Source organism: Schistocerca cancellata, chromosome 6 (genome assembly GCF_023864275.1).
Source record: "Schistocerca cancellata isolate TAMUIC-IGC-003103 chromosome 6, iqSchCanc2.1, whole genome shotgun sequence".
Classification (NCBI taxonomy): domain Eukaryota; kingdom Metazoa; phylum Arthropoda; class Insecta; order Orthoptera; family Acrididae; genus Schistocerca; species Schistocerca cancellata.
The window spans coordinates 106,734,520-107,022,877 of NC_064631.1; the positions used below are offsets into that span (position 1 = coordinate 106,734,520).

Below are 288,358 nucleotides of genomic sequence, written 5' to 3' on the forward strand. Positions count from 1 at the left end.
ACTAGAGTTAACAATGAACGTAAAATAAATGAGTTTCTTGGGGTAACCTGTGGAATAAAAGGTTTAGTTTCACTTGTGCCCTCGTGCAATAGCTCCAATACTAAATGTTCGCTACACATTCACATAAGCACATGGCTGAAATAAACACATGCATTGCACACTCACACACTACACACGTTTACGCAGATTGTAGGTGTGTCTGGAACAGGATCTCTCAGAATGTGACGATGACTCGGCCTCAAAGTCTGGACTGCGACCACACGATTCTCGCTTCTTGGGTTTGAGAACAGCAGGTCTGCCTCTTGGTTGGTCCTCGTCGTCTTGCGATACTACAGGAAATGTATCCTGAAATGGCTTTACACTATTGACATGAATGACAAACGAACGAAAGGGCAGTGGGAGCTTAAGAGTGACTGGCAATAACACCTCCAAATTGGATATGGTCCTTTCCAAAACTTCTTTAACTTTCTGACTTGACTCTTCTTTAACACCCTGTTGCTCAGATACACAAGATCTACAACTCGATACTGTGGCACTACTGCTTGGCGGTCATGTTGTCTTGCTTGCTGAAGAAAGGATTGATGATTCCGCTGTTTCACTCCCCTCCATGCTTCCTTTAGCTTTCGTGCTAGATCCCTTACGTGTTCATTGCTGATTCGGGCAGTCGATCATGCAAAGTCCACGGGTGAATGCGTTCTTCTTCCATAGACGATCTCATATGGACTTTGGCCAGTTGAGCTGTGCATTTTGGCATTGTAACAACTTACCAAGTATGGTGAACAGACATCCCAATTGTCGTGTTTGCTGCTCACATAATCACTAACCATTTTAATAATTGTTCTGTGGACTCTTCCATTTCCTTCAGGGTGTGCTGGTGTAGTCCTTAACTGAGTTATTTGCATGAGCTTACAAGTCTGTTTAAGTAATTCACTCTTAAATTTCGTTCCTTGATCACTAACTATACTTAATGGTGTTCCAAACTTAAGAACCCATTCTCTTACAAAAACTTTAGCTATAGTCTCAGCGCTCTGATCAGGTATTGGTATTATGAGAAGGTATCTAGAGAAATGTATCTTGTCAATATGTATTTGTTTCCATCTTTAGTCTTAGGCAACGGCCCTACGACATCTAGTCCTACTCGTTCAATTGGTTCACTTGTTTCTGGCAGTTCTTGCAATGGCACTCTACTTTTTCCTATATTGTTCTGTCTATTACAGGAATCACATTGTGAAACAAACTCGAAAACGTCAGCTTTGCGACTCAGCCAACAAAACATTTGAGATATTTTAATGTTTGTTGCATTTTTACTGCAATGTCCTGATAATAAAGAATCGTGTTGCTCTCTCATGATTTGCTCTTTCATGCTTTGTGGAATAACTAGGCGGTTTCCTTTACTAGTGATTTTGTACAATAATCCATCTATTTCGACAGAAGGTTGATCATTTTTTCCATAATTTGCATTGTGGATCTTCTTCTTGAGCTGCCTTTAATTCTTCTTCTCGACTTATTGTAACACAAACATTGACTTTCTGACTCATTGCATCAGCATGCACATGTTTACCAGGTCGGTGAATAACCTTAAATTGGTACTCACTCAATCTTAATGTTGTTAATCTGGAACTTGGATCTTTTAAGCTCCTTAACAATTTAAGTGTGGCATGATCTGAAATAGGCTAACTGTAAATTCTCTTCCTGTTAAGAAAAATCTGTTATGTGTTGTACCAAAAACCAAAGCACAAAGCTCCTTCTCAGTAGTAGTATAATTACATTCTGCTTTATTTAATTGTCTGGAAGCAAATGAGATTGGATGTTCATGACCATCAACTTCTTGAGACAAGATTGCACCTATGGCAAAATTGGATGCGTCAGTTGAAAGAATAAAAGGTTTACTGAAATCCGGATAGGCTAACACTGGGGCTGTGGTTCGAGTAGTTTTCTGCTCTTCAATTGCCTTTTTGCATTCTGTTGACCAACTAAATATTGCTCCTTTCTTCAGCAGCTGTGACATTCGATGTGCTATATTTGCATAACTGGCTATGAATCGTCTGTAGAAATTTGACAATCCCAAGAATGATTGTAGTTCTTTCAAATTCTGTGGTTCAGGAAAATTCTTTACATCTTCAGTTAATTTTGCATCAGGTCGAACACCTTCACTGGTTATAACATGGCCAAGGTAGTTAACTTTACTTTGTGCAAAATGACATTTATCTATTGATAAAGACAGGTTTGCACTTCTTATATGCTCAAAAACAGCTGGTAGTCTCTCAGTATGCTGTTTCATGTTTTCACCAAAAATTATTACATCATCAAGGTAAACAAGTGCTTGTGTTGGGGTGAGCCCTCGTAAAACTGAATCCATCAGGCGTTGAAATGTAGCTGGAGCATTACGAAGTCCAAATGGCATACGAAGATACTTGTATACTCCTGCTGCTGTTACAAATGAAGTTTTTGCTTTATCATCTGGATGCACTGTTAATTGGTGATAACCACTTGTTAAATCACATACTGAAAGTATTCGACACCTGCCCAAGTAATCCAAGGTTTCCATTAAATTTGGTAAGGGGTAAATGTCGGGTGTGGTCACAGCATTCAAATATCGGTAATCAATACAAAAATGGAACTGCGGTTCTTCTGAAATTGATTTCTTCTTTACAATTGCAACAGGCGAACCTCATGGTAGGTATGAAGGATCTCTTGATTTTATAATTCCGGCTTCTAATTGTTCTTTAACCATGTGTGTTTTACCAACACTCTTTGACTAAATGGTATTCGGTAAGGTTTCTGTGTGATTGGGACAGCATTCCCTGTATGGATACGATACTGAACTAAATGAGTGACAGGTAAATTTGCACGTTCTCGGAATAAATCTGCATACTCCAGCTAAACAGGCGCTAAAATCTTCTGTTCATCAACTGTCAAATGTTCTATCTTTTCCCAAATATTGTGCTTCAGTTCATTATTAACTTCGTCTCCTCGTTGAAATTTTGACGTACTGTTACAAAAATCTGTGTTTATAACTGCAGAATTTGTTACCTCATCTGGAATCTGTATTACATCATTTTTACTTAAGCTCGACACTCCAGCAACTTTCGTTCCTCATGGCAAAACAACATCCTTATTGCTCATATTCGTTATTGTAACCAGGGCTTTTGCGACATTCTGGCTCACCATTGAAGCGACACTTGCGCTTCTAGCAACATAACAATGCATTGTATCCAATAAGTCACTTTTCTAGGATCGCTCAATTAATAACAAAGTTCCTTCCTTGCATCAGGGTGACTTAACTTCAATGTAGATTGTCTTTCCTGCTCCCTTGGGAATTTGCTGAGGCTGATCAATTTGAACATCGACTCGGACGGTTTGAACTGATGCATTGTTTGGGCAGTCCATTCCCACAACGTCAGTATTGCTGCTCCTTTGAGTACGATCTGAAGAACAATTTCCTAGGTTTAGTTACTACGGCCTGTGACAAATATCTCTGACTTGTTAGCGGAGAAGAAATCAAATGCAAGTACGCCATCATAACACGTTTCATTATTTGAAACTACTTGCACCCTTGCTGTGTATTTATCTTTACTTCTACCTTCATCTTGGCCTTGGCGAAGAATTAATTCTATGTCAACTTCTCCATAGTCACGTAGCTTTCCTCCATTTAGCCCTCGCACTTTTAATAGCGGTGGTTTCAATTTATCCCGTTTATCTATGCAACACCGCATTAATGAGGTCTGTGCTCCTATGTAAATAAGTAGTTTGATGTTTCTCCCACGACATACAGCATCTATCACGAAGTCATTTTCGGTCTGATTTTCGCTGGAACTAACAGGAATCACTGTCTCTGGCAAGGGGCAGACAGAGTGGTGGCCTGTACACTTCTTGTTGCGACAATCTCACGAAACATGACACTGCCTCCCGCCCCCACAGGGGGTCCACAACTCTTTTGTGGATACGTGCGTAGCGAGCACGGGACCTCGAGCTAATGTGGCCCTCCTTCCTTTCCGGGCTGCATACCTTCCTTTTCCACATCCTTCCCTATCACCCATCTTTGCCCCCCCTCCCCTTACCTCTGGCTCTTTCCTTCCCTTTCTCCCCCTCAGGGAGTATGTTTTGTGCCTACGTCCGGAGACGGACACTCGAAAATGTAACACATTCTTCGCTTTCTCTGCTTGCATGTCTTCATCCTTCCTTTGTCCTTCCTTTTTCCTTACCTCTTCTCTTCACCCTTTTCTCCGCTGCAGCGTTTGAGACCTCTCTCCTTTCCTTTCCCTTTCTTTGTTTTTCCCTTTCTCTTTCTTCCTCCCTGTGTTTGTCTGAAGGCCGACCTACGCATTTTCATGCGTAGCCAGTGACAGGGTAACGCGTAATTCCCCGCCCCAGGTAGACAAGTAGGACATGTACGTACCCCCTGGTAACGGCCAGGCCCAGGGAGGGGTGATTACCTGAGCTGATACCTTCCGAAAGTGCCGATTGGTCCCTCCGTCCTTTTCTCGGGAGGTGTGACCTGAGGTGTGAACAATCACCTAAGGTGGGAGTGCCCTCAGAGAGGGCCCCCACAAGGGAGGAGCACGCCATCGGAGACGCTGGTAATCATGGCGGATTCTTCCGCAATGGTTTCCTCATCTTCCACTATGTCTGCTCACAAGCGTAAGTTCACTGTGTCTCAGCCACAGACAGTTCTTCCATCATTGCCACATGACGAAGGTCATGACTTCTCCACAGTCAACCCTTTCATTATTCAGAAAGGTGTAGACGCAATTGCAGGTCCTGTAAAGTCTTGTTCCAGATTACAGAATGGCACCTTGCTGTTAGAAACAGTCAGTGACCTCCAGGCACAAAAATTGCTGTGTACTTCACTGCTCCACACCTTCACTGTCCGGGTGGAAGTGCACAGCACTTTAAATTCCTCACGTGGCGTGGTTTATACACGCTCCCTCGATGGAATGTCTGACGAGGAAATTCAACACTACCTGTCTGACCAGGGCGTAACGGCTGTTCATAGAGTCATGAAAAGGGTTGACACGAACATCGTTCCAACCCGTACTGTCTTCTTGACATTTGACAGAGTTCAACCCCCATCGAAAATAAAAGCGGGCTATGAGATAATTTCCGTTCCCCCCTACGTTCCAAACCCTACGCGTTTCTATCGGTGCCAGCAGTGCAATCATACCAGCCAGTCCTGTTCCAGCCTGGCCAAATGTGTTGCGTGTGGCAAGGATGCCCATGAGGGTGCTTGTCCACCTCCATCCCCTCGTTGCATCAACTGTATGGGTGACCACGCTGCTTCCTCTCGAGATTGCCCCACTTTTAAAGACGAAAAGCTCATTCAGGAAATCAGAGTGAAGGAAAAGGTGTCGACCTTTGCTGCTCGAAAATTATTCGCCAGTCGAAAGCCCACTGTGCCGCAGACAGGAAAATACAGCACTGTCCTTGCCTCTCCTCGGCCAACAAAGGAGGCGGCCACGCAGACTTGCGATCTCACCTTTAGTGACACGGTCGTCAGATCGGCCAGCGCAAAGATCGCCCGTTCAACCTCCCCACTTTCGCCTGCTCACTCTATGGCTCACCCTTCATCGGGTTCTGCTAAATCTCGATCCCAAAAGTCAGACACCCAAACTTACAAAAAAGAACATACTCGTGAAGATTTTTTATGTACCCCAACTTCACAACCATCGGTTCCTCCTTCATCTAAACATCATGTTTCCAAGAAGGCTAATAAGAAACCCAGTTCCTCTCCTTCTCCGCCACGGCGTTTCTCATCTACAGCACCACCTGGCGGTAACCGCCCTCGGCCGTCTTCTGTGTCGCCGAGGCGCACTGCTGGCGGCCGATCAACCGGCCGATCGCTGGTGGCAGGAGCTGCTCCTAAACAACTTATGGATCTTCGGCTCAGTGCCGGTCCACGCTGTCGGTCGCAAACTCTGAGCAGTCGTTGAGTTGACGGCAACCTTGGTCACATTCTTCCATTTTCTGTCCACCCTATGTCCATTATCTATTGGAATATCCGCGGCATTCGAGCCAATCGGATGAATTGACGATCTTCTTACGATGCTACTCGCCGGTCATTTTCTGTCTTCAGGAAACAAAGCTGCGTCCCAATGACTGCTTTGTTTTCCCCCGTTTTCAGTCAGTCCGATTTGATCTCCCCTCTGTTGAAGGCACTCCAGCACATGGAGGACTCATGAATCTTCTCCATAATACTCTCCATTATCACCCAATCCCCTTAAACACTTCCTTCCAAGCAGTCGCTGTTCGTCTTTCCCTTTCTGGTTACACCTTCTCTCTTTGTACTGCATACATTCCATCGTCCACATCAATGGCACGAGCTGATCTCCTTCATCTTCTTGGTCAGCTTCTACCCCCCTATTTGCTGGTTGGGGACTTCAATGCCTACCACCCGCTTTGGGGATCTCCACATCCTTGTCCGCGTGGCTCACTATTGCTAGACGTCTTCCACCAAGCGGATCTTGTTTGCCTCAACACTGGGGACCCTACATTTTTGTCTTCCTCCACGACAAATTTCTCTCATTTGGACCTTTCGGTCGGTACTGTTCTGCTAGCTAGGCGCTTCGAATGGTTCGCCCTTGCTGATACACACTCGAGTGACCACTTTCCATGTGTCCTTCGATTGCAGCCACAACTGTCATATTTGCGCCCGAGACACTGGAAGTTTGCCCAAGCCGATTGGACACTTTTTTCGTCTCTAGCGACATTCGATGACCGTCACTTTCCTAGCGTCGACGATGAGGTCACTCATATTACAGACGTTATTCTTACAGCTGCGGAACGTTCAATACTTCGCACCTCCGAATTGCCCCGACGCCCCCCAGTTCTTTGTTGGAACGAGGTATCACGTGACGCAATACGTGAGCGGCGACGTGCTCTTCCGCTATAAGCAGTTCCGTGCGCGGTGCCGTCGCGTCATCCGCGGTAGCAAGAAGGCAAGCTGGGACTTCTTACTACCTCATTTAACACCTTCACCCCCTCCTCGGAAGTTTGGAGTCGGATTCGACGGTTATCAGGCACGCCTAGTTTCTCCCCGGTCTCTGGGCTCACTGTCGCGCATGATACATTAGTGGACCCTGACGCAATTTCTAACTCATTGGGTCAACACTTTGCTGAGATTTCGAGCTCTTCAAATTACCCGCCAGCGTTTCTCCCGAAGAAACGTGCAGCGGAAGTGCGACCTCTTGCTTTCTCCTCTCAAAATCGCGAAAGCTACAATACTGTTTTCTCCATGCGGGAACTCCAACATGCACTCTCTTCTTCTCGCTCCTCCGCCCCAAGACCGGATGATATCCACATCGAAATGTTGCTGCATTTATCATACCATAGTCTGCATTACCTCCTTCGCCTTTATAATCGAATTTGGACCGACAGTACTTTTCCCAGATGATGGCGGGAAGCTATCGTCGTTCCTGTTCTGAAACCTGGAAAGGACAAACATCTCCCCTTTAGCTATCGGCCCATTTCTCTCCTGAGTAATGTATGTAAGGTTTTGGAGCGTATGGTGAATTGCCGTTTAGCTTGGTGGCTGGAGTCCCGCAGTCTTTTAACACCTGCCCAATGCGGTTTCCGAAAGCATCGTTCTGCAGTTGACCATCTTGTTGCTCTCTCCACTTATATCATGAACAATTTTCTCCGGAAACGCCAAACAGTAGCAATATTTTTTGATCTGGAGAGAGCATACGATACCTGTTGGAGGACAGGCATCCTCCGCACACTGTTCTCTTGGGGTTTTCGCGGTTGGTTGCCCCTTTTTCTTCGCGAATTTATGGCAGAGCGCACATTTAAAGTGCGGGTGAACACTACTCTCTCTCGTACTTTCTCCCAAGAAAACGGGGTACCCCAGGGCTCCGTGCTAAGTGTTGTACTGTTTGCCATTGTCATAAATCCAATTATGGATTCTCTCCTTCCTGATGTTTCGGGCTCCCTCTTTGTGGGCCATTTTTCGATCTACTACTGCGCTCAACGGACCAGTCTTCTTGAACGACGTCTTCAAGGCTGTCTCGATCGCCTCCACTCTTGGAGCATCGAAACAGGCTTCCGCTTTTCTCCCAGTAAGACCGTTTGTGTTAATTTTTGGCGTCGTACGGAGTTTCATCCACCTTCCTTACATCTAGGACCTGTCAACCTTCCGTTTTCGGACGTCGCTAAATTCTTCGGTCTTATGTTTGACAGAAAACTGTGCTGGTCCTCCCATGTTTCCTATCTTTCGGCTCGCTTTCTGCAATCCCTCAACATGGAAGCATAGTTTACTCCTCTGCTCGGCCGTCTATTCTTCGGCGTCTGGACTCTATCCTCCACCGTGGATTACGTTTAGTGTCTGGAGCTTTTTACACCAGCCCTGTGGAAAGCCTTTATGATGAGACTGCTGAACCTCCGCTGTCCAATAGGCGAGCTGTCCTTCTAAGTCGTTATGCTAGCCATTTGTCTTCCATGCCTGCTAATCCGGCCCATGACATTTTTTTCGACGCCTCCTTGGATTTAGGGTATGCAGGCCGCCCTTCCTCCCTACTACCACCGGGAGTCTGCTTCCATCAACTGCTCCATTCTCTTTCCTTCCGCTTTCCTAAAACTTTCTTGACAACTTGGGGTACAGCACCACCTTGGCTCCGTCCCCGGACCTGCCTGATCCGTGATCTTTGTCAGTTTCCCAAGGATTGTACCCCTTCACTTCTTTATCGTCGGGCATTTTCTGCTCTATGCGCACAAATGAAGGATGCCACATTTATTTACACTGATGGCTCAAAAACATTGTTTGGTGTAGGGAGTGCCTATATTGTTGGCGACACCCCAAATCGATTTCGGCTTCCCGACCAGTGTTTGGTTTATACTGCGGAGCTTTACGCTGTTCTCCAGGCTGTCAAAAACATCCGTCGCCATCAGCGGATACAGTATGTTATCTGTTCAGATTCTCTCAGCTCTCTCCTCAGTCTCCAAGCTCTCTACCCTGTCCACCCTCTGGTCCACCGGATTCAGGACTGCCTACGCTTGCTCCACTTGGGGGACGTCTCGGTGGGGTTCCTCTGAATCCCAGGACACGTTGGTATCTGTGGAAATGAGGTGGCCGATATAGAGGCCAAGGCTGCAGTCTCTCTTCTTCGGCCAGCTATTCGCACGATTCCCTTCGCCCATCTACGGAGTGTTTTATGTCGTCATGTTGTTCTTTTATGGCATGCATATTGCTCGACACTTCCCCATAATAAATTGCGGGATGTGAAAGCTTTTCCCTGTGCTTGGACCTCTTCCTCCCGAACGCGTCGTCGGGAGGAGGTAATTTTAACTAGACTCCGGATAGGGCACTGTCTTTTTAGCCATCGACATCTTTTAAGCGGCGATCCTCCCCCACTCTGTCCCCACTGCTCTCAGCTGTGGACGGTAAGACACCTTTTAATTGAGTGCCCCTATTTTAATCCGTTACGCTCCCGTCTACAGCTGTCGCCTGATATATCGTCGATTTTAGCAGATGACCCGCGCTCAGCCGATCGCGTTCTCGAGTTTATATGTGCCAGTGAGATGACGTCAGTCATTTGAAGCTCTTTTTGGGGACAACCAACCCCTTTCTGTAGTGGTTTTTTAAGCCTTCCTTCTGCTTTTAGTTTCTCCAATTTTTTGAGTTTCATTCCCATTGCTGCTGGTTTACATTTTCGTTTTTTACCTTTTCCTAAGTCACAGACCGGGTGCTAATGACCATAGCAGTTTTGCGCCCTAAAACCACAAAAAAAAAACTGCCTCCCGCAATGATAGCAGATTCGATTATCTTTACAATCCTTACACTTGTGACCCAGATTATTGCATCTGTAGCATTGTACTGTTGTGTTGAAAACTCTACGCTTGTTTCTGCATCTCATTCGGTCGTCTTAGTGCTCCAACAAAACCAACAGCTGATTCTACTGCTTCCTGAAACATTTTACGTCGTGCCAATCTAACAGCTTTGCTTACTTCTTCCCCGTGCAACCCATGAATGAATGTCTCCAAAGCTCTCTGGTCGGCTTCGAACAACTGAATGTGATTTTCATTTTCATCTTCTACTAACTCGTACGTTTGAGCGCTGATGTTTCGAATTCTGTCGGCAAACTCCTCGAAAGATTCGTCTCGTCACATTCGCAAACTGTGAAGCTGCTCTCTGTAAAATCTGATCGCATTTTTACGTTTAAATCTCTGAACAACGATCATTCTAAACTCATTGTAATCTTCTGTTTTCACGCAAGTAGGCTCCGCGCTAATGAAATCTTGTGCTGCTCCCTGAATTCTTAATTTGGAAACCACTAACTTATCGGAATCTGTCCATTATCCTAAAAGGGCGGCACCTTCAAGTTTACGAAAAAACTCTAACACATCATCTTCGGGTTTCCCGCTAAACACTGGTACTGATGGCAATAATAAAAAAAATTCTTTATTGTAATTTTACTTGTACTGCATGAACTATCATTTGACAAGTCTCTCGGAATGTTACGCCCACTTGTTTCTGCTTTTAACTGCCGAATCTCTTCTTGCAGTTCATTAATAACAGTTTGTAGATCGACAACGTTACTCTGACCGGATTGCGACATTACGTCTAATTTAACGCCAATGAGTCACTCAAATGTAAAATAAAAACCCATCACTGCCTTTCATATTCTAGGCAAACTGGAGTAGGCCAACCTGAATTCCAGCATTGGATGTCCCCGCATAGTTGGAAGATGTTCATGCTGCTGCTGCTCGAAGTTCACGTTCTACTGCGCTTCTTCAGGACTGTAGATTTTCCGTAATTATCCCCATGCTGACACCACTTCTACAAGGGGGTTAGTCTGTATTGTTGCCCCAGATGATGATTACACGAATATTTTGTCAAGATTTGTAAGCGGTGGGTCCTTGAGATATGCGAACACGGGAAGTAAGTTTAAACAGTTTTATTAACAAAGGCGGATTATAAAACACACACGCCACGCGCACCAGTCATCACTTTGTCTGTAATCCTAACAACGGCTAATTATGGTCATATCGAAAGGCTCCATGGTGAGCTAAGAAAAGAGACATATTCGCACCCGAGGTCGCGCTAGTTAATACTGGCCATTGCGGATGGCAGCCAGTCCCGTACTCCCCGTTTCAGTGTGGCTGGATGTCCATCTGCTGACCAAGCAAATTGTCAGCATGCCAGACATGTCGGCTGGCAAGCGCATGTTAACACACTGTGCGGCTGCGCGCAATCCGTAGGCCCTTACACTTCTAATTCTCAATATTCAAGCCCTCTCTTGGCTGTCATAAAATCGAATGGTGATGTAAGACTAGTTCTTGATGCTAGGTAAATTAATAAAATAATTATTCCAATACAAATGAGACACGAGAATTTTATTCAGAAGTTTGATGGTGCCTATTTTATGGACATCGCTGGATATGAGGAGTTCCTTTTAGCAGATGAGAATATCACCTGAATCACGAAGTACACTGCTTTCATCTTTCTTGGCAGAAGCTATCAATTCATGGTTATGCCATTCAGCGTAAACATCAGGGGATGAGTGTTTATTTCCACATTAGATACCGTACTAGGACGAGATCTCCTTGACAAATTACTTTGTATGTAGACGACCTTTTGATTGCGACTAAGACGTGGGAGGAGCACCTCGTTTTGTTAGAGAAAGCATTAATGAAATTCTCAGAGTACGGAGTGGCAGTGAATCTGATGGTCAATATTCGCCAAGAATGAAATAAAGTTTCTCGAACAGAATTATGCCCTACCCAAAGAAGACGAATGTTATCAAAAAATGCCCGTATCCTCAGAGTAAAAAAGAATTGAAGTCTTTTTTGGGGCTTGCTTCATTCTTCCGTCGATTTCTATGTGACCAAATAATTAGCCAAGACTATTTACTACAACTACTGTGAAAGAACGTTACTTGGGAATGGACCCAGGAATGCAGCCAAGCATTTGATAAAAACCGGCATGCGCTGATTAATGCATAACTTCTGCACCATCAGAATCTTGAACAAGACTTTTGTATTGCAATGGATGGTTCAGAAACAGGTTTAGGTGCCACATTGTTTCAAATAGATGATCCGTGTGACCCAAACACCATCAAATTATAGGGTTTGCTAGCAGAACATTGTCTAAATGTGAGAGAGCATATTGTACCACTGAATTAAATGTTTTAGCTGTGTTTTGGGCAATCAAGAAGTTCAAATATTTTGCTTATGGCAAGAGGGCTATGATATACTGTGATCATAAGGCTTTATCATTTATCTTGACAGGTCAAATGTTTCATTCACGGCTAACCCGATGGGACCTGTTGTTGCAAGAATACAACATTTTGATGCAATACACAAGAGGAAAAGACAATGTAATTTCTGAAGTTTTATCTCGACTACCAAAAGGGAGAACGAATGAAGAGGATGATGAACTATCTTTAAATTTTAAAGTAATTGACATATCAGTAAATTATTATGAAGAAAAAGTTTCAGAGCTGTGTCAAAACTGCCACAGTTGCAAGGAGAAGATCTGCATTGGAAGCCTGTTAGGGACAAGATTAAGCACAAAAATCCTACTAATACTAAATATCAATATACTGGTCAATCTGAGGTATTATTTAGGAAAGACTCTACCAATACCAACAGGAAAGTTTGTGTCCCACAGGGCTGGCCGGAGTGGCCGTGTGGTTCTAGGTGCTACAGTCTGGAGCCAGGTTCGAATCCTGTCTCGGGCTTCGATGTGTGTGATGTCCTTAGGTTAGTTAGGTTTACTTAGTTCTAAGTTCTAGGCGACTGATGACCTCAGAAGTTCAGTCACATAGTGCTCAGAGACATTTGTCCGACAGGGTTATATAGAGCCATTACTTTGGTATATTCATTTGAATTGGGGACATTTTGGGCCTTCTAAATGTAAAGCCAAGTTGGATGAATATTGCTACTATCCGAACCTAGAATGACTAGCGAATAATATTCTGAAGAAATACAAAATATGCCAACAGACCAAACCCATAAATTACTGTCAAAAAATCAAACTACATCTTATAATTACTCATCAACCTTTGACACTAATAGCTTGCGATGTGTGTGGTCCATGTCCGACTGCACGAGGAAGATTTAAGTATATACTGGCTTATTACCACATTTTTTTCTTCAAAATATGTCAAATTATATCCATTACAGAGTGTACATGTTCGACTAATGTAAAGGAGATTTATCATCAGTTACATTACTGATTATGGGAAACTGAAAATGATTCTGACTGACAATGCAACATATTTTACTAGTGGATTGTGGAAAAGGAAGGAACATAACATCAAACATATATACATATTATCCTTGTGGGAATCCGCTAGAGAGACTATTCTGGGAATTAAACTGCTTTCTACAGGCACATACACCACAGCGACAATACCAATAGATTGATTGGTTGCCAGAATTCAAGAGGATCTACAATGACCTACCACATGGTTCTACTGGATATTCACCGAACCAGATAGTGCGTGGAAGAAACTAATTTCAAGATTGTTTAGGGAATTGGCACAGAATTCAAGAAGATGATCATGCACAAGGGGATATTCTACAAAAAGTTTATGAGAACCTACAATATCAGGCTAAACTACGGAAAGCAAAGTTTGACAAAAGTGTAAGGAAATTAATCACATATACAGTTGCTGAGAAAATACTATTAAGAAATCATCCAAAACCATCCAGCAAGAAGAAACTTAACAAAAAGTGGCAGTATTTGTATACCAGGCCTTACAAAATAATTCAAATACCACATGAAGGAAGTTACATATTAGCTGATTATGACTTAGATACCATAAAGGGACTGTTTCACCATATAGAAATTAAGAAATACTTTCAGTAAGAAGTGAAGGACAATAATATGGAAATAAACTGCAAGAAAGATGGAATTTGATACTGAGACACTATTAATGGAATGAAGCCGAATGAATAATACAAAGGCATATCATGAATGTTATTGTGTGTTGGTAATATACAGTTAAGAAGAATATTTTGTTTTTGTTATGAAAATCGTATATGTACACAGTAGAAAGTATATATATATATATATATATATATATATATATATATATATATATTAATATATTAAAAACAAAGATTCCATGACTTACCAAACGGGAAAGCGCTGGTAGACAGACACAATAAAAAACACACAAACACACACACAGAATTTCAAGCTTTCGCAACCAACGGTTGCTTCGTCAGGAAAGAGGGAAGGAGAGGGAAAGATGAAAGGATGTGGGTTTTAAGGGAGAGGGTAAGGAGTCATTCCAATCCCGGGAGCGGAAAGACTTACCTTAGGGGGGAAAAAAGGACAGGTATTCACTCGCACTCACACACATATCCATCCACACATATACAGACACAAGCAGACATATTAAAAGGCAAAGAGTTTGGGCAGAAATGTCAGTTGAGACGGAAGTGCAGAGGCAAAGATGTTGTTGAATGACAGGTGAGGTATGAGTGGCAGCAACTTGAAATTAGTGGAGGTTGAGGCCTGGTTGATAACGGGAAGAGAGGATACACTGAAGGGCAAGTTCCCATCTCCAGAGTTCGGATAGGTTGGTGTTAGTGGGAAGTATCCAGATAACCCGGAGTGTAACACTGTGCCAAGATGTGCTGGCTGTGCGCCAAGGCATGTTTAGCCACAGGGTGATCCTCATTACCAACAAACACTGTCTGCCTGTGTCCATTCATGCGAATGGACAGTTTGTTGCTGGTCATTCCCACATAGAAAGCTTCACACTGTAGGCAGGTCAGTTGGTAAATCACGTGGGTGCTTCCACATGTGGCTCTGCCTTTGATTGTGTACACCTTCCGGGTTACAGGACTGGAGTACCTGTTGGTGGGAGGGTGCATGGGACAGGTTTTACACCGGGGGTGGTTACAAGGGTAGGAGCCAGAGGGTAGGGAAGGTGGTTTGGGGATTTCATAGGGATGAACCAAGAGGTTACGAAGGTTAGGTGGACGGCGGAAAGACACTCTTGGTGGAGTGGGGAGGATTTCATGAAGGATGGATCTCATTTCGGGGCAGGATTTGAGGAAGTCGTATCCCTGCTGGAGAGCCACATTCAGAGTCTGATCCAGTCCCAGGAAGTATCCTGTCACAAGTGGGGCACTTTTGGGGTTCTTCTGTGAGAGCTTCTGGGTTTGAGGGGATGAGGAAGTGGCTCCGGTTATTTGCTTCTGTACCAGGTCGGGAGGGTAGTTGTGGGATGTGAAAGCTGTTTTCAGGTTGTTGGTGTAATGGTTCAGGGATTTCGGACTGGAGTAGATTCGTTTGCCACGAAGGCCTAGGCTGTAGGGAAGGGACCGTTTGATATGGAATGGGTGGCAGCTGTCATAATGGAGGTACTGTTGCTTGTTGGTGGGTTTGATGTGGACGGATGTGTGAAGCTGGCCATTGGACAGATGGAGGTCAACGTCAAGGAAAGTGGCATGGGATTTGGAGTAGGACCAGGTGAATCTGATGGAACCAAAGGAGTTGAGGTTGGAGAGGAAATTCTGGAGTTCTTCTTCACTGTGAGTCCAGATCATGAAGATGTCATCAATAAATCTGTACCAAACTTTGGGTTGGTAGGCCTGGGTAACCAAGAAGGCTTCCTCTAAGTGACCCATAAATAGGTTGGCATACGAGGGGGCCATCCTGGTACCCATGGCTGTTCCCTTTAATTGTTGGTATGTCTGGCCTTCGAAAGTGAAGAAGTTGCGGGTCAGGATGAAGCTGGCTAAGGTAATGAGGACGGAGGTTTTAGGTAGGGTGGCAGGTGATCGGCGTGAAAGGAAGTGCTCCATCGCAGCGAGGCCCTGGACGTGCGGAATATTTGTGTATAAGGAAGTCTATCAACCTGCCAGCGCTTTCGTTTGGTAAGTCACATCTTCTTTGTTTTTAGATATATTTTTCCCACGTGGAATATATATATAATAGAAGGAAACATTCCATGTGGGAAAAATATATCTAAAAACAAAGATGATGAGACTTACCAAACAAAAGCGCTGGCAGGTCGATAGAGACACAAACAAACACAAACATACAATGTGACTTACCAAACGAAAGCGCTGGCACGTCGATAGACACACAAACAAACACATACATACACACAAAATTCTAGCTTTTGCAACCAAGGTTGCTTCGTCAGGAAAGAGGGAAGGAGAGGGAAAGACGAAAGGATTTGGGTTTTAAGGGAGAGGGTAAGGAGTCATTCCAATCCCGGGAGCGGAAAGACTTACCTTAGGGGGAAAAAAGGACGGGTATACACTCGCACACACACACACATATCCATCCACACATATACAGACACAAGCAGACATATCTGACATATGGCGTCGAGCAAAGTTTTGCTACTTTGGAAAATCCAGTAGTAAATTGAAACTCGAATCAGTTCCCGCCACGTGTGTATTCTTCCACGCCGGCTAGTCAACAGGTGCTCAATGCTCACCAAACAGCAAATATCACACCGAGTGTGCATCCTAGTGGACATGTGTGGGATCCTTGTGTTGCTTCTAATCAACAATTCTGTGCTGGACAGTAATTACCCGTACATCTACAACCAGCCCCACCATCCATGGTCGAGTGAATACAGTGTGCATAACGGACATTCACCGGCGTACTTAAGTACTTGTCGCTTCTCTCCAAGCTGCCATGTCAATGAGAATGCACATTTTGACTACAATCCTCACATTGTTCGAGCGTCCGTCGCTTCTCAGCTGCCCCTCCAACGTCAAGTGAATTTCGCGATACCCGCATTACGGGACGCCAATAATTCGGACTCACTATCTTCTGCATGCTCTACTTCCGTCCGAAGAAATAAGTGCACCTCCGCAGTGACTGCAGTGCTGAATCTGCCGAAGTCGAAACTACCAGACTTCAGACCCGCTCACCCAGAGTTCTGGATTAGCCTGGTTGAGCATACGATCAATATCTGTGCTTTGGACGACGATGCACACTTCGACAGCCTCATGAACTATCTTCACAACTGCGTCGATTTAATTTACGATCTGGTCAAAGCATCCCCCCCCCCCCCCTAGCAGGGAAGTATGCTGTGGCAAAACAGACGATACTGGAGCGCGTCTCAAAAACCAGGAGAGAAAATGTGCGACAGCTCATCTAAGAAGAGCGTCTCAGTGACAGGTCTCCATTCCTGCTGTGGCGACGCATCCGTCTTCTCGTCGATGAGCAAGTTATGCCTGATGACACGCTCGCAGAAATCTGGACAGAAAAGCTGCCTTTGCCTGTCCAGACTGCAATCTCTGCGTATGAAGATAGGCCAGTAAAACAACATTTACACGCCACCGACAGAGCATATTCTGCCAGGCAACGTGAGCTCCGTGCACTGCATTCTGGACGTGACCACACTAAGAAGCTTTCTGACACCACGCCCTTGTCTGGCGCTGTTAATAACAAGTTTATTAAACTAGCCGCCCTGCCTGCATCTTCAACTCCCCACAACAACAGTGCATCGGCCTCTGTGGAAGACTCTGGGTCACATACTCCGTCACCTAGCAACTACCCACAGGAGCACAGGCCCGCCCAAACTTACTGTTTCTTCTACACAAGATTCAGGCAGCAAGCTCGCAAATGCCAGTCACCGTGTTCTTACCCAAACTCCAACTGCAAGTAGGCTGCGGTGCCACCTCCTGCGATGTAAACAATGGGCACCATCCAACGTTGCATTCCGTTTCAGACAACAACAGTAATTGTGGTCGAGTCTATGTTCGTGATTTACAATCAGGTGCACGTTTTCTGGTACACACTGGCGCAGACGTCTCTTTGCTGCCAAGCAACCAATAAAGTGCAACCACACAAAACAGTACTTCGTGCAGCAAACTTGTCTACCCTACAGTGTTCGGGTTCTACTCTGTATACAGTGAAACTTTCGCCCGAGTGCAAGCTGGAGTAGACGTTTTTAGTGTCAACAATTGAAGAACCTATTCTCGGAATTGATTTCCTCAAGCACTATCAGTTGTCACTAGAATTTGTGCAAAATACTGTGTTTTACCCCCCACTAAACAAACATATTCCTTTCGCTCCGCCGAGTGACAGTTCGGCTAACACCAAAGATGTGTGCTGTGCTAAGAAGTGTTTAAACCTATCTTTGGAGCTGCAATCTTGGACAAACAATTGGCTAGTGGAGTGCGCCAAGTCTTTGAAGTTGCAGATGGAACGTATGGAAATGCTGCTGCATCTCCACAACATACACCACGAGTTGGACTCCACACAACAGCGCCTCGCGACTCTACAAGCAGACGACTTGTTGGCTACAGACAAGGTCAGTCCATGCCAATCTGGTGTTCCCATGCCTGCGCACGTTAACGACAATGTTGTGAACTCTGTAAACTGTGTCAGCACTCCCTCTTGTAATGACAGTGTATGCCCGAGAGCTCATGTTCCTTGCATTCCGAATGGACAATTAACTTCCCAAGCTCGTGGCAATGAACTACGGCCATCTGCTGTTCGGCCACGCCCACTCATGCCTACAGCACTCGTAGCGGCACGGCCCACTACCAAGAATCAGTGTACCAACCTCGCCCATGTTAACACACGTGCGGCCTTTATGCAGCCTACGAGCGGTTGGCACACCTGTACTTCCGTGCCCTCAGCGCCACAGCTTTGCCCATCCGCCACCGCCTGCTCCGCTTCACGGACATCTGACTGTCGTGCCGCAACGTATTGCAGTAGTCACTAATGGCACAGTTCATCGGTTATGTCTAACCGATGGGCCGCCCATATCGCAACGCCCACATTGCCTCAAGCTGTAATTTATGAAAATTGCCAAAGAACAATTAGATGATCTATTACAAAAGGGAATAATTGAACCTTCTTCCGGTTGCTGGGCTAGTCCTATCCTGTTTGACCAAAAGAAAGACAGTACTTCGCGTATGGTCAGAGACTATAGGCGTTTAAATGCCCACACCATCATTGATAAATACCCGGTCCCACTCATTGCTGACTTCAATCATGCTCTCGCAGGTGCAAATTACTTCTCTGTTTTGGACTGGAAGCATGCATTCCATCAGATTCCTATGGCTCCGGAGGATATTGAAAAGACTGCCATAACCACTCCCTTCAAGCTGTTTCAATACAAATTTATGCTGTTTGGGTTGAAAAACGCCCCCCAAACGTGGCAGCATTTCATCAATCAAACTTTATCCCATCTAGACTTTTGTTTCGTATACATGGACGACATATTGGTTTTTGCTTCTACTTTGGAACAGAGTGAGGAGCGAGTTCAAGTCATGACAGATATTTTAGCAGCCGCTGGTATTGAACTGAACAATAAAAAGACGCAATTGCACCAGTCATCTGTCACATTCCTAAGTTATGTTGTGTCATCGGACGGTCTGACACCACCGCAGGACAAGATCAAGCCTGTTCTCGAGATGCCACACCCCCAGACCTATAGGGAACTACGCAGGTTCATCAGAACAGTTAATTATTACCATAAACATTTGCCAGCTGCTTCTGCGGTGCAGGCTCCTCTCACAGATACTCTCGCTGGCTCACAAACTTCTGGCACCTGCCAGGTCCTATGGACATCAGACGTGGACAAGGCATTTAACGAGCTCAAACAGCTGTTGGCCTCCGATGCCACTATTGCTCACCCACGTGCGAACGCCACAATGTTTATCACTACTGACGCTAGTGACAATGCTGTCGGTGCAGTACTGAATCAGACATACAATGATGTTACAACCCACTGCAGTTTTTCTCAAAAAAGCTAAACAACGCACAGAAGAAATACTCAGCATTCGACAGAGAATTACTTGCAGTTTACGAGGCCATAAGACACTGCAGAACTGATGTTGACGGACGAGATTTCTATGTGCTCACTGATCACAAGGCATTGGTTCCTGCCATAAAAAATCCTGCGGCTGATCCACCCCCATGACACTTTCATCAGATCGATTACATCTTGCAATTTACAAATGACATTTGCTACATCCGAGGAACGGACAATGTGGTTGCTGATTTTCTCTCACGCATTGGTGCTGTCACAACTTTAATTGACTTAACGGACCTACCTTGGTTGCAATCGGCAGACCCCGATACCATGCAGTTAATTTCGGACCACAGCTACTCTCTCCAACCAGTACACTCTACTTTCCCTGGCATATCTGACTTAGTGTGGTGTGATGAATCGACTGGTACATTGCGGCCATTCATTCCTAAGCCCCTTCAACGCCAGGTCTTTGACAAATAACACACATTAGCACACCCCGGTGTCAAAGCCTCCACCTGTCTGGTATCTGAACGGTTTGTCCGGAGAGACATGCGCCGCGACTGTCAGTCTTGGGCCAGGGCAAGCGTGTTGTGTCAACAGAACAGTTTCCAGGCACACTTCCCCACCCCTTGGCTGTTTTGCTCAACCGCCAGGCCGATTTCACCATGTTCATGTGGACCTCGTAAGCCCTTTGCCCCCCCTCCGAGGGTTTCCATTACTTGTTTACAGCTATTGACAGGATGACTTGGTGGGCTGAGGCTGTGTCTATTCCAAACATTACCTCTGAGACAGTAAGTCGAGCATCTTAGATTCTTGGATCTCTAGATTTGGCTCACCGGTTTACCTCACCACTGACCATGGACGACAATTCGAGTCTTCAGTTTTCTCCGACTTATGTAAAATGTGTGGTATTGTCAAAATTCATACTTCCGCATGCCACCCCCAAAGCAATGGGCTTGTTGAGCGATGGGATGGCATCACACCTTAAAGTCTGACTTGCATTGCCATGACTCACTATGGACAGAAGCACTGCCCTTCGTGCTTCTTGGCCTTCGTGCTGTAGTAACCACAACCAACTGCGGGAACGCCTTGGGCTGCGGATCGGAGCCGCCAGGTCGGGAAGCCGCCGGCGGTGGAGCATGCACCACCGGGTAAACACAAGGATGAGTCGGATGACAGACCAACGAAAACCAATGACAACCGACCACGACCAACTATGACCGACACAACAAGGAAGAGATAAACAACAGAGGTTTGTAGAAACCACAACACCAAACACCAACAGTAAATCCACTCAGAACCAGAGGCAGGCAAAAGTCAACAATGAGCAACAACAAGAACGCAGTACCGCCAAGATAGAAACTCAATCCAGAGCGAGTACCAGACTGGCTGGACTAGGGCAGAGCGGGTCCCTATATACGAAACTGGAGGGAGCGGCTATTGGCCGCTGTCTGTACGTGGCGAAGCGGTGTCACCCTCGCTGCGCGGAATAGCCGCCGTGGACGCGGAGCCCTCAATGGGCTGACTACGTCCATTTGTTCTAGCGCGTGTTCGACTTCCGCGGCGTGACGTACTAGAGTGCGACTTTCAAGGAAGACCTCAAGGGTTCCGTAGCAGAGTTTTTGTTTGGTCAACCTCTGGTTTTGCCTGGAGAATTAGTCACCATCCCACTTCTACGGCCCTCTGAACTCCCTTCAGTTCTCGAGCAAGTGCGCTTGCACTGCAGCAAAATTCAGCCGCCACCTCCGGCTACTCATACACCTCTGCACGAGTATGTACCACGCACGCTAGACTCTTGTGAGTACGTGTTTCTCAGAGATGACTCAATCAAAGCCCCGCTTCAGTCACCCTACACAGGTCCTTACAAGGTTGTCAAACGCTCCGAGAATAATATGGATCTCCTCATAAAAGACTCTGTAACCACGGTCTCACTCAACCGAGTGAAACCAGCTTTCATTGAGCCTCAGGTGAACCTCCCTGATTCTGCCCCTATTTCTCCCACTCCTGCTTCGAGCCGCCATCCGTCTTCTCATACCATACATTCGGGTATTGATTCTCCACAGCGTGCTTCTCTGCTGAGCACTGCTTCTTCTCCGCGTTCATTTAATTCGAGTGGCCAATCTTTTCGAGGTTTCACTCCTCACAGCCCTCGCAGTCGAACTGCCAACCACTCAGATTCTACCATTGTGTTACTATCTTTGTGTGACAGCTCTTTCTCACGCCGTTCAATCCACAATGGCTCCTCGTTGCCTTCGGTCATGCTCCCTCGTCTGTCAGCTGATCGCCCGAGGTTGTCGCCTGCGCAGTCCAGTGCACCTGCCATCCCCCTCTTCGCACATGCTTCCCCCTGCCATGGCTTTCCCACACCTCCCTGCCTCCCTACCATTGCTCGCACAGGTGTCACCCAAGAATTCACAACACATGTACACCCTGATGGCATACATAAATGATCTGTTGTCGTAGATGGCGATACGGTGTGTGTGGTACTCACGTGTGACAATGTTGAGAGAGGAAGTGCAGAAACTCGTGTGGTGCGCTGCTTTAAATTGAGCACAAGTGCTGTGTGTGGCAATTTACGTGCCTTTGTTAGGCCTTCTAGCAAGGTGATTCTCCGCCTGCCTGCTGATGAAGTGCTACACCTCCACTCCAGGATGGGACGTCGTCTTCAGCCACCGGCGTCGCTTGCTGACTTCGCCGTTGACGTACCGTGTTTCACCCCCCAATCTCCTACCAGTCGATTGCTTCCACCTGACGCGGAAGAACTGTACGTTACCTTCCTAACTTCTCACGCCCCCCCTCCCCCCCCCCCCCCCCCACTCACAGGGACGTACTCCATTCTGCGTGGAGGGGGGGGGGGGGGCTATGTGGCATAAAACGCCATAAATATCAATATTTGTTCAGTGTATACGTGTGCTACCTTTGAGGAGAGGGCTTTGGGAGGATGTTGGCCGCTAATGGCAGTTAGCCTCCGGACTTGTATCTGTGCAGAAGCGAACTGCTAATAAATCTGTATCTGAGAGAATCCTAGTTGTTTACCTACAACTATATCCTATTCCCTCATATTAAGGCAAAACTGAAAACACTGTCCTTCATCCCCTAAAGTTTCTATTAATTCTGTATATCTAATGGACAGCTGCTGAGTGTGGTAAAATCTTTACTGAATTATTGTAGCGAGTATAAGGGGTTCATTAGGGCAAACAGACTATGCAATTACAATATTGTTAGTATACTTGTATAAAAAGTTGTGTTACTGTATCTTGTATGACAAAGTATTATTCTTTGTACATTTTTGTACAATTTTGTATGTATTATTCTTTGTAATACTTAATGTAAAATTTTGTATGTTCCTTTTGCACAAATTGTTTCCCATAAATTTACATGTACTTTTGGACAACATCCATACAATATTTATTGTCTACAGATGGATAAATAAATAAATAAATATGCTCATGTTAACATAAAGGTATGCCAGAAACTAAAACTGTGTGACAGATGAGGACTTGAACACATGACTTTGCCTTTCACAGAACAATGGTCTTCTAAAACTGTGTGGCAGACGAGGACTTGAACACACGACTTTGCGTTTCACAGAACAATGGTCTTATGGACCTTGCCTTTTATGGACAAGGGTCCTATGGCCTGAGTTTTCCAGACATGACTCACAACATGCCCTCACAGCTTTACTTCTGCACACCTTGCAAGACTAGCACACATGGAGGAAAAGGGCTCCAAGGAGAAATAGCTTAGCCACAGCCTAGGTATGCATAAGACTTGTGTGATGTTTGGAAAGTGAAATAGAATTGCTAGCAGAAGTAGAGCTGTGAGGGAAGGACGGAAGCCATGGCTGGATAGCTCAGTTGACAAGAGCAATGCGTGCAAAAGATATGACTCTGGGTTTGAATCCCAGTCTGGAGCACAGTTTTAATCTACTAGAAAGTTTCAAAACAGCACACACTCCATAGAAAAGTGAAATTTCTATTCTAGGAGGTGTTCTTGTATTTTCCAACCTTGTAAATTAATATCAGTAAAATGCAATGAAAGTGTCATTTTAACACAAAAAGTAATACCAATTTATGCTTCTGTCGACACAACAGTCTGCAATATGATGAAAAAAACATGTGTGGTGCAGCCAAATAAACTTTTATGGCAGCTTTTTAGTGGTACATATAAAAATTTCATCAATTTTGAAATGAAGAGGTGGATGTAAAATATCTGTTGCACTGAACATTATCTAATTCAGCTATTGCTGTTTTACCTGTAGATATAATGGAAAGGCTGTTCCTCTCTTTTATGCTTAACACAATCCAAAAATTGAAGACACAAATGAAGTTGCTGTGAATTTGTAGCATTCATTTAGCTCCTATGTGGCAACAAACGGCCATGGTTTTCAAGTTCACTGAATTTCCTGTTTATCAATTAAGTGCACAATACTGCCCTAGTTAAGGGAGTGTTTCAAATCAAAATTATAAATACACTACATCTTTCAGCACAACTTTGCATACTTTTGTAGATATTGCCAACCCTGTGAGTTTACAAACAATGAATGGTCTATGATCAAACAATGTTTTCACATACTGCCAAGCTAAACAAGAAGCTCAGGGTAAAAACTGACACACTGCTCTGTTAGGGAGAATTATGTTTTTATAAAAGTAAATATATTTATACAAAAACATATGATGTTAGACAAGAAGTTCAGAACATTTATAGGAACAGGCTGTTGCTAAATGAAAAGCATATTTTCATACAAGTAAATACATTTACAGAAATTCATTCAATACACTACACTTCTTTTTTCAGACATCACTTTTCAAATATCACCTTGTTGAAAAGTGTGCCCTGAAGGGCTTGGGTGCTGTAGTAAATCCAGCCAATGCAAGTGTAGATGGCTTAGGTTCATCTGGAGGCAAAGAAATAGTGAAGTCCTGAAGGAGACTTGCCAAGAAAAGGAACAAATTATTCTTGGCAAGTGCCATGCCAAGACAAACTCTTGAACCAGTGCCAAAGTTGATGACGAAAGGGTCTCGTACAAATTTGCCAGTCTCCTTGTCAATGAAACGCTCTGGCCGGAACACATCTGGATCTCCCCAATGTTCCCGGTCATGCATGATGCTCCACAAGCTGATGAAGAGCCATGTTCCCTGAAACAAAGTAAAAAGTTAATCATGAGCCCCTTTTTCTTAAATTTGTGAGGTTTCAAGGTTTCTGCAAAAAAGTTGTAGATAATAAATGCTACCAGCTCTTGGCCATAACCTTAGTGATGGAAGGAAGGAAGATTGGGTTTAATGTCCTGTCGACATCGAAACCTTAGTGATACCTGTGACGGTTGGTGATACACGCTCCAAATAACTGCTCATTGTCTTTTTCGAATTTGACTACTGATTGAAGTTTTGATTTATCTTGCATAATCATATGACGGGACGCATTGTGCTTCATGAGATAGCTTGCTCATAGTAACTAGTTCTGATTCATTCAACACACTCCATTTGCAACAAATGGAACATGTCAACCTATTCAGGAATCTTTCACCTTCTGCAGACATAGAAAGAGGAAGTATTTTTCTACTGGGTGCCGAGCCATTTGCGCATGTGGCAATAAGCTGGTGGACAGCATTGTCTAACTCACTAGTTAGCAGTATACTGTGACCGAACTACCGTTCTACTGAACTCTGTTATGTCACTTCTCAATCATAAGTCAATAGTAGAATAAAGGGGTGGGTATGACCAAATGAAAATAAGAGAATCAGGGTGTCCAAAACACATAGTCCATCAACAGTGCACCTTCTTGCATCGTTATAGATGATAAGTATGTTTTCCATACATATGGCTCTATGGCTTTCTCTATTAACTGAAGGGGTCTGTAGAATAATGATCTAATTCTGAATTTGATAAGATACAACCTGTTCATTTTATCAGAGTGCTTTTCAACGTGCTGCATGATGGTAAGTGGTATATCCCTCTGAATCACTAGAAAGCACTGTGTACCATATACATTCAGGTGACAAGTCATGGGATAGTGATATGCATTTATACAGGTGGTGGTTTTATTGGGTACACAAGGTACAAAAGGGCAGTGCATTTGGGGAACTGTCATTTGACTTACGTGAAAAGGTTTCTGATTAGATTGTGGCTACACAACATTAATTAACAGACTCTGAACATGGATTGGAGCCAGATGCACAGGACATTCCATTTCAGAAATTGTTGGAATTCAGTATTCTCAGATCCACTATGTCAATAGTGTGCTGAGAATACCAGATTTCAGGCACTACCTCTCACCATGAACAACACAGTTGCTGACTGTGTTCACTTAACAATCAAGACCAGTGGCATTATTGTAATGTTGTCAGAGCTAACAGAAAGCAACACTGCATGAAATAGCTGTAGAAATCAATGTGGGATGTTTGACAAACGTATCCATTATGACAGTGTGGCAGAATCTGGCAGCAATGTGCTATGGCAGTAGACAACCGAAGAGAGTGCCTTTGCTAACAGCATGACATCACATGCAGCACCTCTCTTGGGCTCGTGACCATATCAGTTGGATCCTAGAAAACTGGAAAACCATGACGCAATTACATGAGTCCCAATTTCAGTTGGTAAAAGCTGATCATAGTGTTCAAGTGCGGCACAGATCCCATGAATCTTCAACTGAACTGATCACTGATTGGAAATGGTGAATTCCAATTCCAAAGAAAGCAGGCGTTGACAGATGTGAAAATTATCGAACTATCAGTTTAATAAGTCACAGCTGCAAAGTATTAACATGAATTCTTTACAGATGAATGGAAAAACTGGGAGAAGCCGACCTCGGGGAAGGTCAGTTTGGATTCCGTAGAAATATGGGAACACGTGAGGCAATACTTAGCCTACGACTTATCTTAGAAGCTAGATTAAGAAAAGGCAAACCTACGTTTCTAGCATTTGTAGACTTGGAGAAAGCTTTTGACAATGTTGACTGGAATACTCTCTTTCAAATTCTGAAGGTGGCAGGAGTAAAATACAGGGAGCGAAAGGCTATTTACAATTTGTATAGAAACCAGATGGCAGTTATAAGAGTCAAGGGACATGAAAGGGAAGCAGTGGTTGGGAAGGGAGTGAGACAGGGTTGTAGCCTCTCCCCAATGTTATTCAGTCTGTATATTGAGCAACCAGTAAAGGAAACAAAAGAAAAATTTGGAGTAGGTATTAAAATCTATGCAGAAGAAATAAAAACTTTGAGGTTCGCTGATGACATTGTAACTCTATCAGAGACAGCAAAGGACTTGAAGAGCAATTGAACAGAATGGACAGTGTCTTGAAAGGAGGATATAAAATGAACATCAACAAAAGCAAAACGAGGATTATGGAATGTAGTCGAATTAAGTCGGGTGATGCTGAGAGAATTAGATTAGGAAACGAGACACTTAAAGTAGTAAAGGAGTTTTGCTATTTGGGGAGCAAAATAACTGATGATGGTCAAAGTAGAGAGGATATAAAATGTAAACTGGCAATGGCAAGGAAAGCGTTTCTGAAGAAGAGAAATTTGTTAACATCAAGTATAGATCTAAATGTCAGGAAGCAGTTTCTGAAAGTATTTGTATGGAGTGTAGCCATGTATGGAAGTGAAACATGGACGATAAATAGTTTGGACAAGAAGAGAATAGAAGCTTTCGAAATGTGGTGCTACAGAAGAATGCTGAAGATTAGATGGTTGGATCACATAACTAATGAGGAGGTATTGAACAGGATTGGGGAGAAGAGGAGTTTGTGGCACAACTTGAGTAGAAGAAGGGATCAGTTGGTAGGACACGTTCTGAGGCATCAAGGGATCACCAATTTAGTATTGGAGGGCAGCATGGAGCGTAAAAATCATACAGGGAGACCAAGAGATAAATACAGTAAGCAGATTCAGAAGGATGTAGGCTGCAGAAGGTACTGGGAGATGAAGAAGCTTGCACAGGATAGAGTAGCATGGAGAGTTGCATCAAACCAGTCTCAGGACTGAAGACCACAACAACAACAACAACAACAACAACAACAATGTTTGGCTACTTGGAGACCATTTGCAGCGATTCATGTTCGTGTTCCCAAACAAAGATGTCATATCATCAGGCCACAATTGTTCATGTTTGGTTTGAAGAACATTCTGGACAGGTTGTTCAACATGAATCCCATCAAACATAATTGAGAAGTCATTTCATGCACAAAATCCTGTGCCAGTAACACTTTCACAATTATGGATGACTATAAAGGCAGCATGGCTCAAGATTTCTGCAAGGGACTTCTGATGGCTTTTTATTGAGTCACAGCCATTTCAAGTTGCTGCACTACACCAGGTGGTTCAACATGATATTAGGGGTATCCCTTTACTTTTGTCACCTCAGTGTAAATGATTCTGTGTTATTGTATTCATCTTCTTTTCATTGAGTTTAATCTGACTTGTAAAATGCAATACCTCAAAATACGTTCTAGTCATTTAACACTTTCTTTTGCCAACCTCTTTAATTAGAAATTAGAACATGAAGAAACAGGTGCCAATATTGAGAACACATGTAAATAACAAATTCAGTAAATCATAACTGACACTAAATGAGGTGAATGTAAGTTTGCTAGAAATGATACACCAAAGCAGAAATACATATCTGGCATGCAAAAAATAAATAAATAAATAAATAAATTTCACTGCATGTAAAGTATCTTTCCACAATAAGTCAGATCTAGTTTTCATTATCTGTTATCAAAATATCCAGTCAATAAATAATGAAGAGTGTGTTGTTGAAGCATTCTTGTCAGGGTATATTCAGTATTAATGTTATTTATTTCTCTGAGATCTGGCTTAAAAACATAAAGATGCTGTTCTCCAATTTTTCTAATTATATCACCAAGAAGATTTCTGCAGATCTAATGATGCAAAGTGTAGCTGTCTAGCGCTTGTACAGAATTCAGGACCTGCATCAAAACTCACCATTTAAAAAAATAGGAAAAAAATTGATCTTTGTGCAGACAAAATCATATTGCCTTAATGTAATAACAACTTACACTTACTATTAACTTGATATTATAATGTACATCTTGGTCTCTGACCAGACTTCCTAGTGTTACAGTGTGTATTTATATAACAAAGAAAATAAACAATTTTTGACAGTTAATGTAACTGGATAGATAAAAAAAATATTCTCACCAAGTAGCATCAGCAGAACACACATATAAAGAAAGGTTTTATGTATGCAAGCTTTCAGAGCCAGTGGCTCCTTCTTCTAGCAGAAGGGTTGAAGAGGAAGGAAGAGGGGTTTAGGAAAAGGGGTAGAGTTGAGAAGAGTCATCTAGAAGCCCAGATCAGGGGAGACTTACTGGACAGGATGAGAAGGAAAGACTCTTTTGCCTACATTCTAACTCATAAATACTTGACAAACAAATTTGTGGCACAGTCATAGGCACTCTCCTATGCCAACCTCTTCATCAACCACCTAAAGGAAATATTTCTAGCTTCCCAAAACACCAAACCCCTGGTCTAGTTCATGTTTATTGATGATATCTTTATAATCTGGACACAAGGCCAGGACACCTTATCCTCATTCCTCCACAATCTCGACACCTCCTCTCCCATCCATTCCACCTGGTCCTCCCCCACCGACTGTACCACCTTCCAAGATGTTGATTTCCTCATCTAAGAATACTCCATCCCCACCTCAGTCCACATCAAACCCACCAATCACCAACAGTAACTGCACTTTGGCAGCTGTCACCCACTCCATACCAACAAACCCCACCCATACAGCCTGGCCATCCATGGCAGACACATCTGCAACAATGAGAACTCCCTCAAGACCGCCCTGTGGTCCTCACAAAGGCCTTCCCAGACAGGCTATACCACCCAGACCTAATGCACCAACAGATCTCCCATGCCATATTTACACACACACACACATATGATCCTCACATCCATCCCAAGAACCAACCAAAAAGAAGTGCCCCCTTGTCACCCAATACCACTTGGGACTGGAATGACTGAACCATGTCCTCATCAGGACTCTGATTATTTATCATCATGCCCTGAAATGAGGAACATCCTACCCAACATACTTCCATCCCCTCACAAAGTGGTGTTCCACCATCTGCCCAACCTCCCCAATATCTTAGCCCATCCATATGTCATTCCCACCCCCCAATTCCCTGCTACAGAAATCATACCCTTGGGGAAGCTCCAGATGCAAGACCTGCACTATCCACCCACCCAGCATGTCCTACTCCAGTCCCGTCACCGGCTTGTCCTAGCCCATCAGAGGCCAGGCCAACTGTGAAAGCAGCCATGTTATGTACCAGCTCTCCTGCAACCACTGCACAGCATTTTGCATTGGTATGACAACCAACCAGCTGTCAATCAGAATGAATGGCCAATGTCAGGCTGTTGCCAAAAACAAGGTGGTCCGCCCAGTGGCACAACATGCAGCAGAGCACAACATGTGAGATTTCAGTGGCTGCTTCACCTCCTCTGCCATCTGGATCCTCCCCAGCACCACCACCAGCTTTTCTGAGCTATGCAGATGGGCACTTGTTTCTCCTACAGCTTGAAAAGGAATTTCATTCTGAAAGCTAGCAAAGAAAACCTCTGTACCTTTTGTTTGTGTATCTGTTCACAATGCAGCACTTCTGCCTTTCGGTGAGTCATCTCTTTAGTTCTAAATAATTCGTTTTTCTCAACCAGAACTTTGTGTGTGTTATTATATATAGATACAGATATGGAAGTCATATTACGTGTTGCTTTTGACATAAAATTTTCCAAATGTCTCATGCAGAGTGGTCTGTGTTGCACGTATCTTCGACACTTTCAATTTCCAAAATATAATGAAGGTAGGATACTAGATATCAAAGTAAAATAATATGTGATCCAAGTAACTGTACCTGTATTTCTTTTATCTAAGCCCAGGATGATAAATTCTATTGAACCGTCAATAGCTGTTTCTGTTAGTTACCATTTTTGGTACCTACGAGTGTTATTATTCTGTTTTGCTTTTCCAAGAAAGTAATTACTCTACTGAACAAGTGCACTTGTAATATTTTTTTAATAAATATTCTACTAGAGATACTGATAACTAATTATTATGATTAGCACTATTTCTTTTTAGACACATGAATCACCTTGCTTAATTTCAGTTGATGAGAAAATACTGAGAGAAAAAACTCCACTAAACAGGCCTCGGAAGGCCCAAAATTGCCATGTAATTATTTTTGCAGCCTCCTACTCCATTAGACAGCATGACATATGAGCATGATCCACAGACGTCTTTGCGTTTAGCTTTTCACAGCAATTGTCAGATCATTTTCAGTTAACACTTGTATGAGCACTGAATGGTATGGGTTTCCTGATACAAGGGGCTGACAGTTCTTCGAATTCTACTTCTGTGCCTCAGTTTTGTCTTCTGTACTTACGTAGTTATTGCCCAGAATGATGGTGATGCCTGTTTTAATTGTGACTATTTTGTACCTCAACTTATCATTTTTTATTTAATGTATTTCTGCCTCTTTCTTAACACGTGTGGAAAAAAGAAAAACCGATTGAGCATAGAGCGATATGCTCACAAGATGATTCCTTCAAGCTTCTTAAAGGGGTTAACACAAGACTGTAGTTATCTCACTGCATGACACACATAACTGTGTCTAACATTTCTTCTGCCACTTATGGACTGTGAGACCATTGAAAGCATAAGCCACACATCCTCACTTCAGGTGGTGGTAAAATTGGAAGGGCAACGCAGTCATGCCACTTGGCTGCCAGAAAAAATACCATGTCCCTAGTCACTGAAACCACCCAGCCACAGTCCTCACTGCTCTGGCTTTTGGCATCAGGAAACTTCTTATTACCTGAAATAATGTATAAATATCTAATAATTCCTAATAGCCACCAAAGGTGCCATTGATCTTGAAGAACTGGTCAATTATTCTTTGGGGAAGATTTAGCTAAGGGCCTACTATCCATTTTTGTTGTGTTTCAGATCCAAAGAATTCTGTTACCATGAGAATTTGTGTTGAAATTATCTGTTATTATGTGTTAATATTTAGTAGCTAAATTAATTTACTTTAGACTCATGTTTCTTGATTCAGGTGAGGTACATAAACACTGAAAGCTAATGTTCTGTCTAAAGTGCCTGCCTGATATTTTAAAGACACATTGTACTTCAACCCACAGATGGGCAAAAATTTTACCTCATCATATGATATGCCAGTTGAGTGTGTGGATGGACACAGCCCACTTGTTTACCAACAATGGCTTTGAGTTACTGTATAGTGAAATATCCTTGGAGTCTTTTGCAGAGGCACAACTGAATAAAGTCCTTTAAATTTCAAGCCATACCAGCTGAGCTAAAATTCTTGAGCAGCTGTCTCTGTCATCATCTTCAAGAGTCATTAACCCATTTACCATTCTTGGCAGTCAGTAATTTTAGTTACTGAAGATAATGATGGTGACAGCTGCGAAAAGATCGAGAGTTATAAATCAAATAACGCAGCTTGAAAACCAAGAGGATTTTATTGAGTTGGTGAACTACTTGTACAAGTTGTTTAATTCCTTTGTGTGGTAAGTTTCATGAACTTTGAAGTTTATTCTAAAAATGGTTAAGTAACTAAAGGATTTTTCTAAGAATCAGAGAATTAACACTGAAAATCCATCAAGTAAACACAAAATGAATGCAAGAAAAGTGATATCTAAGATCCTCCTAGAACACAAAACAGGCATTCTGGCACTGCAGCAGACTCACACTAGATGTGAGAAGGACATATAGCAATGAGGATAAATCCCAGATACTTCCGTGTAGCCAATACTGATGTCACCGAGTATGTCAGAAACTGCTTGTCGCATTTCTGTGTTCTCCTCAATGTTTTCGTGTGTGATTGTCTATTGATGTTTAATACCTGCTCTATGAATTATTTATTATAATTTTAAACCATGCTGTATCTTTCCAATTTTTTTTTTTTATTATGTGAATATTAAATTACTGCAAATGTTGATTGGGAGAATACATTGCAAATCTATTCTGTTGTCTACTACCAAAGTGAATCATTACTTTGTCATGAAGAGCCAGACACATACTCAGTGCATACTGTATCTTGTGATGGATTACTGCTGTATTCCATGTTTAGCTGACGATATATTCTACAAGATGCTGTATCTACATACAATTCAAACAGTACAAGAAATACGGGGAGCATGGTGCTGTGCTATGAAATATTAATGTAGTCCAGTACCTGTCTGTGGCCTTCATTACTCTATGTGCTGATTTAGAATTTTGTTTTACCTGGGGAATGTTGTATCCACAGAGGGTTGTGTCCTTGAGAGCAGCATGTGGTGGGCACAAGGGTGCAATTGTGTTTATGCGGGAAACCTCAGTTATCACAGCTTCCAGATATGGCAACCTGCAAGAAACATTTGTACTAATAAGCAAAACCTCCTTCTCTACTTTATATAGCACTTCCCTATATCTGTTTAGTGTAAGATTTTGACTAAGTTTCTACCTAAAGTAATTAGATCGAATTTAGAGTAGCGGGATTTACTGTAGTTCATGTGCAACACTAATTAACACTATGTTGTTTGCTACTACCATGCACATCTGTTTTGTTGCTCCATTTCAATATAACTAACAGGATTAAACTAATGTAACACACTCTATGGCACAGTGCCTTGAATAGAGAACTGTGTACTGAGAGAGTGAATCATACTCAGGGGAAATTGTAGAGTGCAACTAGCCAGTTGATGGACTGAGAAAACAAGATACATTTTATGATAATTTTGTTATTTAAAGAGGGAATTATTTTGATATTTGTAGATTTTATAAATTTGTCCCATTGATAAATTGTTCATAAAAGATATTAATTTGCAATTGGTTAAAATTAAAAGACACAGGTTTGTACAGTTTAATACCAATATTAGATTGGTCACGATGTATATCAGTCAATCAGAGGACAGTATGTTCACGTGAATTGTCTTGTGACATGGATATAAAGAGCTTTGAGCAGATGTGAAAATTTTACAGAATAATGGTTAAAATTTGATCACAAAGTGCAGTAAAGTGGTTATCAACGCATGAAAAAGACGAACATGTGATATTCCAATGTTAATACGTAAACAGTGACTTTTGAATAACCAATTTCCTCATGGCATATTATACAAGCTGTGACCGCAAAATGAACATTTGTAGTTGTAAAACTATGCAATATTTGAGCGAACTTTTTGTCACAGATAATTTATTTTGTAATCATTTCCAGTATTAGGTTCAATACCATAAGCTGGCTGTTATGAGTGACTATGTGTGTGTATTGAAACTAGAACTTAAAATCAGCATCGACTTGACAGTGTTTTTATATCAAACAAATGCCAATATATCCAAGTTTTCACTCACAAACTACCTTTAGTTAACATGGTACTGAAAAACATTTACTGCATGCACTGGATTAGTGTAATGCTGTTCCTTTTCCAGTAGAAAAACATCATTTGTTTTTAACAGGGAAGGTGTGTGGACCAGACTGCAAAAGAAGAAATTCACCACAAGGTGAGATGACACTATTTCTGAAGGATGAGCACAAATAACCACGCCACTGAAATTTGAAACTGAAAGTTCCATGGAATATTAGTCCTTTTTAAAATTATTGTTCACAACACAAAGGCAATAATCTACATCTACATCTACATCCATACTCCGCAAGCCACCTGACGGTGTGTGGCGGAGGGTACTCTGAGTACCTCTATCGGTTCTCCCTTCTATTCCAGTCTCGTATTGTTCGTGGAAAGAAGGATTGTTAGTATGCTTCTGTGTGGGCTCTAATCTCTCTGATTTTATCCTCATGGTCTCTTCACGAGATATACGTGGGAGGGAGCAATATACTGCTTGACTCTTCGGTGATGGTATGTTCTTGAAACTTTAACAAAAGCCCATACCGAGCTACTGAGCGTCTCTCCTGCAGAGTCTTCCACTGGAGTTTATCTATCATCTCCGTAATGCTTTTGCGATTACTAAATGATCCTGTAACAAAGCGTGCTGCTCTCCGTTGGATCTTCTCTATCTCTTCTATCAACCCTATCTGGCACGGATCCCACACTGCTGAGCAGTATTCAAGCAGTGGGCAAACAAGCGTACTGTAACCTACTTCCTTTGTTTTGGATTGCATTTCCTTAGGATTCTTCCAATGAATCTCAGTCTGGCATCTGCTTTACCGATGATCAACTTTATATGATCATTCCATTTTAAATCACTCCTAATTCCTACTCCCAGATAATTTATGGAATTAACTGCTTCCAGTTGCTGACCTGCGATACTGTAGCTAAATGATAAAGGATCTTTCTTTCTATGTATTCACAGCACATTACACTTGTCTACATTGAGATTGAATTGCCATTCCCTGCACCATGTGTCAATTCGCTGCAGATCCTCCTGCATTTCAGTACAATTTTCCATTGTTACAACCTCTCGATACACCACAGCATCATCTGCAAACAGCCTCAGTGAACTTCCAATGTCATCCACAAGGTCATTTATGTATATTGTGAATAGCAACGGTCCTATGACACTCCCCTGTGGCACACCTGAAATGACTCTTACTTCAGAAGACTTCTCTCCATTGAGAATGACACGCTGCGTTCTGTTATCTAGGAACTCTTCAATCCAATCACACAATTGGTCTGATAGTCCATATGCTCTTACTTTGTTCATTAAACGACTGTGGGGAACTGTATCGAACACCTTGCGGAAGTCAAGAAACACGGCATCTGCCTGTGAACCCGTGTCTATGGCCCTCTGAGTCTCGTGGACGAATAGCGCGAGCTGGGTTTCACACGATCGTCTTTTTCGAAACCCATGCTGATTGCTACAGAGTAGATTTCTAGTCTCCAGAAAAGTCATTATACTCGAACATAACTCGTGTTCCAAAATTCTACAACCCATCGACGTTAGAGATATAGGTCTATAGTTCTGCACATCTGTTCGACAGCCCTTCTTGAAAACGGGGATGATCTGTGCCCTTTTCCAATCCTTTGGAATGTTACGCTCTTCTAGAGACCTACAGTACACCGCTGCAAGAAGGGGGGCAAGTTACTTCGCGTACTCTGTGTAAAATCGAACTGGTATCCCATCAGGTCCAGTGGCCTTTCCTCTTTTGAGCGATTTTAATTGTTTCTCCATCCCTCTGTCATCGATTTCGATATCTACCATTTTGTCATCTGTGCGACAATCTAGAGAAGGAACTACAGAGCAGTCTTCCTCTGTGAAACAGCTTTGGAAAAAAACATTTAGTATTTCGGCCTTTAGTCTGTCATCCTCCGTTTCAGTACCATTTTGGTCACAGAGTGTCTGGACATTTTGTTTTGAGCCACCTACTGCTTTCACATAAGACCAAAATTTCTTAGGATTTTCTGCCAAGTCAGTACATAGAACTTTACTTTCGAATTCATCGAACGCCTCTCGCATAGCCCTCCTCACACTACATTTTGCTTCGCGTAATTTTTGTTTGTCTGCAAGGCTTTGGCTATGTTTATGTTTGCTGTGAAGTTCCCTTTGCTTCCGCAACAGTTTCCTAACTCGGTTGTTGTACTACGGTGGCTCTTTTCCATCTCTTACGATCTTACTTGGCACATACTCATCTAACGCATATTGTACGATGGTTTTAAACTTTGTCCACTGATCCTCAACACTATCTATACTTGAGACAAAACTTTTGTGTTGAGCCGTCAGGTTCTCTGTAATCTGCTTTTTGTCACTTTTGCTAAACAGAAAAATCTTCCTACCTTTTTTAATATTTCTATTTATGGCTGAAATCATCAATGCAGTAACCGCTTTATGATCGCTGATTCCCTGTTACGCGTTAACTGTTTCAAATAGTTCGGGTCTGTTTGTCACCAGAAGGTCTAATATGTTATCGCCACGAGTCGGTTCTCTGTTTAACTGCTCAAGGTAGTTTTCAGATAAAGCACTTAAAAAAATTTCACTGGATTCTTTGTCCCTGCCACCCGTTACAAACGTTTGAGTCTCCCAATCTATATCTGGCAAGTTAAAATCTCCACCCAGAACTATAACATGGTGGGGAAATCTACTCAAAATATTTTACAAATTATCCTTCAGGTGCTCAGCCACAACAGCTGCTGAGCCAGGGGGCCTATAGAGACATCCAATTACCATGTCTGAGCCTGCTTTAACCGTGACCTTCACCCAAATTATTTCACATTTCAGATCTCCGTCAATTTCCTTCGATACTATTGCACTTCTTATCGCTATAAACACGCCTCCCCCTTCACTGTCCAGCCTGTCTCTGTGGTATACATTCCAATCTGAGTTTAGGATTTCATTACTGTTTACTTCTGGTGTCAGCCAACTTTCTGTTCCTAGTACTACATGGGCGTTGTGACCGTTTATTAATTAGAGCAGTTCTGGGACCTTTCTATAGACGCTCCTGCAGTTTACTATTAGCACATTAATATTGTTATACCCTGTTGCATTTTGCCTACTCCTACCTTGCCGCATCTCAGGAGGCGTCTTGTCGGGCGTAGGGAGGGAATTCTCTAACCTAAAAAACCCCCATGTGCACTCCACACGTACTCTGCTACCCTTGTTGCCGCTTCCGGCGTGTAGTGCACGCCTGACCTATTCAGGGGGACCCTACATTTCTCCACCCGATAGCGGAGGTCGAGAAATTTGCACCCCAGATCTCCGCAGAAGCGTCTGAGCCTCTGGTTTAAGCCTTCCACTCGGCTCCAAACCAGAGGACCGCGATCGGTTCTGGGAACGATACTACAAATAGTTAGCTCTGATTCCACCTCGCGAGCAAGGCTTTCCACCTTCACCAATCCCGCCAACCGCCTGTACGAACTGAGGGTGACCTCTGAACCCAGGTGGCAGGAGTCATTGGTGCCGATGTGAGCAACAATTTGCAGTTGGGTGCACCCAGTGCTCTCTATCGCCACCGGCAGGGCCTCCTCCACATCTCGGATGAGACCCCCCGACAAGCAGACAGAGTGAACACTGGCCTTCTTCCCCGACCTTTCCGCTATTTCCCTAAGGGGCTCCATCACCCGCCTAACGTTGGAGCTCCCAATCACTAACAAACCCCTCCCCCCGTGTGCCTGCTCGGACCTTGCTGAAGGAGCGGCCACATGTCCACTCACAGGCAGAGCGGGCGATGCCATACGGCCAGCCTCCACATTTACCCTCTGCCTCGTGCGCCGCGAATGCCGCTGAACCCGCCACTCTCCTTGGGGAGAGGGTGGCCCAACCGCGCCTGGTACCCGCGAAGATGTCTCGACAGCAGGGACAGTGGGTGAAGCGTGTAACACATGGGGTGTACCATGCGACACACAAGACTCCCCACTGCCGCTACACTCCTAGGCAGCAGCCTGAAGATGGCTGACTGCGGCCATCAACACATTCAGCTGTTCGCGAACAGTGGCCAGCTCCTCCTGCGTCCGTACACAGCAGTCACACATCGTATCCATCCTAAGAAATCAATTTACTGTAGAGAGTTAATCAACTTTTAACTAGACTGCTAATTCACTAAAGGCAGCTGATTGTTGACTAAACTGTGGTTGCTAGCCACTTCTTGTAGAAAACAATGAAAATAGCGCTACCTGTCTCTGGACTGTATTGAAAACGAACAGTAGCACTACTGGCACTATGGTTGACTAAAGGGACTCTCTCTGACTGTATTCAAAACAAACACGAAATCTATGGAACGCTATTACTAGCACTCGACAATTAAAGCTTCCTAAAAGCAAAAACACATGTAAGAAGAAGTGACAAGTAAGGAAAATACAGTTAATACTTAAATTAAGGTATTGAACTGAAACTTATTATATGTGGGCATTAACCTTTGTATGCTTTCACTCACGTTAAGACCATTGTGAAACTATAAATTGTTATGCACAAAATATTAACAATGTCTATATCATCATCTATAGTCCACAAGCCAGCTTATGATGTTTGGCAGCTGACATCACTCTGGACGGTTACTCTTAGGTGATTTGTGCTTGGTACTGTTTCCACTGTCTGCCTCTGTAGCTGAGTAGTCAGTATGGCTGACTACTATGCAGGAGATCTCAATTCGATTCCTGGTAGTGCTAAGGATTTTTCCTTGTTGGAAGAACTGGAATGGGGTGCAGTCAGACTTGTGAGGTCAATTGAGGAGCTACTTAAGAATAATAGCAGTTCCAAAGTCAAGAAACCCCACAATGACCAAAAGAGTCATGTGTTGGCTTCATGTCCCTCCATACTCCATCCAGTGACATCACTGGCAGGGCAAGACATTGCAGTCAGTCACACATGATCCACCCGCCTTATGCCAGGATGAGGAACTTTGTCTTACCTTAACTTACCTTACCTTACTATTTACACCAATTTACTGACAATAGCATAATAAAGAATAATGGAACCCCTCACCTATTTCTCACAATACATTACATAGGTGAATGAAATTTAATGACCACTTTAATTAGATAATTCAACTAAATTATCTACAATAACAATGTTTGTTTAATGAATGTGCCCACAGTTTAATCACTGCAGTGTAAGTAAATTTGCAGTGCATTAATCATCTATTAAATACCTAATATTTTACTGTAAATTTTTAAATCATAGAGTACATTGTCTATTCAAGGAATGGTTTAAAAGTGGAATCCCCAGAAAATGCTACCAAGTCCTTATCGTCTTCTTCTATGTTCTCCAGCTAAGTGGTTCTTCCTGTACACTACCCATGAAATGCATGTGCCTTCGTTGTCATCCAGTACATTGACAATGCTTCTCCTTGTTGTATACTCTTACTTAGAGATAATATTTCCTCAAGGCATAGAAGTTTCACTCAAATATCTTAAAGCAGTTTCACTGTTGGAGATATAGTACACTTACACAATATTTCATGGCTAGTTATGAAGTGGTATCCTTAAGATACCAAACTTTGAATGTTGTGTATATATAGTTACAAGAACACCCAAATACTGCCAGGCATTTTTCTGTACATCCATATTGAATCAGTGTGGCAAGTGGCTCTGAGGTAAGCAATTTGGTTTGTTGTTGTTGATTGTATGTCTCTACTGCTGTATTTCCAACAGTTTATGGTACACAAGATGGCACCAAGGAAACTGTGTAGTGACACAATGCTCATTTCAAAAAGTCAAAAGTTTAACAGTTCATTGTGTAAGAAGTGCAAAATATGTGTTATCAATGGCATCTTGTGTGTGTAAACTGCAATTTCTGGCTACATGAAAAATGTGCGGAAGTGACACTAAAAGTCATAAAGGACGACTGTCCTTGAACATGCCGTGACTGTTTACACAGAGAAACAGCAGAATTATGAAGTGCAGTGAATTCAAAAGATGAAATTATAAAACTACTGCAGAGTGACATAGAAATGCTTAATAAAGAAGTTATTGGCAGGACACTTAGGAAATGTAACAGACCTACTAAGGAGACTTCCTACACTATGCTTGTCCGTCCTCTTTTAGAATACTGCTGTGCGGTGTGGGATCCTTACCAGATAGAACTGATGGAGTACATCAAAAAAGTTCAAAGAAAGGCAGCACGTTTTGTATTATCACAAAATATGGGAAAGAATGTCACAGAAACGATACAGGATTTGTGCTGGAAATCATTAAAAGAAAGGCATTTTTCGTTACGTCAGAATCTTCTCATGAAATTCCAATTACCAACTTTCTCCTCCGAATGCGAAAATATTTTGTTGACACTGACCTACATAGGGAGGAACGATCACCATGATAAAATAAGGGAAATCAAAGCTCATACAGAAAGATATAGGTGTTCATTCTTTCTGTGCACTATACGAGATTGGAATAATACAGAATTGTGAAGGTGGTTCGATGAACCCTCTTCCAGGCACTTGAATGTGATTTGCAGAGTATCCATGTAGATGTAGATGTAGATGAAGTGTCAGCTCTAAAGGAAATGAATACCAATCTAGTAACCGAATCAAAGTCGTGTGTCTGCAAAAAACAAGAACCAAACCCATGTGATTCTGACAATAAACAAATAGTAGGCTGTGTATCTGACGAGAAGATGACAAATGAAACACTAGTCAGGAAATCAGTCTTGAAATACAAATGCAAGACAGTAAACTATAGTAAAAAGAAAAACAAGGTTGATACTGAAGTGGAAAAAACATGTGATGAAAACATACGACCAAAAAAATATCTGATAATAGGCGACTCGCTGTTAAAAAATATAGTAGTACCAGAATGCGAAATTGATGTTCATCCTGGAATTAGAACTTACCAACTTAGTAAACATATGACAAGCATTTCGACAGCAAAACAGGGTGTGGGATCCAATGCAATGGAAGCCAGACAAGTTCACAAAGGCATTTTCATCCATGTTGGGGCAAATTCTGTTTGAAATAGCAGTGAAGAAGAACATACCAACGAAGCCAGAAACCTGATTTGTTCAGCAAAAGTGCTTATCCATCCTCGAAAATAATAATTAGTGGCATTGTAAATAAGAGGTCAGTAAGTGAAAAGTACATTTTCAAAATAAACAGTGGTGTGAGAGAGCAGTGCAACAGATTTGGAGCAATATTCATTGATCCTAATAAATTTTTATATGATAAATGTCTAGGGACGGATGGTTGCCACTTGAACAGACTAGGCTCTGCAGCTTTAAGTAAAATGTATATGGATGTCTGCAAAATCATAAACGAGGGAAACTAATATATCCTGATGGGGTAGTAAACTACACTCCTGGAAATTGAAATAAGAACACCGTGAATTCATTGTCCCAGGAAGGGGAAACTTTATTGACACATTCCTGGGGTCAGATACATCACATGATCACACTGACAGAACCACAGGCACATAGACACAGGCAACAGACCATGTACAATGTCGGCACTAGTACAGTGTATATCCACCTTTCGCAGCAATGCAGGCTGCTATTCTCCCATGGAGACGATCGTAGAGATGCTGGATGTAGTCCTGTGGAATGGCTTGCCATGCCATTTCCACCTGGTGCCTCAGTTGGACCAGCGTTCATACTGGACGTGCAGACCGCGTGAGACGACGCTTCATCCAGTCCCAAACATGCTCAATGGGGGACAGATCCGGAGATCTTGCTGGCCAGGGCAGTTGACTTACACCTTCTAGAGCACGTTGGGTGGCACGGGATACATGCGGACGTGCATTGTCCTGTTGGAACAGCAAGTTCCCTTGCTGGTCTAGGAATGGTAGAACAATGGGTTCGATGACGGTTTGGATGTACCGTGCACTATTCAGTGTCCCCTCGACGATCACCAGTGGTGTACGGCCAGTGTAGGAGATCGCTCCCCACACCATGATGCCGGGTGTTGGCCCTGTGTGCCTCGGTCGTATGCAGTCCTGATTGTGGCGCTCACCTGCACGGCGCCAAACACGCATACGACCATCATTGGCACCAAGGCAGAAGCGACTCTCATCGCTGAAGACGACACGTCTCCATTCGTCCCTCCATTCACGCCTGTCGCGACACCACTGGAGGCGGGCTGCACGATGTTGGGGCGTGAGCGGAAGACGGCCTAACGGTGTGCGTGACCGTAGCCCAGCCTCATGGAGACGGTTGCGAATGGTCCTCCGGACACTGCGAGAGGGCTGTACAAGCAATGATCACACGCACGGCACAGCGGACACACCAGGAGCCGCGGTGTTGGCCATCGAATGGCGCTAGCTGCGCAGCATTTGTGCACCGCCGCCGTCAGTGTCAGCCAGTTTGCCATGGCATACGGAGCTCCATCGCAGTCTTTAACACTGGTAGCATGCCGCGACAGCGTGGACGTGAACCGTATGTGCAGTTGACGGACTTTGAGCGAGGGCGTATAGTGGGCATGCGGGAGGCCGGGTGGACGTACCACCGAATTGCTCAACACGTGGGGCGTGAGGTCTTCACAGTACATCGATGTTGTCGCCAGTGGTCGGCGGAAGGTGCACGTGCCCGTCGACCTGGGACCGGACCGCAGCGACGCACGGATGCACGCAAAGACCGTAGGATCCTACGCAGTGCCGTAGGGGACTGCACCGCCACTTCCCAGCAAATTAGGGACACCGTTGCTCCTGGGGTATCGGCGAGGACCATTCGCAACCGTCTCCATGAAGCTGGGCTACGGTCCCGCACACCGTTAGGCCGTCTTCCGCTCACGCCCCAACATCGTGCAGCCCGCCTCCTGTGGTGTCGCGACAGGCGTGAATGGAGGGACGAATGGAGACGTGTCATCTTCAGCGATGAGAGTCGCTTCTGCCTTGGTGCCAATGATGGTCGTATGCGTGTTTGGCGCCGTGCAGGTGAGCGCCACAATCAGGACTGCATATGACTGAGGCACACAGGGCCAACACCCGGCATCATGGTGTGGGGAGCGATCTCCTACACAGGCCGTACACCACTGGTGATCGTCGAGCGGACACTGAATAGTGCACGGTACATCCAAACCGTCATCGAACCCATTGTTCTACCATTCCTAGACCGACAAGGGAACTTGCTGTTCCAACAGGACAATGCACGTCCGCATGTATCCCGTGCCACCCAACATGCTCTAGAAGATGTAAGTCAACTACCCTGGCCAGCAAGATCTCCGGATCTGTCCCCCATTGAGCATGTTTGGGACTGGATGAAGCGTCGTCTCACGCGGTCTGCACGTCCAGCACGAACGCTGGTCCAACTGAGGCGCCAGGTGGAAATGGCATAGCAAGCCGTTCCACAGGACTACATCCAGCATCTCTACGATCGTCTCCATGGGAGAATAGCAGCCTGCATTGCTGCGAAAGGTGGATATACACTGTACTAGTGCCGACATTGTGAATGCTCTGTTGCCTGTGTCTATGTGCCTGTGGTTCTGTCAGTGTGATCATGTGATGTATCTGACCCCAGGAATGTGTCAATAAAGTTTCCCCTTCCTGGGACAATGAATTCACGGTGTTCTTATTTCAATTTCCAGGAGTGTATATATCAATATGCTGCTCTTATTCAGGTATTTAATGCTCAACGTATGTTATTATAATAGTGTAATCAATCCCTGATTCTGTTGCCAAGTGGCCCACCAAAATATTCACATTTTCGACATAAAAAAAAAGTAACAATTCTTTTTATTTTCGTCCCCCAAGAGCAACGCTACAAACGATTTGGCCTAAAATTGTTATGGTTTCTTATTTGGACTGAAGAATTACTTCAAAAACAATCACTTAAACTTAAACATCAATAAAACAAATCTAATGGAACTTCAAATACACCACAAACAAGATAAAGTGAAATGAAGTGTTGTGTCTTATGATGGTTCAGAGATAAAATTGAAAGATCAGACCGTCTTCCTTGGTGTAATGTTAGACCAGCATCTCTCTTGGGTGCATCATATCGATTTCTTATGCCAAAAACTAAGCAAATAAATTTATGCAATGTGGACAATGTCACAATTTCTTAAATATGAGCAAATGAGTATAATCTACTATGCTTTAGTGTATCCATAACTCACATACTGAATTGAAGTATGGGGATGTGCTGCTGCCTAGCATGTAAACAGGGTATTCATCCTTTAAAAAAAGGCAGTTAGGATCATATGTAAGCTTAGATATAATGAGTCCTGCAAAGCAATTTTCAAAATTAAGAAACTACTAACACTCCCATCACTATATATTTATAGAACTGTTCAGCTGATGTTAAAATACAAGCAGTACAATCATCTAAATAGGGAAGTGCACATGTACAATACTAGGAGGGATGATGATTATCACCTGGAAAGAAATGATACAAAAAGTGCAGACAAGAGCCCCTATTACATGGGGATCAAATTTTATAACAAACTTCCAAAAAGATTAAAAAGCTTAAGTGAAAGCTGCTTTGAAATTGCCTTGAAGGAGTTCCTCAGCAATAAGTGTTTTTATAGTATTAAGGAATTCCTCTCAGAGGAGTAGAACACTTTCATTTGTATAAGTAAGGTTTTGGAGACAATGCTGTAGGTTGGACATAGACCTGCAACTGGTAACAAGCATCTGAGGAATTGGTGAACATCAACTGACAATGATTATTCCATTTGGCATCACACCAGAAGGTGTTCAGAAAGTGATTGATCTGGTTCTGCAAGATCATCCAATATCTCAGCAACACCTTATGAGTAAGTTATGGACTTATAAACATAGTCTGTCAGAAGAACTGTATACAAGAAGTTTATGTCTTGACTGTGTCAAGATAACCAGAAGCACCATCATGTGGAAATCTGTAGGGAACTTAAACAACTGCATCATAATGATCCAAACTTTCTTTTGATGGTTGTCCCTGTAACCCTGAAGCCAAACAACAATTGTTGTAGTTCGAGAATCCTTCTTCACCTAGGTTAAAAAAAGCTTGACAAGTCAAGAGTAATATGAAGTTCTTGTTGATCTGTTTCATTTTATATATATATTTGGATTATTCAGAAAGAGTTCTTTCCTCCTGGTCAGGCAATCAGTTAAGTGTTGTACTGTGATGTTCTAAGATGTTTCAGGAATTAGATAAGGAGAAAATGTCCTGAGAAGTGGTGTATAAATGACTGGGTACTCTACCAGGAAAATGCATGACAACATACAGAAGGAAATTTTGACTAAGAACAAGAAGATAGTTGTTCTGCATCAGCCATGTTCAACAGGTGTAGCTCTGTGTCAGTGGCACAGCTAGGGGGTGTGTGGGGAGCGATCTGCACTGGGTACCAGCTCCAGTGGGGTAACAGAACTTGCAACATTGTGTGGCATGAGGCCCGAAAATATTTTTTAAATGTCTTATGGTTTGGATAGAACAATGAGCTCAGGACAAATTTAAGACAATGCTGCTACAGTACCTGGAATGTGTTTAGGAGTTCAACCAAGAATTTGTGAATTTAAACCTAAGGTACTGCTTATACCACTCTATTGATCTGTGCAGAAAGTGAGTTCACAAGTTTCTATGAAAACTGATATACACTGTGAAACCATGTGACTTACATCAGGTTATTTTGCTGTCTTTGGCCTCAGCAGTCTGATTAAAACCTCATAAACAGAATTTACAACGATTGTAAAATGTTTAGTTTACAATTATAGTGATATTTTTCAAGATGGAATCATAGTAGTAATTCCACATCTAAGAATATTTTCGCAAGCTGCCAAATTTCCAAAGTGAGGGTGGGGTGACAAGTTCAAACTCCATGCTGGGTGCCAAACTACCTACTTTGCCACTGTTGCATGGGAGATATGAGTTCTTCCTTTCCCAAAGATGAAATAAAGTTGAAGGGGAAAACATTTGATACAATGAAAGAATTACAAGTGGAACTGCAGAGGATACTAAACATCCTATTTTAGAAGGAGCAGAAATGTTGGAATGGAGCTGATGCAGAATAAGATCTAGGTGAGACATAATAATTTTAATTAAAATACTTTTGGACAAGAAGAGAATAGAAGCTTTCGAAATGTGGTGCTACAGAAGAATGTTGAAGATTAGGTGGGTAGATCACGTAACTAATGAGGAGGTATTGAATAGGATTGGGGAGAAGAGAAGTTTGTGGCACAACTTGACTAGAAGAAGGGATCGGTTGGTAGGACATGTTCTGAGGCATCAAGGGATCACAAATTTAGCATTGGATGGCAGCGTGGAGGGTAAAAGTCGTAGAGGGAGACCAAGAGATGGATACACTAAGCAGATTCAGAAGGATGTAGGTTGCAGTAGGTACTGGGAGATGAAGGAGCTTGCACAGGATAGAGTAGCATGGAGAACTGCATCAAACCAGTCTCAGGACTGAAGACCACAACAACAACAACTTTTGGAAATTTTGAATACCACTTTGTATATACTTAATGCAACATACTGTGGCCTGTCTTCAAGTGAGACCCTGCGGGCCTGCCCCACAACGAGATCCAGTTCTTTGTGCAGTTTCTGCTGCACGTCTGGGTGGAGAACTAGGTACATCACAGCAAATGCCAACGTGTTGGACACTGATTCCGCACCAGCACCAAAGAGATCGAATACAGTGGCCACAAGTCCATCCTCTGAAAGAAAAAGAGAGAAGAAATAACTTTGACACGATGTGCATTGGATTGCTGTCACATCTATTAAAAAATGCCACAATTTTGACTGGTACTCATATGAATAGCATTAGAGCAAGAGAGAGAAGTACAGCCAAGAATAGTTTTCAGCTTAAAAGTGTGCACAATACTGTTTAGCATGTTTGTATGGTAAAAATGATAATGGCTTTACAGGCATGAAGTTTAGTGCTTTTCACACAAGATTCACTAACCTGTGAATGTAGGGTCCTTGGATGCATCCATCTCCCGCAGGTAAACGTCAATGAAATCTCGTGGATTGTCCACATCTAGAGTCTCCCTGTGCTGGTGCACTGCTTCCTGTTCACACACAAGACATCAATTAAGTTGTAATGATAAGATAAAGTACATAGTTGTTTTCTCTCTTTATGATGTTTAATCCTCGAATAGTCGCAAGGGTGACATATGTCAGCCAGCGATTTCCTTTTCGTTATGTTGTTGCCCATATGAGTTGTCCACAGATATGCATTTGTATAGCTTCAGAAAAGAGGGGGAGGGGGGGGGGTACAGTCCCCTTTAAAGGTCAATATTTCATCATCTTCGTTTGAATGTGTTATGGAGTATAAAAATAAGTTTATCCACATTGTGTGCTCTGACTGACAATTTTCAATCACATCACTATTGGTGTTGCCATTTCCATTTCTATTCTGACAAATAATTTATTTATTATTCAGTGTTTAATGTCTATATTATTGGGTTTATACTTCATATTGTATAATATGCTTCACATTGCTTCACACAATACCCTTGTTGTTGTACTGTCACAAGAAGAATAAAGCTGTCCTTGTAATTTCTACGATGCACCATGACGAATTTATTGACAGTGATACAGGGGACATGAAAAAGCCTGAGATTGTACCATTTTACAACATGATAAAAGTTGGTGTGGATTTTGCTGACAAGCTGTCTCAAAAAATAAATAAATAAATAAAATAAATAAATAAATAAATGATGAGACTCAAAATACAAGGCACTGGGCTATGATAGTGTTCTACAAGCCACTACACTTAGCTGCAATAAATGCAATTTATATTTATAAATTCAATAAAAATGAAGATCAAGCACTGAAGAGCGCTACTGTCCTAACCAATGTTGCATGGGAACTTACAAGACCCTAAATAGACAGGTTGAGGACAACTGGTGTCTAGGCAGATCAGGAGGCATGAACTTTCACCGCTTGGAGTGGAAAAGAGTGTAAACAGGCTGCAAGGGGAAATAAAGGGAAAAAGAGGAAGATGTTATGAGTGAGTTAGATCTCGGAGCAAATTAACAAGAAAGTGATGTATTAGGTGTGATAGGCAGACCTGCCGTGATCATTTGAAGGCACTTTGCATCAATTGTTTGGACAGTGCAGACTGAGTAATACATGTATCAGGAAGTAATTTTGGAAATACTGGTTTAACTATTGTATTAGTGACGCTTACATACAAGTACTGCAGTACACAAACGACACTCATTATTCATTTTTACTGCAGTATAAGTTTATTTTTGTTTGTTTTCATTAAAATAGATAATGTGTGGACATTACAATAAACATAGTGCATCACCTGTGGTGCTGAGTAATTATTAGTAGAATCTTACATTTTTTGTTTCATTTTTAAAACAACATTGAAAACAATGGTCGCTGACAACTGCCACCCATGTGACCAATAATGTAACAGAAATTCACGCTACTACTGCAGAGTCTCTAATTGAACTTCTTTGCTTCAGTTCAGTAGTGATGTTTGCTGTGTGGTGTTGATGTATTTTCAGTATTTTTGTGGTCTTGGACAAATGTTTCATTTTAAAATGGTATGTGTTGTTTTCTCAACAGAATTTTATCAGGTATTGAACTTTTTTTAAAAATATTTATCGAAATGATTTTGATCACTATTTTATTCAATTAAATGATTTAAATGCAACTTTTTAAAATTTTTAACCCTCTGTTACATCATTTTAATCATCACGTTAAGGGTGGAATTAGAAACCTGAGCTTAACCTACACATCACTGTACAGATGGTTTTAAACATTCGAACCTAACCCCAGTGACCTCACCCTGAAAGTGAAAAGCTGTTGTACAACTGGCAGCCATGCCTACCTGTCTGTATCAGTGCTTACTCTGACGTCAGCTGAGAGAGGTACAATCATAAGAGAATGTTTAAAAATGTGATGTCAAGCTTATAGGTCTAAAAAAAAAAAAAATTCTCGTACATTTTAGCAATCTGACTTTACTTGACAGTGCTAAAAAATCACAACTGTCCAGCCTAATTCCAGACATACAATAACCCTAACTGGATAATTTGAATAATATTCCTCAAAAAAATGTGCACATTCCTGCATGCTTGATAGTGTGGTCTGTGTGTTATTTGTTACAGAAGTCATTTCAGTAGCAATTAGTAGTAATTAAGTATTAAATTCTTATATCAATCAAAAAAGAATGAGAAAATGAAATGTTTGGTATCAATTTGTAAGTCTAGAAATATTATAAATCTAAGTATCCTGATGTATTTTCCTGTCTGTATGTGAAGGGTATTTTCAGGAACTATTGTAGGGTTATTGACATGGTTTTCAGCAACAGATAGACTGATTCACTAAGAACGTTTGTGTACACATATTACCATTGCTACACCAGACAAGGTGTCTGGCCTATAATGGGACTATACCTGCGTGATCCTGAGAAGTAACACCAGTTTCATCGATTTCGGATGAGTAGTTGATTAGAAAAAAAATCAGAGGCCTTAGAACTTGAATTTACCATGTAAATGGGATTGATCTTGACAGCGACGAAGTGGAGAGTCATCGACAAATGCAGAAATACATCAACATCAACTATGGCAGCAAACAGAAAGATGAGTATTGTTTTTGTTACTGAAATTCCAAACAGTGTTAGCAAAAACTGTTTTAGGTTCCATGTCCTACAATTAACTTTAACCAATCCTGTGTCTGGAAATTTCTGACAGAACTGATATCTGAACTTTATTTTATCAGTTGTTTAACAATATTTCAATTAGAGACAGGGCAGGGCAGGGGTAACTTTTTCTTGATATGACACTCACATAAGAGAGGTAGATGAAATGTGGACCACACATACAAAGAATTAATGTACAGAATGTAACTGAAAAATGTACTCAGCAATATGAACGGAAATGACACTTTTATTGAAAGTCAGCACTGACACTGAAGTCACCACAATTTATAATGGTCCACTGGACATTATATAAGGCAGGACATGGTATTAATAGTGTGTAAGACCATCATGGATGGCAATGCATGTTCTGCAGTGTGTTCCCATGCTGGCCACAAGGTTGTTAAGGAGTTCTTGTGGTAGGGTGTTCCACATCTCCACCAGTGCAGTTGACAGCTGCTAGATGGTCATTGGTGCATGTGGGCATGTTGCAATACTTCTCCAGAATGCATTTTACACGTTCTCGATGGGATTTAAGTTGGAGAAAAAGGCAGGCCAGTCCACTTGCTGAGTATTCTCTCATTCCAAGGGCTCCTACTCTCGCACTGTTTAATCTGATTGCACATTATGATCCATAAAAATGAAGTCAAGCAGAATGCACCCCCAAAAGATGCACACAGTGTCACAGTAATGTCATCCAGTGAATGTACCGTGTTCAAAGATTTGCGATGGCGCCACAAGCATAGGGACTGGATGGATGAGGAATGGGACTGCGTGGTCTCCTCGAATGGGAGTGGATACATATTGAGCAGTAATTCTGGGCATACTCATGTGGAGAGAGATGGCAACATGTAAGGAAGCAAGGAACATAAGTTTTGGTGCTCCAGTTGTACGGTTTGTGGAGGCATAATATTGTATGGGCATACTGACGTCCAAACCTTTGAACATGGTACACTGAGCAGTTTACGTTATTGTGACACTGTAATTCATAATGCGGGTCTTTTCAGTGTTGCACTTGGTCCTGGATTCATTTTATGGATTACAGTGTCCGACCGCATTGAACAGCACTGGTGGAGGAGCTCACGGAACAAGAAGGTATTCAGCAAATGGGCAGGCCTGCCTTTCCCCCTACTAGAATCCAATTGAGAACATGCAGGGTGCATTGCGGAGGTATACTGCAACACAACCACGTGCACCGATGACCATCCAGCCATTGCCGACAGTGCTGGTGAAGAAATGTAACACCCAATAACAAGAATTCCTTGACAACCCTGTGCCTAACATGGGAGTATATTGCAGAGTACACATTGCTGTCTGTGCTGATCACACATGATATAAGGAACAATGTCCTGCCATTGGCAATGTCTAAGAGACCATCATAAATCACAGTGACTTCAGTGTCATTATAGTCTTCAAATAAACGAGACATTTTTATTTGCAAATTTCTTTTGGTTACATTCTGTACAATACTGTGGCAGTCCTTTCTAGGTAAGGTCAAAATTTCATTGAACTACCTTACTCTGTAGCAAAACATCATGTAAAAGCTACTTTCGTCCTTAAGTTTTGCATACCTTTCTGTTAACTATGTGAAACCAGTGGAGGGTCCTAGTAACATAATAAATGGAATTATAGTAGACTTGTCTTTTATTACTATCATGCAAAATTAACTTCTGATTAGCGTGAAGAGGGAGATTTTATTTTGTGTGCCATTGACATAATGGAACATTTTAATTCAGTTGTTCACACGCACAAAGAAGAGATACCATACCTAGGTAAAGGAGCAACTTCACAGTAAAACGTTGACAAGTTTTGATAATGAACTCGACTGCAACATCAAGTTAAATGAAGCGACATGTTCTTTGTAATAAAACACAGTCGTGTTAATCCAACCTGCAAGAGAGAAACTTACTAAATCAGTTAACTGTCAAGTTGCAAATAGAGATGGAGGTGCCTAGATCTTCTGGGAAACTGAATTTGAAATGACAGGAAAGGCCTTTCTGATGGATTACTTTCCATCAGGCGGTACCACAGACGTAGAAAATTTCTGAAATGACAAAATTTCTGTCGACGATTGTAATTATTGTCTCTTCCCACTGTTATGTCATTTTTGACCAGTAGGTGTTGTGTGTAAAATTGACTATTTGTTGTATGTTTTACACTATCCAATCACAAATATCTGAACATCCCTATGAAATGTGGACCCGACCACTAAATGTCAAGAGAGGTGGACTCATTAGTACAAAAGGAGGTGTGGAGTGCTATGTTCCAGAAGCGAAGCAGTAACAGCAGAACAGGTCAGTCAGGAGACTCAGTGACTTCTAACATGGATTGGTTACGGAATGTCACCTGAGTAACAAGTACATCAGGGACACTTCAACCATTCAAAGCTGCCATACTGACTACTGCTGATGCGACTGTCAAGAGGAAACGTGTAGGAACAACCACAGCTAAACTGAGACCAGGCAGATCTCATGCACTAACGGACAGGGACCGTCAAGAATTGTGGTCATAAAAGAGTCACATGAAATTAGGGGAAGAAATCACTTGTGAGTTCAGCTAGCAGAGTTACAGTGGATAAGGAGTTAAAAAGATTGGGGTACAGTGATCAACCAGTCCTCATAAGCCACACATTTCTGTAGTCAGTGTTAAGTGACACTTGAGGTAAAGAGCGAAGCCGTTGGACAACAGATGACTGCAAATGAGGAATCTGGGGTGATGAGTAACATTATATGCAATGGGAGTCGATGGAAGCGTCCGATCCCACCCATCGGCTTTGACCCATGACGTAAGGCTGTTGTGGTGTGTGACGTCACAACGGCGCAGAGTTTAGTTTGTGAGAGTGGCATGTTTATAGGTGTCTTTTTGATGTGATCGGTGGTGCTCTCTGGTGGTGTGTTTATGTGTTGTGTGTTAGGTGATGTTTTTGGTTTAGTTTGCATGTGTTGCGTGTTTATAGGTGGTGTATTGTTGGGGTCGGTGGTCTTCTCTGGTGGTGTGTTTATGAGTAGTGTGTTATGTGGCGTATGGGGTTCACTTGCGTGGAGCATTGCAAGTGTGTGGTATCGGTGGTGACTGTGCTTTCAGCAGAATATTTTTCAGTGAGTTAACGATTTTGTTTTTGTTATGTTGACGTTATTGTAGTTTCTTTTTGTTCATCGTGTGTGAATTTTGGAAAATTCCTTTGTTTATGTCTTTGGTAGGTATGGATATGACTGATAAGGTCAACAGTTTTTGGTAGTCGGTAATGATGGAGGTCAGTGCATTGTCTCTAATAAAATTTCTTCAGCTATTTGGCCTGTAGGCTGAAGTTGTGAAGTGTTCAGAGTGTCGTGAAGAACTGAGACTTACTAAAGTTCCGGCTATTTGCGAAGATGTCGTAAGGATAACAGGTAAAGGGAAGTGTTCGATTGCAGTTTTGATTTTCTAGGTGGTTTTTTTTTTAAAGTGTGGTGGTGGTGAAAGTTTTGAGATTTACAGTGAGGTATCAGTAGTTGCTGTTGACCTATATAGACCAAGGGAGGAGTTCGATACGAATTTTGATTTTCTAGGTGTTTTTTTGTGGTAGGATTAAGTGTGGTGGTGGTGAAATTTTTGAGATTTATAGTGTGGTATCGGTTGTTTCTGTTGACCTAATAGGTCAAAGGAAGCGATCGATTCCAGTGGATTTTTGTGTGTAGTGGAATTTGGGAAGGGTGTGGGGTCTTGTTATTTTAGGGTTTTTTGTCGTTTGGTGTAGTGGCGTGTGTTAATATCTAGTTTGTCCCCAAACAAAAACCCCCAATTTCTCACGCTTGTCATGTTAGTTTGATTAGGTTTTTTGTGGAAGCCAATGGAACACTTTTTGGATGAATTAGAGCTTCTACTTCAGTTCAAACCCGTGTCCTACATCACTACATCCTCTGGTTTCAGTGCTTGAGGAAGAATGCGATGCCATTCCTCAGATAGTCTCCAGCAGAATTCAAGCTGTCAAAAATGTTATGTGGACAAGAAAAAAGATTCCGAATTTTCCCAGATTTCCTGGTTAAAAATACACTTTACCTCTAGTGAAAATACACTGGGATTGACAATATAATTTCCCTCAGATCTGCAAAACTTATCAGTCCTTTGAATGGCAAAGGTTTTATACACCATCGTAGAACTTCCTGCCACTTTAGGAAACGAAACCCGACAAAAAACAACGCGTTTTGGAAACATACTTGATGAGCAGCAACGTGTACACTGCATATTTTCGAACTGCGAAAGTATAAATTCAAATTCCACTAAATACAGCATGGTAGCTTTCGAAGCACTGTAATTGAGATGGGCTTTTGTCAGTCATGTCACATCATCTCGAAAGTAAATTATAGCAGATATTCTGAGCATAGGGCAAGTGATGCAGTGAGCCAATAGCAACATCACTGTTAAGCAGTGAAAACACATAAATAAGAAAAGTTAATCATTGAAATTAATATACTTACAGTACAGCTGCAAGAAAAGCTGTTTCACATACACTGTTGGTCGAAAAAAAAATTTTGCTGTCTTTTCCAGGGGTGTGGCCAGGCAGGATCCTAAGAGCACAGCTTAACCCTTTCAGACCTGATTCCTTATTTACTTATTAAAAAAATATCTGACATCATTTTTACATTCAGGTGAGTCTCCTGACAACATTTTTCTAAGAAAAAAATTCATATGAGTTCTAGGTTTCTAGATATTTAATGTACACAATTGTGTTCATCGGGTCTCGGGCTTCATGTCATACATTATAGAGGTTAACACTATGGATCAAGTATGCAACTCTTTATTTCACTTTAAAACAGAAGAAACAATAAAAATAATTCCAAATTACAGTTCTTATTTAAACAACAATGGTCAAAACAATGATTTTAAGGTTTCGTATGAAACTGCAAAAAAAATTTCTGTCCTTTTGGAGACATAAATGTGCTTTACATTTTCTGCACTGAATTCTAGAACACCCTGTACATTTTGGAAATTTGCAGCGTCTTGGAGCTCCTACATCATGCAAAGGCAAATGGTCAATGGAATCAAACTGTATCTCTGTAGTTGGTCATAATTCTCCTCTTTTTCTTGCTATGACTCTCATGTCTAAAGCCAGTCCTTCATCAGTCACCTTCTTCTGGCACAGTATCAATCCATCTGCTACCCTGATACGAAAGGAAAAAAGGTCCATTTGCTTCTTCTTTGGGATAGACAGGTTGTCTGCATCTCGTCTGTATCCCAACCAACTTTGCACGATGGCAAAGTCAACAGCATGAAAAATCACACGGAAAGGCTATTTTTGAAATCTGATGAAAACTCTGTAATAGCTTATCTATTGATCAAATAGTACCACACCATCCATCGCATGATTAATCTTCTCAATATTTCAGGCCTTTCTACTTTCACATATTTATAGTGTTTTTTTGTCCCAACGCTCAGCTTCATCCACTGAGCCTTTACCAACAAAGTTTGAACACAATACAACTGACCTATACTCCAACCACTTACACATAGTAATGTCATCAGCACTAGTGATTTCTTCTCAGTAACCTCTGGTTTGTTTCATTATTATTTTATCATCTGAAAAAGGCAAGTTCTTTCCAAATCTGTCTTGACGGAGAGTACCTGCTGCATTGATGCCTTGAGATATCAAAACTTGAAACAGATGATAAGGTGAAAAGAAGTTGTCAAAGTATAATTTATGACCTTTACCTTTTGAGAGTGGAACAGAAAATTCTAAACCAACAGCAGGACCTAATCCAAATTTTTTACAGTATGTGGTATTTGGTTCAGTTGTAGCACCTTGATACAAAAGGAAATCATGCACTATTCCACTCTTTTCATGTGAAGACTTTGATTCCCCATCGTCTTGGTTTCCCCTTGACATACTGCTTTGCAAAAAACTTCCCAGTGAAAGGAATAATCCCGTCACTGACACTAACATTCTCTTCTATAGGAAGTTCACTGCACCATTTTCGAATGGCTGAGTAAATTGGCCTGACGTTGTAAAATTTATATTTATTTTTGGGTGACTTTTCCAGATTGTTCACCAAGTGTAGATTTGTTCATAATTCTAAAAATCTGTCTCGTGACATGTTTTCCCAAAACACATTTACCTTCAGGCTTGTATCCCAATACATTCATAATCTGGGAAATTTCAAGGTGCCAGTCAACATATGCAAACCAAATATCATCTCTAGTACCTGAGGAGTTGTCTGCTAGAATGAGGATTTGCCTCGTTGTAATGCATAAATATGAGTATGTGCTGCCATGCTAGTAAACATATCATCTGTTATATATCTTTTGAAGTATTGCATTGGAGAACACAAGAGAGATTCTTCAAAATTTAGAGCTTTGTATGTTTCTGCAATGGTACTTAGAGGCTTTTGTTTCCATTTTATGGACTCTTTAGGTGTCACCATTATGTTGTCACACAGATTATTCAATTCTGGGTTGTTTTCATTGCACAAAAAGTTCATTTCAGCATCCACCAGCTCTCCATCGTCTTCATCTTCAGATATGGTGTCCCTACACACATCATTCACGTCCACTTTATTTGCTCCAACACGTTTTACTATTTGTGGAGCTTGCCTTTCAATAAGTGGTACACTGCCATCCTCATCTCCACTCAAACTAATGTCAGCAACGCCACCATTTTCAATTATGTCCATAATCAAGTCCCAATCTTTCTCCACAGAAAGATATTCCTTATCCATATTTGTAAGTCAAAAGCCAGCAATATAAAATCATATGTACAAGTCACTTATTCTCCTCCTTGCTGCTAGAACTGAAATTAATGGAAAAATTGCCACACATAACTACCACAGCCATGCAAATATAGCTGAGACACATTTTAGGTTATTTTTCCTATTTTACACCATTAAGGACCTGTTGTACACAAATGTATACATTAATCTTATCTGATACATAACACAAATATGAGCCGAATGAAATTGCCGATAAATTCCACTGAAAGAATGTCTAATGTTTCCAAAAGAAGGAAACCACACAAAACATTCATAAACAATACCCACAATGTGACTATATAGCAATAAAGTTAACGAGTAATGGCTTCCCCCACAGAGAAAACACCAGAGAGTATATTTTACTATGTGGTTCACAGACAGCTCACAAGAGAGCAGCAGCTGCTGGAGTATGGCTGTCTTGGCTAAAAGAAACATACACAAATGTGCACAGTGGGTTTGGATGCACCTGACATTTCTTGTCAGCAAAATATTAGTGAACAAACTTTATGTACACAATTGTGACCACCAGGTCTGAAAGGGTTAAATCGAAACAGCTGAATATTTCTGAGTAGCACCATTATAAACCACCATTCGCAATGTTTTCTCGCGAGCTGTTAGAAATCTCGGCAGTTGTGACGTCACGCTCATCGAAATAAGTTTGTTGCAACGAAGTATTCCATAGTCTTCGTCCTAAAGCCTTTGACATATTTTGCTGTCAGCAAAGTTTGGTGTGCACTGTGTTTTGTTGCTGTAAATGACGCACTTTCTTTGAAACTCTAGTTCATTTTGGTGTTATTCTCTAGTTTATGCTTTTTACTGCAGTGTTATCCTAAAGCCTTTGACAAAATGTCGGCAAATGTTTATGTATGCTCTGTGTTTTGATGTTGTAAATGACACATTTTCTTTGCAACTAAAGTTTTAGTTTGCTGTTACTCTCTCGTTTATCTTCCGTTACTGCAGTGTTATTCTGCAATAGCGGGCTAAAGTAGAATTCTTTGATAGAGAATCAGTTCTTGCCAGCCAAAATTACAGAAATTTAGCTGAAAACTAAAACAATGAAAAATTCCCGAAATTCTAGAAAATTTCCAAGTTTTTCCAGGACGAAAAAATTCCCGAGTTTTTCTCGAATTTTCTGGTTAATCTGGGGCGCGTAAACACTTCCATGTTAACATTCACTAACAGATGTTCGGATACTTTTTGATCAAATAGTGTTTATTTGCTCGCCATATGCTGGTGTGTGGCTTGTCCTGATGCATGCCTACTACCGCTGGAAAATGGAATAATATATGAAACTGGACAATCGTGGGAAATAAGAAGTAGGTACGGTCGGTGGCGGAAATGGTGACTTTTCAGACGTTTTTGGTTGCTTGAGTCATCCACGTAAAAATAAGCTCAAAGAGTGATTTGTGGCGAGTGCAGCCGCTCACCCGAATGAAGTCCTGGAGCTGCGTCCTGGTCTCGACCTCCCTGGTGTAGCCGGTGAAGCCGGGCGCCAGCTTTGTCATGAAAGGCAGCAGGCGCCTCAGAACGCTGCCCGTCGGATTGCCAGACCGGAACGTTTCGTTCACGCCTTCCAGCAGCTTCTTCAGGCGCGCGTCGTGCCTCTCGAAGCGCGACCCAGCCGCCACGGCCCACAGTACGTTCACCATGTGGATACCGAAGAGTTCAGTTACCTGAAAAGTTCAAGAGAGTCACGAAAGTGCAGATATTGTTCGCTAGAGACAGTGAAAATCCTTTACAACAGCAGTTGTCCCCTCGGTCCTCCGAACAATGAACCATTTGAGTGCGAGGTCGCAAGTTCAATCTTCAGTGCGGCTCATTTGAAAATGTTGTGTTACCAGTCGTGTCAGGAAAAATATTAGCTGCTGATGACTCAACATGTGCAACAGGTCGACAGCAAATGAGAGTCCAGGGTGCTGCAGGGATCAACCTTCTATGGGATGTATGTATTACACTTCACAAAATGGACATTGTCGGCATTCAGGAAATGTTCAAAACAAACCATTAACTTGCACGATGAACACCGAATGAAAAATGGCACGCAGCAGTGATCACGAAGATCCGTACCATCAAGATTGTGGGCAAATTCCCTGAGATTTACGAACCGTACAGGAATCTACTCTTAAAGAATACATATAGAATCATATTGGTGTAACAGGCTGATGAGAACTAATGGAATGCAACCGAATGAGATATAATCTGACGAGGAGCTTACCGTAAAACTGGCTATTCTATAAGGCGTAGCTGCATATAGTGAGATAATATGTTGTATAGGTATGGAGAAAACAAACATCCAGAGGCTGAATTTGACCAGTGGTTCTAGTTTATACGAATTGCAATGTCAAACACTCTACAAGAAGGGTAGTTTGCTCTAAAGGAGTATGAGTTTTAGATGTAGTTCAGCAATCAAGTAAAAGCACGTTATTTTGACCAGCTATTGGCCAAAAGCAGTTCTCTTACGCCCATTTTCCCACTCTTGCTCACTGTGACATAAATATTCCCTACTGTCCTTGCACGATAATGCACGCGAGAAAGAACTGTTGGAGGCAGAGCACCTTCAACTTGTCACAGGACAACAAATAACTTTCCAGCCAAATTACCGTACAGATTAACAGTCGGCATAATTGTATACGAAATGCGTTAATGATGTTAGTTGACCTTGATACAGTTTTCTCAGTACCTCTAATTTGCAGCGTTCCTTTCACATGCATTACCTCTTCAAATCCCAGCTGGTTGAAGTGGATAACAAGTTCATTATTGAACTATGGAATAAATTTGTTCATCTCATCTACAAATTTTCGGGCCGAATTCGCACCAAGCTGACTCAAAAACAAACTCCATCCGAACAGGCCTTGGATGGCCCAACGGTACCGACCAGCCGCCGTGTCATGCTCAGCCCACAGGCGTCACTGGATGCGCATATGAAGGGGCATGTGGTCAGCACACTGCTCTCCCGGTCGTATGTCAGTTTCCGAGACCGGAGCTGCTACTTCTCAATCAAGTAGCTCCTCAGTTTGCCTCGCAAGACCTGAATGCATCCCGCTTGCCAACAGCGCTCGGCAGACCGGATGGTTACCCATCCAAGTGCTAGCCCAGCCTGGCAGTGCTTAACTTTGGTGATCTGACGGGAACCGATGTTATGTTAGTACACGAAACTGATACTTTGTTTAAAATTTAGTTGTCTTATGTTTTCCAATTCTGTAGCACTGTCTGAAGTTAGGCAAGCATCCACTGCTTCCCTTGAAATCACTGTAATCTATGTCACGCGCAATTTGGCATATGTAACGCAGCCGTTCACTATCGTGCACATCCTGTGAACTGTGTCGAGCATCGTTGAAACGTGCAAGCACCAGTTTTTTGTAACAAGTCCGCCCTGTCCTCCACTGAATATTCGTAACTTTTGTTATGCACTACACGGTCACATTACTGCGGATTTATCTGAAATCTGTTAGCAATTATTTTTCTGCTATACTTCAGATGATCTTCCACGTACGTACGAGGGGGGGCGGGGACGCGAAAATAACAGGTATTGGGCTGCGGTGGGGAGGGAGAGTGGGGGAACCCATTGTTCGACCAAGTGTCGGTTACGGTCACGCCATCTGAGTCAGTGTGCGAAGTTGTGTCGCTGTGAGTGCATCGGTTCGTCAGTGAGAGCTTTTTTTAGTAAAACAACTTTTTCCATTTCGGCGAAATCGTGATTTCAGATTGTCGTGAGGGACGCGCGGCTGTGAATTTGTTTCCTGTGGGGAAATCGGCCGCGGAAAAGATGTAGAAATGTCAACTGAAGACCAATCCCATTTTGGGCGCCCCTCAACGTCAAGAGTGACGAAAACGTCGACAAAATCAATGCGCTCGTTCGTGTAGATCGTCGCTGAATCATTGATCTACTCTGTGAGATGTCTGAAATATCACAGAGTTCAATTAAGAGGAGTTTACCCGAAGATTTGAACATGAGAAGGGTTTCAGCCAAATTTGTCCCTCACCTTCTCACAGATGAGCAAAGGAAAAGTCGACTTCCGGCATGTTTTGAGCTCCAAAATCAGCTCAAAGAGGACCCTGAATTTTTTTTCCAGGGTGATTACTGGTGATGTATCGTCGTGCTATGGATACAACCCCGAAACAAAGCAGCAGTCAAGCCAGTGGGAGACAAGGGGGTCTTCTCTTTCAAAAAAAGCTCACGAAGTGAACTCAAACATCAAGACAATGCTCATTTACTTCTTTGATTGCAGAGGTATTGTGCAGGCTGAGTTCGTTCCCCCAGGTCAAACTGTCAACCAGGAGTACTACTTGGAGGTTTTGAAAAGATTAAAGTAGAGTATCCAGAAGAAAAGGGCAGATCTGTGGCGCAACGGCAACTAGTTCTTCCATCATGACAACGCACCGACCCACGCCAACCTCTCCGTAACGCAGTTTTTGACCAAAAACGGCGTGACACCGATTGTCTATCTCCCCTACTCACTGGATCTAGCCTCCTGTGATTTCGTTTTGTTCCCCGGATTCAAAAGCGATATGAAAGGAAAGCGTTTTGTCACTGTGGAAGAGGTAAAGCAGGAATCGCTGGCAGGCTTAAAGAACATCACAATAAGTGAATTTAAAAACTGTTTCGAACAATGAAAGGATCATTTGAATAAGTGTGTTGGGTCAGTGGAGTGTAAAAATATTGAGAAATAAAGACGTTACGACAAATTTCCCGATTTTTGGGTACCCCTTGTAATTGTTTAGTTCTCGTTCCTTGAACAACTATTATCCTTTACTATGTTTTACTAGCGATGGGATTTGTGGCTCCCTCTCCAAGAAGGATGATGAACTACATGCCTCGACACCTATTTCAATTTCACTTTCACTTGTGAAGCACGTATCATATCATTGTCCTCCTCATGCACATTGTCCAGACAGTCGAGCAAATTCGACAGCACACATTCCACGACTCACCCAGTAGGAACGCTAATATTTCTTCTGCCACTTATTTCTCACTGTGTGGAATTCCTTGGATTTCAGCAACTGTTTTAGGTCGCTCGCTGGTGTGGGATGGGAACAATGTCACCTTGCAGGGAGGTGGTAAATTGATGCCACCGCTAGAGTCCTGCAGGGGTGTTGGATGTTGAGGTCTGTGGCAATAATATAGGTGGAAGAAATGCAATCTATATGGGTGAGGAAGGAAGTCACAGGGGATGGAATGATTAGGTCGGATATAGATGGTGGCAAGTGGGAGTACTGTATAAGGATCATGGCTGAACAGGGCTGTTCTCGCAGTGGCCAACTGAAACTCTGCTGCTGGCCAGAGGAAGTGGGTTATCTGTCTGGTGGGAGATACAGGGAGAGGTTTGGATGTTGTGAAAGAGTTGGTGGAAAGTTTCATTAGGCGAAATGCATGGACTTTGTGTTGGGATAGGATATGCATTAAAAATGTTTATTGTTGGGGAGGGAGCGGATTTTGTAGTGCTGTCACACCATTATAAGGGATAAGATTGGTGTGTGTGGACGAGGTACAAAGAGGTTCAGACAAGGGTGTCGAGCAGGTGAACACGAAATATACCTGGTTGTGAGAGAAGGTAGCTTGAGTATTGAGATGGAAGATGGAGCAGGCAGCAAAGGAGATTTGTTGGTGAGTGTGTGGATGTTGGAATGGATGAATGTTTTGGAGGACAACTGTAATGAATTTGATAATATTTTGATAATATCTTCAGCAGAGGGACTTGGCCAGAGGAAATTTTTGAGGTGAATTGGGCTATCAATGAGATAACGACAGGGAAAGTGAGCTCAGGTCTGGTAGGTTGTGGCTTACATTTGCATTGCTTAGAGTAGGTGGGGTCGGAGTCATTGCAGGTGTTACAGGTAGGAGAGGATGCTAGGTTAGGGCACTGTTTAAGAAAATAGCAGCCTTTGCAGTGTGGACAGGTAGGTGTGCTTTTACAACTTGCAGTAAGTTGTGGTAGATCATGGCTCCCTTTTAAAGGAAAGGGCCATTGGTGACGGCAAATTCAGGGAAGAAATGAACAAGATGAGTGGAGCCACAGTTATTATTGATCTGTAGGCAGACTCTTTTTTTTCTTTCTTGTGATTTCATTCCTCTACCCCATATGGGCAGAGGAGGGCTGGCAGCGGCACAATCCGCTCCTTTTCAGCTGAGTGACATTACAATGAAATGAAAAGAGGAAACTAAACGTAAAAAGCGGAAAAAGGGGGACATAAAAACACATTAAGTGGAGACAATGGGAGTCAAAATCTACATTGACATGGGGACATTCATTGGGAGACGGTTAAAAAAAAGTTGACATAAAGTTAAAAGAACACAGTTGGCGAGCCATGGGGCACTTAAAACACACTGGAGTCACATTCACAAGAAAAAAGTTGGCCACAGTATAAAAACACACAGAACAAGAGACACTCAACAAACTACTATAAGCAATGGAACACACACGAAGAATAAAAACTTCCGGGAGGGACATGCTGAGGGAGAGGAAGCCTGAGAGGAGGGTAAAAGAGGGTAGGGAGCTGGAGGGGGTGGGAGGAAAAGAAAAAATGGGGTGTCGGGTGGCGCACCAAGAGGCAGGACCCGCACAGGGTGGGAGATGAAGAGGAAAGGCAAGTCAGGAGGGAGTGCAGAGACACAGAAGGGGAGTAAGGGAAGGGAGGGGGTGTAGCAGGGAGGAAAACCGCTCATGAGAAGAGAAGAGGGAGCCCTGAGGAGTAGGAGGGGAAAAGTGGGGTTAGAGTTAGTAGGAGGGGTAGAGATCAGGACGAAGCTGATCATCCAGGAGGGATAGGTGCTGGAAGTTGGGTTGGGAAAGGAGGTGGAGGGTGTGGAAATGGAGAGAGGGTGGGACACAATGGAAAAGGTGCAGCAATGGTCTGGGGTTAAAGAGGATAGCAGACACCAGAGGGTGTGGAGGATCTAATCAGTGTACGATGTACAGGGTGCGGATGTATTCAAGGAAAAGAAGAAGATGTGGGAAGGGGATGAGGTCATAGAGGATCTGTGTGGGGGACAGAAGGCAGATATGGAAGGCGAGCTGGAGTGCATTGCATTCTAGGACTTGGAGGCCTTTATAGAATCTGGGAGAAGTGGAAATCCAAGTGACACTGGCATAATGAAGCATGGGGTGGATCAAGGCTTTTTAGGTGTGAAGGATGGTGGAAGGATGCAGTCCCCATGTTCGGTCGGACAGGTTTCAGGAGGCGGAGTCTATTGTGGGCTTTGTGTTAGATCGTAAAGAGATGGGGAGTCCAGGTGAGGTGACGGTCAAGGGTGAGGCCAAGGTATTTCTGGGTAGGAGTGAGGTGGGTAGGATGACCATAAATGGTGAGGTAAAAATCGTGGAGCTGGAAGGAGTGGGTGGTATGACCTATGACGATTGCCTGAGTCTTGGAATGGTTGATGCGAAGGAGCCACTGGTTGCACCAGGTGGTGCACTGGTCGAGGTGGGTTTGAAGGGTAAGTTGGGACCATTGAAGGGTAGGATAAAGGGCCAGGAAGGCGGTCTCGTCAGCAAATTGGAGGAGGTGAACTGGCAGGGGAGGTTTGGGCATATCTGCAGTATACAGGAGATAGAGGTGAAGGGAAATGATGGATCCTTGGGGAACGCTTGGAGGGGGATAGAAAGTACGGTAGTTGGTATTGAGGTCAGTGACATAGGAGGGACTATGGGAGAGGAAGGAAGCAATGAGATGGACGAAACTGATGGGTAGAGCTTAGGTCTGGAGTTTAAAGAGGAGCCGAGGATGCCAGACACTGTCATAGGCATTCTGGAGGTCGAGGGAAACAAAGATAGCCGAGCGACAGAAGTTGTAGGGAAAGAAGATTGGTAAGGTTAAGGAGCTGGTCGTCAGCTGAGAAGGAGGGCCGGAAGTCACACTGGGTAAGGTGAAGGAGGTGGTACTGGATAAGGTAGTGATGAATACAGTGAGAGAGGATGGACTCGAAGACCTTACTGAACATGGAGGTGAGGCAGATGGGACGATAGGAAGAGGGGCGTTATTTGGGCTTAGGGAACATCAGGATTCGGGAATCTGAAGACAGACAGATCACAGCCTGTTAAATAAGCACAACATTTTGTTTGAACAAATGAGAATACTTGCTCACGCTACAAACTATTGGGACTCTGTGATGAAATTAGACTTTGCGACAACAACTTCAATAGCGACACCAGCTATGGATTTAGCAATGCATGGAGACTTGCACTTGACAAAGAAAAAAAACACGGAGAAATAGTTCTCGGAGTTCACCGCCTGAAGCGATGGATGGCGCTGCAAGTAACGTTAGATAGAGAGCGTAAGCAAGATCTATGGACGCAGAGGGTGCCACCTCTGTAGGCGCCATCATGACGTAATCCAGCCAGTCGGATGCCGTTCTGTGAGAATGAAAGAGGGAACGAGAGTCAGTTTTAGTCCTGACGAAGATGATGGCAGTTATCATGTAAGCTCGAAATTTTATCCCAATTTGACGCACTAAGTGAACTGAGAAATTTTAATGCAACAAAGTATCGACTCGTGAGAATAACAGAAAAACACCCATGTACCTATTTGTTACTATTACTATCTTCTTGCCATGCTTGCACAATACATACCACTGACATGAATATTTGCAGTCTTATTAATTAACCAAGTTACTACATTAATTCTCAACTGCTTCATTTTCTTTAATATGAATAATTATACATTTTATTTTTTTTAACACCATCCCTTGAGGTTGTGGGATCACACGTTCCAGAAGTCATTAAGCAAGCAAATTTGGTGCCTATGATACTGTATATAAATTGGATTGATCTTGACAGCAACGAAGTGGAGAGTCATCGACAAATACAGAAATACGAATAACTTCAGATATGGCCCAGGAAAATGTGTTGAGACCCTTGTAATTCATCTTGTACGAGGGCGTGCTGAAAAGTAACGTCTCAGAAGTTTGTTGATACAATCTCTGTAGAATGTTTGACTTCGTTGACGGGGCTACAACCTCATCTGCGCTTGCAACTGTTCATCCCTGTCGAAGTGAAGTCCTCAAACGTGTCCTTTAAGTTTTGGAAACAGACGATAGTCTAATGGTGGCAAGTTGGGACTGTATGGAGGATGATCGACGACAATGAACCCAAGGCGTCGGATTGTTGCAGATGTCGCAGCACTTGTGTGTGGTCTGGCTTTGTCATGCTGAAGGAAAGGGTGCCCTATGCGTGGACGGATGGATACTTGATTACAGCTCGCTGTTTCTCACCCACCGTCATAGTTACGTTGCACACCGTCATGTTAGACGCTACAATTCGGAGCCTTCCAGTGGCAGAGTGCTGGAAACATGATGATGATGAGTCCCATACTCCTTCACAGAGCGTAGGGGAGCGACGCGGGAGACCCGCGCCGCCTTACTACGCAAGGTCCTAGTGGAGGTGGTTTGCCATTGCCTTCCTCCGACCGTAATGGGGATGAATGATGATGATGAAGACGACACAACACCCAGTCATCTCGAGGCAGGAAAAATCCTTGATCCCGCCGGGAATCGAACCCGGGACCCCGCGCTGGGGAAGCGAGAACGCTATCGCGAGACCACGAGCTGCTGGAAACATGTAGACATGAAAATAAAGATGTAAAGAGTTGTTTTATTTAAAAAGCTTTAAAGTTTTCACATAAAAATTTGGAGGCATTGCTTTTCAGTATGTCCTCGTATATCAATAACCTTGCAGAATACAGTTATAGTGACTTCAGACTTTTCGCAGATGACGCTGTTATCTGTAGCGTGTGCAAAAATATTCCTTTAGGTCTTGATAAGATTCCAAAGTGGCGCAATGACTGGCAACTTGCTTTGAATGTTCAGATGTCCAGATATGTAAAATTGTGCTCATCTCAAAATGAAACATATGTAGTGACTTATGACTACAATACCAGTGAGTCAAACTGGGATTCAGCGACTCATACAAATACCTGCGTGTACCACTTTGTATGGATATGAAATGGAACGCTCATATACGCTCAGCTGTAGGCTAAGCAAGTGGCAGACTTCAGTCTTTGGTGAGATACTAGGGAAATGCAATCAGCGTACGAATGGGATTGGTAGCAAAGCAATTGTGCCTCGCATGTAGAATATTGATCGAGTCTGTGGGGCTCAGTAACAGGGGATATTGAACGTATACAAAGAAGAAAACACGAACGGTCACAGATTTGTTTGACCCAAGAGAGAGTATCAGGCAAATGCTGTAAAAAATGAGAGGGAGATGCTTGAAGATAAATGCAAACTATCCCGTGAACGTCTGCTTACATAGTTTCAAGACCCAGCTTCAAGTGAGGAATGTAACGTGTACCACAGTCCCATAGATTTTGCTCCCATAGTGTTAGCGAAGACAAGATTAGACTAATTGCAGTTCGCACAGTAGTATTACGATTTAAGCAATCATTCTTTGCGTGAGCAATACGTGAATGGTAGGGGAAGAAGCCCCGCTAGTAACTGGTACAACCTTTTGCCATGCACTTTGCAGTGATTTGGAGGATATAGACATATCAGTAGATGTGTCCGGGTTATGAAATCCCACAGCTATTTCGACTTTCTGAGTGTGCTTCAAGTCACCCAACATATGCTGTCCTCGCTTCCCAGCACACGTCGTGAATGGCGCAATCAGAACATTAACAGAGTGAGAAGGAGATAGTCTCCTTAGGATGCCTAGCATATGTGGTTTTGAAACGGAGGACAAAGTTGTCGGTTTCGTAGGAAGTGGATAAGGGTGCAAACACTTAAGGATACAAATTAGGAACACTTTATTATCCAATAGTTTAGACAAGAAGAGAATAGAAGCTTTCGAAATGTGGTGCTACAAAAGAATGATGAAGATTAGATGGGTAGATCACATAACTAATGAGGAGGTATTGAATAGAATAGGGGAGAAGGGAAGTTTGTGGCACAACTTGACTAGAAGAAGGGATCGGTTGCTAGGACATATCCTAAGGCATCAAGGGATCACCAATTTAGTATTGGACGGCAGCGTGGAGGGTGAAAATCGTAGAGGGAGACCAAGAGATGAATACACTAAACAGATTCAGAAGGATGTAAGTTGCAGTAGGTACCGGGAGATGAAGGAGCTTGCACAGGATAGAGTAGCATGGAGAGTTGTATGGAACCAGTCTCTGGACTGAAGACCACAACAACAACAGTTCGGCATTACTCGGAAAGGTCTCGTAGAGTGGCTGCATACATTTACGTATCAAAAATTATACAGGGTGCTCCCGCAAGAGCGTGCAAAAATTTAACACTACATAGAGGATGCTCCACTAAACAGTTTGAGGTAGGGAACTGGGGCCGGGAAAGCCGGCTTAAGGAGATAATGGGAATGAAATCACGATACTCTGTATTTTTTTATTTAAATTGGTTACAGTTAACACCAAAACCATCACTACACAATGAACGTGCCACTGTGCTGAATCTGACGAACATTAACCTCAATGCAAGCATGATATCGGCGAACAATATTCTGACGCACCTTGACAAATATCCCTGGTGTGTTTCGAGTCACATCACATGCAGCTACAATTCTGGCATCTAATTCCATCTTCCTATCCATTAGAGTCTCATACACAAGTGAGAAAATATCAAGGGGATTCTAGGCCAGATGACCTCGCAGGCCATGGAATAGGACCTTCCCTCCCAATCAGGAAAGACAGCATAGAGAAGGTTGCGAGCATCCATATTGAAGTGAGGCAGTGCACCGTCATGTTGTATCCGTATCCTCTCACGAGCAGACAAAGCTACGTTCTCCAACTACTGAGGCAGAACTCTGCACGAACCTTAAGTACAGGCTGACATTCAGACGGCCAGGTAGAAGATATGGTTCGTTCTCCTTGTTTCCTTGCAGGAAAAAAAGAATGTTCATGTAAATAAACAGCACAGTACGTGTAAACTTGTACGCATGTTGGCTGTAGGCGCTTCAGTCTGGAATCGCGCGACTGCTACGGTCGCAGGTTCGAATCCTGCCTCGGGCGTGGATGCGTCTGATGTCCTTAGGTTAGTTAGGTTTAAGTAGTTCTAAGTTCTAGGGGACTGATGACCTCAGAAGTTAAGTCCCATAGTGCTCAGAGCCATTTGAACCATTTTTTTGTTAGCTGTAAATAAGTTGGGAAACAGTAATGCTAGACAAAGTGGTAGACAAGTTTACTTCCATATCCCCTTAAGCTGCCTTCTCCGACCTCAGGTTCCCTACGTCAAATTGTTTAGTGGAGCATCCTCTATACCCTGTTAAATTTTTCCACGCTCTTACGGAAACGTCTACGTCTATTTTTACATGATTACTCTGCTATTCACAATAAAGTGCCTGGCACAGGGTTCAATGAACCACCTTCAAGCTGTCTCTCTACCGTTCCACTCTCGAACGGCACGCGGGAAAAACGAGCACTTCAATTTTTCTGTGAGAGCCCTGATTTCTCTTATTTTATCGTGCTGATCATTTCTCCCTATGTAGGTGGGTGCCAACAGATTGTTTTCGCAATCGGAGGAGAAAACTGGTGACTGAAATTTCATGAGAATATCCTGTCGCAACGAAAAACGCCTTTGTTTTAATGATTGCCACTCCAGTTCACGTATCATGTCTGTTACACTATCTCCCTATTTCGCGTTAGTACAAAACGAGCTGCCCTTTTTTGATGTCATCCGTCAGTCCCACCTGATGGGGATTCCACACTGCACAGCAATACTCCACAATAGGGCGGACAAGCGTGGTATAAGCTGTCTCTTTAGTAGACCTGTTGCACCTTCTAAGTGTTCTGCCAATGAATCGGAGTCTTTGGTTTGCTCTACCCACAATATTATATATGTGATCGTTCCAATTTAGGTTATTTGAAATTGTAATCCCTAACTATTTAGTTGAATTAACAGCCTTCAGATTTGTGTGACTCATCCCGTAATCGAAATTTAGCTGATTTCTTTTAGTACTCATGTGAATAACTTCATACTTTTCCTTATTCAGGGTCAAAATGGTTCAAATGGTTCTGAGCACTATGGGACCTAACTTCTGTGGTCATCAGTCCCCTAGAACTTAGAACTACTTAAACCTAACTAACCTGAGAACATCACACACATTCATGCCCGAGGCAGGATTCGAACCTGCGACAGCAACGGTCGCGTGGTTCCAGACTGTAGCGCCTAGAACCGCTCGGCCACCCCGGCCGGCCCCTTATTCAGGGTCAATTGCCACTTTCCGCACCATACAGATATCTTATCTAAATCATTTTGCAAGTCGTTTTGATCATCTGATGACTTTACAAGACGGTAAATGACAGCATCATCTGCAAACAATCTAAGGCGGCTACTCAGATTGTCTCCTATGTCGTTAATAACGCTGTATATGTTAGTCCCTTGCAGCAAATCCCGGCTCCTGGGTTCTATCTTTCACTGTGAGACGAGTGCTCTGCTTGAAACTAGTTCCCACTATACACAGTCAAATATTCTAACCACAATAGGAGACAAGTGCGGGACACTGCTCTTTCCTCTCTGTATGCTCACAAACAGAAAATAAATAATCATCTCTCACTGTAACTCACGCAGTTAGACATCTAATTCACACTGGTAGAGAAGCATAAGCAGCACTTGTTCTTCTGTATATTCTAACACACAAAATTCCCACCATTACTCGTTGCAACTACCACAGATGAACTCTACAGAGCTTGTTCTTTACTAACTAGCAGTAAATGCAAGCTAATAACTGTTGGTGAATACTTATCGGGAACTCAGATGCCTTCCCTTGGATGCATGCAGTTTTCTCATAGTTCTTACTGCAGCAGCAGCGTGATGTCATTCTACAGTGACTCCGAGGTTCGGCTGTAATGACTGACTTGTTAGTTCTGTGCGCTAGTCACTTATACAGCTGAAGTCCCATAGAAACTGGTATAGGCATGCGTATTGAAATACAGAGGTATGTAAACAGGCAGAATACGGCGCTGCGGTCGGCAACTCCTATAAAAGACAAGTGTCTGGTGCAGTTGTTAGATCGGTTACTCCTGCTACAATGGCAGGTTATCGAGACTTGTCATCTCCGAGGAAGCAATGAAGTGAGAATTTTCCCGTAAGACAATTTCACGAGCGTACTGTGAATATCAGGAATTAAGCAAACCATCAAATCTCTGACATCGCTGCGGCCGGAAAAAGATCCTGCAAGAATGGGACCAACGACCACTGAAGAGAATCGTTCACCGTGGCAGAAGTGCAACCCTTCCGAAAATTGCTGCAGATTTCAGTGCTGGGCCATGAACAAGTGTCAGCCTGAAAACCATTCAACGCAATATCGTCGATATGCGCTTTCGGAATCGAAGGCCCATTCGCCTTCCCTTGATGAAATGAAATGAGCGTTTGGCGTCATTGGCCGGGAGGCCCCTCGCGGGGCAGGTCCGGCCGCCTTGGCGCAGGTCTTATTACATTCGGCGCCACATTGGGCGACCTGCACGCCGGATGGGGATGAAATGATGATGAACACAACACAACACCCAGTCCCTGAGCGGAGAAAATCTCCGACCCAGCCGGGAATCGAACCCGGGCCCGGAGGACGGCAATCCGTCACGCTGACCACTCAGCTACTGGGGCGGACCACCTTCCCTTGATGACTGCACGACACAAAGCTTTGCGCCTCGCCTGCGCCCGTCGACACCGACATTGGACTGTTGATGGCTGGAAACATGTTGCGCCTGGTTGGACGAGTCTCGTTTCAAATTGTATCAAGCAGATGTATGTGATGGGTATGGAGACAACCTCAAGAATCCATGGACGCTGCGTGTCAGCAGCGACTGTTCAAGCTGGTGGAGGCTCTGTAATGTGTGCAGTTGGAGTGATATGGGACCCATGATACGCCTACGTGCGACTCTGACATGTGACATGTACGTAAATCTGATCACCTGCGTCCATTCACGTATACTGTGCATTTCGACGTACTTTGACAATTTCAGCAGGACGATGCGGCATCCCACCCATCCAGAATTGCTACAGAGTGACTCTAGGAACACTCTTCTGAGTTTAAACATTTCCGTTGGCCACCAAACTTCGCAGACATGAACAGAAGATAACAATTCGCTTGATGTCTTCCTAAGAGAGAGTAAGTGTAGACCAGATATAGCTCAAATTCAAAGATACAGTATCGACAGCAATAGATAGATTCATACCGCATAAGTAAATAACAGGTGGGTCTGATCCACCATGGTACACAAAACACGTCAGAACACTGTTGCAGAAGCAACGAAAAAAAGTATGTCAAATTAACAAGAACGCAAAATCCCCAATACTGGTTAAGTTTCACGGAAGCTCGAAATTTAGTGCGGACGTCAATGCGAGATGCTTTTAATAGTTTCCACAATGAAACACTGTCTCAAGATATGGTAGAAAACCCAAAGAGATTCTGATCGTGTGTAAAGTACACCAGTGGCAAAAAAGGTCAATACCGTCACTGCGCGATAGCGAGGGAAATGTTACCGATGATGGTGTCACTAAAGCGGAGTTACTAAATACAGTTTTCTGGAATTACTTCACGAAAGAAGACGAAGTAAATATTCCAGAATTCGAAACCAGAACAGCTGTTAGCATGAGTGACATAAAAGTAGATACCTTAGATGTTGCGAAACAACTCAAATCGCTTAAGAAGGCAAGTCTTCCGGCCCAGATGATATACCAATAAGGTTTCTTTCAGAGTTGTTGTTGTTGTGGTCTTCAGTCCTGAGACTGGTTTGATGCAGATCTCCATGCTAATCTATCCTGTGCAAGCTCCTTCATCTCCCAGTACCTACTGCAACGTACATCCTTCTGAACCTGCTTAATGTATTCATCTCTTGGTCTCCCTCTACGATTTTTACCCTCCACGCTGCCCTCCAATGCTAAATTTGTGATCCCTTGATGCCTCACGACATGTCCTACCAACCGATCCCTTCTTCTAGTCAAGCTGTGCCACAAACTTCTCTTCTCCCCAATCCCATTCAATACCTCCTCATTAGTTACGTGATCTACCCACCTAATCTTCAACATTCTTCTGTAGCACCACATTTCGAAAGCTTCTATTCTCTTCTTGTCCAAACTACTTATTGTCCATGTTTCACTTCCATACATGGCTACACTCCATACAAATACTTTCAGAAACGACTTCCTGACACTTAAATCTATACTCGATGTTAACAATTTTCTCTTCTTCAGAAACGCTTTCCTTCCCATTGCCAGTCTACATTTTATATCCTCTCTACTTCGACCATCATCAGTTATTTTGCTCCCCAAATAGCAAATCTCCTTTACTACTTTAAGTGTCTCATTTCCTAATCTAATTCTCTCAGCATCACCCGACTTAATTCGACTACATTCCATTATACTCGTTTTCCTTTTGTTGATGTTCATCTTACATCCTCCTTTCAAGACACTGTCCATTCCGTTCAACTGGTCTTCCAAATCCTTTGCTGTCTCTGACAGAATTACAATGTCATCGGCGAACCTCAAAGTTTTTATTTCTTCTCCATGGATTTTAATACCTACTCCGAATTTTTCTTTTGTTTCCTTTACTGCTTGCTCAATATACAGATTGAACAACATCGGGAAGAGGCTACAACCCTGTCTCACTCCCTTCCCAACCACTGCTTCCCTTTCATGCCCCTCGACTCTTATAACTGCCATCTGGTTTCTGTAAAAATTGTAAGTAGCCTTTCGCTCCCTGTATTTTACCCCTGCCACCTTTAGAATTTGAAAGAGAGTATTCCAGTCAACATTGTCAAAAGCTTTCTCTTAAGTCTACAAATGCTAGAAACGTAGGTTTGCCTTTCCTTAATCTTTCTTCTAAGATAAGTCGTAAGGTCAGTATTGCCTCACGTGTTCCAACATTTCTACGGAATCCAAACTGATCTTCTCCGAGGTCGGCTTCTACCAGTTTTTCCATTCGTCTGTAACTAATTCGCGTTAGTATTTTGCAGCTGTGACTTATTAAACTGATAGTTCGGTAATTTTCACATCTGTCAACACCTGCTTTCTGTGGGATTGGAATTACTATATTCTTCTTGAAGTCTGAGGGTATTTCGCCTGTCTCGTACATCTTGCTCACCAGATGGTAGAGTTTTTGTCAGGACTGGCTCTCCCGAGGCCGTCAGTAGTTCTAATGGAATGTTGTCTACTCCCGGGGCCTTGTTTCGACTCAGGCCTTTCAGTGCTCTGTCAAACTCTTCACGCAGTATCGTATCTCCCATTTCATCTTCATCTACATCCTCTTCCGCTTCCATAATATTGTCCTCAAGTACATCGCCCTTGTATAGACCCTCTATATACTCCTTCCACCTTTCTGCTTTCCCCTTTTTGCTTAGATCTGGGTTTCCATCTGAGCTCTAGATATTCATACAAGTGGCTTTCTTTTCTCCAAAGGTCTCTTTAATTTTCCTGTAGGCTGTATCTATCTTACCCCTAGTGAGATAAGCCTCTACATCCTTACATTTGTCCTCTAGCCATCCCTGCTTAGCCATTTTGCACTTCCTGTCGATCTCATTTTTGAGACGTTTGTATTCCTTTTTGCCTGCTTAATTTATTTTCTCCTTTCATCAATTAAATTCAATATTTCTTCTGTTACCCATGGATTTCTACTAGCTCTCGTCTTTTTACCTACTTGATCCTTTGCTGCCTTCACTACTTCATCCCTCAGAGCTACCCATTCGTCTTCTACTGTATTTCTTTCTCCCATTCCTGTCAATTGTTCCCTTATGCTGTCCCTGAAACTCTGTACAACCTCTGGCTTATCTTTTTTTAGGATTCTTGAACCAAGTGTTAGGTATGATTAAGTTATGCTCTGTGCTAAATTCTAACAGACGGCTTCCTCTTTCATTTCTTAGCCCCAATCCATATTCACCTACTATGTTTCCTTCTCTCCCTTTTCCTACTGTCGAATTCCAGTCACCCATGACTATTAAATTTTCGTCTCACTTCACTACCTAAATAATTTCTTTTATCTCATCATACATTTCTTCAATTTCTTCGTCATCTGCAGAGCTAGTTGGCATATAAACTTGTACTACAGTAGTAGGCATGGGCTTCGTGTCTATCTTGGTCACTATAATACGTTCACTATGCTGTTTGTAGTAGCTTACCCGCACTCCTATTTTTTTTATTCATTATTAAACCTACTCCTGCACTACCCCTATTTGATTTTGTATTTATAACCCTGTATTCACCTGACCAAAAGTCTTGTTTCTCCTGCCACCGAACTTCACTAACTCCCGCTATATCTAACTTTAACCTATCCATTTCCCTTTTTAAATTTTCTAACCTACCTGCCCGATTAAGGGATCTGACATTCCACGCTCCGATCCGTAAAATGCCAGTTTTCTTTCTCCTGATAACGACGTTCTCTTGAGTAGTCCCCGCCCGGAGATCCGAATGGGGGACTATTTTACCTCCGGAATATTTTACCCAAGAGGATGCCATCATCATTTAACCATAGAGTAAAGCTGCATGCCCTCGGGAAAAAATACGGCTGTAGTTTCCCCTTGCTTTCAGCCGTTCGCAGTACCACAACAGCAAGGCCGTTTTGGTTAATGTTACAAGGCCAGATCAGTCAGTCATCCAGACTGTTGCCCCTGCAACTACTGAAAAGGCTGCTACCCCTATTCAGGAACCACACGTTTGTCTGGGCTCTGAACAGATACCCCTCCGTTGTGGTTGCACCTACGGTACGGCTATCTGTATCATTGAGGCACGCAAGCCTCCCCACCAACGGCAAGGTCCATGGTTCATGGGGGGCCTTTCAGAGTATGCAGACGCAATAGCGCCTTTCTTAGCAATCATATACAACCGCTCACTTGAGGAAAGGTCTGTTCCTAAAGACTGGAAAGTAGCGCAGGTCACACCAATATTCAAGAAAGGAAATAGGAGTAATCCATTGAATTATAGACCCATATCACTGACCTCATTTTGCAGTAGGATTTTGGAGCATATACTGTACTCGAACATTATGAACCACCTTGAAGAAAAAGACTTATTGATACATAACCAACACGGATTCGAAAAATATCGTTGTCGTGCAACACAGCTAGCTCTTTATTCCAATGAAGTAATGAGAGCTGTCGACAAGGGATCTCAAATCGATTCCATATTCCTAGATTTCCAGAAGGCTTTTGATACCGTTCCTCACAAGCGACTATTAATCAAGTTGCGTGCATATGGAGTATCGTCTCAGTTGTGTGACTGCATTCGTGATTTCCTGTCATAGAGGTCACAGTTCGTAGTGATAGACGGTAAATCATCGAGTAGAACAGAAGTGATATCTGGCGTTCTGCAAGGTAGTGTCATAGGCACTTTGCTTTTCTGATTTACGAAAATGATCCAGGTGATAATCTCAGCAGCCCCCTTAGATTGTTTGCATACGATACTGTAATTTACCTATAGTAAAATCATAAGACGATCAATTACAATTACAAAGTGATCTAGAGAGAATTACGGTATGGTGCGACAAGTGGCAATTGGCACTAAACAAAGAAATTTGCGAGGTCATCCACATGGGTACTAAAAGAAATCCGATAAATTTTGGGTATACGATAAAGCGCACAAATCTAAGGGCTGTCAATTCGACTAAATACTTAGGAATTACAACTACGAGCAGCTTAAATTGGAAAGACCACATAGATAATATTGTGGGGAAGGTGAAATAAAGACTGGGCTTTGTTGGCAGAACACTTAGAAGATGCGAAAAACCCACTAAAGAGATAGCCTACATTACACTTGTCCGTCCTCTGCTGGAATATTGCTGCGCGGTGTGGGATCCTCACCAGGTAGGATTGACGGAGGACATCGAAAAAGTGCAAAGAAGGGCAGCTCGTTTCGTGTTTCGCGCAATAGGGGTAAGAATGTCACTGATATGATACGCGAGTTGGGGTGGCAGTCACTGAAACACAGGCGGTTTTCTTTGCGGGGAGATCTATTTACCAAATTTCAATCACCAACTTTCTCTTCCGAAAGCGAAAATATTTTGTTGACACCCACCTACGTAGGGAGAAATGATCATCATAATAAAATAAGAGAAATCAGAGCTCGAACGGAAAGATTTAGGTTTTCCTTTTTCCCACGCGCCATTCGAGAGTGGAATGGTAGAGAAGTAGTATGAAAATGCTGCCAAGCACTTAAGTGTGAATTGCAGAATAATCACGTAGATGTAGATGTAGATTATTGAGCATATCTGAGATGCCTTGCAACGTGCTGTTCAAAAGAGATCCCCACCTCCTCTTGCTCTTACGGCTTTATGGACAGCCTTGCAGGATTCATAGTGTCAGTTCCGTTCAGCACTACTTTAGACATTAGTAGAGTCCATACCACGTCGTTCTGCGGCACTTCTACGTACTCGCGGGGGCTCTACACGATATTAGGCAGGTGTACCAGTTTCTTTGGGTTTTCCGTGTATACAGATGTTACAGGGACTTCTGGATGAGTTTCACTATCAGCGTTGCTTTCTCCTGGAGGTACCAAAGGTCTTCGTAATTTCCGGAAACTTCCACCCTCGATTGAAATGAATCTCAAACACAGCAGTCCCGTTGCCATCTCCGTGTTCGGCTCAGCTCTCTGACTGCCTACAGACATGTTATTGCCTCGCCAGTGACCCTGACCGTGACGTATCACTTTCGCCTCTGTGTGTGGGAGAGTGTTAAGTAGCTCCACTCTTTGCCGGCCCGGCGTCACGCGCATCGTGCCTCCGCAGCACTACGCCTGTATGTTGCATTAACATTACTACTTAAAGAAGTTTCCTTTCATTTCATAGCGTCCATGACACTTCTTACATTAATAGCACTGGATGACAATGACGCCTCTTACATTTATAAAACTTGACAGTAATGAAACCTTTTATGTTAATGAAACGTGACATCCGTGACAAAGCACCCAGCTAAGGAACCAGTCCTGGTACCAATTACACCTTCATCTACCTCAAGAGGTTATGCACCTTGTGTCGCTCTGCTAGGCAGCACGCCATATGTGGAGCCGGGAATAAGAACTGATGGGCTCAAAAGTGACACAGTGCAGCACTTGTGTGGTTCATAGTTGTGCAATCGTACACAGATGAGTCGCGGCGAACACGTCACGTGGGGTACACCGATCCCAATCGCATTGAATGTTAGAGTCAACAGTGCGATTTCCTTCTCTGTGTGACCACAGGTGGTATGTACCTGTCTCCATTTGTATTGGTCTAGCAGGCCTCGTAAGGGGCTTACGTGTACACACATCAACAAACGTCTTGCATCATCCCTTTATTTTTAAATTCATGGCATAAAAAATAAAAGTTGCCTCTGGGGCCTGGGTATATACTCAATTGCAATGTGTCCCGATCACTACAGGGTTCAAATGGCTCTAAGCACTATGGGACTTAACTTCTGAGGTCATCATTCTCCTAGACTTAAACCTAACTAACCTAAGGACATCACACACACCCATGTCCGAGGCAGGATTTGAAGCTGCGACCGTAGCAGCAGCGCGGTTTCAGACTGTAGCGCCTAGAACCGCTCTGCCGCAACGGCCGGCGCTACACAAAGACAACGAACATTTGTGTAACGATACAATCGAATGTTTCCCTTTTTTTTTTCACAGCACCGCTGAACAACGTCAATACGTGGTGGAACGTCCCCTTGCTCAGCACCTTGTTCAAATTGTCCCACTCTGGCGATCCTGACTAACAAGGGGAGGCCGCCAATTGTGAAATTCAGATTCGATTCATACTGCGCATAATAAAAGCTCACGGCCAGAGGTGTAATGTGGCAAAGCACCAAGATGCACTTCTCAGCCGTTGTCGGGAAAATCGACAGTTAAAAGAAACCGTTGCGTGAAATACTCTCTACGATTAATAATTTTCTACAGGGTCGTGGCGCAGCGGTAAGCGCTCGGGTTCGTAATCCGAAGGTCACCGGATCGAATCTCGCGCCATGCAACCTTTTTTTTTTTTTTAGTATTTGTTTTTTGTAATTCCAATGTACACACACACACACACACACACACACACACACAAACACACACACATACAGGGCTATTTCAAATGATTGAAGCGATTTCATAAATTCACCGTAGCTCCATTCAGTGACATACGGTCACGACACACTACAGATACGTAGAAAAACTCATAAAGTTTTGTTCGGCTGAAGCCGCACTTCAGGTTTCTGCCGCCAGAGCGCTCGAGAGTGCAGTGAGACAAAATGGCGACAGGAGCCGAGAAAGCGTATGTCGTGCTTGAAATGCACTCACATCAGTCAGTCATAACAGTGCAACGACACTTCAGGACGAAGTTCAACAGAGATCCACCAACTGCTAACTCCATTCGGCGATGGTATGCACAGTTTAAAGCTTCTGGATGCCTCTGTAAGGGGAAATCAACGGGTCGGCCTGCAGTGAGCGAAGAAACGGTTGAACGCGTGCGGGCAAGTTTCACGCGTAGCCCGCGGAAAATTGGCTCATGCCACAACTGGAGACCGACAGCGCCGACTTCATCTTTCAACAGGATGGTGCTCCACCGCACTTCCATCATGATGTTCGGCATTTCTTAAACAGGAGATTGGAAAACCGATGGATCGGTCGTGGTGGAGATCATGATCAGCAATTCATGTCATGGCCTCCACGCGATTTCTTTCTGTGGGGTTATGTGAAAGATTCAGTGTTTAAACCTCCTCTACCAAGAAACGTGCCAGAACTGCGAGCTCGCATCAACGATGCTTTCGAACTCATTGATAGGGACATGCTGCGCCGAGTGTGGGAGGAACTTGATTATCGGCTTGATGTCTGCCGAATCACTAAAGGGGCTCATATCGAATATTTGTGAATGCCTAAAAAAACTTTTTGAGTTTTTGTATGTGTGTGCAAAGCATTGTGAAAATATCTCAAATAATAAAGTTATTGTAGAGCTGTGAAATCGCTTCAATCATTTGTAATAACCCTGTATATATATATATATATATATATATATATATATATATATAATTCCCGGCAATCAGTTGCAACAATTATGCACATAATAAGTTGTTGAAAGTCGTTTGTCGTGGAAAAACTGCCGACTTCGAACATCATTATGTTTTCCGCAAACGAAGTTGCATTTCACAAATGTTATTAATTGTCTTCATAATGTTTACCACGTATAGTCAACGGAAGACGTAGAAACGATATTCCGAAACGAATACGTATAGTGTAAGTCAAACGTTCGAATTAGAATAGAGACCCCACGAACACAAATTTGCTGTGGCAGGTATGAAATATAAACTCCGTTACTCGCTCGTTACACTTGAAGGACAGACGTTGAATGGGCCTAAACGAGCCGCCGCATAACAGCGTAGTTGCCTGCTAACTTCGAAAGAAGGTAGATGCGGTCCCCAGCGCGGTACAATTGGAGAGCGATCCGGGCCCTTCGCATGAAAGTGATGTTATCGAAGAAGATTCTATACACAGTGAAGTGGCGAAACAACAATTGAAACATGCGTTGGTGTATTTTGAAAGTCTCCTTCGTAACAGTAATCGCATCGCAGCAGTACCGTCATCATCAATCAGCGAAGAAGCCATGGTAATTGGGGAAGAAATGTTCCAGAATAAGCTGCAAATGCTCGCCGAAAAAACCCTCATTTATGATGAGGAATTGATAGACATTAATGAAATCGACGATAATAATGCCTACGAAGACGTTGAAACGAGTTCCATTGCCATCGAATCATCAGACGAATACGAGCCGGACGAGAAGAAAAAAAAGGGTACGACTATATTTCTCTGGATTACAAAATTAGAGCTGTCAATCTGGGCAAAGAACATCCAGGCTGGAGTCTTAAAACTCTACAAAAAAGGGGGTGTTCTCGTTTGGCAAATATGGGCTATTTATCCAGGTGGGAAGAGCAAATAAAACGTGACGGTAGCAAATTTGATAAATATTGTACCATCGATTCATGAGTGCATGATCGCTTCCTTGAAGCGATCATGGGTGCATGATCGTTTCGTAGAAGCTCGACAGAACTTCCAGCAAGTTACTACCAGAAACCTGCAGCAGTGGGCCTTGGGCACTGCAAGTCAGTTCCCAGATTTCAACTTCAAAGCTTCAAAAACATGGGTCATCGAATTTAAAAAGAAGCATGGGATTCGGCAACTGAAAATCACAAAATTTGTTTCCCGGAAAGAGACGGCTACCGAAGACGAAATTTTGGCCGCAGCAGACACATTTCGGATACAGACGCGAACGTTGATAACTAACTTCGACAAAGATTTCATAACTAACACATATCAAACAGGTACGTAAAGAGCTGTTCACAAATGTCTTATGTCATGATGATAGAATATGATAATCTGATATATGATAGACAACACAGATTTCGTATATTTCTTATATAAACGATATTTTTATATTTTGTTTGTCAGGGTGCCAATACCAGTCCACGTTCAACAGAACTCTCGCCAAAAAAGGGTCAAATGCTGTCCTGGTAACCCGACACGACATGAACAAGGTGACGCATTCGTATACGGCACAATATTCAATCACGATGTCTGGACGAGTCTTGCCTCTTGTTTTCGTATGCCTCCAAGAGTCCACAGGTACGTTTGGACCCAGACTACAGAAGACAGTCGACGAGTACGCCAAGAATTATACCAATGTTGTTATTACATCCTCCAAATCCGGTAAACTAACAACGGGTTTGTTCATGGACTTCTTCCGTGATGCTTTGCAACCATACATACAAAAGAAAGAATTTCTCCTTCTGATCGACTCTTGGGGTGGGCAAACGAACCCGGCGTTATACGATGAGATGTTCCAGGATGATAAGAAGTTACCAACGTGCACTATAAAAGTCATTCCTCCAAAGTGCACTCCTCTCGTCGAACCGTGTGACGTGTATTTTTACCGACAGGTAAAAAATTTGATCAAGCGCCTTCAAAATTGTGCTTTTTTAATCAAGCGAAACCGTGACATCAACTCCAGAGACGATTGTATAAAAATCCAATCCATCGTCCAGCACGAATTGTCTTCTCCGATTTTACCGATATGATACGATACGCGTGGTATGCATCAAACCTGACGAACGATAGTACAATTTTTCAGAATCTCAATCAGGTGTGTTTCCCAACAGATAATTTAAAAAAACAATTGTTGTTTGTTGTTGTAAAAACGCATCGTTTATCAGATGTGCTTGATGTCGTGCTGTTTTCTGCTTTCCATGTTTCTGTGATAACTATCACTCTGGTTCGTGCGATACTCCAGCTACTTCTGGTCACTAATTGTTAATTATGTGCGAGTGTATGCCGAACTTTTCAATAAATTGAATCCACTTGAATATTATTTGTGATATTGTGTTTTATTTCAAGTCTTATTTTCCCACGACAAACGACTTTCAACAACTTATTATATGCATAATTGTTGCAACATATATATACAGTGAAACCTCTATATAACATTTTTCAAGGGACCACAAATTCTGAACACTGTACAGAGGAAAACACTATAAAGAGGAAGGCTTCCAAATAATAATTATAGGGCATTATTGAAGATCTGGATACCACTAATCAGCTTCGACAAATGGTGCCATAGATGACATTTTAAATTTTCATAACACTGTAATATGATATTCATTGCAAATGATTAATGTATCAAATGATTAGTTTTTTGTAATTAAAACATGGGGCCCGGTAGGTGGATGGCTGAAAGTAAATGGATCAGTTTGTACTGTAAAAAGTTATAACAGATTCCTAAGATATGACGACATTGTCCAAAGCTGACAGGTGGTATCCCATTCTTCAGTTGACCCAATTATAGAATATGAGCCAGTCCTCAATACTTTGTACTCCTGTGGCTGCCACGTTGTCGTCCACAGCCACAAAGTCCTCAAAAGTGACAGAATCACTGCCTATTAATTCCTGAAACTCTTGCAAATCAAGTCGATGGCTTCAAATGCACACGTTTCGAATTTCCACAATTGTCAAACTCTTCCATTATCGACGATCTGTTTCTCATAATAGTGTTGTGTGTTGAGGGGGCCAGTTCAAATTGCTTCGCTAGCTCCACGCGACTCACACCAGGAGATGCCTCCACTTTTTTAATAACAGAAACCTTCTCTTCCAGAGAAATGTTCTTCCACTTTTCACTCATGTCCACTGATGAAACCTTCAATAAAGTTATATCGAAGACACACTCCTACTAGACACACTGTCTGCTGCTCAGCTCACACAATACACTATGAATACAAAGCATCGACTGAAATGACGCCAAAAAGATCACAAGCAGATTGTGCGTCACATGTCACATGTCACGTGACCGGGTTCTGCTGCTGACATAAGAAACACGCTGAGTGTGGGTTTTCCGAGCGGGCGCAAACTGTGATCCACAGAACGGAAAACGATGCGTCTACATCCAGTCACTTAAACATTATAAAGAGGTAAATAATTGACCAGGATTAAAAAAAAAGAGCGTTACATGGAGGAAATTGTAATATAGAGGAAACGCAGTGAAGAGGAAAATTTAACATTGTTTATATGGGCTTTTAGTTGGGACCGAATAAAACGGACGTAACATAGAGGAAAACATTATATGGAGGAACGTTATAATATATATATATATATATATATATATATATATATATATATATATATATATGTGTGTGTGTGTGTGTGTGTATACATTTGAATTACAAAAAACAAATAATAAAAAAAAGTTGCATGGCGTGAGATACGATCCGGTGATCTTCGGATTACGAACCCGAGCGCTTACCGCTGCGCCACGACGCTGTAGAAAAATAAGTAATCGTGGAGAGTATTTCACCGCAACGGTTTCTTTTAACTGTCGATTTTCTCGACAACGACTGAGAAGTGCATCTTGGTGCTTTGCCACATTACACCTCTGGCCATGAGTTTTTATTATGCGCAGTATGAATCGAATCTGAATTTCACAATTGGCGACCTCGCGCAGAACAACTCGTTTCAATCGCCCCCACACATGTTCGAATGGGTTCATATCCGCGAACGTGCACGCCATTCCATTCTGGTGATCCTTGTATGTTGAAGGAACGTGTTGACAAGGACAGTATGGTGAGTACGCGAGTGATCATCCATCACGATGAAATACACTCCTGGAAATGGAAAAAAGAACACATTGACACCGGTGTGTCAGACCCACCATACTTGCTCCGGACACTGCAAGAGGGCTGTACAAGCAATGATCACACGCACGGCACAGCGGACACACCAGGAACCGCGGTGTTGGCCGTCGAATGGCGCTAGCTGCGCAGCATTTGTGCACCGCCACCGTCAGTGTCAGCCAGTTTGCCGTGGCATACGGAGCTCCATCGCAGTCTTTAACACTGGTAGCATGCCGCGACAGCGTGGACGTGAACCGTATGTGCAGTTGACGGACTTTGAGCTAGGGCGTATAGTGGGCATGCGGGAGGTCGGGTGGACGTACCGCCGAATTGCTCAACACGTGGGGCGTGAGGTCTCCACAGTACATCGATGTTGTCGCCAGTGGTCGGCGGACGGTGCACGTGCCCGTCGACCTGGGACCGGACCGCAGCGACGCACGGATGCACGCCAAGACCGTAGGATCCTACGCAGTTCCGTAGGGTACCGCACCGCCACTTCCCTGCAAATTAGGGACACTGTTGCTCCTGGGGTATCGGCGAGGACCATTCGCAACCGTCTCCATGAAGCTGGGCTACGGTCCCGCACACCGTTAGGCCGTCTTCCGCTCACGCCCCAACATCGTGCAGCCCGCCTCCAGTGGTGTCGTGCCAGGCGTGAATGGAGGGACGATTGGAGACGTGTCGTCTTCAGCGATGAGAGTCGCTTCTGCTTTGGTGCCAATGATGGTCGTATGCGTGTTTGGCGCCGTGCAGGAGAGCGCCACAATCAGGACTGCATACGACCGAGGCACACAGGGCCAACACCCGGCATCATGGTGTGGGGAGCGATCTCCTACACTGGCCGTACACCACTGGTGATCGTCGAGGGGACACTGAATAGTGCACGGTACATCCAAACCGTCATCGAACCCATCGTTCTACCATTCCTAGACCGGCAAGGGAACTTGCTGTTCCAACAGGACAATGCACGTCCGCATGTATCCCGTGCCACCCAACGTGCTCTAGAAGGTGTAAGTCAACTACCCTGGCCAGCAAGATCTCCGGATCTGTCCCCCATTGAGCATGTTTGGGACTGGATGAAGCGTCGTCTCACGCGGTCTGCACGTCCAGCACGAACGCTGGTCCAACTGAGGCGCCAGGTGGAAATGGCATGGCAAGCCGTTCCACAGGACTACATCCAGCATCTCTACGATCGTCTCCATAGGAGAATAGCAGCCTGCATTGCTGCGAAAGGTGGAAATACACTGTACTAGTGCCGACATTGTGCATGCTCTGTTGCCTGTGTCTATGTGCCTGTGGTTCTGTCAGTGTGATCATGTGATGTATCTGACCCCAGGAATGTGTCAATAAAGTTTCCCCTTCCTGGGACAATGAATTCACGGTGTTCTTATTTCAATTTCCAGGAGTGTAGTCACCAAAGTAACAAGTTTGCATGCGTGTCTATCCTCCGCAGCAAATAAAAAATATTTGCTTTGTAAATAAGAACCGCCTTTTTTTGCTGCACTGTAATTTATTTCTCGCAGACGCGTTTCGCCTTTTCTTGTTGTAAGCCATCTTCAGTGCGATGTAGAACGATAAAGTTTTGTTTTGATATCTGTTATGTTTAGATTATCAAACAGATCACATCGCGTTTATTTATCTAAATAACTAATTACTTTGGCCGAGCGGTTCTAGGCGCTTCAGTCCGGAACCGCGCTGCTGCTCATGTCGCAGGTTCGAACCCTGCCTCGGGCAAGGATGTGTGTGATGCTCTTAGGTTAGTTAGGTTTAAGTAGTTTAGGTTTAAGTAGTTCTAAGTCTAGAGGACTGATGACCTCAGATGTGAAGTCGCATAGTGCTTCGAGCCATTTGAACCATTTGAACTAATTACTAATTACTTACAGTTTTTTGTCACCTGTGTTTCCTCTCGTCTTGTCTAGAGATAGCACTACCACTTCATTTCCGAAACATAAGCACATTTTTGTATTTCGAATTTTTTCCTTCACACTGTTCACCATGTTTATCCTTATTTTGCTGACGCACTGTTTCTCTTTTGCCGCTAGTTATAGATATTTGTTCGAAAACTGATCTTCTAAAGAGGTAGATATTGTGAGTTCACTATGTGTTTTCTCCTCTTTGGGTTGTTTACCTACATGTTGCCACCCTAACGAAGTATATGTTTAGAACTAACGTCTGAGTTTTGGTTTAAATGTTCTGTGGAGGGGCTCAATCGCTTATCCATGAACCTGTGCACACAACTTTTAAACCAAACTTCAAATCAGCTTTTCACCAAAACTTTCAGCCATTCTCTGACAGCTATTGCATTCATATTCAACACTCTACAACTCCAACCACCAACATCCCCCGTCCCCCACCTCGCGCACGCGCGCACAGATACACCGCACACAAACACACACACACATACGCGCGGGCGCGTATATAACATATACACTTGTACACACTCTTCAGCTCTCTCTCTCTCTCTCTCTCTCTCTCTCTCTCGTACACACACACACACACACACACACACACACACACAGAGAGAGAGAGAGAGAGAGAGAGAGAGAGAAAGTGAAAAAGAGAGAGGGAGGGGGTCATAAACATCAAGAATAGACGTTAGTTTTAAACCTATAGCCGGACGGTGTGGCCGAGCGGTTCTAGGCGCAACAGTCTGGAACCGCGCGACCGCTACGGTCGCAGGTTCGAATCCTGTCTCGGGCATGAATATGTGTGATGTCCTTAGGTTAGTTATATTTAAGTAGTTCTAAGTTCGAGGGGACTGATGACCTCAGAAGTTAAGTCGCATAGTGCTCAGAGCCATTTTTTTAAACCTATATAAAAACAAATCTGTATCGTTCTAGATCCCAGTTAAGATGCCTTAGAACAAAAAAAAAAAGACGAAACGCATCTGGCAGAAATAAAAGGCCGTTTTTATCTACGAAACAAATGTCAAAAATTTTGGCGATACGGTCCCACTATTGCTTGCAAAGTCCCTCCCGCACCGTTGAGCAGTAAGATTGCTCAACAACCACGAGAGGGGTGTACCTGAGGGACATCGTGTTGCAAGCGTTATATATTACCGGGATTTCGCCTGACACATTGTCCACGATTACCAGGGTACAAACAGATAAGAGTTTCGCCCGTAAGAAACACCCGACGTCAATTTTGGGGCGTCAGTGCTGTATGATTTCTTGACCATAAGGCGGTGCGGTATACAACGAGATGCTCCTTCCCAAGGTCCTCGGAAATGTAGATTAGCATTATGCAATCGCCTCCTAACAGTCTGATGCGTTACGTAACGTCCTGTAGCTTCTTCGAACGTCGAATTTGGTTCTGGAGCACCCATTCCACGGTTCCTTTGATTCAAAAGTCGTAGTGCATCATGGGAACGTCGACGCCCTATGTATTATACGTCCTCAACACTATCCGTCAACCGGAACCGCTTCCACGTCCGCATCACACTACTTTAACTCCTGTGTGCGCGGCGAGCGACTTCTCTGATCGACAGGCCGTCTGCGCGTAACGTGCTGATGTGGACCCGATCATTTGTCGCGAGTGTTCTTCGTGGCAGGATGGATGTTCACTCTACTTTTCCACAGACGTCTCTAACGCGTCCCTACGGCTGCTATTCTTTCAACTGAAAGGCTGCTGTCTATTCAAGCGCGGGGCTCTATACATACAGTAAACAGCGCTCATGGTAATTGAGTGTACCTTTACAAACAATGTCAGGGGTGATCTACCGACCGGTACGTGCATAATCAATATAGCAATCCTGCGCAACGTATCAGTGTAACGTAAAATGTGCGTTGATGTCTCATGCCACATGAAAACAAAAGGCGGAATTTTAAATACCGGGTGATATAATTAAAGTGCAGTTACTAACAGAGGTCCAACGTGGGATGTAATTATCGTATGGAAGCGAAACTTCGCAGATATGTTAATGGTTAATACACAATCGATCGACGCTGGTAAAAAAAATAGTTCCAATTTTGGTCACCAGGTGAAAAACTGACGCTGTGAATGCTAGAAAGACGTTTAGAAATGTTTCCATATGTAATAGTTTAGGGGCGGAACGTGGGAGAAAAATTCGAATAAGTGAGAAAGGAATACTGTTGATTTTATTATTAGTCACCGCTTCCAAATTTGTTCAATATAAGCACCGAAGATTTCAACGAGATGCTGTATCTGTAAAACGACATGATCAACGGTTGCAGTTCCAGTGGAATCTGAGCAACGTGTTCCCGTATATTGGCCTTCAGATCCCAACGTGTCCCTGGTAGACGCGTTGTTTTAGATATCTCCAGTGCCAAAGGTCGCATGGGTTCAGATCACGTGATACTGCAGGTCATGCATCTGGAAAACGTCTGGAGATATCAAATTCGTGGAACGGTGCATTAAGCAGATCTTTCACTGGGCGAGCGACATGAGGAATACCCCATCCTGCATGAAAACAGTCGTTTCCACACAGTTGCGGTTTTCCAATCCAGGAATCACAAGCTGTACAAGAGGGTCTCAATAATGGGCAGACGCATTGCTAGCCCTCTGGATGTACGCTCTTCAAAGAAGAACGGTCCGAGAATGAAGGTGCTTGTGAATCCACAGCACACAGTACATATGGCGAGTGCATCGGCTCTTCCTGCACAACACGTGGTTTAACAGTACCCCAAATTCGGCAGTTCTATGTAGTCACTGGCACCCTGAATTGTAAAATGTTCCTCGTCACCCAGTAGGATATTGCCCGGCCACATGTCATCAATTTCGATCCGTGCCAGACTCCGAAGAGCAAATTCAGAACATTGCTGCGGATCATGAGGTTTCGGTTGCTGCACCGCCAGGGTCTTGTACAAGTATCTGTCAATAACTTCCACCGGGATAGGACGCTTTCCACGTGCCACACCAAGCGCACTCGTGTTTTTTAATTTTACTATCATCCTCTTTACCATTTAATGATATCGGGTCTCTCCTAATAACTCAGTCGGCTATACTCTCTCAGTGCAGGACTGTAGCTGCTGCCGTTCGCATAAAACAGTTTCACTAAAACCGCACAGCCTCTCTTCTCGGTAGCCATGTTGTTAACTCACGCTATAGCTGGTCAGATGACAGCGTGGATGACAAACAAATAGTGTACAGTGCCAGATTTGCACCTGGAACTAATTTTTGCATCATAAATCGGTTTCGGATTAATGCATTAGCATATTTACCAATGTTCGATGTCATACGATAATTACAGTCCAGACTGGACCTCCGTATGTACCTGCACTTGAATTACAGTGACACGGTATTTCCACGCCGCGCGGGATTAGCCGAGCGGTCTCGGGCGCTGCAGTCATGGACTGTGCGGCTGGTCCCGGCGGAGGTTCGAGTCCTCCCTCGGGCATGGGTGTGTGTGTTTAGTTAATTTAGGTTAAGCAGTGTGCAAGCTTAGGGACTGATGACCTTGGCAGTTAAGTCCCATAGGATTTCACACACATTTGAACATTTTTTGGTATTTCCACCAAATTGACGTCTCCAAGTGATGTCGTCGTCCTAGCACAGAATTAGCAAGCAGATCCTGAGCCCGTTGCTTTTGCTGTGCGCCGTTAATGTACAACCACGAAAAGGTCAAAGGCTCTTTCTCACTGAAATAATGAGTTTCGTAGTTTACAGGGACGCCAGCTACTTTCTGTTATGCAACTTTCTTCAGGTACAATAGGAAACATAACAATATGCTGCATAATATGCTTACGCGTAAAGGATTCAAAAATGGTTCAAATGGCTCTGAGCACTATGGGACTCAACTGCTGTGGTCATAAGTCCCCTAGAACTTAGAACTACTTAAACCTAACTAACCTAAGGACAGCACGCAACACCCAGCCATCACGAGGCAGAGAAAATCCCTGACCCCGCCGGGAATCGAACCCGGGAACCCGGGCGTGGGAAGCGAGAACGCTACCGCACGACCACGAGATGCAGGCCGTAAAGTATTCACTCGCAATGTTAGCAGTTATTCTTGTCAGTCGAAATAAAATTCTTTCAAACTGAATAACATCCATGTAATTGAATCGCCTCGATGGGCAATGAATCCACAACCTTCGGCGCGGATGCACGAAATCTTTTGGCCTCTAACGGGAATCTAAACGGGAACTGCGGACAGTAGGTGGGGTCGGCAGGGGAGAGGAGCGTCCCGAGATAATCCGTGCATTTGCGATAAACACTGTGTCCGGATGGCTCATTAATGAAACTACGTGCCTAGTATGCAGCAGATCCCTGGTTCGAGTCTCGGTCCGGCACACATTTTCACTCGTCCCGCCGATCCGACATAAAGCTCCGATGCAGCTGATATCATCAGTTTTTTTCCTTTTATTTCTCCCCTCCACCACCTTCGATTTACATAAACTGAATTTGAGTGAAGTATGAAGGGTAACTATTACTGGATGAGACCAAGGCTTTGATACTATAACAGGCTAAAGGTTGCAATAGTTATGCAGAGATGAAAAGACCTGCAGAGGGTAAACTAGCATGGAGAGCTGCATCAAAGCAGTCTTCCTGCTGAAGGCCACAACAACAACATTGGAGAAGCGCGGTTTCTGTACTGGTAGATATGGCAAATTTGTTTTTAGCTGATTTCTTTAAAATTTCGTTAGCGAAAAGCGCTGCAAAATTCTGCGAATTGTATAACAGTTTTGACGTTTTCTTGGTAGAATCGACATTTTCCGATTGAGTATTGTTTGGATTTTCTTGCTACTGTCGCTGAAGGTTTTTAGTGGTCAAAAAAATGGTTCAAATGATTCTAAGCACTATGGGACTTAACATCTGAGGCCATCAGTCCCCTAGACTTAGAACTACTTAAACCTAACTAACCCAAGGACATCACACGCATCTATGCCCAAGGCAGGATTCGAACCTGCGACCGTAGTAGCAGCGCGGTTCGGGACTGAAGCGCCTAGAACCGCTCGGCCACAACGACCGGCTTTTAGTGATCAGTTAAAGATATTTTTTACCTAGATTTTTGCTCGATGTTGCAACAGGAATTGCGAAATCTATTGTTGTCGAAGTTAATAAATAGGAGTAGCGTGAAACCTGGGATTTTGAACACATTTCTGGCTCTCCATCCATAGGGCCTTTTTTGCTCTGTATTTGTTTCATGCAGTTCTTTCCATCTACGAAAATCATCGGGTGTATTACTAAATGGTTAATACAGTCAACCAGTCACAGTTGCAGGTTGCCCATGTAACGACTTGATCTTCAGTACTGTAAATTCCCCTAACTATGGTCTCTAAGCACAACTATGGTCCAAACTGGTTATGAAGACTCCAAACAGTACTGTTTAGTAACAGCCAAGCGCCACCATCGCTCTAGAAATACTGATGTGGTCTGCCCTCTACTGGCAGCGTAAGAAATTGCAATGTCGCGCACGGCAAAACATCACAGTCGCCATAATGTAAACGTGAAGAAGCTTCTTTTCAACTTGGTCATCCGACTTTCCTTCGCACTGACAGCAAGGCAAGAGTTATCTCATTTGACTTTTCTTTATTTATATTTTAATATATTTGGAATATATTTAGTTTGGTGCTTATCTGCTGACGTCATATGTGAGAAATGTGCAATAAAAGTAAAAGCATGAGCTTGCGCACATCTATGGTCCACTTTCCAGGATGGACCATAGCTGTGTTCCATGAAATTGACAGTTAAAAATAGATTTTTTGGCATGTAATTAATAGCACGAAGACAAATTAAGAGTGACAAGGTATTTTTGAGTTTTTTTAGGTAACGTAGAAACAGCAATGAGTGATCGTAAGGGATCTAGTAGGAAGTTGGGGGGTCGCCCATACAAACCTTATCCTGAGGCTACGATGCAGCAGTGTTTGGAAGATATCAATGCAAAAAGACTATCCTCTCGCAAAGCTGCAGTTGTCTATGGAATTCCAAGTAGTTCTATAATTATTGAAATGAAGGCAATATGGGAAAACGATGAGGCACAACCTGGACGAAGCTGTGTATTTACAGTATCAGGAATCATTTGCACAGCATGCTACCAAACTGAGCGAGTTCGGATTCCCTATTTCCATACCTGGCCTTCGCTGCATTGTAAAAATTTATCTGGATTCACGTGGCCGTAAAGAAATAAGATGCAACAGCAATTTTCTTTGAAAACGTTGGTCTGAAGCACTGTTCACTGTTCAGAGACATCACCACCGATTGTCACAAAGATTTGCAAATAATATTAAGAGGAATAGAGCAGCTATGAAGAGAGATGTCATAAATTTACAATTCGGTACTATTGAGAAGGAACTGGGAGGTACTGCTCTTGAAAATATTTACAATTACGATGTGGGAAACATGGCTGATTACCTGGGAATGGAAAGGGTCTTAATTAAATGGGGTTGTAAATATACAAAAGGCATAATGAATTCAAGTAAAGCGCCGGCGTCGGTTTCTATCTTGATGTGTGGGAATGCAGCTGACGAGAACTTACCATCATATGTCAGTTACAAGGCAGAGAAAATGCGGGATACTTGAACGGAAGGTGGCCCCCTAGGAGCCAGATATAACTGCACGAAAAGCAGTTGGTTCGACAGAAGCAGTTTTGAAGACTGGTCCAGGACTTTACTCTTACCTGAGCTGAAGAAGAAAGAAGGAAGGAAGGTCATTACAGGGGCAACCTAAGCAGTCACATTAACCCAAGGGTTATTAAGATAGTTGACGACAATGATATTTCATTAATTGCCTAACCTCCAAACTTAACACATCTGACCCAACCTCTGGACTTATATTCGATCTATGTAAACCTACTGGCGTCAGATACTAGATGAATACAAACGCACATCTTGCGGAAGAAAATAGCCAACAATCCCAAAAGACATTTTCCCATCGCTGTTAAAGAAGTTGGTGGATGGACCTTCTAATCTGAAAGCTGGATTCAGAAAATCAGAACTGTACCCTCTCAACAGGAATGAAGGTTTTAGTAGGTTACCGGATAATGAACTCAATTCCTTCATTACCATTAGCGAGTGCTTCCTTTAGAGATCATCTTGAATCAGTGAGGGCACGAGAAACTCTTACAAACTCTGATCGTACTTGTACTATGAAAGGAGAAAAGACGTCAATGTCTAGCCAGGGAAGAGTGTGTGAGCTACAGGTGTTACTGATCATTCAGCCAACAACGGGCAAGAAGATACACTTGGACCTTCAGGAATTTCAAAGAAGCAAAAGAGATTTACAGTAAGCATATATCACATACATTATTCTCCTTTATTTTTATTGTTTACATTAAGGCAGTGAAATTCATATTATGCTTTAATTTTCAGAGTCTCAAGAAAACGGTGAACTCTAGTACTGATGAGAATACACCATCATTTGTATCTGATGTCACAGAGAGGTCAGACATGTTTTAACGTTTCAACGTGCACTTGAGAATGGCTATAAAACCCAAATCATGACTGAGTAAAAAATGGAAATTAAAAGTCATATATACATCTCCAGAATTTGAGAATGAGAACAATTAGCAACTTCATACAAACTTTACATATTATTATAAATCTTTTAGAAACTTTTGCTTCTGAAACCTCCCACGAAATAACGGAAGGAAAGAATGTTATCGCATGCCATATTTTCACTGTCCATGAACTAAAGCTTCTGCATGAATCATGACGTTTTAATTTATTATTTTTTTATCACTAAATCTATACGCAACACATTTTGTAGACAGTATCCACATACGCCACTGAATGTACCTGTAAAATCAGATCATTGTACGTCATACAGTACAGGAGGAATGACGTTACGAACATCGTGATTCATAGGAAAGTAGCTTTTCTCAAAACGGAACGCAAATTAGTCTCGCTACACTAATACATTGTTTGATAACGAGAGTACTTATTTACTCACAACGTAATTAGGGGTTTTATGTCTCGAACTATAAAGATTTTACATGGTTAACGTTAAATAATTAACGTATTAACTCATTTATAAAGTAATCACAAGTTTGAAGTTGTTTTATACACGGGAGTCCGATTCTTTAAAGAACTGGAGGTGATTTGGGGAGAGGTATTACTGGTTAAAATCTAATTTGCCAATTCTTGCCGAAATAACCAGATATATAATCTCCAGATGTGGTCAGGATATTATTTTAGCACTATGATACTTCAGAATCCTTGTAATATTGCCTGTCGGTGGTCCCACATGGTAGAAACCCCAGTCGCTTGTTCTCTTCCTGGGCCATTTCGACGCTACACGTTGTTGGCACTGCCTTCTAAACTTGCCTGTCACTGTAGTCACCCCTCTGGAAGACCCGCAAGAGGTGTTGTTGGTCTTGAGGCAGGCTATCCTGGTCACTTGCGGCCCAGGTCCTGTGAACAAGTGTTCTCAAAACGGTAGGGAGTTCACTTGGTTGGTGGAAACACAGATCCGTATGCGTTGGTGTCCTGTGCACAGGGTGGTGTAATGTGCCATCTTAATTCTTTCGTACCCAGATGTCAACGAACGGTAGACAGGTATGTTCCTCTACTAACCGAGTGAATTTTATGTACAAGTTGCATTCGAAACATTCGCTGAATGTTCTCAGCAAATAAAGGAAACGAGAGCTGCAAACAAAACACGTATACTGGCCTTTAAAGTTTTCACCATAGGTACAACACACTTCCAACTTTGGTAGTAAAGATCTTGGGAACTGTCACCAAACGCTTCTCGTGGAATCGACGGAAGCACCGCCGCCACGTGTTGTTGGCTATTCGTATCATTACAGGAAAATGGCTCTGAGCACTATGGGACTTAACATCGGAGGTCATCAGTCCCCTAGAACTTAGAACTACTTAAACCTATCTAACCTAAGGACATGACACACATCCATGACCGAGGCAGGATTCGAACCTGCGACCGGTGTCATTACAAGAGATGAGACCCAGCGCTACCAGTGCGATCTGGAGATAAAGTGACAGTCTCCGAAAAAAAGTCGGCTCACAAAATCTAAGATTTAATTCGGTGTTGAGCACTTTTCCGAAACCAAGGGCTTGATCCATCATGAATTCCTACCCAAGGGAGGCGGGGAAGACTATGAATCCCACGTCACTGACTGTCGCTTGGTTTCCGGACCGTATTGGTAGCACCAACCTCCTGTAATGATGCGGATATCCAACAACGCGATACCACGGTGCTTCGAGTGATTCCATAAGAATCTTTTGGTAACAGTTTCCAACAGCTTTACAACCGATGTCAACAGCTTTACAACCGATGTCAGAAGTGCATTGTAGCTAATGGTGAGCACTTTGAAGGCCAGATATGGTATTTTGTTCGTAACTGTTGCCTCCTTTATTTTTTGAGACCATTCACCGAACTTTTCAGACGCACCTTGTACTTGTGGACTGCGTCGATGGAGCCAAGAAATTCATCCAAGGCTTCCCTGAAACGTAGCTCCACAAAGAAGGTGTCATCTAGGTCTCTGTACAAATGCTTGGGTATTTAAGCGTGTGGTTTTAATAGACATTTCCACAAAATTTTCCACATGTACATTTGCTGTCCCTGGTGATAGGGGAGACACAGTAGCTACACCGTCCACCTGTTCTTGATAACGCCTTCTCCACAATGAAAGTAAGTGGTGGTGAGAGCGTGTTGGAAAAGTCTCAATATACGTGGCTCGAAATAGGGGGCTAGCAATGACCCACAGCGTCACCTACATAAATATGACCCAGACGTAGATTCGACGTTTCGCCAGATCATAATGGCGCCTGAGCTGTGTGTCGGCTCTCGACATATATCGCGCTGTTAAGATTGTTCTGAGTCCTTCCATTCCATCGTTAATTGATTATTTCATATTTATAGTTCTGTTGAGATTCCCCTCTAGGGGCGTGTCTGGTCTTATCGATCTTCGAATCGTTGCTTCCTGTTAGCCTTGTGTAAGGGAGTAAGATCTTTGGGGGGATGGCCGGTTGGTTGCCTAGCGGTGACGAGTCGGTCGGTCGGTTTTTAAAATCGGGAATTAGACAATGCCGGACGATGAGACCGCTGCGTAGCGTGGCGGTGGAGAGTTGGCTGTTGTTCCGAGAAGCCGCGTCGTCTGTCCTGGCGGTGCGAGACGAGTGGGGCGAGTTGATGGGACAAGGCTGTAAGCTCTTGCTGTGAACACCCGGGGGTCACGGCTGTGGTTCCGAGTCACTACTTGGTGGGAGCGGCAACGGATGTCTTTAAATTTTCCGTCTGGAGGCGGGAATGATGGACCAGTAACTCGCCTAACCTGAGGAGTGGTATTTCGCCGCCGTGGGTGCAGAGAAGACGAGGGCTCCGGTGACAGAGCGCGTGGCTGCGTGTCTGTGCCCAGTTGGGTACGCTGGCGACGTAGACACGATCGGGTGTGAGGAACTTTTGCATCGGAGTTCACCTGCTGTTTCTCTGATAAGCTGCAAGTTAAGTTGGTTAGAGGTTTAGATGTTAATTGAAGAATTTTGGTTTGCGCAACCAGCGTCTTTTCTGCCTTGTGGCCTCTTGCGTTCGGGTTTCCTGTCCCTGTCGCCGGTGTAATTATAGACAATGATCTTTTGACTTCTTATTAGTACTGCCTGGTAGGAAGTGTATTTTTGGGCAGGGATTATGGTTCCTGATTTGATTCCTCCTCCTACCCTGGCCTCGCGTGAGGTCTGTTAGTCCGCTTCTAGCCTGAGCATCCTTCGGGAGACAATTGTGGCCGCCCTTACACCCGGTCGGTTAATTACTTCTGTGCCAGGACATTTTGGTGGCAGGACATGGTATTAAAGTTGTTAGTTATTGTAAAATGTTAAATAGCTGTATTTTAGTCTGATTGTTTTTGTCCACTGTTTAAAAAAGTTAAGTTTGCCTTTCATTGGTGGGTTTTTCTAAAATTACGTGGCTTTAAAATTGTTAATTATTGTAAAAGGTGAATGACTGTATCTTTACTTTGATTGTTTTAATCTACTTGGCATCCTTTGAAAATGCTAGTTCTACCTCCCTGTTAGCCAGCCCTCGTAATTTAATATCTTGTTGTGCCAAAATTTAAAAGAAGTGGCTCCCTACATGTTCGGTGGCGAAATTGTATGCAAATTGGTGTTTTGTTTCATTACTTGGAAAATTATAATTTTGTTATTAAATGCTTTATCAAAGTCTGTTTTAAGTAAAATGGCTTGGCTATTAACGGTAAAGTTTTTAATTTCATTACTTGGAAAATTTTGATTTGTTATCAAATGTTTTATCGTAGCCGGTTTTAAGTAAAATGGCTTGGCCGTTAACTGTAAAGTAAATTGTTTTGAAAAGGCACTCATGCCTGCTAGCTTTTTTGGATCTGTTCCTGGTCGAGTGGTAAAGAAATGACTTTTAATGGTTGAAGTAATCAATAAAGAAATTGTAAACTGCAAGTCGACAGTAACCAACTAATTTTGTCCCCGTTTCCCAACTGGGGGTTTTCCTTGATTAATCGTAACACCCGTCTCAGCGTCATTTCGTCGAACTTCGTATTAGTACAACTCACCGGGAAAGTCAACGAGATTATACATTTATATACACTAATTGTTGTTACTTGTTTATCTCAAAACTGAACTCCGTCCGAACAGGTGTCGAAAGGCCCAACTGTACCGACCGACCGCCGTGTCATCCCGAGCCGATAGACTTCACTGGACGTCGTCAGCACACCACTCTCCCAGCTGTTGTCAGTTTCCGCTACTTCTCAGTCGAGTACCTGCTCAACTGCTCTCACAAGGGCTGGGTGCACCACGCTTGCCAACGTAGGTCGGCAGACCCGGACGGCCACCCAGCCAAGCCCGACAGCACTTAACTTCGGTGATCTGACGGGAACCGCTGTTATCACTGTGGCAAGGTCGTTCGCTTTTGCTTCTGATTAGTTTTAATTTGTTGAATACTTTCTCGCTAAGAAGCCAGAAAGCCGCCCCAGCTGCCGCTTTCTCCAGCCGCTGAGCTCACCTGCACAGTCCTGTTGGCGAGGCTGCCCACCAGGTCCTCGACCTCCTCCAGGATGCGGCCCTCCATGCTGATCTTGCCGAAGCCGAAATCCCGCAGGTGGCGCAGCGTGAAGCGCCGTTGCTGCACCCAGAACGGCCCGTCCGTGAAGAACACACCTGCCACACACCCAGCGCTGGTATAACGCTTTCTTTTCTTTTTCTTTTCTTTATTGTACTTCAATTCCCCATCGGGGCGGGCTGGCAGGAGCATATGCGCTGCTCTTCAGCCGAAAGACAGAGAACAAACAATAGAAGATAGTTAAAAATATACAAAGACGCATGCTCAAAATAAAATGGATCGACAAGGTCACAAACGAAGCGGTTCTGGAAAGAGCAGGTGAGAAGAGAAGCTTCTGGAGTTTCACTGTTAAAAGAAGAGTGCAATTTACAGGCCATCTATTAAGACATAAAGGACTCCTGAACACAATCATAGAGGGATATGTCGAGGGAAAAAGACCAAGAGGAAGACCACGACTGAGGTACATGAATCAAATCGTGAAAGATGTGGGATGTAACACCTATAAAGAAATGAAGAGAAAAGCTGAAAGACGCACAGAATGGAGACAAGCTGCCATTGTAGCTGTTGCAAACCAATCCTTGGACTGACCACTACAGAAGAAGAAGAAAATATATAAAAAAGGGGGAACATCACGGAAGCCAATAGACAGAAAAAGGGGCGACTGTAAAATGGAGATAAAAACTGTAAAAAAGTAGCGCACACAAAAAATCACACACTGCGACAATTAAAAGAACACAAGGCACAGTATGATCGGAGCGTAAAAGTACCGGCCATAGCACATAACAAACACTGACAGCGAACCTCAAGGCAGCACACAATTAAAATCACACCTCTTGACGCACGGGAGAAACAGCACTCAACACAACACTGATGTGGCACACTGACGATGATCAAAACGGCGGATCTGCCAGGCGCTAGGATATGAGGGAGACTGGAAGAAGGGAGGGATGGAAGAGAGGGGGGGAGGGGAAGAGAGGGGGGAGATGGGCGGGGGGCGCGCTGAAGAGGGCCAGGTAGGGAGGGATGTGGGAAGGAAAGAGGCAAGGATGGAGTGCAGGGTCTCAGGGGAGGGGGGGAAGGAGGAAAATCCGCTCAGGGAGATGGAGGTGAAAGGAGGGGAGAGGAAAAAGGGTGCCCTGGGGATGGGGGGGGGGAGGAACAAGGCCAGGTTATAGTTGGAAGGAAGGGTAGACGTCACGGCGAAGTTCGTCATCTGGGGGGGGGGGGGGAGGCACTGGAAATTGCCCCGATGAAGGAGATGGAGGGTGTGGAGGTGGAGAGAGGGAGGGATACAACAATAGGGGCGCGGCAACGGGCGGCGGGGTGGAGAGGAAGGAGGAAACCAGAGGGTGGGGGGATGAAGCCTGCGGACAATGTAAAGGATGCGGAGATGTTGGAGGAACAGGAGGAGGTGGGGGAAGGGGATTAGTTCATACAGGAGCCAGGTGGGGGAAGGAAGGCGGATACGGAAGGCAAGGCGGAGCGCATGGCGTTCAAGGATTTAGAGGGCCTTGTAAAAGCGGGTAAGTACAGTGATCCAGGCATTGCTGGCATAACAGAGGATAGGACGGATGAGGGATTTGTAGGTGTGGAGGATGGTAGAAGGATGCAATCCCAATGTTCGGCCAGACAGGAGTTTCAGAAGGCGGAGGCGGAATGGGCTTTCTGCTGGATGGTTTGGAGATGAGGGGTCCAGGTGAGGTGTCGGTCAAGGGTGAGGCCAAGGTATCTCAGGGTGGGGGTGAGCTGGGTGAGATGACTAGGTTTAACGCTTTCAACACTCCTATCTTATCCTCTTCGATTGCACAAGTAAATGCCGATTTTCTAGAAAATTTAAAGAATGATTACACAATTGTCAAGCATGTTAGAGGCGCACATTTAGCATAATTATACCATATACCATACAGATTAAGAAATATCCTTGCTTATATAGGGTGGTCCATTGATAGTGACCAGGCCAAATATCTCACGAAATAAGCACCAAACGAAAAAACTACAAAGAACGAAATTCGTCTAGCTTGTAGGAGGAAACCAGATGGCGCTATGGTTGGCCCGCTAGATGGCGCTGCCATAGATCAAACGGATATCAACTCCGTTTAAATAGGAACCCCCACTTTTTTATTACATATTCGTGTAGTACGTAAAGAAATATGAATGTTTATTTGGACCACTTTTTTCGCTTTGTGACAGATGTCGCTGTAATAGTCGCAAACGTATAAGTACGTGGTATCAGGTAACATTCCACCAGTGCGGACGGTGTATGCTTCGTCATACATTACTCGTGTCAAAATGGACCGTTTACCAATTGCGGAAAAGGTCGATATCGTGTTGATGTATGGCTATTGTGATCAAAATGCCCAACTGGTGTGTGCTGTGTATGCTGCTCGATATCCTGGACGACATCATCCAAGTGTCCGGACCGTTCGCCGGATAGTTACGTTATTTAAGGAAACAGTTAGTGTTCAGCCACATGTGAAACGTCAACCACAACCTGCAACAAATGTTGATGCCCAAGTAGTTGTTTTAGCTGCTGTCGCGGCTAATTCACACAAATTGCGCGAGAATCTGAAAAACATCCGTGTTGAGAAAAAATGGTTCAAATGGCTCTGAGCACTATGCGACTTAACTTCTGTGGTCATCAGTCGCCTAGAACTTAGAACTAATTAAACCTAACTAACCTAAGGACATCACACACATCCATGCCCGAGGCAGGATTCGAACCTGCGACCGTAGCGGTCACGCGGTTCCAGACTGAAGCGCCTTTAACCGCACGGCCACACCGGCCGGCCCGTGTTGAGAATGCTACATCAACATCGATTGCACCCGTACCATATTTCTATGCACCAGGAATTGTATGGCGACGACTTTGAACGTCGTGTACAGTTCTGCCACTGTGCACAAGAGAAATTACGGGACGATGACAGATTTTTTGCACACGTTCTATTTAGCGACGAAGCGTCATTCACCAACAGCGGTAACGTAAACCGGCATAATATGCACTATTGGGCAACGGAAAATCCACGATGGCTGCGACAAGAGGAACATCAGCGACCTTGGAGGGTTAATGTGTGGTGCGGAATTATGGGAGGAAGGATAATTGGCCCCCATTTTATCGATGGCAACCTAAATGGTGCAATGTATGCTGACTTTTTACGTAATGTTCTACCGATGTTACTACAAGATGTTTCACTGCATGATAGAATGGCGATGTACTTCCAACATGATGGATGTCCGGCACATAGCTCGCGTGCGGTTGAAGCGGTATTGAATGGCATATTTCATGACAGGTGGATCGGTCGTCGAAGCACCATACCATGGCCCGCACGTTCACCGGATCTGTCGTCCCCGGATTTCTTTCTGTGGGGAAAGTTGAAGGATATTTGCTATCTTGATCCACCGACAACGCCTGACAACACGCGTCAGCGCATTGTCAATGCATGTGCGAACATTACGGAAGGCGCACTACTCGCTGTTGAGAGGAATGTCGTTACACGTATTGCCAAATGCATTGAGGTTGACAGACATTATTTTGAGCATTTATTGCATTAATGTGGTATTTACAGGTAATCACGCTGTAACAGCATGCGTTCTCAGAAATGATAAGTTCACAAAGGTACATGTATCACATTGGAACAACCGAAATAAAATGTTCGAACGTACCTACGTTCTGTATTTTGCTTTCAAAAACCTGCCTGTTACCAATTGTTCGTCTAAAATTGTGAGCTATATGTTTGTGACTATTATAGCGCCATCTATCACAAAGCGAAAAAAGTGGTCCAACTAAAATATTCACATTTCTTTACGTACTACACGAATATGTAATAAAAAATGGGCGTTCCTATTTAAAAAAACGGAGTTGATATCCGTTTGACCTATGGCAGCGCCATATAGCGGGCCAACCATAGCGCCATCTGGTTTCCCCCTTCAATCTAGACAAGTTTCGTTCTTTGTAGTTTCTTCCTTTGACGCTTATTTCGTGAAATATTTGGCCCGGTCACGATCAATGGAAAACCCTGTATATGTACTGGTGTCCAAAAACAAAGCAACAAAGTGCTATTTCCCCGTCCTGTACCTAATTCACGATATAATCATACAAACTCTCAACCAAACGTCTGTACAAATATGTTCTGCACGGAACATGGCATTCTGGTTAACGGACAACCATACCAACGATGACGTCAGGACTCCTATGAAACGAGGTGTTTGCCTGGTAGCCTCACATCCACAATCGCTGAGTGCTGAGTACACAGTCACAGACAGTGCAGTATAGCACTGACCTAGTAGATAGTGTCGGAAGTTCCATGCGGCTTTTCGCGGATGATGCTGTAGTATACAGAGAAGTTGCAGCATTAGAAAATTGCGGCGAAATGCAGGAAGATCTGCAGCGTAGAGGCACTTGGTGCAGGGAGTGGCAATTGACCCTAAACATAGACAAATGTAATGTATTGCGAATACATAGAAAGAAGGATCCTTTATTGTATGATTAAAACATGATAGCAGAACAAACACTGGTAGGAGTTACTTCTGTAAAATATCTGGGAGTATGCGTGCGGAACGATTTGAAGTGGAATGATCATATAAAATTAATTGTTGGTAAGGCGGGTGCCAGGTTGAGATTCATTGGGAGAGGCCTTAGAAAATGTAGTCCATCAACAAAGGAGGTGGCTTACAAAAAACTCATTCGACCTATACTTGAGTATTGCTCATCAGTGTGGGATCCGTACCAGGTCGGGTTGGCAGAGAAAATAGAGAAGATCCAAAGAAGAGCGGCGCGTTTCGTCACAGGGTTATTTGGTAGGCGTGATAGCGTTACGGAGATGTTTAGCAAACTCAAGTGGCAGACTCTGCAAGAGAGGCGCTCTGCATCGAGGTGTAGCTTGCTGTCCAGGTTTCGAGAGGGTGCGTTTCTGGATGAGGTATCGAATATATTGCTTCCCCCTACTTACACCTCCCGAGGAGATCACGAATGTGAAATTAGAGAGATTCGAGCGCACACGGAGGTTTTCCAGCAGTCGTTCTTTTCGCGAACCATACGCGACTTGAACAGGAAAGGGAGGTAATGACAGTGGCACGTAAAGTGCCCTCCGCCACACACCGTTGGATGGCTTGCGGAGTATAAATGTAGATGTAGAGAAGATGGATACCAGTCTCTCTACGGTGGAGGGCCATAATGGAAATGAGCTTTTGGCTTTTGCCCTTAGGGGGCAGGTCCTGCCGCCTTGGTGCAGGTCTTATTACACTCGACGCCACATTGGGCGACCTGCGCGCCGGATGGGGATGAAATGATGATGAAGACAACACAACACCTAGTCCCTGAGCGGAGAAAATCCCCGACCCAGCCGGGAATCGAACCCGGGCCCCTTAGGACGGCAGTCCGTGATGCTGACCATTCGGCTATCGGGGCAGACGGAGGGCCATACAAAGATAGGATGGAGGATAGTAGCAAACTGATTTGGCCCGATGGCTTAATGTGAATCGTTCTGTTGTTTCTCGGATGTGGCGACAATGTATAGAGACCGTAACTTTATTCTGAAGAACAGGTCAGGGCTGACCATGTGTGACTTTCTGAAGTCACAGGACCATTATTTAATAATTCAAGAACAGTCTTAATCGCATTTATTATTGTTATAATACCGCCAACCGGTTTCAACCCGACGTAGGGGTCATCTTCTGGGCGTTTACACCATTGGTCGACTGCTGGTGGTGTCACTCCTGTCTACATAGTTTCCTGCCGTTATGTAGACTGGAGTGACACCACCAGCAGTCGACCAATGATGTAAACGCCCAGAAGATGACCCCTACGTCGGGTTGAAACCGGTTGGCGGTATTACAACAATAATAAATGCGATTAAGACTGTTCTTGAATTATTGACTAATCATACTAATCGCTGCTTCTCTCCACAACCATGTTGTCCAAAAAGAGGACCATTATTTGACTGTGTGGGCACAACAGCACCGCCTTAGTACAGCACGGCAGCTGGCATGTGAGCTCGCAGCATCCACTGGACGTGCTGTATCGAGCAAAACCGGGTACAGAAGGCTTTGGCAGAGTGGCCTTTATTCTCGGAGACCTGCTGCATGTCTACCTCTGACACATCTTCACTGAAGGGAACGTCTAAAGCGAAGTCATCAACACGACACCTGGACGGTCGAATAGTCGGTCAATATTCTTTCACAGTTGAGTCCGATTTATTCTGGAGAATGAGTCTCGATGGATTCGTATATGGCGGGAAAGTGGAACACAGTTTCGGGACCCAGATATTGTGGAAAGAGACCGATATCGAGGAGGACCCCTACTGGAGCGGGCAGGGATTATGTTGACCACTCGAACCCCTCTTCATAAAATTGTACGTAGGTGATCCTGCGAGGTTTAATTGCTGTCAGGTACCGTGAAAAGACCTTGGGACCTCATTTGTGGTTGTTGCGAGGCGCTGTAGGCACAGACTTCGTATTGATGGACGATAATGCTCGATCTCATAGGGCACGGGTGGCTGATGTTTTCTTGGAAATGGAAGATACTGCACGCATGGCGTGGCCAGTTCGCTCTCCCGATTTGAATCCGATAGAGCATATCTCGGATGCACTGTGGAGACGGCTTGCATCACGTCAGCATTCACCAGGTACTTCTCAAGACTTGGGAGCAGCTCTGCGGGAAGAACGGGCATTATTGCCTCAACACGAGATTCATGTCATCATTCACTGCCTCGTTGTCAGGCTTCTATTGCTGCTCGAGGTGGTCACACCCCATAGTGAGAACATTAACCAGTTGTCGGAATATATGTACAAACCCGTTACGTTGGAAAAAACGAAGAACATTTTTATCTACAATTATACATGTTGCCATTGTTTACGTTCTGTATTCTTTATGTTGTTTCTATTTTACTATTACTTGTTTATACTGTTTTGTGGCAAAATAAACGCAACCTTGCAAAATTTCCGTTTTTTGCTTTAATTTTGGACACCAGTGTGTTCGCAACAGCACTGGTGCGTTAGCGTTGTTAAAAACATGAAGGAATTCCCTCTCCGGCAGAAAAAGTGTTACACTTGCTGATAAAGATTTCAAGTAGAAATAAAAACAAAAAAATAACATCGCAAAAAGGGCATACTTTATGATCAAAACGATTACAAATAATCTATACACGATTACTTCTAAATGGTAGTCTTGAAAATATTGTCGTACACAAAGTCTAATATTGCAGTCTTTGTAACACCAGCTGCTCTCTTTCCTTATCCGCTTGCCAGTCTATTTCTTTCCTTTGTCAGAGCATACTTTACAGTAACATGTGGCGTTTGCTTTGTTGACAGTGGGTGGCACCTTTCCTGGAAAAAAAGCGACCAAAACTTCTGTCTAGGTTAGTGGTTGGTGTTGGACCCACTGATCGATGTCTTCTTCTGCAGCTGCAATGTCCATGCTAACTTTTTTTTTTATGCATACCACTAGAGATTTTATTTGCTTGATGATAGCCTTGTACAAAATAAAACTATTCACAGTGTAAGTAGGATGTTTAGGTTTTTATGTTGGTAACGCCACGTAGCGCTCTGTATGAAAATCACTGAGTGTGCTGTGTGCAGTCTGTGGCTGGTTGGTATCGTTGGAATATTCGCTATTGTAGTGTTGGGCAGTTGGCTGTTAACAGCACGTAGCGTTGCACAGTTGGAGGTGAGCCGCCAGCGGTGGTGGATGTGGGGAGAGGGATGCCAGAGTTTTGATGGTTGCTATAAGTGGACGACCTGCACGTGTGTCCGCCACAAAAAGGAAATTTGTAAAGAAGGATGTCATGAATTGATCGGTATATATATGATGACTTTTGAACATTATTAAGGTAAATACATTGTTTGTTCTCTATGAAAATCTTTCATTTGCTAACTATGCCTATCGTTCGTTAGTGCCTTCAGTAGTTAGAATCTTTTATTTAGCTGGAAGTATTGGCGCTCGCCGTATCGCAGTAGTTCGAGTAACGAAGATTTTTGGTGAGGTAAGTGATTTGCGAAAGGTATAGGTTAATGTTAGTCAGGGCCGTTCTGTTGTAGGGAGTATTGAAAGGCAGATTGCGTTGCGCTAAAAATATTGTGTGTCAGTTTAGTGATGATCAGAATAAGTAAAGAGAGAAATGCCTGAGTACGTTCAGTTTTGTTCAGCTGTTTGAAAATCAAATAACGTAAGAGGTTTTCCAGCACTGTCATTTTTAAATTTTTCGAAGGGGTCGTTTCAACAACAGACATTAGGAAAACGTGACTGAGAAGTTTTTTTCCACCACTTCAATGATTTACTTGTGAAGGGGTAGTATCTGCAAAGCTGCCTGACACGTTCTGCACTAGCAGTCTCGCTCGTGTTATAATCTGTGACAATGTTTGGCTTTATTGTCCTTTAAAAAACTCCTTTTGAACGTACAGGAACCTCTTTGGCGATTGCCTAATGTTGTTTTGAGAGGCCATATACATCACGATCACGATTATTTTTCCATTCGAACGGTAGGAAAGGACCATTCCTTTAAAAAAAATCATTTTGTTTCAGCTTCCTTGATTTGAAGCTTCTCTGTAGGCCCTTTCTGTTCTTCACGACAGTTCCAACAGCTACGGCACAGTTTAAAACGACTCCTGCTGCATCTAGTGGACAAAATTTGAACCACTACAGGTGTCCAACAACGGGCAGTCGTGTAGCGAGCGGGAAAACACAATTCAGTGGATGGAAAAGCTGCGCCCTCAAGAGATACGAGCGTCTCCCACGCAACCGACACATGCTCGCCCGGATGGCGTACAGGCATAGAGCTGAACGTGTTAAAGCTCAAGCGACACAAGCAGTCGCTTGTGGCGTCACGCTGAGAGGGGCTGGAGCAAAATTTGTGTACAGAGTGAAAACTGACACAGGGGGAAAGTATACACAATACTAATAGAAGCAAAACAGGGGTCGCAAACGAGAAATTTGCGAGATAATTGTGACTGTGTGGCTGCTAGGTGCCAATGTGAAATATTGTCCTTATTAGTGCAAAACTGCTTGAATATAATTTTTTCGAGTAATTCCTATCTACTTGAGCTCAAATTAAATCATGACCATCTAACTTAACAAAAAATACGCTATTAGATTGGAGTGAGAAACTTCAGGACGAAAGTAACTTTCGCATGATGTGTTAGTGCAAAGTAACATGGCTCGCGCACCCTTGGACCATAAGAGGTCTGTTAAAAAAATTCCATTAGTTTGCCTACAAAATTTTTCAACGCTTTCTTTTTACTTATTGTGATTTATTATTTTATTTATTTTGCGTATGGCAACACAGCGACAATTTTTATATAAGTACAACGATCTGTAAAAGAAATGTATAAAACAAAAAATGTGTAAATAGAACATGTGTAAAAAACAAGCAATAGCACAAAAGGACAAAGTAGAAACACTCAAGACAAAATAACTAAACGTTAAAAGCTTTGCAAGCCTGACTAGAAACTCATTCATATATTTAAAGCTCAATATATAGATTGCACAGCCAATCCAAAGCAGAGGGTTTCGCATATATATGACCTCAGAGACAGGTCCGGCGCATCTTCTTAAGGGGCATTTCTCAATACTATGGCGGCCGTTCTGTTCTGGTGCTCTACAGCCACAGGCTGGTGAGTCGCATAGACCCCACTTGTACTTATATGCATTGCATCTTGCAGGGCCTGTTCTGATACGGTTTAATTTAGTCCAGGTACATCTCTTCAGGTCAAAGCCCGGTAATTCCAGAGTGGGATCTTGGATACCTTGTTTATTAATTCCAGAATCATTCCAAAAGTGCCGCCATTGCTCCTTGATATCAGGTTGATGTTCTTGTGTATTAACCCATATAGGCTTCCGTGACTTCAAGCGGGTCGATGGTATTTCGTTCAAATCATCATGGATTAGAAGATTCTGTGGGTAATCTGTGTCATGAATTTTTGACCACTCTCTTGCTGCTGTTTCTTGCCTTCTCAATTGTGGAGGTAGGATATTGCTTAGAGTATGCAGCCAAGGGACTGGGGTGGATTTAATAGTACCCGTTATTATCCTCATACACTCGTTCAACTGGACGTCGATTTTCTTAGTATGAGTGCTCGAATGCCAGACAGCAGAGCTATATTCCGCAGCAGGATATACCTGGGCTATTGCGGCAGTACGTAACGTGGACGCTTGAGCTCCCCAAGTCGAGCCAGCCAATTTTCTCAGGATGTTGTTGCGACTCTTCAGCTTTTGGCTTACGTTTTCTAGATGTTTTTCGTAAGTCAGGGAGCGGTCTAGTGTTATGCCAAGGTATTTGGGGTTGAAGTTGTGTTTGACTCTTTGTTCACAGAAGTTCACATTCAGTTCCTGGTGGGCCATTTTATTGTTCAAGTGGAAAGCACAAACCTCAGTCTTGGTTGGATTAGGGCAGAGTCGCCATTTTTTTATAATAGGAATCCAAGGACTCCAGATCTTCTGTGAGTACGTTCGCTCCTTCCCCAAGTGTTTTAGTTTGTACAACTAGTCTGGATGATTGACTGATCTGGCCTTGTAACATTAACCAAAACGGCCTTGCTGTGCTGGTACTGCGAACGGCTGAAAGCAAGGGGAAACTACAGCCGTAATTTTCCCCGAGGACATGCAGCTCTACTGTATGATTAAATGATGATGGCGTCCTCTTGGGTAAAATATTCCGGAGGTAAAATAGTCCCCCATTCGGATCTCCGGGCGGGGACTACTCAAGAGGACGTCATTATCAGGAGAAGGAAAACTGGCGTTCTACGGACCGGAGCGTGGAATGTCAGATCACTTAATCGGGCAGGTAGGTTAGAAAATTTAAAAAGGGAGATGGATAGGTTAAAGTTAGATATAGTGGGAATTAGTGAAGTTCGGTGGCAGGAGGAACAAGACTTTTGGTCAGGTGATTACAGGGTTATAAATACAAAATCAAATAGGGGTAATGCAGGAGTAGGTTTAATAATGAATAAAAAAAATAGGAGTGCGGGTTAGCTACTACAAACAGCATAGTGAACGCATTATTGTGGCCAAGATAGACACAAAGCCCATGCCTACTACAGTAGTACAAGTTTATATGCCAACTAGCTCTGCAGATGATGAAGAAATAGATGAAATGTATGACGAGATAAAAGAAATTATTCAGGTAGTGAAGGGAGACGAAAATTTAATAGTGATGGGTGACTGGAATTCGTCAGTAGGAAAAGGGAGAGAAGGTAACATAGTAGGTGAATATGGATTGGGGGGAAGGAATGAAAGAGGAAGCCGCCTTGTAGAATTTTGCACAGAGCATAACTTAATCATAGCTAACACTTGGTTCAAGAATCATGAAAGGAGGCTGTATACATGGAAGAAGCCTGGAGATACTGACAGGTTTCAGATAGATTATATAATGGTAAGACAGAGATTTAGGAACCAGGTTTTAAATTGTAAGACATTTCCTGGGGCAGATGTAGATTCTGACCACAATCTATTGGTTATGAACGGCAGATTGAAACTGAAGAAACTGCAAAAAGGTGGGAATTCAAGGAGATGGGACCTGGATAAACTGAAAGAACCAGAGGTTGTAGAGAGTTTCAGGGAGAGCATTAGGGAACAATTGACAGGAATGGGGGAAAGAAATACAGTAGAAGAAGAATGGGTAGCTCTGAGGGATGAAGTGGTGAAGGCAGCAGACGATCAAGTAGGTAAAAAGACGTGGGCTAATAGAAATCCTTGGGTAACAGAAGAAATATTGAATTTAATTGATGAAAGGAGAAAATATAAAAATGCAGTAAATGAAGCAGGCAAAAAGGAATATAAACGTCTCAAAAATGAAATCGACAGGAAGTGCAAAATGGCTAAGCAGGGATGGCTAGAGGACAAATGTAAGGATGTAGAGGCTTGTCTCACTAGGGGTAAGATAGATACTGCCTACAGGAAAATTAAAGAGACCTTTGGAGAAAAGAGAACCACTTGTATGAATATCAAGAGCTCAGATGGAAACCCAGTTCTAAGCAAAGAAGGGAAAGCAGAAAGGTGGAAGGAGTATATAGAGGGTTTATACAAGGGCGATGTACTTGAGGACAATATTATGGAAATGGAAGAGGATGTAGATGAAGATGAAATGGGAGATACGATACTGCGTGAAGAGTTTGACAGAGCACTGAAAGACCTGAGTCAAAACAAGGCCCCGTGAGTAGATAACATTCCATTAGAACTACTGATGGCCTCAGGAGAGCCAGTCATGACAAAACTCTACCATCTGGTGAGCACGATGTATGAGACAGGCGAAATACCCTCAGACTTTAAGAAGAATATAATAATTCCAATCCCAAAGAAAGCAGGTGTTGACAGATGTGAAAGTTACCGAACTATCAGTTTAATAAGTCACAGCTGCAAAATAGTAACGCGAATTCTTTACAGACGAATGAAAAACTGGTAGAAGCCAACCTCGGGGAAGATCAGTTTGGATTCCGTAGAAATGTTGGAACACGTGAGGCAATACTGACCTTACGACTTATCTTAGAAGAAAGATTAAGGAAAGGCAAACCTACGTTTCTAGCATTTGTAGACTTAAGAGAAAGCTTTTGACAATGTTGACTGGAGTACTCTCTTTCAAATTCTAAAGGTGGCAGGGGTAAAATACAGGGAGCGAAAGGCTATTTACAATTTGTACAGAAACCAGATGGCAGTTATAAGAGTCGAGGGGCATTAAAGGGAAGCAGTGGTTGGGAAGGGAGTGAGACAGGGTTGTAGCCTCTCTCCGATGTTTTTAAATCAGTATATTGAGCAAGCAGTAAAGGAAACAAAAGAAAAATTCGGAATAGGTATTAAAATCCATGGAGAAGAAATAAAAACTTTGAGGTTCGCTGATGACATTGTAATTCTGTCAGAGACAGCGAAGGACTTGGAAGAGTAGTTGAACGGAATGGACAGTGTCTTGAAAGGAGGATATAAGATGAACATCAACAAAAGCAAAACGAGGATAATGGAATGTAGTCAAATTAAGTCAGGTGATGTTGAGGGAATTAGATTAGGAAATGAGACACTTAAAGTAGTAAAGGAGTTTTGCTATTTAGGGAGTAAAATAACCGATGATGGTCGAAGTAGAGAGGATATAAAATGTAGACTGGCAATGGCAAGGAAAGCGTTTCTCAAGAAGAGAAATTTGTTAACATCGAATATAGATTTAGGTGTCAGGAAGTCGTTTCTGAAAGTATTTGTATGGAGTGTAGCCATGTATGGAAGTGAGACATGGACGATAACTAGTTTGGACAAGAAGAGAATAGAAGCTTTCGAAATGTGGTGCTACAGAAGAATGCTGAAGATAAGGTGGGTAGATCACGTAACTAATGAGGAGGTATTGAATAGGATTGGGGAGAAGAGAAGTTTGTGGCACAACTTGACTAGAAGAAGGGATCGGTTGGTAGGACATGTTCTGAGGCATCGAGGGATCACAAATTTAGCATTGGAGGGCAGCGTGGAGGGTAAAAATCGTAGAGGGAGACCAAGAGATCAATACACTAAGCAGATTCAGAAGGATGTAGGTTGCGATAGGTACTGTGAGATGAAGAAGCTTGCACAGGATAGAGTAGCATGGAGAGCTGCATCAAACCAGTCTCAGGACTGAAGACCACAACAACAACAGTCCCAAATCATCGGCGTAGCAGAATTTCCTGCTGACTGTATTTGGCAAGTCGCTAATATACAAATTAAAAAGGGTTGGAGCCAACACAGATCCTTGGGGAAGGCCATTTTTTATTTTATACGATCTGCTGATGTTGTGGCTCACTTTGATCTGCTCACTTTCAAAGACCTGTTCGTTAGCAAAGTGATTTCGTTTTTTGTGCAACAGTCACGCACCAACAGGGATGAATGTGAGGGTGTGTTATCGTGACGCAAGAGCCATGAATTGTCTCGCCACATTTCAGTTCCTTTCCGGCTCAAATTTTCTCGCAGGTTCGTAACACGCCCCGATAGTACAATCTTTAACAGTTTGTCCCTGTGGCACGAATCCATGATGAACGATCAGCATGGCTTTGACATTTGGCCTGAAGTGACGTGCTCTTTTTGCTCTTGGAGTACCTTTCCCGACTCATTGTGAAGATTGAACCTTGGTCTCAACATCCCAACGGTAGACACACGTCTCGTCACCAGTTATGATTCTCTTAAGGAACATCTCGTTCTCATTTACGAGACCGAAAATTTCTTCACAGATTGCGAGGCGAAGGTCTATCTGGTCTTGCCTCACGAAGCGTGGGACGAACTTGGCGGCAACACGATGCGTTACAACATGCTTTGACAGGATTTATTGAGATGATCCAACTGAAATGTTACATTCTTCTGTAATCGATTGGCTCGCACAATTTCGTTGATGTTCCTGGCATGACAGTCGTCGGTAAATGTCTGAACGAGGATCATCTTTTAACTTCAGTCCGGCCATTTTTAAACCGTGTGAACGTTCCGTAACAGCGAGTACGGTTTAAGCACTCATCACCGTAAGCTTCCTGCTTCGTTTGGTGTGTCTCTGTAAAGGGTTTCTTGAGTTACACGCAAAATTTAATGGAGACGCGTTGCGCCTCTAACCCTGCCATCTCGAAATTCGCAAACTGAGCGACACAAAGTTCTACTAGATACAGCACTGAACAATAACCAGCAGACATACAACAATGAAATTTCTGGCAGTTAGATAGTATGTTCCGGCGTAGAAGTCAAGCGCCGATTCGACGGTCAGGAACGGTAGAGCAGACAGGGCTGTGAAGAAGACGTCAGCCAATTGTACGCTGACCGACATCTCTCTAGGACGACACCGAGACAGCAGCGGCCTCTGGGCGAAGAGAACATACGGGCCACGCTGCCTGGCCGCGGCCCTGTCGAAGACTAGCCGTTCTATGAGCTTTACAGCAGCTGCTTACGAACGGTATTGTTTTACTTGTATTACGAGTTGTGTATATTGAAGAGATTTTTTTATTTGTCTGTCGCCCATTGCTTTCGACACACCATTGTAAGTTCGCAAAGTTAAGTATTGTCATTTATCTCACTGTTATAAAAAATTCACTGATACGATTTCCTTGAATTGTCGTCTAGCGATCCGAGAAAGCAGGTTTCCTAGGCACCCCATATTCGACGAGTAGGCAGGGCACAACACAATACAGGCGTGTGCAGGGATGCCGACCGCATTCCACTCCAACACACCAATGGAGCGTAATTACGAATGATCCGGAATTTTTTGCAGAGACATAGTACATGGCGTAGTACAGATTTATCCAATTTGACACTGGAGTCACAATTTATTACAGTCCCCTCTACACTAGTCCGCAGCTCGTGGTCTCGCGGTAGCGTTCTCGCACGGGTTCCCGGGTTCGGTTCCCAGCGGGGGCATGGATTTTCACCTGCCTCGAGATCACTGGGTGTTGTTGCGTCGTCATCATCATTCATCCCCATTACGGTCGGAGGAAGGCAATGGCAAACTACCTCCGCTAGGACTTTGCCTAGTACGGCGGTGCGGGTCTCCCGCATCGTCCCCTACACTCTGTCGAGGAGTATGGGACCCGATCTTCACGGGCAGCTGTACAAAATGTGCAGCGTGCCCCCAAACTGACCACAAGGTTGGTAAGGAGCTGGTATGGTAGGGCGTTCCATTCTCCCACCAATATGGTTGATCGTTGTTGGATGGATGGTCGTTACTGCATATTGACGAGCTGTGGTGCGAGTCCCCAATGTGCCCCACAAGTGCTCGATGGGATTTAAGTCGAGGGAATGAGCAAGCAAGTCCATTCGCCGGATATCCTCTCGTTCCAAGAGCTCCTCAGCATGAGCACTGAAGTCAGGGCAGAATAGAAAGTGGGGACGGGACTGCTACGGTCGCAGGTTCGAATCCTGCCTCGGGCATGGATGTGTGTGATGTCCTTAGGTTAGTTAGGTTTAAGTAGTTCTAAGTTCTGGGGGACTGATGACCACGGATGTTAAGTCCCATAGTGCTCAGAGCCATTAGAAAGTGGGGAAGGAGTACGGTGTCATGATAAATTTGGATGTTAGTTCTCCCAGGCAATATTATGCCTCCCTCAGGTGGCCTACGTGTTCCCACCTCTTGCTAGTACGGTTAGATACAACAATGTCAAACAGGATGGTTTTGACGGACCAGAGGCGGCATAGTGTTGCATGGGCATACTGAGCTCCAAATCATTGAACACGATACACTGGTCGATCATCGTTATTGTAACCCCGTGCTACTTCACCACGGGCGTCTTTTCAGGAGTGCATACGGCCTTGACTTTTTATGGATGACAGTGCAGGAGAAGGACCTATTGGAAAAAGGGGATCTCTGGCTAAAGGCATGGCCTGCCCATTTCCCCGACTTTAATTCCATCGAGCACACGTGGGATACATTGCGGAGACGCATCGCAGGTCCATGTACACCGACGACCATACGGTAATACAACAACTGTCAACGGCGGTGAGCCGTGGCGGCTCATATCGATAGTGCGACTCTGGTGGTTTATCTTTCCTGCCACGGTCAGGGCGGTAAGCAGCGCCCTCTGGGGTCTACGCGAGGAGTAACGGGGCGACGTCCTGTGTGGTCCGGGACGTGGTGGAAGACGGTTGTCGGGTTGACGCAGCGAGTGTGGGACCGGACCTATCGCATGGAGATATACAAGTTGGCTCTGAACGGAAGGCGCCGTAGCAAGCAGCGGGAAGCGGGCGTCCTGTAATTTGTGTGAAGGAGTAACGATTTTTGCATTGGATGTCCCACTGGTTCTCGAGAGTTGCGGTGGCTGCTTTCGGAGAAGAGAATTGGTAAGAGTTTGTGTCTGCGCTCTTTTCCGTACGATTTTTCTGCCTGCCGTTATAAACGGGTGAAAATCAGGCGCTTGTATTGACTATACGGGAATTGGTGATGTAAAATTACATTTGTGATTGAGTCTCACTTGTACTGTGACAATTTAGAGGCGAAAACTGTGATGGTTTCATTAGGTCTGGTTCTTTGCTGTGCAACTAAGGGAGTCAGTTATTTGAGGTAACTGAGGGAGCACCATTATGTTGGTCTAAGTGATACGTTCTCCACGTTTTGTCTATGGCTTAGCGAATCGAAATCGTGGGGGAGAACACGTGTGAGTAATTTGCTATTGTATTGGTGGTTATGTTGTAAAGACTGTTCTCTGGTGTGTTAAATCACGCGCTGATTTGTAGTCAATTCAAGCAGAGGTTACCACTGCTACTTGCTTACGTGCTTATGATTGGCGTTGTTTGTCTTTTGATTGTGGGTGTGCTCACATTTAAAAAAAAAATTACGGTTACTATTCGTAAGGGTTTTCTAGTAAGGAAATTGCTTAAGCTTTTATCATATGCTGGTCTGTTTGCCTATCACATTGGCTTTCTATGCAGTAACTGAAGGAATGTGTATGGTGGTTCAAGATTGTAGGCTGACTAGTATTTGAACTGGTGTTGAGGTTAAGGGCTAGATCAGCATCCCGCAAACCTGCACGCTGCGCGTGGTTAAATGTTCCGCTACTGGGGAGCCGGCTCTCTGTCCTTGGATTGTGTAACGATACGTGATGAGTGCATCGCTGTAGTTTTTCGCGTGCTAAAGTGCGGGCTGTCGGTGCCGCCCTAGAGCTAGACTTGTGATGTATGTTATGTTGAAAGGGAATTAACTGTACCAAACTTAAGAGAGCTTTCAGTTTGTTTTAGGTCTGTACATGGAATTATGTTGATATTTTGTCGATTGAGGCAATAACTTCCTGTGTGGGGAGATCCTCTGAGGGACTTGTACTGTTGCAGTGCAGTCCATCTGAAACGTGCTGCTTAAAACTTGGGACTGCAGCTCTCTGATGTTATATGTTACTGTTTAATCTTAAATGTCTTGGATGTAATACGGTTGTTGAGGATTATGTAATTAATTTTGATCGCTGGTTCCTTAAAGGAAGTATTTCGTTTTAAACTATGTGCTCGGTCAGATCCTATTTAAATATGATTTTAACTCATCATTCAAATTTTCTAGTCTTGCTTTCTTAAAAGGCTTTCAGTTAAATGATTGCTATTTGCCTGTTTAAATGTTTGAGTGACTTAAAGGAAAAGAATATTACTTTGTAATTTGTACTGATTGTTCCTTTTGGGTAATACCTGACTTGTGTGTTCAATAAATGAGTGTCTAGTCAATGGTGATGCACTGTTCTATAGCTAGCCTACTCCACAGCCTATTGAGCTGCTTTGTGTCGAAATTGTGTTCAGAACAGCCCTCTGACGTGACACCTCAGGCGCTGGTGGAGGAATGGAACGCCGTGCACCGAGAACTCCTTAACATCCTCTTGGCTAGCATGGGAGCACTTTGCAGAGTAAATTACTGTTCGTGCTGTTCATGCACTATATTAACACTTTGCCGTCCGCACGTCTCGTACAAATTTATTCGCTTGGCTCCGACAGCGCTAATTCGGATTACTTGGCTTGTCGCCGGCCGCTTGTCACCTTTCCGTTGATGACAAGTTTCAAACACATAGACTTTTGCGCTCTTTAATTTTTCCGGAAATCCTCTACTTTGCCGTATCGTTTCACAAAAATCGAATTTTCTTTTCAAGTAACCTCTCTGCAAGTTCTACACTGTTACAATAATTATCCATGAAGAGGTGATGCCACTTCCCATAAGAAGGTGTCAATAGTTCCATCACTGTTTTTGCTAAAGGCTGTCAGCGCCGGAATATATTTTGAATGGGGAAATGTATCTCGTACTCGAATCACACAGCATCCGAATGAGTATGCCATATTTCGTAATTTTCGAAGGATTGTAAACTATGAAATTTTACTGTCCACGCTACGGCATCATTCCTTCATCAGTTGAGATGTTTTGACTTCGATTAAACGTTTCTTTAAACTTTTCGAAAAAATAATCAGTTACGAATTGCACTTTGAAAAGCCGGTCGGCATTATCCGGTTTATTGTTGTCGGAAAAATGTAAAAATAATATTTGTCTGAATCGGTTGCGGGACATCGTTTTGCGAAATATCAGTGTGTCTATCAACGGATTCGTTGACCAGTAATCATCGAACCTTGCTTTTTCTACAATTCCCATAAGGATATAAAGCCCAAACCATTTCCTAACTTCGGGTCCCGTAACGTCGACAAATTTGGCATTTTTTAAATCCAGTTTCCTTCTATTGCAATTTTGACTGTAATACTTGTTGGTTTCGTCGCTAATATATTCAAATAGAACGTTCCCAGTATATAATTCTACGATATCCACGACCCTGTGTGTATCTTTGGGAAATATGTGTAGACGCGGAGATCCTTCAAATTTATTATTGGTCCTCAGTAAATCATAGTCTGTCTTCTTCGTCTGATTAATCCGAATCAGCTGGCAACGGTAGCGTTCGCCGAATTCTTCTTGGACATATTTCACTATCTTCCGACGATTGTGCTTCACTTTAATTTTTTTGATATCCAATGTCTTCTTTCCAATCGGCCAAGTCGTCCGGAACGTCAGACAAGACGACCGCGCATTCATCGTAAATAATCGTATCGTCTCTTTCGTCTGCCATGACGGAAGTGCACAAGTACTTATTGAAGTGTTGCTAGAGGAGGCCGAAATGCACGCGTTTGATTACACGCTGACTGGCGTGCGGTCTGGAACAGTTAAGGAAATTAATAGTAGCAAATAAAGTACGTAGTTGATATAACACTTAACTTTAATCCACAATTGGTGTACATCGCTCTTGACGGTACATGTTACAATCTCAATATCAAATGCTATGGCGCCTTGCTAGGTCGTAGCAAATGACGTAGCTGAAGGCTATGCTAACTATCGTCTCGGCAAATGAGAGCGTAGTTGTCAGTGATCCATCTCTGGCTAAGTCGGCTGTACAATTGGGGCGAGTGCTAGTAAGTGTCTCTAGACCTGCCGTGTGGCGGCGCTCGGTCGGCAATCACTGACAGTGGCTACACGCGGGTCCGTCGTATACTAGCGGACCGCGGCCGATTTAAAAGCTACCACCTAGCAAGTGTGGTGTCTGGCGGTGACACCACACTTATAAAAACGAAAACCTTGTTGTAGTGTGTAACTTATTGCCACCTAAACAAAACCTCAACAGAATGAAAAAGACACTAAAGTGCTGTCCCCGGCCACTGCACGATACCGTGCTCCCGACTCCACTGTGGTGTCGCCGGCCACTTAGCTATACTATGCACACTACTCCACTGTGGTGTCGCCGGACGGCGAAGTGTTAAGAACCATGTCCGCCTTTTGTAATATAAGGGGACCATCATAAATCGCAGAGACTTTAGTGTTACCGTTATCTATGAATAAAAATGTAGTTCTGTACAACACTGTAGCAGTTCTATGTATGGTCCAACTGTCACCGAGCTATGTTACTTGTCAGTGACACATCTTGCGAAAGTTACTTGCGTCCTTAACTTTTGCACTCCGGCGTACTTCAGCGCGTTACTTGATACAAATTACTGAAGACTCGCACCTGTTAAAATATGTGCTCCACGTGTCTACATCTACATCGGTATTCCGCAAGCCACCGTACGGCGCGTGGTGGAGGGCACCCTGTACCACTACTAGTCATTTCCTTTCCTGTTCCACTAGGAAATAGAGCGAGGGGAAAACGAATATCTATACGCCTCCGCATGAGCCCTAATTTCTCTTATCATAGTTTCGTGGACCTTATGAGCAATATACACTCCTGGAAATGGAAAAAAGAACACATTGACACCGGTGTGTCAGACCCACCATACTTGCTCCGGACACTGCGAGAGGGCTGTACAAGCAATGATCACACGCACGGCACAGCGGACACACCAGGAACCGCGGTGTTGGCCGTCGAATGGCGCTAGCTGCGCAGCATTTGTGCACCGCCGCCGTCAGTGTCAGCCAGTTTGCCGTGGCATACGGAGCTCCATCGCAGTCTTCAACACTGGTAGCATGCCGCGACAGCGTGGACGTGAACCGTATGTGCAGTTGACGGACTTTGAGCGAGGGCATATAGTGGGCATGCGGGAGGCCGGGTGGACGTACCGCCGAATTGCTCAACACGTGGGGCGTGAGGTCTCCACAGTACATCGATGTTGTCGCCAGTGGTCGGCGGAAGGTGCACGTGCCCGTCGACCTGGGACCGGACCGCAGCGACGCACGGATGCACGCCAAGACCGTAGGATCCTACGCAGTGCCGTAGGGGACGGCACCGCCACTTCCCAGCAAATTAGGGACACTGTTGCTCCTGGGGTATCGGCGAGGACCATTCGCAACCGTCTCCATGAAGCTGGGCTACGGTCCCGCACACCGTTAGGCCGTCTTCCGCTCACGCCCCAACATCGTGCAGCCCGCCTCCAGTGGTGTCGCGACAGGCGTGAATGGAGGGACGAATGGAGACGTGTCGTCTTCAGCGATGAGAGTCGCTTCTGCCTTGGTGCCAATGATGGTCGTATGCGTGTTTGGCGCCGTGCAGGTGAGCGCCACAATCAGGACTGCATACGACCGAGGCACACAGGGCCAACACCCGGCATCATGGTGTGGGGAGCGATCTCCTCCACTGGCCGTACACCACTGGTGATCGTCGAGGGGACACTGAATAGTGCACGGTACATCCAAACCGTCATCGAACCCATCGTTCTACCATTCCTAGACCGGCAAGGGAACTTGCTGTTCCAACAGGACAATGCACGTCCGCATGTATCCCGTGCCACCCAACGTGCTCTAGAAGGTGTAAGTCAACTACCCTGGCCAGCAAGATCTCCGGATCTGTCCTCCATTGAGCATGTTTGGGACTGGATGAAGCGTCGTCTCACGCGGTCTGCACGTCCAGCACGAACGCTGGTCCAACTGAGGCGCCAGGTGGAAATGGCATGGCAAGCCGTTCCACAGGACTACATCCAGCATGTCTACGATCGTCTCCATGGGAGAATAGCAGCCTGCATTGGTGCGAAAGGTGGATATACACTGTACTAGTGCCGACATTGTGCATGCTCTGTTGCCTGTGTCTATGTGCCTGTGGTTCTGTCAGTGTGATCATGTGATGTATCTGACCCCAGGAATGTGTCAATAAAGTTTCCCCTTCCTGGGACAATGAATTCACGGTGTTCTTATTTCAATTTCCAGGAGTGTATGTTGGCGGCAGTGGCGTTCTGCCGGCCGCGGTGGTCTAGCGGTTCTGGCGCTGCAGTCCGGAACCGCGGGACTGCTACGGTCGCAGGTTCGAATCCTGCCTCGGGCATGGGTGTGTGTGATGTCCTTACGTTAGTTAGGTTTAAGTAGTTCTAAGTTCTAGGGGACTTATGACCTAAGATGTTGAGTCCCATAGTGCTCAGAGCCATTTTTTTGCAGTGGCGTTTTCCAGTCAGTTTCAGATGCTGGGTCTCTAAATTTTCTCAATACTGTTTCTCGAAAAGAACGTCGCCTTCTCTCCGGGGTTTCCCATCTGAGTTCCCGAAGCATCTACGTAACACTTATGTGTTGCTCAGACCTGCCGGTAACAAATCTCTCCCAAGGTTATCAGTAGTTCTAATGAAATGTCTACTCCAGGGCCTTGTTTCGATTTAGATCTTTCAGTGCTCTTTCAAATTCTGCAGGCACTATCATATATCCCATTTCATCTTCATTTACGTTCTCTTCCATTTCCATGATATTGCTCTCAACTAGATCGCCCTTGTATAGACCCTCTGTATACTCGTTCCATCTTTCTGCTTTCCCTTCTGTGCTTAGAACAGGTTTTCCACATGAGCTCTTCATATTCATCAAGGTAGTTCCCTTTTCTCCAAAGGTCTCTTTAATTTTCCTGTAGGCTGTAATGTATCGTACCCCTAGTGATACGTGCCTCTATATCCTTACATTTGATCTCTAGCCATCCCTGCTTAGCCATTTTGCACTTTCTGTCGATCTCATTTTTAGACGTTTGTATTCCTTTGCAACTGCTTCATTTACTGCATTTTTATATTTTCTCCTTTCATCAATTACATTCAATATCTCTTCTGTTACCCAAGGATTTCTACAAGCCCTCGTCTGTTTACCTACTTGATCCTCTGCTGCCTTCACTATTTCATCTCTCAAAGTTATCAATTCTTCTTCTACTGTATTTCTTTCCTCCGTTCTTGTCAATCGTTCCCTAATGCTCTCTCTGAAATTCTCTACAACCTATGATTCTTTCAGTTTACCAATGTCGCATCTCCTTAAAATTCCACCTTTTTGCAGTTTCTTAAGATTCAATCTACAGGTTATAACCAATAAATTGTGGTCAGAGTCCACATCTGCCCCTGGATATATCTTACAATTTAAAACCTGGTTCCTAAATCTCCATCTCACCACTATATAATCTATATGGAATCTTCCAGTACCTCCAAGCCCCTTCCAGGTATACAACCTTCTGTCATGATTCGTAAACCAAGTATTAGCTATGATTAAGTTATGCTCTGTGCTAAATTGTACCACACGGCTACCTCTTTCATTCCTTACCCCTTTCCATATTCACCTACCACATTTCCTTCTCTCCCTTTTCCTACTATTGAATTCCAGTCGCCCATGACTATTAAAATTTCGTCTCCCTTCACTATCCGAATAATTTATTATATCGCATCATAGATTTCTTCAGTCTCTTCATCATCTGCGGAGCCAGTTGGCACATGAACTTGTACTGCTGTGGTGGGCGTGGGCTTCGTATGTATCTTGGCTACAATTATGTGTTCACTATGCTGTTCGTAGTAGCTTACCCGCGCTCCTATTTTTTATTCATCATTAAACCTACTCCTGCATTACCCCTATTTGATTTTGCATTTATAACCCAGTATTCACCTGATCAGAAGTCTTGTTTCTCGTGGCACAGAACTTCGCTAATTCTCACAATAATGAACGTTAACCTATCTATTTCGCTTTTATACAGTTTCTAAAATACCTGCCCGATTGAGGGATCTGACATTCCACGCTCCGATCCGTAGAACGCCAGTTTTGTTTCTCCTGATAACAACGTCCTCCTGAGTAGTCCCCGCCCGGAGATCCGAATGGGGGAGTATTTTACCTCCGGAATATTTTACCCAAGACGATGTCATCATCATTTAGCCATACGGTAAAGCTACATGCCCTCGGGAAAAATTACGGCTATAGTTTCCCCTTGCTTTCAGCCGTTCACAGTACCAGCAGAGCTAGGCCGTTTTGGTTAGCGTTACAAGGCCAGATCAGTCAATCGTCCAGACTGTTGCCCCTCTTCAGGAACCACACGTTTGTCTGGCCTCTCAACAGTTACTCATCCGTTGTGGTTGCTCCTACGGTATGGCTATCTGTATCACTGAGGCACGCAAGCCTCCCCACCAACGGCAAGGTCCATGGTTCATGGGGGGTACCTATATTAAAACATAGAAAGTGAGGACTTTTAAGAACATTTGTTGATTTTTTTTTGTGGAATTTAGGGCACCACTTCTTTCAGCAGAGATTTCCGTTCCAACGAATTCATTGAGGACTGAATTAAATTAATGTATTGTTGTCATGTTTTAATTTGGTCTAGTCGTCTAATTTTCCTTTCCACAGTCCCAAAATTGCGATCACATCGAAGAAAGAAGTGTCCTGACAATGGGAAGTATTAATATAGTTTTGTAAACCACCCACTAGCAACCAACGCAGCGAGAAAACTCACTGAAGTGGTGTTGCAGTTTTGACCTCAAAAGGGGGATGTTCTTCAATCTCGGGGTCCATATTGTTTATTTGCATCAACAGCATGCTACGTACATCGTCAGGAAACGTAGACTTACAACAAAAAGCATGACGTAACATCGGAAACGACAAACGAACACGCTTTTAAAACATTTAGAACATAACTATCATTCATTTGTCTTTAATGAAGGATATCTAAAGTCAGTCGTCCGCCATTAAACACGATGCAATACTCAGACGTACTGCAAACTCGACGCTCTAAGCAACTGAACGGCAGATAAGATCACTAGCGTTGAGTATGAACGAACTGAAAACTGGGATTTATTCCCTTCTTCAGACTAACGAATATACCCGAAGTCCAATTACGCAGGCATATGACTGGCTTTCGTTCCCTTTTCATAGCTCACAATGTGCATCTACACTGATTAGCCTGAACGTTATGACCACTCACCTAACAGGTGTTATATCCCCCTTTGGCGCGGATAACAGCCGCGACGTGTGGTGGCATGGAAGCAGTGAGGCCTTGGTAGGTAGCTGTCGGGAGTTGGAAGCACATCTGCACACCCAGGTCACACAATTCCCGTAAATTCCGGGTAGGGAGCCGTGAGTTCTGACGCAACGTTCCAGACGAGTTCGACAGGGTTCCGACCTGGCGAGCTGAGGACCAGCACATCAACTGGGAATGGTCACTGTGTTCCTCGAACCACTCTATCACACGCCTGGACTTTTGACATGGTGCATGATCCTGCTGAAAAATGCCACTGCTGTCGGGAAACATAATCGTCATGAAGGGGTGTACGTGGTCTGCAACCAGTTTACGATGCTCCTTGCCTATAATGGTGCCTTGCACGAGCTCCACTGGACCAGTGGATGCCCACGTGAATTTTCCCCAGAGCATAATGAAGCTGCAGCCAGCTTGTCTCCGTCCCACAGTACGAGGTGCATTCAAGTTCTAAGGCCTGCGATTTTTTTTCTCCGGATTGGAAAGAGATAGAAACATGCGCATTGTTTTAAAATGAGGCCGCGTTCATTGTCAATACGTCCCAGAGATGGCAGCACCGTACGGTAGATGGAATTTTACCGCCAGCGGCGAGAATGAGAACTGTTTTAAATACTTAAAATGGCGACGTTTTCCTTACTTGAACAGCGTGCAATCAATCGTTTCCTGAATTTGCGTGATGTCAAACCAATTGAAATTCATCGACAGTTGAAGGAGACATGTGGTGATGGAGTTACGGATGTGTCGAAAGTGCGTTCATGGGTGCGACAGTTTAATGAAGGCAGAACATCATGTGACAACAAACCGAAACAACCTCGGGCTCGCACAAGCCGGTCTGACGACATGATCGAGAAAGTAGAGAGAATTGTTTTGGGGGATCGCCGAATGACTGTTGAACAGATCGCCTCCAGAGTTGGCATTTCTGTGGGTTCTGTGCACACAATCCTGCATGACGATCTGAAAATGCGAAAAGTGTCATCCAGGTGGGTGCCACGAATGCTGACGGACGACCACACGGCTGCCCGTGTGGCATGTTGCCAAGCAATGTTGACGCGCAACGACAGCATGAATGGGACTTTCTTTTCGTCGGTTGTGACAATGGATGAGACGTGGATGCCATTTTTCAATCCAGAAACAAAGCGCCAGTCAGCTCAATGGTAGCACACAGATTCACTGGCACCAAAAAAATTTCGGGTAACCGCCAGAGCTGAAAAAATGATGGTGTCCATGTTCTGGGACAGCGAGGGCGTAATCCTTACCCACTGCGTTCCAAAGGGCACTACGGTAACAGGTGCATCCTACGAAAATGTTTTGAAAAACAAATTCCTTCCTGCACTGCAACAAAAACGTCCGGGAAGGGTTGCGCGTGTGCTGTTTCACCAAGACAATGCACCCGCACATCGAGCTAACGTTACACAACAGTTTCTTCGTGATAACTACTTTGAAGTGATTCCTCATGCTCCCTAGTCACCTGACCTGGCTCCTAGTGACTTTTGGCTTTTTCCAACAATGAAAGACACTCTCCGTGGCCGCACATTCACCAGCAGTGCTGCTATTGCCTCAGTGATTTTCCAGTGGTCAAAACAGACTCCTAAAGAAGCCTTCGCCGCTGCCATGGAATCATGGCGTCAGCGTTGTGAAAAATGTGTACGTCTGCAGGGCGATTACGTCGAGAAGTAACGCCAGTTTCATCGATTTTGGGTGAGTAGTTAATTAGAAAAAAAATCGGAGGGCTTAGAACTTGAATGCACCTCGTACAGGCGTCAAGGAGCTGTTCCCCTGGAAGACTACGGATTCGCGCCCTCCTATCGGCAGGTATCGGGATTCATCAGACCATGCAACGCTCTGCCACTGCGCCAACGTCCAGTGCCGATGGTCACGTGCCAATTTCAGTCGTAGTTGCTGATGTCGTGGTGTTAACGTTGGCACTTGCATGTGTTGTCCGCTGCGGAGGCCCATCGTTAGGAATGTTCAGTAGACTGTGTGTTCAGACACACTTGCATTCTTCACAGCATTAACGTCTGATGCTAGTTTCGCCACAGTTCGCCACCTGTCCTGTTTTACCAGACATCTGTAACGAGGGGCGGCCGCCCCCTACCCCACGACGTCTGGACGTGGTTTCACATGGGTTTCGCCACGGGTTGAAGACACTCACCACAACACTTCTCAAATTTCCGACAAGTCGTGCAGTTTCTAAAACGCTCGTGCCGAGCCTCCGGGCTATCGCAATCTGCCCTCAGTCAAACTCAGATAGATCATGCACCTTCCCCATTCTACACACTGACAGCACACTCACTGATACTACATGTACCGTGCGTGTGTCTGACTAGCAGTCATTCTTCGTGAGGTGACGATGCTATCGCCTGGATGGGATTATATCGATAGTAGTTCAGTGGTCATAATGTTATATAATTATTATTAGTGTCTTACGAAATTATGATAATAGTAATGACACTTGACAATAATTCAGTTTCGTCACTGAAACAGAATCGAATCGTTAAGTTCTTACTCCTCAGAAAATTTCATTTTGGAGCTCGGGGGTTATTACACCCAGTCTGGGAACCACTGCTCTTGATCAAATGGACTGAAACTGGAGCGGAGCTCGTAGAGGTGCCCTGCTCCGGCTAGAGTGCTCCGTCGTCGGTGACTCGTAGTGCCAAATTATGAACCTATGCGGTGGCATCGTTGCTATCGATACCACACTATATACAACAGGAATGTCTCTCCTACGACGTTGTCTGTGCCTAAACGACGAACCCCAGAGTCGTGATACGCAGCAGCGTGAATATCTGGGGGTTACTGGGCTGGTACTGCTGGCGTGTGTTGGCTGATGTGCTGCTGGTGAAGACCAGGACGAAATGGTCGGGTATGCTGGCGTGGATCGCTGGGACGAAACTGTTGGTACTGCCAACTGGCAGCTCTGGGATTGAACTACTGGTACTGCCGACTTGCACAGGGAGTACCTGGCTTCCCTCCGTCTGGCAGTCGCCTAAATAGTCGGGAGCGGATCGATATTCGCGTGGCGCCGCGACGGCAGGTGACCTGTAACGGCAAAATAGTGCACAGTCGACAACGCTCTCTGCTGCGCAGGTGCGCTGCCTGTTGCCGAGGTTGGCGCTCCAAGACGCTGTGGAGGATATGTTTCATTCCGTGGTAAACAGCCCAGGCCATACAAGGAAATACACTGAAGACCCAAAGAAACTGGTATACCTGCCTAATATGGTGTAGGGCCCCCGCGAGCACGCAGAAGTGCCGCAACACGACGTGGCATGAACTCTACTAATGTCTGAAGTACTGCTGGAGGGAACTGACACAATGAATCCTGCAGAGCCGTAAAAGTACGACGGGGTGGAGATCTCTTCTGAACAGCACGTTCCACGGCACCCCAGGTATGCTCAATAATGTTCACGTCTTGGCAGTTTGCTAGCCAGTGGAAGTGTTGAAACTCAGAAGAGTGTTCCTGGAGCCACACTGCAGCAATTCTAGACGTGTGGGGTGTGGCACTGTCCTGCTGGAATTGATCAAGTCTGTCGAAATTCACAATGGACACGAATGGACGCAGGTGATCAGACAGGATTCTTACGTACATGTGACCTGCTAGAGTCTTATCTAACGTATCAGGGGTCCCATATCACTCCCAGTCACACGCTCCACCAGGTTGAACAGTCCCCTGCTGACGTGCAGGGTCCATGGATTCATGAGGTTGTCTCCATACCCGTACACCTGCATCGCCCCGATACAATTTGAAACAAGACTCGTGCGATCAGGCAATATGTTTCCAGTCATCAACAGTCCAATGGCGGTGTCGACGGGCCCAGGCGAGGCATAAAGCTTTGTGTCATCCAGTCATCAAGGGTATACGAGTGGGCCCTCGGGTCCGAAAGCCCATATCGATTATGTTTTGTTGAATGGTTCGCACGCGGACACTTGTTGATGGCCCAGCACTGAAATCTGCAGCAATTTGCGGAAGGGTTGCTCTTCTGTCGCGTTCAACGATTGTCTTCGGTCGCCGTTGATCCGGTTCTTGCAGGATCCGTTCCTGGCCGCAGCGATGTCGGAGATTTGATGTTTTACTGGATTCCTGATATTCACAGTACACTTGTGAAATGGTCGTACGGGAAAATCCTCACAACATCGCTACATCGGAGGTGCTGTGTCCCATCGCTCGTGTGCCGACTATAATACCACGTTCAGACTCACTTAAATCTTGATAACCGGCCATTGTAGCAGCTTTAACGAGTGTAACAACTGCGCCAGACATTTTTTGTCTTGTTTAGGCTTTGCCGTCCGCACCGCAGTATTCTACCTTTTTACATATCTCTGCATTTGAATACGCATGCCTATATGAGTTTCTTTGGCGCTTCAGTGTGTCTCGGTGTTGATGAAAGCCGTTTACGCACGTCCTGCTGGCGGGGCTCCTGCCCGCACGGTCTGCCTGGTTTGTGGAGGAAACGACTACCAGGCTTCTACAAAACAACAAGGATACACTGCACAGTGAGTGTCTCGTTCAGAAATCGCATTTGAGTGTTGGATATTAGTGAGATCGTATTACGCATCATATAGGAAGAAGAAACAATTATCATTGGATTTCGACAGCAGCAGGATCGTGGCCTGTCAAGACTGCAGCTAAACATTTCGTGATACTGTGTCTCGCATCAGGCAGGATCGTATGACCGTCGTGTGTAAACGGAACCGATGGATTCAGCGGCCCCATTCTCAATGCCACGCAGGATATCACGGCTCCACAAGATTAATGCCTCAGAAGACATACTGTTCGCACAGCATTGCAAGACCGCACAGACACGAGGCTTTCCTTGAGACAGGAGGTAGGCTTGTTTCCAGCATGACAAGTATCCACACTGGCAGTGCGACTATTGTATCCACCTTGTAGTCGATTCCTCCACACACCAGGCAGGCCATATGGGCAGCTGTGTACCCAGGAGGACGTGTATGAATGGCTCTCACTACAACAGAGCTATGTTCCTTATATTCTCTGGGCTATTTATCACGGAGTTACGTGTCACCTCTACAGCATCTGGGGGCACCAACTTCGACGACAGGAAGTGCACCTGTTCATACAATGAAGGCTTCAAGACAGGATGTTTCAGCTGCTGAGAATTTTTCCGGGTTTTATAGCTGTGGTCCATCGAACTCTTCAATCCCTGACGTTTCGTCCAAGGCTACGTTGGACATCTTCGGAGGTGCTCCTGGTTGTGCTGACTGACAGTCGGCAAGACTCAGCACAACCAGGACCACCTCCGAAGATGTCCAATGTAGCCTTGGACGAAACGTCAGGGATTGAAGAGTTCCATGGACCATGGCTATACAACCCGGAAAAATTCTCAGCAGCAGAGCAACTGTTGCAGCAGAGAGCGCTATCGGCAGGGTACTATATTACAACGCCAGGTCACGTGCCCTCGCAGTGCCACGCCAATATCCATCCACTCCCATCTAGTTTGGTCACTGTCAGACCATGTAGAGTCTGTTGCGCCCTACGTCGGCAATACCAGCAGTTCCGCCTGGCTGTATCAGCAGTTTAGTTCCAGAGTTAGCAGTTGACAGTACCAGCAGTTTCACCTCACAAGGAGACCTTATGGTCTCGGAAATGCAGTTCTGGATGAGACTTTGCAGGTTAGTAGTGTGTCCACCCACAAAATTTGTGAAGCGCACTACCCAACCCTACAACTGCCCCTTCACAATGTGGGAACTGGATTCGGCGCTGTCTGTGGCTCATGATACTGCGCCAGGTGATGATCAAATCCTGTACAGCATGTTGCAGCACTTGTTGCTGTCATCCAAGGAAGTTCTCCTGAATTGTTTTAATATTATATATATGGTCATCCGGCACGTTCCCTGACTCATGGAGGGAGGCGATTTTGATTCCCCTCCTCAAACCGGGAAAAGACCGAATGCATCCCAGTAGTTATCGGAGTATTGCTTTGACGAGCTGTGTCGGGAAGACATTGGAACGCATGGTCAACCGTCGCCTGGTTTGGCTGCTCGAGATCAGGCAGCTCCTTAGCCACTCTCAGTGTGGCTTTCGGAGATGTCGTTCAACTATAGACAACTTGACCCTGCTTGAGGCGGCCATCCAGCAGGCCTTCCTACGTAACCAGCATTGTCTAGGTGTATTCTTTGACATTAATAAGGCGTATGACACTACTTGGCGCCGCCTTATCCTCAATCAACTCCATCAGTGGGGCTTTCGTGGCCATCTCCCCATCTTCATTCGGTCCTTTCTTTCCCGCCGCCTCTTTCGATACCGGGTTGGTAATGTGTTATCTGATTTGTACGTGCAGGAGAATGGTGTTCCTCAGGGAAGCGTTTTAAGTGTCACCCTCTTTGCCGTCGCCATTAACAGTATCACGTCCACTATCCGGAGTCCTGCCCAGTGCTCCTTGTTTGTGGACGATTTTGCTGTTTTCTGTTCTTCCTCCAGTCTTGTCACTGCTAGTCGGCAGCTGCAGCTTACGATAAAGCGATTAGAGGCATGGACTGCGAAGACGGGTTTTACCTTTTCTGCAGACAAATGTGTGTGTGTTCATTTTAATCGTTCTCGACGTGCTTTTACCTTCCCTGAATTGCGTCTGAGGGGCACCATTCTTCCTTTTAGGGACACTGTGAGGTTCCTGGGCCTCACTTTTGATTCCAAGTTGTCGTGGTTGCCGCACCTTAAAGACCTCAAGGCGCGGGCCCTGAAGGCGCTGAATATTTTGAAGTGTCTGAGCCATCGGTCCTGGGGAGCAGATCGGGCGCGTCCGCTGCAGTTTTATAGGGCTTTCGTCCGGTCGCGTCTTGACTATGGATGCTCTGTGTATGGGTCAGCGAGGCCTTCGTATCTCAAGATTCTTGACGCAGTACACCATGAGGGTATCAGGCTGGCTGCTGGTGCCTTCCGTACCAGTCCCATCCCCAGCCTGTGTGCTGAGGCAGGGGAACCGCCGCTCGCCATCCGGCGGAAACTCCTCATGGTGCGACGGGTGTGTCAATTCCTTGCCTGTCCTACCTCCCCTGCATACCCTACTGTTGCCCGACCGCCTATGGAACATCTCTTTTCCAGTCGCCCAAGGGCAACGAGACCATTTGGGATTCGTGCCAAGCATTTGCTTGAGTCCCTTGGTGTGGAGCGTGTGGCACCCCAACTCCAGGGTTTTACCCGTCTGCCATACTGGTTGCTCCAGAGGCCCAGCGTCCTTTTAGACTTGTCAGAGTACCGGAGGAGCTGCACTCCTGCGTTTGTTTTTACCTCCTTATTTTATGATATTTTAAACCAGTATTTACGGATGGCTCTAAACAGGGGGACTGTTGGTTGTGCTGTTGTTTTCCCTGATAGAGTCGTCAAGTTACGGCTTCCTGCAGCGTTTACCATCTTTGATGCCGAATTGTTTGCGATCTTGCGGGCATTCGAGCAGATGAGATTTGTTCCCAGTCTTAAGTTTCTCATCTGTTCTGACTCCCTGAGTGCCCTTCAGACCATGCAACACTTGTACCCTGCGGATACGGTCGTCCAGAACATCCACGATGCCCTACTCCACCTGCAACGGCAGGGGAAGGAGGTTTCTTTCTGCTGGGTGCCGGGGCACGTGGGTATTAGGGGAAACGAACTGGCGGATGTGGCTGCCAAAGATGCATGTTCCCTCCCTCACATTGTTGAATGTGCCGTCCCCCTCCATGCTGTTACCTCCCTTTTGCGTTTTCGTGTTATGCGTCAATGGGAAGAGGAGTGGCTGGCAGTCGGTGAAAATAAGCTGCGTCTGGTCAAGGCCAGCACGCGGCCATAGCTTACGTCCTACCAGTCGTGCAGGCGGGATGAGGTTCTCCTCACTCGCCTCCGCATCGGGCACAGTCCCTTAACGCACGGTTTTTTTACTCCGGCGGGAGGACCCCCCAATCTGCAGTGCTTGTGGCGTCCAGATTACGGTCCGCCACATTTTACTTGACTGTCCTTTATTCTCTGACCAGAGGGCGGTGGTTTCCTTGCCACCGGATTTGCCCTCTATTTTGCAAGACGACGCAACGACTGTGGTTAAGGTCTTACGGTTTTGTGTCCTGTCCAATTTGTTGCCTCGGATTTTAGGGAGAGGATTTTAATGTGCTGCTGGGTGACTGACTCACCCAGGCTTTAGGTAAGAGGTCCGCCAGTCACGATTACCTACTTGTTTCACTTCGATTTCTGTTCTCTTTTCCTTGTGTTTCCTTTCCTTTTTTAGTGCGTTTCTTTTCCTCTTGTTTTGCCTCTGCATAAGAGGATTTGGAACTGCGTCAGGCCTGTGTCTTTTAGCCGTTCTCCTTGTTCGGTGTCCGTCTTCGTCCCCTCACTGCATGTGTTCCTGTTTCTATGCGTTTGGGCGCTGATGACCACGCTGTTTAGCACCCGAGAACCTCAAACCACACACACACACACACACACACACACACACACACACACACACAGTTACAGCTAATTAACGCTTCAAGCCCGGAGCACCGGTCCATCAGCACGTCAGCCGTCATACACCGGCATAGGTCTTCACGCTGTCGCCTACCACGACTCTGAGATTCCTCATGTAGGCACACCACAGACAATGTCACAGCAAAGACACTTCTGTTGTACGTAGTTGTGTAGATACTCATTTTGGATTTGTTACTGAAGTTTTTCTTTTGAAAATGTCTTGATCACTCCTCAGTATGAGGATACTTCGGCGACGACACGTGGACACCATGACAGTCAATGCGGCGACCATCGCAACAGTAGAGTGTGGCACGCTGATAGTGGTGCATCCAACAACAACAAAACTGGACGCAGGAGTGGCGCCACACCATCTTCTCAGATGAGTCCTCGTTCCTCATACAGCACCACAATGGGTGCATCCGGATGTGGAAGCTCGAAGAAAAACCAACATTATCACTTTGCATTCATCATTGTCATACGCCCACAGCATCTGGCCACTCCGTACACAAACCAATCACAGATGGTAATTTGGACAACAGCCTTTACATTTTTGAGATGTTAAAGCCGGTGGCTGTCCCTGCTTTCGAGATCTCCTGACGTTACCTTTCAACAAAATAACACAATACTGCATGCCGTCCGTGCTGTCCTGATCTACGAGTATCTTGATACACAGGGTATTCAACTGTTGCCCTGGCTAGCATGTTTCCCAGATCTCTCACAGACTGAAAATGTCTGGGAGTGGCTTGCTGAGAGAGGACTACACCATCACTCACCCGTCACTACCTGTGATGTACTCTGGAATACACTTGAAGCAGTATGGAATGATGTACACGTAGCTGTCGTCCATGCCCAATTCGACTCATCGCCCAGCTAGATAGCTGTTGTTCCGACAGAGCTGCCAGCTTGATCTACTGAAGACCCTGTACACATCCAACTCACATATAAATGTAATCGTAGAATACTGTATACGCACTATAAATAAACTTTCATTATTTGCTCTCCTTCCTGGTGAGCAATGTAGACTTAAGTTAACCTGCATAACTAAGTGGCCAGCATGTCTGATTGCTACACGGAGGACGTGCATTCACTTCGTGGTAGTGCAACGAATATTTACTTGGTGAGAGGACTGGAACTGGGCTCACATAGCCATGTGATGCAAACTGGGGAGTTTCTTAAATGAGAAGCAGCAGCTGCGAGGTCTGGAAAATTGGCAATGGCTGTGAGAGATTGGCAGGGCTGCCAGTCGGTACTGAATGGCCCATCAGGATCAGTATGTGCAGCCAGCTCATTAATTAGGGTAGATGTAGAAACAGAAACAATAACAAAACAAACATAGATCAGTGTGAGAAGATGGTGACACCTAGTCTCTTGTTGAAGGTGCGCTCGCGGAAGGCCTTGTTGTCGGGCCGTCCCTGCAGGTCGTCGTTCTTGAGGGCCTCGAAGACCGCATCAGGCCTGCAGACAGCGACGCCCAGCTGGCTGCCCAACATGAGCCCCACAACGGGGCCATACGTTTCGCGCCACTCCTCCATCTTCAGGTCCGGCCTTGCTTGAGGTACAGACAGTGCGCTGCCCACCACTGGGAAGCAAGGAGGCCCTGTCAACATGCAATGTCTCTTCTCATTTCCACAATTCGTCTCATTGGCAAGAAATATAGATGTAAGGAAGAGTTTGGTAACCGTAAACAGCAGGTAACCAGACGCAATGGGGTAATTTCCAAGAATGATTGCCTATCGAAGTTGCGGTGTCCAAACGACACATATCGAACGTGCGATCGTAAATAGATCATGCGACTCTGGTGGCGGGCGTTGTCATCAGTTATTTGTGATCGTAATTTTTATCTGTTTCCCGTCGTTCCCTTAGTTGCTCTAAATTATATACCTCCACGAATTATTTGTGAATTGCTAGGGAATCCCAGACGATGTATGTGGTTAGTGAGTGGGATGTCTAGTGCTCTTGACGTTTCTTCGGCGGATTCTCTCACACGGAAAAATCTAATTCCATGTTTATCCAGCGTAGAAAACTGTTCGACATTTTGTCGCAAATATGGAGTATTACTGGACGAGGAAAGAAGGGACCGTATAGACTGTGGCGGTGCGAAGTGTGTAAAACTTAGTAAGAACAGTTTCGATGCTGAAATACCGTTTACAATTTCATTGTGGACAGTGCGGAAAACGAACGAGTATCAGGAAGAATACATGGTTCAACTCTTCCAAATTATCCATCCAGACCACCGTAATGGACTTTCACATGATTCCAACACCGACGACGAGTAAGGTAAGTCGTCTCCTTTGCAATTACAAGTATTTTTGTAACGCACTTATTTTGTCGTTGCTGTAGCGACCACCATAAACATACTCATAACGCCCGCCATCAGAGTTGCATGATCGATTTACGATCGCACGTTCGATATGTATCGTTTCGACGCCGCCACTTCGATAGGCAATCATTCTTAGAAATTATCCGCAATGGAAATATATTCTCCTAGAGATATATGAACCTCAACTTTATCTTCAATAAGGATAGAAGCTGAAGCAATGAATTAAAATTAGTGCTTCTGCGGGGACTTGAACTCGGGTCTACCGCTTACTCGGCGGATGTGAATTGAAGTGTGTAAGGGAAGGCGTTGCACTCATGTAGGCTATGCAAGTACCGTACCACAGCGCTATGGTGTTGTAGAGATTAGTTCATCTGGCCAGTAATCAGGAGACCCGGTTTCAAGTCTCAGCCGTGGCAAAAATTTTAATTAATTACTTCAGCTTACATCCTTGCCGAAGGTAATCGGATGCATTCAATATGAGGTAAATATGACGACTTCTGACTGCTGCTGTCCCTTGCTGATCCCTGTTAAGTCTGGGCAGAGGAATGGGTGGTGATGAGGCAAGTGAAACATGCCAGTTTCTCGTTATTTTGACAGAAAATAGGAAGGTAAATCTACAGTTATTACTGAATATTTTATGAAAACCTGTATTTCTTTCCATCACTGCATGGGTATACTTTCTAAATGCAACAGTTCAGCATCCATAATCTGATCACGTTAGCATGTAATGGCTCTGAGACAATCTGTGCACCTTCGTCAAAAAGAAACCGTTATATGCTGAAATAGTGAAATAAGTACGGAATGAAAAGAAACACCAAACTCGATTGTGGACCAAGAATTGGAAAGCTGTACGAGGGTAAAGTATTGGGCAGGCGGAAAAGAAGAAATAGGAACCAAGAAGTAAGGGGGAACGCCAGTGTCGTCACAGCTAATGGATGTTGCTGTCATTTGTGATGATTACAGTGTCGATACTACGATAATGTTACGTTTGTTGCACTGCCTATTCGCAGTAAAGAAATTGGTCTGTTACGTCACACACACGTAGGTGACAAAAGTCATGGGGTACCTCCCAGTATCGTGTCGGACCTCCTGTTACCCGGCGTAGTGCAGCAACTCGACGTGACGTGGGCTCAACAAATCGTCGGACCTTCCGTGCAGAAAAACTGAGCCACACTGCCTCTAGAGCAGTCCATAAATACGAAAGTGTTGCCGGTGCAGGATTTTATACACGAACTGACGTCTGATTATGTCCCATGACATTGTCGGCCGACCTGAGTGGCCAAATCATTCGCTCGAATTGTCCAGAATGTTCTTCAAACTACACTATTGGCCATTAAAATTGCTACACCAAGAAGAAATGCAGGTGATAAACGGGTATTCAATGGACAAATATATTATACAAAAACTGACATCTGATTACATTTTCACGCAGTTTGGGTACATAGATCCTGAGAAATCAATACCACCTCGGGCCATAATAACGGCCTTAATACGCCTGGGCATTGAGTCAGAGCTTGGATGGCGTGTACAGGTACAGCTGCCCATGCAGCTTCAACACGATACCACACTTCATCAAGAGTAGTGACTAGCGTATTGTGACGAGCCAGTTGCTCGGCCACCATTGACCAGACGTTTCCAATTGGTGAGAGGTTTGGAGAATCTGCTGGCCAGGGCAGCAGTCGAACATTTTCGGTATCCAGAAAGGCCCGTACAGGACCTGCAACATGCGGTCGTGCATTATCCTGCTGAAATGTAGGGTTTCGCAGGGATCGAATGAAGTGTAGAGCCACGGGTCGTAACACATCTGAAATGTAACGTCCACTGTTCAAAGTGCCGTCAATGCGAACAAGAGGTGACCGAGACGTGTAACTGATGGCACCCCGTACCATCACGCCGAGTGATACGCCAGTATGGCGATGACGAATACACGCTTCCAATGTGCGTTCCCCGCGATGTCGCCAAACACGGATGCGACCATCATGATGCTGTAAACAGAACCTGGATTCATCCGAAAAAATGACGTTTTGCCATTCGTGCACCCAGGTTCGTCGTTGAGTGCACCATTGCAATCGCTCCTGTCTGTCATGCAGCGTCAAGGGTAACCACAGCCATGGTCTCCGAGCTGATAGTCCATGCTGCTGCAAACGTCGTCGAACTGTTCGTGCAGATGGTTGTTGTCTTGCAAACGTCCCCATCTGTTGACTCGGGGACCGAGACGTGGCTGCACGATCCGTTACAGCCATGCGGATAAGATGCCTGTCGTCTCGACTGCTAGCGATACGAGGCCGTTGGTATCCAGCACGGCGTTCCGTATTACCCTCCTGAACCCACCGATTCCATATTCTGCTAACAGTCATTGCATCTCGACAAACGCGAGCAGCAATGTCGCGATACGATAAACAGCAATCGCGATAGGCTACAATACGACCTTTATCAAAGTCGTAAACGTGATGGTACGCATTTCTCCTCCATACACGAGGCATCACAACAACGTTTCACCAGTCAACGCCGGTCAACTGCTGTTTGTGTATGAGAAATCGGTTGGAAACTTTCCTCTTGTCAGCACGTTGTAGGTGTCGCCACCGACGCCAACCTTGTGTGAATGCTCTGAAAAGCTAATCATTTGCATATCACAGCATCTTCTTCCTGTCGGTTAAATTTCGCGTCTGTAGCACGTCATCTTCGTGGTGTAGCAATTTTAATGGCCAGTAGTGTAGTCGCGAACAGCTGTGGTCGAGTGACATGGCGCACTGTTATCCATGAAAACTCCACCGTTGTTTCGGAACATAAAGTCCATGAATGGCTGCAAATGGTCCCCAAGTAGACGATGGATCAACGGACTTAGTCCATTCCATGTAAACACAGTCTGCACCATTATGGAGCCACCACCAGCTAGCACAGTGCTTTGTTGCCAACTTGCGCCCATGGCTTCATGGGATTTGCGCCAAGCTCGACCCATACGTCAGCGCTTACCAACTGAAATCGGGGCTCATCTGATCAGGCCACGGTTTTCCAGTCGTCTAGAGTCCAACCGATATGGTCACCAGCCCAGCAGAGGTGCTGCTGGCGATGTCGTGCTGTTGGTAAAGGCAGTCGTACTGGTCGTCTGCTGCCACAGCCCATTACCACCAAATTTCGCCGCATTGCCCTAACGGATACGTTCATCGTACGTCCCACATTGGTTTCTGTGGTTATTTCGTTCATTGTTGCTTGTCTGTTAGCACTGACAACTCTACGCAAACACTGCTGCTCTGTGTCGGTAAGTGAAGGCCACCGGCCATTGCGTTATCCGTGATGAGAGGTAATACCTGAAATTTGGTATTCTCGGTACTTTCTTGACAGTCTGGATCTGAGAATATTAAATTCTCTAACGATTTCTGAAACCGAATGTCCCACTGGCCTAGCTCCAACTACCATTCTGCGTTCAAAATCTGTTAATTCCCGTCGTGCGGCCATAATCATGTCAGACACCCTTTCACATGAATCACATGAGTACATAGGACAGCTACGTCAATGCACTGTCCCTTTATATCTTGCGTACGTGATACTCCGCCATCTCTATGTGTTTCCATCCCTGTCGCATGTATTTTGTCACCTCAGTGCAGTACTTTTTTTCTAAAAAAAAGTTGGAGGGTACTCCGACATTGGATATAATGTAGCGAAAATTACTGATAACTGAAGCATGGGGTCTGCATCGCCTTGTCGAACTAAAAAAAAAATGGTATCTGACTCTTCAGTTGACTTTACAGCTCAAATGAAGCAGGCAATACCGAGAAACACCCTAACATACAAGAGAATGTGGTATCGAATACTTCAGTTTACATCACCTCAAATAAAGCATGCTATTCCCATCAACCACTGAACAATAAAAGAAAATGGTATCGTATACTTCAATTGGCCTATAATACACCTCAAATGAAACAGGTGAGTCCAACCAACCCTTCAAAATACAAAACAATACAAGGAAATATTACCGAACGCATATTTTAACCTATAAAACACCACTAAACGACACAATACAACAAAAATCATCCACACCTATCATCACAACAATAGAAACTACACTACAAAAATCTTATTGAACCTTGTTTGGCTCCCGAAATGCATAGATAATGGGTGGTATCCCGTGCTTCAACTGACCCAATTTTTAAAACAGCTGAAAATTTATTTAATTTAAAACTACAGAGTTAGTTACATTAATAGCATTACAACAGTTTCCAAACTGACTTCAGTTCAAGGCTGCTGTAGTCTTCACGCCTTCTTACTTTACTCTTGCTATCAGTAGCAAGATGTCTGCCTTTCATGAACCAAGAGCGTACATAGTCCATGGGCTGGAACAGCATCAGTGGAGGACCAACCAACTTTATGAACATCAGATTGCTGACCGTGGAAAGATGAAATGAAGATCTTGTTGGCGTGACGATCATATTCATTTGGGAAAACCAATGTCCACATTCACTCGTTGATATAGGAACACATTTCAGTGCATTCTGAAGAGGAACGAGGGATGCGGGAATTTTCTTCTCCATCAAATACTCCCGAAATCCTCTACATGTTTTTCTCTCCGGAAGAGCGAAATGACAACACAAAGTTTTGATATTCGTTTCACCACATGTAATTTCAGGAACCTCAGGCCAATTTGACGAGTCCAAAACTTTCGCACATTCAGAGGTGGCAATATGATATCGTAAAAAAATTACTTTGTCGACAAAAAAAGTTTAGGTGTACGCATCCCCCAGCGTTCTCCCAGGAAAACAGCACTGCCTCAGTGTATGAGGAGACATAGGTGAATACAAAGAACTGTGGTACAGATGTGTTTGGCGCTCTATTTGAAATCATTCTGCATGTGCTGGAGGAGGCAGACTCCAAGACTAAATCCGTGATGACTAGTCATCCAAGAAATAAACGTTCTAAAAATTAAACGTAATATCGCTTATATTCGGTCGTCTTTTGCGACCGTAGTAAAAGTCTTTGTTAGACCATACACTTTCCGTTTTATTTGTAAGCATGTTCACTGTAACAATGTCCTTACACATGTTATTAAATTAATATTATTACTCAAGATTTTTGGTTTTTACTTCATTCCTAACGTTCTTCTAAACATAAGACGTTTATTTTAATACATTGCTCAACACTGACATACATTTATGATCGTTTTAATTTTATGTAGATTCATTTCCGCATCCTGTACATCATTTTGATGCTGTAGAATGCCATCCCATTGCGTGTAACTCCGCAGAAAGATCTATTATTATATCTTTAGTATCTGCAGAAGGCGTGACAACGCTGCTACGTTCTGCTGGGCTGCAACTGCTGACTGGCATTGCCCGGTATGTAGTCAGAAAACTCGACGATGCATCGTTGTGGGAAGAAGCAGACACGGACTTTGCATCTGGGTCTTGAACGTACGCACAAGGTGATCCACTCCGAGTTAGAAGCCGAGTGAAAAGAGTCAGATTCTGAATTCCACTGCGGATGCAAAAGTCTTCAAACACTCGCAACACAAATTGTATACCTTATCAGACACAAGTGCCCTCAATGGCAAAATTACCTACATCACGGGGACGGTGGCAGTCAATGATGTGCACGACTGCTTGGCTACGAACAGAGAAATTCGATAACGCATTGACCACCAACAGCCACATGCTACCCAGAAATGGACGTGCATCCTGTCCCCAGTGTGCTCGGGGACCAGCCAAGGAGAGAACTGTTGCAGGGATGCGCCCTGGTTGTGTACACAAAGCCTGCATCAGATGTTCGTTGTCATGATCGATCGGTGTGCAGTACATGTGATGTTGCGCTAATGTCTTGATTCGGCTCAAGCCCCAGTGTGACACTCGCCTTGGAACGAGGGCAAAATAAGAAAACCAACGGCTTGTGGTAAGTGAAGAGAAGCAACGTCACCCCTTACAGGAAGACGTGAAACTTTTTAACCCGGAAAGTAATAGCTAATGTTCCTTTTCCTCCTGTGAGTAGTTCTGAAGTGTAATGGAAAGTGTCTTCAGTGGACAAGCAATGGGCTTTTCAGTGCCGTCCGGGTTGCGATGGGACCAGATGGCATCAGTGCCATACTAGGAGGCATCACAGGCTAGGTTAAAGTTCACTTGGTTTAAAGGAAGCAGATCACAAGCGCTACTTGCGAGACTGAAAAGCCAGTTGACAATCTGCAGACGAAACAAACTTACCCTTTTGGCGAAGCTGCTTAAGAAAAAGGTGTGTGAAATCTTATGGGACTTAACTGCTAAGGTCATCAGTCCCTAAGCTTACACACTACTTAACCTAAATTATCGTAAGGACAAACACACATACCCATGACCGAGGGAGGACTCCAACCTGCGCCAGGACCAGCCGCACAGTCCATGACTGCAGCGCCTTAGACCGCTCGGCTAATCTGGCGCGGCGCTGGTTAAGAGGTTGCAGACGTGTGCAACCTGGGGAGTGAACTGAGCGGGATCTCTTTCAGGTTCTTGGGTGCTGGTAGGTTGACAATGCCTTGATATGGTCTTCTGTGGGATTGAGACCATTTTTACTAAGGACATGAGCCAAAAATGTATCTTCATGGAGGAAAAGTTCCCTTTTCCATCTTGCAACGGAGGTCATTCTCAAGGAGGCGTTGGAAAACCGAGTGAAGGTTCTGCAAATGTTTCTCCCTAATAGGGCCCGTGACCTAGATGTCATCAAGGTAATTGATGCAAGTAAGCATCGTGTAAGTCAATGGAGGAAAAATACTGGCTGTCCGCCAACTTTCTAGTACCACGCGCCGCGGAATTTGAATCCGTACCAGACGGCATGGGCGTACCGATCGAGGGGCAAGGTGGTGGAGCTGCCCCCCCCCCCCCCCCCAGAAGATATTCGCAGTTTTTCACTAGTTTACTGTTTTATTTAATAAGAAATGCTGCATGTTTTCTCGGATTGTACAAGTGCATTCTTGTATTTAAAATGTTTATTAAAAGCAGTTTTCCACTGGTTTACTGTTTTATTTAATAAGAAGTGCTGTATGTTGTCTCGAGTCATTGTTTCCTGAGATTAGTATGACCTGCGCCCCTTCCCCCCCCCCCCCCCCCCCCCTCCCCGTGGACGTATCGCCTCGCCTTAGGCAGCATATTTACTATCTTGTTCTGTGTACAAGTGGACGAGATTGTCTAGTTAGATTTTCTTGTGGCTCTGTTGTTTCGATCTTCTTGTTGTGCGTCGAGACCGTTCCGGTCGCAGTTACAACAAACTTCACCAACAACTACACCTGCCACAGAATGGAACAGGAATCCACGACACACTGAGCATTGACTGCCTGTTTAGAACGGCCACGAAGGTGCACAGCGGCATCGGACTTCTGAATCACAACCGAAGAGGTGGCGCGCTGGCTCTACGAAATAAAAGGAACGACACCCTGATCTTGCCAACGTTGCAACTCGGCATTTACCTTGTTGCGCAGGACGAAGGAAATGTGGGGACGACGAAATTTCGGGATCGCCGACGGCTCATAATAAACATGTGCCTCGAAATTTTCTGGCCAGCCCAAGGTATTTCCGAACAATGGGCTGTAGAACCGCAGTAAGGAGCCCAAATGGTGAGAAGGAACGGATTGAAACACTAAATGCGCTTCTTCAATACCGTGAAAACTGAAATGGGGAAAGGAACTGAGCCCGAACAACGGCGAATGGACCAATAACACTGTAAGGTGCCATTTAACATTCATCTGAGATGCAGACATGGAGAATCGCCCTTGCAAGAACGTGAACTACTTACTGTAAGACACAATCTGATGGAGTGGCCGTGGCAACTCTGAGCACCCCAAGATTCTGTAAGAATCCAAATTGAGGCGGATAGATGCTCCCATGTCCACTTGAAATTCGACCGGCCGCACATCCACAATCAACATTAGCAAAATACGCTGGGGCGACACTTAGGCTAGGCACAAATTGAGAAGCGTATAGCACGTGTGACGTGGCACGACACTAAGGACATGGGTCGCGCGGGTGCAGCGCATATTGCGACGCGTACAACATACTTCGCACGCGCCGACTGGCGACGCTCTGCGCTGACTGAACCGAAGCGCGCGCAACCTCTTCTCTTTCTCAAACGATTTTACAGAAACTACTCTCTGAAAATATATGATTTTTGCCTTACTAGTAGCGTTATATGTCAGCTTCGTGACGAAGTGCCCATCACCTCGCTAATGACCATTCTTATTGTGATGTACACATTTTAGTAAGACACTACGCAAAACTAAAAAAGTTTGCAACGAAAATTAGGGGTCGCTATGATTTTGCGTTTGGTGCGTATTACACCATATGTTGCTACGTATGAAATTTAGCTAACATGCTGAATTTTTGTTTAGACTTGGGAGGATATCTCTGCCTCCGATCTCGAGAAAATGGATCCCATGTAGCGCGCTCACTTCCGATCTCACGCCCGCGAGAATGAAATACTCGCAACATCTCTCGTATCTCCTAAACCGCTCGAGACATCGAAACGAAAGTTTGGCGAATGATAGCACACAAGGAGGAGAGTGTTTTGCCAATTATTAAACACACGGAACTTTCTTATCTACCGATATTATGAGGTTTTTCGTAAGCTATTGAGCTCTGTGATTGCCAATTGCTTGTTTAATGAGGCCCTCCGTTTCGGAATTCTGTCTCAATAGCTGCTGTGAGATGAGTTTGGCAAATCACATTGTGACAAAGGAAGTACAATTAAACCAGTCACCAAGAGAAATGTGGCCTTTACTCATAAATAGTGATGTTTCTTCGAATGAGAAAAGGTTAACAACTCACACAAAAACAGATTGGCAATTCTGTTGGAATTTTGGTGGAATCCCCGTAACCCATCGTATTTTTAACACTGAGCGACTGGAACGGAAACTTACCGAAGGATTTTATTCCTTCTCTTGATCTGAGCAGTAAATAATGACGAGCGTTCCTTCAGGCGAAATGATAGGCACATGCCAGATACTGTTTACTCACCCAGGGCTTGCCAAACTAACAATGCGTGATCGCCAATAAAATAGTTATTATTGAGAAAAATAAACAAATGATCTGTCGCACAACACAATGGTCAGTGTATTGTCAGCAGCGAAGGATAATGCGCGCGACAGGAATGCCTTGTGAGATGGAGTTCGAAAAACATTGTCATGAAAGTACATCTGCCTTTGTCAGCAGCACATTTCAACAAATTAAATATATCTAATCATAACACTCTTTTAGAATATTCCTACTTTCGTAATAATACCGACCATTTTCTTCATTTGTGTAGCCTGTTGTTGTATAATTAGTTTATTAATGCTGATAATGTCCATGCAACAATTGAAATGCCTTTTCTCATTACGGCGAACCAATTAAAGCGTTGTTATTTGTGACTGCTTTTCGACTGTTTCTAGCTTGCAGTGGAAATATGTTGTTCACATGCATGTAGTACAGTGTGTCGTATTACATTATTACATCCATATCAGAGTAATCACAGTGAAACTTCTATACTTCAGATCTTGGACGCTTTTTACCACAAGCGCAAAGGGATCACACCTGTGGAGATTATCCCTTTCTAAATTTCTGTAACAGATCCTACAGATACGCTAGCTTACTAGGCAGCGAGAATATAACCCTGCTTTACTTTCCTGCCTTGATTCTTAATCACATGATTTTATAATATTCCTTGCTTCTTTATTCACTACCCTCTGTCCCTTCTTGCGATCTGAAAACATCACAGAGGCATGTGGTGCAATTCCAGCGGCCAATGGCTCATCAGTTACTGAAGTATACATTTTTCTTGACAGAAGAAAAACAAAACAAAACTATGCAGATATAAATAACAGAAAAGTATAACGTGCTAACGAAGAAAGCTGGAGCGTTTAAATTGCGAAAAGCGAAACACTACCCAAAGGCAATAAAGTTCAGCACACAGTAAGGCAAAATTTATCGTATTGGCAATACTACCACTGCTGATATGCGCCGTTCCGATGTGAGCATATGGCCGGGCTACTTTTCCGCTCCCCGCCTCAAATTTCCCACGGTGCTAGCGAAGCAAGGGCGACGCGCGGCGCGAGAAACTGTGCCTCAACCACAACGCCGCGCGACCTGGCGCAGGCGCGTGTCGCGTCCCAGTCGCGTCGCGTCGCAATTTGCGCCGTCCGATTTGAACCTGTGATGTTACAAAAACGCGCGCTGCACTGCGTCGCGCCACACGCGCTATACGCGTCTCAATTTGCGCCTAGCCTTAGGCTAGGCGCAAACTGAGACGCGTATAGCACGTGTGACGTGACACGACACTACAGCGCGACACGCACGTGCCGCACGAGTCGCGCGGGTGCAGCGCATACTTCGCACGCACCGACTGTCGACGCTCTGCGCTGACAGAACTGAAGTGAGAGCAACCTGTTATCTTTCTCAAACGATTTTACAGAAACTATTCACTGAAAATATGTGATTTTTGCCTTACTTGCAGCGTTATATGTCAGCTTCGTGAGGAAGTGCCCATCAACTCGCTAATGACCATTCTTATTGTGATGTACACATTTTAGTAAGACACTACACAAAACTCAAAAGGTTTGCAACGAAAATTAGGGGTCGCTATGATTTTGCGTTTGGTACGTATTACACCATATGTTGCTGCGTATGAAATGTAGCCAACATTCTGAATTTTTGTTTAGACTTGGGAGGAGGTCTCTATCTGCCTCCGATCTCGAGAAAATGGATCCCATGTAGCGCGCTCACTTCCGATCTCACGCCCGCGAGAATGAAATAATCGCAAGATCTCTCATATCTCCTAACCCGCTCTTGACAGAAGAAAAACAAAACAAAACTATAAAGATATAAATAACAGAAAAGTATAACGTACTAACGAAGAAAGCCGGAGCGTTTAAATGGCGAAAAACGAAACACTTATTGTGATGTAAATTTTAGTACACAGTGAGGCAAAATTTATCGTATGGGCAATACTACCACTGCTGATATGCGCCATTCCGATGTGAGCATATGGCCGGGCTACTTTTCCGCTCCCCGCCTCAAATTTCCCACGGTGCCAGCGAGCCACGCGCGACGCGAGAAACTGTGCCTCAACCACAACGCCGCGCGACCTGGCGCAGGCGCGTGTCGCGTCGCGTCGCAATTTGCGCCGTCCCATTTGAACCTGCGATGTTACAAAAACGCGCGCTGCGCTGCGTCGCTCCACACGCGCTATACGCGTCTCAATTTGCGCCTAGCCTTACAGGCGTTAGAGGCAGTCCGACAGTCCAGGGAAAACACCGGGGCGTCCGACGACTCACTTGCGGCTCGCCACCTGTCACAAGCAGTTGCCAAATGTCCTATCTGACAGCATACTCTACACACGGACTCGGCGAACATGTAAAAAATGACAATCGCGACAGGACCAGTTGCTCATCGAACAAGTGGAAGGAATACGATACTGAGAACCCAAAAATCGCCGAGGCGGAAATTACAACACTGGAAGCGACGCTAACCCGCCGAGCACGGCACGACCGAAGGTGGACAACGCCGGGACGCTGTTGCAACGGAATAGTCAACAGCGGCGACACAAGTTGACTAGGTGGAAGCGAGGCCACCTGAAGTACCCCGTGAGGCACCAGAGCTGTTGACCATGCGCACCTAACTGCGCTACCTGCCAGTTACCAGAAAGGACTTCCTGAGCAGCCGCCGTAAGCTCACGCTATTCTGCAATTTGGGCTATGTTGCTAAAGAAGGGTCGGACTAAGTCAATGCCCGAGTCTGGACCTTGGGATCGGGATCTAACCGGACAATCACATTCAAAATTGCCGAGTCTGATTAAGAGATAGCACATTTTGGACACTCAAAACGACACTTGCTTCAGAGGCATGGCTAATCGGCGATCCAGGCCGTGTACGACTGCCGAGGGCGTTTGTTTTGCTGGTTAAACTGCAACTGTGGCGCTACCAGGTGGATCTGATGACCGAAATACTGAGTAAGCAACCGACAAAGCTCGTCAAAGGGAAGCTCAGTGGAGGACTCCAAATTTTGAACAATGTAAACACGCACTGCTGGACAATAACAAGGCGACCTTATCAACCAGAACGAACCGGTGCAGATAATACTCCCACCTGTCTGTAGACTCAACGAAACTGGCAATTGGCGTCGGGGGCGGAGAAGAAAACTGCCCCGCGACCTGTTGGCCCTCTGCCGGTGAGGCAAGAGAGCGAAGCAAGTCCGCGTCCTGTGTTACCAGCGCCTGTTGTTATTATTGCTGCTGCTGCAGCTCCTGCTGCTCCTTCTGTAGGGGCAAACGTTCCTGCCACCACTCCAAAAACGCCGGGTCCATGGTAGGGGCAAAGTTAACACTATTAAAACGAGGTAAATGGAGCGCAAGAAAATCCTTTGAGTGCAGGATAATCACTGGAAGCAGTCACATCGATAAAATATCTAGGAGGCAGGGTACGGGGCGATTTAAAGTGGAATGACCAGGTAAGGCAGATGCCAGGCTGAGATTCATTGACAGAATGATCAAGAAGAGTAATCCAGCCACAAAGAAGGTAGCTTAAAAAACACCCGTTACAGAGGATCCGCAGAACAGCAGCACTTTTCGTTATAGGTTCTTTTAGTAAGTGCGAAAGCGTCTCTGAAATTGTAAGTAGGCTGTTTATATTTTCTTATTGGCAACGTTACGTAGCGCTCTATATGAAAATCACTGGCTGTGCTGTGTGCAGTCTGTGGCTAGTTTGCATTGTTGTCTGCCATTGTAGTGTTGGGCAGCGGCAGCTGGATGTGAACAGCGCGTAGCGTTGCGAAGTTGGAGGTGAGCCACCAGCAGTGGTGGATGTGGGGAGAGAGATGGCGGAGTTTTGTAATTTGTCATGAACTGCTATATATATTATGACTATTAAGGTAAATACATTGTTTGTTCTCTATTAATATCTTTCATTTGCTAACTATCCCTATCAGTAGTTAGTGCCTTCTGTAGTTTGAATCTTTTATTTAGCTGGCAATAATGGCGTCGCTGTATTGCAGTAGTTCGAGTAATGAAGATTTTTGTGAGGTAAGTTATTTCTGAAAGGTATAGTTTAATGTTAGTCAGGGCCATTCTTTTGTAGGGCGTATTGAAAGTCAGATTGCGTTGCGCTAAAAATATTGTGTGTCAGTTTAAGCACAATCGTGTATAATTGTTCAAAGGGGACGTTTCATATGACGACCCTTAGCCGAGGATACTTCACTGGAATCTTCTGATATTTTCTTCTAGTTTGTGTAATTAGTGTAGCTTTTGTTTATTGCTAGCACGTAATTGTAGAGAGAATTTCCTTTGTAGTTGCAGTTTTTCATTCTTGTACAGTAAAACTGTTGTGGCATGCATGTAGATTTGCACCAAGTATTTCGCAGCTGCGCTTGCAATTAACTACATATTATTTTCTGTGCTACGTTAATGTGTTCTCTTATTTTTGCACTTCAAATTGTGCTTTTCTGTGTTATCGTGTGAAATATTGTGACAATAATGGCGTGTGAAAAACGTAACACTAGGCTCCAAAGTAAACTGAAAAATAATAGTGACGACGAGCGTAGCTTATCAGCACCACTGTGTAGTGAATTAACAGACATTCGCAGTAGTAATTTGGTAATTGTGCATAGGGAAATGGAGCGGGCGGCAAATAATGGTGTAGGCAGTGAAACAGGTAGTGAACAAGGAAGCATTATCGATCGATCGGTTGGCAACAGCTCGCCTCAGGAATCCGAAATGATCAGGACTGTCTTTATGGACTGTGAGAATATTTTAGCTTTTGACCAACATTGTATCAATAAGTGTGTGCATTGGATATCTTTGTTAGTGCAATTATGAAAAATTTTATCAAATCATTATTGGCCACTGGCCAAAACAATTTGTAAAATTTTTTGTGGGGAGCATGGGGGCTATGTAAGTAGGCTGTTTATATTTTCTTATTGGCAACGTTACGTAGCGCTCTATATGAAAATCACTGGCTGTGCTGTGTGCAGTCTGTGGCTAGTTTGCATTATTGTCTGCCATTGTAGTGTTGGGCAACGGCAGCTGAATGTGAACAGCGCGTAGCATTGCGCAGTTGGAGGTGAGCCGCCAGCAGTGGTGGATGTGGGGAGAGAGATGGCGGAGTTTTGTAATTTGTCATGAACTGCTATATATACTATGACTATTAAGGTAAATACATTGTTTGTTCTCTATTAATATCTTTCATTTGCTAACTATCCCTATCAGTAGTTAGTGCCTTCTGTAGTTTGAATCTTTTATTTAGCTGGCAGTAGTGGCGCTCGCTGTATTGCAGTAGTTCGAGTAAGGAAGATTTTTGTGAGGTAAGTTATTTGTGAAAGGTATAGTTTAATGTTAGTCAGGGCCATTCTTTTGTAGGGAATATTGAAAGTCAGATTGCGTTGCGCTAAAAATATTGTGTCAGTTTAAGCACAATCGTGTATAATTGTTCAAGTGCTCAGCCAAATCGAGTGGAAGACGCTACAAAAGGGCGTTCTGCACACGGTTGGTTTGCTGTCAGAGTTAAAAATGCATGCGTTTCTAGAACAGCCAGCCAATATATTGCTTCCTTCTAACGTATATCTCACAGAAAGACAATAAAGGTTCGAGACATTCAACCTCACTTGGAGGCTTACCATCAATCGTTCTTTCCGCGAACCATTCGCAACTGAAACAGGGAATGGAGGAAGTGAAAGTGTTGCACAAAGCACCCTCCACCATGCACCGTGGAGTGGTTTGCAGAGTATAGGTGTAGATGCAGCTCACTGTCATCTGGTGCGGTTAACAAGGATAAAACTGTTCTCTTCCTCATATACTGACGGAAAAAAGTCACAACACCAAAAAGTATTTAACGTAGAGAATGAAATTTCGGGAATGCATTCGTCTAGGTAACGTATTTTAGTGACTGATGTTGTAAGATCACAGGTTAATGGAAGTGGGAGATAAGCCACTGCAAATCCGAAATGCTGGTACATTAATAACTGGTGTAATAGCCTGAATGTTTAATGCAAGCATGCAAACGTACGTGCATTATGTAGTGCAGGTGCCGAATGTCAGTTTGTGGAATGAAGTTCCATTTCGGTTCCACTTGGTCGGTCAATACAGGGACAGTTAATGCTGGTTGTGGATGACGATGGAGATGCCGTCCGATGATGGGCCATATGTGCTCGCTTGCAGACGGATCGAGCAGGCCAAGGCAACATGTCGACAGTCCATTGAGCTTGGTGGGTTACAACAGTGGTATGTGGACCAGCTTTATGCTGTTGGAAAAGACACCTGGGAATGCTGTTCATGAAAGGCAACATAACAGGCTCAGTCGACACATTGACTAACTACTTTGCAGTGACGGTGGGTGGAACAACCATGACAATGCTCCTTCTATCACACCAGGCCATAATTCCTGGTGTAGGTCCCAGCACGCAGACATACTGGTTGCACGCCCTCAACTGGTCACCTTCTAACCAACACACTGCCATTACCAACACTGAGGCAGAACCGGGTTTCATCAGAAAACACAGCAGACCTCCACCCTGCCCTCCAATGAGCTCTCGCTTGACAGCTCTGCAGTCGCAAGTGGCCGTAATTTGGGATCAGTGGAATGCACGCTACAGGGCATCTGGCTCGGAGCTGTCCTTCAAGTAACCGGTTTATAAGAGCTCGCTGTGTCATTGTAGTTCCAACTGCTGCTCAGATTGCTGCTGCAGATGCAGTACGATGCACCAAAGCCATACACTGAACATGATGGTCTTCTCTCTCGGTAGTGCCGCGTGGCCGTCCGCAGCCTGGTCTTCTTACGATTGTACATTCTCAGACCAGCGCTGTCAGCAGTCATGTACAGCGGCTACATTGCTGAGAAGTCTTCCTGCAATATTACAGAGGTAACATCCAGCTTCTTGTAGCCATATTACAGGACCTCATTGCTCGAGTATCATGTCGTTTTTGGAAACTCAGAATCTACTATGTAGGAATCAACATGGATTCCGGAAACAGCGATCGTGTGAGACCCAACTCGCTCTATTTGTTCATGAGACCCAGAAAATATTAGATACAGGCTCCCAGGTAGATGCTATTTTTCTTGACTTCCGGAAGACGTTCGATACAGTTCCGCACTGTCGCCTGATAAACAAAGTAAGAGCCTACGGAATATCAGACCAGCTGTGTGGCTGGATTGAAGAGTTTTTAGCAAACAGAACACAGCATGTTGTTATCAACGGAGAGACGTCTACAGACGTTAAAGTAACCTCTGGCGTGCCACAGGGGAGTGTTATGGGACCATTGCTTTTCGCAATATATATAAATGACCTAGTAGATAGTGTCGGAAGTTCCATGCGGCTTTTCGCGGATGATGCTGTAGTATACAGAGAAGTTGCAGCATTAGAAAATTGTAGCGAAATGCAGGAAGATCTGCAGCGGATAGGCACTTGGTGCAGGGAGTGGCAACTGACCCTTAACATAGACAAATGTAATGTATTGAGAATACATAGAAAGAAGGATCCTTTATTGTATGATTATATGATAGCGGAGCAAACACTGCAAGAGAGGCGCTCTGCATCGCGGTGTAGCTTGCTGTCCAGGTTTCGAGAGGGTGCGTTTCTGGATGAGGTATCGAATATATTGCTTCCCCCTACTTATACCTCCCGAGGAGATCACGAATGAAAATTAGAGAGATTAGAGCGCGCACAGAGGCTTTCAGACAGTCGTTCTTCCCGCGAACCATACGCGACTGGAACAGGAAAGGGAGGTAATGACAGTGGCACGTAAAGTGCCCTCCGCCACACACCGTTGGGTGGCTTGCGGAGTATAAATGTAGATGTAGATGTAGATTCAAACTCAGTGAAGTACTGATAATGGCGTCTTTATCGGAATAAGGCATTCTTCACTAACGTAATCACACCCGGCGCAATCTCAAAGCTAACTAACGCTCACAACCGTTACGGCGTGCAGTTACGGCAAACCTGATTTGCATCCTCAGAGTGGTGCTGGTTGCGCCACTCTCATGCGACTGACGCGAAGTTTGGATAGATATCACACACACACAAAATAGAGGCTTTTTGGCACAGGATTTGCAGAACACAGGTTCATCACGGACAGCATAATCGACTTTTCGTCACCAAACGAAAGAATCAGCACCATCACAGTGAAATCAGCCAACGAATCCTACACAATAATCAACGCACATGCACCGTCTAATGACTACAACAGGAAAAACCCGGACGAAATTGATGACTTCTGGACGACAATGGAAGAAACTATCTCAAAAATTCCTGCACATAGAGTCAAAATAATACTGGGAGACTTCAACGCTAAAATCGGAAAAGAAAAGATATACAGACATACCACAGGAAAACATACTCCACACAAGGACACAAACAAAAACGGAAAACACCTGATAGACTTTTGCAAAAGCCACGACCTCGCCATTATGTCAACAAAATTCAAGAAACCAACACGGAAACTTAGCACATGGAAGTTCCCCAGCGGAAAGCAAGAACTACAAATCGACCACGTAAAAGTCCAGAAAGACTCACAAAGAGAAATTTTGAACCCAGACACACGTAAAGGCTGCTTCGACTCAGACCACCACCTACTACAGATCAGGATTCGTCTTTTGCCCAAGAAAAAGCTCCAGAAGAACAGAATTGTTAGACAAGATCCAGAATACCTTACTTTAAACCAGACACAAATATTAGACAAAATTAAAATGGAGAAAACGACAGACTGGACACAACTTTCAGGAAGAATCCGAGAGGCCATGAAACTAGCACAAGGAAACACCGTTGGTGGAACCACATGTGACCAAGCTATTGACCAACGAATCAGTGCATGGAAAAAATTTAGTAGCCATAAATCCCAAGAGAATTGGATGAACTTCCTGAAAACACAGAAACAGTCAAGCAAAATCATTCGCAGTGAGAAACGACAGTATGATAAGCGGCGACTGACGGAGATCGAATCGGACTTCATGAAGAACAATACAAAAAACTTCTACAGAACGTTCAGAGAAAATATGACTGGATATCAACCACCCAACTTGTGCTTTAGAAGACCGGATGGAACCCTAGAAACCAATACCAATAACAATTGTGACATTCTGGCAAAGTACTTTGAAAAACTGCTCAACACGGACCCCCCTATGGAAGAAATGACAGAAACGAGCATGTACAATCCAGATATGAACCTCCAACTCTAGAAGAAGTTAAAAAAATAATCAAGTCACTCAAGAATAGTAGAGCACCAGGAGAAGACGGCATCATCGCGGAAATCTGGAAGTTACAAGACCCAGAACTACATACAAGATCCTCTCTAAAGCTTTACTAAACAGACTAGAATGCCGGACCGACCACTTGATTGGGGAATACCAAGCAGGCTTCCGTAAAGGGCGGTCTTGTGCGGAGCAAATTTGGAACCTGGAAATGATTTTACAACACAAACAGAACCTGATCACTACCTTTGTCGACTTCAAAAAGGCCTAAGATTCTATCGACCGGAAAACCCCCTTCAAAATTCTAGCAGAATACAAAGTAGACAACAAAACACGGGCTATCATAGAGCAAACTTTAACCAACACGACCTTCAAAGTAAAGTTCAGACCCAATTGAAATTCGCACAGGTGTCCGACAAGGCGATGGCCTCTCACCTCTCCTTTTTAATCTGGTGTTAGATAAGGTAATAAAAGAATGGGAAACATCACAACAGGGGATAACCTTAGGAAACCTACAGATTAAATGCCTGGCTTTTGCAGTCGATTTGGCGATTTTCACGAAAGGTACAAAAGAAACAAAAGACGCTATTGAAAAACTACACGAAATCGCTTCCAAAACTGGACTACAGATCTCTTACGAAAAGACACAGTTTATGAGCACAAATAAGCTCTCATCTCTGAACACAATGTATGGCACGATTTACAAAACGGCAAACTTCAAATACCTCGGTGAAACACTACAAATGAGTGGACATAAGAGACTCAAACGAAGAAAGAAAAACTAAACTGGAGAAGGCATACAAAGTAGTGTGGAATCATTACAAGAAGAAGTCTATCTCACAAAAAGCCAAATTACGCCTCTACGACACGGTGGTGCTCCCCGAGGCACTATATGCAGCACAGACCACACTAATCCTAGGGCATACACGTATCAGACAACTAGAAAAAGTAGAACGGAAAATACTTAGGAAACTATTTGGTGCAACTAACAACAATGGAATATGGACCAAGAAACCTACAGAGGAACTATACAAACATACGGAGACAATCACAGAAAAGATTAGAAAACGCAGACTAAAATTCTATGGACACCTATACAGAATGCCATCACACAGACTGACCAAATAGACCTTTGACTGTGTAACCACTAGAAACAACAAATGGGTGGCAGAGGTAAAAAACGACCTTAACCAACTCAACATAACAGCAGACACAATAAACGACAGAATACAATTCAGAAACATCATTAAGAAAAGTAAACTACATGAGATACAATGTGACAAACGAACAGGCGTAAAATGGACCGCAGAACGCAAGCAAGTTCACAGGCGGAAGATGAAAGAAATATGGGCTACCAAAAAGGCAATCAAGATAAAGCCGAAGACACAAAGCCGACAAGAAGCATGGACAGAGGACCGGAAACAGAAACACAGCGAGCGAATGAGGGAAGTTTGGGCAGCAAGGAAGGCAGCAAAAGGAACTGGCCATGTAGTTTAGTCCAAATGCGCTCTTTAAGGGCAAAATACCAATTATATATATATTGGCCATTAAAATTGCTACACCACGAAGATGACGTGCTACAGACGCGAAATTTAACCGACGAGAGGAAGAAGATGCTGTGACATGCAAATGATTAACTTTTCAGAGCATTCACACAAGTTTGGCGCCGATGGCGACACCTACAACGTGCTGACATGAGGAAGGTTTCCAACCGATTTCTCATACACAAACAGCAGTTGACCGGCGTTGCCTGGTGAAACGTTGTTGTAATGCCCCGTGTAAGGAGAAGAAACGCGTACCGTCACGTTTCCGACTTTGATAAAGGTCGGATTGTAGCCTATCGCGATTGCGGTTTATCGTATCGCGACATTGCTGCTCGCGTTGGTCGAGATCCAATGACTGTTAGCAGAATATGGAATCGGTGGGTTCAGGAGGGTAATACGGAACGCCGTGCTGGATCGCAAAGGCCTCGTATCACTAGCAGTCGAGACGACAGGCATCTTATCCGCATGGCTGTAACGGATCGTGCAGCCACGTCTCGGTCCCCGAGTCAACAGATGGGGACGTTTGCAAGACAACAACCATCTGCACGAACAGTTCGACGACGTTTGCAGCAGCATGGACTATCAGCTCGGAGACCATGGCTGCGGTTACCCTTGACGCTGCATCACAGACAGGAGCGATTGCGATGGTGTGTACTCAACGACGAACCTGGATGCACGAATGGCAAAACATAATTTTTTCGGATGAATCCAAGTTCTGTTTACAGCATCATGATGGTCGCGTCCGTGTTTGGCGACATCGCGGGGAACGCACATTGGAAGCGTGTATTCGTCATCGCCATACTGGCGTATCACTCGGCGTGATGGTACGGGGTGCCATCGGTTACATGTCTAGGTCAACTCTTGTTCGCGTGGACGGCACTTTAAACAGTGGACGTTACATTTCAGATGTGTTACGACCCGTGGCTCTACACTTCATTCGATTCCTGCGAAACCCTATATTTCAGCAGGATAATGCACGACCGCATGTTGCAGGTCCTGTGCGGGCGTTTCTGGATACAGAAAATGTTCGACTGCTGTCCTGGCCAACACATTCTCCAGATCTCTCACCAATTGAAAGCGTCTGGTCAATGGTGGCCGAGCAACTGGCTCGTCACAATACGCCAGTCACTACTCTTGATGAACTGTGGTATCGTGTTGAAGCTGCATGGGCAGCTGTACCTGTACACGCCATCCAAGCTATGTTTGACTCAATGCCCAGGCGCATCAAGACCGTTATTACGGCCAGAGGTGGTTGTTCTGGATACTGATTTCTGAGGATTTATTCACCCAAACTGCGTGAAAATGTAATCACATGTCAGTTCTAGTATAATATATTTGTTCAATGAATACCCGTTTATCATGTGCATTTCTTCTTGGTGTAGCAATTTTAATGGGATGCTATAGTTCGGTACTTATTTTCTGAAAGCGGTTATCGAGACGAATCCAATAATGTGGTTACACATTGAAGGTGTTCGAAGTGATGACCGTTGGTATCAATGCAGTGCTGCTACCTTCTTATCATGGATTGAGTGGTATTCCTTATTACTTTGTCAGTTATCGAAGTACATGCTCTGAGAGTTCTCTCTCGCATATCTTCAGGTGTAGTTGGAACGTCTTTATAAACAATGTCTTTTTCGAATCCCCACAAGAAAAAATCCAGAGGCGTCAAGTCTGGCGAACGATCAGGCCACGACACATCTCGTCAGCGTCCAATTCAACGATCTGAGAATTGTTTCTGCAACTCATTTCTAGCCATCAGCGAAAAATGTGCCGGACACCCATCGTGTTGGATATCACATTCTATTCCTTATTCCTAAAGGTATTTCTTCCAATAAGAGACTTAATGTCTGTCCTCCAGAATCCCACACCGTACTTTCACCGATCACGGGTTTTAGTGTGCAACTTGCCGCAGCCAACATGGATTTTCAGTTGCCCAGTAACGCAAGTTATGCAAATTAACATTTCATGGTTCATGAATGTACCCTCGTCAGTAAATAAAATCAAATTAACAAATTTGTCATCCCTCTCGATCTGAAGTTGAGCCCAACGGCAGAATCCAATGCGACGCATACAATCCGTACCAGTTAGTTCTTGGTGCAGACTGATATGGTAAGGATGATATTTATGGTGATGCAGAACATGAACAACACTACCCTGGCCTTGCGATTTAATGCAAACTAACACAAGGATCTCGAACCACAGTGGCAAGAGTACCAACTTCCGTTTCTTCGTTAGTAACTTTCCTTTGCCAGATATATTTTTGATGCGTTAAAGATCCAGTTGCTCTCAATTTATCATACACGTATTTAAATGTACGACGTGTAGGGTGAGTACGTTGAGGATATCTTTCAGCGTATAAGTCTCTAGCTCTCACTGAATTTCGTTGGCATTCCCCGTAAGTATCGACTTGTTCTTCGAAGAAATATATTATTGACATTGGATTGATTCAACGATACCAGTCTTACCGTTCCTATTAGTGTTGTACTGCGGAACTGTCGAATCGTGTTTACATGTCAGTGGCACGTTATATGGATACCCCGATTCGGCGAATATTTACTATTTGCAGGATATACGAGAGAGAATTGTCAGAGCATGTGCTTCGATAACTGCCGAAGTGATAAGGAATACCACTCAATCCATGATAAGAAGATTGCAGCACTGCATTGATACCAATGGTCATCACTTCGAACACCTCTAAATGGACGTTCATGCCACCTTTTTGACCTTCAAAGACCTTAGTGTTACACATCATTGGATTCGTCTCAATAGCTGCTATCAGAAAACAAGTACCAAACTACAGCATCCCATTAAAAAAAAAAAGGTTGACCTTCATATTACGGACGCGACCCCACCTAGGAACAAAAAACCAACGCCATATTACGGCCCCCGTTGTCCCATGCAACTTTTGCCCCACAAACTTTTCAGCTCCTATCATACTTTCGGAGTTATTCTAGGTGGCAATAGTTAGTGACTCACCCTGTATATATATTGCCTGACAAAAAGTAATGTACCCAGGAGACCTGGTCCGATGTCACTGTAACTTCGTGCACATACACACCATCGACAGGTATGTAAATGATTAGAGCTGTAATTGTATGTGACATGTAGAACAGTCAGCAGAGTGCGTTAGCGTAATCCATGATTTCTAAAATCATTGGGGGAAGTGGCAACAAAACGACTATTCACGTTGGTGTGTAGAATATATGAGTCTGGCGATATACCATCTGACTTTCGGAAAAGCATCATCCACACAATTCCGAAGACGGCAAGAGCTGACAAGTGCGAGAATTATCGCACAATCAGCTTAACAGCTCATGCATCGAAGCTGCTTACAAGAATAATATACAGAAGAATGGAAAAGAAAATTGAGAAATCGCTAGGTGACGATAAGTTTGGCTTTAGGAAAAGTAAAGGGACGAGAGAGGCAATTCTGACGTTACGGCTAATAATGGAAGCAAGGCTAAAGAAAAATCAAGACAATTTCATAGAATTTGTCGACCTGGAAAAAGCGTTCGACAATATAAAATGGTGCAAGCTGTTCGAGATTCTGAAAAAAGTAGGGGTAAGCTATAGGGAGAGACGGGTCATATATAATATGTACAACAACCAAGAGGGAATAATAAGAGTGGACGATCAAGAACGAAGTGCTCGTATTAAGAAGGGTGTAAGACAAAGCTGTAGCCTTTCGCCCCTGCTCTTCAATCTGTACATCGAGGAAGCAATGATGGAAATAAAAGAAAGGTTCAGAAGTGGAATTAAAATACAAGGTGAAAGGATATCAATGATACGATTCGCTGATGACATTGCTATCCTGAGTGAAAGTGAAGAATTAAATGATCTGCTGAACGGAATGAACAGTCTAATGAGTACACAGTATGGTTTGAGAGTAAATCGGAGAAAGACGAAGGTAATGAGAAGTAGTAGAAATGAGAACAGCGAGAAACTTAACATCAGGATTTATGGTCACGAAGTCAATGAAGTTAAGGAATTCTGTTACCTAGGCAGTAAAATAACCAATGACGGACGGAGCAAGGAGGACATCAAAAGCAGACTCGCTATGGTAAAAGAGGCATTTCTGGCCAAGAGAAGTCTACTAATATCAAATACCGGCCTTAATTTGAGGAAGAAATTTCTGAGGATGTACGTCTGGAGTACAGCATTGTACGGTAGTGAAACATGGACTGTGGGAAAACCGGAACAGAAGAGAATCGAAGCATTTGAGATGTGGTGCTATAGACGAATGTTGAAAATTAGGTGGACTGATAAGGTAAGGAATGAAGAGGTTCTACGCAGAATCGGAGAGGAAAGGAATATGTGGAAAACACTTATAAGGAGAAGGGACAGGATGATAGGACATCTGCTAAGACATGAGGGAATGACTTCCATGGTACTAGAGGGAGCTGTAGAGGGCAAAAACTGTAGAGGAAGACAGAGATTGGAATACGTCAAGCAAATAATTGAGGACGTAGGTTGCAAGTGCTACTCTGAGATGAAGAGGTTAGCACAGGAAAGGAATTCGAAGCGGGCCGCATCAAACCAGTCAGTAGACTGATGACAAAAAAAAAAAAAAAATATTGCATATACGAGGCGTGAAAGGAGTCATATTTTGAGCGATTACTGAAGGACACGAGGATGACACGTACTCGTGTGAAACTGCATTATTGGCATCTGACGAAGTTTGAAAGAGCTTTATTATATCAATTTGGCCAGCTGATTGAATCGTGCAATATCCACATTTGTGGGGCACTCAAATAGACAGTGGCCTGATGTCGAACTGAATGGAAGCCTGGGAGCACACTCCAGTCCATCACAACGATGGATTGCCACATTGTGGAGCGGGCACTTCGTAACTCCTTCATGTCCGTGCCTGCCATCTGAGAACAAGTGATGGACTCCCCGCAACAATCTGTATCATTCGTTGGAGAAGATCAGGAACCAGACTAAGAAATTACTCTCCTATGCGTAGGCTGATGTAAACACCACACAAAAATGACTGCATTTGGAGAGGTGCCGTACTGCACTGCCTTGGATAATGGTCGATGGCGAGTATGGCGGCAACCTGGGATGAGGTCTCATTCTTTCAATGTTTTGGATAAGCACAATGGCGATACTCCTAGTCTCATGTTGTGGCTGGTGACTGGAGTGACTGAGAGAACAAAGGTATGAAACTTCCTGGCAGATTAAAACTGTGTGCCCGATCGAAACTCGAACTCGGGACCTTTGCCTTTCGCGGGCAAGTGCTCTACCATCTGAGCTACCGAAGCACGACTCACGCCCCGTCCTCACAGCTTTACTTCTGCCAGTATCTCGTCTCCTACCTTCCAAACTTTACAAAAGCTCTCCTGCGTAGCTTGCAGAACTAGCACTCCTGAAAGAAAGGGTACTGCAGAGACATGGCTTAGCCACAGCCTGGGGTATGTTTCCAGAATGAGATTTTCACTCTGCAGCGGTAGGAGACGAGATACTGACAGAAGTAAAGCTGTGAGGACCGGGCGTGACTCGTGCTTCGGTAGCTCAGATGGTAGAGCACTTGCCCGCGAAAGACAAAGGTCCCGAGTTCGAGTCTCGGTCGGGCACACAGTTTTAATCTACCAGGAAGTTTCATATCAGCGCACACTCCGCTGGAGAGTGAAAATCTCATTCTGAGAACAAAGGTACATCACGGACATATAGTTGCCTCATGTGTTACCTCCCATGCGACAGTATGGTGGTACCACTTTTCAACAGGAGCAGTTTTCAACAGGACTGTACCGCACACGGTAGTCATGCCTATCAACTGTCTGAATGAAGTTGCGATACTCCAGTGGCTACAAAAATCCCCAGATCTGTACCCAACAGCACGTTTGTTGGCTCACTGGACTCGCATTTGAAGGGATGATGGTTCAGATCCCAAGATCGCTCCAGGCAACCGGCAGTGTTGAAAAGAAATCAGCCGATTTCCTCCACCATCATTTAGTAATCCGAGCTCTGTCTTAATGTCTACACTGTCTATGGCATGTAAAATTCTGATGTTCGTTTCTTCTTCCTTTTTTTTTTTTTCGTGAGTGGCACCACACATGGATGTGAACTCTCTCCCGCTGCAAGTGTCGAGGATATCAAGGACCAGTACACCACTTGCACGTCACCACGCCTCATGAGAAGGAGCTTAATGACGCCCTCCGCAACCGAAACAGTGCATTCATCCAGGCCAGAGGGGCACAACATCATAGTGATAAATGGTATCTTACAGTCAAATTCTTTGTAAATTTCTCTCGATTTTTTTAATCAGTGAAATACCTCTCAATGCGTGAAGTTTCGCTTCCTCTTCTGTTACTGGGTGCTTCACTTTTTTGGTATGCAGTATCGAACCTTTGGTTGGCAGAAATAAATTTATTGATTTGGAAATAACCATGGTCCTTGGTAATGCGTACAGTTCTTCCAGCGCTCGCCCCATTATTCGAAATCTCGTACACGTCTTTTGGAATGGCGATCAATTAGCTCGTTGTGTTTCACATGTCTCGACTGAAATCGTTTCCGTTCCAGGAGCATTTTCAGCTTGGGAAATAGCCAACAGTCACGAGGGGACCTTTCAGCAGAAGCTTGACCAACTACAGGAACGTTCTGTTCGGCGAGGAAAGTGTTAATGAGGTGCGCAGAATGGGGCGAGGGGGGGGGGTGCGTTATCGTGATGAAGCTGCCACATTTTTGCTGCTCACAGATCCGGTTGTTTGAGGCACACGTCGTGAAGGTGACAGAGGAGATCCTGGTAGTGTTCCTTTGTGCTTTTTCCTGCGTACTCATGATGCACCACCTCATGAAAGCCAGAGGATACAGCATCTTGACCTTCACATATCTTTAATGCTGTTGTACCACTTTTTTATGGATGAGTTGTTCACTTTATTGATATCGCTGTTCCGTATGTACCGTCACTTTATAACTTACTGCAATCCGACGACCACTGACTATACGGACTCACTCTAAGACCGGCTTCGACTCCCAGCGACTGACGCTTTCTGCTGGTGAGGAAAAAAATTACGGTGGTGCATGAATGTCTCCCACCGCATCTGCATCGAAGGAAGTCTCCCGCCGTTCATCAGTTTACGCTGGAAAGAAGAGCTTATTGCACACACTTTGCATATGCACTGACGGAAAAGAATCGCTGCACCGAGGAGGAGTCGTGCGACATACACGAAAGTTGGTAGGCGTGTTACTACATCTGAAGAGTCGGCCCCGACTGCTGAGTGATCAGAGTGACGGACTGCTGTCCTACGGGCCCGGGTTCGATTCCCGGCTGGGTCGGAGATTTTTGCCGCTCAGGGACTGGGTGTTGTGTTGTCTTCATCATCATTTCATCCCCATCCGGAGCGCTGGTCGCCCACTGTGGCGTCGAATATAATAAGACCTGCACCAAGGCAGTCGGACCTGCCCCGCAAGGGGCCACCCGGCCAATGACGCCAAACGCTCATTTCTATTAGAGCTCAAGAATTATGTGCATTGAAAATTCGTGCCAGTCGCATAGGAGTGTTACTAATTGCGCCGCTATGAGGACGCAAATCAGGTTTGTAACGCTCTGTAACGCTCGTGAGCGGTAGTTACGTTTGAGACTGGACGTGGTGAGTTGATGTTATATTCTTATATCCCGTTCTCAACACCTGACTGACCAGTGTGTTTGAACGAGGTCGCGTAATAGGGCTACGAGAAACGGGACGTCCCTTCTGCGATACTGCAGAAAGACTCAGTAGGAGTGTAGCCACTGTACATGATTGCTGGCAGCGGCGGTCACGAGGATGTACGGTCACGACAAGACCGATCTCCAGACGGCCACGTCGCACTACCGGTAGGAAAGACCATCGTGTTCGGCGTATGGCTCTGGCGCATCGCACTGCAGCAACAATTTGAGCAGCACTTGCCACCCAAGTGAGAAAACGAACCGTTACATATTACACCGGTGTCCAACGTGAAAGCAACAAATGGAAATTTTGCAATGTTGCGTTTATTTTGCCACAGAACAGTATAAAATGGCTCTGAGCACTATGCGACTTAACTTCTGAGGTCATCAGTCGCCTAGAACTTAGAACTAATTAAACCTTACAATATTTTTAGCGCAACGCAATCTGACTTTCAAAAATCCCTACAAAAGAATGGCCCTGACTAACATTAACCTATACCTTTCACAAATCACTTACCTCACAAAAATCTTCGTTACTCAAGCTACAGCAATACAGCGAGCGCCACTACTGCCAGCTAAATAACAGATTCAAACTACGGAAGGCACTAACTACTAGTAGGCATAGTTAGCAAATGAAAGATTTTAATAGAGAACAAACAATGTAGTTACCTTAATAGTCATAATATATATAGCAGTTCAGACATCCATTCTGTACTCAAAAATCCGCCATCTCATTTCGCACATCCACCACTGCTGGCGGCTCACCTCCAACTGCGCAACGCTACGCGCTGTTCACATCCAGCTGCCGCTGCCCAACACTACAATGGCAGACAACAATGCAAACTAGCCACAGACTGCACACAGCACAGCCAGTGATTTTCATACAGAGAGCGCTACGTAACGTTGCCAATAAGAAAACATAAACAGCCTACTTACATAAAGAAAACATAAACAGCCTACTTACAACCTAACTAACCTAAGCACATCACAAACATCCATGTCCGAGGCAGGATTCGAACCTGCGACCGTAGCGGTCGCTCGGTTCCAGACTGTAGCGCCTAGAACCGCACGGCCACTCCGGCCGGCCAGAACAGTATAAACTGGTCATAGTAAAGTAGAAATAATGCACGGAATACAGAACGTAAACAACTGCAACATGCATAACGGTAGACAAAAATGTTCTTCGTTTTTTCCAACTTCACGGATTTGCACACACATTCCAACAACTGGTTAATGTGCTCAGTATGGGGCGTGACCACCTCTGGCAGCAATACAAGCCTGACAGCGAAGGGGCATGCTATGAATAATGTCGTCAGTCGCATGTTGATGTAATAACGCCCATTCTTCCTGCAGAGCTGCTCGCAGTCTTGGAGAGTGGTTGGTGGGTGCTGACGTGATGCAACCCGTCTCCCTACTGCATCCCAGACTCGGAGAGCGTGCAGGCCACCACATGTGTGCAGTATCTTCCATCTTCCAAAAAACATCAACCACCCGTGCTCTAAGAGGTCGAGCATTGTCGTCCATCAGTACGAAGTCTGGGCCCACAACATTTTTCTCTTGAAATAGTATTGCACGTGTCCTCGAGATCCGAATCAATCGAGAATTACTCACCAGGTAGTGTCATAGGCCCTCTGCTGTTCCTGATTTATATAAATGATCTAGGTGATAATCTGAGCAGTCCCCTTAGATTGTTTGCAGATGACGCTGTAATTTACCGCCTAGTAAAATCATCAGACGATCAATTACAAAATGATCTAGAGAGAATTTCTGTATGGTGCGAAAAGTGGCAATTAGCACTAAACAAAGAAAAGTGCCGAGGTCATCCACATGGGTACTAAAAGAAATCCGATAAATTTGAGGTATACGATAAATCGCACAAATCAAAGGGCTGTCATTTCGTCTAAATACCTAGCAATTACAATTACGAGCAACTTAAATTGGAAAGACCACGTAGATAATATTGTGGGGAAGGCGAAACAAAGACTGCGCTTTGTTGGCAGAACACTTAGAAGATGCGACAAACCCACTAAAGAGACAGCCTGTCCATCCTCTGCAGGAATATTGCTGCGCGGTATGGGATCCTTACCAGGTGGGGTTGATGGAGGACATCGAAAAAGTGCAAAGAAGGGCAGCTCGTTTCGTGTTATCGCGCAATAGTGCTGAGAGTGTCACAGATATGAAACGCACTCACTGAAACAAAGGCGGTTTTCTTTGCAGCGAGATCTATTTACGAAATTTCAATCACCAACTTTCTCTTCCGAATGCGAAAATATTTTGTTGACACCACCTACGTACAGAGAAATGATCATTATTATAAAATAAGAGAAATAAGAGCTCGAACGGAAAGATTTAAGTGTTCCTTTTTCCCACGCGCCATTCGAGAGTGGAATGGTAGAGAAGTAGTATGAAAATGGTTCGATGAACCCTCTGCCAGGCACTTAAGTGTGAATTTCAGAGTAACCATATAGATGTAGATGTAGACCTCGCAACAACCGCAAATGCGGTCCCAAGTTCTCGTCACGATACCTGACACCAGTTAACCCTTTCTTTACCAGCGTAGCTTATAAGAAACATCGTCTTCCCATAGATGAATTTTGCATCAAACCGATTTTAACTACTCTTTACCACTGTTTACTTGAAGCTCCATGCCAGTAGTGACTGTTCCTGACAACAGATGGCAGGAACTAACGCGCGGGAATAAGGAAACAATTGTTGAACGTGACTAGTTGCTGGAGTCTTCATTGTGAAGAATTGATGATAAAAAACGTGTAAAATACGTAAGTTTTGCACTTTCGTTAACAGTCAAATAATTATCGTGTGTTGTGACAATCCTTCCTGCATAAGTACATCATACATTTGACTTGCATAATGATTTCCAGATAAGATAAACTGCGAAAAACCTTATGTTGCTTCAAAGCAACAGTGGAATTGAGTGGAAATTCCGTAATATAATGCCTCGCTTTACAAATCTATTGATGTAGGTGTTTGAAATTTTGCTTTGCAGGTATAAAATCACATTCTAGACACTTTTTAAATATTGCGTCACTATGTCTGGCTTTTTGACTGATGCTGACCTAGAATATATTATGAATTTACCCGATAATGAGTTCAATGCATACATTGATGTCCCTGATGGGGATATATCAGATGTTGGGGACGAAGATAAAGATGAAACTGTCGAAATTGATGAAAGTTCTGAAGCTATTTCCGAAGCAGCTGTCATGAATTTCATTCAGGTGGTGGAAAAGGAGGATGGAGCTGAAATTTCGGCAATTAGAGAGGAGCAAGAGACAGAATATGAATTTCCAAAGGTAGGGACCACTAACAGAAATAATATTGAGAAAGTACATAATTGTAAGTATAAATACGTATTTTAGACGTCAATGTCTTTAAATTTCAGACTGATGCAGTCAGGTGTGGTAAAGTTATTGATTCTCAGCCAAAATCAGATGTAAGCGACAACAATACAAATGAAGGAGCACCATCTACACGTGAGCAGGAGCAGCAGCAGCAGCAGCAAGTAAAACATAGATGTAAGCGTAGTGATTATAAATTTAGAAAAAGTGATTTTTTGGTACAAGACACAGAATGGAAAGGATCACTTCCACCACCACCAGTAGAGGAAATGACACCTTTGCAATATTATAAAATATTTATGAATGATGACGTATTTGAACTCATTGCTGAACAATCCAATATCTATGCTTTGCAGAAAGATTCAGTTTCTTTGCAGACGAGCAAAAATGAAATGGAGCAGTTTGTTGGTATTTTACTGCACATGGGCATAATCAAAATGCCTTCCATTCATTTATACTGGTCGAATGAGTGTAGGTATTCACCAGTAGCTGATGTGATAAGCAGAACTCGCTTCTTACAGCTTCTGCAGTATTTTCAAGTTGTCAATAATCAAGACTTGCCTGAAGCTAATAGTAATCCTGACAAACTCTTCAAGATTTGCCCACTTTTATCTGCATTGCAGTCATCATTGAAGACACTCCCTCCAGAAGAATACCAAGCTGTTGATGAACAGATAATACCATTCAAGGGTAGAAGCGGTTTGAAACAGTAAATAAGAAATAAGCCTCACAAGTGGGGCTACAAATCTTTTACGAGAGCTGGTGCTTCAGGCATGATGTATGATTTTGAAATTTATGTTGGCCAAAACACCTGCAGTGATAGAGGATTAGGTTTGTCTGGGGATATTGTTTTGGCATTGACGGAAACATTGCCAGAGAAACGGCATTTCAAAGTGTTTGCTGATAGTTGGTTTTCTTCTATAGAATTTGCAATTGCCCTGAAAGAAAGGGGCATTGAATTCTGTGGCACTATCAGGACAGACAGGATAGGAAAATGTCCCTTGAAAACTGAAGCGGAGCTCAAGAAAACTGGACGTGGCTCCTGTGACTGGAGAGTGGAGACAACAAACAATGTAGCTTTAGTACGCTGGTTTGACAGAAAATGCATAAATTTCGTGTCAACATATGCTTGTGTTGAGCCCTTGTCAACATGTAGACGCTATTCTGCATCTGAAAAGAAATTCATTGATGTAACTAGACCTTACATAGTGGAAAAGTACAACAAACATATGGGGGGCGTGGATCTTGCTGACATGTTGATAGAACTATACCGTATCAACTTGAGGTCATGGAAGTGGTATATGCGCTTTGTGTACTGGTGTTTGTCTGTAGCAGTTGTCAATGGATGGCTACTCCACCGTCGTCATATGGTACAACGTGGCAAAACCTAAAAGATGTCACTCCTGCAGTTCCAAGCTAATATTGCTGCAAGTCTACTGCTTGCGGGGAAATGAGGTTCCCAAAAAAAGAGAGGAAGACCAAGTTCTGAAATATTGACAAGGACTCCTGCAGCAAAAAGGACTGTATGTGCAGCTCCAGTTATGGATGTGCGTTTTGATGGGTTCGAACACTTTGCAGATATGGTAGAGAAGAAAGGTCGATGTAAAGTTTGCACTGAGTCTACTACACAAATTTTTTACACCAAGTGTAAAGTGCATCTGTGTCTCACAGTAAATAAGAAGTGTTTCCACATCTTTCATGGAATATAATAACTTCATAAGGCAAAGATACAACACACACTGATGTCTGATGAGATACGATCAAGTAAAACAGTGAAATGTTTGCAGTACAAAAATTTCAAATTTTTACTAATACACAAAGCTGAATATGTTAATTACTCGAAGGAAAATTAGTCATCACCACATTGTCAATAATAAAAATGCTGTGCGTAGACTTCTAAGCTATAAAATGTGACGTATAAACCCATATTTTGCTTACATGAACCCATGTTTATTGAATTTTGTTTCTATGATGTCACCACCTGTAAGAACCACTGTTGCTTAAAAGCAACATTAAAAATTTTTTGGAATAAAACATATAAAAAAAAATTATATCATATTTTACATTTATGCACCTAAATAAGTGTAAAAACGAATGCAGATATTTTTTTTTCTCAAAACATCGAAATTCGGTAAAGAAAGGGTTAAACCTTGCCGATTTACCCGCAAAATTTCATGAAGAGGGGTTCGAGTCGTCAACATAATGCCTGCCCACATCATTTGGCATCCTCCTAGATACCGGTCTCTTTCCACAATGTTCTTGTCCTGAAATCGTGTTCCACGTGCCCTCGAGATACAAATCAATCGAGAATCACACTGCAGACTAAACCGGGACTCATCTGTGAAAACACCATTGGCCCACTGTTCGACCGTCCAGGCAACATACTGATGACTCCACTCTAGACGTTCCCTTCTGTGAAGACGCGTCGGAGGTAGACATACAGCAGGTTTCCGACAATAATGGCCACTCTGCTGAAGCCTTCTGCACACCGTTTGCCTCGATACAACGTGTCTGGTGGAGCAACGAGCTCACATGTCAGTTGCTGTGCAGTGCTAAGGCGGTACTATCGTACCCTTACAGGCAAATAATGGTCCCCTCTTCTGAAGTCACAAGTGGTCGGCCCTGTCCTTGTCTCCGGGATACAGTGTCGGTCTCTATAAACTGTCGTCCATCCGACCAACAACAGCTCACATTAAGCCATCGGGCACATCAGTTTGCGGCTGTCCCGTTTCCTATCTTTATATGGCCCTCCGCCGCAAAGACTCTAACAGACATCTTCTCTGTGCTACACTGCACCGTCTTTGACTGTGTACAAATTGTAACTAGGCTGTTTAGGTTTTTATGCTGGTAACGCCACCAAGCGCTCTACATGAAAATCACTGGCTGTGCTGTGTGCAGTCTGTGGCTGGTTGGCATTGTTGGAACATTCGCTATTGTAGTATTGGGCAGTTGGATGTAAACAGCACGTAGCGTTGCGCAGTTGGAGGTGAGCCGCCAGCAGTGGTGGATGTGGGGAGAGAGATGGCGGAGGCTTGAGAGCGGATGACCTGGACGTGCGTCCATCAGAGACACTAAATTTGTAAGACTGGATGTCATGAACTGATACATATATTATGACTTTTGAACACTATTAAGATAAATACATTGTTTGTTCTCTATCAAAATCTTTCATTTGCTAACTATGCCTCTCAGTAGTTAGTGCCTTCAGTAGTTAGAATCTTTTATTTAGCTAGCAGTATTGACGCTCGCTGTATTGCAGTAATTCGAGTAACGAAGATTTTTGTGAGGTAAGTGATTCATGAAAAGTATAGGTTATTGTTAGTCAGGGCCATTCTTTTGTAGGGATTTTTGAAATTCAGATTGAGTTGCGCTAAAAATATTGTTTTGTCAGTTTAGTGTTGATCAGAGTAAGTAAAAAGAGAAATATGTACGTTCAGTTTTGCTCAGCTGTTTGAAAATTAAATAACGTAGAGGTTTATCAGCACAGTAATTCATAAATTTTTCTAAGGGGACGTTTCAAAAGCGATTGTGGACGTGGGGCTACCCGGTAAACACTACCTCGTTTCGTAGGTGCCCTGACGTCGCCGTTGACATGGCTGTCCGTTGACTGGAATGCTATCGTCCCTGCAGAACACAATCGTACAGACATCTGGTTGGCAGATTGTACGATTATATCGTGAATTACACACAGGACGGGGAAACAGCGTTTTGTTACTTTACTTTTGGACACCAGTGTAGTTACTTCAAGGACAGCCGGCCGGTGTGGCCGTGCGGTCTAGGCGCTTCAGTCTGGAACCGCGTGACCGCTCCGGTCGCAGGTTCGAATCCTGCCTCGGGCATGGATGTGTGTGATGTCCTTAGGTTAGTTAGGTTTAAGTAGTTCTAAGTTCTAGGGGACTGATGACCACAGATGTTAAGTCCCATAGTGCTCAGAGCCATTTGAACCATTTGAACTTCAAGGACAGCGCGAGCCAGACGCCTTGTAACGCGCTTTCCAGTGACCCTAAACCATCGCCTTTTGCAGCTTCAGTGGTGGGGTGAAGTGAGAGCTCGCTGGAGGGCAGAGTGGATATCTGTTGCCTTTGTTGATGAAAGTTGGTTCCGCCGCGGTGCCGGTGATGGTCGTGTGTTCGTTAGGAGTCCAGTTGAGGAGATGCAGCCAATCTGTCTGCGCGCTAGGCACACTGGACCTACACCTAGAATTGTGGTCTGGGGCGCGACTTCGTACGACAGCAGGAGCACTCTCGTGCTTATCCCACGTACATTAATGAGCAGCACTCCACGGGCAGTTTTCCAACAGGACAGCGCTCATCCGCATTCCGCTGTTGTAAACCAACATGCTCTACAGACTGTTGACATGTCGCCTTGGCCTCCATGATCAGCAGATCTGTCTTCAGTCTCGCATATATGGGACATCATCGGATAACAACTTCAGCGTCATTTACAAACAGCATTAAGTGTTCCCCTATTGACCGATCACGTGCAACAGGCATGGAATTCCATCCCACACACTGGCATCCAACACCTGTATTACACAATGCATGCACGTTTGCATGGTTGCATTCAACATTCTAGCGGTTAAACCGATTAGTAATGTACCAGCATTTCACATTTGCAATGGCTTATCTCACGCTTACATTAACCTGTATTTTTCCATGTTAATCACTTACATAAGTTACCTACACTCATCTTCATAAATTAAGGATAATTGCAGAATGTGGTGCCACACAACGTGGCACTACACAAAACTGGCGCTAATAGCATAGGCACATAGGGAACACACACGACTCAGATCTGTAAGTACACGGTATTGGTGATAAGTTGAGAAAACCGTCCCGAAACACATGTGGCACAAAACGCTACTGTTTCCTGCGCATGTACCCCGACATCAATATGGGATATGATCACCATGCACACGTACACAGGCCACACAGCTGGTTGGCATACTCTTGATCAGGTGGTCGAGCAGCTGCTGGGGTACAGCCTCCCATTCTTGCACAAGTGCCTGTCGAAGCTCCTGAAGTTTGCAGCGATATGTCTACCGAGAGCATCCCAGACGTGCTCGATGAGGTTTAGGTCTGTAGAGGAGGCAGGCCACTCTATTCGCCTGATATCTTCTGTTTCAATGTACTCAAAAAAAAAATGGTTCTGAGCACTATGGGAGTTAACAGCTGTGGTCGTCAGTCCCCTAGAACTTAGAACTATTTAAACCTAACTAACCTAAGGACATCACACACATCCATGCTCGAGGCAGGATTCGAACCTGCGACCGTAGCAGTCGCGCGGTTCCGGACTGCGCGCCTAGAACCGCGAGACCACCGCGGCCGGCTTCAATGCACTCCTCCACGATGGCAGCTCGGTGGGGCCGTGCGTTATCATCCATCAGGAGGAAGGTGGAACCCACTGCACCCCTGAAAAGGCGGACATACTGGTGCAAAATGACGTCCCGATACACCTAACCTGTTACAGTTCCTCTGTCAAAGACATGCAGGGGTGTACGTGCACCAATCACAATCCCATCCCACACCATCAAACCACGACCTCCATACAGGTCCCTTGCAAGGACATTTACGTTTACATTTATACTCCGGAAGCCACCAAATAGTGTGTGGCGGAGAGCACTTTAGGTGCCACTGTCATTACCTCCCTGTCCTCTTCCACTCGCGTATGGTTCGCGGGAAGAACAACTGCCGGAAAGCCTCCGTGCGCGCTCGAATCTCTCTAATTTTACATTCGTGGTCTCGTCGGGAGGTATAAGTAGGGGGAAGCAATATATTCGATACCTCATCCAGAAACGCACCCTCTCGAAACCTGGACAGCAAGCTACACTGCGATGCAGAGCGCCTCTCTTGCAGAGTCTGCCACTTGAGTTTGCTAAACATCTCCGTAACGCTATCACGCTTGCCAAATAACCCTGTGACGAAACGCGCTGCCCTTTTTTGGATCTTCTCTATCTCCTCTGTCAACTCGACCTGGTACAGATCCCACACTGATGAGCAATACTCAAGTATAGGTAAACGAGTGTTTTGTAAGCCACCTCCTTTGTTGATAGACTACATTTTCTAAGGACTCTCCCTATGAATCTCAACCTGGCACCCCCCTTACCAACAATTAATTTTATATGATCATTCCACTTCAAATCGTTCCGCACGCATACTCCTAGATATTTTACAGAAGTAACTGCTGCCAGTGTTTGTTCCGCTATCATATAATCATACAATTTAGGATCCTTCTTTCTATGTATTCGCAATACATTACATTTGTCTATGTTAAGGGTCCCCCCATGAACCATGGACCTTGCCGTTGGTGGGGAGGCTTGCGTGCCTCAGCGATACAGATGGCCGTACCGTAGGTGCAACCACAACGGAGGGGTATCTGTTGAGAGGCCAGACAAACATGTGGTTCCTGAAGAGGGGCAGCAGCCTTTTCAGTAGTTGCAGGGGCAACAGTCTGGATGATTGACTGATCTGGCCTTGTAACATTAACCAAAACGGCCTTGCTGTGCTGGTACTGCGAACGGCTGAAAGCAAGGGGAAACTACAGCCGTAATTTTTCCCGAGGACATGCAGCTCTACTGTATGATTAAATGATGATGGCGTCCTCTTGGGTAAAATATTCCGGAGGTAAAATAGTCCCCCATTCGGATCTCCGGGCGGGGACTACTCAAGAGGACGTCGTTATCAGGAGAAAGAAAACTGGCGTTCTACGGATCGGAGCGTGGAATGTCAGATCACTTAATCGGGCAGGTAGGTTAGAAAATTTAAAAAGGGAGATGGATAGGTTAAAGTTAGATATAGTGGGAATTAGTGAAGTTCGGTGGCAGGAGGAACAAGACTTTTGGTCAGGTGATTACAGGGTTATAAATACAAAATCAAATAGGGGTAATGCAGGAGTAGGTTTAATAATGAATAAAAAAATAGGAGTGCGGGTAAGCTACTACAAACAGCATAGTGAACGCATTATTGTGGCCAAGATAGACACAAAGCCCATGCCTACTACAGTAGTACAAGTTTATATGCCAACTACCTCTGCAGATGATGAAGAAATAGATGAAATGTATGACGAGATAAAAGAAATTATTCAGGTAGTGAAGGGAGACGAAAATTTAATAGTGATGGGTGACTGGAATTCGTCAGTAGGAAAAGGGAGAGAAGGAAACATAGTAGGTGAATATGGATTGGGGGGAAGGAATGAAAGAGGAAGCCGCCTTGTAGAATTTTGCACAGAGCATAACTTAATCATAGCTAACACTTGGTTCAAGAATCATGAAAGGAGGCTGTATACATGGAAGAAGCCTGGAGATACTGACAGGTTTCAGATAGATTATATAATGGTAAGACAGAGATTTAGGAACCAGGTATTAAATTGTAAGACATTTCCTGGGGCAGATGTAGATTCTGACCACAATCTATTGGTTATGAACTGCAGATTGAAACTGAAGAAACTGCAAAAAGGTGGGAATTTAAGGAGATGGGACCTGGATAAACTGAAAGAACCAGAGGTTGTAGAGAGTTTCAGGGAGAGCATTAGGGAACAATTGACAGGAATGGGGGAAAGAAATACAGTAGAAGAAGAATGGGTAGCTCTGAGGGATGAAGTGGTGAAGGCAGCAGACGATCAAGTAGGTAAAAAGACGCGGGCTAATAGAAATCCTTGGGTAACAGAAGAAATATTGAATTTAATTGATGAAAGGAGAAAGCATAAAAATGCAGTAAATGAAGCAGGCAAAAAGGAATATAAACGTCTCAAAAATGAAATCGACAGGAAGTGCAAAATGGCTAAGCAGGGATGGCTAGAGGACAAATGTAAGGATGTAGAGACTTGTCTCGCTAGGGGTAAGATAGATACTGCCTACAGGAAAATTAAAGAGACCTTTGGAGAGAAGAGAACCACTTGTATGAATATCAAGAGCTCAGATGGCAACCCAGTTCTAAGCAAAGAAGGGAAAGCAGAAAGGTGGAAGGAGTATATAGAGGGTTTATACAAGGGCGATGTACTTGAGGACAATGTTATGGAAATGGAAGAGGATGTAGATGAAGATGAAATGGGAGATAAGATACTGCGTGAAGAGTTTGACAGAGCACTGAAAGACCTGAGTCAAAACAAGGCCCCGGGAGTAGACAACATTCCATTAGAACTACTGATGGCCTCAGGAGAGCCAGTCATGACAAAACTCTACCATCTGGTGAGCACGATGTATGAGACAGGCGAAATACCCTCAGACTTTAAGAAGAATATAATAATTCCAATCCCAAAGAAATCAGGTGTTGACAGATGTGAAAGTTACCGAACTATCAGTTTAATAAGTCACAGCTGCAAAATACTAACGCGAATTCTTTACAGACGAATGGAAAAACTGGTAGAAGCCGACCTCGGGGAAGATCAGTTTGGATTCCGTAGAAATGTTGGAACACGTGAGGCAATACTGACCTTACGACTTATCTTGGAAGAAAGATTAAGAAAAGGCAAACCTACGTTTCTAGCATTTGTAGACTTAGAGAAAGCTTTTGACAATGTTGACTGGAATACTCTCTTTCAAATTCTGAAGGTGGCAGGGGTAAAATACAGGGAGCGAAAGGCTATTTACAATTTGTACAGAAACCAGATGGCAGTTATAAGAGTCGAGGGGCATGAAAGGGAAGCAGTGGTTGGGAAAGGAGTGAGACAGGGTTGTAGCCTCTCCCCGATGTTATTCAATCTGTATATTGAGCAAGCAGTAAAGGAAACAAAAGAAAAATTCGGAGTAGGTATTAAAATTCATGGAGAAGAAGTAAAAACTTTGAGGTTCGCCGATGACATTGTAATTCTGTCAGAGACAGCAAAGGACTTGGAAGAGCAGTTGAACGGAATGGACAGTGTCTTGAAAGGAGGATATAAGATGAACATCAACAAAAGCAAAACGAGGATAATGGAATGTAGTCAAATTAAGTCGGGTGATGCTGAGGGAATTAGATTAGGAAATGAGACACTTAAAGTAGTAAAGGAGTTTTGCTATTTAGGGAGTAAAATAACCGATGATGGTCGAAGTAGAGAGGATATAAAATGTAGACTGGCAATGGCAAGGAAAGCGTTTCTCAAGAAGAGAAATTTGTTAACATCGAGTATAGATTTAGGTGCCAGGAAGTCGTTTCTGAAGGTATTTGTATGGAGTGTAGCCATGTATGGAAGTGAGACATGGACGATAACTAGTTTGGACAAGAAGAGAATAGAAGCTTTCGAAATGTGGTGCTACAGAAGAATGCTGAAGATAAGGTGGGTAGATCACGTAACTAATGAGGAGGTATTGAATAGGATTGGGGAGAAGAGAAGTTTGTGGCACAACTTGACTAGAAGAAGGGATCGGTTGGTAGGACATGTTCTGAGGCATGGAGGGATCACAAATTTAGGATTGGAGGGCAGCGTGGAGGGTAAAAATCGTAGAGGGAGACCAAGAGATGAATACACTAAGCAGATTCAGAAGGATGTAGGTTGCAGTAGGTACTGGGAGATGAAGAAGCTTGCACAGGATAGAGTAGCATGGAGAGCTGCATCAAACCAGTCTCAGGACTGAAGACCACAACAACACAACAACAACATGTTAAGGGTCAGTTGCAACTCCCTGCACCAAGTGCCTATCTGCTGCAGATCTTCCTGAATTTCGCTGCAATTTTCTAATGCTGCAACTTCTCTGAATTCTACAGCATCATCAACGAAAAGCCGCGTGGAACTTCCGACACTATGTACTAGGTCATTTATATATATTGTGAAAAACAATGGTCCCATAACACTCCCCTGTGGCACGCCAGAGGTTACTTTAACGTCTGTAGACGTCTCTCCATTGAGAACAACATGCTGTGTTCTGCTTGCTAAAAACTCTTCAATCCAGCCGCACCAGGCTTTACGGGCTCTCCTGTGACCAGGGGTCAGTGGAATGCACCTTGCAGGTCTCCCGGAGAATAAACCATGACTGTTCAGTCGTCTGTAGACGATGTGTCTGGAGACAACTGTTCCAGTGGCTGTGGTAAGGTCCCGAGCAAGGCTACCTGCAGTACTTTGTGGCCGTCTGCGGGCACTGATGGTGAGATATGTCTTCTTGTGGTGTTGTACACTGTGGACGTCCCGTACTGTAGCGCCTGGACACGTTTCTTGTCTGCTGGAATCGTTGCCATAATCTTGAGATCACACTTTGTGGCACACGGAGGACTCGTGCTACGACCTGCTGTGTTTGACCAGCCTGCAGTCGCCCTAGCATTCTACCCCTCATAACGTCATCAACATCTGTTCTTTGAGCCATTTTCAACACACAGTCACCATTAGCACGTCTGAAAACGCCTGCACACTTACTCGCTGCATCGTACTCTGACATGCACCAACACACCTTTGCTTATGTGGACTGCTGCCAGCGCCACCGTGCGACGACCGCAGGTCAAATGCACCACATGGCCATACCCCGAGGTGATTTAAACCCGCAAATCGCCCACCCGAGCGTTTTTTCACCATGTATCAGCATTTTCCTTAATTTATGAGTATGAGTATAGAAAAACGTATTCCCGAAATTTCATTACTCAGTATTAAGTATTTTTTAGTGTTTCGGTTTTTTCCGTCAGTATGTAAGAAATCTCTTTGAAGAGTAATTGGATTCGTTTCACTTCTTATGCCGATTTATCTTCCTATATGTATTGGACTGAAACTGTCTACACACAACATTGCAAATATCGACGACATGCGCTGTGTTTCTTGTTTTGAAACAAACTTGTTCCATCCAGTCACGGCACTTTGGTAGATAACATAGAACCCACATTAGTCTTCCCCTTCGAGCTTGTGTTCAGTATTGCTGGACCCTGTCTCGGGTTTGTTCAAATGGTTCAAATAGCTCTGAGCACTATGGGACTTAACCTGTGAGGTCAACAGTCCCCTAGAACTTAGAACCACTTAAACGTAACTAACTTAAGGACAGCACACACATCCATGCCCGAGGCAGGATTGGAACCTGCGACCGTAGCGGTCGCGCGGTTCCAGACTGAAGCCCCTAGAACCGCTCGGCCACAGCGGCCTGCTGTCTCGGATTTGTATTCGCGGCAGTGATAGTTATATGTTTTCAATCATACACTGAGGTATGAATAGGGTTACTGATGAAAATGGTCGATATGAACATACCGTATGAGTTCGCCGACCGTACTGGTAGAGCGTCACAGCGACTCAATGCCGAACAATGGCAACGATATTGTCATACTTCCGCATCTGTACATAGGTGCAAACGAGAAACCAGTTCCTGTCTTTTTGGGCTTTACATTTTAATGAATGGATTTTACATTTTTTCAGTGTTGTGCAACTATTTTCACAGAAACAAACGCCACTGGGATAACAAAGAGAGTAAATCGTAAGTACGTTTGAAGGGTGTGTGTGTCTGTAATTTTATAGGTAATATTTTTGTTTCTGGATGTCTTAAGGCGCGCATGCAATATTTGTATCTGATAGTTACGCGCATGTAGCCTCGTAGGAGACGCCGCGCTACCCGGAAACTATTTAGGTCATCTTTGCTCTGCGAAGACGAGCATTTGTTAAATGTTGATCGTGCGCGGGTGTTTATTGTTCATTGCGAGGAGAGGAGATAGGAGTTGTAGCGGGGTGTCGTGCCACTGTGCTCGTACAGGAAGACGAAAATCATGGGGAGGCTTGAAAATTATTTTATTGATCTGATGGAAGAGATTATTATTACAAAAGGAATATCATAACGCATTGAATGAGAGGGATTTATTAAGGTAGATACTATGTTGAGAAGCTTGAGATTTAAGGTATCTTACTTCACTGCGGCAGCATTCAGTTAGGCGTTGTCAGTTCAACACAGACATCCCAATCAGGAATTTCTTGCTAGTTTTATAAAGTTTTGTCACAGGCAATGTTAATGGATTTGAAAAGTTGAATAAAAATTAATCATTGGTATGAGGACTTTTGTGTTAGAATAAATTTTCATCTTCGGGTAATTTTTGTATTTCTCCAGTCTTGATCATACGTAATTGTAATTTGTAATGAAATATTCTCTTATTGCTTGCTAAGCGTTCAAAAGTAAAATTTTGTAAGTGGAATAGTGCCAAGAATTTTTTTAGATGAATTGTTTTTAATAGAGTTACCTGAGAAGAATTTTTGTCCGGAGAGTAACTAAGAGTATCTTACATCTTTATCCAGCTCCCATTACCTGATGAACATTCTTTTTTATGAGAGATAAATTTTACGACAATCAAGTTTGCACTGCGTGTTTTTAAGTGATTACATTTGCACTATACACGATTCTCCGTAGTTAGTAGTAGCTCAGAAATTGACATGCACGTTTCTTTTCCTTTCCTCTACCAGAGCAGTTGCACAGCGTTTTCCATTGTGACAAAGGTACGCCAAATACAGGAGATAAGAGTTTTCAGTTTCACAGCGGCAACTAAAAGTGATGAGTTTAATTATTCTTATTTATGTTCAGAGTAATTTTTTAAGACATTGTTTGTTCAGACAGGGCATATTTTATTTACATTCTCGCAGTCAGATTTGCTTCTCACTCTCACAGATATCAGTTCTTAATTGTGAACGAGAGGTTAACTTATGCACACATTTCTTTTTTATGAATGGAGTATTTTAGTATGCAATATCTTACATTCATGAAGAGACTATATCGTCATAAAGAGAAACTGCAGAAGTAAACCAAACAGGAGCACATTCCCATAATCTTTTTTTATCTTTTAAAGATAACTTTCACGTTATTATTCTGTAACGAGACACCACGGACCACGGATTTTTTATACCAAGATATTCAGAAAATATCACTAAAAGCCTCCGAAATTTCGCCGGTGAAGTGTTGGGTTCACCTTGCATACCCAATGAATTCTCACAGAACTCCCAACGACGGATAACATATTTCGAGCACGAAGTGAAAAAAAAAAGGTTCAAATGGCTCTAAGCACTATGGGACTTAACATCTGAGATCATCAGTCCCCTAGACTTAGAACATCAGTCCCCTAGACTTAGAACTACTTAAACCTAACTAACCTAAGGACATCACACACATCCATGTCTGAGGCAGGATTCGAACCTGCGACCGTAGCAGCAGAGCGGTTCCGGACTGAAGCGCCTAGAACCGCTCGGGCACAGGCACGAAGCGAGTTGAAGGTTTTTTAAATGATCTAATATGACTGAATAACCTTAAATTGCAGTCGGACAGAAGAAACGAACGTGCAGCGGACTGGTAGGTCATTAGAGATTAGAGACTCGATTTCGAAGGAACCATCTTGGCTTTCGCCCAATGAGAGTGAACTCGTTATTGTTGCAACGAGTGACGATGTCCTTTCCCCTTTTGCACACCTCCTCCCCCTTTTTTTTTTTTTAAATCTCTGTGTTCCTACCAGCGCGAAAGGAGAACAGGTGGGTTTGTGGCGGATACGCACTGCCAGCCCCCCCACCCCCCCGCGCCACTCTTACCACGGCCTGAACTGTCATAACAGTTGTTGAGACCCCACAAGAAAGACATGCCCCGCAAAGAAATCCGTCACACTTGGTGAACGCTTGGCTTTCTGTAGGGCCTATGGGAAATCAGCATGTAATTGAAAAGGTAGCCACTAAAGCTCTTAACTGTGTCGTGTCCTGCCGAGAACTTGCGAAACTTAAACGCGCAGTCAAGATTTATTAAACCCGTATGAAATAGTTACTCGCACCCCGCCGGTTACAGTTGCTGGCATTCGTAAGACCTGCAGTGTCACGTGCTGTGATGTACTCCCTACGGTCTGTCTTTCTCGTTGGGCTCGGTTGTCGTCGTTGACGAAGCGCTCTAATCCGGCCTTTTCACGGGAATGGTCACCTTGTCATTTATGATGAAACCACTGAATGAGAAAACTTGTTGCTCTCACCTGGATAGGTCTAGTGGCTAGCGTTGCTGCCTCTGGATCACGGGGTCCCGGGTTCGATTCCCGGCTGGGTTGGGAATTTTCTCTGCCCGGGACTGGGTGTGTGTGTTGTCCTAATAATTTCATCATCATCGTCATACGTGACAGTGGCTGGATTGGATTGTGTAAAAATTGGGACTTCGTACGGACGCTGATGACCACGCAGTTGAGCGCCCCACAAACCAAACATCATCTCACCTGGCGGGAAGTTCTTGGGCTTCATGTTGATCCATCGGTGCAGCACCCAGCACACGACAGCGACGGCGAACAGCAGAAGCAGCAGCATCTGCAAACAAGGGAAACTGTGAATGAATTGGCACTTCATCATAAATTCGCTCTTACTTTGGGCCGCGGATACCATTGACAAGTAAACATTTTGGCGCGCGAGTTTAAGAATGTGTCTGCCTGTCTAGGGTTCCGAATGTTAAACGTTCCGGTTGCGGCGGATATCAGGCAGGAAACTTGCAATCCCCAAACATTCAAAACTAAAATAAAAACCAGAACCTGATAAGCCACTCAGGATCTCAAATCAAATACTTTTCAGCCGTCTAGCTTCCAAACTTATTTTATTTGGCTTCCAGTTTCGGCGATTTACTACGCCGTCTTCAGACCCCTGACCGACGTGTAGGAAGATTCCATTTCGGTTATTGTCAAAACAGGGGCCAGCAATATCGATATTAGTAGATTTATGCTTGTTATAGCGATCTCTTCAACCATAATCTGCCGACTGAAGATGGCGTAGTAAATCGCCGAAACTGGTAGCCAAATAAAAAATTTCTAAACTAGACAGTTGAAAGGTGTTTGATTTGACATCCTGTATCGAACAGCGGAGTCCCGCAGCCATCTCTGGGAAGATGGACACACGAAGACTTGATAAGCCACTTGTTCTACAATTAGAATATGAGGACTCGCGGGTGCAAAATTTAGTTTAACGGTGATGTTTCCACTCTGGAGACGCCGGCCTCCATAGCTGAGTGATCACCGTGTCTGTCACGTGAAATGTTGTGACTTAGCAAGACAGCCAAGCCACTATTAGGAAGCCGAAAGGCACGCGTTTAAGTTCACGCAGGCTGGCGTGAGGTCTGGAGCATTTAAGGAAGTTAGACTTTAGCAAAAAAGGTCGTAGCTGTTGGAATACTTAACTTTAATCCATAATTGGTGAACATCGGTCTGACGGTACAGGCATCACAAGATAAATAGCAAATGATAAAAAATGGCTCTGAGCACTATGGGACTTAACATCTATGGTCATCAGTCCCCTAGAACTTAGAACTACTTAAACCTAACTAACCTAAGGACAGCACACAACACCCAGCCATCACGAGGCAGAGAAAATCCCTGACCCCGCCGGGAATCGAACCCGGGAACCCGGGCGTGGGAAACGAGAACGCTACCGCACGACCACGAGATGCGCGCTAGCAAATGATAATGGCGCCTTGCTAGGTCGTAGCAAATGACGTAGCTGAAGGCTATGCTAACTATCGTCTCGGCAAATGAGAGCGTAATTTGTCAGTGAACCATCGCTAGCAAAGTCGGCTGTACAACTGGGGCGAGTGCTAGGAAGTGTCTCTCTAGACCTGCCGTGTGGCAGCGCTCGGTCTGCAATCACTGATAGTGGCGACACGCGGGTCCGTCGTATACTAACGGACCGCGGCCGATTTAAAGGCTACCACCTAGCAAGTGCGGTGTCTGGCGGTGACACCACATGAAACACCCGGGTCCAAGAATCCTATGGCAATCAAATATCCTCACGGATATTTGTTACAAGCTTGGAGAAATACCCAGGCAAAGATTTTACTCAGTACAAGTTGGACGTGCTGTGTCAGTTGCGCGGCGATGCTCGTATCAGTGGTCACGTGAACATTCTCACACCCGTGGACGAGGTTCTGGATGTCCACGCAACACTGATACCCGCCAAGATCGTCCTATTGTAAGAGGAGCTGTGACTGGTCGTACAGCACAGATAAGAGGGCTCATGAGTCCCGACGTGTCAACACGAACTGTTGCGAACTGGTTTTTAGCAGAGGGTCTATGGGCACACACATCTCTAAACTGCTCTCCACTCACGCCATATCATCGACGTGCACGGGTCGACTGGTGTCGTCAGAAGATAAGGTCGATGGAATGGCGCATCGTTATCTTCAGTGATGGAAGAGGATTCTGCCTGCACCAAGTCGTGGTTATTTGCGCGTCCGACGTAGACCTGGTGAGCGCTGTCTCAGAGTGCATTCGTGCAAGACGCACTGATACCACCCCAGGTCTTATGGTCGGGGTCCGATAAATTACTACATCGTATTCCTTTAGTGTTTCTCGAAGGGGCGCCACCCAGCTCCCGATACGCGCAGAATGTTGTTGGAGCGGTTCTTGCAACATAAAGGTTGCGAGGTGCCGGGGCAAGCAGTGTATTTAACACTAAATTCTTCTAGAATCTCCATATGTAAATGATGCTCTAAGCCCCCCCCCCCTATTCTAACTCCGACATTTGCTGTTGCACATGGATTAAAAAATATACGCGAACTGACTGTAATCAACCCTGCAAGTGGAGTAGAAAAGAGTTTGGCACCTGCAATAATTTAATTTGATAAATAAGTTAAATAAAGGAAGGTTTCATTAACGTAGTGAGAAATGATGGGTTGCTCTACCGATTAACAGAATGAAAGTTCTGTCCAAAATAACAATATGATTTATTAAGACTAAACACAAAATAATAAACAAAAACACATGAAACATTTATAATACATCAAATTGGCTCAAATTGGATACTCAAACAAACGCTATGAAGGTGAAGTTGTCCCTAAACTAGATTGTGAGGTTTAAGACGAAGTGGTATGTGGAGCCAATTCCTTGTCACTCAAATCTTAAGAGAGACACACAGCTAACCCAACATTAATTGCTGCTACTCAAGACAGAACAAAGTTAGAAAAAGACGAACAGGCGCGCTCTGCTGAGCTCTGATTTATCACCTAGGAAAATCCCTATCTGCCGGTGCTGCGGACATACATTACCAAACTGTCTTCTTAACTGCCAGAACCCGATCTGGCGTACCGGAGGCGATGGCTGGTTGCTTCGACGTCCTCGACCGAAAGGCGAGAGCCGACTACCTAGAGCACCCGTACAGGCCGAACACACAACATTCCCGCCCCCCACGACAGTGGCCGTGGTTAAACGTTCCAATCAGCAACTCGAAAACCGGCGGAAAATTCCACTCTATTGCCGGAGCACTACCATTCCACCAATGGAGATTCTTGGCGCCAATTTCTGCGCTGATTTTGCTATGTCACGGAGCTATGCCCTGAGCAAGCCAATCACAGTTACTATTTTGCAGAAAGCGCGGAAATTTTCCCGCCACAACTGCCTGGGTACACAAGTCATTCCCACGCCTCGCTGGTAGCCCGCCAGAAAGTGTTTTCGCTAAGTTTCTGCGAAGTAACGGAACTTCTCGCCCAGCCGCTACTTCAGACCCCTCCAGGCGTGTCTTTTGACAATGTCGGCGTCTGCAAAGCATTCACTCGACTTCCTCACACCTGTCGGCTTAACGCTTTCCAGATCAGCAGAGCCCGCCTGTCACCGGACCACCCGGGTGACGAGAGACGCTGCGTGGGAAGTCCGCGTGTGAAGGAATAGGGACTTTTCACTGCATGCAATTAGAGAGGAAAACCGTAAGATAGAAATATGAGAGGGGGCTCATGCCACCTCTCAAGGTGATGTGTTGTTCCAACAGGATAATGCTCGCCCACGCACTGCCCGTGAAACGCGACGTGTTCTGCAAGCCGTGCAGCAACTTTGCCGGCCAGCACCATTTCCGGTGTTGCTTCAATCGAGCACGTGTGGGATATGACGTGACGAGAAGTGAGTCGTGCGACTCGGCAACCAACAACTCCAGAACTACATGAAAAAGACGGGGAGGCGTGGCACGACGCACCCCAGGACAGTATTCGCCATCTGTACGATCGACTGGATGCCAGAGTCAGCGCCTGAATTGCCGCCTGTTGGGGCTACACCACGTACTGATATGGGTGTTTCAGGTAGGGTCGATACCTGGTACCTCAGAACCGCTTATGCTATTGATCTGTGAATATCTGTAAATATAATGATTTCATGTAGTCCACAACTGTTGCAACAATAAATCTTGAGTGAACTGGAAACCTCTAGATGGACGTACTAACTTTATTTCCGACAGTGTATTTCTACCCAAAAAAACTATTAACATTTGGAATTGAGTGAGGGAAGAACTGTACATTGTCACAAGAACCTTCATAAATACGATAAACGTTGGGCAAGTTTTTAGACCAGATTTTAAATTTTTCCCTTGCGTTAAACAAAAGACATTTGCCTGGTTTGTTGGACACTCGACTTCTTTTCTTGCCAAACCCAAAGCCACTGATATACAGAAATTTATCGTCTGTTGCCACTGCAACACTGGAGGCTTAAATCTCATGTAGAAAGCAGATATTGATCGTCAGTAGACAATCATTTGCATGTATTTGTAGTTCTCGAGACGGATTAAGAAACTAAAATGACGATGAAGACTACGGATTAATCTCTGATACAATCACTTAATGGAACAAGGTATTTGGCATACTCAAGTTATAAACAAAATAGACTTAAAGTGCGGGCTGTTTTGAGACCACGTATGACAATGTGACAAACAATTGTTTGGCGTAACTTCATAACATAAATAACATCCATATCGCACCTTCGATTCTTTGTTTAATGTAAATAATGTGAAGGATATACCGATGATTGTTCAGCTATGCATCAACATTTGCTAAACCTAGCAGTTTATTGTATTATGTTGGTGAATACGTTCATAGCGTTTGTCCATAACTTTAGTAAACACAACAGACACACATAGCAGAGACTTTAGTCATCAATAATATATTCTCCTTTACTATTTAATTCTCCTTTACAATTTACAATAGTCTGCCAACGAATGAGATTTTCACTGTGCAGCGGAGTATGCGCTGATATGAAACTTCCTGGCAGATTAAAACTGTGTGCCGGACCGAGACTCGAACTCAGGACCTTTGCCTATCGCGGGCAAGGGCTCTACCAACTGAGCAACCGAAGCACGACTCACTCCCCGTCCTCACAGCTTTACTTCTGCCAGTACCTCGTCTCCTACCTTCCAAACTTTACAGAAGCTCTCCTGCGAACCTTGCAGGACTAGCACTCCTGAAAGAAAGGATATTGCGGAGACATGGCTTAGCCACAGCCTGGAGGATGTTTCCAGAATGAGATTTTCACTCTGCAGCGGAGTGTGCGCTGATATGAAACTTCCTGGCAGATTAAAACTGTGTGCCGGACCGAGACTCGAACTCAGGAGGTCCCGAGCTCGTGTTTCGGTCCGACACACAGTTTTAATCTGCCAGGAAGTTTCAGTCTGCCAACGCTTTTCGATTCCGTGACTGTAGAAATCGTGTGGTTTTCAGGCGAGGAACCCCCTAGCCATGCTCGGAGCATATTTTCATCCGGAAAGGAAGTTTCGTGAAAGTTCTTCGATAGAAAGTGGAAAAGGTGAAAATCCGAGGGAGCACAATCAGGTGAATAAGGTGGCTGCGGAATTACTTCCTAACTCAACCCCTGTATAGAGTTTTTCGTCAGTCTAGCAGATTGTGAGGGCATGAAATTTTAGGGAGAACAAAAACAATTTTTTAGGGTTGCGTCAGAGACAGCAAACGACTTGTAAGAGCAGTTTAACGGAATGGGCAGTGTGTTGAATAGAGGTTATAAGACAAATATCAGCAAAAGCAAAAGAAGCGTAACTGGTTGTAGTAGAATTAAACCAACTGAAGGAATTAGTTCAGATAATAGCGAATGAGACACTAAAAGTAGTAGATGAATTTAGATATTTGGACGGCAAATTAACTGACGATGGCCGAGAGGGTGTAAAACACATGCTGGCAATAGCAAGAGTAGCGTTTCTGAAAAACTTAAATCTACTAATGTCGAGTATAAATTAGGAAAGCTTTTCTGAAGGTGATTGTCTGGAGTGAAGTCTTGTATGGAGATGCTACAGAAGAGTGGTTAGATCGAGTAACTAATAAGAATGTACTGAATTCAATAGTAAAAAAAAATAGTGTTCTGGCATAGCGTGATTAAAAGAAGGTATCGATTGATAGGACACATCCTGATGCATCAAGGAATAATCAGTCTGGTAATGGAGCGACATAGTGAGGTAAAAATTGTACGAGGAGAACAAGTGATGTATGTAGTAAGCAGATTCATATGCATGTAAGTTGCAGCAGTTATTGATAAATGAAGAGGCTTGCACAAAATAAGACAGTGGCATTAAACTAGTCTCCGGACTAAAGACCACAACAACAATAGATTGCTAAAAGCTGCAGGCCGGTGGGGATATGTAGGAAAACAAGCGAGGTGACGTGCCCCGGTTGCTAATCTGTTACAGCCATATTATGGATGTTCACTTGGGATGAATTAGACCCTGATACGTGTACCATCATCTCTCACTGCTGTAATGTAACAACACTACACCTGCACATACAGTCCAGTCACACTAACGTAACCACTACGTATTTTCGAGGTCAATGTACAACTGCCACTCACAGGCGACAGGTGGAAGCACTAGCAGAGGGAGGCATATAAAGCATGCCGGGTGGGCGGGGAGGGAGGGGGGGAGGAAAGCAGCAGACTTGTTGTAATGCGGAAACAGCGATTTATCTGATGTCCAAAAGGGCGTGGTCATTGGCTTTGGGGCCAAGGTTGGAAGCATTTCTGAAACGGCTAAGTTTTGTAAACAGTTTATGTGCCGTCGCGGTTAAAGTATACATGGCGCATGGTAAAATGCAAAACTGGCGCTGAAGCAACTGTACTGCACCATGGACCACAGATGGCAGGGGTAAGTGATAGGCATCCCTGGGGTTGTGAAGGAGCTGAATGGGTTGAAAATAAATAAATCGCCAGGTCCTGATGGGATTCCAATTCGGTTTTACAGAGAGTACTCTAGTGCACTGGCTCCTTACTTAGCTTGCATTTATCGCGAATCTCTTGCCCAACGGAAAGTCCCGAGCGACTGGAAAAAAGAGCAGGTGACGACTGTATATAAGAAGGGTAGAAGGACGGATCCTCAAAATTACAGACCAATATCCTTAACATCGGTTTGTTGCAGGATTCTCGAACATATTCTCAGTTCGAATATAATGAATTTCCTTGAGACAGAGAAGTTGCTGTCCATGCATCAGCGCAGCTTTAGAAAGCATCGCTCCTGCGAAACGCAACTCGCCCTTTTTTCACATGATATCTTGCGAACCATGGATGAAGGGTATCAGACGGATGCCATATTCCTTGACTTCCGGAAAGCGTTTGACTCTGTGGCCCACTGTAGCCTCCTAACTAAGGTACGAGCATATGGGATTGGTTCCCAAGTATGTGAGTGGCTCGAATACTTCTTAAGTAGTAGAACCCAGTACGTTGTCCTTATGGTGAGTGTTCGTCGGAGGTGAGGGTGTCATCTGAAGTGCCCCAGGGAAGTGTGGCAGGTCCGCTGTTGTTTTCTATCTACGTAAATGATCTTCTGGATAGGGTGGATAGCAATGTGCGGCTGTTTGCTAATGATGCTGTGGTGTACGGGAAGGTGTCGTTGTGTGACTGTAGGAGGATACAAGATGACTTCGACAGGATTTGTGACTGGTGTAAAGAATGGCAGCTAACTCTAAATATAGATAAATGTAAATTAATGCAGATGAATAGGAAAAAGAGTCCCGTAATGTTTGAATACTCCATTAGTAGTATAGCGCTTGACACAGTCACGTCGATTAAATATTTGGGGGTAACATTGCTGAGCGATATGAAGTGGGACAAGCATGTAATGGCAGTTGTGGGGAAGGCGGACAGTCGTCTTCGTTCATTGGTAGAATTTTGGGAAGATGTGGTTCATCTGTAAAGGAGACCGCTTATAAAACACTAATATGACCTATTCTTGAGTACTGCTCGAGCGTTTGGGATCCCTATCAGGTCGGATTGAGGGAGGACATAGAAGCAATTCAGAGGCGGGCAGCTAGATTTGTTACTGGTATGTTTGATCATCACGCGAGTGTTACGGAAATGCTTCAGGAACTCGGGTGGGAGTCTATAGAGGAATGGAGGCGTTTTTTCGTGAATCTTTACTGAGGAAATTTAGAGAACCAGCATTTGAGGCTGACTGCAGTACAATTTTACTGCCGCCAACTTACATTTCGCGGAAAGACCACAAAGATAAGATAAGAGAGATTAGGGCTCGTACATAGGCAAAACGAGGATAATGGAATGTAGTCGAATTAAGTCGGGTGATGTTGAGGGTATTAGATTAGGAAATGAGACACTTAAAGTAGTAAAGGAGTTTTGCTATTTGGGGAGCAAAATAACTGATGATGGTCGAAGTAGACAGGATATAAAATGCAGACTGGCAATGGCAAGGAAAGCGTTTCTGAAGAAGAGAAATTTGTTAACATCGAGTATAGATTTAAGTGTCAGGAAGTAGTTTCTGAAAGTATTTTTATGGAGTGTAGCCATGTATGGAAGTGAAACATGGACGGTAAATAGTTTGGACAAGAAGAGAATAGAAGCTTTCGAAATGTTGTGCTACAGAAGAATGCTGAAGATTAGATGGGTAGATCACATAATTAATGAGGAAGTATTGAATAGGATTGGGGAGAAGAGAAGTTTGTGGCACAACTTGACCAGAAGAAGGGATCGGTTGGTAGGACATGTTCTGAGGCATCAAGGGATCACCAATTTAGTATTGGAGGGCAGCGTGGAGGGTAAAAATCGTAGGGGGACACCAAGAGATGAATACACTAAGCAGATTCAAAAGGATGTAGGTTGCAGTAGGTACTGGGAGATGAAGAAGCTTGCACAGGATAGAGTAGCATGGAGAGCTGCATCAAACCAGTCTCAGGACTGAAGACCACAACAACAACAACCTTCCAAAACCTCGGTGATTCTTCCTACATGTGCGAGCTGTAAAAAGTGGTTCAAAATGGTTCAAATGGCTCTGAGCACTATCGGACTTAACTTCTGAGGTCATCAGTCCCCTATAACTTAGAACTACTTAAACCTAACTAACCTAAGGACATCACACACACCCATGCCAGGGGCAGGATTCATACCTGCGACCGTAGCGGGTTCGTGGTTCCAGACTGTAGCGCCTAGAACCGCTCGGCCACACCGGCCGGCGTAAACAGTGGTTATTCAGGCTTTTTACAGGTAGTCGCATTAATGTGACTGGACCGTGTATATGAGTGATATTGTCTATTTTTGTTAACGGTGTTCTATGGGAACAGTTTTTGTTTGTGAGTGTACAGAGGACGTTACTCGTTATTATTTGTATTATTTATATTCCAATTTATTGTTTCTATACTGTAAAGTACGAGGGTAATCTCAAAAGTTAGGTCTCCTTTTTTATAACTACAAAGACCCGTTTATTTCTACAACGGTTTACATCAGTTTACTGCTTGAACATTTAGCTATTTTTCGACATAATCACCACTTCTGTCGATGCATTTTTGTAGACGCTGTGGCAGTTTTTGTATGCCCATGTCTTAGCAGCTCGCCGCCATGCTGTTTACAAAGTTATGAACCTCTTCTTTCACCTCGTCGTCCGAGCTGAATCGCTGGGACCACAATTAACGGTGACGGGTACTGTGAGAGACTGAAAAAACTCAAACGGGCAATTCAGAACCGGAGAAGAGGAATGTTGAGCAATGGCGTACACATTCTCCAGGAGAACACTCGTCCACACATCGCTCGACAAACCGTTGCTCTCCTGCAACAGTTTCAGTGGAACGTAATCACCCACTCACCCCATAGTCCTGACTTGGCGCCCAGTGACTATCACCTGTTCCCCAGGTTAAAAGAACATTTCGCCGGAGAGCGATTCCGCTCCGACGGCGAGGTGAAAGAAGACGTCTATAACTTTCGAAACAGCATGGCGGCTAGCTGGTATGACATGGGCATACAAAAACTGCCATAGCGTCTACAAAAATGCATAGACAGAAATGGTGATTATGTCGAAAAGTAGCTAAATGTTCAAGCTGTAAACTGATTTAAACCATTGTAGAAATAAACAGGTCTATGTACATATAAAAAATAGGAGACCTTGCGGTTGGGATTACCCTCGTAAATGTTGTGAAAACTATATAATGGAACGAATAGAGAAGCTGATTTTTCCCTAGAAAGAAATACGACTAAATTTTGAGGGTAATCTTCTACCAAGGGATGGGGCAAGTACTAACGCATTTGGCACGTTGAGTCACGGCGCGAGGAGAGAGTATAGTCAGCGTATGTTTAGCCATCGTCGTAACGGGTCTTCTTCTGACAGTTGCAGTGGTATGAAGCGGTGAAAGTGGGACTACCACTATTCAAGAACTCCGAATGATGGAAGAATGTGGAGGCAAGAAAGCGTATTAATGCCTGTTACACGATGTATTGATGGTAGATGATATTTAATAAGGTGGGAATGTTAAGAATTCGAAACCACTACCTGGGCGTTTACTTTGAGCAGTTTAAAGACTTTGGCATCGGCACCGGCTAGGTGGAAGCCGCATACAAATTTTATAACTGTAATAATGCGACGTGATACAAAGTACCTTTTAGTTTGATAAGGAAGATCATTTTTCTTGTTTCACATGTTTAAGAAATAAAGTACACCTTTTTGTTATAACCTTATAAGTACAGTTGTAATTGAAGAAATCTCAATTTCACGCGTAACCTTCCCTTTTATCGTGCGGTTGTTGCAACATCCTGCGCAATTTGTTAAAGACATTTTAGTATGGCAGTTTAAATAAAAAGTTAGCTGTGTTCGTTCATATATAATTACAAGAGCCGTAAAGATCAGTAATATTTCCTTGTATGCTTTGGCAAATTGAACGCTTCTGTCTGCCGCTACTTCACAAAAGATTTGTGTAGAACCTTTGAACCGAATCAGTCATTCTAAGAATTTCTACAAATGTAGCGAAGTTTTTTAATGAGAAAATTATTTAATACTGGTAAAGAGAGCTACTGTATGTTTCACCATCTTGATCTTTAACAAAGTACAAAAGTTGCGTTACACAAAATAATGACAACCACTTGGGTAAAGGTCTGTCTCCTTACGAGGGAAACTCCCTATCGTAACCCCCTTACATTTTGTGTAAGATGGTCAGGTGGATAGACCGTGAAAAACTGAACACAGATCAAGCATGATAACAGGATGAAGGTCTACTGAACTGTCAAAAATGAAGCAAAATAGAAATAGTGAACGGCCCAAGGTCAAGATGTGCAACATCGAGCGACGTTAATTAGCCACAGCGTCATGGTTGTGAGGTCACTGTGTTGGAAGGGGGAAATCTGTGTCCAATCTCCTTCGTGCCCTATTTATTTTTTTACATAACATTATGAACTGTCCGCCCGGTCATTGACGTGTATCTTCGTTGTATTCGTATTTGTGTCTGTTCCGTGGTGTAACGCCATCTGCAACTGCGAGTTGCAGGGAAGGGACCTCCAGACGTACGTACCTTCTATTTCATCACACAAGTACCACATGTTATGACTCATGCGTCTCGTTTTGCAAGTTTTGTCTCTTCCATTTATTTGTGGCAACATAGTTCACACCCGTTTATTTATTGTTTTCATTTCTGTGAGTGGTCTGTATGGCCTCTCGCCTGCTCCCACTATTCATCACGTTTACTTGCGATGGTAATATACTCTTACCACATGACTAATATTCTGTAATCGATGAATAGTATGACAATTGCCAAGATTACAGAAGAAGAACAGACACGTCAAATGACCGGACGGAAACTTCATAATTTTGTGAAAAAAAAGCCACAGTAACCGGTTTCGAATTATTTCAGAATAAAAACAGTCTTCGTTGTGAAGTTATTTAAACTCAATATTGCGTTTCATCCTTTTGGGGCATCATCACTGTCTAGCAAAAACGAGAAACCAATCAATTATAAACAAACACAAAAAGGGGCAGGTCCTATCTTGTAAGGCTACGCAGGTAAAATGAACTAAAAGTAACAGAAACTTAGGTAAAATTTGCTGGTTCTGTAACACTCCGTCATCAAGCCATGTAAAATAAAAAACGGACGCAGTTACTTTTGCGTCCATTTCCCATTTTATATGGCTCTATGATGGATGGGCATAACCAGCTACTTTTACGTAAGTTTCTGTAACTTTTAGTTCATTTCACCTGCGTAATCGTACAAGATAGCATCGTGCTCCTTTCTCCGTTTGTTCCTAATTGGATTTATTGTTTTTATGGACAATCTGATAATGCCCGAAAAGGGTGAGACGCTTTATTGACATTAAATAACTTCGCAACCAAGACTGTATTCTGAAATAATTGGAAACCGGTTGCTGTAGCACCCTGACACAAGGGAATGGAAAAAAATTTATACAGAAAATAATTGTCTTGTGAGGACTGACGACCTATATGAAATGTAGCAGACTAGAAAGTGGAATTACAAACGTTACTTGCACTGGTCCCTGCCTCATTTCAGTACTGGCACTGCATTTCTAAGAAAAAAAGTATTCAGTTGCAGCATTACACGGTAAGCTAGGGCAATAACAGTGCTGAAGAATCGACCATGCTACTGTGTGATAGTCTCGAAACTGTTAAACAAAGTCCTTCAGCGCACAGTTAGTTAAACTGAAACTTTTTAATTAAATAAAACATTATTTTGAAATTGTTGTATGGAAGTAACTGCACTGAACTTTGTTGTGTCGTGTTGAATAACAATGTCATGTCAGTTGGCAAAATCGCAAAAACTTTTAAAGATTTGGAATTTTGACACTTTGAAGTGAGTTCGATGTCGCGAAAAGCCGGTTTTTCACATACCTAATTTTGTCCTAACCCGTACCCATCCTTTTGTTATCATTTACTGTCGCCGGAAGCGAATTCTTGAGCTCTTATATCTGGAGAAGGTCATTCTTACGTAACTTTATTCGTTACGGGCACGTTGCTGGAAACGTAGATGATGGTGCCTTAAGAACCAAAGCATCTGACAGACAGCCTACTGACTCGTGAAGTCATAGCAAGGTCAAGCGATCACCGTGAACGCTTCAACGAAAAATTCTGTCTTCGCTCCGTACTGAAAGTGATGGTTTATGAAGATATTATAAGTAGTTTCATTAGTAGAAAGGAAGGCGCAAACCGATTAGCCAATAAGATTACTTCAGTCTTTCATTCAAGGATGATTATTTGGGACAGTACTATATTTGAATTAAATATAAGTAAAATTTGCTTGCTTGTACAATCCCATTCAGCCCGCATCTCGTGGTGGTGCGGTAGCGTTCTCGCTTCCCACGCCCGGGTTCCCGGGTTCGATTCCCGGCGGGGTCAGGGATTTTCTCTGCCTCGTGAAGGCTGGGTGTTGTGTGCTGTCCTTAGGTTAGTTAGGTTTAAGTAGTTCTAAGTTCTAGGGGACTGATGACCATAGAAGTTAAGTCCCATAGTGCTCAGAGCCATTTGAACCATTTGATTTACAATCCCATTTGTTTTCTTGCATTTGTCTAACAAACATATATGCTCGTATCTACCAAATGACTGTTTTTTTTTAAGAAAAAAAGATATTAACACTGATTTTTGAATGGCCATTAATCCCAACTACTAACCAAGGTGAATACCATAACGCTTTCAGTTATTTTCTTTATTTTAATATAATCAGCTCATTAATCCTCCATACATTTTCTTTCTTTATTTTCCGTAGCATTTATCCCGTCTAGTACGCGGTCCGCTTTTCAGGATTTGGCAAAGTTTATTTTGTTTTTGTTGTTCAACTTCGTGGCCTGATCCCGTTCCTGATCCCACAACAGTCTAGGGAACCTAAGGGGAGGAGGGAGGAGGGGGTAGACGTGTCGGTCATCTGTCTCTGACTCGGACAAACTTTGTTCTGTCTATTGTCGTATTTAAACTGTATGTGTATCGTATTCTCTGAGGTGAAATTTGGTGAAAGTCTCAGCATTTGCATAAGCGATCGCGGGAAACCACCTACAAACCGTACTCAAACTTGCCAGTGTACCAGACCACGATGGTTAATACTCCGTGCGATTTCAATCTGAGTCTAGTTCACTTCCCTGTTTCGCAAGCTAACGCGGTGCGCCTTACGAGAAGTTCGTGGCAGGTTAACATTGGCCAGTAAAATTTTATGCAACTCATACATTTTACAAAAATGTATCTGTGTGTGTGTGTGTGTGTGTGTGTGTGTGTGTGTGTGTGTGTGTGTGCGCGCGCGTGCGTGTGTGTGTGTGTGTGTGTGTGTTTCCCATGTCTTCCTAAATCATTAGACCGATTTCAATCAAGCTTGGTACACATATCAGTTAGTATCAGGTAACAATCACTGTGGGGGGTAAGAACACCACCACCTAAAGAGGTGGTGGTGGTAAGAACCACCTACTTTCAAGAAATATGACGTCATAAACAACGAGACGCGCGAAAAACTTAGACATCATGCATGCCGTTTAAATTTACTGCTTCTTTGCTGCTACTTGTACATGGGATACCTTCTAATATCGTCCCGGACCATCTTCTTGTCTGGTGTAGAGCAGCAACACGATGTGGCGTGGGCTCAACAAGGCGTTGAAAGTGCCCTCCAGAAAGATTGAGCCACGCTGTCTCTACAGCCGTCCACAATGACGGAGTGTTGCCTGTGCAGGATTTTGTGCACGAACTGACCTGTCGGTTATGTGCCATAAACGTTCGATGGGGTTCATGACCGGCGATCTGGGTGGCCACAACAATCGCTCCAACTGTCCAGAACATTCTTCAAATCAATCGCGAACCGTTGTGGCCAGCTGACACGGTGCATTGTCACGCATAAAAATTCCATTGTTGTCTGGGAACATAAAGTCTATAATGGATGCGAATGATCTCCAAGTAGCCGAACATAACCATTTCCACTCAATGGTCTGTTCAGTCTCACCAGAGGGCGCAGTTCATGCCACGTAAACATACCTCACAGCGTTATGGAGCCACTACCAGCTTGCACAGTGCTTTGTTGACAAGTTGGGTCCATGGCTTCGTCGGGTCTGCGCCACACTCGACCCCTACCATCAGCTCTTACCAACTGAAATTGGGACTCATCTGGCCAGGCCACGGTTTTCCAGTCGCCTAGCGTTCAACCGATATGGTCACGAACACAGGAGAGGCACTGCAGGCGATGTCGTGCTATTTGCAAAGGCATAAGCGTCAGTCATCTGCTGCCGTAGCCCGTTAACTTCAAAATTCACTGAACTGTTCTAACGGATGTGTTCGTCGTATGTCCCACACTGATTTCTGCGGTTATTTCACGCAGTGTTGTTTGTCTGTAAGCACTGACAGCTCTACGTAACGCCGTTGCTCTCGGTCGGTAGGTGAAGACTGTCGGCCGGTGTTGTCTGTGGTGAGAGGTAATGGCTGGCATTTGGTATCCTCTGCACACTCTTGACACTGTAGATCTCAGAATATGGAATTCCCTAACGATTTCCTAAATGGGAAGTCCCATTATGTCCCATTACGTCGCTCACCTTTTCACATGACTCACCAGAGTCCAATGATGGCTCCGCCAATGCACTGCTCTCTCATACCCTGTGTATGCGAAATTACCGCCATCTGCGTATGCGCTTATCGCTATCCCACGACTCTTGCCATCTCAGTGTATTCGCAGCATATTTCGCAGACAGTATCCATATATGGCGCTGAATCTTCCAACACAATTATATCATTGTATGACACATTGTGCAAGAGACAAGACTTCATAAACACTGAGATGTATGAAAAAATACCGCATAGTGCACAAAGTTTTAATTATTTATTCTTTTCTGTTAAGACAGTCTTATAGTCGAGTCAGCTTAACGAAGTCCTTTGCATGTGGCAGGGCTTTGGACAGCTTTCAACTGCGAAGCGCGAACGCCTGTAGGCGAAAACAATTGCCGTCTGTAGAGGTACGATGAGGCGTTGACATAGAGACGTTTGCAACATCGCGTTGTAGACACGAGAAGTGGCTGAGCCCAGCGTATAGAAAATGTAGGTTTCTCGTAGAAAATTGCCAGAATGAATATTCGGTCAATGCCGGGTTTGTCAGCTATTTAAATAGTTCAAATCGTTCAAATTGCTCTGAGCACTATGGGACTAAACATCGGAGGTCATCAGTCCCCTAGAACTTAGAACTACTTAAACCTAACTAACCTAAGGACATCACACACATCCACGCCCGAGGCAGGATTCGAACCTGTGACCGTAGCGGTCGCGTGGTTCCAGACTGAAGCGCCTAGAACCGCTCGGCCATACCGGCCGGCATTTAAATAGTACCTTTTAACTGCTGCATATGGGTTTCTTATTTGACAGTTGCTTGGTAATGCTGTTTTGTGGTTACTTACCACAAAATTTTCTTTTGGTAGGACCAGCAGCATAGGTTCGAGATACGGTCGACAGATCTTAAATTCAGCCCTGTGCTACACATAGGTACATTAATGTTAACTCTATAGTATTAGTGTTTGTCTTGTTGGACGTACTCGAGTTGATTCCGTGATGATGCCACAATCTTCCACGGATCACGGAGAAGCGTAAATGTAAGCAACTTTCACAGCTAGCAATGTGGACCAAAACAAGTAAAAAATATCTAGTAAACATTGGCTATAAAATGCACACCTTAAAAGAGCTACGAGCCCTTGTTCATCTTCGATAATGTGAAACACGTCTCTTGTATTGCAAGCTCTTACCAGGCGGCTCGGGTGGCCGAGCGGTTCTAGGCGCTACAGTCTGGAACCGCGCGACCGCTACGGTCGCAGATTCGAATCCTGCCTCGGGCATGGATGTGTGTGACGTCCTTAGGTTAGTTAGGTTTAAGTAGTTTTGAGTTCTAGGGGACTGATGACCTCATATGTTAAGTCCCATAATGCTCAGAGCCATTTGAACCAAGCTCTTTGCTTTATATATTTTTGGAGGAGGTAATACGGGCCGGAACAATTCAACATGTCCAATAGATATGGACTCTAAAACGGATTTCTTAACAGCTACGGGCGGTCGTTCAGTAGAAGAGAATGTTTCACAGCAGCAGAGGTGAACAGTTGCTCACAGCTCTTAATGTATGCATTTTAGAGCCCATGTACACTAGACTTTTTTACTTGTTTTGGTCCATGCTACCACCTCTGTAAGGTGTCAGCCCCACAATCTTAGCAACGGTGGTGCCGGTACGTGTATTCCACTGTTACCTCCACCGATTTTTAATTATAACTTTCGACTCGCTCGTTTCTGTACCAGAGTCCCTTAGCTCAAATTGCTTCATTTACACTTCTCCATCATGTCTGAAATTCTTAACATCATGTAGTCAAGTCCACTTAAAACGCGAGGTCTGCAATCCATTCCTGATATTCTAATTTTCGTTTCTGCTTTACTTTTTCCTTCATAAATTCAACAATAGCGGCTTTTAAATCGAAAAATCGTTCCAGGCATGTCCGTTGACTTAAACAGTGCAGTTTTGATTAACATATAAAGTCTTCATACAGTTCGTTCAATTTCATCGAAAACTGTGCAACTGATTGTGTAAAATGTGCGCGAATTTAGACAATGTACTGTTTGTTCCACCAATTTTCTCACATGGTCTACGCCTGCAAATTTGCTTCTTGGTATGCAGAACAATGAATCCCGCCTGTTGCTCTCTATAAGTTTTCGCTTTTTAACTGACAGCTAAATTTTTAAATTCGTTCTGTGTGGTGTTGAAACGTCGTTCCATCAGCAAATTTGCAGTACCCATAGATCATGCGACTGCATAATAGTGACAATTCTCGTGCTTCGCTTCTGTCATTCCCATCCTTTTTTGAAGACTTACGGCGATACACAATTAGACTGTCTCTTTTTGTGCAAACAGCCACTGGACCTTCGAACTTCCTTTATACCACGAACATTGCATTTGTTAAACAACGCAGGAACCACGATTCAGCTGTTGTTGATACGGCGGTGTAGTTTTCGCTGCTATTTGAATGTTCCGGTTCATTTATTAACTCGTCCTCTAATTTCTCCGTTTTTATGATTAACGAGGTCTGAAAGTTAATCCAGTAGAACATCTATTTCTTTATTAGTTTCGCTACCTAACTGTAGAAAAGTCATGCCGACCGAAAAATGCCGCCCACCAGTGCAAAATAAAACGTGACGCTGTACCCAGTACTTTCGAGAAAAACCAATCAAAGCCGAGATAGGCTGAGTCCCGGCCGAGATTCGTGCAGCATATGAATTGATGGCTGGAAGAACGTTGTGCCGCGTTTCGAAAGTTTACAGGAAGCGTGTTTGCTGCGTGTTTACGTAGATCGAGCTGGACAGCGCTGCAGTGGCGACATACCACGTTATTCCACTGCACTCTAATGGATGTTGCCATTTGTAGGACCCGGTACAGAATCATACCGTAACACAAAACTATTTCAGAATAAGACGTGTATTATTACAGACGTACTGTACAGCATTAAAAACGCACACTAACCAACATATGTGTGACAGCACATTTTAAAACGAAACACACAACAGATAGTTTTCTGAATATGGTGATGTTCTTATTTGTCGATCAATTGAGTAATTACATCAAACTTGCTGTTTTCCATTAATAAAATGAGCATTTCACCTAATTTCCGCAGACTGAAACACAACACATATCAAATTCTTTCATTTCCTCGTCTTTTCAGATAGGACTTACCAACGTGTTTTAGATGTTTACACTTCTTATCCTTCCACTCTAACATATACAGGGTTATTACAAACGATTGAAGCGATTTCACAGCTCTACAATAACTTTATTATTTGAGATATTTTCAAAATGCTTTGCACACACATACAAAAACTCAAAAAGTTTTTTTAGGCATTCACAAATGTTCGATATGTGCCCCTTTAGTGATTCGGCAGACATCAAGCCGATAATCAAGTTCCTCCCACACCCGGCGCAGCATGTCCCCATCAATGAGTTCGAAAGCATCGTTGGTGCGAGCTCGCAGTTCTGGCACGTTTCTTGGTAGAGGAGGTTTAAACACTGAATCTTTCACATAACCCCACAGAAAGAAATCGCATGGGGTTAAGTCGGGAGAGCGTGGAGGCCATGACATGAATTGCTGATCATGATCTCCACCACTACCGATCCATCGGTTTTCCAATCTCCTGTTTAAGAAATGCCGAACATCATGATGGAAGTGCGGTGGAGCACCATCCTGTTGAAAGATGAAGTCGGCGCTGTCGGTCTCCAGTTGTGGCATGAGCCAATTTTCCGCGGGCCACGCGTGAAACTTGCCCGCACGCGTTCAACCGTTTCTTCGCTCACTGCAGGCCGACCCGTTGATTTCCCATTACAGAGGCATCCAGAAGCTTTAAACTGCGCATACCACGCCGAATGGAGTTAGCAGTTGGTGGATCTTTGTTGAACTTCGTCCTGAAGTGTCGTTGCACTGTTATGACTGACGTGAGTGCATTTCAAGCACGACATACGCTTTCTCGGCTCCTGTCGCCATTTTGTCTCACTGCGCTCTCCAGCGCTCTGACGGCAGAAACCTGAAGTGCGGCTTCAGCCGAACAAAACATTATGAGTTTTTCTACGTATCTGTAGTGTGTCGTGACCATATGTCAATGAATGGAGCTACAGTGAATTTATGAAATCGCTTCAATCATTTGTAATAGCCCTGTATACTGCCCTTTTCCGCTTCTTTAAACTCGGCTGATCACGGGCAGTAACATTCAAGCGATTCATGCTGCACGCCATGACCCATGCACTGGGCACTGACTCAATAAAACCTGTCTCGGCTACATACCACGTTCTTTCAGTGCACACCCGCTACTTTTCCATGCTACAGCAATTTAACGGTGTCCTCTGCAACCGCCACAAATTGGCACAACGTAGAGGGCACTCATACCTCGCTGTCCCACGGGAAAATGTAATATACCACGTTCTTCCAGCCATCCATTCATATAGTTCTCACGTGCAGTTTTGTATGCTCTAACCGGTAACAGAATTAATTTTTCAGCTGTTATTTATGTGTTAGCTCTGTGGTACTGCAAACCTAACTACGAGGATTGGCTCCCCCAAGGCTGTGGGTATCTAGTGGACAACGGAGGTCGTAGATTCGAGTCCCTAGCTGGACGATTCAGAATTGCCCAAATTGCTTCGTCTTGATCAGAGCTTTCTTAAGAGACTTCGTGAAACAGTACTGCTTACTGAAATTGCAGTGTTAAAATTGTCATCGGAACAATGTCAATCGCGAACTTTATCTATTTCGCAGGCCCTGGCATGGCCTCTCGAGGATAATCGACCACTGTAAGTAATATTCAGACAAAACACCCATAGGTGGCGCACAGTCTGATTTAGCATAAACTGTTTCGCTCGTGAAACACGAGCATTATCACATCTGCGAAAATTACAGTATTTAGCAACGACATCAGTAAAAGTCACCATTACAAAAAGTTACAGTCATTGCTCTGGTAGCAACACGTTAAGTTGCTGACAAGAGAACATCCCCATTGCACCCCCCTCAGATTTAGTTATAAGTTGGCACAATGGATAGGCCTTGAAAAACTGAACACAGATCAATCGAGAAAACAGGAAGAAGTTGTGTGGAACTATGAAAAAATAAGCAAAATATACAAACTGTGTCGTCCATGAGCAAGATAGGCAATATTATGGGCAATGTGAGGCGAGGAGCGCCGTGGTCCCGTGGTTAGCGTGAACAGCTGCGGAATGAGAGGTCCTTGGTTCAAATCTTCCCTCGACCGAAAATTTTAATTTTTTATTTTCAGTTTATGTGAAAAACTCTTATGTTTTCATCAATTTTTTTGGAATGATTATTACATCCACAAGAAAACCTAAATCGGGCAAGGTAGAAGAAACTTTTCACCCATTCGCCAAGTGTACTAGTTAGGTGGGTCGACAACATAGTCCTGTCATGTGACGCACATGCTGTCACCAGTGTCGTATACAAAATATCAGACGTGTTTTCCTGTGGAGGAATTGGTTGACCTATGACCTTGCGATCAAATGTTTTCGGTTCCCATTGGAGAGGCATGTCCTTTCGTCAACTAATCACACGGTTTTGCGGTGCGGTCGCAAAACAGACACTAAACTTATTACAGTGAACAGAGACGTCAATGAACGAACGGACAGATCATAACTTTGCGAAAATAAAGAAAGCAAAATTTTCAGTGGAGGGCAGATTTGAACCAAGGACTTCTCGGTCCGCAGCTGTTCACACTAACCACGGGACCACAACGCTCCTCGCCTCAGATTGCCCTTAATATTGTCTATCTTACGCATGGACGAGCCAGTTTGTATATTTTTCTCTTACTTTTTCATAGTTCCACACAACTTCTTCCTGTTTTCTCGATTGATCTGTGTTCAGTCTTTCAAGGCCTATCCATTGTGCCAACTTATAACTAAATCTGAGGGGGGTGCGATGGGGATGTTCCCTTGTGAGAACACCACTCCGTACCACAGCCAGACACAAAGTGGTGTGCAGCAGACCTCTGATGTTTACTGTCCCTCACAGGCCGGATGTATTATCAAAGCACAACTCAGGAAGTTATCGCGTCTGATTGGGAACGTAAAACTCACATCGATATGTACAATCCACGTACTAGCACAATCTTTTACAACAACTCATCGAACAAGAAGAAAAACTCCTCGCAAACTGAACTCTCTCTGCTCATTTAATAAATTTTCCGCGCTACTTTTCTTTTGTGTAAATATCTCAAACTCCTCTAAAAACTAAACTTCACTCCTCCCGCACAGGTTATGAAGGCCTAAAGGTACCGACCGGCCGCCGTGTCATCCTCAGCCCACAGGCGTCACTGGATGCGGATATGGAGGGGCATCTGGTCAGCACACCGCTCTCCCGGCCGTATGTCAGTTTGCGAGACGGCAGCCGCTACTTCTCAGTCAAGTAGCTCCTCAGTTTGCCTCACAAGGGCTGAGTGCATCCCGCTTGCCAACAGCGTTCGGCAGACCGGATGGTCACCCATCCAAGTGCTAGCCCAGCCCGAAAGCGCTTAACGTCGGAGATCTGACGGGAACCGGTGTTACCACTGCGGCAAGGCGTTTAATTACGAGCCTTTTTGCGCTTTATCGATTACGCTCATGGTATTTTGAATTTGTCTTATGTTATACTCAGTTGGGTTTAAATGTTTTCCTAAAGTACGGGTAGAATTGGCTTACAATGTTCTTCATACCGAACACGAAACCGTCTTCCTGTCTGGTCGATCCATATGCTTTCACAATCAAGCCCACTGATTTTTTTACAATCCGACTCGCTGTACCTATCCCCGGATAAACAGTCTCTGTATTTCACGGCATGTCCTAGAAAATTATCAGTCCTAAATATGATTTTACCTTCCTCCAAGGAAAACATATCACAATGCAGTCACTTATAGGACGTTTCTAGTGTCACATAACGTTTATTTTCATCCCGACTTCTTATATGACTAAGTAATGCTCTTTACCAATTTTCTTTACGGTACGGTATAATTTGCTTACATCGCATTCTTCATAATCGTTTCTTAATGCAATACTTTTAATAATATGTAGTTTTCTGGCTCTTTCCTCATTTGTAACGGGCAACTGAAATATCCTGTGGAATGTTGGGTAAGAATATTGTCTTTCGATGTTGTGTCGGTTGAATGAAATTGCTCCCAATCGTTATTCCTGAATATGTAGGTGTTCTGTACACACGTGTCCGATGCTCCGCTAACAGACACATCGTGAAGGTACACACTATCTTCAGATTCAAGTTCAAGCGTGAACGCAATTCTTGGATGCATTTCGTTAAGATGACCTGTTTCTGTACGACACAAGCAGGCTTGCATCTGCTGGCGGCCATACACTCCACACCATTTAATACAGTATACCTCTGGACGGTGTGTTTGTAATACAATCTCAGTCACATTCGGTATGGGCGCAGATGTGGCTTCTTAGACTTCTACTTGCTGCAGTCTTCTTGCAGTCCATCGGCATCACTGTTACCAACACAATCGTCGTCATCGTCACTTCTGTCGTTATCAGTTGCGTCACAAACTCATGTTCTTCGCCAGGAAACTATGATAATGCTGGATCATCGACATTAAACTCTGATTCTTTCAACATCTTCAGTAATTCTTCATCAGTGAAACCAGCCGTTGTTCAGATGTTTATAATGTCGTGTCGTCGCACTGGTATGGGATCCATTTGGGATAAGACCGTTTATGCTCGTATTACGAGTATAGGATAAAGCAAATCTCACTTTTCATACCAATATATAGCATCTCACGTAAGGCGTAACATCCATTTTATATCGTGAACAGTTACACATATCGAAACGCGGTTTTCGGCAAATGTTAGAGCGTCGAGGAGCACATTTGTTTGTTTGTTTCGTTAATGTTTTTAGCGCTGGTATCAACGGAGATATCGAAGCAAGTACAACTTGACCAGAAAAAGGGATCGGTTGGTAGGACATGTTCTGAGGCATCAAGGGATCACCAATTTAGTATTGGAGGGCAGCGTGGAGGGTAAAAATCGTAGGGGGAGACCAAGAGATGAATACACTAAACAGATTCAGAAGGATGTAGGTTGCAGTAGGTACTGGGAGATGAAGAAACTTGCACAGGATAGAGTAGCATGGAGAGCTGCATCAAACCAGTCTCAGGACTGAAGACCACAACAACAACAATGTTTTTTTAAATGGACACGTTTACTTTTTATAATAGTATTCGACAGTTCTTGAGAAGACAGTTACAGTGATATAGCATTTGTCAATGTTGGCAGTGAAACGTGTCGGTAAGAAGGTCGAGAAATATCCTAGAATTTGAGAGCATAGTGGCCGGAATCGGCATTAGCGATGCAAACGCCGCTAAGCAGAGCTCTCGTGCTACACTGTCGTGATGTCAACGCATTTGCTTGTTTATTTGTCTGTACTGCAGGCCACTTATTTCTCCTACAACATTCGTTCCGTGCAGACACGTAAATCAATGAGGAGAAGTTGGGTACACTACATTTATATGGTGAATATAAAAGAAATGCCTAAAAGCAGTACAGCGGTATAAAGCTATCCGTATCGCAAATGTCCGATGCGTCAGGAAATTGCACGAATTATTAAGAGGCTAGTGGGTACAGGTTGCTTGAACGTCAAAAGGAGGACAAGGAAGAAGACTGCCACTGACAGAAAAAAGAAAGTTCAAATGTGTGTGAAATCTTATGGGACTTAACTGCTTACACACAACTTAACCTAAATTATCCTAAGGACAAACACATACACCCATGCCCGAGGGAGGACTCGAACCTTCGCCGGGACCAGCCGCACAGTCCATGACGCAGCGCCCTAGACCGCTCGGCTAACCCCTCGCGGCGCAGCTGACAGACAACACGAAGAAGCTATTCTGGTTACGACGCGAATGAACCCTCACCGTGATACGAGATGTACTGCCAAGGACTAGTGTCATTCGCATCCTGCATCGAGAGAATTTCCGCTCCTATTATCTGCCACTACACCAGTCATTCGACTACGGTTATTTCGAACATCGTACAGAAATTTGTCAGTTTGCTCTTCAGCAACTGTTAGACGACCCTTCTTCATCCAACGCGTGCTCTTTACCGATGAAGCAACGTTTACTAACAATTCTAATGTAAATTTGCATAACATGCACTACTGGGCAGCCGAAAATCCACACTGGCTTCGCCAGGTGCAACGTCAACGGCCGTGGACTGTAGACGTATGGTGCGGCATCATAGGAAGTTACATTGTGAGACCTTATTTATCTCAGACGTTCTAACTGACAATCGCACGCACACTGCCGGTTCTTCTAGAAGGGTACCACTGGATATTCGACAGTGTATGTGGTTGCAACACGACGGTCGTCCAGCTCACTCGTCCCGTGTTGCAACCCAAATGCTCAATGACAACTTTCCTGGACGTTGGATAGGATGAAATTCTGTTGTCAAATGGCCTGCGAGGACCCCCGATTTGACTCCTCTCGATTAAATTCTTTGTGGATGCACTCGATGACGAAGCCCCAGCTACGCCAGACGATGTGTGTCTTCGAATCGCCAGTGCATGCTTTACCATATCAACCACTGTAATTACGTCTGTTCATCGTTCTTTCGAACAGCGATTGCAAATTTGGCTTTCAGTCCATGGGCAACAGTTTGAACACATGTTTAAATAAACGATAAAACGATAAAATTTATGTCCTGTGATTTGGGAGGTTACCAAATCATTGTTAGTAAACTGTTTATTTCATTTACGTGTGTATGAAATTGCATAGCAGTGTCAAATAAATCGACAGCATGTATCGCACGTAGCTGGTAACACCGTCATTACGAGCTTACGTTCAGCATTTTCATTAAGAAGAATATTTATTTTGCGGTGTACAGCTGGTTACCAAAGTATTTTTAGTAAAATGTTTAGTTCAAAAGAATGTATCCCATACGATATAGTGTAGAGTAGTGTAAGCACAGACAATTGTATGACAGCATGTACTCGTATTTTACCTGTAAGAAGTCACGTACAAGAAAAGAGAGGTCAAATCTTCCTTCTACCATTTAGATATTTAAACCAATGGTTGCTTTTTGCAGTATGTAGACCTCTTTATTTTTGAAGAATGAACAGGTGATTTCTCTGTTCCAGCTCACGTATATCTGGAAGGGCACACAAATGTGAAATAGTTCTCCTGAGCCTTTTGTGATACGCTACAGTCTAGCTTATGTCGTATTTCCATATACAACATTCGTAAGTGAACCGGCGTCTAGGTAGTAGGTTAGTTCAAGAGAAATAAAGTTTCATTCTCGTTACACTTGCCTATCTTACCGTCTACAGATACGCAGCCTGGTCCGAGACGCCTCTATGACAGTGTTTGAACCGCAAATGCCGTTTCCGGCCACCACACTCTCACATTCTAATACATTTCTCGAATCTTTTTATGACAGGTGTTAATGTTAACATTAACAAACGCTATATCACAACAGTAGCCTTTTAAAGTGCTGTCGAATGCTGTAATAAAAAAATATACGGTTCCATTTAAGAAAAAAGTACTTAATTCAATATCTAGTTGATACCAGCGCAAAAAAAAAACATTACCGAAACAAAAACATACGTTCTCCTCGACGCGCTAACATTTGCCGAAAACCGCGTTTCGATATGTGTAGCTGTTCACGAAGTAGAACGGGTGTTACGTCTTACGTGACTCACTCTGTATATAACAGAAATACAGTTTAATGCACAGTGCTGCACTATACACTGTCCTAAACAGAAATGATCGTCTGCCCGTCGGAGAGGTCACGGCATCAGATGTGAGACTCGGCTGTTGCCGGCGGCGGTCTCGTGGCAGTCAACATGTTAACGATGGAAGGATAGTTGTCACGTAACTGCATATTCCGCAAGTCATAACTTTCTAATTTGTTTGTTTGCGAGCGTTTATTTAAACTTGTGCTGCCAGAACGCTAGGATATCAGTGGAGGCCAGCGTAGTTCTACGAGGTGCATTCAAGTTCTAAGGCCTCCGATTTTTTTTCTGATTAACTACTCACCCGAAATCGATGAAACTGGCGTTACTTCTCGACGTAATCGCCCTGCAGACGTACACATTTTTCATGATTCCATGGCAGCGGCGAAGGCTTCTTTAGGAGTCTGTTTTGACCACTGGAAAATCGCTGAGGCAATAGCAGCACGACTGGTGAATGTGCGGCCACGGAGAGTGTCTTTCATTGTTGGAAAAAGCCAAAAGTCACTAGGAACCAGGTCAGGTGAGTAGGGAGCATGAGGAATCACTTCAAAGTTATCACGAAGAAACTGTTGCGTAACGTTAGCTCGATGTGTGGGTGCGTTGTCTTGGTGAAACAGCACACGCGCAGCCCTTTCTGGACGTTTTTGTTGCAGTGCAGGAAGGAATTTGTTCTTCAAAACATTTTCGTAGGATGCACCTGTTGCCGTAGTGCCCTTTGGAACGCAATGGGTAAGGATTACGCCCTCGCTGTCCCAGAACATGGACACCATCATTTTTTCAGCACTGGCAGTTACCCGAAATTTTTTTGGTGGCGGTGAATCTGTGTGCTTCCATTGAGCTGACTGGCGCTTTGTTTCTGGATTGAAAAATGGCGTCCACGTCTCATCCATTGTCACAACCGACGAAAAGAAAGTCCCATCCATGCTGTCGTTGTGCGTCAACATTGCTTGGCAACATGCTACATGGGCAGCCATGTGGTCGTCCGTCAGCATTCGTGGTACCCACCTGTCGTCATGCAGGATTGTGTGCACAGAACCCACAGAAATGCCAACTCTGGAGGCGATCTGTTCAACAGTCATTCGGCGATCCCCCAAAACAATTCTCTCCACTTTCTGGATCATGTCGTCAGACCGGCTTGTGCGAGCCCGAGGTTGTTTCGGTTTGTTGTCACATGATGTTCTGCCTTCATTAAACTGTCGCACCCACGAACACACTTTCGACACATCCATAACTCCATCACCACATGTCTCCTTCAACTGTCGATGAATTTCAATTGGTTTCACACCACGCAAATTCAGAAAACAAATGATTGCACACTGTTCAAGTAAGGAAAACGTCGCCATTTTAAGTATTTAAAACAGTTCTCATTCTCGCCACTGGCGGTAAAATTCCATCTGCCGTACGGTGCTGCGATCTCTGGGACGTATTGACAATGAACGCGGCCTCATTTTAAAACAATGCGTATGTTTCTATCTCTTTCCAGTCCGGAGAAAAAAAATCGGAGGCCTTAGAACTTGAATGCACCTCATATTAGTGGACCTTCAAGTGCTCCCAAGGACACCCCACAGGCAGAGATAGGGCCGTGAACACTTCCCACTCCCAAAGCCGGTTTCACACATTCCAAGCATACACCTGCTGAAAAGTATCCGGACACATCTGTGTAATGCAGGACAGGCCACTAGATGTCACGCAAGGCGAACCCGCCAGTGTAACAAGAGAGATGCAAGATTCTGTTACAAGCAGAAAAGCTGTTAACAGCACAGTGGGTCGGTCAGGACAACTCAGTGACTTGGAATGCGGTCTAGTCGCTGGATGTCAGCTGGGCAACAAATCCATCAGAGACATTTCAGCCCTTCTAAAACTATCCAATTGGACTGTTGGTAAAGTGAATGTGAAGTGTAAATGCGAAAGAACAACCCCAGTTAAACCACGACGAGGCAGATCTCATGTAGACCTGCTGGGGTCAAACATTGCGCACGGTGGCAGTAAAAACCAGCGGAAGGAATGACTCGTGAGTTCAAAGTCCTAGCAACAGTCGAGCTAGCACAATGAGATACAGTGATCGAGAAGCTCTTTGTCAGCCACACATTTACGAGGGGCAGTCGAAAAGTTTGTAGCCCGATATAGTTACCGTAATGTCTCGCACAAACAATATCATCTACTTTTATGGTGACTCTACGTGGTTATGCAAGTCAAATTTCGCTGCTCCAGCTTCGTTAGTTTTGCCGCTAGGATGCGTTGTATACTGTAGAGTAAGCAAAATGACGAATATCGAGAGAACCGTTCTGTGATTGAAAATCTTCATATGAAGGGAATGACGCCCAAGGAAATTGCGGAGGACATGCGCAGTACACTTAAAAACAGTGCTCTGTCTTATGCAACAGTGAAAAACTGTGTGTCCGACTTCAAAACGAGTGTGGAAGATGCGCCAAGGAGCGGAAGGCCTGTCATCGTTGCCACTGACGAAACAGTGACTGCAATTCACGATACGATTTTGCAGGTTCGTCGAACAACGTTGCAGCACATTGAAACCACATTTGGAATCTCCCGTGGGCGTGCTCATGACATTGTTGTGGATATTTTGGGAATGCGGAAATTCCAGCTCGACGAGTCCCGAAAGACTTGAATGCAGATCAGAGATGGGAGCGCGTGCTGTGTTGTGAAAAAATCGTCGCCGGCCGCAGTGGCCGGGCGGTTCTAGGCGCTTCAGTCTGGAACCACGCGACCGCTGGTGTCGCAGGTTCGAATCCTGCCTCGGGCATGGATATGTGTGATGTCCTTAGGTTAGTTAGGTTTAAGTAGTTCTACGTTCTAGGGGACTGATAACCTCAGATGTTAAGTCCCATATTGCTCACAGCCATTTGAACAATTTGAAAAAAATCGTCAATTTCCAACGGGTGAAGGCGGCTTTCTTGCGAGGACGAAACGTGGGTTCACCACTTTGATCCTGAGACAAAACAGGTCACAGCAATGGAAACATTCTTCATATCCTACCCAAAAAAAAAAATTCCGGGTGCAAAAATCAACCAGTAAGGTGTTGGCATCGGTCTTCTGGGATGCAGAAGGAGTAATTATGGTGAATTACTGGCAAATGGGTGTGACTACCAATGAATCATACTACTGTACCCTCCTGCGCCGGTAGAAAGAAGAGAGAAAAAAAGGCGCCGAATATTGGCGCGCGGAGTTCTTTTGCATCAGGACAACGCTCCGGCGCACAAAACCTCGCAGCACTTGAAACTCTGCGTGGCTCCGGGTTCAAATTGTTAAGTCATCCGCCATAGTCTCCAGATTTGGCTCCATCAGACTTGTTTCTTTTCCCAAAGCTAAAAAAAAAAGACCTCGAAGAACGACGATTTTACAATGATGATGCAGTGATTGATGCTGCGAATGCCTGGTTGGACCCGAAATCGAAGACCTTTTATTTGAATGGTTTGCAGAAATTATCCCGAGCTTGCTCGAAAATGTATTAGTGTACAGGGGTGTTATATTGAAAAGTGAATTGGTATTATGAAATTTTTGTCATTCTTTGTTTGTTAGGCTAGAAACTTTTCGATCCTCCCTCGAATGTAGTCGATGATAAGCTACGCTTGGTGCAAAAAGCCACGGAACTGGACAGTGGACGACTGGAAATGAGTGATTTTGGACGGTTACTCACGCTGTTCCCTGTGACAATCCGATGGAAGGGTTTTTGTTTGGCGAATATCTGGAGAGGGTTTTGCCGCCATCACGTGCGCTGCCAAGTGTTCTATGTTATGTATGGTGGTGCTTTTCGTGGTCAGTACCTGGCCCTCGTACTGTCCCAAAGAAACGCCAAATGATAAGGGATATGAATACGTTTTACAGCATTGCGTGCTGTGAAAGATGAAGAACAGTTCAGAAACTATGGTTGTCTCTGTCAGCATGACATTGCACCCTGTCATAAAACAGCAATTGTGGCGCAATTGTTTATGGATAACAACATTCCTAAAATGGACCCTGCACAGGCGCCAGAGATGTGCCCAATGGAACAGTTTTGGATGGAGCTAGAGACCTTATAAAGTCTAATAACGGATAAAGGAATAGGAATGAAGGTAAACTACTCTTAAGATCGCCGCATTACAGTAACTGAGATGGAGGCAGAGCCAACACCCACCAGAGTAGTATAAGTACAAGGTTTCCTCTGCTCCAGATGGCATTACCTTCCTGGTTGCGGATCTTGAAGGAGAATGGGCTGCAATTCCTCAAAAGGCATTCAAACACCACACTGAACGTTTTCCTAACAGAGTTCAAGCCCTCATACAGGAGAAGGGGGCACACACCCCACATTAGTATCCACCAATAGATGTCGCAATACACGTAGTGTACACTTGTACTACTCTGGGGAATGTTGGCTCTGTGTTTATCTCGGCTACTGTTATGCTGGGCTCTTAACAGTACTTTACCCGCATTACTATTTATTTATTATTAGACTTTGTAAACTTTCTAGCTTATTTTAGGTATTCAATGAAAACATATGAGCTCCATTTTTAGTCGATGTATCATATTTTATATTTGCATAGTGGATATTTTTCAAACAGAAAGCTTCAACGGTCGACATGTTAGGCCACAGCGATTTTAGGTATAAGCATTGTGATCTTTGGTTGCCAGGAGCATTCTGTGAGAAGTAAGGCCCGTTTCACACTGGCGCACTGGTGACGGTCGCCAGTGATGGTCACCAGTGACTGTGGTGAACACTCCTGGATTATCGGTGCCCGACACCGCAGGTATTGCCAACTGATTAGTTAGTGAAATGGACTCGTACTGGGGTAGCAACTAAATCTCGCTAGCGTTTTATGGTCCGAAAAATAAGGTACTAAATTTGAAAAAAGAACATACAACTTACCAATTTTGTTTTTCTCATTCATGCTCTTCTCGCTGAAATCAGGCACAAACCTCGTTATAATTTCTTGCCACGCATTCATTTTCACCACTTTGTTGCTACAGTCACCACTTTTCTCATCCCAAGTAGCAGGACGACTTTCTACTTCACTTATAGAATCTTCTGTGCTAATCAAATATAAACTCATGGCTACAGTGTGTACAGTATAATGTACGATGAATGTTTCGCGTCATTGTCTCAAAAATGACTGCCGTCTGTTCGCAAATCTGCAGCGCTGTGTCTGTGACCTGAGTCCCAGTGCGAACACTCCAGTTCAAACTGACGCATGTCCGGCGGTGAGTGCTGTGATCACAGTGACCCCGTCACATGTGGCGAGGATGAGTCACTGCTGCGTCACAGTGGCTCTGTTGAGGCAGTGTAGTGTCCCGGTGTGAATGCTCCAATTCAAACGAATGCATCTCTGTCGGTGACCGTCGCTGGTGACCGTCACCAGTGTCCCAGTGTGAAGCGGGCCTAAATGAGCGAGTCGGGTGTAGTTTACGCAGCTGTATAGTCTGAGATAACTGGCAGAACATAGAGATGCAAATGCAGAGGATGTTGAGTTTTGGAAATATCATTTTGTAAAGATTGATTTCAGAAGTGTGAAGATTTTCAGGTAATGTTGTCGCTGCACCGCTTGCTTGCGCAAATTTATGAGTTTGTGAAACTCAAATTTTCGGTTAATTGTCGTTATTGGTTTGGATCAGATAGTTTGATATTCGAGACAAGATAAAGTAAAAGTATCTGTTCACATGGATTCAACTCTGTCTTACAGGTTTACCACTATTTTACCATTCAGTAACTAATTCCATGGCTCTGTAACATTTTCCAATAATAAGTAGTTTTTGTACAGATGATTGTAATTCTTAACGAATGAGTTTCGCAATACAGATCTAGAATGCTCGTCTATTTTCAATCTTTTAGTTACTCGAGAGCCCACCACGCCTCCTCACGAATCTTTTACTTTCTAATTGCGTGTTGCCGCGTTGAGCTTCGCGGAAGGCAGTGGCAAAAACTAGCATAGCAACACGTCCTTGCGTTGCAGCTGCTCGAGGCTTTCTTTTCTTTAGCTGGTTTGCTGTTGCGCTGCGTTTTTATTTTCATCACTTTCGAGCAGTCCAGAGTTTCTGTTGCCAGAGGGAAGTAATGAAAATTCGTTAGGGTCAGTTTAATAACAGTCAGGACACAGCAAAGTCATTTACAGTTATCTCATTTCTTACGCAGACGTTCTTAATTCTTACAGTGCAGTGTTACATTCGAGTGTGTATCGTTTAATGTTTGGTATTTTATTTAGTCAGTTCTGGTACGTAAATTTAAAGAGCATTTTTATAGAAGCATTTTGGACATTTGTTGTTTCAAAGAACGATTCGTGGTTTTATGTAGAATTTTTACTCTGTTAGTTCTGTGTTGGAACTGCAAGTCACCCACCGTGACGTCACGCATGGTAGCACAGTTCACTGCACTGCACTACACAATACAAAATGTAGTATAAAGTTTTACGTTTCCTAAAACTTAGCTGTAATACAGTTACACAGTTTCAGATTGATTTGGCGGCTCGTTCTATCAGGTAACGTTTTCGTGGTCACACCGCCTGCATTGTTCAGGATCGCAGTACAAACACACACAAAGTTTAACATTAGGAAACCACTTGAGCATAGAACACAAAACAGACACAAGTTACGACAAACTTCAGTGTTACCCCTATTTTATTTTTTGTCGATAATCCTGTGCTCGCATGACCAGCTATTCTGTTCCTCCTGCCACCACACTTCACTAATTCCGCTATATATAACATTACCCTATCTACTTCCCTCTTTAAATTTTCTAACCCACCCACGAGACGCGTGGAAAGCGTTTTGTTTTTTCTGATGACGACATCCTCCTGAATAGTCCCAGCCTCATGATTCCAATGGGGATAAATTTTACCTTCAGAAAATTTTATTCATGAGAATGCAATCATCGTTAAACTGCATATCCTGGAGAAATATAATAGGTTTAGTTTTACATTTCATTAACCCCGTTAATTAAAACTTCTGGACTCAGAGGCCGTGGTCGAACAGTAGAAATTCTTCCCCCTGACGTTTCGGTGCCAACGGTAGGCGACATCTTCCGAGGTGAGCCAACGATTCAGTCGTTGGCTCACCCCGGAAGATGTAGCCCGCCGTTGGCAACGAAACGTTGTAAGCAGGCTGTTTAGGTTTTCTTATTGGTAACGCCACATAGCGCTATGTATGAAAATCACTGGCTGTGCTGTGTGCAGTCTGTGGCTAGTTTGCATTGTTGTCTGCCATTGTAGTGTTGGGCAGCTGGATGTTAACAGCACGTAGCGTTGCGCAGTTGGAGGCGAGCCGCCAGCAGTAGTGGATGTGGGGAAGTGAGATCGCGGATTTTTGAGAATGGATAATCTGGAGGTGTGTCCATCAGAAACAGTACATTTGTAAGAATGGATGTCATGAACTGCTATATATATATGATGACTATTAAGGTAAATACACTGTTTGTTCTCTATTAAAAGCTTTCATTTGCTAACTATGCCTATCAGTAGTTAGTGCCTTCCATAGTTTGAGTCTTTTATTTATCTGGCAGTAGTGGCGCTCGCTGTATTGCAGTAGTTCGAGTAATGAAGATTTTTGTGAGGTAAGTGATTTGTAAAACGTACAGGTTAATTTAGTCAGGGCCATTCTCTTGTAGGGATTACTGAAAGTCAGATTGCGTTGCGCTAAAAAAATATTGTGTGTCTGTTTAAGCACTGTCTTTTATAATTTTTCTAAGGGGACGTTTCATATGTCGACCCTTAGCCGAGGATACCTCACTGGAATCTTCTGATTTTTTCTTGTAGTTTGTGTAATTAGTGCAGCCTTTGTTTATTGCTAGCGCGTAATTGTAGAGAGAATTTCCTTTGTAGTTGTAGTTTTTCATTCTTGTACAGTAAAACAGTTGTGGCATGCATGTAGATTTGCACCAAGTATTTCGCAACTGCGCTTGCAATTAACGAGATATTATTTTCAATACTATGTTAATGTGTTTTCTTATTTTGCTCTTAAGATTGTGGTTTTCTGTGTTGTCGTGTGAAATATTGTGACAATAATGGCGTGTGAAAACGTAATACGTAAAACGTAATCGTAATCCAAAGTAAACTGAGAAATGACAGTGAAGACGAAAGCAGTGTGTTAGCGCCGCCGAGTAATGAATTAACTAATGTTCAAAATAGTAATTTGGTAATTGTGCATAGGGAAATGGAGCGGGCTGCAAATAATGGTCTAGGCAGTGAAACAATTAGTGAAAAGGGAAGCATTATCGATCGATCGGTCGGCAACAGCTCGCCTCAGGAATCCGAAATGACAGGACACAATCTTGCAAATACTGTAGATTCAGGTTTTGCGTCCTCACCGTTTTCTCAAATAAGTCAAGATACATTTTCTGCTTGTCAAAATGTGAATGTTGCCGGTGCAAATGTACTGCCGAAAAGCATAGAAGAACAGATTCCAGACACTAATACATTATTATTGTAATTAATGCAACAAATGAAAGAAAACCAGAGACAAACACAGCAACAGTTAGACACAATGGAACAAAATCAGAGACAAACACAGCAAAAGCTTCAAAAGTTAGAGACAATGGAACAAAAGCTTCAAAAGTTAGACTCAGTGGAACATACGATTGAACAAAAACATGAAGATTTAACTACTGAGTTACATAAAATCGAATCGAAATGTCAAAAAGTCTGTAATGACGTAAAAACACGAATTTGTGGGCATTTCCAACCTATTTTTTCGCGGCATGAAAATACATTACAGAATCACGAATTAGTCATAAAAAAATCATGAGACCTTGCAAGCTAAAATTGACTCAGTTGCAGCTTCCGATTCGGTTATGTAACTTGCAAAAACTCAGGAAAACTTAAAGGACACAGTAGATACGATTTCAACACAAATGGACACTCTGAAATTTGGTTCAGAAAAACACACTGAGGAAATAAGTACACTATTGGAGAAAGTAGTCGAACATTCGGATCAGTCCACTAACTTATCTGCAAAGGTAGATGATGATCTGAATGACACAAGACCTGTAGCCATCACTGACACAGAAGAGTATGAACAAATTAAGAAATTCAAACAAAATCAGAATCAAATTAATTCGCAACACAAAAGAGAAATCCGGGAAGTACAAGATTAGTTGGCACAAGTAATACAAAAATTACATATTTCAGAGGACACTAGCGCTCCAACATGGGAAGAGGGACTTAGAAATACGGAAAAGCCACAAAATAATAACACAGGGCATTTCGGAAATTATGAAAGAAATTGGCAAGGTGCACCGAATTTTGAGATGTAACCGCCGAAACGACGTAACAATGACCGACATGCCACTCGCCGACACGATGATTTTGACTATAAGCTGTTCATTGCTACACATAAATTCAAAACATTTAAGAATTCTGGCAACGACATTCATCCACAAGTGTGGCTCCATCAATTATCTCATTGTTTTCCTCCCAACTGGTCATTAGAGCACAGATTAGAATTTATGTGTGGCTACTTAGAGAATGAACCAGCTGAAAGAATACGATCGGTCATTCACGATTGTCACAGTGAAGGAGAATTTTATCATGCCTTATCCTCAGCATATTGGTCTCAAGCTACACAAGACCGAGTAAAACATAGCATCATAATGAAGAAACATTTCGAACAATCTGAATTTTCCAGTCTTGTGAAATATTTTGAAGACATATTGCACAAGAATCAGTACCTGTCAAACCCATACAGCCCCTCAGAACTCATCCGCATTTGCTTAATCAAATTACCTGAACATTTACGACATATTATTTTGGCAGGACATTGCAAAGACGACATTGAAGCTTTTGAGGGACTCTTACAAGAATTGGAAATTGACACTGACAATCGCGGAACGTGAAAACAGGAGCACAACAATTACAGGTCACATCCGTCACAATTCCGCTATGACAGAAATAATAAATGGACACGACAAGGCTATTCTCACAATGCAAATCATGACCAAAACAGACATCACCCATATGACAATAGTTACAGAGAAAGATCGCATTTCCGTAGTAATGAATATGACAGAGACAATAATAGAAACAGACAATATGGCAGCCAGAACTATTATTATCACGGGAGAAAGAATAACTTTAGACGCAACGGTCCACCCCGCAGTTACGATTCCGGGAGAAATTCTCCACCACATGACCAGCAAAAAAAAAAACTATGTAAAACTACCGACAAAACGCCAGACCTGAATTTCATCAGAACTGGCGGGATTCAAACAGGGCAGGGCCCTCTCGACAAGGTGTATGTGTAGAAGTTAGGTCGCCTAATCCTAATAACGACCCGCGCCAACAAAGAGACAGACAATGACTCGCACCGCAGGCAGCCACGTGCGTCGGCTGGCTCAGAGGAAAATAACATAGACGCTAACCTTGAGCAAAATTTTAGCATTCCTTACCGATGTATACCACATGATAATGGCGTTGGAGTTGAAACTCTGCGTACTAGGAAGAGTAAAGGTTTACACCACATTTCACATGTAAAACCGTTTATCGAAAGATAATCTGCTTTTTAACTTTGTCTTTGCCATATAACTTTTCACTTTACATTACTAGTATGCTTTGTCAGACTTAGAATCTGTTGACATGCAACAATGTTTGAAGTTAACTATCCAGTCTAGAACTTATGGAACATTTTTAAACAGAAATTACGAATGCATTGTTATAGTGAACAGACGACACAGTGTTGTTATTTGTACATTCTTGCTTGTTAATTGCACGATGACATAACAACTATCAGGCTTACGTACTTGGGACATATACTGGTACCGCTAATAAGATTTTAATGCAACATTTTGGTTTATTTGAAAATACTTTCTGGATTTAAAGTACTTTCTGTGAGATACCAGATGACACAGTGGTTAGTTTATGTGACAGCTACACGATTTTATCACGACGCTACTAAGAGTGACAATTGACAATGTTGCTTTTGCGGTGTTTCTGTTTTATGTCTGCACAGTTTTTCTGAATTCTTCTGGAAAGGAAAACATGTTTTAGTAGTAACTTTTGTGGTATAGCTACAATGAGACAGCCTTTTCCTTAGCACAACAATACGTTACAGCACAGTACTTTCTTCATCACAGCAATAAGCGTAATAAGTAAGATATCTATACGCAAAGCGTTTCACTTTTGTTTATCATGAGGTAAGTACATTGACTTCTGCAGAACTTAGCTTTCGGAGGACGATAACTAAGACACTTCCACACAGATTATCTTGCAACAAGACGCTCAGTTTAGCGCTACAGTACACGTATTTGAGTGATTAATTTTGTACTTAAAACATTTATTTTTAAAGATTTTTGAATTACCATGACACAAAGGTTTTCCATGATACATTTCATTCCATTGCTGTAATCTGTAATACCTGAGGGTATAATTACATTAATACTCAGGGGGGTACACGCCTACATTGTGTACCATGTGTCTGGCAAGCACAAGGAGCCCTAGCTAATATGGTATTTGCTTATACAACTGTACACATCGGTACCATATTTCTCTAACACATAAATTACACAGCTATCTGATCAATTAACTGAGAGAGACAAACATTTATTTTGCTACATCAGTGACAGATGTTTACGTAATTACACAGTTGGATAACTTCACACTTATGAAATTGTATTTTGTCTGTACTTTGTGAACTGTCCATATTTTTTCGGAACCATTGAAATACTATGAGAGCTTTGAATGATGTATTTGGTATGAGATCATGATTTTTAAAGTACGTTTGAGGTAGATGACACTATTGAAATGAGCAGAGAACTTTTTTTAGGTTTTGAAATTATTGCAGAAAGCTACGACGTTTTTGAAAATTGAATGAGGTGTTATGATGTTATTATTACGACGACAATGTGTATTATGCTGTAGAGGAATGTTTATTATGACATGTATTTATTATGATGAAATACTGAAGAAGTGTTGATGAATATGTACACTCCTGGAAATTGAAATAAGAACACCGTGAATTCATTGTCCCAAGAAGGGGAAACTTTATTGACACATTCCTGGGGCCAGATACATCACATGATCACACTGACAGAACCACAGGCACATAGACACAGGCAACAGAGCATGCACAATGTCGGCACTAGTACAGTGTATATCCACCTTTCGCAGCAATGCAGGCTGCTATTCTCCCATGGAGACGATGGTAGAGATGCTGGATGTAGTCCTGTGGAACGGCTTGCCATGCCATTTCCACCTGGCGCCTCAGTTGGACCAGCGTTCGTGCTGGACGTGCAGACCGCGTGAGACGACGCTTCATCCAGTCCCAAACATGCTCAATGGGGGACAGATCCGGAAATCTTGCTGGCCAGGGTAGTTGACTTACACCTTCTAGAGCACGTTGGGTGGCACGGGATACATGCGGACGTGCATTGTCCTGTTGGAACAGCAAGTTCCCTTGCCGGTCTAGGAATGGTAGAACGATGGGTTCGATGGCGGTTTGGATGTACCGTGCACTATTCAGTATCCCCTCGACGATCACCAGTGGTGTACGGCCAGTGTAGGAGATCACTCCCCACACCATGATGCCGGGTGTTGGCCCTGTGTGCCTCGGTCGTATGCAGTCCTGATTGTGGCGCTCACCTGCACGGCGCCAAACACACATACGACCATCATTGGCACCAAGGCAGAAGCGACTCTCATCGCTGAAGACGACACGTCTCCATTCGTCCCTCCATTCACGCCTGTCGCGACACCACTGGAGGCGGGCTGCACGATGTTGGGGCGTGAGCGGAAAACGGCCTAACGGTGTGCGGGACCGTAGCCCAGCTTCATGGAGACGGTTGCGAATGGTCCTCGCCGATACCCCAGGAGCAACAGTGTCCCTAATTTGCTGGGAAGTGGCGGTGCGTTCCCCGATGGCACTGCATAGGATCCTACGGCCTTGGCGTGCATCCGTGCGTCGCTGCGGTCCGGTCCCAGGTCGACGGGCACGTGCACCTTCCGCCGACCACTGGCGACAACATCGATGTACTGTGAAAACCTCACGCCCCACGTGTTGAGCAATTCGGCGGTACGTCCACCCGGCCTCCCGCATGCCTACTATACACCCTCGCTCAAAGTCCGTCAACTGCACATACGGTTCACGTCCACGCTGTCGCGGCATGCTACCAGTGTTAAAGACTGTGATGGAGCTCCGTATGCCACGGCAAACTGGCTGACACTGACGGCGGCGGTGCACAAATGCTGTGCAGCTAGCGCCATTCGACGGCCAACACCGCGGTTCCTGGTGTGTCCGCTGTGCCGTGCGTGTGATCATTGCTTGTACAGCCCTCTCGCAGTGTCCGGAGCAAGTATGGTGGGTCTGACACACCGGTGTCAATGTGTTCTTTTTTCCATTTCCAGGAGTGTATATGTGTAATAAGGTAAGGAATAATGAGTAGTGGTTAGCTACTCTGGTTTGTGAAAAAGTATGTTGGAAACCAAGAATCGTACTTAAAGAGTTATGAAATGTGTGTATATGCTTAATGTATCACAATGCCGACGAAATTTTTTTGGACACTGTTATATTTATAGGATTTTGTTTCTACACATTTGTAATGCAAATTCTCAACCTGTGAAATTTTTTTTATATGAGACTGCCACTGTACCGGAACCTGCTGTCGTAAATATTTCGGTAAGAAAGGTAAGTGACCTTGACGTAATGCGTTTTGGGCGCCCAGCTGAGAGATAGTCGTCTGACAAAAGAAACCCATTAGGTGGAGAAAAAAAGAGGCCATTTTCTTTGCTATTGACATTCCTTTGCAGAAAGCATCGCAAATACGACACGCTCATTACTTGGAAAGATACTTACATCTGCACACCTGATTATGACAATCGTCTTTCTATGAGAGATGAGAGAATTTCTACTAACTTATGAAATGTCACATGAGTATTGAATGATATTTTTATGCTTTGCTTTTCATAGTTGCCTATTTCATTTGATATCTGGTTTCCAACTGTGTTGCAGCATTGGTTTTATAAAATAAAATAAAATGCATTTGCTAATGTGAACGCTTTCTGTTAACAGATCTATTAAATAATAATTTTATGATCCACGTTCTTCGAAAAAGGAGAACTTGGAAAGGAAAGAACAATAAGAAGGGATTAATAACAGTTACTGCATACATAATTTTCTTTTCAACTACATGGTAATTTTTTTTTGGTAGAATAACTTCTTGTGGTGCACCACTTTAATGACATAGATATTAAGATGTGAATAGACATTTCCCTTTTCTGCATTGTTGTCTTTGGTGTAATATTTTTTCTGCTTGAGCTTTGTCATGTTTAGGTACAAGTTATAGCATTTGCTGCTGCTGTTTGCCAAGCATAGTGTTACTGAATTTGACTTTGTATTACTCTGTTAAACCAGTTTTGTTACTGATTTATTTTTCTTGTTTGCTGCACATTGTCTTATATTAGTTGTAATATTGCAATTGCTTTGCTAATTTAGATTTCCTGCTGCTAGCTTTGCCAATTTGCATTTTTTGTCATTGCTGTTTGTGTTAATTGTTTTGTGCTGCTGCATTGCCTCGTCCCTTAGTTTAGCATCTGAGCTCAGTAGATTTAAGTTAGCTTAAGATGGGGTAGGCTATATAAGAAACTAACTATGATGAATTGGAGGAAATGCATTGAGAAGCTATAAGAAAATGGTTTGGCCAAAAAAGTAGTGTACAGTGGAGAAAAACTATTTTTGAAAGAGGATGTGAACAGAATACAGAAAGCATGCTTGGATAGAATTTTTTTTTGGTGGAAACAAATGTTGAAATAAGAGGAAAGATCTCCAGAACGAAGTTTTGGGTTGCACTTCAGTACCAAATGTCACACTGAAAACAAACCCTGCCCTGTATTTTTGTATTAGTACACTATGTGAATTTGTGTTTTTCCTGTCTGTATGTGTTTAGCTAATAAGATTTATGTTGTAGAATTTTTCTTATAATATGTTATTTTCCTTGTAAAGATGCTTAGATATTATTTATTCTGTTTTGTTTTAATGCTCATGTGTGATGTTGATGTTTCAAAAGTTATTGTGATCTTTTATGTATGTACTTATGTAATTATTCTTGTAACACTGATGTATATATCTATTTCTATTCTTTTGTAAAGCCAGTATTACTACAAATGTTATCTGTATTATTATGTTATTGTATTCTACAAATGTTATCTGTATTATTGTGTTATTGTATTCTCATTTTATAAAATTGTAATTGACACCAGTTCATCAAATTAAGTAACTTGTAAGTTACATTTCACTGCACACGTTTCTGTTGGTCATAGTATATGGACAATATGTGAGAAGTAGGGACTGATAGTGTCTGCACGTGTGTTAATAATTCAGAAAGGGACTGATTAACAGCATTGCTGGTTCTAAGGACAATTCCAAAAACTTTGTGCGTGCACAAGTGGTGGTTTATGGACTTGCTATATTCTCCGCAAAACTCTTCGGTGGTGATTGTGCACCTGCACAGTCGCAACAGCTGGCTGCTGGCCATCTCTACAAGGACTACAGTGGGTCTGCATCTTTGATGGCCCACCAATACCATTATTTCTACAAGGACTGCAGTGGGTCTGCACCTCTGGTGGCCCACCAATACCGTAATCTCTACCAGGACTACAGTGGGTCTACTCTGCGATGACCTACCGACCAATATTCTTCAAAACTTCGACTGAATCTGCGGTGGGTTTGCTCTGTTGTGGCCCATTACCTGTCTGCATGTCAAGAGTCAGCATTGTCTTTCTGTTGGAAGGACAACACTACTTCTTCAAGGCTGCATTGAAGTCCACTACTTCCGTGTGCATTGTCTTTTACTGCTCAGACTTTGAGAAAAAAAAACTGCAATTTTACTGTGATGAATGATCAGGACTGTCTTTATGGACTGTGAGAAAATTTTAGCTTTTGACCAACATTGTATCAATAAGTGTGTGCATATGATTTCTTTGTTATTGTAATTGTGAAATTTTTTTTAACAAATATGTATTGGCCAGTGCCCAAAACAATTTGTAAAATTTTTTGTGGGGAGCATGGGGGCTATGTAAGTAGGCTGTTTAGGTTTTCTTATTGGTAACGCCACATAGCGCTATGTATGAAAATCACTGGCTGTGCTGTGTGCAGTCTGTGGCTAGTTTGCATTGTTGTCTACCATTGTAGTGTTGGGCAGCTGGATGTTAACAGCACGTAGCGTTGCGCAGTTGGAGGCGAGCCGCTAGCAGTGGTGGATGTGGGGAAGTCAGATGGCGGATTTTTGAGAATGGATAATCTGGAGGTGTGTCCATCAGAAACAGTACATTTGTAAGAGTGGATGTCATGCACTGCTATATATATTATGACTATTAAGGTAAATACATTGTTTGATCTCTATTAAAAGCTTTCATTTGCTAACTATGCCTATCAGTAGTTAGTGCCTTCCGTAGTTTGAATCTTTTATTTAGCTGGCAGTAGTGGCGCTCGCTGTATTGCAGTAGTTCGAGTAACGAAATTTTTGTGAGGTAAGTGATTTGTAAAACATATAGGTTAATTTAGTCAGGGCCATTCTCTTGTAGGGATTACTGAAAGTCAGATTGCGTTGCGCTAAAAAAATATTGTGTGTCTGTTTAAGCAGAGTCTTGTATAATTTTTCTAAGGGGACGTTTCAACGTCAGGAGGAAGAATTTCTACAGTTCGACCGTGACCTCTTAGCCCGGAAGCTCTAATTAATGAAGACGCCGGCCGTGAAAGCCTAACGTTAAGATTTCATTAACCCACTCGCATTACCACAGTAGCAATACCATGGTGGCTTACGTTACAGTGTGAATCAGTCAGTCATCCAGAGTGTTGCTCCTCCAACTGCTCAAAAAGCTGATGCTACCACTCTTCAGGAACCATGGCATGAAATGTTTCTCTATAGACGCGAATCTAGTATCGTTGCACCTATGGTTCGGCTGTGTGTATCGTTGAATCATGTAATCCACCCCTCATCGACAAAGTCCCCATACATGGTTCGTGATGGTGTCTATATCCAACAGGAATCGATTGTCACCTTTATGCCTCTGATCCCAAGTAAATCAGTGTTTGAGAATGGCTAAAATATGTGTCTGTTTAAAGTTGTCATAGCTCTTAACTGCTCTCTGAAGTTCGGAATAACCCATATTTTATGCATACAGTGCCCGGTTTGCGACATATGATGTACAAATGAGCAGTATACGGTAACAGCAATATAGATGCAGGTGGAGTGCTTATTGCCGTTAAAATTTATGTACCTTGTAGTGAAGTTGAAGTAAAGAGTTCTTACACCCACCCGACAATTGAAAGAAGTTGATAAATTTCTCCTTCTACCGCCCCCCTCTCCCTCCCATGAGTCACATGATATGGTTGCCGAACCGTTCAAAGGAAATCCAAGTGTGACTGAGAGTAAACATTCGTCTCTTGTAATTACAGTTCGTGGAAATTTCAAGGTCCTCTAGATATTTTGGCGAAAATACGTGTTCAAAATGAGTGGTAGGCATGAAACATCGCCCGAAAGTATACTAAATGCTTGCTTTGATCATTATGTTGTGCAACAAGTTTTCGAGCCGACAGGAAAAAGGAAACAGATGCGATAACATCCTAGCCTCAGTGACTTGGCACATCTGTCTTAGTGATAAACAGTATGACATAAACACAGAGCTTCATAATGGGTACAGGAATAATAGACCACAAGGTTGAATATCAGATTTACAGAATGTCCAAATGTAGTGTGGAATTCAATGCGAGATGCTTTTAAAACTGTCAAGACAAAACCGTCTGTCTAAATGTAGTAGAATATGCAAACACGTTCTGCCCGTATATAAAGTATATGAGGGGAAAGAGAAACTCGACGTTCACGCTGCATGATAAACATGTGCGTTACAAATGATAGCACTATTTAAAACAAAATTATTGAACTATGATTTTATAAATTCTTTCAGCAAAGGAAACTGAGTAAATATTCCAGAATTCCAGTCAAGAACATCAGTGACCACGAATAATTTAAAAGTGGAGGGTTTGGACAAAAATATGGAAACCCCAAAAAACAGGACACATTACAATTCCCAATACGGTGTAGGAAACCCGTTGGCATACAAAAATGCTTAGTCGTCTCGGAATGGATAAGTGCACGTCTCGTGTGGTTTTAGAGCGAATCTTGTACCATTCTCCCTCCAAAGTAGTGGAACGTTCGGGTAGGGGTGATGGAGGTGGATAGCGATTGTGCACCCTTCTCTTTATTGTTGACCACAATGGCTCAACAATATTGAGACCTAGTGACTGTGGTGGCTAGGGGAGACACGAAAATTCATGCTCGTGCTCACAAAACCACTTCTGGACGATGCGAACTGTTTGAACAGGGCCCCTGTGGTCTTGGAACCCAGCGTCACTATTGGGGAACAAACATTGTACCATGGAATGTACCCAATCAGCCAAAATGGGCACATAATGCTTCGCAATTTTGAGATCTTGCAGGATAACGGTGGCACCGAAAAACCGCCATGCCAGGTAAACTCGGGCAGAAGTTGGAAATAGTGCGAAACAATAGTCACTTGACCAAATGAGTTTGTTCCATTGCTCCATACATCAGGTATTATGGCTTCAGCACCACGTTTTCCTGTTACTTACTTGCATCACCGATGAATGGTTCTGGAATTTCAGCTCGACCTGTAAATCCCCGGTTATGGAGCATCCTTAGTGTTGTTTCGGAGCTGACAGGGTTCGAGAGTGCGAAATTCAGTTCTGTAGTGACTTTTACAGCCGTCGACCTTTTGTTTTTCGTCACAGTGCTCTTCAATAACCGTCTGTCACGATCACTCAACACTCAGTTTCGTCCGCGTCGTAGCGTGGCGGATGATGTTTCTCCACGTTCTCTGTATGTGGTATAAATGTTCGATACGGTCTTTCTTGAAATACCAAACACTTCGGCTACCTTGATTACGAATTAATCCACCATATAACCACAAACAATTTGCCCACGTTCAATTTCAGGTAGGCCCAACATAATGCACGCTCCTATACAACACTGTTCTGCCCAGAACTGACACTTGAAACGTACTGAGGACGTTGTACAGGTGCCGTTCGTTGTCAAAGCCAACAACAGCGCAGCGCCTTCTCACGGTTGGCGCGGCTCCTCCTGTCGGAGGTTCGAGTCCTCCCTCGGGCATGAGTGTGTGTGTTGTCCTGAGCGTAAAAAGAAATGGCTCTGAGCACTATGGAACTTAACTTCTGAGGTCATCAGTCCCCTAGAACTTAGAACTACTTAAATCTAACTAACCTAAGGACACAACAGCCATCCATGCCCGAGGCAGGATTCGAACCTGCAACCGTTGCGGTCGCGCGGTTCCAGGCTGTAGCGCCTAGAACCGCTCGGCCACACCGGCCGGCCTCCTGAGAGTAAGTTAGTGTAAGTTAGATTAAGTGGTGTGTAAGCCTAGGGACCTATGACCTCAGCAGTCTGATCCCACAGGAACTTACCACAAATTTCCAATTAGAACAGCACAACCCAGAGGCTTTTATGCTCAAGCATAACCCTTATAGGTCTGCTTGGTATACTCAAGTATGTTGCTTAATATAGGAATTTCTTCTGGCCTAGTATGTGTACTAGTTAGTTTTCATTCTGGATATGCTGATGAAGTAGCTCCATATTCAGCAATCGTTTGCGTTAGCTCGACGAAAGACAACAAAGTGGCACGAGTAACACCAATAGACATAGCATTACATAGAAGCAGTCTGCAAAACTATGGATCCGTCTCATTAACGTGGACTTTTAGTAGCATTTTGGAATATACAGGCTGATTCAGCTGCCCCTGTCGTAGGGCTTTACGAGTATGTAGCCTGAAGCGCCTTAAAATACCACGTGCAAATTTTTCATATTCTCTTGCTCACTGCGTGCAATCTGTAAGTCCTACAGAAAAAATGAACAGAACCTTTTTGTAGGAATTTTAATGTAGTTAAATTTTGGTCTCGGTATACGGTTTCACCGGAGGCCACGGGTTTCGAGTTATTCAAGAAAAACGCATGTGAAGGTCACTTTTGTACATTTTTTAAAATAATTCCAAGGAAAACATATCCCAGTACAGAATTTAACTGCATTAAGTTTCCTACAAAAAGGTTCTTTTCATTTCTCTGCAGAACTAATAATCGGCTCGAAGTGAGTGAGAAAATATGAAAATCTTGTGCGTGGTATTTGAAGGTGTTGCGGATTGCATAAAACGCAGCAGTTGGGGAATCTGTACATTGTAATCAAACGTCTACCAGCGATCATCTGCTCCCATATTCTGCGTACTACTGTGAAGTGCAGAGCAGAGCACGCTTACGATTCTACCGTCTCTGGGGTTTCTTTCTCATCCATTTACTTATGGAGTGGGGGAAGAATGGTTGCCCAAATGTCTCAGTGTCTACTGTAATTAGTCTGATCTAATCTTCACGGTTCCTACGAGAGAGACACTTAGGGGAAGGAAAATACCTGTAGATTCCACGGTTAATACTGCTACTTCAAATTTTCAAAGCACGCTTTCACATGGCAGTTTGGGTCTAACTTCAGACGTCTGTCAGTTCAGGTATTTCAACTTCCCCGTGACGTTCTCTCACGAGGGAAACACAGCAATGACCATTCTTGTTGCCCCCCCCCCTATTTTGAGATGGGATGCACAAGTGTTTTGTAAACAATTTCCTTTACAGAGTAATTACGTTTCACCAGCATCTGAGCAATGAATCCAAGTCGACTACCTGCATTACTTGCGACTTCAGGAAGCTATAGGGGCTGACGCGGGAACAGTACACGGTATCCCACAACAAATTCCGCATTTTTTTCAATTGTTCGAGAAGAAAAATGTACTATATTACTTATTGGACGCCCCACATCCGTGTTTCATGTGTGCAGCCCCGGTACGCATTGAATCTCGCACGCCAGAGTAACATATCACACTGCAATTTACTGATGAAGGGAGCTATCTTACGGTATTTCGTTTTCTGTAATTGAAAGAAAAAAACCTGCAATGGTCCATGCTGAGTTGGTGGAAGTGTACAGTAGCAATGCACCACCATACAACACAATGGTAAGTTGGAGCAGGCGCTTCCAGTGTCGACAGACGAAGAACGAGTGGCGGACCGTCTCTCTGTGAAGAACTGGGATTCGTCAAGAGTGGTTATCGAATCACCATCGAGGCCTCGTGGATCAGTTTAAACATTTTACACGACATTTTTAATTAAAATATGTAAGGTCGTTGACCACTGAGTTCTGAAACTGCTCATTCAAAAGTCCTGCCGAACCGACGCACCGACGGAAACGTGGCAGCTCTGTGACGCAAATCCCGATGGCTCCCTTTGCCGACTGCTCGCTGTACACGAGTGCTGGGTGCATCGCTATGACACTGAAGTAAAGGGGCAAAGCAATCAGTGTAGAAACATGTGGATTTACCACCATCGAAGGAGGCAGAACCCAACCTACATGGACAAGGTAATGCTCAATGTTCTTTGGGAGTACTGTGGCGTGGCGCTAAACAGATTACTCTTGTAAGGTGCAAACCGTCAAAGAAGTATGTGACCGAAATCTTCTGACAAGATTATGGGAGCCTGTCAAGACGTAGTGTCATGTTAAACTGCACACGACATCACCCTCGGTCATTCTGCGCAGTATGCAGCCTAACAGCTCATATTCTCCTGACTTTGAACCCAGTGACTTCTTGCTCTTTCCCCAGATGGAGAAAACCTTGTGTTACAGACAATTCCAAAACGGCAGAGTAAACTGAGGCAGACGACGCGTTGTGTAGCCCTGACTTTAAACTCATGTCCTAACCTAACCACAAGCCCGTGATGTGCGAAGTATCCGAGAAAAAGGCGGACAATTTGCAGCAGAACTAAAACCACGATCGCTTTGTTCATGGCGATTAAAGCTCACTTCTACGAGTAAAGTCAACACAGAAAAATTCAATTCAAGCGCTAAGGGCAAAGTGTAATTTCCCACTATCATTGGCTACCTGAAACTATCCTTACACTGGGTGCATGAGCTGCCACGTTACCAACCGATGAGTAGCGCTGGTTGCCACTTAGTTGCAGATTATAGGCGATAAAAGCAGATTCGATACGAAAAAAGAATGGTGCGGAGAAAAATAAGAACAAATGAAAAAAGTCAACATGTTGATGAAAATGGCATGGAAAAGTATTAGAAATAAAAAAAGTTACATTTAAACCAATTAATTGAATAAAAATTATAATCAAAGACTTTTGATGAAACTTAGAAATTAAAAAAAAATCCATATCTTTGACAAGATTCGAACCTTTGACTTTCTACAAAAATGGTTGAAATGGCTCTGAGCACTATGGGACTCAACGTCTGAGGTCATCTGTCCCCTAGAACTTAGAACTACTTAAACCTAACTAACCTGAGGACATCACACACATCCATGCCCGAGGCAGGATTCGAACCTGCGACCGTAGCGGTCGCGCGGTTCCAGACTGAAGTGCCTAGAACCGCTCGGCCACCCCGGCCGGCTACATTCTACAATTCAGGTCTATACGCTAACAACTGCGTTAAGCCATTACACTGCAATGAATTGTGCGTGTGTGTGTGTGTGTGTGTGTGTGTGTGTGTGTGTGTGTGTGTGTTTCTGTTGCGGCTGTCGTGAATACGAAGTAAAAGGGCCAGAACAAGGATTCGTGATAAAAACACACAAAAAGAGAAAGCTAGAAAAGGAACTGAAAGCGAACTGACCAATTGTTGAGATAAAAGTTTTCTGGGTTTGGTACCGCGTCATAATGTAAAAAAAAATACTGCTGCTATAGAAAAGCCAACGTTTCGGCCACGATTGCAGCGGCCTTCTTCTGGGTCTAACTAACCTGAGGACATCATACACATCCATGCCCGAGGCAGGATTCGAACCTGCGACCGTAGCGGTCACCATTAGACCCAGAAGAAGGCCGCTGCAATCGTGGCCGAAACGTTGGCTTTTCTATAGCAGCAGTAGTTTTTACATTATGACGCGGTACCAAACCCAGAAAACTTTTATGTCGACTGACTCTGGCCGCGGAAGCCTACGCAATTATATGACCAATTGTTGTGTCAGTGTGACAATGGCGAACGGTTTGAGCGTAACATTGGGCGCTCTGTTTGGTGAAAACCAGCTACAAAGCTTGAAGTGTTAACCATCAAGTAATTGTAACTTATATCAGTTTCCTGCTAGAAACGTCACTGTGTGTAATAATCGATGAGAAATACTGTAGAGCAACCTAAATGATATCTAGCGCCCGCCCCCATGCGAAGTGTGATAAGCCCTTCCCCGTTGTTGGAATGAAAACCGTTACATAAATGGTGTAGCGTGGCGCTACAGTATTGCCAGTTTGACCGCCAGCTGCGCCATAGGCTGAAACGGCTGACGTAAGTGCAGGCTGTCCACAACTACTCAAGGCGTGCGTCCACGAGGTGCCTTTTTTTGGTGTTCACCTTCGCGCATGCTCATTTGTTTCTAACAGCGTAACTACGCATGCGCATTTGTGCGTGCATAATGTCCTTGAAATGGAGGTCATGCGTAAGGAGCATTGCTTCCCGGCTCCCGTGGAAATCTCTATCTTTTTAGCAGACGACAGGCAGCTGGAGCCCTTGTGTGTTTGATCGTGTAATGTGTTGAGGTTATGATGTGAAGCGATTTATGTGCAATAATGTCTGTTGTCTCCAAAGGAAGCACGCTTGAATTTATAGATAATTACAGACAAAGAAAAATCGTATGGAATGCCGCTTCTAAAGATTATTTGAATAAAGCTTTTGGGTGTGATCCCCCAAGTGTAAGGTATTCAATAAAAAGTCTCCGACTGTATTACCGTAAATTATCAGATACCGTAAGTTCCGAAGCAGTAAAACAGAGAATGTATGAAAAGTGTAGAGTATGAAAACTATGGACGAATGTTCATAATACGGCGATTTATTAGCACAACTGAGGAGCCTGACATTCACACAAAAGAAATGATTGTGTATGTGTGGCTCCTCAAAAAGCTATTAGAAATAGACATGAAGGACACTGCTGATACAAAAAACACGGAAAACACAACTCCGTTCCAGTGCGTTCTGGTGCCTATGAAACTCCAAAATTTGTCGAATCTGAGGATGTTAATCTACTTATAACCTTTCATGATTAAAGTTGTGTAAATAACTGTGTCTTTATAAAATAAAGTACACATGACGTATTGATGTTTAATTTACCCTCCTATAACGGCTAAGAACCACACTTATGTATTTCTCAGTTTCAGGAATAATCACTGAAGTGCTCTATTTTGAAATACGAGATAAATAGTTTAAAGTGGTGTACAAGTCGCCGGCAGCTAACGAAGCGTTATTGCCAGCCAGCCTTATCCCTGCAGTTAACCAAGAAGAAAATATAAGAGCTCGCTCTTATCTTCTCCTGAAATTTCTCGTACGTCTTTTCTTTAGATACTTATTTACCTACAGTCGCTTTTGCGTTTTCTTTTTCTGTCACCTTTTCATCACACTAAACGCAACACAAGCTCCCATGCAAAGAAGAGGATTCAGAACAGAGTGCTCCCACAACGAGACAAAGTGTGGACATGAGGACGCCCATGCGTACGTGCGTTCTTTCCACAAATTTATGTGCACGCCCTATTAATCCCGTGCATCTGCGATTGCACACGAGGAAAGAACCATCGCATGAAGATACCTTTAACAGGATTCGCGGAGAGCCGGCCGTAGTGGCCGTGCGGTTCTAGGCGCTGCAGTCCGGAGCCGCGGGACTGCTACGGTCGCAGGTTCGAATCCTGCCTCGGGCATGGATGTGTGTGATGTCCTTAGGTTGGTTAGGTTTAAGTAGTTCTAAGTTCTAGGGGACTGATGACCTAAGATGTTAAGTCCCATAGTGCTGAGAGCCATTTTTTGATTCGCGGAGTTCCACGGAATCAGGTTCGTTTATACTACACATTAATCGACCACAGCGAGTGATCAGACGTTGTGTTGTTATGTATTGGCGGTAGCGGACAGTCCTTTCAAGGTCGAAGCGTCGGCTAGTGAGTCATCTGAAATAGACTACGCTGTAGTAGACACAAGATCAAAACGAATTACAAACTGATATACAGAAGGTGCCTGAGTCTGCGAAAAGGGAGAACTGGCCTTCAGTAATAAATACTGGTGAGATTCTATATCAGTACTAAACGAATATCAATGAACGACCAAGCACACAGGACAAAAAAAAATCACGCTAATACCATGTAACACTGTCTCTTGCATTATTTTAATGCTATCATCTCGACGAGGAAAATAGCCCACAAATGTCTTCAAGTATGCCAAAAACTACTCACTGTTGATTAGATCCCGTATAGCTAATAAACTGTGCGGATTTCGATTTCTGTGCTTCACCCACTGTTCCAAATAGCCCCAGTATTTTCTTTGGGATTAAGGTCGGTTGATGTAGTAGGACAGTCGAGGTGCAATAGAATGTCTGAGTGTTGATCATGCTTCCCGCCCTATGAAGATAGGTGTTGTCGTCTTGGAAGTTGCAAGTGTCCAGAGCATACTCACCGTGAAAATGTAGAAACAGTGCAAATTTCGTCACAGGAATGTTGAAATAAACATCCTAGTTCACGTTCGCGATAACTTGAATGAATGTGCAAAAGTATCATTTGAACAACGCTCCCTTCCAGCCTAACTTCATCCTCTAAACAGTACAGGTTTAACACCTCATTGGCCCAGTGGTGTACCGGAGGCCTTACTGTGGTGTCACCGCCAGACACCACACTTGCTAGGTGGTAGCTTTAAATCGGCCGCGGTCTATTAGTACATGTCGGACCCGCGTGTCGCCACTGTCAGTAATTGCAGACCGAGCGCCACCACACGGCAGGTCTAGAGAGACGCACTAGCACTCGGCCTAGTTGTACGACGACTTTGCTAGCGACTACACTGACGAAGCCTTTCTCTCATTTGCGAGAGATAGTTAGAATAGCCTTCAGCTAAGTCCATGGTTACGACCTAGCAAGGTGCCATTAACCGTATCTAGAGAGAGTCTCACTTGTATCATCAAGAATGCTGTATACAAATGGTGGATTAAAGTTAACTATTCCTGCAGCTACGTACATTTCTTTATAGCATTCATTACGTATCCTGTTTCAGACTTACGCAAGCCGGCGTGAGTTGACGCGTGCCCTTTCGGCTTCCTCGCCTTGTGTCTAGACTGTCTTGTCTAGACACAACACTTACATCACTTGAAATCGCGCCTAATCAGCTACCGTCCAGCTTGTGTGTGCTTTGGCTAGGCGAAGACTTGTAGCATTATGTGCTGTGACCAATAGCCTTTTGCGAGCTACTGGACGCCAAGAGTCAATTGAATGCAGTTGCCTTCAAAATGTCTACTTGGAAACTGAATAAGGTGGATGACCATTCACTGACAGTGGCAGTTCCTGTAGGGTTTGTGTGTTATACTACTTCATACACAACGGTAAGGAGGGGTGAGCTACAGACCCGTCGTCATAGGGAAGCGGGGCAGGAACAGAAATGATTAGCGAACGTTCAAATACAATATACAGAAGTTGTACTTAACTTGTAGCTTTCTCTAAGCGTTTAAAGAAACTTTACAAAGGAACAATGAGCAATAAAGCCCAGCTATTACAAGAAGCAACGTAAAGAGTGGCACGCAGTACGAGGCTCCCAGTGTTGATCCACAGGCCAACTTTCGCAGGGTGACTAACTGCAGACTGTCGAAGACTGGCCGTTTAGCTGCCGCCGGCCATCCTATATCACGGCGGGAGAGGGCGATCGTAGGCGTGGATCCACGGAGTACCCAGGCGACTGCTGTCGGCATACGTCAGAAACGTGCATTTCCGTTGCCAACTAAGGGACATCGGTGACGTTGGTACCAATCTATGATATCACAGTTTGAAATAGTCACTGATAAAGCATGATACTCGTCTCGGACCTGCCGGTTAGAAACATTTTCGATCACTAACATTGTGGGACATTACATCGTTGCCAGACAAATCTCATTTTTTATAGACACATTGGACGATCCTCATTGAGATACCAACAAACTGGGCTGCTTCATTTATGATGTGATCATGTAACCGTCTGACACGGTATCTCCTTCTTACCGTTCTATCACGTCTCCACGTCGACTTATTTTAAGAGCAGTTCTCACTGAGGGATACAGTATGCGATACGATACAGTATGCGATATGATACAGTATGCGATATGATACGCAATGCGTATGCAGAAGCAACCCGTATTGGTGGAGCGGATAAAAAGTTAGTTAGACTTCTACGCACAGGTCAAGCAATTCTCGCAAATTACAGGATGGTGGTTTACGGGCACGCAGCTGGGGCGCGATATGTGTTCCAGTGGGTACAGATCAGGCACATTTGCTGGCCAAGACATCAGTGTGAGATCACTATAACGTCCCTCAAACCACTGTAGCAAGATTCTGACCTTGCAACACGGACAGTTATCCTGCTGGAAGCTGTCATCGCCGTGGGGGGAGACTTCGAGCGCAAAGCGATGCAAGTGGCCCGCAATAATGTCCATGCATTCATTGTTGTCATGGTAAAATTTGCTGTTTTGAAGAGCGCGCCGCAGCACGTGGTGTGAAGCAGTCGCCCTCCGTTTCTAGCGGTGGCGCCGCTGTGGCAATCGCAGCTTCGGTGTCTCCCTTTGGTGGGAAAGGGGAAAGGTTGCCTGTTGAGGTGGATTTAAGGGGGCTAGGAGCTCGCTAGAGGAGTTAGTCGGAGGCAGTTGGTCAGCCAGGGAAAGTCAGTCCTCAGCTAGGGGCGAGTCTGGTCAGTTGGTCAGCCCAGTTAGTCTGGGTCTGTCTGTCGTCCGCATTGGTGAGGCGGTTACTGTCTGTCGGCCGTCCGGAGTGCTAGTATGTGTTAGGCCGCCAGTCTGCTAGAGTTTGTTCAGGCAATGGGCATTGGCGGGCGGATCGATCGGTTGGTCGGTCGCGCACTGGGACACAAGATGACTTGTCCGCCTGCAGCGTCGGCGCATGTGAGGTCGCCACATGAGTCCAGTGGACCGCGCCGTATAGCGAGGCGTAGTGGCTTCGTGGCCGACACGAGAGCAACAGGATCAACCCACGACATCGGTCTGGCCGGCGCGAGCTGCGACGCCGTGAGACGGGAGATCGGCGCGCCTTCCTGCGTCTGTTGAGGCGGCTGTCAACGGACGGTTCGGGTGCTTTGGGGATCTGCGCCAGGTCTTCGCCAGAAATCGCAGTTATTAGAAGTTACATGATTAATCAAGAACATTAACACATTTCATCACACTAGGTGAGCGTGGAAGTAGTTGCCAGGAAGTAACTGATGGAAAATAAAATAACCTAATGTGAATTTTATTCCTAAAAGCTTTTTCAAAAACAGATTTAAAATTATAAGCAGAAAAGCACCCTCGAAATATCAAGTTACAATTTCACAATTTTGGAGGCTAAAGAACAAATTAACAATAGGAGCCTTCGGGCTATGAAGCTTGCCTGCTCCATTTCAACACGGCCTTAGTCACGACCGCTCACAACAACCTCTGAAAGACTACACTGGTGCAAATCTGCAACACACCACATTACTTTAAACTAAAAATTTCAACAACTCACGCAAACACATAAACTATGCAGCCTGTAAGAGGGATAGAAATGGTACAAAACACTCACATTAAAATTATTTGCCACCGAAAGTGCAACTTATTTTTAAAGAACTCTTACAGTGGAAGGGTGGCCACTCTATAAACTAAAATGAGTATTTAAATAAAAGCCATAAAATGCAGACTTACATAAAATGTACAACAGGCTCTACATTACACATATACCACCTCGCAAGATGATAGGCAAAATAAAAACATATTTCAAGAATTCGGCCTTTAAGCAATAAATTCGTTAACACCGAATCCGACAAAGCTCCGAACGACAGACATATTAACACTCCGACCGACAATTCGATCGATTTCCAACCGTCAGATACAACTGCACAAACAACAGAGAATATCGGCCGATGTCGAGTAAACCAAGATATCTACACTTTCTAACTCGGCCCTACCAAGATCAAGGCATCAACCACCACTCAAGACAAGTTTAAGAGAATACAGGAAACACAAGTCACAACTGTCAAATCACTACGGAAGAACGCTGCGGGTTCTAGACAGCAACACCCACCACTTGTTATCACACGCGTGAACTGCTGAGGAAACAACAATCTACAAATAACGAACAAATCGTAAGAGTCGAGATTTTAAAAGAAGTTACTAATTACTCAACTTGGCGAACCCAACTCGATGCACCTCACGGAATAATTCGACCCTCGCCAGCCTGCAGCTGCGGCGCAGTGCATGTTTCATGCAGTCACTCGCCTGGATGATGGCATGTAAGCAGCCAACCGTCGACGTGGTGTATCAAGGAATGCGATTCGTTCGATGGTGACACGTTTCTATTGATCCACCGTGAAAACTCAGGGACGCTGTGCCCATTGTAATCGTAACTGACAATGTCGTTGGGTCAACACAGGAACACGTGGGCGTCGTGTGATGTGGAACTCCATGCTAAACAGTGGCGTTTGAACGGTGTGAACACCTGTGCCGGCACGGGCATAGTACTCTGTCGTCAGATCTGTCTCAGATCGCTGTCTACCCTGGATTACATAGACGGGAATTTTCTGCCCTCTATGTTTCCCAAAGAAGGCAGGTGTTGACAGATGTGAAAATTAAGGAACTATCAATTTAATAAGCTACGGCTGCAAAAATACTAACACGAATTCTTTACAGACGAATGGAAAAACTGGTAGAAGCCGACCTCGGGGAACACCAGTTTAGATTCCGTAGGTATGTTGAAACACGTGAGGCAATACTGACCCTACGACTCATCTTAGAAAACAGATTAAGGAAAGGCAAATCTACGTTTCTAGCATTTGTAGACTTAGAGAAAGCTTTTGACAACGTTGACTGGAATACTCTCTTACAAATTCTGAAAGTGGCAGGGGTAAAATACACGGAACGAAAGGCTATTTACAATTTGTACAGAAACCAGATGGCAGTTACAAGAATCGGGGGTCATGAAAGGGAAGCAGTGGTAGTGAAGGGTGTGAGACAGGGTTGTAGCCTATCCCCGATGTTATTCAATCTGTATATTGTGCAAGCAGTGAAGGGAACAAAAGAAAAATTCGGAGTAGGAATTAAAATCCATGGAGAAGAAATTAAAACTTAGAGGTTTGCCGATGACATTGTAATTCTGTCAGAGAGAGCAAAGGACCTGGAAGAGCAGTTGTACGGAATGGACAGCGTCTTGAAAAGAGGATATAAGATGAACATCAACAAAAGCAAAACGAGGATAATGGAATGTAGTCGAATTAAATCGGGTGATGCTGCGGGAATTAGATTAGGAAATGAGACGCTTAAATTAGTAAATGAGTTTTGCTATTTGGGGAGGAAAATAACTGATGAAGGTCAAAGTAGAGAGGATATAAAATGTAGACTGGCAATGGCAAGGAAAGCGTTTCTTAAGAAGAGAAATTTGTTAACATCGAGTATGGATTTAAGTATCAGGAAGTCTTTTCTGAAAGTATTTCTATGGAGTGTAGCCACGTATGGAAGTGAAACGTGGACGACAAGTAATTTAGACAAGAAGCGAATTGTAGCTTCAGAAATGTGGTGTTACAGAAGAATGCTGAAGGTTAGATGGGTGAATCACATAACTAATAACGAGGTATTTAACAGAATTGGGGAGAAGAGAAATTTGTGGCACAACTTGACTAGAAGAAGGGATCAGCTGGTGGGGCATATTCTGAGACATCAAGAGATCACCAATTTAGTATTGGAGGGAAGCGTGGAGGGTAAAAATCGTAGAGGGAGACCAAGATATGAATACACTAAACAGATTCAGAAGGATGTAGGTTGCAGTAGGTATTGGGAGATGAAGAAGCTTGCACAGGATAGAGTAGCATGGAGAGCTGCATCAACCCAGTCTCCGGACTGAAGACCACAACAACAACACATGTTTCGAGACGAGACGCGGTCGTCCAGTACTGTACGGCCTACTCGTTATAGCACCATCCTTCAACCACTTGCCATAGGTGCCCGCGATAGTAGCATGCCGACAGGCGACCAGCTTTCGCCGTTTCAGAGATTCTCTTTTCCAGTATCAGCGCCACAACGATGCGCCCCTTGCCAGGACCGCCAATGTCAGTGGATTTCTGCACTTGCGGCCCGTATCTTTGCTTTAACGACTGCCCATTCGTCTCTTCCGTTTTCCTTAGTGACCTCACCATTGAACCCCCTCAGATGACCTAGTGAATAGCATGTCAAAAACCGAATACAGATCAAGCATGACAACAGGAAGAAGGTGAACTGAACTGTGAAAAAAAAAGCAAAACATAAATAGTGAACGGTCCAAGCTTAACGAGAGCAACATTGAGCAGAGCGTAACGGCCATGGCGTCGTGGTCAAGCGGTCACGGTCTCAGTGTTGTACTTCACAACAGTGGAGCCGAGTTCCAAACCCCCTCGAGCTATTTATTTTTTTTTTTCACAACTTATGAACTGTTCATCCAGTCACTGAAATGTTTGTTCTTTTTCTGTAGTCTTGGAAATTGTCATACTACACATTGGTTATAGAACATAAGTCATGTGGTAAGAATACATTACCGTCGAAAGGAAATGTGAGAGCAGGCGAGATACCACATGGACGTCTCACAGAAATGAATATAACGAATCAACGGCCGTGATGTTACATCAAAGTAATTCAACAGTCAAAACTTCCAAAACGAAACGCAAATTTAAAAAGGTTAAAAACGTATGTTTTGACAGAGAAACTGTTGTGAAACCGTTGCGTCCGTTTTTGCAGCTTGTGACAAACTCTTTATGTTTTCATCATTTTCTTGGGTCCGCAGCTAGTGGTCTGGTGGCTAGCGTTGCTGCCTCTGGATCACAGAGTCCCGGGTTCGCTTCCCAGCCGGTTTGGGTATTTTCTCTGCCCGGGGACTGGGTGTTTGTGTTGCCCTCTCATTTCATCATCCTCATCATTATTTGTGACAGTGAAGAAAAAATGGACTGTGTAAAAAATGGGACTTGGTACCGGCGCTGATCACCGCGCAGTTGAGCACCCCACAAACCAAACATCGTCATCATTTCCTTGGGAGTGATCACATGCACATTCATACAAACACTTAAATCGGGCAAGGAGAAATACTTCACTCAGTCACCAAGCGTACAAATTAGGTCCTTTGATATGACACACGTATTGTCACTAATACCGTGTATGACACACCAGATATATTTCCCGGTGGAGGATTCGGTTGTCTTGTCGCCTTGTCATCAAAGGTTTGCGGTTTCCGTTGGTTTCGGCTGCTAATAGAGTAGTCGTGCAGAATCAACTTTAATTGTGCGTCTCTTCCTTACATCTTGCTGTTGCAAACGGACGTTAAACCACGATACAGACACACACACACAAAAAAAGGCACGAGCGAGGTTTGAACACGGCTCGGCGCTTTATACTCCAACCTTGAGTCCAGCTATCCACGACGCCACTGGCTCTTTCATTCGCTGCCGATCGGGGTGACCGAGCGGTTCTAGGAGCTAGTCTGGAATCGCGCTGCTGCTAGGGTCGCAGGTTCGAATTCTGCCTCGGGCATGATTTAAGTAGTTCTAACTTCTCGGGGACTGATGACCTCAGAAGTTAAGTGCCGTAGTAGTCAGAGCCATTTGAACCATTCCCTCAATATTGCAGTTGTTAAGCTTGAGCCGTTCACTGCTTCTATTTCGCTTTCTTTCTTTTTTTTTTTTTTTTTCGCAGTCCAGTACACCTTCTTCCTGTTGTCATGTCTGATGTTTGTTCAGTTTTCGACTGGCTGTCCGCTGGGCCCTCCTACCACTAAATCTGAAGGGAGAGCGATGGGGAGTGTCCCTTGGGAGTCACGCGCCCGCAACACCACCAGCAGGCATTCAACCTCGCGGTGGGCAGTGGTCATAATGTTTTGCCTCATCAGTGCATGTACCGCACTGAATAAAACGCCGTTCTAGGTGTTCTTACTAAAAATAGACTTTTAACGTCATTCTGATACTAGTACCCACTTGTTGTTGTCGTTGTTGTGGTGTTCAGTCCTGAGACTGGTTTGATGCAGCTCTCCATGCTACTCTATCCTGTGCAGTCTTCTTCATCTCCCAGTACCTACTGCAGCCTACATCCTTCTGAATCTGCTTAGTGTTTAATCTCTTGGTCTCCCTCTACGATTTTTACCCTCCACACTGCCCTCGCCGGCCGTGGTGGCCGAGCGGTTCTAGGCGCTTCAGTCTGGAACCGCGCGACCGCTACGGTCGCAAGTTCGAATCCTGCCTCGGGCATGCATGTGTGTGGTGTCCTTAGGTTAGTTAGGTTTAAGTAGTCCTAAGTTCTAGGGGACTGATGACCTCAGATGTTAAGTCCCATAGTGCTCAGAGCCATTTGAACCATTTGAACACTGCCATCCAATACTGAATTGGTGATCCCTTGATGCCTCAGAATATGCCCCACCAACCAATCCCTTGTCCTAGTCAAGTTGTGCCACAAATTTCTCTTCTCACCAATTCTATTCAATACCTCCTCATTAGTTATGTGATCTCCCATCTACTCTTGAGCATTCTTCTGTAGCAGCACATTTCGAAAGCTTCTATTCTCTTCTTGTCTAAACTATTTATTACCCACGTTTCACTTCCATACATGGCTACACTCCATACAAATACTTTCAGAAACATATTACTGCAATAAATAGCTTCTCTTGTAAGTAGGCTCTTTAGGTTTTCTTATTGGTAACGCCAGGTAGCGCTCTGTATGAAAATCACTGGCTGTGCTGTGTGCAGTCTGTGGCTAGTTTGCATTGTTGTCTGCCATTGTAGTGTTGGGCAGCTGGATGTGAACAGCGCGTAGCGTTGTGCAGTTGGAGGTGAGCCGCCAGCAGTGGTGGATGTGGGGAGATAAATGGCGGAGTTTTGAAATTTGTAAGACTGGATGTCATGAACTGCTATATATATTATGACTGTTAAGGTAAATACATTGTTTGTTCTCTATTAAAAGCTTTCATTTGCTAACTATGCCTATCAGTAGTTAGTGTCTTCCGTAGTTTGAATCCTTTATTTAGCTGGCAGTAGTGGCGCTCGCTGTATTGCAGTAGCTTGAGTAACGAAGATTTTTGTGAGGTAAGTGATTTGTGAAACGTATAGGTTAATGTTAGTCAGGGCCATTCTTTTGTAGGGATTTTTGGAAGTCAGATTGCGTTGCGCTATAAATATTGTGTGTCAGTATAAGCACAGTCATGTATAATTGTTCAAAGGGGACGTTTCACTCTGCAGGAGAAACAGTAAGTCGAAAATTTGTATCCCGTTTTGTCGCAGTAACAATTTTGGAAATTTGTGGTAAGTTCCTATGGGACCAAACTGCTGAAGTCATCGGTCCCCTAGCTTATACACTACTCAATGTAACTTAAACTAACTTATGCTCAGGACAGCGCACACACCCGTGTCCGAGAGAGGACTCGAACCTCCAACGGGGGGAGCCGCGCGAACCGTGACAAGGCGCCTGAGACCACGCGTCTAGTCGCAGTTGCTCCAGAAACTGGAAACTGTCTGGATTTACTCGATTGAATTCGTGGACTTTTGTGTTCGTCTTGAGAGAGCTCACGAGAAGCTACAGCCGAACTATGATATTCAGAACATTCAACCGGCACACCGACAGACTTCCTTTCCGTTTCAGTTTTCTGAGCCTTAAATAATGATAAGCCACATGAACGTCCACTTAAGAAGTGAGCTCGTGGTAGCAACTGAGGCAGAGACGTGACTCGTGCTGCCTTACTGCTTGACGTGTCGCACCGTTTAGCGTCGTGTCGCGCGACCTTTATTGCGATGTGTCGTGTCGCGTATGGTATCGTTTGAGTGTGTGTGCGCCTCACTGAGCTGATTTCGTCAGTGGAGGATCGCATGACCACGTGTAGCAATTCTAAAACATGCTGACAAAAAAAGTCATGGGATAGCGAAATGCACATATACAGATGTCGGTTGTATCGCGTACAAAGATACAAACAGGAAGTGCATTGGCGGAGCTGTCACTTGTACTACTAAGGTCATCCATGTGAAAACGTTTCCGACGTGATTCTCACCGCGCGACGGCAATTAACAGACTTTCAAAGCGGAATGGTACTTGCAGCTAGATGCATGGGACATTCCGTTTCGGAAATCGTTAAGGGATTCAATATTCTGAAATCTACAGTGTCAAGAGCGTACCGAGAGAACCAAATTTCAGGTTTACGCCTCTCCACGGACATCACTGTGGCCGACGGCCTTCACGAACGACAGTAGCGGCGTTCGGGTAGAGTTGTCAGTGCTAATAGACAATCAACACTGCGTGAAATAGGCGCAGAAATCAATGTGGAACCAGCGATGAATGTATCCGTCAGGACAGTGCGGCGAAATCCAGCGTTAAAGGGTTATGGCAGCAGATGACCGATGCGAGTGCCTTTGCTAGCAGCTCGTGACCGTATCGGTTGGACCCTAGACGACTGGAAAATGATGGCGTGGTCAGATGACTCCCGATTTCAATTCGTAAGAGCCGATGGTAGGATGCGAGTGTGTCGCAGACCCGACGAAACCGTGGATAGAACTTGTCAACTAGGTACTGTGCAAGCTGGTGGTGGCTGTATAAAGGTGTGCGCTGTGTGTACATGGAATGACCTGGATTCTCTGCTTTAACTGAACTGATCACTCACTGGAAACAGTTATTTCCGGCTATTTCAAGACCATTTGTAACCATTCATGAACTTCATGTTCCCAAACAATGATGCAATTTTTATGATGACAAGGCAACATGTCACCAGACTACAACTGTTCGCGATTGGTGTGAAGAATATTCTGCACAATTCGAGCGAATGATCTGGCCAGCCATCGAACATTTATGGGACATAATAGAGAGCTTTAGTTGGTGCACAAAATTCAGCACCGCCGACACTCGGAATTATGAACGGCTGTAGACGCAATATGGCTCAGTATTTCTGCAGAGAACTTCCAACGACTTGTTGAGTCCATGCCGCGTCGCGTTGCTACACTTCCCAGAGCAAGAAGAGGTATCAGAGGCGCAAAGCGACTAGTGTCCGTTTTTTTATTAAAAGAAAGAAAGGGGGGACTAACATTTTTTTCGTGAAGAGCTTATTGATGTTAGACGATAAATATAACAGATTTATAGGTTGTCTATTCAGTCAAACATGTAGAGTGTACAGTAGTCAACAACCTGAACAGGAGTCCGCCGCTCGTGGTCTCGCGGTAGCGTTCTCGCTTCCCGAGCACGGGGTCCCGGGTTCGATTCCCGGCGGGGTCAGGGATTTTCACCTGCCTCGAGATGACTGGGTGTTTGTGTTGTCCTCATCATTTCATCATCATCCAGGAAAGTGGCGAAATTGGACTGAGCAAAGGTTGGGAAATTGTACGGGCGCTGATAACCACGCAGTTGAGCGCCCCACAAACCAAACATCATCATCATCAACCTGAACAGGAATGACAACTGAAAATGTAGGAAACGCGAATCAAAGACTGCCTTTTATTGGCAGAAGGTGTAACAGATTTGATTAGCAACTTGGGATGCCTGTCTTAAAACATCAGTTTTAATTTCGGCAAAATATTTTTGCGGAGTTTCGATCACTATTTTACTCCTCAGAATTGCAAAATATCTTTTTCTTCTGACAAGCAAACTCTATGCGCTATGAGAAATACTCATATACAGGGTTATTACAAATGATTGAAGCGATTTCACAGCTCTACAATAACTTTATTATTTGAGATATTTTCACAATGCTTTGCACACACATACAAAAACTCAAAAAGCTTTTTTAGGCATTCACAAATGTTCGATATGTGCCCCTTTAGTGATTCGGCAGACATCAAGCCGATAATCAAGTTCCTCCCACACTCGGCGCAGCATGTCCCCATCAATGAGTTCGAAAGCATCGTTGATGCGAGCTCGCAGTTCTGGCACGTCTTGGTAGAGGAGGTTTAAACACTGAATCTTTCACATAACCCCACAGAAAGAAATCGCATGGGGTTAAGTCGGGAGAGCGTGGAGACCATGACATGAATTGCTGATCATGATCTCCACCACGACCGATCCATCGGTTTTCCAATCTCCTGTTTAAGAAATGCCGAACATCATGATGGAAGTGCGGTGGAGCACCATCCTGTTGAAAGATGAAGTCGGCGCTTTCGGTCTCCAGTTGTGGCACGAGCCAATTTTCCAGCATGTCCAGATACACGTGTCCTGTAACGTTTTTTCGCAGAAGAAAAAGGGGCCGTAAACTTTAAACCGTGAGATTGCACAAAACACGTTAACTTTTGGTGAATTGCGAATTTGCTGCACGAATGCGCGAGGATTCTCTACCGCCCAGATTCGCACATTGTGTCTGTTCACTTCACCATTAAGAAAAAATGTTGCTTCATCACTGAAAACAAGTTTCGCACTGAACGCGTCCTCTTCCATGAACTGTTGCAACCGCGCCGAAAATTCAAAGCGTTTGACTTTGTCATCGGGTGTCAGGGCTTGTAGCAATTGTAAACGGTAAGGCTTCTGCTTTAGCCTTTTCCGTAAGATTTTCCAAACCGTCGGCTGTGGTACGTTTAGCTCCCTGCTTGCTTTATTCGTCGACTTCCGCGGGCTACGCGTGAAACTTGCCCGCACGCGTTCAACCGTTTCTTCGCTCACTGCAGGCTGAGCCGTTGATTTCCCCTTACAGAGGCATCCAGAAGCTTTAAACTGCGCATACCATCGCCGAATGGAGTTAGCAGTTGGTGGATCTTTGTTGAACTTCGTCCTGAAGTGTCGTTGCACTGTTATGACTGACTGATGTGAGTGCATTTCAAGCACGAATACGCTTTCTCGGCTCCTTTCGCCATTTTGTCTCACTGCGCTCTCGAGCGCTCTGGCGGCAGAAACCTGAAGTGCGGCTTCAGCCGAACAAAACTTTATGAGTTTTTCTACGTATCTGTAGTGTGTCGTGACCATATGTCAATGAATGGACCTACAGTAAATTTATCAAATCGCTTCAATCATTTGTAATAGCCCTGTAGATATAGTCTGGTAAAGAATGGCATGGATTGCTTTGAAACAGGTAACCACAATTCATGTTTCTTGGATTTGATGTTATCAAAGTACTGAGAACAAGTGAGATCTTTATAGTTGTAACTGACGATCGACAATTTCGTTACACGCTGTAAAGAATTTCCGTTTCTTTCTTATAGCCTGTCCGCCCCTGGTAGCTGAGTGGTCAGCGCGACGGAATGTTATGCCTAACGGCCCACGTTCGATTCCCGGCTGGGGCGGAGATTTTCTCTGCTCAGGGACTGGGTGTTGTGTTGTCCTTATCATCATCATTTCATCCCCATCGACACGCAAGTCGCCGAAGAGGCGTCAACTCGAAAGACTTGCACCAGGCGAACCGTCTAGCCGACGGGAGGCCCTAGCCACACGGTATTTCCATTTTACTTATAGCCTGTTTCATAAGGAAAATATTCTTAGCACAGATGAATTGTGGACAGGGACTGCAAAAAAGTAGCGCAAAGTTTTCTAAAGTTCTGAATACTCATTTAAAAAAAAAAAAAAGTTCAAATGGCTCTGAGCACTATGCGACTTAACTTCTGAGGTCATCAGTCGCCTAGAACTTAGAACTGATTAAACCTAACTAACCTAAGGACATCAGGACATCATACACATCCATGCCCGAGGCAGGTTTCGAACCTGCGACCGTAGCGGTCGCTCGGTTCCAGACTGTAGCGCCTAGAACCGCAAGGCCACTCCGGCCGGCATTCATTTCCAGAACGATTGTTCGTGAAAGCACACCACCTATCACATTCAGTTTCCTCTGAAATGTTGATGAGGTTTTCGATTTGAGCCGTTCACTTACAAACACTTTTAGGCCATTTACTTGAACATCAAGGTTTTTGCCTCATGTACTGCTCTTTCTTTCGTAGAAATGGAAATTCATTTTTGTAATTTTCCCTAAATTTGCATTTACAGTTATCTTTAGGCATATTCGAAACTTTCTCTACGGACACAATAGCTAACGTCCATGACGATTTCACAACCACGACCGACGTGGTACGTTAATCTAGAGGAGCGAAGCTGATGATCCGAGTCGCCATGCCACAACAGTCGACGATCGCCTGAAGTGTTGCCAACCTTCATTTATCTGTCGCAGTTACCATTAAATAGAGTATTGAAGCCGGGTGGAATCCGGATGAAGCGGCTGATTTGGTAATCGCAGTTTCACTACTGTCGGCGCTGGTCGCGGTTCCAAACACAAAAACAGGTTGTTGTTCTCGCTGCCGCAGGTTTAATGAATCGGTATTATTCCGTGACTGCTGGGTGCTGCCGGAGATGGCGAGCATAAACGCATCCTGCGTCAAATGGAACAACGCGAAAAGTCTTTTCACAAGAGGTGCGTGTGTCAGTGGAACAGAAGCCGTGGGTTGTTCATGTATGTACAACCTGTTCACTTTGGTACGAATGGTGAGTCATTGATGATGTACCATGTTCGGGGTGACGGTCAAAAGGCGTAACGACTGGCAACATTGAGCGAACGCGACAGACGCCTGCACAAAATAGGCCACTGAGTCTGACATCGACATCAGAGTCTACAACACATTTGAACTATTTGTCTGCCCTCCGGATAAAGTTACGGATTTTTAGTTGTCATGGTTAAAGGCAACACGAATATGAAAATAAAAATCTCCTATCACATACCATTTTCCAAAAGTAGAGGTTTCATTACTTATAAAAAATACATAATTCTGAAAACTTGCCACGGCCCCACAAACCGCTTTTCCTTTACTATAATCTCCTGATGAAAACGCTCCCCGTGTTTTTCACTCGTATCCCCCCAATCTCTAAGACAGAAAGTCAAGAACGTAATCAAGGAAATGTAATTTTGGTGACGTACGACACTTCATACGCTGGAAATATCTTTTCATGTTATTCACAATCTCTTTATAGTCATGAGACTTGTGATTCCCAAGAAAGTGCGTAAATACTGACATGAAGGCATTCCATGCATATTTTTCAGTCTAACTTATCGAGTTGGTGAAATCGATATCTTAGACTAGCTGTCGCAGTTGGGGGCCAATAGATACTCTCTCTTTAAACTTTCCACCGCTGATATAGGGGATCTTGAGGTCTGCAAAAGATTCCTCTTCTCAGTCCGGCGATTTTGAAAATGCCTTCACTAACCTTAAAAGTTTAAACATGGCTGGTTAGTTCAGTGACCGTTTACAATTAAAGTTAAAGAAATTACAGCGCTCGGTCACAAAATTTAAGTCTTTTGACCAGGTTTCAACACTTCTACGAGTTCCTTCATCGGAAATTAAATATTCAAGTTGGCCTACAACATAAGTACAAATGTAATAGCAAAAATTTTTATATAAAAGTGTAACTTCAAATGGCTCTGAGCACTATGGGACTTAACTTCTGAGGTCATCAGTCCCCTAGAACTTAGAACTACTTAAACATAACTAAACTAAGAACATCACACACATCCATGCCCGAGACAGGATTCGAAATGCGACTGTAGCGGTCGCGCGGTTCCAGACTTTAGCGCCTAGAACCGCACGGCCACTCCGGCCGGCAAAGTGTAAGTACTGACAAAGACTACAAGAAAGAAACAGTACTTACATGTCACTTATAAGATAAATATCAAGCGAGAAAGGCTTTAGTCACAAAAATTTAAAAAGAATACATGGAAGGTGAGCCACTATGGGCTGCTCATCCATACACTACTGGCCATTACAATTGCTACACCAAGAAGAAATGCAGATAATAAACGGGTATTCATTGGACAAATATATTATACTAGAACTGACATGTGATTACATTTTCACGCAATTTGGGTGCTTAGATCCTGAGAAATCAGTACCCAAAACAACCACCTCTGGCCGTAGTAACAGCATTGATACGCCTGGAAATTGAATCAAACAGAGTTTGGATGGCGTGTACAGGTACAGCTGCCCATGCAGCTTCAACACGATAGCACAGTTCATCAAGAATAGTGACTGGCGTATTGTGACGAGCCAGTTGTTCGGCCACCATTGACCAGACGTTTTCAATTGGTGAGAGATCTGGAGAATGTGCTGGTCAGGGCAGCAGTCGAACATTTTCTGTATCCAGAAAGGCCCGTACAGGAACTGCAAAATGCTGTCGTGCATTATCCTACAGAAATGTAGGGTTTCGCAGGGATCGAATGAAGGGTAGAGCCACGGGTCGTAACACATCTGAAATGTAACGTCCACTGTTCAAAGTGCTGTAAATGCGAACAAGAGGTGACCGAGACGTGTAACCAATGGCACCCCATACCATCACGCCGGGTGATACGCCAGTATGGCGATGACGAATACACGCTTCCAATGTGCGTTCACCGCGATGTCACCAAACACGGATGCGACCATCATGATTCTGTAAACAGAACCTGGATTCATCCGGAAAAATGACGTTTTACCATTCGTGCACCCAGGTTCGTCGTGGAGTACACTATCGCAGGCGCTCCTGTCTGTGATGCAGCGTCAAGGGTAAACGCAGCCATGGTCTCCCAGCTGATAGTCCATGCTGCTGCAAACGTCGTCGAACTGTTCGTGCAGATGGCTGTTGTCTTGCAAACGTCCCCATCTGTTGACTCAGGGATCGAGATGTGGCTGCACGATCCGTTACAGCCATGCGGGTAAGATGCCTGTCATCTCGACTGCTAGTGATACGAGGCCGTTGGGATCCAGTACGGCGTTCCGTGTTACCCTCGTGAACCCACCGATTCCATAATCTGCTAACAGTCATTGGATCTCGACCAACGCGAGGAGCAATGACGCGATACGATAAACCGCAATCCCGATAGGCTACAATCCGATCTTTATCAAAGTCGGAAACGTGATGGTAGGCATTGCTCCTCCATACACGAGGCATCAGAACAACGTTTCACCAGGCAACGCTGGTCAACTGCTGTTTGTGTACGAGAAATCGGTTGGAAACTTTCCTCATGTCACCACGTTGTAGGTGTCGCCACCGGCGCCAGGTTTGTGTGAATGCTCTGAAAAGCTAATCACTTGCATATCACATCATCTTCTTCCTGTCGTTTAGATTTCGCGTCTGTAGCACGTCATCTTCGTGGTGTAGCAATTGTAATGGCCAGTAGTGCATAAAGCCACAGGTAGCAACAGACTGAGGCGGCCGCGTTATCAAGTGCTGACAGGTGAACATACACCAAGAGTGCCATCTAGTAGCCGTATTACAGGATGCACATAAAATCCGGGAACACTTTCAATTATTTATTGCACAAGAACTAAACATTGTACATATGTCATAAATATTGCATTTTGAAGAGAAACTCTGAAAACATTTTTTAGAAACATTCGATATGACAACCATGATTGACCTGGCAGACGTCCATTCGGTAATCGAATTCTTGCCATACCCGTCCCAGCATGGCATCGTCGACTGTGGCAGTCGCTTCCCGTATTCTCCCCCGGAGCTCTGCTACATCACGTGGTAGAGGCGATACATACACCAGATCTTTAATGTGTCCCCACAGAAAAAAGTCTCACGGAGTGAGATCTGGTGATCGGGGCGGCCATTTGACGAACTCCAACACATAGAAAGCTCGCTCCGCACCTGAACTCGCCATGTTTGCGACGAGCGCTGACTATCGCCAAATCTAGAAACTACGCTGTGGCGGCATACATGAAAAAAAAAACTTTCAGGGTTTCTCTTCAAAATGACGTATGTATGATATCTGTACAAAGTTTCTTTCTTGTGCAATAAATAATTGAAAGCGTTCCCAGTCTTTATGTACTCCCTGTACAAGTAGACTACGTAACATTTAAAATATAGACAGCTGAATATTAAGATGTACAGGATTTAGTACATGGCCTAACAGGTAAAGTTTTATCTGACAACAGCAGACATGGTAACTTTTTCCTTACGTAAAAGCTTAGAAATTCAGTTTGAAGACTGAAAACTGATTAACAGTACAAAAAGAAGCAGCACTTACACGTCACGTATAAAATAAATACTAAGCGAAAAAGCTTTAGTCACAATTTTTAAAGTAGGATGCTTGTAAAGCAAGCCACTACGGGCTGTTCGCAGGTGTCGAGCTACAGACAGCATCAGACTGAGGGGCCCGCGTTAACAACTGCGGGCAGGCGAACATTGCACCGAGAGTGCCTTCTAGTAGCCGAAATACAACCTGCCTGCTTAACATTCCAATAAAGACAAATATTATGATGAACATTATTCAGTACATGACGTAAAAGGCAATACTTTGTTTGACAGCAGCAGATAAAGTAACATTTTGTCTACATCAGAGCTTAGAAGTGAAAATACCATTATAGAAAATACAGCCGGCCGGGGTGGCCGAGCGGTTAAAGGCGCTACAGTCTGGAACCGCACGACCGCTACGGTCGCAGGTTCGAATCCTGCCTCGGGCATGGATGTGTGTGATGTCCTTAGGTTAGTTAGGTTTAAGTAGTTCTAAGTTCTAGGGGACTTATGACCACAGCAGTTGAGTCCCATAGTGCTCAGAGCCATTTGAACCATTTTTTTTTCTTTTGAAAATACAAAAAGGGCTGAATGACACAGCCTGTAGAAAACGAATGACATGAAATACAGCCAATATAAACCATTTAATAAACGAAAAATTATGAGTTGACTTAAATGGAAAAAGTATTTCGGTAACTGCACGAGGAAACCCGAAATCAAGTATCAAGTAACGGCTTTATGCCGTTGAAGAAGTTTTTATTACACAACTGAAGGTGCTCACTGAGAATGAGACTATCATTTCGAGAAATGTTTAAGAATGTCTAATTCTTCGCGAATATCTAATCTACGCCCTTTCCTCTCGGTGTGCAAAATGTTGATATCGTGAATAGCTTAAGGCGCGTGAACTGTAATCAGAAGGTGGTCAACACAAGACGAATTTTGGGTGCTAGTGCTATTTTTTCTTAAAAGATGTTCTTTATATCTGGTTGTAAAGGCACGTCCTGTTTGTCCTATGTAGTAAGAAGAGCAGGTGTCGCAGAAAATCTTATAGACGCCAGAACTTTCCAAAGGGGAACGAGTCGATTTTACTTTATGACTGAAGGTTTTTTTTCAAATCATTATTGGTAGAAAAGGCAACGTTACAGTTGTATTTATTACGAAGAAGGCGCTGAATCTGATAGGAGCTGGGCCCCAAGAAAGGAATAGAAAAATATCTTTTTGGGTTTGATGCAGTGATAGAGATGCCGAGCGTGGTAACTCTTAACAGTTTTCTTTTTAAGGTTCAAATGGTTCAAATGGCTCTGAGCACTATGGGACTCAGCATCTGAGGTCACCTGGCCCCTAGAACTTAGAACTACTTAAACCTAACTAACCTAAGGACATCACACACATCCATGCCCGAGGCAGGATTCGAACCTGCGACCGTAGCAGTCGCGCGTTTCCGGACTGAAGCGCATCGAACCGCTCGGCCACCGGGGCCGGCCCAAGACAGTTTCATTCTGTGTGTAAGTAATGTTAGTTTTATTTAACCCTATTTTAATATGCAGGGGTGGGAGCTATACATCTTCAGGCTTTACAAACGGCTCATACAATACACTCATTTTATCTGGAATGTTGGTGTTTCGCTAATGCCACTCTTCACGCACTAATGTTCTTTCTTGTTTGACTGTCCCGCTTGCACAGAAAGTAGCAGTACTTCCTGTAATCTGGTTCCTTACCAATCAGGCATCAAATTGCTTGCACCTCTGCACACAATTTGCAGTCACACATACCATACTGTAAGTAACTGGGTAAATCTAGCATAGTTTCATCAGTGTCCTTCTATTTAACCTAGTATCTGACTGGAACTAAGGGATATTTATTACAGTTATGAAGAAAAACTGCTTTTAAACTTGATTTCGAGGAACCAGTAAAGAGTCTCTATTCCTCAGGGTTGTAAATATGATGCAGATCTCCATACAAATCACTGATGTCCCAAAGTCATTGTAGGAAGAGAAAAAGGTTTCAAACTCACTATGGTGCTTCCTACATGAAGACACATTAACACCCCTAGCGAGCAAATTTCATCCTCGCAATGGAGAAGCCAGAGACCCAGGCTCAAGTTTCTACTGGGTCGTTCCTATAGGGGTTGTTAAGTTCTACGTGAGTAATACGACGAGGCGATGTTTGTTGTTGTGGCAGATACTTTGGATATGTACCAACATGTGTTCTGCTAGTTGTTGCTGCTGCTTCTTTCGCACCGCTGTCGGATAGCATCTCTGTACGTTGATTATTAATGGTCCATTGGCTTGGTGGCTTAGGAGATGGAAATGGATCATGAGGAACTAGCTGCATGGCTGAGAACAGGTTTGGATATTGAATAACATGTTTTAGTTTGGCAGAGTACCCTTTCAGTTTGGTCAAGCAAAAATAGCAGTCATTGGCATGATCCTTCTTTTCGCGCCATACCATTGGTACCACAAATGGCACTGACTCTAGAGAACCCTGCTACCACTCAAGCAAGTTACTTGCACATGTACCACAACTAAGATGTGGGGCAAAAGCCTTACCTTGGTCCCCAATTCTGCAACCAAATTAGAACTCGTGAGACTTATTAAGTGTAGGAGTAAGATTATGCCTTTGGTTTTTCACTGTACATTTCACACACATTTAACAAAAAGCTATGGGATTATTAACACGTTATGTAGACATTTTGTACACAAGATTCTGACAGAACATACTCGTATACGATAAACTTCACATAAGAACAAAACACAGAACACTGGCCGGCCGAAGTGGCCGTGCGGTTAAAGGCGCTGCAGTCTGGAACCGCAAGACCGCTACGGTCGCAGGTTCGAATCCTGCCTCGGGCATGGATGTTTGTGATGTCCTTAGGTTAGTTAGGTTTAACTAGTTCTAAGTTCTAGGGGACTAATGACCTCAGCAGTTGAGTCCCATAGTGCTCAGAGCCACCACAGAACACTAATAACTGCTATTACAGTATAGCACCAATACCCTTTCTTCGAAGTGGCACGAAAACGCACCAGGCGGTGGAACAAGGCAAAATTGTGACTTCTGTTTATGATAGTTAAACTAGATGGACAAACGCACAGATCAAAATACACATAGAGATGGAAGTTTCCCCCTTGCATGTGAATTGGAAGTTATTTCAATTAAATTATATTTCCGCAAAAGAGAAACAAGAGGTATCGTGAAGAAATTGTACGTGACGGAGAAAAAGTAACGAAAAGTAGTCATAATCACCCATTTTCACGCAGAGAGTAAGGAGTGTTGTGCGATGGAATCGTCGAGGCCAAAAGCTCACGGAACGTTTCCGTAACACTTTTATTCTCATGAAACCGACCGGTAACAAATCGAGCTGCACGCCTTTCAGGCGCGTCGAAGTGTTCGGTTTAATCTGATCTGGTCGGGTTTCCAAACACGCGAACAGTACTCAAGAATGGGTCGCATAAGCATTTTGTTGACGGTCTCCCTCGCCGGTGCGCGACACTTTCCTAGAATCTCCCAATAAACCGTAGTTTCCCTACAGTTGACATTAGGGGTCGGTTCCATTTCATATCGCATCGCAGCGTTCCGCTTAAGTACGTATGTAATTGAAGCGACTTACAATGGCACCTTCCGTTCTGGCTCTCTTTAGTTTTCTTCACACTTGTAGGACTTGGAAGTTCATTTCGTGGACACCTACTTCCCAAAGGAATACGATGAAATTGTCAAAAAAAAAATAAATAAAAACCTGGGAAATCTAGTTTGAAAATCTGAATATTACGAGCACTGCTAAATTTAAAATACAGGGTGTCTAAAAAAATCTGCCAGGTGCGAGTACGACTTCCCTACAAATTTAATTTTGTGTATAAACAGTTAACTGTCACGTAAGCTGACATACGACCGGCAGAGCGGTGTGCTGACAACGTGCTGTTCCGTATCCGCATCCAGTGACGTCTGTGGGCTGAGGATGACACGGCGGCCGGTCGGTACACATCATCCATTCTGGGATCCGGACATCTCGACCATTTTTGCCTGTTATCCATATTGATACTGGCAACATATGGATCCCATGGATTTCAAGGTTTTCGTGAATGTCTGGCGCCGGATAACAAAAGACAAAAGAAATATTTTTTCGTGTGGTGAGGGGTGTGATTCAAAAGTTTCAACACTTAACTAAGACTAGAAATTTATTGGACTTTTAATTACAATGGACTAAAATTCCTCAAAATATGATCGTTCAGCATCAACACAGCGCTTCCAGCGCGTCTTCCACTGTTCGTAGTCCTTCTGGAAGGCCTCGGGCGTCATGCTGTCAAGGGCTCTCGTCGAAGCCTGGTGGACGGCGTCGATGGAGTCGAATCGCTTCCCTTTTAGGCCTGTCCCGATTAGGGGGAAGAGGAAAAAGTCACTAGGAGGCAAGTCGGGGCTGTAGGGTGGCTGCGGCAGTGTTGCCACGTTGAACTTGACCAAAACTTCGGCGGCGGCGCGCGACGTGTGAGCGGGCACATTATCATGATGGAGAATCCAATCGCCCTTGATTGCCGGGCGGACGCGGCGAACTCGATCCCTCAAGCGGCGGAGCATTCACAGTAATTGTAAGACGACGGTTACTGTTTAAAACCTCCCGCACTCTCTCCACATTTTGATCCATTCGGCTTGATGATGGCCTCCCAGAGCGGTTTTCGTTCTCAACATTCCCGCGGCCATCTTTGAAACGTTTGTGCCACGTGAAAACCGCTGCAAGGGACATGGCTTCTTCCTGAGGCCTCTTGTACTGAGAGTTTCCGTGGCGTTTTTGTCCGCATAACGCTGTTCCGAGTGCTACTCCATTTCTGCCTCTCCCACTTTTCGATCAAGGTCAATGACACGCTGCAAGCAATGCGCACTTCCAGAGTTCTGGAGGCAACAACCGCAGCGTCAGTTCGTTCCCTGAGATCCCCCCCCCCCCCCCCCCAACTTTCCCCACCCGACGAAACCGGTCCGCGCGCGCTCCTCTACTCAGAAATGAATCAGTCTTCAAACTTCTGAATCACACATTGTATAATAACAAAAATTAACAATTTTCGATTTTTCTTCCTATATTCGTTCTGTGAAACCTTGCTTATCGTCAAATTTCGTGATTCCAAGTGAACGGGAAGTATCCTACAGTTTCTGATGAGTACGTTTGGGGAAGTGTCAAATATGTGACGTGAATGACTATCTTTTCACTGCATTGACTTAGAAGCTTAAATTTTTTACAGCGCCAAGGTACGACAGACCTTAGTATGTGACGTAAATTTGAACTTGATACATACACGCGTTCCAGAGAAAAAGGAGTCTTAACATACGGACGAACAGAGAGACAATCAGCTAATGAATGACAAAACAGGTTTTTCTGTGTGATATGGTCACAGATTGCCCGATTTTTTCGTTAGCTTGTACTGTAAAGCCTTTCTTCTTCTCAAATTTCATGGTTCTAGACGAACGGGAAGTACAGTATAGGTTGCGATGTGTGACTTTACGAATATCAAAATATGTGACACATATGGCCGTACCTATTGAGCGCATTGACTTGAAGCTTCTATTTTTTACACCGCCAAAGGACCTTAGGCCTTAGTATGTAATATACATTTCGGCTTGGTACGTCTATCTGTTTCTGGGAGAAAAAAGTCGAAGAGATAGACAAACGGACAAGAAAGTGATCTTCAAAGGGTTTCGTTTTTATCGACTAATGTTCAGATCCCTAAAATGTGTCACGTATACCTACAAGAGGTAGTACTGGTCGAAACTGAAAGAAAAGGCCTTATAATGATAAGTCCGGAAACAAGAACCTGTTGAGATACTGCCCGTTGAAGAACCGCAGTTCACAGCCTGTATTTTGTTTACAGAAGATGAGACAGGATTCACAACAGATGGCCTAGTCAGTTACCACTATACGCACGTGTCAGGAGCTGCAAATCCTCGAGCAGCCGTGAAAGTGAGGCATCAGGATCTCTTTAGTACTACGATATTGCAGTATCTGTGTTATTACAATTTACGATGCATGTCCAAAGGAACAGGCACTGCGGTGACCACAGCCATTATGAAATACATTAAATATAATCGAAATATCAAACATTGTTCAAATGGCTCTGAGCGCTATGGGACTTAACATCTGAGATCATCAGTCCCCTATAACTTAGAACTACTTAAACCTAACTAACCTAAGGACATCACACACATTCAAGCCCGAGGCAGGATTCGAATCTGCGACCGTTGCGGTCGCGCGGTTCCAGACTGAAGTGCCTAGAACCGCTCGGCTACCCCGGCCGGCGAAATATCTCTGATGTATTTCATAACGGCTGTAGTCGCTACACCATGTCCAAAGAAACTTTGCACCGTAATTCGGAATAACACGGGCACTGCAATATCGCATTTATCCGCCAACACCGGGCAAGCGGCTTTCAAGTAAAATGTCTCACCTGTACGGGAATATACAGGGTGTTTCAAAAATGACCGGTATATTTGAAACGGCAATAAAAACTAAACGAGCAGCGATAGAAATACACCGTTTGTTGCAATATGCTTGGGACAACAGTACATTTTCAGGCGGACAAACTTTCGAAATTACAGTAGTTACAATTTTCAACAACAGATGGCGCTGCAAGTGATGTGAAAGATATAGAAGACAACGCAGTCTGTGGGTGCGCCATTCTGTACGTCGTCTTTCTTCTGTAAGTGTGTACTGTTCACAACGTGCAAGTGTGCTGTAGACAACATGGTTTATTCCTTAGAACAGAGGATTTTTCTGGTGTTGGAATTCCACCGCCTAGAACACAGTGTTGTTGCAACAAGACGAAGTTTTCAACGGAGGTTTAATGTAACCAAAGGACCGAAAAGCGATACAATAAAGGATCTGTTTGAAAAATTTCAACGGACTGGGAACGTGACGGATGAACGTGCTGGAAAGGTAGGGCGACCGCGTACGGCAACCACAGAGGGCAACGCGCAGCTAGTGCAGCAGGTGATCCGACAGTGGCCTCGGGTTTCCGTTCGCCGTGTTGCAGCTGCGGTCCAAATGACGCCAACGTCCACGTATCGTCTCATGCGCCAGAGTTTACACCTCCATCCATACAAAATTCAAACGCGGCAACCCCTCAGCGCCGCTACCACTGCTGCATGAGGGACATTCGCTAACGGTATAGTGCACAGGATTGATGACGGCGATATGCATGTGGGCAGCATTTGGTTTACTGACGAAGCTTATTTTTACCTGGACGGCTTCGTCAATAAACAGAACTGGCGCATATGGGGAACCGAAAAGCCCCATGTTGCAGTCCCATCGTCCCTGCATCCTCAAAAAGTACTGGTCTGGGCCGCCATTTCTTCCAAAGGAATCATTGGCCCATTTTTCAGATCCGAAACGATTACTGCATCACGCTATCTGGACATTCTTCGTGAATTTGTGGCGGTACAAACTGCCTTAGACGACACGGCGAACACCTCGTGGTTTACGCAAGATGGTGCCCGGCCACATCGCACGGCCGACGTCTTTAATTTCCTGAATGAATATTTCGATGATCGTGTGATTGCTTTGGGCTATCCGAAACATACAGGAGGCGGCGTGGATTGGCCTCCCTATTCGCCAGACATGAACCCCTGTGACTTCTTTCTGTGGGGACACTTGAAAGACTAGGTGTACCGCCAGAATCCAGAAACAATTGAACAGCTGAAGCAGTACATCTCATCTGCATGTGAAGCCATTCCGCCAGAAACGTTGTCAAAGGTTTCGGGTAATTTCATTCAGAGACTACGCCATATTATTGCTACGCATGGTGGATATGTGGAAAATATCGTACTATAGAGTTTCCCAGACCGCAGCGCCATCTGTTGTTGAAAATTGTAACTACTGTAATTTCGAAAGTTTGTCTGCCTGAAAATGTACTGTTGTCCCAAGCATATTGCAACAAACGGTGTATTTCTATCGCTGCTCGTTTAGTTTTTATTGCCGTTTCAAATATACCGGTCATTTTTGAAACGCCCTGTACATAGTGGATGTACGAGTACAGGTTGTTGACGCATGGTTGGCGACAAATGGAAGTTTCCGTCTAGCTGTGAGTTGTGCACGCATAGTCTAATGGTAAGGCGACCGCTCGCTATAAGCAGGAAATTCGGATTCGACTCCCAGTCCGGCACAAATTTTGACTGTCGTCTTCCATTCCACAGCTTACGATTGTCCATATTTGCAAAGGTGAATACATATAATGCACTTCAGCATTACTGTATGGACATGAATGAACGGTGAGAGACCAGCACTCTCGGAGAACATTACACTTGGAGAAAAACGACGACTGTAGTTTATACACGATGGGGTATCACCCCATGTTTTTAAGGATCATACGGCAGTAGGTTACTGCAACGTGTAGTGAGCAACGGATTGGTCGAGGAAGCCCAGTAGCGTGGTATCCCCGTACAGTGCACTGAAATCCGTTGGATGCATTCATTTAAAGATATTTGAATACGTTCAACGCATCGACATTGGGCTGAAGTTACAGGAGCTTGTGACCAATGCATACGACGCAATCGGAATGGAAAGTGAAAGCGCAGTTGATGCACTGCTAACAAGGGGACCGTACAAACTTAACCTCACCGGTTTGGTCAGTACTGACAGGGTCTGTAGGGCGCAAATAGCGCTTCGACATATGTAAATACAGTGACCCAACCCTCGACCGTTTTCGAGAAAATCGAATTTTTTTTAGGCATTCTTATAGACTCTGTTGGTCGCTAGTGCCCAAGGCGTCAGCAACTGACAGAGTACGCGCTTAGTTTCTCAAGTGGAAGGTATCTGCATCGAATTTCGCAGCCAACCTTTTTGCTCATTCCCGCGTCCTTCTAACTATAGATTTACTATTTTTCCGGCGTAAAATCAAGCGCCGGCACGCCAGGGGGGGAACGTTAGAGCAGAGGGGGCTGTGAGACGACGTCAACCAATTGCACGCCGACCGATCCCTCTCCAGGACAACAACGCGACGGCAGCGCCGTCAACAAGAAGAGGACATAAGCGTCACGCCACCTGGCACCACCCAGTTCTACGAGCTGTACAGCAGCGAGTTCAAGAACAACGTCAAGACTAGTCATTTCGCTTCTCCTTGTAGCATTATATGTACTGAAGAGATTTCTTATTTTGTCTGTCGCCCTTTGCCTATGACGCATCTGTATTCACAAAATTAAGTACTGTAATCATTTTCTTTTTTAATAAACTTCATTAATACGATTTGCTTGAATTATCTAGCGATCAGATAAGCAGGTTTCCTAGGCACCCCATATTTGGCTAGTAGGCAGGATAAAACAATTATGACTGTGCAAATGATTGATTTATTATTTTCATACTCCTTAATTTAAAAAAAATTCTTGCAAGAAAACATTGGCTCTTGTGGTCCAAATGTGAAAAAATCAGTTGATAAGTACACACTCAAACACAAAGAAGTTACGATAATATCTTCAAAGTCCGGCAAACTGACAACAGCATTATACAGGGTGATTCAAAAAGAATACCACAACTTTAAAAATGTGTATTTAATGAAAGAAACATAATATAACCTTCTGTTATACATCATTACAAAGAGTATTTAAAAAGGTTTTTTTTCACTCAAAAACAAGTTCAGAGATGTTCAATATGGCCCCCTCCAGACACTCGAGCAATATCAACCCGATACTCCAACTCGTTCTACTCTCTTTGTAGCATATCAGGCGTAACAGTTTGGATAGCTGCTGTTATTTCTCGTTTCAAATCATCAATGGTGGCTGGGAGAGGTGGCCGAAAAACCATATCCTTAACATACCCCCATAAGAAAAAATCGCAGGGGGTTGGATCAGGGCTTCTTGGAGGCCAGTGATGAAGTGCTCTGTCACGGGCTGCCTGGCGGCCGATCCATCGCCTCGGGTAGTTGACGTTCAGGTAGTTACGGACAGATAAGTGCCAATGTGGTGGCGCTCCATCCTGCTGAAATATGAATTGTTGTGCTTCTTGTTCGAGCTGAGGGAACAGCCAATTCTCTAACATCTCCAGATACTGTAGTCCAGTTACAGTAGCACCTTCGAAGAAAAAGGGACCAAAAACTTTATTGGCTGAAACGGCACAGAAAACAGCGCCTCAAGCGAATAAATGTACAACTAAATGAAACTTTATAGCTCCCTTAATTCGCCGACAGATAGTGCTTAGCTCTGCCTTTTGTCGTTGCAGAGTTTTAAATTCCTAAAGTTGTGGTATTCTTTTTGAATCACCCTGTATAATAATCGACAACGCGAGTGAGAGAAGAAAAATTTCTTTTGCTCCTGGATTCATGGGAGGGGCTATACTAAACTCTAGTTCTATGACGAATCTTTTCACAATGGAGAGGGTCTGCCAATGTGCAGTATTAAACTATTTCCTCCCAAATGTACTCGACTGGTGCAGGATTCCGACGTTTATTTGTACAGAAGAGTGAAGAATTTATGAAACGACTACAAAATTGCGTTTACGTCACATATCAGAATAGACGTCCTCTACAGAAGATCGCATAAACATTCAATCAATCGTAGACCATCAGTTGCCAACACCATCGGTGATATTGTTGCATGCTAACCTTGTTTGGGTCAGTAAAATGGGTAAAATTTTTACAGTCCCAGAGCGAAGCTATCTCGCTGCACTATGGCAATGTCGGTTGACACGAGCCGGCCGCAATGAAAACATTTCACCACCAAGACTGCGTCAGGGCAAAACATAACATAGGCGTTTCTGGCGAGCCGGACAGCATATTTCACCAGAATGTAGTGGGTGAGGGCAGCCAAACGAGGTCACGTTACCAAAGTCGAATGCAACAAAGGGTACCAACAACTACAACCAGCTCTACTCTACGACAAACTCGTTAAACAAGCACAGCAGAAGGAAAACAGCTGATATCTTCGTAATAGCGAGCCTATGTGGCCATGACGAATGGATGTGTGTGATGTCCTTAGGTTAGTTAGGTTTAAGTAGTTCTAATTCAAGGGGACGGATGACCTCAGATGTCAAATCCCATAGTGCTTAGAGCCATTTGAACTATTTGATAATAGCATAGGGACAGTATACAGTGGCAGAGCGAGTAATGTTTTAGTCTCGTAATCATGATGTTACTCGTTGGATACCCTCTAGCCGTTTTATTCGAATTGATATTTAACATCTAAGTGAAACGTTAATTAACAGTACTGACGTGAATCATAAGGTTGTTCACACGTCTACGCTTAGAGAAGACATTTTCAAGAAATTGTTATGCATATGTGTATCTTTTACTGTCATAGATATATAGCACAAAACAGGAAGTATGTGTGTAATGGTTGGTCTATGTGAGGAAGATGTTGATTCATTTACGTCACAAGTTGCTACCAACGTCGCATTAATATTAGTAGTTGAGAAAAAGTGTTATTTGTATCTTCTATAATCGATATTCGAGTGTTACGAAATAGCGATAATTGTAATGATTCAAAAACTGTCGAGCCCGCTTTGTCTCTAAAATATTTCATTTTACCCCTCAGGGATTAATTACACACACAGATTAAGAACCACTGCTCTAACTTGACGACCAGCAGCACAGAACAGTAATCGGATTAAAAGCGTTCGTTCACTGAAACTGTGAGGAACGAAGGACGAGAAAGTAGGGAGTTTCCATTTCGCGTCGATCAACATTTACGAGGTGTGATCAAAAAGTAACGGAGGTTTTTCAGTTTCGCGGGTTTCATACATCCAATTTTCAAATTCTTTTGCCTTGTTGGTACAAATATTCCTGATGTATGTTTGCACTTCCAACTGTTTTGAATATTTAGTTTATTGTTGACAGTCGCAACGGTTATACGTGTTTTCGACTGCTCGGTGAATTTTTTCTTTCGAAGTAGATGGATCAAATAACTTGCATTAAATTGTGCTTGAGGAATGAATTAAAGTGCAGCATCGCACTCGTAATGGTGACTGTGGTTTTTGGCGAATCTACTACGAGTAATACAAGTGTTCACGAGTTATATAAACATTCCAAAGAGGTCCGAGAAGACGTTGAAGACGACGACCGCCCTTGACACCGTGACACATCAATTACTGGCGACAATGTGGAAGAAGTAAAGAAAATGGTTCTGGCAAATCGCCGAATCACCACCATAGAGGTTGCTGATGATGTCGACATATCCTTTGGCTCATGTCAAGCAGTTTTCTCAGATGTTTTGAGCGTCAGACGTGTAGCAGCAAAGTTTGTTCCGCAATTGTTGAATTTAGATATCGCTCAGGAATTGCTGAATGATGACGATAGCTATACAGAACTTCTGAAGAATGTTATAACAGGTGACGATACGTGGGTGTACAGGTATGACATCGAAACCAGGGGCCAATCGCTGCCCTATAGCAACCGCCTGAAGAGCCAAGATCAAAATAAATTCGACAAGTTCGATCAGATGTGAATGTTCGTCTCACTGTTTTCTCCAATTACGATAGGATAGTGAATATGGGTTCCTGTCTTACGGTCTTACGGTCAATAAGGAATACTGCCTGGAAGTTTGCGTGAGGAAATCCGAAGAAAACGACTAGAATTGTGGTAAAACCATTCGTCGAAATTGCATCACGATTATGCTCCCGCTCATACCTCAAGACGGTCGTGATTTTAAAATAAAACCATTATGTTGCATCAGTTGCCGGACATTGCCCCCGGCGACTTCTTTCTATTCCCGAGCCTGAAAAGAACCATGAAAAGACGTTGTTTTGCCGCCACTGATGAGATAAAAACGGAATCGATGAAGGAACTGAACACCATAATGAAAAGTGAGTTCCAGAAGGGCTTTGAAGATTGGAAAAGCCCTGGTACAAGTGCGTTATATTGAAGGAGTCTATTCTGAAGTGTACAATGCTAGACACTTAACGTGTGACAGAATTCACCAATAAAAGAAGACTGGAGCGTACCCTGTTGCCATCACCGCAGCGTGAACAATGCCGGTCTGGCTGACCTTGCGTAATCACTCGGAAGTAGTCGGATCACGCGCAGCTGATGCTGCCAGACAGCACACAAGGTCACCTTCATAGTCGGGAAAGGGTGCGTCCTCTGTTTCCGACAAACACACGCGTTTCTCGCAGTGAAACAGCGGCAAGCGCATGCGAGAAGCTGAAGCGTGACAAGCGTCATGCAGACTTTGGCTTACCTTGGGCAACAGGCCGTCAGTAGCGGCGTGACGTCAGCGTCGGAGAGGAGACGAAGCCAATGCGTGTTGCGCCGCCGTCGCTGCCAGCGGCCACTGAGGACTCGTCTGTTATGTGAGCGCGAGAGGCTGGGGGGGTCGGTGGTGGGGAGCCCCGGACTCTGGAAGAGACGTGGACTGCTAGTAGCGGTCAGTTCCCCTTACCCCCACCCCTTCCCCTCCACCAGCTGTGAGAGGTCCTAGACAATCGGCGGCTGTGACTCAGCAGCTGCGAGCGTCCCGATCCGTTCACAAACATCACGGTGTGCCTGATGACACAGTGTGATGTTAGACAAAAGCAAATGGTGCAACACCTTTAAGATGCGCCCTGTGTGATGATGGAAATATTTGGCGGCAACGCCACCTATTTGCAACTGCAACATTCATATTAGAGCACAGTAATAAGAATTATTGACGGTGGCAGGGTAACCGAATACCGTAGATCGGGTAAGGACACCGAATTTCAGATCAGCCCAAACACTTTTTTATTCGCGCATTACAAAGTGTAGATGATAAAGTGCAATACATCAGCCTTTTAGTAGGACAATACCGGTATATAATTTGTCATACGAATAAAAAAGAGAATATTCAGCAGCTAAAATTCTCGAAGCAAAAGAACATTATCTAAGAAAGTTCTCAATTCCGTATGAGCAGGGCCATTGGGAGCCAGGACTGGCCCCGGGACAGGATATTTGGTCCCCATCTAAAAATATTGCATCCAAATTTTATTGTTACTTTAAAGAAGATTTGACATGATGTAAGCACAGCACAATTCGGGGAATATTGGAGATACACAAAAAAATACTGACTGAGATAGACTATAGAATAAATGTAATTTCATATCGAACACTAAACATTTCTGTACAATTGCAATCGATCGATACACTACAGTGTGAAGTATCTGTAAAAAGCTGCGTGTGAAAATGCATTTTTTTCAGGGAGACAAATCTCGGGTTATATTGATTACAGAAATAACAGATCAACTGTTTTTGATAGCCCTCGGCCTAGCGACTATTTGTAAACCTATCGGAAGAATCGGCATACTGCAGCTATCCTACAGTAAAGGGCCAAAATTTAAACATTAAACATTTTCTCCAGCCCAGGCAAATTGAGAAAATTGGTTCGTTTCTTTGCATTAGGTGTGGTCTAGAGTGGACTTAAGGTGACTTATAAATGCAACATTTGTTCATGTGCGATTCCTGAGAAAATCCACGACTATTTGGGTACGAAAAGAATGAATTGTGAGGACGGCCATTTCTGCAGTTCGTCGAAAGTTTTACCATATGTTCTTAAGATAATATTCTCGGGGAACGTCGAAAGTTTAATCGATATCGTTATCCGTTACCAAGTTGTCAAACTCATGCATTGAAATATGTCTGACGCGTAAATGTAGTTTCATCTGACGTGGACACATGGCAAGGGTTCTAGGGTCACCGAAGAGATCTCAGATTACCTAACTATGTTTTATTTAGCATTTTTCCACCAATAAAACTTTCTAACACACTGTCTCTGTATAACGGGCACTTCACGCCTATAAAAATAAGCCCAAACTGGTACTGCAGTAACAAAAAATAGGTTAAATAGTGTGTCAATATACCGGAAAAGGAAATGATGGCAAAAATTAAGTAAAACTGGCAAGACTGGAAATTCAGTTAAATATTTCTAACATTTTTGCACTTTTATCATACAAATCATAAGCCAGGCGCTTTCAAAGAATTGCAATCGAAGAGCAAAGTATTGGAAAAAAGTAAAACTAACGACTGTTTATTAAACTTATATTATGCGTACCTATTTGTTGTTTGTATGTGTCAAAGTATGTAAGTGTGCCGAAGTATGTAAGTAAACTGTCAAAACTTTACTGATCTATAGAATTCGTTTCACATTAGCTTCATACTGCTGTAGCAGGCAAAGGAAACGAAACAGCTGAAAAATACCCCATCGGAACAGAAGAAGGCGAATAAGTTCCTCTCGAAAAGACTGACATAAAACTGGGAACCAGCTATCGCAGTCCTCTTTATGACCAAAAGTTTTGACATGGAACATATTCACGCATTTTTGTGCTGTAAGAGAGTAGCAGAGAGACAGTGATGATGGAAGACGGGGGACACAGTGCCAATAGGAGAGAGAGAGAGAGACAGACAGACAGAGACAGAAACAGAGACAGAGGGGAGAGTGATGGTAGGGTAGAGAAAGTGTCATTCAAAGAGAAAAGGAGGTGAGTGAAGACAATAGCCTTGGGTGCCAAAGGGAGATATTAACGATCTGTCCCTTGTGGAGGACCACAGTCATGTAGAATTTTTTGAAACAAATTTCCGTCTATTGACTGTTAATTGGGCATTTATTTTACACAATAATGATTTCGGCTTTATAACCATTCTAGAGTGCATGCTGCAATTTTAAAATATGTCTGACCAGCCTGTGATATGTCATCGTAGAAAAAACATATTTCTGGTCATATAGACCAGCTGTCGTTTTTCACTCTGCACAATGTCATATTATGCATCTTCGATATGTGCTCATATCCTGCAATACGACAACTCATCTACAAGACCAGAAATACGTTTTTTCGTCGATGACAAGTCACAGAAGGGTAAGATACAAGTTTTAACACTTCAGTATGAACCTGAGAATGCTTATAAAGTCGAAATTATGGCTTCGTAAAACAAATGGCCAAAAAAAAAAAAAAATGGTCGTATGGCGTTGTTGGGCGGGAGGCCCCATGCGGGGGAGTTCGGCTGCCGTATTGCAAGTGCTTCTTAGTTGACACCACTTCGGCGACTTGGGGGCCAATGATGATGAAGGACACACAAGACCCAGTCCCCTGCCGGATATCGAACCCGGGCCCCCTGCGTGGTGGGCGGAAAGGCTACCGCTACGCTACGGAGGCGGACACAAATGGACAATTAATAGTGAAATGGCGGAAGTTTCTAAAAAAAGAAGAGCACAATGACAGGTAAAGAGAGAGGAGACATTATAGACGAAAAAGACCCTCCCAGACCAGCGAACATAGCACGTAGGTATGCCAGAGAGCGCATTTTGGACTGAAATTTTAAACACATGGGTATAGGGAAAAAAATAAATTGGACGCCCCAGAATTTCTGAGCTGCCGAGGTGTTGTGGAGACAATGGCAGTGGCAAAGAAACACAAAAGTGGCAAAGAAAGACAATAGGAGACAGTGCAATATACTGTAAATCGATGGGAGAAAACTGAGACAGTAGGAGAGACACATAGACAGTGACAGGGATATGCTGAGTATGAAAGCTTAACTACAAAGAGAGACTTTAGAATTTAGAATATTATCTGTTAAAACAGCAGGAACACGTTCGAATGACAAAATTTTCGCTCAGGCAGGTGAAATGAAGACTGAGGCAGTTGATTTCCCCCCCCCCCCCCCCCCCCAACCATTCTGTCTTTTAAAGAGGAACATATTCCCTGTTCTGTGATCCGACAGGAGCATTTTTCCACTGATTTATACTATTGTACTATACGTTGCACGGTATATTGCTGGCGAAATTCGAGCGAATTAAAGGTCGTTCGTGATGCAGTCGGCTGAATCAGAGAATGCGATACTTTAGGCACTTGTATCATCGAGCCATATTAACAGTAGTAAGTTCGGTTGCATATTGGATGCAATGTTGTCCTGTATTGCAAAACATGTGAACATTCAAGTTTCTAATTTTCTGATGTGGCAGAGGACAAGAACTTAAACATTACTTATCAATAATACAGTATTTGCCAATACTTCGTTTTTCCGTGCAAACGCCAGTGCTCATCTCTCAGATTTTAGATGATTTTGCTTCAGCTGTTTTTCTGACCACGAAAACAAAGAATTACTGAAGTTAGTATCTTCTGTGAAATTCTTTTACCTAGTTTCGGGCATTAAAATACGTAACATTGCTTTATTTAAGAAAATTAGGATTGACGGGATTCCTAATTACAGAACTGACACTGAAAACTAATTTTGCTGCTTCCAGTAGGTAATTTTTTTTCCAAGCACATTTTCTGCGTTCACATTTTCAGTTAGAATTAGAGCAAGTCTGCGTTATATACAAATTTAAGTAACATTTATGAATGTATTTGTAATTTTCGTTTTTATTTGATTATAATAATTTCATAGAAAGAAAACGTAGCATACCTAAATACGTGATGAGTCCCTGCAAGGCTATGATCTAAATTTCACTCTCGTTTTGGAGTGAAGTACTTCCAACACTTTTATTCCCTTCCAGTCCAAGTACAAAACAATGCTTTCCTGAATACTGTTTTATTACGCAAAGTGTTTAATTTCATGCCCTCCACTATTTCAGAAAACTAGTAATAGCTCTTATGATACATCTTGTATAATGATCTATTAAAATCAAAATTATTTGGAATGTAGTAAAACGAAACATATTCGTAAACCATATCTCCAGTTTCCCACTGTGGCTTTGAAAGAACAAACACATCAGATGAATCATAGAGAAGTGTGCAAAGGTTAAATATGTCGAGAAAGAATATCAGCGCTATGGTGATTTCATGGAGTAGGAGGCTGAAAGAATAGTAATAAACTGGTTTGAAAAGTAATGACGAAGACAGTTCCCAGCAGCCGAAGACCACCATAGCTAGGGAACTGGATGATAGCTCAACCAAACTAGGTAAGGGAGAAAACTGATACACTGACAAACTTGCAAGCTCGGCTTCAGATACTACTCAATAATGAATTACTGTACAACGCAAGTATGCTCTATTTGATTTACTTTTTTAAATTAGTTTAACTTACTTTATACATATACATCTACATGGATACTCTGCAAATCACATTTAAGTGCCTGGCAGAGGGTTCATCGAACCACCTTCACAATTCTCTATTATTCCAATCTCGTATAGCGCGCGGGAAAAATGAACACCTATATATTTCCGTACGAGCTCTGATTTCTCTTATTTTATCTTTGTTATCGTTCCTCCCTATGTAAGTCGGTGTCAACAAAATATTTTCGCATTCGGAGGAGAAAGTTGGTGATTGGAATTTCGTGAGAAGAGTCCGTCGCAACGAAAACCGCCTTTCTTTTAATGATGTCCATCCCAAATCCTGTATCATTTCTGTGATACTATCTCCCACATTTCGCGATAATACAAAACGTGCTGCCTTTCTTTGAACTCAGTCAGTCCTATCTGGTAATGATTCCACACCGCGCAACAATATTCTAAAAGAGGACGGACAAGCGTAACGTAGGCAGCCTCCTTAGTAGCTCTGTTACATTTTCTAAGTGTCCTGCCAATGAAACGCAGTCTTTGGTTAGCCTTCTCCACAACATTTTCTGTGTGTTCCTGAAATTGTTCGTAATTGTAATACCTAGATATTTAGTTGAATTTACGGCTTTTAGATTAGACTGATTTATCGTGTAATCAAAGTTTAACGTGTTCCTTTTAGCACTCATGTGGATGACCTCACACTTTTCGTTATTTAAGGTCAATGCCACTTTTCGCACCATTCCGATATTTCGTCTAAATTTTTTTGCAGTTTTTTTTGATCTTCTAATGACTTTATTAGTCTATAAACGACAGCGTCATGTGCAAACGACCGAAGACGGCTGCTCAAATTCTGTCTCAAATCGTTTATATAGGTAAGGAACAGCAAAGGGCCTGTAACACTACCTTGAGGTACGCCAGAAATCACTTCTCTTTTACTCGATGACTTTCCGTCAATTACAACGAACTGTGACCTCTCTGACAGGAAATCACAGATCCAGTCACATAACTGAGACCATATTCCATAAGCCGCTTGTGTGATACAGTGTCGCCGGCCGCGGTGGCCGTGCGGTTCTGGCGCTGCAGTCCGGAACCGCGAGGCTGCTACGGTCGCAGGTTCGAATCCTGCCTCGGGCATGGGTGTGTGTGCTGTCCTTAGGTTAGTTAGGTTTAAGTAGTTCTAAGTTCTAGGGGACTTATGACCTAAGATGTTGAGTCCCATAGTGCTCAGAGCCATTTGAACCATTTTTTTGGTACAGTGTCAAAAGCCTTCCGGAAATCCAGAAATACGGAATCGATCTGAAATCCCTTGTCAATAGCACTCAGCACTTCATGTGAATAAAGAGCTAGTTGTGTTTCACAAGAACGATGTTTTCTTAACCCATGTTGACTGTGTGTCAATAGACCGTTTTCTTCTACGTTCGAACACAATATATGTTCTAAAATCCTGCTGCATATCGACGTTAACGATATGGGCCTGTAATTTAGTGGATTACTCCTACTACGACATAAAAGTTTTCTGGGTTTGGTACCGCGTCATAATGTAAAAAACTACTGCTGCTATAGAAAAGCCAACGTTTCGGCCACGGTTGCAGCGGCCTTCTTCTGGGTCTAATGGTGCGTTCTAGCTATGCAGTGTCCTTTATATTTTGTTGTTAGTGTTCACTGCGCATGCCATTACGTCATAATTTTAAAAAGGTAGTTGGTTTATTGGTCACTTAAGGAAGAAGGAGAGGGAACTTTATTTTAATAGGTTATTGCGGTGGAGGGAGAACATGACCTCTGTTGTCCATTCGCTCTTGTGTTATGTGCCATGATTGGTGGCCACCGTCGAATGAGAAGTTTGCTGTGTGTTTACCAGCTGCTGGACGTCGGCCGCGCGGCGGCAGTTACTCGCCGGTAGTGCTCGTGCCTCGTGTTGACAGTGCGGTCTGTTGGGCTCTGATTGCTGGCAGCCAAGATGGGGCAAGCCTGAGTCCATCCTCCCTGTTCATGTTGTTAGGGTGTTTGAGAATTTCGATGGCCTCTCTGATTTTGCGTTTCGTCTTGGTTGGCTGCTTGGCCAACACACAGGCTTCGCAGAATTTTATTTCTTTTCCGCAGTCAAGGTGATGTTCTGCCACTGCGGATCTATTGTGTTGCCCTAGACGAATGTAACGCTCGTGCTCCCGAATGCGCGTTGCTATTGGCCTACCAGTCTCGCCGATGTATGCCTCTCCACATTCGCATTCCACCTTGTAAACTTCTCATTCGACGGTGGCCACCAATCATGGCACATAACTCAAGAGCGAATGGACAACAGAGGTCATGTTCTCCCTCCACCGCAATAACCTATTAAAATAAAGTTCCCTCTCCTTCTTCCTTAAGTGACCAATAAACCAACTACCTTTTTAAAATTATGACGTAATGGCATGCGCAGTGAACACTAACAACAAAATATAAAGGACACTGCATAGCTAGAACGCACCATTAGACCCAGAAGAAGGCCGCTGCAATCGTGGCCGAAACGTTGGCTTTTCTATAGCAGCAGTAGTTTTTTACATTATGACGCGGTACCAAACCCAGAAAACTTTTATGTCGACTGACTCTGGCCGCGGAAGCCTACGCAATTATACTCCTACTACCTTTCTTGAATATTGGTGTGACCTGTGCAACTTTCCAGTCTTTGGTTGCGGATCTTTCGTCGAGCGAACGGTTGTATATGATTGTTAAATATGGAGCTAATGCATCAGCGTACTCCGAAAGGAACCTAACTGGTATACAGTCTGGACCAGAAGACTTACTTTTATTAAGTGATTTAAGTTGCTTCATTACTCTGAGGATATTTACTTCTACGTTACTCATGTTGGCAGCTGTTCTCGATTCGAATTCTGGAATATTTACTTCATCTTCTTTTGTGAAGGCATTTCGAAAGGCTGTGTTTAGTAACTCTGCTTTGGCAGCACTGTCTTCGACAGTATCTCCATTGCTATCGCGCAGAGAAGGCATTGATTGTTTCTTGCCGCTAACATACTTCACATACGACCAGAATCGCTTTGGATTTTCTGCCAGGTTTCGAGACAAAGTTTCGTTGTGGAAACTGTTATAAGCTTCTCGCATTGAAGTCCGCGCTAAATTTCGAGCTTCTGTAAAATATCGCCAATCTTGGGGATTTTGCGTCTGTTTAAATTTGGCATGTTTGTTTCGTTGTTACTGCAACAGTTTCTAACCAGTTTTGTGAACCAAGGAGGATCAGCTCCTCTTTAAAACAAAAGGCTAAATATTATACTGATTTGTAAAAAGACGAAATGCTTGGTGCCAGTAATGCTGCAGTATGGAATGTTATGTCCCCTCTCTTTTCCTGGCGTGCCCATACATTTCTGTAAATAGATATCAGCGCACTGTCATGTAAACCGCCATTATTCATGGAACGGGTACCATATTGTAACCTATTTCCCTACAACACTGTCAATGGCACTTTGCAAACGTTTCTTTCAGGAAATTTTTCATCTAAAATCTTCACTGTTTCGCATTGGGTTCTCAAGTGAGGCATTAGATTGATAAAAATGACATAAATCTGTTCTCGGTTTCATCATGAAATCATTTCCTATTCTTAGTGCGCACCTCCTGAAATTCAGAATCGATATTAATTGCACTGGCAGCAACTTTAGATCAGGGGAATGGCGTCCCAATTTTCGCAGAAATACTTCAAGTCACTTAATAAGCTCTCAGAGTGTCTTATCTCAATATCAGTGGCAGTATTTCGAGCTTGTAGTAATTTGCTTCTCTAGTTAACTGATGCCAACAGCATTAGCTAAATAGATGTCACGATGACCTGAATGATCTCACATAATCCAGAACGACTCGTACCACAGCACGTGTTTCAGTTGACTAATTTAACTTACTGAATACTGCAAAAGCAATGGCAAGCTTACCTAAGTATTGGTATTGGTATTGCAGCGCCAACCTGAGCATTCCAGAGAGTATCAGACGAGGAATATAAAAATCTTCAATACAGTGTTTCAGAATTTCCTGGCGTTGTGGACTGCTACTGAACAGGCTGCAAAAATGTTGAATCTCTTCGAATAACGTATCAGCTTCGTGGCAACACTCAACTGCTTGTATTCCATGCACATGCGGATTGCATAAGCACATGCTTATATAAGTATTATTCGTCTTAAGCAAAGCGCGACTTTGTAGCTATACTTTTGTCTGAGCCATCCCTGTTGGGGTAATTTGACGCAAGGAGGCCAATTTCGTCATTTCACCCCACTTCAGTTTTCCACTGGTGGAAATAGGTAGCTAAATGAGATACGTTAATGTATATCTAATGGAAGTAAAAATAACATAGAGCATCATTTTCATATGAATGGGTTATTATGTTCAGATGCCGAGGACGCACACCAGGAAAACAGAAAGAGCTTCTTGGACGGCGGGTGCATTAAGAAATGCCATCAGCGCTGTCCGTAATGGAATTTCTATTACACAGAGCGTTACCCAGCACAACATACCAGAAGCAAAGATGTGTAACCCGTATATGGCGAATTCGGCGAGATAGCGTCGAATGGTACTGGTGTATTTCTTGTACATTTTGTGTCATTCTGAATGCAGTGTGTGGGACAGTTCTGTAAACTATAACTGAGACTCCAGTCTGAAGAAGTTACAATGAAATGAAGACCGTTGGCTGCTTACAGTCGTTGACATACGTCAACGGGGACAGATGAAAATGTGTGCCCCGACCGGGACTCGTACTCGGGATCTCCTTCTTATATGGCAGACGCTCTATCCATCTGAGCCACCGAGGACACAGTGGATTGCGCGACTGCAGGGATTTTCTCTGGCACGCCTGACGCGAAACCCACATTCTCAACGTTTTGTCCCGCACTACATTCGTAGTGCCCCCGCCCATTATACTCATTACTCGCGGCGCGTTGCCGATTCCCGTAAGAGTTCGGGCACAGTTTGTGCATTCGCACAGAAGAAAAAGATGGTCAAGTGGTTGGTTCAAATGGCTCTGAGCACTATGGGACTTAACTTCTGTGGTCATCAGTCCCCTAGAACTTAGAACTACTTAAACCTAACTAACCTAGAGACATCACACACATCCATGCCCGAGGCAGGATTCGAACCTGCGACCGCAGCGGTCGCGCGGTTCCAGATTGCAGCGCCTAGAACCGCTCGGCCACTCCGGCCGGCTGGTCAAGTGGCCGGTGAGCCTTAACTAAATATATATACTAAGATCATATCTGTTCTTATGGACATGTCCGAAAGAACAGATACCATCTTAGTATATACAGGGTGTTTCAAAAATGACCGGTATATTTGAAACGGCAATAAAAACTAAACGAGCAGCGATAGAAATACACCGTTTGTTGCAATATGCTTGGGACAACAGTACATTTTCAGGCAGACAAACTTTCGAAATTACAGTAGTTACAATTTTCAACAACAGATGGCGCTGCGGTCTGGGAAACTCTATAGTACGATATTTTCCACATATCCACCACGCGTAGCAATAATATGGCGTAGTCTCTGAATGAAATTACCCGAAACCTTTGACAACGTGTCTGGCGGAATGGCTTCACATGCAGATGAGATGTACTGCTTCAGCTGTTCAATTGTTTCTGGATTCTGGCGGTACACCTGGTCTTTCAAGTGTCCCCACAGAAAGGAGTCACAGGGGTTCATGTCTGGCGAATAGGGAGGCCAATCCACGCCGTCTCCTGTATGTTTCGGATAGCCCAAAGCAATCACACGATCATCGAAATATTCATTCAGGAAATTAAAGACGTCGGCCGTGCGATGTGGCCGGGCACCATCTTGCATAAACCACGAGGTGTTCGCAGTGTCGTCTAAGGCAGTTTGTACCGCCACAAATTCACGAAGAATGTCCAGAGCCGGCCGCGGTGGTCTAGCGGTTCTGGCGCTGCAGTCCGGAACCGCGGGACTGCTACGGTCGCAGGTTCGAATCCTGCCTCGGGCATGGGTGTGTGTGATGTCCTTAGGTTAGTTAGGTTTAAGTAGTTCTAAGTTCTAGGGGACTTATGACCTAAGATGTTGAGTCCCATAGTGCTCAGAGCCATTTGACCCCAGCCAATGTCCAGATATCGTGATGCAGTAATCGTTTCGGATCTGAAAAATGGGCCAATGATTCCTTTGGAAGAAATGGCGGCCCAGACCAGTACTTTTTGAGGATGCAGGGACGATGGGACTGCAACATGGGGCTTTTCGGTTCCCCATATGCGCCAGTTCTGTTTATTGACGAAGCCGTCCAGGTAAAAATAAGCTTCATCAGTAAACCAAATGCTGCCCACATGCATATCGCCGTCATCAATCCTGTGCACTATATTGTTAGCGAATGTCTCTCGTGCAGCAATGGTAGCGGCGCTGAGGGGTTGCCGCGTTTGAATTTTGTATGGATAGAGGTGTAAACTCTGGCGCATGAGACGATACGTGGACGTTGGCGTCATTTGGACCGCAGCTGCAACACGGCGAACGGAAACCCGAGGCCGCTGTCGGATCACCTGCTGCACTAGCTGCGCGTTGCCCTCTGTGGTTGCCGTACGCGGTCGCCCTACCTTTCCAGCACGTTCATCCGTCACGTTCCCAGTCCGTTGAAATTTTTCAAACAGATCCTTTATTGTATCGCTTTTCGGTCCTTTGGTTACATTAAACCTCCGTTGAAAACTTCGTCTTGTTGCAACAACACTGTGTTCTAGGCGGTGGAATTCCAACACCAGAAAAATCCTCTGTTCTAAGGAATAAACTATGTTGTCTACAGCACACTTGCACGTTGCGAACAGCACACGCTTACAGCAGAAAGACGACGTACAGAATGGCGCACCCACAGACTGCGTTGTCTTCTATATCTTTCACATCACTTGCAGCGCCATCTGTTGTTGAAAATTGTAACTACTGTAATTTCGAAAGTTTGTCTGCCTGAAAATGTACTGTTGTCCCAAGCATATTGCAACAAACGGTGTATTTCTATCGCTGCTCGTTTAGTTTTTATTGCCGTTTCAAATATACCGGTCATTTTTGAAACACCCTGTATATAGTTAAGGCTCACCGGCCACTTGACCATCTTCTTCTTCTGTGCGAATGCACAAACAGTGCCCGAACTCTTACGGGAATCGGCAACGCACCGCGTGTAATGAGTATAATGGGCGAGGGCACTACGAATGTAGTGCAGGACAATACGTTGAGAATGTGGGTTTCGCGGGAGGCGTGCCAGAGATAAATCCCTGCAGTCGCGCTATCGTCTGTGTCCTCGGTGGCTCACATGGATAGAGCGTCTGCAATGTAAGCAGGAGATCCTGCGTTCGAGTCCCGGTAGGGGAACATATTTTCATCTGTCCCCGTTGACGTATGTCAAGGCCTGTAAGCAGCCAAGGGTGTTCATTTCATTGTAATTTCATTCTAACGAGCTGCATGGTCACCGATGTTATCTGTTCTTTCATTTTACTCGACATGTCCGAAAGAACAGATACCATCTTAGTATATATATCTGAAGAAGTGTTGGTTGTTTTATAGATATGCAAGAGACCAATTACTTAATACGCTTATACTCGAATCTTCTTCTCCATTTTTGTCGCTATTTTATAAGAAAACTATTATTTTGTATCTATTCCATAGTTAATTAAGCTAATGTCTTCGGTATTTTCTTTTTCTAAGCCATATCGTTTAGTGTTTTGTTTAATAAACATATCACATCATTGCATTGCTTCATTTTACTCGATATGTCGGGTAAAATGACGCAAGGCAATGCTGTCATAATCATCAGTTTCTTCCGAAAACGTGTAGCTGTATATTCATAGATTACAGTAGACACATGCGGTTAATGCTATACGAAAAGTGAAGCCTCTAGGTATAGAATAAAGGTTATAGTCAAACTGCCTTAGGTGTGCCAAATTCCCCCACTTTCCCCTGCTATCGGTGAATTCTGGAACACAGTCGAAGCAGCAAAGAATGACGCAACTTTTTATAAGTCATCCAAGATTAGTCCGACTTCACCCAGTAAGGTGACGCCGTTGTTGCTGCCGAAGGTGGGAGGTCAGTGTACTGATTTCGTATCCTGTACAGCTCGAAATTAACAGCAAATGTAATACTATATTCTCACTCAATAAGTAATTTTTTATATGTTTACTCCCTGATATTGTAATTATAATAGCAACTACTTGTCGTTTTTCATATCACTCCGGAAGAATGAATGACGCTCGCGAACAGATACAACGATATAATGATTTAATAAATAGGAGAGTTCAACTCTTGTGCGATTTTGTTACGTATTTTTCAAGTGGAGAATTCTTTTGGGACACACCAAAGTACGTTTCAAACATTTGTGACTCTCCTACATGTGATTGTCTTTCTAGATGCAAGAAAGAATACACACAAAATACATAGAATACATTTCATTATTATGGAGCGGTATGAGATACCAATTTTACAAACGTATCTCGTAAGACTCCTGGATAGGAGCATGTGAACAATAAATATAAGGCATGCAGTAAAAGAAACTTATTACTCTTAAGCAGGAGCATAAAATTCTCGCGACACATTTGACACCAATGTGTTGTGACACAGCAGTTGAGAAACGCTGGTCTAGAGCAGGGTTTCCCAAAGTCGTGTTCCGTGGAATACTGGTGCTCCGCTAGAACCGAAAAGTGCTCCGCGAGAAACTTTGCGAGGTGCCGGGGCTAGCAGTGTATTTAACACTAAATTCTTCTAGAATCTTCACATGTAACTGATGCTCTAAGCCCCCCCTATTCTAACTCCGACTTTTACTGTTGCGCATGGATTAAGAAGAAACGTGAACTGACTGTAATCGACCCTGCAAGTGGAGTAGAAAAGAGTTTGGCACCTGCAATAATTTAATTTGATAGAAATTAATTAAATAAAGGAAAGTTTCATTAACGTAGTGAGAAATGGAGGGTTGCTCTACCGATTAACAGAATGAAAGTTCTGTCTAAAATAACAATATGATTTATTATGACTAAACTCAAAATAGTAAACCAAACACATGAAACATTTACAATACATCAAATTGGATACTCAAATAATTGCTGCGAAGGTGAAGTTGTCCATAAACTAGATTGTGACATTTATGACGAAGTGGTATGTGGAGCCAATTCCTTGCAACTCAAATCTTAAGAGAAACACACAGCCAACCCAACATTAATTGTTGCTACAGTAGTGAGAACTCATACAATGAACACCCAAGACAGAACAAAGTTAGAAAAGAAGAACACGTGCGCTCTGCTGAGCTCTGATTATCACCTAGCAAAATCCCTAATCTGCTGGTGCTGCAGACATACATTACCAAGCTGTCTTCTTAACTGCAAGAACACGATCTGGCATACCGGAGGCGATGGCTGGTTGCTTCGATGTCCCGTCGTGGTGATGATAATGTCGCGAGTATAGCCCAAAACAAATTATCCTGGTCTGGTTGTTCCAGACTAAAGACTTCCTAGCAATACAAAATCGCCTCTGAGGGAGATGAAGAAGGCCTGCCACACAATCACTGACGGTACAGTGATTGATTTTAACAAGCGAAGTCACACAGTAACTTCGATACAGTCAACTTTAGCCAAAACTGCTTAAGACAGACAACATAGGCCGCTTGTACGCAGAATGCTCAATTGCCAACTGTACTCGGAAAGTTACGTTGAAGTCGAAACTTCAGCAACTTCGTCAAACAGTTACAATTAAATGAAAGTTTATTAGACAGCCAACGGAAGGCAGGCTGTCCAGAGCAGCGAGAGCTCAGTTGTAACCTACTCTGACCGAAAGGCGAGAGCCGACTCTCTCAAGGGCACCCGTACAAGCCGAACACAGAACATTGACGCCCCCACGACAGTGGTCGTGGTTAAACGTTCCAATCACCAACTCGAAAACCGGCGGAAAATTCCCCTCTAATGCCGACACAGTATATTCCACCAATGGAGATACTTGGCGCCGATTTTGCTACGTCATGGAGATATTCCCTGAGCAAGCCAATCACAGTTATGATTTTGCAGAAAACGCAGGAATTTGCCCGCCAAGACTGCCTGGGAACACAAGTCATTCCCACGCCTCGCTGGTAGCCCGCCATAAAGTGTTTTCACTAAGTTTCTGTGAAGTAACGGAATCTCTAGCCCAGCCGCCCCTTCTGGCCCCTCTGGGCGTGTCGCTCCTGCTCTTATGACAATGTCGGCTTCTGGAAAGCATCCACTTGACTCCCTCACACTCGTCGGCTTAACCCTTTCAAGTTCAGCAGAACCCGCCTGTCACCAGACCTCCCGGGTGACGAGAGACGTTGTGTGGGAAGTCTGCGTGTGAAGGAACAGCAACTTTTCACCGCATACAATTGGAGAGGAAAATCGAATTACTCAGAGTAAGATAGAAATATGAAAGGGGGCTCATGCCACCTCTCAACTTTCAATAACGTGACACTTCTCTTTGAGATTGTGACTATACTAATTATCGTTTAAAATCTTTGTTATTATTTTTGTGCTGTTAGCCATAATTTAAAATTGAAGCAATCGCTGACTAAAACAAGTTTTTCTTATTTTTTTAAAAATTTTATTAAGCTTCGAAATAAACTACGTATTCTAGCAAAGTGCCAGGGTTCTCACAGTCTTCAGTCAATGGAAACGTTTAGGGACTCCTGGTCCAGAGGGACACCGTGTATCTTCAAGGTGGGACAACCTCTCCAGAGCAAGTATGTGTGGGGGCATTTGCGCACAGTCCATGTGTGGTTGGTGCAGGCTGCAGTAGGACATCAGCGCTGGAACAAGAGCTGCAGTCGAACAATACTGAAATCTATTAAGAAAGAAAGAACCGATGAACGTTTCCAAACGTATTCATTCCGTTGTTGTATTCCAAACTGTCAATTGACGTTTACTATGATATTCTGAGTCACAAATCTATCATATTGTTCCCGAGGAAAGAACTGTTTATCCTCAAGAGTAAATTGTATTATGCTTCAAGAATAAACGGCAAATAGATTTATGTACGAAATTCCATATTGCACAAGGTTCTAGACTTCCAAGATCTACTGCCGAATCAGAAGACGAAGTCTGAGCTCTTGCTACCCACGTCTATTAATGGTTTGACGAATAATGGAATAACATTTTTAGAGTCAATACTTGAAACTAATTTCAGCTACGAAAAATATCTATATACTTAGAAAACTTTACATGGGATACAGTTACGAAACAAGACAGTTGTATAGTGATAGGAGAGGAATTACTATTACCAAATTCTGAATAGAATAAAAGTGTGGGTCACAAACCGAAAAGGAGTGAGAAATCGGACGCTCCTCCTCTGTCAGGAACGCTGGGACAGAGCCGAAAACTGATGTCAACCAAAAACTCATCGCCTGACACAGAATCTCCTCTAGGCGCCGCAGTCTGGAACCGCGCGACCGCTACGAATCCTGCCTGGGGCATGGATGTGTGTGATGTCCGTAGGTTAGTTAGGTTTACCTAGTTCTTAGTTCTACGGGACTGATGACCTCAGAAGTTAAGTCCCGTAGTGCTCAGAGCCATTTGAACCATTTTTGAACAGAATCTCCGTTTACGACTCCTGAACCCCTTTTAAAGGCACATTTATAGCCATAGCATGTAAATCTATTTTTCGTTAATCAGAGAACCCTGTTTAACAAAGCATGAAAGCCAATGCAAGTTATCTTGTGCGCGGTCGCATGTGATCGCTGGTGACACAGAGAAAGAATGTCTAGTCTTTTGTTAATTACGTTTTCTGATATCTGTTCTGGAATGGAGTCGAGGGAGAGCCTCGCGAGTTAGACTGGTCGCTCTAATTTAAACTCTTTAATTTTATAAAAAGTTACTGCGTACTGCACGGCGCATACTCGCGCATACTAGTAATTATATAAGGAAATTTCCACTGCGCACGGACGAGATACCTACGTGCGGATATTCCCAATGTAAGTAGCATAGTGCACTTCAGTAATTATAGTTACGATTAACGCTATTATGATTTCACCATGATCTTAAAATTTCAACATTATATGTAAATTGAATTTTCAGTGTTTTATCTCATTTTGGCTCAGAAATAACGTGGCCCACGTGCCTCCTTCTTACGGCGACGAAATTCTCAAAGTATATGTCCGATGGCACCTTATCATGGTTTAAATATTGTAAGTAGGGTGTTTACATTCTTATATTGGTAACGTCATCGCCACGTAGCGCTCTGTATGAAAATCACTGGCTGTGCTGCGTGCAGACTGTGGCTGGTTTGCATTGTTGTTGGCCATTGTAGTGTTGGGCAGCTGGATGTTAACAGCGCGTAGCGTTGCGCAGTTGGAGATGAGCCGCCAGCAGTGGTGGATGTGGGGAAGTGAGATGGCGGATTTTTGAGAGCGGATGATCTGGACGTGTGTCCATCAGAAACAGTACATTTGTAAGAATGGATGTCATGAACAGCTATATATATTATGACTTTTGAACATTATTAAGGTAAATACATTGTTTGTTCTTTATCAAAATCTTTCATTTGATAACTATGCCTATCAGTAGTTAGTGACTTCAGTAGTTAGAATCTTTTATTTAGCTGGCAGTGTTGGCGCTCGCTGTATTGCAGTAGTTCGAGTAACGAAGATTTTTGTGAGGTAAGTGATTTGTGAAAGGTATAGGTTAATGTTAGTCAGGGCCATTCTTTTGTAGGGATCATTGAAAGTCAGATTACGTTGCGCTAAAAATATTGTGTGTCAGTTTAGTGTTGATCAGAATAGGTAAAGAGCGAAATGTCTGAGTATGTTCAGTTTTGCTCAGCTGTTTGAAAATCAAATAATGTAAGAGATTTATCAGCACAGTAATTCATTAATTTTTCTAAGGGGACGTTTCAATATATTCACTGATTTTTTTTTAATATTTCCATCCATCTCAATTCAGTTCAACAAAAATTATAAAAAAATCCAAAATAATATAAACGTATGGAATGACAATTGAAGGTGCACTAGAGTCCGCACAGGATATGGTGGGCGACGCGCAGTGACCAGTTTTCGTCCAAAGCACTGGGCAAGTTCGACAGTGGTTGTCCGCTTTGGGCCGGTCAGCGATGCGCTGCGATGACATAATCTAGGCGCACACCCTACAGACTTTCTCAAACAATTTTACAGAATCTACTCAGTGAAAAAATTTCATTTTTGCATTCATGATGACATGACCATCATTTCGTTGATGCTCATGGGTACTGTGATATTTGCATATAACTAAGACACTTCACCAAATTTGAAAAAGTTTGCAACGAAAATAGGGGTCACCATGATTTTGAGTTTGGTGCATATTACATAAAGCATATGAATTTTAGCTAACGCATTGAAATTTTGTTTGTACTTGGGTGGAGGCCTCTGTCCGTCACTGTTGTTGAGAAAACTGATCTGATGTAGCACACTCATTTGAGAGCGCGTGCGCCAGTGATAAAACCAGAATGAAATATCCACAACATTACTCGTACCGCTGCGCTGTATGGGTGCCGTGGACGACAACCAAAGTGGTTCTGCTATGAAAAGAAAACGCACATCTGACCATTACTCTTGGTTGTCAGGCCGTATGATGTCAGGTTTGTATCCCACTGCTATCGGTGCATCTCTAGACACGTCTTCGGCATAGAATTTCGTTGACTAGAGTAGAATTGTCTTCAGTGATGAGTCACAGTTCGAACTGAGCTGTGATAACCAGCAAAGACATGTCTGAAGACGCCCCAGAATGCGCTGGGGGTACGAACCTAACAGTCACCTGCCAGACAAGGTGGTCTTGGGTGTCGTGTCTTTTCATAGCAGGAACCCTTTGGCTGTCATCTGTGGCATCCTTACAGCACAGCAGTCGATGATATTGTACTCCCCGTTTTATTGCCCTTCATGGGAAGCCATCCTGGGCTGAATTTTCAGGAAGATAATGCCCTTCTGCACATGGCAAGAATTTCTACTGCTTCTCTTCGTGCTTGTCAAACCATATTTTGGCCAACAAGGTCGCTGGATCAATCCTCAATTTGGAGTATTATGGCAGCGCCTTCCATCCAGCTCGGGATTTTGACGATCTAACACACCAGATGGACAGAATTTGGCACGATGTCCCTCAGGACGACATTTACCAATACTGACAATCAGTGCCAAGCCAAATAACTGTTTGCATAGGGGCCAGACATGGACCAAGGCCTTACTGACTTTCTCGACTTGTGAAGCTCTTTCTCTTGAATAAATCAAACAATTTTCCTGAAATCGTTATCATGTGTTTGTCTGTACATGAACGTCACATCTACTAATTTTAGTCCCGTTTGTATAATTCGTTCGTGGTGCGTCGTCTTTCTTTCTGTTTACTCTGTGCCGTATTTTACAGACTATAAGACGTTACGGAATATAGGATCCACCTTAATTTTTAATCAGTTAAAAAAATATTTTTACTATTTTTATTATTAGACTGCAAAGCTAGACTAAAAAATTCTTAATTTTATTACCAAAGTGGCCTTTAAAATCCATGAAAACCGTCATATGAACTTTCTTCTTCTTCTTCTTCTTCCTCCTCCTCCTCCCCTTCGTCGTCATCATTGTCATTTTCAGATGTAAGATGGTCATCACTGCCATCGAGACAGTTACTTACGCCGTACTTCTTGAAAGATTTACCAATAATGTCTTCTCTCACTGTAGTCCTCGGCTGTTTTATCCGCTGCCCCTCTTGTTTGATTGTAGGTCGTTTTTAAGCTCCCTTCGGTGTCAAATCATGCTGGGCTTCATCCATCATCCATTTGTTAATCCCTCTTCCATACACATTTTAAGTGGTTTATTTATCGATACATCAAGAAGTTGAAATCGCAAAGTAAGTCATCCCATAATAACAGCAAGCTCTGTATTTCCCTGCCTCGATATTTCTTTCACAGAATTTTTCGAACCGCTGTACCACGATTCTGGCTCCGAGACAAGGACAATTATGCTGCTGAAAGATGACGTCGCCGTCGAGGAAGACATCAAGCACGAAGGGATGCAGGTGATTCGCAGCTGTCACCATGTCTTCGATTACTACCAAAGGTCTCGTGCAAGCGGAGGAGAATGTCTCCCACAGCATAATACTGCTCCCAACAGCTTGCGTTCGTGCGCGCTGCACGTTTCGAACCGCCGTTCACTTCGATGACGGCGTTTGTGGAGACGACAATCGACCTAGTGTGTTCACTCCAAGAGCCGACACGTTTCCACTGATCGAGGGTCGAATTCTGATGGTACCGTGCCCACTGCAATCGCACTTGACGATATCGTAGGTTCAACAAGTAAACACGTAGGGGTGGGATTCTGCGGAGCTCCATGTACACGGAATGGTGTACTCCGAAACACTTTTGCGTGGCCCAGTATTGTGACCTTTCAGCAGGGATGCCACAGATCACAGTCTGTCCTACTTTACAGAGAAGACAAGCCTCCGACCCCACGTTATGTGAAGAGTCGTGGACCTCCAGTCATTTAGCGCCTAGTGGTAGTTTCATTGTCCTTCTACCTCTTTCCGTACAATCTCACGACAGTGCCTGTGAACTTCGACCAGCTTCGCTGTTTTCGAGAGACTCGTTCACAGGCTCTGCGTAATAATAGTCTGCCCATTGTCAAAGTCGCTTACCTTAGTGGATTTCCCCATTGACAGCCCATATCTTTGCTAGGGTGATCCCCCTCCTTGTCTGCTCCACTCACTTACCTTTGTTGCCACATCACGTGCTCACAGATCCACCAAGTGGAATCCATTGTCGCAGAGAGCAGTTGTCATAATGTTCTGACTGATTAGTGAAGAGCTCCATGTTTTTAAGCAGTAAGATTTCTAACGGCTCGCTGAAAGTGAAAGAAAGAAGGTATGACGAAAATTACATCGGTCTCGGGTTTGTTGCTTCTAAATGTTCACCTCTCTGTATGTTTGAGAGGTGGCATGAGCCCCCTCTCATATTTCTATCTTACGATTTTCCTCTCTAATTGCATGTGGTGAAAAGTCGCTATTCCTTCACACGTGGACTTCCCACGCAGCGTCTCTTGTCACCCGGGTGGTCCCGTGAGAGGCAGACTCTGCTGATCTTGAAAGAGTGAGCCGACGGGTGTAAGGGAGTCGAGTGAATGCTTTACAGACGCCGACATTGTGGAATAGCGGCGGAGACATGCTCGCAAAGGGCCTAAAGTAGCGGCTGGGCTAGAGGTTCCGTTACTTCGCAGAAACTTAGCGAAAACACTTTCTGGCGGGCTACCAGCGAGGCGTGGGAATGACTTGTGTACCCAGGCAGTTGTGGCGGGAAAATTCCCACGCTTTCTGCAATATCGTAACTGTGATTGGCTTGCTCAGGGCATAGCTCCGTGACGTAGCAAAATCAGCGCAGAAATTGTCGCCAAGAATCTCCATTGGTGGAATGGTGGTGCTCCGGCAATAGAGTGGAATTTTCCGCCGGTTTTCGAGTTGCTGATTGGAACGGTTAACCACGGCCACTATCGTGGGGGCGGGAATGTTCTGTGTTCGGTTTGTACGGGTGCTCTTGTCGAGTAGTCGGCTCTCGCCTTTCGGTTGGAGTAGGTTACAACACTGAGCTCTCGCTGCTCTGGACAGCCTGCCTTCCGCTGGCTGTCTAATATACTTTTATTTGATTGTAACTGTTTAACTAAGTTCCTGAAGATTCGACTTCAATGTAACTTTCCGAGTACAGTTGGCAATTGAGCGTTCTGCGTACAAGCGGCCTATGTTGTCTGTCTTGGGCAGTTTTGGCTAAAGTTGACTGCATCGGAGTTACTGTGTGACTTCGCTTGTGAAAATCAATCACTGTACCGTCAGTGATTGTGTGGCGAGCCTTCTTCGTCTTCTCAGAGGCGCGTTTGTATTGATAGGAAGTCTTTAGTCTGGAACAACCAGACCAGGACAATTTGTTTTGGGCTATACGCGCGACATTATCATCACCACGACAGGACGTCAAAGCAACCAGCCATCGCTTCCAGTACGCCAGATCGTGTCCTTGCAGCTAAGAAGACAGCTTGGTAATGTACGTCCGCAGCACCGGCAAAGCAGGCATTTTTGCTAGGCGATAATCAGAGCTCAGCAGAGCGCACCTGTTCTTCTTTTCTAACTTTGTTCTGTCTTGGGTGTTAATTGTCTGAGTTCTCACAACTGTAGCCACAATTAATGTTGGGTTGGCTGTGTGTTTCTCTTAAGATTTGAGTTGCAAGGAATTGGCTCCACATACCACTTCATCATAAATGTCACAATCTAGTTTATGGAGAACTTCACCTTCGCAGCATTTATTTGAGTATCCAATTTGATGTATTGTAAATGTTTCATGTGTTTTGTTTACTATTTTGAGTTTAGTCTTAATAAATCATATTGTTATTTTGGACAGAACTTTCATTCTGTTAATCGGTAGAGCAACCCTATCATTTCTCACTACGTTAATGAAACCTTCCTTTATTTAACTTATTTATCAAATTAAATTATTGCAGGTGCCAAACTCTTTTCTACTCCTCTTGCAGGGTTGATTACAGTCAGTTCGCGTATCTTTTTAATCCATGTGCAACAGCAAAAGTCGGAGTTAGAATAGGGGGGGGGGGGCTTAGAGCATCATTTACATATGTAGATTCTAGAAGAATTTAGTGTTAAATACACTGCTAGCCCCTGCACCTCGCATATTACATAGCGAGGTATTCCGAGTAGTTCCATGGTACCTGCTAAGAAACGCCAGCATTTGGAAACTCTACACCCCGATTGCAAAGACAAGAATGAAGAATTTTTTTATGTAAGACAAAACAGTTATTAAAAAGTCAAAAAACGATTATGTATGCGGCCCAAACTGTGAATGAAGAGGCTAAGGAGGCATCAAATTTGCTCAGCTGTGGCACTGCACAAGCGGGCGAAGTGCACTCTATCGCTAGGACATAAAATCATGTGTGACAGACATAACAAAATGTATTCTCGGTGAAAGGGGTGTAGAGTCAGACTATCCTTCAACGCAACTGACTTCTTTTCATTTGCGCTGGGCAAAAGAACAGTAACATTTACTGAACTTTGCTTCAGTGCTTGGCAGAACATAATGATAATATTAAAAAAGAAAAAAATTTCCTAATGTTCTGTAAAACTGTGCAGAACAGTAGGAAGCTAATGTCCTTTTTAGTATTAAAAGAATAGGCCTAGAACCTAAATAATTAATAACACTGTGCAACAATGAAAATGTAAATCGAATGAAAATAGTCAATTCCTATCAGTTTTAATGTGCTGATCGTGAATATCACAAGGACAATGCAAAATTAGTTCTACTTTTCATTTTACACTGTTGTATTACTGTGAGATAATTATATACGGATTTTTATGTTAAATTTGAAATAAAATATTATAATGTCCCTAGTCTTACTTGTGTGCAATATTTTGGATATAAACATTTTGATACCAATTTAAGTGACCTTTTCGTTTCCCTCCGCTCCAACTTCAGTGACTTTGTTAATGCATGCAATAATTTTTGCACATTCGTTTCCAGATTAACTACCAGTTGTTCAAGCAGACTGCTAATGAAGTGGAAAAATATGCCACGAGTTTGTGTTAATAGAGCTGACACATATTGTTACGTGTGTGGAGAAGTCACATTTGCTTCACAAAAACAGCAAATAGCTCCATTCATTATAAAAGCTTACAGTTGTTATTTTGGGTGCAAAATAGGTGATCAGGATAAACCCTGGGCTCCACATGTGATCTGCAACACTCGTTCCAGCAACCTCAGGAACTGGATACATGGGAAAGGACGTTCAATGCCGTTTGCAGTGCCCATGATCTGCCGTGAGCCAACTAACCATGTCACTGACTGCTACCTTTGTGTGGTTCCTCCTATCAAGAAGGGGATATCTAAGAAGAAGAAGCGGACAGTGATCTGTCCTAACATTCCAGTTCTTAGGGAACAAACGAGCAACAAATTACAAGGAGATTGTAGATAACATGTTGTCATCTTATGAAGAACTTGGTTGCAACATGTCACTGAAAATGCATTTCTTACATAGTCATCTTGACTTCTTCCTCAAAGATTGTGGTGCAGTAAGTGTTGAACATGGATAGCAATTTCACCAAGATATTGCCTCATTTGAGAAGAGGTATGCCGGAAAGTGGAGCTGATTACTGCTGGAGTGTCATAAAGGATGTCCCCGTGTATGTGTATAATCGTCAAGCCAAGCGAAAACGGTCATCTTCTGAATTTACCTCTGAACAAAATATGTAATTGTATATACTGCACATATGGACATTTAACATTTGTAATCGTTTATATACATTTGCGACCAGTTAATTTATCTACTTCCTTTTGTGCTTTACATAGTTGTGATTCAAAGTAGACTTACAAAGTATTTTCATTCACATAATATTATCTTCATTTTTCTTTAATATTTTACTGTCATACTTACAGAATGGCACTGAAATTTGTCAATGCGTAACAGATAACATAATTCAAGTACTTATTCACTGTTTGCTGAATCTTCGAACATGAATTCATATTTAGTGAGTTATTTATACAGAAATGTAGATTACTTTTTAAAAATAACTGGAGCTAAATATTTATGAAGATGATGATTTTGTATCATTTTATACTGAAATAAACATAACTTACTTAAAATCATGGAATTTACACACTTTCACTTCAAATTTGTGGTTCAGTATGAAAGATTACCGTCAAACCTCCTTGCTTAGGGACGCCAGATGAAAGTTGATGTCGTCAAGCCCCGAATGAAAATTGCGCAACGGATAACTGGGGAGGGGAGCTTGAGAGCGCTACCTAGAGAGCGTGCCCTTTCTGTACGATACTAGGCAAGGGGCTGGAATGCTCACACGCTGATGTGTGGGTCCCTGCATTCTATACCTTTTATTTTAAATGAATTCCTTTAACTCGACTTCTTTGTGATTTTTGGGGTATGTTAAAGATTGATGACAATTGATTACCTATTTATTTTAAACATTATCGCTCGACTTTACAGCGATTGCAGCAATTGTTCTAGTTTACAGATATTACAATTTTACAACTTATAGCTGGGTATGTTGTATACTAATATGCACGCACATTGCTACGGGCAAGACGGAATTGCGTTGGCCAACTGTATACCACCACAGTCTCCCAATATTTTACATAGGACATCCACTATGTGAGGAGGATAACGGGCAAACTGGGGACCAGATACATTAACACAGGGGGTCCAATTCCCGAAATTAACGAGAACATTCATTTCCTTACACAATCCGAAGCTGGAAATAAATGAATTAGTACAAACATTCAAATACCTCTCATCCATGCGTGAACATTGAGACAGACGCACTGAGGGCACGTCTGCACACTTACTCGTCTTCTGTAACACTCCCCGAATATAGAGGGCACCCGGAGGTCTACCTGGGTCCCGGTGGAGTGGGTGGTCGAACCACTTGGCCGTGACCAACCTCTCCACCAAAATCCTGTGAAACTGGAACGTCTATGACTTTTACCTGCCTTTGCTGTCTCTCTGATCCCCTACCCAGGAGTGAGGTTGGCACTACTATGCTACAGAACTACTTCCCAACTAAGATTTGGTAACGCTTTACGGAAAGGTGTGAGGAGGATTAGGAAAGTTCATGTGCAGATTCACATTCACGTACAAGAAATGCGTGATACACGACACATATAAATACGTATTATGAAGCCTGACAAATTTCTTTCCACCCGTCCACATGGTTTCTGTTGCACTCGACGGCCTCGTCGTGCAATAAAATTGGCGGCTCCGCCGCCTCTGTTTGTATTTCCGGATGCTAGCGAACAGCGAAACCTGCTGCTTATGAGCGGAAACTACTGTACCGTTTCAAGTATAATTCGAAAAACATCCAAATTTGCGATGTGTCTGAAAGAGAAGTGCACAATGGCCACATAGCTGACAATGGCTAAATAAACTGAGAAAATCAGTGTTAACTTTGAAAAAGGAACATGACAGGAATTTATATTATAAATTACATACTGAGATTAAAGATTTACGACATAATATACTTCTTGTTGTTGTTGTTGTTGTTGTGGTCTTCAGTCCTGAGACTGGTTTGATGCAGCTCTCCATGCTACTCTATCCTGTGCAAGGTTCTTCATCTCCCAGTACCTACTGCAACCTACATCCTTCTGAATTTGCTTAGTGTCTTCATCTCTTGATCTCCCCCTACGATTTATACCCTCCACACTGCCCTCCAATACTAAATTGGTGATACCTTAATGCCTCAACACATGTCCTACCAACCGATCCCTTCTTCTAGTCAAGTTGTGCCACAAACTTCTCTTCTCCCCAATCCTATTCAATACTTCCTCATTAGTTACGTGATCTACCCATCTAATCTTCAGCATTCTTCTGTAGCACCACATTTCGAAAGCTTCTATTCTCTTCTTGTCTAAACTATTTATCGCTCACGTTTCACTTCCATACATGGCTACACTCCATACAAATACTTTCAGAAATGACTTCCTGACACTTAAATCTATACTCGATGTTAACAAATTTCTCTTCTTCAGAAACGCTTTCCTTGCCATTGCCAGTCTACATTTTATATCCTCTCTACTTCGACCATCATCAGTTATTTTGCTCCCGAAATAGCAAAACTCCTTTACTACTTTAAGTGTCTCATTTCCTAATTTAATTCCCTTAGCATCACCCGACTTAATTCGACTACATTCCATTATCCTCGTTTTGCTTTTGTTGATGTTCACCTTATATCCTCCTTTCAAGACACTGTCCATTCCATTCAACTATTCTTCCAAGTCCTTTGCTGTCTCTGACAGAATTACAATGTCATCGGCAAACCTCAAAGTTTTTATTTCTTCTCCATGGGTTTTAATACCTACACCAAATTTTTGTTTTGTTTCCATTACTGCTTGCTCAATATACAGATTGAATAACATCGGGGAGAAGCTACAACCCTGTCTCATTCAATTCCCAACCACTGCCTCCCTGTCATGTCCCTCGACTCTCATAACTGCCATCTGGTTTCTGTACAAATTGTAAATAGCCTTTCGCTCCCTGTATTTTACCCCTGCCACCTTTAGAATTTGAAAGAGAGTATTCCAGTCAACATTATCAAAAGCTTTCTCTAAGTCTACAAATGCTAGAAACGTACATTTGCCTTTCGTTAATCTTTCTTGTAAGGTAAGTCGTACGGTCAGTATTGCCTCACGTGTTCCAGTATTTCTGCGGAATCCAAACTGATCTTCCCCGAGGTCCGCTTCTACTAGTTTTTCCATTCGTCTGTAAAGAATTCGTGTTAGTATTTTGCAGCTGTGGTTTATTAAACTGATTGTTCGGTAATCTTCACATCTGTCAACACCTGCTTTCTTTGGGATTGGACCTATTTTATTCTTCTTGAAGTCTGAAGGTATTTCGCCTGTTTCATACATCTTGCTCACCAGATGGTAGAATTTTGTCAGGACTGGCTCTCCCAAGGCCGTCAGTAGTTCCAATGGAATGTTGTCTACTCCGGGGGCCTTGTTTCGACTCAGGTCTTTCAATGCTCTGTCAAACTCTTCACGCAGTATCGTATCTCCCATTTCATCTTCATCTACATCCTCTTCCATTTCCATAATATTGTCCTCGAGTACATCGCCCTTGTATAGACCCTCTATATACTCCTTCCACCTTTCTGCTTTCCCTTCTTTGCTTAGAACTGGGTTTCCATCTGAGCTCTTGATGTTCATACAAGTGGTTCTCTTTCTCCAAAGGCCTCTTTAATTTTCCAGTACGCAGTATCTATCTTATCCCTAGTGAGATAAGCCTCTACATCCTTACATTTGTGCTCTAGCCATCCCTGCTTAGCCATTTTGCACTTCCTGTCGATCTCATTTTTGAGACGTTTGTATTCCTTTTTGCCTGCTTCATTTACTGCATTTTTATATTTTCTCCTTTCATCAATTAAATTCAATATTTCTTCTGTTACCCAAGAATTTCTACTAGCCCTCGTCTTTTTACCTACTTGATCCTCTGCTGCCTTCACTACTTCATCCCTCAAATCTACCCATTCTTCTTCTACTGTATATCTTTCCCCCATTCCTGTCAATTGTTCCCTTATGCTCTCCCTGAAGTTTATCCAGGTCCCATCTCCTTAAATTCCCACCTTTTTGCAGTTTCTTCAGTTTTAATCTACAGGTCATAACCAATAGATTGTGGTCAGAGTCCACATCTGCCCCTGGAAATGTCTTACAATTTAAAATCTGGTTCCTAAATCTCTGTCTTACCATTATATAATCTATCTGATACCTTTTAGTATCTCCAGGGTTCTTCCATGTATACACCCTGCCCAACACTACAATAGGAAAAATTCAAACAATGAGAAGCAGCCACAGACTGCACACAGCACAGTCAGTGATTTTCAAACAGAGCGTTACGTGGCGTTACCAACATAAAAACTGTAGTGTCACCGCCAGACACCACACTTGCTAGGTGGTAGCCTTCAAATCGGCCGCGATCCGTTAGTATACGTCGGACCCGTGTGTCGCCACTATCAGCGATTGCAGACCGAGCGCTGCCACACGGCAGGTCTAGTCTAGAGAGACTCCCTAGCACTCGCCCCAGTTGTACAGCAGACTTTGCTAGCTATAGTTCACTGTCTACATACGCTCTCAATTGCAGAGACGACAGTTTAGCATAGCCTTCAGCTACGTCATTTGCTACGACCTAGCAAGGCGCCATATTCAGTTACTAGAAGCCATATCTTGAAGAATGTGTTC

At 43.8% G+C, this 288,358-nt stretch overlaps 1 protein-coding gene across 1 annotated transcript; it reads right to left on the bottom strand.

Annotated features, from left to right (window-relative positions):
* Positions 1-24,306: 24,306 nt before the first annotated feature.
* Positions 24,307-178,084, bottom strand: LOC126088175 (methyl farnesoate epoxidase-like). Its single transcript, XM_049906299.1, has 9 exons — positions 178,052-178,084; positions 177,908-177,995; positions 132,147-132,383; positions 97,225-97,379; positions 57,738-57,983; positions 46,898-47,003; positions 46,469-46,649; positions 32,956-33,073; positions 24,307-24,823 (listed from the first exon to the last, which is right to left on the bottom strand). The coding sequence occupies exons 1-9, from the start codon at positions 178,082-178,084 to the stop codon at positions 24,500-24,502; spliced, it is 1,488 nt and encodes a 495-aa protein (XP_049762256.1). The 3' UTR covers positions 24,307-24,499.
* Between the last annotated feature and the right edge of the window lie 110,274 nt (positions 178,085-288,358).

What these genes read in the sequence shown, in the direction of transcription:
- LOC126088175 (XM_049906299.1), bottom strand. Translation starts at nt 178,084, where the DNA reads ATGTTTACTTGTCAATGGTATCCGCGGCCCAAA. An exon ending in GCCCAAGAACTTCCCGCCAG is followed by an intron (nt 132,384 to 177,907) that starts GTGAGATGATGT and finishes GCATGTTGACAG; the next exon opens with GGCCTCCTTGCTTCCCAGTG. An exon ending in CAAGGACCCTACATTCACAG is followed by an intron (nt 46,650 to 46,897) that starts GTTAGTGAATCT and finishes TTTTTCTTTCAG; the next exon opens with AGGATGGACTTGTGGCCACT.